The 254,804-nt window shown below is 39.8% G+C and overlaps 5 protein-coding genes and 1 long non-coding RNA gene across 10 annotated transcripts; 4 read left to right on the top strand and 2 right to left on the bottom strand.

Annotated features, from left to right (window-relative positions):
- Positions 1 to 6,186: 6,186 nt before the first annotated feature.
- On the bottom strand, positions 6,187 to 13,342 carry RPS7 (ribosomal protein S7). The gene is made up of 7 exons (XM_063330428.1): positions 13,269 to 13,342; positions 12,577 to 12,658; positions 12,184 to 12,255; positions 10,441 to 10,584; positions 8,811 to 8,875; positions 6,946 to 7,096; positions 6,187 to 6,302 (listed from the first exon to the last, which is right to left on the bottom strand). The coding sequence occupies exons 2-7, from the start codon at positions 12,649 to 12,651 to the stop codon at positions 6,225 to 6,227; spliced, it is 585 nt and encodes a 194-aa protein (XP_063186498.1). The 5' UTR covers positions 12,652 to 12,658; positions 13,269 to 13,342; the 3' UTR covers positions 6,187 to 6,224.
- A 6,628-nt stretch (positions 13,343 to 19,970) lies between these two features.
- RNASEH1 (ribonuclease H1) lies at positions 19,971 to 29,405 on the top strand. Of its 2 annotated transcripts, none has more exons than XM_063330426.1 (8): positions 19,971 to 20,153; positions 20,237 to 20,346; positions 20,917 to 21,114; positions 21,700 to 21,799; positions 22,267 to 22,321; positions 23,484 to 23,568; positions 26,150 to 26,274; positions 28,964 to 29,405. In XM_063330426.1, exons 1-8 carry the CDS (start codon positions 20,044 to 20,046, stop codon positions 29,048 to 29,050), a joined length of 870 nt encoding a protein of 289 aa, XP_063186496.1. In that variant the 5' UTR covers positions 19,971 to 20,043; the 3' UTR covers positions 29,051 to 29,405. The 2 variants fall into 2 exon arrangements, with proteins under 2 accessions (XP_063186496.1, XP_063186497.1); XM_063330427.1 differs by having other exon boundaries at positions 19,975 to 20,153; positions 20,920 to 21,114.
- A 2,883-nt stretch (positions 29,406 to 32,288) lies between these two features.
- ADI1 (acireductone dioxygenase 1) lies at positions 32,289 to 38,045 on the top strand. The gene is made up of 4 exons (XM_063330425.1): positions 32,289 to 32,469; positions 32,940 to 33,059; positions 34,613 to 34,792; positions 36,540 to 38,045. The coding sequence occupies exons 1-4, from the start codon at positions 32,350 to 32,352 to the stop codon at positions 36,660 to 36,662; spliced, it is 543 nt and encodes a 180-aa protein (XP_063186495.1). The 5' UTR covers positions 32,289 to 32,349; the 3' UTR covers positions 36,663 to 38,045.
- Positions 38,046 to 47,011: 8,966 nt separating this feature from the next.
- On the bottom strand, positions 47,012 to 98,749 carry TRAPPC12 (trafficking protein particle complex subunit 12). 3 transcript variants are annotated; one of them, XM_063330419.1, is made up of 12 exons: positions 98,678 to 98,749; positions 96,781 to 97,997; positions 92,235 to 92,351; positions 83,112 to 83,225; positions 82,111 to 82,249; positions 70,835 to 70,947; positions 64,320 to 64,392; positions 60,501 to 60,574; positions 52,555 to 52,653; positions 49,680 to 49,780; positions 48,784 to 48,871; positions 47,012 to 47,350 (listed from the first exon to the last, which is right to left on the bottom strand). In XM_063330419.1, the coding sequence occupies exons 2-12, from the start codon at positions 97,990 to 97,992 to the stop codon at positions 47,108 to 47,110; spliced, it is 2,373 nt and encodes a 790-aa protein (XP_063186489.1). In that variant the 5' UTR covers positions 97,993 to 97,997; positions 98,678 to 98,749; the 3' UTR covers positions 47,012 to 47,107. The 3 variants fall into 3 exon arrangements, with proteins under 3 accessions (XP_063186489.1, XP_063186490.1, XP_063186491.1); XM_063330420.1 differs by having other exon boundaries at positions 98,673 to 98,734; XM_063330421.1 differs by lacking the exons at positions 48,784 to 48,871; positions 49,680 to 49,780.
- An 11-nt stretch (positions 98,750 to 98,760) lies between these two features.
- EIPR1 (EARP complex and GARP complex interacting protein 1) lies at positions 98,761 to 188,122 on the top strand. Of its 2 annotated transcripts, XM_063330424.1 has the most exons (10): positions 98,866 to 98,916; positions 108,159 to 108,242; positions 109,132 to 109,350; positions 112,480 to 112,612; positions 142,671 to 142,827; positions 157,856 to 157,955; positions 166,391 to 166,527; positions 170,470 to 170,637; positions 171,865 to 172,032; positions 185,831 to 188,122. In XM_063330424.1, the coding sequence occupies exons 5-10, from the start codon at positions 142,688 to 142,690 to the stop codon at positions 186,003 to 186,005; spliced, it is 888 nt and encodes a 295-aa protein (XP_063186494.1). In that variant the 5' UTR covers positions 98,866 to 98,916; positions 108,159 to 108,242; positions 109,132 to 109,350; positions 112,480 to 112,612; positions 142,671 to 142,687; the 3' UTR covers positions 186,006 to 188,122. The 2 variants fall into 2 exon arrangements, with proteins under 2 accessions (XP_063186493.1, XP_063186494.1); XM_063330423.1 differs by lacking the exon at positions 109,132 to 109,350 and having other exon boundaries at positions 98,761 to 98,916.
- A 2,985-nt stretch (positions 188,123 to 191,107) lies between these two features.
- On the top strand, positions 191,108 to 204,090 carry LOC134513529 (uncharacterized). The gene is made up of 3 exons (XR_010070452.1): positions 191,108 to 191,552; positions 194,301 to 194,447; positions 203,898 to 204,090. It is a non-coding gene; the product is annotated as an uncharacterized LOC134513529 (long non-coding RNA).
- Positions 204,091 to 254,804: the final 50,714 nt, after the last annotated feature.

The raw sequence follows: 254,804 nt of genomic DNA, 5'->3' as shown, positions 1-254,804 counted from the left end.
CGCACCTTTTCCCTGCTCTGCTCACGACATGTCATCTCCTCTCTCCCAGCAAACCTCTGCCCGTCCCTGGAGTGTGCAACCAGCTTCGTCAGGCCAGAGCACCGCACACGCTGAGCGGCTTTGCTGGCGAAGATGACAAAAATGGGCTCTGCAGATACCACAGCACTGCAGAGGTGCCTCATACTCAGGACTCGCTGTGGGCAACCTTCATATAGGCAGACCTCTCCTAAAGCACCTTGTTTCCACGTTGGACTGGAACCTAACTACCCTCCTCCACCCCCATCAACACCAAATGGCCATGAAAAGAACTGCTGATCACTTCCAGATTACATCAGTAAAGAAAGGACAAAATGGCAGAACATGAACCTAACTGCGTAAGGACCACACAGCTCTCATTTGAAAGCGCGGGTTTATGCATACACAAGCCCCATTAGTTCAGCGGGAGCAGAAGTCAGTTAGCAGGATCAGTCCCTTGCAGCACTCTGCTGGCAGCAACTTGCCAAGAGAAATGTTTGATGTAAAGAATGCAGCAAAGTGACTGCAGTCCAAGCCTTTGAAGATCACATTACGATGGCAAAGGCAACGATCATTTACATACATATCTACTCTGCCTGTAAACACAGGCAAATAACTTTCAGGCCAGAAACAGAATTCAAGGGAGAAACGCATCCATTTCAGGGAAAGTTAGTAGAAGAGGTAGGATTAAACACTGGGGAAACAGAAGTGAAAAATAAACATAAATGACCAGAGTTCAGAAGAAGAAGGGCAAACACTATCAATGCAGTGAAAGTGTTTTCTCTAGGAGAGGGGAAAATAAGCAAATACGTGGTTTTCTCTCACCTAAGAGAGAGAAAAGGGCACAGCCCCCTTACAGAAAGGCATAAGCATCCTTTGCCCACTCAGAAAGCCAACTGGAAGCTGTGTGGTCACATTGGTGCATCATCTAAATCGGGCTACTATGTGCAAACTATGGCACTGACGCGTGGACTGCGTGGGAGCAGCTTAAGCCACCACCAGGTTGCGGTAGCTGTTGGCTGTTGAGCTAAAAGTTTTCCATTACGTCTATACACCTGCCTGAGAAACTGTAGCACTTGAAGAGCCAATTCCCAAGCCTTTCAGCCACCCTTGCGGGATGGAGCGGGACAGGCTTCAGAGGGTAGGGTATACAGCAAAACACACCAGCTAGACCAGCTACCTCGTCTTGACCCACAACCCAACGTTCACCCAGGCTTTAAGCTCAGGTTAAACACCATGTTGACACAACTACAGGTAGAAGTCTTGGATCGAAACCAATCAAAACCATATAGACAAAAAGGAAACTGATTGTAAAAGGACAAGAACTAGTCTTCTGTTAGAAAACAGGAAAAATTATGTTTATACATTTTAGGAGCCTTCAGGCAAATTCTTCTACTCTTTCCATAGGCAGTTGGCATTACCTTTGTGTCTGTAAAAAGATTAAACATAACACCTATTTTAAAGCACAATGGCTATTTAAAAATGTTGTTGTGAGATGACAAGGCCCTAATTCTTCCCTTGGTTTGGCAAAACATCCAATGGTATCAGCAACATTCCCAAGAAGATTTTCCCAGGGGGTAAAAATTGGCAATACCCAGACTCCTTAATAAATCAGTATCAGAGCTCAATTGTTGGAGCTCAGCTTATCACAGGCCATCACAAACGCTGTTCCAGTTCTTGAGAGTTAATGGCTGCCTTGCTAACAAGCCCTTAGAAAGCCGCCCAAGGCAAACTCCCAAAAGAGGCAAGGAGATGCAGCAGATGCACAGCTCCCCCATGGTACCGATCTGCACTCCGGCATGCTGACTGTATCCCCTCCTCTGCTCCCGAGACAACGTGACGATGCCTCCCATTCCCTCTGGCTTCACCTAACAGCAATTATTTAGCCAAGAAAATAGGAAACAACTTTATCAAACACCAAGATACACCTGGGAAAACGCAGCCTGTATAAGCTGTCCCTGTGAAGATATCCATCCGAACCTCATTCCCTGAGCACAGCCCCGGAGGACAGACAGCACCACCGCACCTCCACAGGCAGGGAGACGCCAGGAGCTGCCCTACCACCTCTTCTGTGCAATACACAGCATGTATGGTGGGAAAGGTCAGTGCAGAAACAGCAGTGTGGGTGTCCCTTTGTTTGCGGCTGTGTAAAATCTGGCCATCGACTTCATTAGTAGTGTTGCACTAACCTCTTTCGCTTAAAATTTCTGAGCAGCATTCATTGCAGCAGTAGTACGGAAACTGCTTTTTCTGTAACTCCTCATCTCTAAAACTGGCATAATCCCTTCAGTGCCTGGCTTTAATTCTTTCTTTGCTGCTCCAGAGGGAGATCAAAACTGAGCCAGACATGTCGGCACAATATCCAATATGAAAAACAATAGCTATTCATCATTTAGCAACACCTAGCAGCAACTGCTTGTTGCTAAGCTAAAGAATGATTTTCCTGAAAATAAAGAGTAACAGTTACTGGAGGGTAGAGGAGGGGATACCTGAACTTGCAAACTGTAACAAATCCAACAAACTTTCTCCTCTTAATCACAAGACATAAGCAAGAACCTTTACATGTAGCTCTCTGTGGGGAACAGAGCACCGGTACAAAGAGACGCCCGTGTCGCTTCTTTCTCTTGCTCTCAGCAGAACGCAGGTTTTTCACACGAGCGCTCTGAAGGCAGGCAGCAAGAGGCACAGCAAAGCCGCTTCGTTACAACGGGGTCAACCCCTCGCACTGATCAATGCCGCAGTCAGGCCCGTGCCGGCGACAGGAAAACTCACGCTCCCTCAGCCTAACCGCAAGGTTTCTTTTTATGAGACTTCATGACTTTCTGTAATCAATATCTTCTTTTCCTGTCATTCCAATACACCTCTAGAGACCTGGAAAGCACGCCCCACAAAGAGGAAAAGGTTTAGCTTTTTGGCATTGCTCTAGCTTTTAGATGTAACAGAGAAGCAAACTCAGGCCTCCCACTTAAAAAATTTAGGAAAATAAAAGGCATAGGAAATAGATTCCTCCAGTCTATAATGCGGGAGTGATAGGATTTCCTTTTAACGCTGCTCGGCCAAATGCTCCCACTTACACTCAAGAGAGGCTAACCAGACATGATGCTATCATACATTAAATTTTATATTAATACAAGAAAGGTCAAGCACTTATCACCCAAAACTTCAAGCAAGTTCTGCCACACTAGAATTGTAACACAGCTACACACCTTTTCAAAGGGAAACCAAGAGGGAGCAGCTTTCCTCACAGACAAAAATAGTTGGAGACATTTGTGAAAGGATTCATAAGGAATAAACAACAAAAGCTCTAGTATCAGGTGCAAGTCTCAAGAGCGCCTAACAGATGTAAAGCCCTCTGCTTCACATTTTGGGCTACTACAGGAAAGAATCAGTCTTTTTATACTCTTCAGTGTTTGTCTCTTCGCATTGACACTACCCACGTTGTACCCCTGCACAGGGTCTTAGTACAAAGTGCCCCATCGCTTTTTTGCGGACCAGCTGATAAACTCCTGAGAAATCACACATTCAGAGTTCAACTGTGCCAGCGTATGAAAGGTATAGGAGAAGTCTAGCATCGTCTCATATGGAGTCTGTTTAGGTTAAGGCAACGTTTGACACCACTATTCCTGCAGCCTCATTAGCACTTGACCAGATGGCATCAACTGACTTTCCAGATTGCAGGCGCTCGCTTGATATGCTTGTCAAGGGACAGAGGGAGTTGTCTGGCTGTATCACTGACACTGACACACAAGGGAATCTGTCAATAAAGGTAAACTAGGACTAAAGCCTTTTGCAAAGCTCACAGCCTGGTGTTTTTATGCCACAAAAAATCCACCTTCACTTGCAGCTTAGTTGATGCAAGAACCATAAATGGTTTTGACAGCATTATCCTTTCACTCAAAGAATTCGCTTATGGGACCATCATGGGCCTTTGCATTTCATATAGTTCAAAGGGCTTGCAACGAGAGCCAAGAAAAATCTATAGCCAGCTGGCAATGCCTGGGAACATTTGCAATCTTCACATTCAGTTTACTAGGTTTCTCCTCCCCCGCTTATCCCCCTCCCAGCCCTTCAAAACTAGAAACGCCACTGACATTTTTATTACTATGAAGAGATCAAACCTGAGTTACATTTCACCATGAAACAGGAAATGCAGTCTACTGAAGCCCGCCGTCTGAGCATCACCTCTTCTTGCAGATGTTACACAGCCCCAGCAGACTCTCCAACCTCTAACTAAAGGTAGTTAACATCTGGCAAGTCTCCAAACACTTCCCAGACTGCTTCTTCCAACACACACCCAGCAAACATCTAGCTGCACGGGCCACCATCTGTGACTCTTGCAGCAGGCTTAGTAACATGTCTGACTTGAGACTAGAATTATTTTGGAGGTCTGGGGGGGATGGTGTTTCCAACCTGAATAATACCCATTTTAACAATGAAAACTTGAATTCTAAAGTTCTGGCGCTCCTTCTGCTATATCTTTTGTGATTACTCTCCACGCAAGCAGCCAGGATTCAGGGTTATTTATATACCTATGACTCCCCCCATCAATATGCTAAGGGAAGGTGATGAATTCACTTCTGCTGAATCACCCCAAGATGAAAAATAAATAGTCAACGAATAAGTAAGGAATAAAGTTATACTGCAGAGGCAGAAGTGAAAAAAGAAAAAGGCTTAAGGTGAGCCAACTTCTTCAAAGATACAGCCTGCTTTTTTGTGCAAATATTCAAGCCTTGTCAGTAAGTAGTAGGAAATTAACTACTAATTGCAACAGGGCGTGTGTGTTTTCCTTGTTCTCTTTGCGTCTCTGCATCAAAGTAACAGCATACTGCTAACTGTCCTGCCCTACTCAACAGAAGTTATGGCATGACTTAAAAAGCTTGGCTTTTTGCAGTGCAAAAGCTATTGTTTTAACCTTTTAGGTCTTCACAACCAAAAAGAGGTATCAAACGGGAAGCAAACAAAACCACAGTAAATGGGAAAAGGAAATAAAGGTACAAAAGATCCTCAGTAAGTGACACTTTTTCTCCATCTACTCTCAGGCAGGAAAATGGCTGTTATTAAAGGCTCCGGTACACAGGCTGCTTCCTACTAAGCAAGCTATCTCCTTGATAGGCTGTCTCCATAATTAGGTACCTTTTACTGTATTAAGCACTTACTCCTAAGTAACAGAACAGCCTGTCCATACAGTGAAGTACTAAATTCATATAAATGGCTCAGAACATTAACATGCCCAAATCCACACTCCTCCCTAGCTGGAAAAAAAGTTACTTGCTGAAAGACCTTCTAAACATAGATATGCAAGTGAAAAATGTAGTTTTCAGGACACTATCACGCAGCCTTCAACTGCTGTGACACAGCTAGTCCTTCCCCATCTGTCCCATTATCACCAAGCCATGTACTATGTTAAAAGACCATCTAAAAAAACCCAAATATTCCATCAGTCATTGCTTCACCCTGGCATATGTACCCCTGCCTTCAGTTACTAGCCATGAGGAAGGTTACCCCAACAGTGATACATAGACATGCATATTGCTAATATATGGAGATACAACAATCCATGATTTCTGAAAGCAAAATCAATGCCTAAAAAACTGTAGTTTGTGTCCAGCGAGGGAGTCAAGCACACATAAGTGAAAATGTCTCAGCATTTCATGCTGATAAGAGTGAGAAACTGCTGGACTGGCATGTAATTTCACCACTTAAAGAGCGAGAAGTTACCTCAAATTCAAACTATACCTCCCCCAACATAGTTCCCAAAAATTCAACCCCCTTTTTCAGATGCCATCATTCCATGTTTCAAAGGTCACACCACCTGCTATGTAGACTTCTTCCAGTGTCAGGAACATGTAGGTCTCCAACTAGTATTCTTGTGTGCAAAACTCAGGAGTTCCACTGCCCTACAGTACTTATCCACATTCTCCCCAAAACGTGAGTCTCAACGTATTTCAATTTGTTTTTCAATGCCAATTCTTTCTGCAGACTCAGGACTTTTTTGTCCAGAGTTGTGTTGTGACAGTGCCAAGAACAACCTATGAGGGCTACCATTAGAACGCTTAACCACTTAACCCGTTGATACACAAATGTCACGCGTCCAGACAGTAGAGAAGTCCCATGAAACAGTTAATCCCCACCTATTTTTACGGAATTCAAAATTTAAATGAAATTACTCTGTTATATGAACAGTTGTTTATTCAGCCATTTTTTGCACTTTACAGCTGGAATTCTGGAAATTCAAACACCACATCTTTGCCTGTGAGCTTCTTGTAGACACCAGAAAATGTTTCCACCTGTGAAGAAAAAACAACCTTGTTTATACATACTGTATAAGGAAGTAAAATCTATGTTAACGTACATACTACACTATTTCTGCTACTACACTTCCCACTGCATCTTGGCTCTGAAGTGAACTCTCAGGCCAATTGTTTTCTTCTAGATTAACGTAGCTGAGCATTTATGCAGAAGACATGTTTCCGGGAGAATATTTGGAACCCCTTCCATTTGCAACCATAGGACACCAAGAGCTGAGCTGTCCTCAACATGTCCCCACAGAAAATAACCTAAGCAAAGTGATGGGGGGCTTCAGGCTGTCCCTAGCACATCTGTTTAAGGTCAAAACTAAGCGCTTCACTTAGACAAACAAAAAAAACCACCACAACACCCAAACAAACAAAATAACCCCAACAAAACACTGTCTTTTCTTAAGAGGGAACCAATATAGCTACTTCATAATTCAGGGGTTTTGGCAAGTTGAACCAGAGTTTTAGTTCAACTGTCTTGTCTCATCTTCAGCATCTTACTCCTAATACAAACAGAAGCATCTCCACTGCCACAAGACAGAAGGCAGTCTTTTGCTGTATCACATAGCCAGTCTCCTCGCTATGTCAGAATGCCACCCCATCCTGCATGAGAAAGTAAAGGTTTTTCATTTACCTTGTGTTCAACATTGTTCTGTTGTGCTTTGTCCAAATGGACTTTTATGAGCCTGCTGCCGTCCAGTTTTACGCGGATTCTCTTGCCCACAATTTCACTTGGGAAGACCAGGTCTTCAAGAATGGCATCGTGCACTGCTGTAAGCGTACGGCTGAAATGCCACATTTGTATCATTAAAACACATCCTCTTGCCAATTTTCCAGTTTACTAAGGTTTAAACCGTCCGCAGTATTCTTTAGATGAAAACTAAGTTGTGTTTTGATTTGGCCTTTTTTTGTGCCCTTTTTTTTTTAAATGCTGCAGTGTGACAATAACACACCTTTCCACAAGTTATGCAAAAATAAAATTCTACACTGACTGCCGAAACTTAATGAGCGCATGAGGGGAAAAAATGTCAGTACCCAGGTTTCTGACCTTTTAGGCCGCATGTTGCTTTGCAGCAATGGCCCTGAAACATTCTTTTTTTTCTACACATTTAGGAAGAGTTTATTTAAATAAGTTGTCCTATCTGCAATTTTACCAAAGACATTCACTGTAAAAGTTTAAGTGTGCAAGTATCTTCAACTACACAAGGTACGTTCATAGGAAATCCAGTTCTGAAAACACTGGTATCTTTCTTCAACCGCCTAAATGTAAGTGGCTTAAAACACCGATGGATGTATTATGAGAAAAAGTCTAGCTGGTAAGTTTAGTTCACGCTTAGAAGGCTGATGTCTACATAAGTGTTCTTGAACTGTCTGGAAGTGAGCCAAAATGAGAAAAATCAATCCAGGTTGTTTTGTGTATGAGTCTAGATGACTGATAAGATTTCCAGCTTCCCTGTCTGTAGTTTCAAGGCAGTATCACTAGTAACCAAGTCCTGTGGTCTACAGCAGCATTTCAAACTTGCAAAGATTAGGATAGCTAAGGGAGACGAACACCAATCATATTTCTATGCTTCACAATCTAGTCTGATGTAGTCTCAGGCTGAGAAAGGGACAGTCCTGCACACCCTTTTTCCCTCCTGCTGAAAGATGCAGCATGCTAATCACGTACACAGATGCTAACTTCTCTAGCTGCTGTGCAATAGTAGTTTTAACACAACACAGACAGAGGCCTCCAAAGGCAGGACTGCAGCTAGAGGAGTACTATGAAACCGCACTTTTAAAATCCATGTCTTAAGAACTCAAAATACAATAATAGATATGACACAGGTATAATACCGGGTGCTGGGAGAAGTTACAGGAACATGCCATAAAGAGGACAAGCTTTTAAGACATGGACTACACAACGATACAGTAAGACAGAGAACAGTATAAAAGAGGCACTGACATCCACCTAGACATAGCAGTGTTGCATGTCAAGCAATAAAGAGACTAGATGAGAGGAGGAAGGCCATTTAACACAAATGGCTATACTACGGCTCTTAAATTAATGCCCAGTGAGACTACTCATGCCCACAGCCCTCCTCAGCCATTCTCTCCCTCACTGCATCCCTTCAGCATGCCAGCCCTGCTTTCTGTACTGTCTAACATGTGACGTAGGTCTTCCTACAACTTTAAAAAAAAAAAATTCTTGTCAGCACACTGTGGTAACAGAGATAGCATGCTGGAGTTTCTTAGGCCACTATTGATGGCTAAAAGTTGGCCACAGATATAGCTTGAAATACAGGTGGAGTTCTAAGAAATGCAACACAGTGCCCGAAGACAAACATTTCACTGCACCCTCTAGCAGTCAAATGACATATACTATTTCAAGCAGTAACAGAAAGGACAAGACCACCCAATCACTTGAACGACTTCTCAAAAACTCAACTAAACATTACTTGACTAAACTACCAAGTTACAAAAGAAGGCTGTCATATTGAATCAATATTATTTACTTACCTCCTGGGACGCTTTTGCTTGTTTTTTGTGCGGCTTTTTCTTGTTGGCTTGGGCAGAATCCTTCTCTGTTAAGGAAAAAAAAAAAAAAAAAAAAGGCATTTCTCAGTATGGAGTTGCTTACGATCAACTGAAAAAAAAAAAAAAACCCCAACCAAAACACATGCACTTTCTTCCCCCCACTAGAAACAGATACATGAAAGATGTTCAAGTTTGTCTACAGCTACACCAGTATTAGAACCTGGTATTACTTGCAGAAGCTGAAGTACTGGTGGTATTGATTTATTTCGTATCTACTGATCCCACATTCAGCGCACTGAAATAAGAGATTTGTACTTCATCCCCACCTCCCCCATGAATACAACTAGGGTAGTTTACTGTGTCATATTACCAATCTGAACACACTTCTTTGGGAACAGAAATCTCAAAGAATTTTACATTTTCTGTTAGATTGAGTTTACTACTCTGCTTCACACCAGAGGCTCTCTCAGTCCCACAGATAGCTAGGTGACATCTGAGATCGAAACACTAGTTTGAAGAATAAGATGTATTACACAATCCAATCAAACCCTGGCTTCAGTGTAATCTGTTCCAAAAGCGGCATCTACAGGTATGTATACCAGCTTGGAGCGGAAAAACTTATTTTCTGCTTCCCTATCTGCAAAGGTAGGTATTTTAAAACATTTGAGTTTTAGATGCAGTTGTAGCCACCTGCAGTATTTTCTACCACACATTCCAGCTTCTCCATGACTGTATTCACGATGGGGTTACTGTAATCCAAACTGGGTCATGCCACATTCAAAGGCAACAATGTTTCACTTACAACAGAACAACTGCACACAGTCCCTTCTACAATATGGATTGCTACACTGACAGGGAATTCTCAAGCACTTAAATTTAAGTCACCCAGAGGCACTTCATTAAAGAAGTCTTCTTGGCCACATAAAGATTCAGGATAAGGTGCTCTGGCTCTTAAAATTATGTTACGAAGAATTTTTCTAAAAAGACCTTCAGTCTAACAACTAACTGTCCACTCTGCAGACAGATGTCCAGAATTTGTCCACCCCTTAGTACTGCCCAGACAGCCCTCTATCACCTTTTCATGGCTTAGCTCCTTCTCTAAATTCAGAACCAGTCACGTTTTTCCTTCCTCTCCTATTGAGTTTAAAGTGCTCAGATTCTACCCAAGTATAGAAAAGCTCCTATTAATGTTTGCTCCCTTTTACTTTCAAGCTTTGCTTCTCAAACTTCTAAAGAAGTAATTGAGGCCAGAACAAGTTATATCCTCCTCCAAAAAGCTTCACATCTCACCAAGCTTACATAGCCTTGGGCTGCTCACTGAAATCATTTTAGCTTACATCCACAGAAGGACATTCATTACATTCCTGCTGGTACAAAAATCTGCATTATATCATTGTTATCTTGAATGGACAAGACATGAAGTGTAGTGCTGGCACAGGTTATCCAGAGAGGCTGTGGAATCTCCATCCTTGGATATTCTCAAGACTCTGCTAGACAAAACCACGGCTGACCTACCTAATGTTGGGAATAGTCCCACTTCATGCAAGAGGCTGGACTAGATGACCTCAGGGATCTCTTCAAATCAGCAATTTTACACTATTAAGTGTTTTACCTGAGCAATGAACACCACATGCTTTCCACTGAATTTCTTCTCCAGCTCACGAACTAGCCGCACCTGAATCTTCTGGAAAGATTTCAGCTGAGGAACTGGTACAAAGATAATGATGGCTTTTCTGCCACCACCCACTTCAATTTCCTGAAACAGAAGTAGAAAGTAAACATTATCTATGGGTCAATAAGCAATGTTTGGTTTGATCGTGAATCCTCTGAACACAGATATTTGATAGTCTTGCTTACAACTTTGGGGAGGGCGGGGGGCAAAAGGAGCATCAGAGAGCAGTACCTGTTTTAATGCATTTAAGAGCAAGTATTAAACAGAAAAACCTCTGTCAGAGCACCTGTTTTGCTGTAAAGCCGCAACTGGGCAATCAATCCCACCTCTCCTTTCAGAGTCACATCCTCTGAATAACAAAGCTCATTCTTTCTGCAGGACGGGACTCAGATGCTAGAATCCTAACTACACTGAATGCTTATCATCACATCTGCAGTGGTGCTTAAATGCTGACACAAAGTTTCAAAAGTTATTTGGCTCTAATGCAGACTCTAGACAAAGTTTACAGTAATAAATCTCTTATTCTGGAGCTGCTATTTCATGGAAATCATCTTCTGGCCACCACTTGCCAAGGCATGCAACGCTACTCAAAACATTTCCTTCTCCTCCAAATGCCAGCAGATTTACATTACACCAACATGGGATTACTTTTCCCTTGGTTTCTTTCTCCAGCAGTTGACCAAAACCGAAGAAACTTGTATAGGATTACAAGGTGCTTCTCCCGTGACCCCAGCTGCAGACATACTCATTCTCCAACAGAACGGAAAGCTGAATTGTTTTTCATCAGCTACTTTCCCACATGAGCTAACTCAGATGCCCACAGCAGATTTCTCACAAATAAAACTACGTAACAAAGTAAATAACACAGACATTTTTAAAAACTCGTCAGTGAGGACAGTACGCATTGCTGTACTTAGCAGCAAGCCGACTTCTGCATTCCCAGATTCTCTAACTTAACTCTACGCAATCAAGCATCTGTGTCTGTGGGTACACTGGTGGGCCTGGGCAAGAACCAAAAAGCACCCTACTGAAATTTTTGGTTACAGCAACCAGCTTCAGAAATTCCATTCAGTCTCCAAGGCTGACAAATTCTAACACTAATTTTCTTCCTCCTTTTCCACTAATCTTCTCCTTCCTTTTCTTCCTTACAGTTTCAGTTGCCTTTATAAACTAGAACTAAAATTTACAAACAGGCTAACCAATGTGATCAAGTCAGTCTTTTACCTCACTCCACCTTCTATGTATTACTTGGTACATAGAAGAGCATTTACAAAAAAATGATTTTACAGAGAGTATTACAGTTTATGTTCCTGAGCAAGATTCTGCAATGCCTACATTGCCAGCCAATATCCACATACAAAAAGCCAGTTTCAGGTCTCAAATCCAGATTGTAGCGACAGAAAGTAGAGCTACCTTTTTAAAATATTTTTTATTTAACATACCAAACCGGCATTTGCATTTTAACAATGACTTTCCAGACCAGTTCCTGAAAAAACCCCACCTGTTATAAAATCTTACATGTTAATAGCAAATACCAGAGGATAAACCACACCAGCATATAGGAAAACAATCACAGGCCATAAGAAACAGCTAAAGACACCATTCAACTACTATGTTAACATTCACAAAAATTAAACATGCAGAGCAAGTCATCGAGCCATTCTTTGTGGAGGTCTAGCCTACCTTAGCTGCCGTGATGTTCAACTCCCGCAGCTGAGCCTTTAAGTCAGAGTTCATTTCCAACTCCAGCAGAGCCTAGGAAAGTGAGGTTGCAGAATAATCCATTACATACCATTGAATTCGTAAGAACCCTTGAAACTGAAGTCCATACACCGTGCCAGAGAGGAGCTATATACTCTCTACCACAGTCAGTATCAAACATTTAACTTCCTGTAAGTCACCATGACAGATGCAACAAGTTAACTGGTGGGAACACAGGCTGACTGCCCCAAGTAAAACTAGGAAAGAGTACATGTTTAGACAGCATCACCCTCAAAGTTTAAGTGCTAAACAACTGTCACAACACCATCTCTGTAATCTACAGCTGATTACCGAACAGCAGGAAGAGACACGTACCTGGGATATACCAGACTCGAACTCATCTGGCTTCTCGCCATTAGGCTTCACAATCTTTGCGCTGGAGCTGAACATGGCCGTTCTGCAAGGCAAAAGAACGTCTCAGGTGTCACCAGCAACGTGGTCTTCTGCTACAAACACAGCCAAGACTCTGCAACCCGGCTGCTGGGCCACACGCTTCAGAGAAAAGCCAGAGACAGCCTCCATGGGCCCCACAAGCCCCACCACGTCGCTCCAGGGTATGCCGCGCACAAGAGAGAAAAACCGTCCCGGGGAAAGAGGGGCCTGCCCGCCCACCGGGGAGCCCGGGCAGCTGCGAGGCCCCGGCAGCACCAGGGAGGCCGCCCGGGCCCTCACCGAGCCCCACGTGCGGCCGAGCGTGCGGGCGGGCAGCCCTTCCCGGCTGGCGGAGCTCCGCGCCCGGCCCTGGCCCCCTCCACCCGCCCGGCGGCTCGCTGCCCCTACGCCGCGGCCTACCTCCGGGGGAGGGCGGAGGAAAACCCCGCCGGCCCCCCTCCCCCAGCACCGGGCGCCCCGGCGACCATCGAGCCTCAAGCCGGCGATAATCGGGGGCATCCCCGCCCCGAGGCCACGGCGGGAAACGCCGCTCTCCGCCCAGCTCCATATTGAGGCGGCGGCGAGGGGAAAAGTCATCAGCGCCGCCGGGCCCCGCGCCGGGCCCGGGCACCCACCTCTCTCCGCGCCGGCCTAGGAAAAGGGAGAGCTCTCGCGAGAGCGGCGCAGATCGCGGCCCGGGGAAGACGCTGGCCCCGCCCAGGCGCGGGTGAAGCCGGACCCGGAAGAAGGGCAGCGCGGATCCTCGGCGGCGCCGCGGGATGGTGGCGGCTTCCGCCAGCGCGAAGCCCGAGCGGACGCTGAGAGTCCTGGCGCGGCGCCCGCGGGTGGCGCCATCGGGGGTGACTCGTCGGCGGAGCGCACGCGCAGCGGCGGCGGGGCCGTCAGAGCCGCCCTCACCCGGGAGCTGCGGGAGCGGGGCTGTTTTCCCGCCTCTCTGCCCCGCCTGGCGGGGCTCTCCCAGCGTCAGCGAGGGAGGAAGGAAGGAAAGAGAAAGAAGAGTCTGCTCCGCTCTGTCCCGCACAAGCTTTCGCCACCACTTGCCTCTCCGTTGGGCCCGGCCGGCCTGAGGCGGCCTCCGCCGCCCAGCTCGCCTCAGGGGCTCCTGCGTGCTCCCCTCAGCAGCCGCCGTTCTCGGCCCGCGGTGCCGAAGTGCTGCTTCAGCAAATAGTCGCCGGGACCTCGGCCTAGGCAGCGCAGCGCGGCTCGGCTCGGCTCGGCTCGGGCGGCTCCAGCAACAGCAGGGCCCACAGACCAAGCGTGCGGCTGCCCCTTTTTTCCCTTGCGGAGCTCCCTCGCCCACGTCAAGTGCTGCACCAAACGCAGCCACCAGCTTTAAGAACAGAGCAGGATAGCGGGTGGTCTTTTTCTTCCCCCTCTCCATTCCGTTTTTCCACAATCTGTTTAGTGGGCTGAGAGTTCACCCGTCATGTTCAACCTTGCAAGGATGCAGAGGCCCACTGGAGGGGTGGGCACACAGTCACCCCCTCACCTGTGGCAAGACACTGTGCCAAACAGGCACAGTCAAAACCACGCCAGGGAGCCTGCTGGCAACCAGAGAGGACAGGTTGCCAGCTCGGATGCCTGCCTGGGCTTTGTTTTGTGCACTGCTATAAACAGGACCTCTCCGATGCTGCTGCTGAGACAATGTCACAGCAATCGGAGTTACTAAACTGTCATTAGACTAGAAATGACACACAAGTCTTCAGCTGTGGTCAGGTACTAACTCAAGATACGAGGGTCCTGGGCACCACGTATTGTCTCATCACTGGAAGCACTTTTGATTATATATTGTATTATTATATAACGAAGATGACATGATTAACACTTCCATTTGCACACTGCTAAAAAGAACAAGCTGTACTTTGTTAGGGTGCTGCACCTGGGGAGGAATAACCCCATGCACCAGTACAGGTTGGGGGCTGACCTGTTGCAGAGCAGCTCAGCTGAGAGAGACCTGGGAGTCCTGGTGGACAACAGGATGACCATGAGCCAGCAATGTGCCCTTGTGGCCAAGAAGGCCAATGGCATCCTGGGGTGCACCAAGAAGAGTGTGGCCAGCAGGTGGAGGGAGGTCATCCTCCCCCTCTACTCTGCCTTGGTGAGGCCGCACCTGGAGTACTGTGTCCAGTTCTGGGCTCCCCGGTTCAAGAGGGACAGGGAACTGCTGGAGAGGGTGCAGCAAAGGGCTACCAAGACGATTAGGGGACTGGAACACCTCTCTTATGAGGAAAGGCTGAGGGATTTGGGTCTCTTCAGTCTGGAAAAAAGACGACTGAGGGGGGATCTTATAAACACTTATAAATACTTAAAGGGTGGGTGTCAGGAGGATGGGGCCAGGCTCTTTTCAGTGGTGCCCGGGGACAGGACAAGAGGTAATGGGCACAAACTTGAACATAGGAAGTTCCACCTAAACATGAGGAAGAACTTCTTTCCTTTGAGGGTGGCAGAGCACTGGCACAGGCTGCCCAGAGGGGTGGTGGAGTCTCTGTCTCTGGAGACATTCAAAACCCACCTGGACGCGTTCCTGTGCAACCTGCTCCAGGTGACCCTGCTCTGGCAGGGAGGTTGGACTAGATGATCTCCAGAAGTCCCTTCCAATCCTATGATTCTACTCTAGCTTTGAAAGAAGTGATTTGCACATTGAATCAGGTGAAAGGGCCTGTCTGTGCATCTGAAGTGGAGCTAAAGCCTCGCCTTGCTGGGTCTAAGTACCCCAGAAGAGATCCCCACCTCAGCATTTCCCTGTTGCCCAATTTAGAGAAGTTCCCTGCTCAGGGGAAAGTCCCAGTTGGGGGGAGGTGTGCAGCTCTTGGCTGGATGCAGTAGTGAGGTTCAGAGCACTGCTTCTGTGCTCAGAATCCCCGAGTAATCCTAAGAGCAGCCAACTGTAGCTTGTAATTCCACGTTCGCTATTACTGTGTAGTATGTCACTTAAATCCAGTAATAGGAGTAATAAGCTCCTGTTGTAAACAGAAAAACTGACAAGGATCCCCCCAACCTAATCGACCTTAGCATCTGCAGGAGGCAGCCTGTCATGTTTTCTCACATTTGTGGGCTTTCTGCTGAATTTACGATACACAGAAAAAGCATTTTTCTCCCAAGTCACTCCTTTTTTCCTCGCATGAATTCACAGAATGGGAAAACCTGCCCAGCTCATACTGGTAGCCAGGATTAGTATTTACAGATATTTGAAATTATCTAAACAACAGTGATGAGGATCTGATTGAAGAGTGGAAAAAGAAAGATAACAAGTAATCATCTCAGCAGTCCAGTAATCCACATCCAGTTTGTACTGTGCAATCCTTTATGAGAGGGAGAAAGAATAGATGGTGCGCAGATGGATCAAAATTGGACTGTTCAGAGTGCCACTGAAGAAATGAAGAAGCATTGTGACTGTCTACAGCTTCCCATCCCCATCACATTGGTGCTACTGAATTGACCAGCACGCTACGCAAGAGCAACAAGAGATGGTGTACAGAGATATTTCCTTTCTGACACTGACTGTGCATTAGGGGGAGGATGCAGAGTCTTGATATCTATGTGGGCTTTACACAGTCAATAATGCTTGGTATCCAAAGCAGCTGACAGGTTTTCAAGAATCATTGTGGAAATGTGATCTTTAAAAGAAGTTGTGGCATTACAAAATAATGTAATTAATGAGGTTCTTATGCTGTGCAGACTCAGAATGGGCAGGGTGAAAAAGTGGAAAGAATAAATTAGTCAGGTGTGTTACAAAAGTATCCCAACAGCAAAAGGACAAGGTCTCATGATGCTATGAACAACATGATTTAGTATAATAAGTGGAAGAAACAGAGACAGAAGGCAAGACTTGTCAGGGTCATAGCTAGTTCTAGAATTGGAAGCAAAAGTGAGTCTATTGCTAGTTCACCTCTCTGAAAGAGGCTTGCAGAACCACACCAAACTTTCAAAGCTGTTCCTTGTAGGCTGTTCCTCTAAGGGTTGACTGAAGATTGTGATGATGCTAGGGAATTACTACTTTGCAGCTTCACTGACACATAGTTTTTTGCTGATGTACAGCCAAGTTTTTTGTTCTGCAAGATCTCCTCCTCAGAAGAAGGAAGATAAAACACCTCCTTTTTCTCTCTTTATATTTTTAATCAAGGTGGCAATATAAAGATGGCAATATAACTTATCCTTGCAGGTTATGCTAGATAAAGTGGCTACCTAGTGACCTACCTACTTAAAAGCTGAGTTTAAAATAGGAAATGCTTGATTCAGGTCACAACAAATTTTGCTTTAGGAGCTTATGTGGGGAACCATATTTTAGTTTAAACATGTTTCAAGCTAAAATATTTATCAAAGAAGATTAAAATGCTTAGCTAATGTGTACATTACATGCATTAATGTGGGACAAAGTAATCAGCTAACGTTTACAATGAATTTAAGTAAAAATGCCCTACAGACACATGCCTTTACTGAAGTGATGAGTGTATTTTTTGTATACATATATTAAGTCCTGTTTTTTTTCTGCAGGCTGTCAGTTATAAATACAGAAATGGCTGCCAAGAATATATGTTAAAATACTCATAAACAAGTTTTGTTTCACTTATTTGGGGGGGAGGGGGAACCACAGGACCCCTTATAAGCTGAATAAGAGGGACAGTAAACACGGCTGAATTTATAGTGCAATGTGTTGAGAGGAACGTTCACCACCAGGCCATGGCTCAATGACCACTCTCATTCAACATGGGGCCACCATGTTTCCACCAAAACAGGGGGGCTTGCTCTCCTCCCTTTTCCTTTAGCCACTCATTCCCAATACCTCAGCTGTGGTAGCACAAGCGCTCATCCAAGCTTTGGCTTTGGAAAAATTGGTTAGATCTGTATATTTGATCAGCTTATTCTGTGGTGGCTATACAGGGATACCGTGTGCAACTGTGACATTGATTACAAGTGCTGAATCATTTATGAAACCCTCTTCAAGTCCTATCCATATACACATTTATATTATTCTGTATTCAGATGAGGAGAGCTTTTGTGACTGTACCCTTCAGCTTTGCAGGTGGGGACTAAATGTTTTACTTCTTGGTGAGTTTTTTCACTCATTCCACTAAACTGTGAGTTACAGAGTCTGAAACGTCCTCCCTGCCCCAGGCTGACTGGAAAACACCACAAATCCACTGGTGCTACAGCAACCAGAGGGCACGTACCATGAAGGAGGCAGAGGTATCACTTAGCCTAGCAGTGCTAAACGGCAAAGTAGTAAAAATGCCAGCTGTCACACGAGGAAAGGGATCCGTCTGTCCTGCCACTGCAGCACAACAAGAAGGAAAAGTCACCAAGGGATATGCAGCAGTAAAGGTCGGGCTGGCTGATGATACGCAGCCTCAGTTTTACCAACTGGGAGAAAAAGCAGTGAAGGTAATCTGTATGGTACTCAGCTGACTTCAAAAGTCGTTTTATTTCAGTTTGAATCTGAGCTCCGCATGTTGATCATGACAGCAGTAGAGTTACTGTTCAGTCCTTGCATGTAAATTGGATGTATGAATCTGTCTGTTCAATGAGAGAATTAATGAGCATAACAGAAGGTCTTTTCTTTCCCCATCACTTACTGCTCATTGCACCTTTAGTATGCGTTGCCCAAAGAAGACCATGAGTAATATAAATGTGTAAAACTGTAAGGAATAAGAAGTCCATTTGCTATAGAAGACCATAATTAAAAGAAAAGCTAACCAAGAGCAATAACATACAAGTGTCACAGGCAGGAAGTAGTGAAAAGCCTGAGTCTCAGTAGAAACCTTTACAGAGATAATTAATGTAAATAATCTTGATTGGAGAAAATCAGACAGAAGCATTTTGTAAGAGTAATATGAAGTCTCATGAATATGTTGGAAGAAGCAAGAAAAATGCAACAATTATATTCTGATACAACCCTGACCAAATTGTTTGTGTATTCCACCAAGGCCTGTCAAATGCATAAGATCTTTGGGTTTTTTTTAGAGAGGTGTCATGCAACTGATACGCATAGTAATGTTGATCCTTGTTGTTGTTTTTGCAATGGAAGGCAAAATCAATGCCAGTGTTTTACATTCCTGGCATTATACTAGGCCACCCTTGTAAATCTGACTACAGCGCATAATGGCTGTGGCATCTTGAGGTTGGCTGTGTCCCAATACATCCGTGTAAGAGCTACAAGGGACACCCAGCAGCTGAAAATGCAGTGGCGTATATACATTGGGCTGTTTCTGGAGGCCATACTGGTGCCCCCATCTTCTATACATTGATCTCATCATAAGCAGCTCGGTTGAGGGGCTGAAATCAGCACGTACCCAGACCTGCAGGCTTTGGTCTCCCAGTACAGGATGCTCCCAACACGAGGAGACGTGACAGCAGGTTGCAGCTGGCAACAGTTTGGACTTTAAGCTGTTTGGGCAATGTGGTCCTCGTTACTTCAGAGGACATCACGGTCAGAGGCTCAGCCGGAACACACTTACCAGCAGCCCTTGATTTAAATAGGAGGATGAGAACCAGTTTAATGACCTTCTTCAGCTTTAGATTTTTGAATGTACCAAGTATTTTGATGCTTATACCATCTTTCAGATGCTCTCAAGCCTGGGAAGAGAAGACTCCAGAGAAACATTATAGCAGCTTTCCAAGTATCTGAAGGGAGCCTACAGGAAAACTGGAGAGGGACTTCTTACAAGGGAGTGTAGTGATAGAACAAGGGGTAATGTCTTCAAACTGAAAGACGGTAGATTTAGATTAGTATGAGGAAGAAACTCTTTCCTGTGTGGGTGGTGAGGCACTGGAACAGGTTGCCCAGGGAAACTGTGGATGCCCCATCCCTGGAAGTGTTCAAGGCCAGGCTGGATGGGGCTTTGAGCAGCCTGGTCTAGTGGGAGGTGTCCCTGCCCATGGCACGGGGGTTGGAACTAGATGATCTTTAAGGTCCCTTCCAACCTAAGCCATTCTATGATTCTAAGCCAGGAAGGGCAAATGCTACCTTCCCTCCTGGCTGGTGCCCCATGTGTTTTAACGACTCCTTAGGGCCCAAGAAGCCACCAGAGCTGACAGCAGGACGGGGACGGCCATGAGCGCTGCCAGGGGAGGCCTTCAGCTGAGGGCACCTGAGAGACTTCACTCCTGGGGCCTTCAGCGTGAGGAGCTGGTGTAAACTGCCGCGACCGCACACACCTCGTGCCGCCCCTCCCAAAGCAAAACCTGATTTAGACGGCTTTTAAAACTACGGAGGAAAACCCGGTGCTTTTCCAGTCATTTCGGCCCCTCTCGCGGCCCGTAGGGGAGCCCCCGCCGCGCATGCGCGGGAAGGGGCGGGGAGCGCGCGCGGCGGCGGCCCGGCGGCGGCGGGGTGTGGCGGGCGCGGGGGGAGCGGCGGGGCGGGGGCGCGGATGGCGGCGGGACTGCGCCATGTTGCGGTGGCTGGTGGCGGTGCTCAGTCACTCCTGTTTTGTCTCCAAGGGTGACAGCATGTTCTACGCGGTGCGCAAGGGCCGGCGGGCGGGCGTCTACCGCACTTGGTAAGGGCCGCGGCCGGGGCAGCGCCGGAGTGGGGGGGGAGCCGGCCCCGGGCCAGCCTCACCCCCCGCCCCCTGTGTTGCAGGGCGGAGTGTCAGGAGCAAGTGAACAAGTTCCCCTCCGCCAGGTTCAAGAAGTTCGCCACCGAGAAGGACGCCTGGGCCTTTGTGGGGCAGCAGCCGCCCGAGCCGGCAGGTAGCTCGTCCTCCCCTCGCCTCCGCCCGCCCGGGCGGGAGGGCAGGGCGGCCCGCCGGGGAGGGAGGGAGGCAGGCAGGGAGGCCGCGCTGTGGCACAGCCGCCCGGCGTCTGCATTAAACACTGCGGCTTCTGGCCTAGCCGTGGGTAGCAGCTTGGGTTTGTCCTCCTCCTCCTCCTTTTCCGGAGGTCTGGTAACTGGGGAACGCCGCAGCGGTAAGTGCGGCCGTGTCCCGGCCCTCCGGGCGCTGCCATGGATGCGACTGTGCAAAGATGCAAAGGGCGTGTTTCTGGAGGTGCTTGGAGACCATCGCCTGTATCCTGTCCGTTGTAAGGGCCGTTACGTGTGTGTGTTTGTGTCTCCACTGCCATTTCATCTCGGATCAAGAACGACCAGTGTATGCTATAATGTTTTCTTCCATAATGGCTTGGAGTGGTGTCAGTTTAACAGATCAGCATTGCTGATAGGTGATAACAGCTGTTGTCTTTAGAAGCAGTCGTTTCAAATGAAATTGGGTCTTGTATGTAGTCGAATTTTTTGTCGTCGTCTTTTTTTTTTTTTTTTTTTTGAAGGGGCACACAGTCCTCCAGCTGTAACACAGGAAAACAGCAGCCAGAGAGAGGAACCAGAAATAAATGTCTTGTGTTGCAATACATGCAAAAGGCCATATGAACAGTCTGCAAATGAGGAACACGTTGCAAAGCGTGTAAAACAGGATGAAGTACACTCAGCGCCAACAGTCAGTGAAGATAAGTTTTCATATATGGGTATGCTCTTTCATTATTCCTGTATTTCTTTTGAGTTCTTTGTACTCTTTCGTAAATAACCAGTGTAATTGTGAGAAAGCTTTAAGGATGTTTGTGTATGGCAGCACCAAGGCCCATGTAACGTTATTTCTTTTTAAAATGTAAATGTGAGCTGTGATATATTTGCTCACATTGTCTTTCCATGCAGTGTTAACTGCCTTTGCCTGGTATCAATATATAGCTTAATCTGGTCATTATAGGTGTGATTTTATATGCGTCCGGATTACAGACTGTTTAAATACAGATGTAGCTGTGAAGGTTTAAAGTTGACTGAAGAAGGCAGAAATTGTAGTGAGAATATGGAACATGGGGCAGAGATGCTTCTTGAGGCCGACTGATCTGGGAGGAGTGAGGGTGTGAAGCTGCAGCGGGACTTCTGGTGTTCTGCATTACTAATGTACATGGCTTCTCTAGTTAATGTTTTGAAGGGCTCTCTGGGAATGGAAGTTTGGGGGATTAATCTGCTGGCAGGCATTTCTTTCTGCTTGGAGAGACTGTGTCCTCGAAGGAGTGCTTGAACTTCTGCTTTTGGTGATTCTTTTGTAGGTGACTTTGCAGTTGTTTATACAGATGGTTGTTGCTCAGGTAACGGACGTAATAGGGCACGTGCTGGAATAGGTGTCTACTGGGGACCAGGCCACCCTTTGTAAGTAGCTGGCTGGATTTTTTTTTTTAATAGGCACTAATATTTGTTTTATGTGTATTTTACAATGTCAGTCTCCTTCTGAATGTGAAACTTTTGAGACTTTTAATGACAGTGCTATAAGACTAGTGAGCTACAGAGGGGAAAAGAGAGATCAGCTTCTCTAGGAGGTAAGAATGTGGGTAAAATCAATTGGAAATACTACTTTTAGGGGCTGCAGCGATAATTAAAGTGACACGGAAAGTTTTAAAACAGGTGTACACAGAAGCCGACAAAAGAAACCGTGTATTGTTGGAAGGTCCATACATGCAGGTTGCACTAAGCAGATCAAGTTAGAGGTAGAATTTTTGTTCATCCTCCTGTATAAAAGCAGAATTAGAATTCTTGTGTCTGTTTTTCTAATATGTAGTCATTGTACAGCACTCTGAATATTTTGGGTAACTAATCTACTATTCATTCCTCAAACACAGAAATATCAGTGAAAGGCTTCCTGGACGGCAGACGAATCAAAGAGCTGAAATACATGTAAGTAGTAAATGTCCTAAAATGCTTCTGCATGTTAGGCCGCAATAGCACACTCACGACTATTTCAACTCTGGCCTTCAGAAACCACTTACGGAGATGTGGGGGAAGTACACAAAATATCAGGAGCAATGACTTGAAATTAATCGTTCTCTTCAAGTTCTATTGGTCTTTATTGTTTTTGAACAAGGAGTAATTCACCTTGGGAATCACCAAATATCATTAGGCCAGGCACAGCTATTTAGAACAGCCTTGCGTTAGGAAAGCCTGAATCTATATAGTATCCTTTGCATTTTTAACGTGTATGTCTCAGATCTTGGGGTGAGGGCTGCTGAGAAGTGGTTAAGAGGAGAAATGACTTCTTATTGTGATAGGATGGATTCCTTAGATTATTCCTATCGTATTCCTTAGATAAATACAACAAACAATTCTAGGCTCTCAGGAGTAACTTCCGTTACTTCTGAGGTAAACTTCTGTTGGCAATGGCAGACTTAGTCTTCCATTCTCACCTCATCTTAATTCTGGTACTGCTGCTATCCTGCACTGTGTGTTTGGAGATAAACTGAAATGGGGAATTGATCTGCTTAAAAAGTACAGGAAGCTCATTTTAGTGAGGGACAAGTGGGAGTGATGGTGGTGTGCTGGGGTCGAACTTGTCACTAGAGAGCTTTTCAGTTCTACATCCAGACCCAGCCACTTCTCACTGTATTTTATAGCGCTAAAAACGCCCCCCAAAAAAAAAAATCAAAACAAAACCCCAAACTTCTAGGGGTTCCAGACTGTTGGAACGGGTACGAATCTTTGCTTCCCAAAGTTATGGAGAAAATGCGTAAAACTTGATGTTTTAGGCAGTTGGTAGAGGATAGTTAGGAAAGTTAGGAAACTGGGCAGAGCTGCTCCTGCAGTACAGGATTGAGCATCAGAATGTTCGTGAGGTTTTTTTGCCAGTGAAACGTAAGTGGCTTTCTGTTTGCCCAATGCATTAAGTAGCCATCTGCATGCATAATTTTGGAAACCTCTGTTCTAAAGCATGTTGGCGCACATCAATGGACAACTTACAGTAATATTCTTTGTAGTTCTGTGTTAGCATCAGGTACTTGGGTTATTTAATTGCATGTGTTCAAAATACCATTCTGAACTGTGATTCTATTGACATGTTCTTAAGGCAGCCTGCAAAGCAATAGAGCAAGCAAAGAGTCAAAACATCAAGAAACTAATTATCTACACTGATAGCAAGTTCACTATTAATGGTAAGTTAATAATTTTATTTTCCTGATTCTTAAAGACACACTGCACATGATGGAGAGGAATATAAGGAAGAGAATGCATAATTTCAATACTCATGACTGCCTGGGGAAAGACTTCAGAATACTGCAGGGATCAATTGCTAACCGAATGAAATACAAGTAGAGAGAAAGTGCCTGTTACGGTAAAGAATGACAGAAGTAACTAAAGGATTTTTATCTTAAGGCATTCAGTATTCAGTCTAGAAAAAATGTTGTTCGTGTATCCTCTGTTAAGGATGTGCTCAGGAAAGTACTTAGGAGTTAGTGTAGTGACCCTGTAGGATTTGGTTTTGTTTTGTTTGGATTGGAGAGGTTGTCTTAATACACAAACATGGAGTATATTCAACTTTCCTTACTTTTCAAATGTAGACGCTTCCAGAATTTCAGGCTAGACTAGAAGACTAGCCAGAGATGATATATGCTTAGAGTGTGTATTTGAGGTTTCACCTTCATCCAAAGATTTGGAAAATATTTTATTTCCTAGAAATACCACATGAAGCAGACAGTAACATGTAATTTCTGAATGTTTCTTCCCCCTCCCCCCAGATCTTCATCTATTTCTCCTGTGATAATTCTGAACTGCCTAAGTATTTCTTTGTATTTCTGACTTTTACAGAGGGAGTACCTGTGTTAGCTGTTTCCAGATCACTTAGGAGGTTTTTTTTTTTTTAAATAACTTCAAACAAAAGCTTTTGGAACTTTTGACTGAAAATTAAATGTTGCTCTTTCACACTTAAATTATTTTTTTTTTTTGAGAGAGAGGGTGGGGGGAGATGTGAGTATCTTCCTATACTTGAATGCTAACATTGAAAGTAATTATTTGTTTCATTGCAAATAAACGGTTTGTAAGTTAAAAATCTGTATATCTTTCCTCCAAATAAGTCACTCTGCTTTCCAGAAGCCCCCCCCGATTCCTGAAAGTGGAGGAATATGAAGGAAGAGCATAATTTTTTTTTTTTCCTTTTTCATGTGGCTCGTGTTTAGAAATAAAACAAAACTTACCTTGAAAAACTCCAATGTCACCTTAAATAGCAATACCCTAGAAAGGACAGAAAGCTACTGAGTAGGAACAAGTGACTGCTAGTCAAGGAAGAAGTTGCTGGAGCTGTCACTCGCTGCTTGTTTCAAATTACGTTAGCTTGCATGTGCATGAAAAAAGGTTTCATCCAGAAGTGAAAACTGTCAACGGCTTGTGCTCTGTCTTCCTGATTCTAGTTTGTAAATTGAGGAAGGGACAGTAAATGTTAAGAGACAACTTCAAGGAATTTTCCATTGCTTCTCACTAAGGATCATCTCATAAATCTCTCATTTGAGTAGCTTATTTTCCCCAAAAGATTTAGGTATAGCATTTCCTATAGGGGCAGAATATGTGTGTTGGTTTGATGTTGGTTTTTTTTCCTTCTTGTTTGTGGGGTTTTTTGTAGTCTCTGCCAGCATCATTCTGAAAAAGGGAAGAGTAAAAGGAAGAGTCTCTGCTCTTCAGGACTGGATGTTGCATGCTGATCAATAGAATCTAAGTGCCTAACTTGTTGCAAGAAGCAAGTTGTTCAAAATATTAAGGAGTAAAGAAACATCTTTGCAGTTCTTTGCTTTATGGGACAAATGTCTATACTATCTTGTCTGTGAAACTGGTGTTATGAAGGATGAAAAGTTGCTGTGTTGGGTAAAATTCCTGTTAAACTTAGGTATGACGTGTAAATACAAGGGAGGAGAAGAAGAATCTCTAGGTGCAGTGTCTTAGTCTCTGGTTTTGCTTTTTTTTGCATTTTGGGTCACTGAGGTGCAGGTTCCACTCAGCTTTGATCACACATATTTTGTAAATGTGTCTAGGAGTTTTTAAAATACCGGAGAAGGAGGCTTGTGGTTAGGTACAAATGGATGTGGTTTGGTTTGTTTTCTAGGAGGTTTTGTGTGTAAGGTTGGTGATTCTCTGTTTGGTTCAGGTCTGTTTGTTGGGAAAGGAGTAAGGATGTCTTACATTGTTGAGACCGGCAAAGGTACTTAAATAAATAAATAAATCCTTATTTAAGGAGCAATATAGTAAATTTTTGGGCCTGCAAGGGCTGGCCAGAATGTTAGATCTTGTTCTGTAGAAATCTGCTTACACGGTCCTCCTCTGAAGGATTCTGTTTAGCCTGCAGAAGCAAGAAGTCAGGTGGCCATTGGTTTTTCCTCTGTGCATGTGTGTCTCCTCAATTTCTCAAAACAAAGCAAGCTGTGGAATTGTTCTAGCTGACCGCACCATCAAGCAAATCCTTAGCTTCAGTTTATTTGAAGTTCATGTTGTAATTTTGTTTGTAATGTGTATATAAGATTGTAGTCTTTAAATTAAATATCTGTTCAGGAAAACATGGTCAGGTAATTCAAGTAATAATGGAAAAATACAATCCTGAAAGACAATAATAGAGAAGCAGACAGGAATATCTTCTATCTCTGATGTCTTTGCCTGAGACTTTGTACAGAGTTAATGTCTTGTTAAAAGGCTGTTTGCTCTGTCTTGATCTTTGCTTTCTTCTTTAATAATGTTTTTATGGTATTTGCATAGGTATTACGAGCTGGGTTGACAACTGGAAAACAAATGGCTGGAGAACGAGTTCGGGAGGAAGTGTAATAAATAAAGAAGATTTTGAAAGACTTGATAATCTATCAAAAGGCATAGAAATTCAGTGGGTAAGCACCTCATTTCTTATTCTTAATGATAGCTTAAACATGCTTCTTGTAAAAACTTATGCCGTAACAAAGAATTTTATAGAGCATAATATTGTACATTCATAAGTAAAAACATAAATACCAGGAAACTACTTGTTTTATTTAAAGCAAATAAGCAACATATTCTAGGCTCTTGGAACCAGGATTTTATTTGTTTGGTGTCCCTTGTTGCTACTTAGAAAATGCCTGCAATAATTATTTTTAGTTTGTCAGTACTGTTAGTAGATGAAACTTCTGTTCCTGGAAATCTAAGCTTAAAATGTAACTGTGTCTTAGCTTAATTTATGGATTTGCTTTTCAGAAGTCTTAAGATGCTGGTTTGTTGGTGTAATTCAGTCACATGAGTGTCTTTAAACTGGGAAAACTAAGAGAGTATGACCCCATATAAATTAACTCTATTTCTCTGTACCTTAAGTATGTGTTTTTCCAAGAATACTGGGCACAGAAAGGTCTTTAAAATACCCATTTTTAAGATTTAAATTGTTTAGCTCTCCAGTAAACAAGTAAAACAACTTCTATACAGGTATTCCTGATAAAATGTATTTTTCTGTGACCTCTAACATCAGCGCTAAACATTGTAGGGGATATTTTCCCTCCCTCCCTTCTAAATTTTACACTAATTGTGGTATAAGACTACAGATTCTGGAAATAAATCTCCGTACCATTTACTTCATGGCTTCTAATGGCACATTTGTTGAGCTTGTCTTTACTTCGTAGAAAACAGGATGGCATAGATGTTTAATTTGTTCTTTTTCAATGGGAAATCCTATTGCAGATATTCTTCCATGCATGTTGTTCTGTGTTCCAGAATTGGCAACTCCAATTTAAAGGCTGACTAGATTTTATATAGTTACTCCTATTGTCTGTTGAGGAGTAGAAGGTGTAAAAATTTAAAACTAAGACCAAAGTTCATCTGTCCTTAGAGCATTTTATATAATTAAAAAAAAAAACAAAACAAACATGGTTGCTTTGTGCACACTTATTACATCAGAATCTCTTAAACTTGGGAAGATGTTTCATTTCAAGAGGAGAAATGTATGCAAGCACTTGGTTGTGGTAATCTGCCTCTTGAGGTGTGGTGTCCCCCATGGGATGAAGGGGGACAACCAGCTTCACCATGGTCTTCTCCACAGGCTGCAGGGGAATCTCTGCTCCGGTGCCTGGAGCACCTACTCCCTCCTCTTCCTTGACCTTGGTGACTGCAGAGTTGATGCTCTCACATATTTTCACTCCTCTGTGCAGCATTTTTACCCTTTCTTAAATATGTTATCACAGAGAAGCCACCAGCTTTGCAGATGGGCTCAGCTGCGTCTTGCAGTGGGTCCATTTTGGAGCCGGCTGGAATTGACGCTCTCTGATGTGGGGGCAGCCTCTCGTGTCTTCACACAAGCCACCCCTGCAGCCCCCTACCCGCTACCAAAACCACGCCATGTAAACCTAATACTGTCTCGCACACGCTTCGTGCTTATCCCCTCTCAGCAAGCCTGATTTTCTTCTTCTCCTTCCTCCTCACACTCCTCCACTTTTACTTCTGACAAGGATGGGCTTAGGGTTGAAAGTGTTTTCAGTTCCTAATTGAAGGATGGACAGTTAAGACATCTGAAAACTGAGAGATTCTTTTCATACCCTCTTTCTGTATCCCAAGTGAGCACTACAATCACCAAGGCTGTTAGTAGCATAGAAGTGTCTGGCTTTCTGGGAAAAGATTAACTTGGTTTAAGCAGTGCATGCAGAGAGGTTTTCCGTTCTTCTCTGAAAGTGGGAATTTTGAGCTGGAGCTATTCTCTGCATTCCTGAAAGACTAGGTTAGGTGGTCCTTATCCAGTTCACTACTTCTGTCCTGGTTTGAGGTAAAACAGAACCAATTTTCTGATTTCTAATTTTACTTTTTAGCTGGGCCTCTTCTAACTGACTAAGCCACTGAGGAACATCAAAACAATCAGCAATGTCTAAGGCCAGCTGGATAGCTTTTACCTCTGCAAATTGACTCGATGGGCCCACCAAGCTAAGAATAGTTCACCTTTATGTTCCCAGTCCAAATCTGTCTGGAAGATCTTAGCAGCCTTATCCACTTGCTCCCATGGAGGCGTGGGTTCGAATCCCACTTCACAATATATACAAAACTGTATCCAGCTCCCAGGATGACAGTCGCGTCACTTAGCAGACACAGGAAGAAGTCCCAGACTGGAGTCAGCGACGTACAGGAGCTGGATACTGTTTTGTATATATTGTGTACTTCTTTTTTTCTTTAATTTTTATTATTCTATTATTATTTACTATTTTCTTATTTATTATTATTTTCATTAAAGTAGTTTAGTTCTTTTTCTAAACTCATAAATCTCCTTATCTCTTCCTTTCCTCTCTGAGGAGAGGGAGGGGGAAGGGCCATCTGTCATTCTGCTTGGCCAGTCCAGCCAAAACCATGACAGATTCTTATGAAGATTTTCATAATTTGGCAAGACTATCCTAGAGGAAGAGAGACAATGAACGTTCCTGGGAAGAACACACAAGGACTACGCGTGAGGAGAGGGCCTCAAAAGAGGTGCTACCCTACTACGAACGAAAGAGTGTTGCGTAATCAAATTTCATGTATGTGCTTTTTTTCTTGATTTCTTGCATATCTAATGCTCCTATACTTTTGTCCTAACAGATGCATATTCCCGGTCATGCTGGCTTCCGAGGAAATGAAGAAGCCGATAGACTAGCAAGAGAAGGAGCTAGTAAACAAAAGTCATGATGTACTGGGACCAGAGACTCTTGCAGTGGGAGGAAAAGGACTAACATCACAGTGACAACTTGAACTGCTGGAATTGTTTTGGAGTTGAACTTTGAACTGTACTTCTTTCTGGCCTGAAGTGTTAAACATATACCAACTTCTGGGGAGAGAAAAAATAGCCACCACATTCTCTTCTGTAATGTTTGTTTTACAATCAAGTCAATATTTAATTGATGATATAGAGTGTTTGCTTTTTTTCTCCATCTTACTGAAGGGCCGTGGTTGGTGTTTTTAGCTGTCATGTAGACTTCTGAATTCACCATAAAGACAGACTTCTGAAGAAGTAATATTAAATCTTTATCCTAAGTGTTCTGTATCTTCCTCTCAGTGAAATAAATATATTTTTTTTTTATACAGAGGAGCATATTAACAGCCCAAAACAGTTGGGGATCAGGGGACTTTGGTCTTGGTTGGTTTGGTAAGAGGTCAGTGACTTAACACGGAGATCTCCATTAATATGCTTTGGCATTCTGGCACTAGCAGTAACCTCTCTACAGATGGGCTTGTAACGCTCACCTCTGGCTCAGCATCATCGGTTACAGCATCTGTAGATTTCTTTATAATGTTGCTTACTTTCCAAGGCAGCATGAACAAAATAAAAAGCCAGGTCATAGGCAAACTTGAACAACAAATTTTTACTGTTCTCCCTAGCTGCTTAATGTCCAAGCTCTTTGTTTCTGGCTTCCTGTTTCCATTAAGTAATTTTTTTATGCATACTGGTTCTCATTAGCATTGTTAGTTCCTCTTCAGTGTTGTCCCAAAGGTAATAATTGGCCATTTTATCTGAAATGGAACTAGAAGATGATCAGCTTCTCCAGATCTTCCGGATGTCAAGTGTTTGACTTCATTTTTTTCTAGTCGATGATGAGATTAATGGAATGGCTAATGTGCACTTGAATTAGAGAGTAATTACCAGTAATCAACATAGTTTTATTTTCTATGCATCTATATGGGAAGAGGAAACAGGTTTGGTATGTTATCTTTGTCAGCTTCTTTGTGTGGTACCTTCGTACCATTGAATACTAGGGCTTAAGCTAGAAATCACGCATTTTTTTGGTACTTGTTAATTGCTATACAGAATGGCAGAGCTGCTGAAGTTTGATTTCTTAATAGTTGTTACACGTTATAGTATCTTTACTGAGGCCACGTATGAGCTCTTATGTGTTTAGAGTCACGTGAATTGTGATAGAATGAGGAAACTGGCTAGCTAGTAGTTAATAGATGAGTGGAGGGGTTTATTTGTTATCTCTCGTCCAAATCTGCGCAGTGAAGCTCATCTAGGGGTAAGGTAGCGCACTGATTAGATTTTCCCCTCTGCTTCCTTTGTGTATAATGCACAGAATTATCCATTTATTTATTTATCCTAATAGAAGCTTGGCTTGAAGAAAAACACCTCGTCATCCCTGATCAGATCTCTAGTTGAGGCAGAACAGCGTGACAAACAACATACTGAAGAGGTGGCATCTAATAATCTGCCTATCATACATCTCCAGTTAAATGTGTAGATCCTATTTCCTGTGTGGAAATCTCTGGTTTTTGAAGCAGCAGCTTTGGGGGGAAAAAAAAAAAAAAGGTGTAGATAATGGTGGGTAAAATCACAACATCAGTGTAATACTGAATTTAAGCAACTTTACTACCTGCAACTAATAGATTATAATACGAAATCTAATAGGAAGGAGTTTTATGTTAGTTTGATACTAATGTTTATCATTCTTACTCTTGAAATTGAGGACAAAAAAAGCTAAGAGGCAACTTAAAAGATTAAGGCTGATTAAAGGATGGAAAGCAAGTAATACTTCTCAACAGGAGTTAACAGGGGCTCAAGGACCCAGAGAGATCGTTGACTGTTTGAATCATTCTTTTTGGAGAACTGAAACTTTAGGAGGGTATCAACAGTTAGCAACCATGACATTCAATGGATAGGCATTGAACTTCTGCCTGGGTTTGTATGTGCTTCTAAAAATATGGATATTACCAGCATTAGACCAGCTTACGTGTGATTTTATGGGTATTGTCCACCCTAGAGCAGGTTGTTAAGGATGTGAGCATCTCCAGGGATGGAGGCAATACAAGCTTTCTGAGCACTGTTTTTTTCCCTTTTTTTTTTTTTCCTACTTTATTTTTTATTTCTCTGTGTTGTGACATTGCAGTGCTGGTCTCTGAGGCTGAGACGTAATGGTGAATTCAGTCACAGTGTTACTGCCAGGGCAGACTAGATGTAAACACAGTTGCTGTTGAAGTTAGGCATGATGTGTGCTGGAACCAGCACCTTACCTGAGAGGGCTTGTGCGGGTGAGAAGCCCCTTACCCCAGACAATCTCTTTCATAGAATCATTATCATTGGAATCATAGAATTGTCTAGGTTGTAAGGGACTTTTCAGATCATCGAGTCCAACCGTCAATCTAACACTGACAAAACCATGTCCCTCAGCATCCGTCTTTTAAATATCTCCAGGATGGTGACTGAACCACTTCCCTGGGCAGCCTGTTCCGGTGTCTGATAACCCCTTCAGTAAAGAATTTTTTCCTAATATCCAGTCTAAACCTCCCCTGCTGCAACTTGAGGCCATGTCCTCTTGTCCTATGGCCTGTTACTTGGGAGAAGAGACCGACTATCTGAAAGGAGGTTGTAGAGAGGTGGGTGTTGGCCTCTTCTCCCAAGTAAATAATGACAGGACCAGAGGAAATGGTCTGAAGTTGTGGCAGGGGAGGTTTAGATTAGATATTAGGAAGAATTCCTTTACTGAAAGAGTGGTCAGGCACTGGAACAGCCTGCCCAGGGAGGTGGCTGAGTCACCATCCCTAGAGGTGTTTAAGAAACGTCTAGATGTGGCACTTCAGGGCGTGCGCCAGTGGCAGAGATTGTAGGTTGTTTGGTTGGACTCGATCTTAAGGGTCCTTTCTAACCGTGAAGATTCTGTGATTCTGTGAACCCCACCTCGCTACAACCTCCTTTCAGGTAGTTGTAGAGAGCGAGAAGGTCTCCCCTCAACCCCAGCTCCCTCAGCTGCTCCTCAAAAGACTTGTGCTCTGGGCCCCTATGTGCATCAAGTCCAACCGTTAACCTAAAGCCACGCACTACATTAACAGCTCCCTCAGCTCCACAGCACACCCTGTGTTGAGTTGCAAATGGCGCCGGTTCCAGGCTCCCCCATAGGCTGGGCGTGCGGGACCGCTGCCTGCCCCGGCCCCTCCAGCCCAGCCGGGGCGGGACGCTCCCGCCCAGCCCGGCCCAGCGGAGCGCGGCGCCCGGCGGCGGCATGGTGGAGGCCTGGTACATGGACGAGTCCCAGGAGGACCAGCGGACGCCGCACCGCCTGCGGCCCAACCGCCCCGTCAGCCTGGAGCAGCTGCGCCGCCTCGGCGTCGCCTACCGGAAAGTAAATGGCGGCGGGACGAGGCGGGGGGGAGGGCGGGGGGGGCACCATGGCAGGCCTCGGCGCTCGGCAGGGCCCGGCTGCGGCAGCGCCTCAGGCCGGTCCCGATAGCCGGCGGGGCGGGGAGAGCCCTGAGGGAGGCGGGGAGAGCCCTGAGGGAGGCGGGCAGAGCCGGGGCGGTGCTCGCCCGAGGAGTTTGGCGGCGGGTCCCAGCCGGGCTGCCCAGCCCGGGAAGGGGGAGGCAGGAGGGGCCTCAGGCGGTGCCTGTGGCGGTGGGGTGGGTGCGGGTACGTGTCACGGAGGTGGCGCGTCTTGTGTACCCATGGCAGCTACCTCAGCTGTCCCTGGAGCCACCCGCCCCTCCACCGGCGCTCCTGACAGCTCAGGCTTTTCCACCTCAGTGTCCTGAACTTATGCAATTGTGTCTAAATGCATTTATTATTTTTTTTTTTTCCCCTGCCGGTTTTTTTTAGTTGGATGCTGACAACTATGAGACCGATCCATGCCTGAAAGAGATCCGTAGGGCAGAAAATTATTCGTGGATGGATATAATAACCATACACAAAGACAAGCTCCCAAACTATGAGGAAAAGGTACGCGGGTCTTTGCTTTGGCTGAGGGTTTGCGGGCTGAAGTCTCGCCTGCCGCTAGAGCATACAGCCGGCTTCCTGGCCCCGCACGCCCTCAGCGCGGGTGAGGTTTCCAGGTGTAAAACACGTCCTGTACTCATGTCCTGGATGCTAAAAAGGGCAGTTTTGATATTACTTTAAAAATAGCAGAGGCCACTGTAGGCTGCCTTCGAAGGTTTTAAGGATAGTCCTCGTCACTGTGTCATTTCCAAACGAGGATTCCCACCAGCAGAGCCCCGCCAGTGCTGCCCTGTCCTCAGAGAGCCTCCCCGGGAGGAAGGCAGGCAGTTGCCAGCTGGGCATGGGCTTTGAAGGCTGGAACATCCTCACGGCTGCTGGCAAAATAGATCTTTTCAAAGTTAATGTTAACCTCATGGAATCAGAGGGATACATTTCCCTATACAAGATTATTTTTTTTAACTTGTGCGCTGGCTATTTCAAAACAGCTGAAACAGGCTCTCATATGAGCCTCCTAGAAGGAGCTTTCTCCTCCCGGCCTCAGGGTGCTGGTGCACTGCTCTGGCCTGAGGACAGCAACCCAGTGGCACTTCCATATTTTCATTAAATTTCCATTTACCAGTTTGTTTTAAGCCCATTGTGTTATACTGGTTTTAAATTGCGAAGATGAATTAGGTAGTAACTCTGGTTGCCTGGGTGGGCTTTACCTGACAAAAAGGTCGGCTGTTACTGACAGGATGGGTGGACTTTGCTCACCTTGCCATGCTGGATCAGTACCAGCTTGGGGATACCTGCGCTAGCGTGACTGAACAGCATCCAGACCTGAGCAGGTGATGGTAGCTGGCATTGCACTGTTCTCTGTGCGCTAACCTGCTCAGGTCTCTGTTCATTGAACATTTAAAGCATGTTTTGTTCTGTGCTGTGAAATGTACAAACAATTCACCATTCTGGAAAAAAACCAGAACGTTGCTGCTGCTGCCTGGAGAGAGCCTGGAGCTGGGGCTCACTGCATGGGGGCAGCTGTGACATGCTGGTTACATCACATTGCCGTAGATGGGCCGTGTTTGGCAATAACTGCATTTTCACATGGAGTTGTAGTAGGCTGTGGGGCTAATTCAACCTTACCCCAGTGTAAAAGAGGCAAGGATAATCTGTATCTCTGTTCTATTTTTGCATGTCAGGAAAAAAAAAAGCACAAAATGATCAAACTGAACAACTGCGAGGACTAAATCCTGCGGTGGGAAGGTTTACCTGCCTCTCTCTCAAATGAGTGTAAGCTTTACTGTTGTTCAGAGACTGGTTATGTGCAGCTATAGCTGCTGTTTCTTGTCAGATAAATTCCGGTCTTCCAAAGGAAATGTACCAGCCTGCTTAGAAGTGTCTGAGTCAGGGTCTGGCTGGCTGGATTGGCCGCTTTAGCCTTGTTGGTCTCGTCTGTTAGTTAAATCACTGTGCAGTTACCCTTTGAAAGCCTTTTTCTGCTTTGCTGCATGTTTCTACCAGATTTGTTTGCAGTTTTTCTGTGTTCAGTATTTTTAAGATGTACTTGCTATTCCCAGATAAAAACATTTTACGAAGAACATTTACACCTAGACGATGAAATTCGCTACATCTTAGATGGATCTGGCTATTTTGATGTGCGAGACAAGGATGACAAATGGATCCGGATCTCCATGGAAAAAGGAGACATGATAACCCTCCCTGCCGGCATATATCACCGATTTACACTGGATGAGAACGTATGTTGTTACAGATTAGTGTAAATTTTGATGACAAATCCATGCAGGTATATATATCACATTAGTAACTACATGCCCTGAGACTTGCAGTTCATTAGCAAAACATATTAAATATGAAGTAGGAATATGAAAAATACTAAATAATTCACAGCATCTGAACCTTTCATCTCCAGGTCACAAATCCAGCTTCCTCTCGTCAGCAGTAACTGCAAGTCATTGCCACGTGATATCTGTAGCATATCTTATGTGACAGCGGCATGAGAGCCAGGCCCTGCGGCTGTCCTTCACACAATTGCCCCCACTGTCAGTTAAGGTAGAGATGGTGGAGATGGATCCGTCTGTGTTGCCTTGTTGTGTATCTTCCTGGGGATAGACACAGCATATCTGTGTCCAGCAGTGGCGCTTTTTGTGAGTGCTATATTCACCTTCAAGAGAAAGAAGGATTTAAGGGTCCAGAGCCACTATTTGCAGCTAGCATGTGCTAGGCTGGATGCTGGCTTCACAGGAGGTGGCCTGCTTTTGGAGGGGATTTTTGGCAATGGGATTGTGAGATTGGCACATAGAGTCCTGACCTGTGTGTCTGTCCTTGTGGGCTTTTATAAATATGTTTGTAACCTCAGCATTACCCCTGGAAAATGGGGAAATGTGTGCTGTCCCCTGTGTGGCAAAATCCCGTCTCTGGCGTAGTGTTGAAAATGGTATAATTTTGAATCAGCTGTCCAGATAGCAGTTACTGTACATGTAAAAAGGGATACGCTGCTTTGGTGAAAACCACGACTTTTCATGTTTGCATTTTGAGATCCGCAGTGAATCAGCTACAATTGTTAGTTTGAGACTTTTTCTTTACATAGGCAAAATGTCAAGGACTATGGGTTGAATCCACGAGAAATCTTAAATGTTTGTCCACTTCAGGAGCTTTAGTAGAGAAGTGACATCTTCAAAGTAAAATCTTTAGGTGCTTCTAGACCCTTGCACTTTGCAGCTAAATTCTTTTAGGTATTTAACTTTATTCTTGACATTGCTGAGCACCTGGGTGCACGATACAGTGGTTACAAAATAGGTAGAGTCTAAACCTGTAGTGTAGTTGACAGAAGAGGAGAGGAGAGCTCCCCATAACTCAGTGGTTGGAGCACTTCTGCAGGATGTAGAATCCCATGCTGTGCTGCCACAGCTGGTCCTTTGCACTTGGAATACTTTTGGTTAACTGGTGGCAGGGGCTGTTGCTTTTCCTGTTGGAATCTGGAGACTTTTCGCTTCCCACAGCATTATTTTTCGGCTGGTTTATGCAGTCCCCATTCAGCTTTTATGCTCTCACTTTGAAGCCTCTGGTATTCCTCAAAAGCACTGTGTAGCCATCTTGGGTATTCTGATTGCTCTTGTTTAACTAAGCAAGTAGGAATTAGATGCTGCATTGCTCAGTATTGTGGATCCAGCACAAAATAATTTGCGTTAAGACAGAATGTTTTTGGTTTCTTAGAAACAGGGGGAAGTACTGTCTCTGCCTGACCTGGAGACACTGGTTGTGACACAATGTATCACCGAATAGGTGCAAAATCTTCCACTGCAGTAGCTGGGAGCAGGAACAGCAGCACAGTGGTACAATTTTCTGGAACACGTGAAGCTTTCAGTCCACCTTGAAATGTTTTCAAAAATTGCTGCAGACGTGCAAATGACATCGTTAACATCAGAATTAAGATCTAATGGAAAGGAACTCTTAAATTACTTATGACTTCTTATTCTTTGACAGAATTACGTGAAGGCAATGAGGCTATTCGTTGGAGAACCCGTCTGGACAGCATACAACAGGCCGGCTGATGATTTTCCTGCTCGGAAACAGTATATGAAATTTTTGGCTGAAGAAGCACAGTGATGGTATCTGAGACCTGACAGGTGGAACAGCCTGAAGCCCTGCGAGAATGTGACTTGTGGCTTTTCACTGATTAGACTTCTATTTGCACATACACTTAGAATCACAGAATCATAGAAAAATTTAGGTTGAAAGGTCATTTGGGAGGTCATCTAGTCCAACCTCCTGTGAAGCACCAGGACGACTTCAAAGTTAGACCAAGTTGCTCAAAACCTTGAGGTCTGGAAACCTCCAGTGGTGGAGGTTCCACAGCCTGTCTGGGGGCCCATTCCAGCACTTAGCTGCTGTCACGGGTGAGCATTTGTTCTTTGTGGCCAACTCCCTGGTTGCAGCTTGTGATTGTTGTCTCTTGCCCTTTCATTGAGAAGAGTCTTGGCTCTGTCTTCTCCACAGTCCCTTCTGTAGTAGGAAACTACCGTTAGGGCTCCTCTCAGCCTTTTCTTCTCCAGGTTAGACAAACGAGTGTCCTTATCTGGGCTCTCTGCACCCCACATTGTTAAGGAAGATGTTCAACATGATTTGCCATAGTTTTGACTACTGAGGAATGTCATTTGTAACCACCTGACAGACTTGAACCACTGACTGTTTTGAGCCCGATGGTCAGGAAGTTTTTCCACCTGCCTTGTAGTTCGTATCCTCAGCCTGGATGCAAGACTACCGTGGGACACACTGTTGAAAGCCTTGCTGTGGTCAAGGGGAATGACATCTGCTGTTTCCCCACAGAGCCGGTCACTGCCTCATCGGTGGCAGTCAGGACAGTGGGTAGAACGTGCCCTTTGTAAATTGGCGTTGACTGGTTGTTCCCCGTCACCTGGTGTTTCATGTGCCTGGAACGGCTTTCATAATAGCTTGTTCCATAATTTTCCTGGGGACTGAAGTGGAACTGGCGAGCCTGTAGTTCCTCAGATCCTATTTTCTCGCCTTTTTGAAGGTGTCAGTATCATTTGCCTTTTTCCGGTCAAAAAGATTTCCCTGATCACTGTGACCTTTCAAAGATGCCAGCAGCCTTGCAGTGACTTTAGCCAGTTGCATTTACAGTTGCTCAGGAATCCATTTTCTAACCTTTTTTCCTTGATGTCTCTGACAGGTAGAATTGGGAGAGGTGGGCTACATTAATATTCATTCTGCTCTGAATCCATGCTAATGAACTACGTAGGATTCTGTTTTTAATTAAAGAAAATAAACCTCGCTTCATTCTTGTCTAAAAATGTTCATAAGATAAATTTGCATAATCGGCATTTTAGTATGCAGCTTCCCTAGTTCTGCCCTGGTGCATAAAGCGGTGGTTTTCTCTCAGTAAAATGCAGCAATTTGCTCTTGTGAGTTACTAATAAAATTACTTTGACTTGGGTGTGGGCTTTTTTTTTTTTCCTTTGTGCTGACATTAAGGACACATTGAACAACAATGTTACTGCAGTTGTTAATCAGCTTTTATTCCTTGTGCTGCTTTTGGCTTGTTGGGTAACACGGGACAAATCATTAACTGTGTGCCTCGGATTCTTTAGCTGTGAGACGGAGGAGAGCAGACTTAGACACGCTGGTCCAGTTTTCAGTAAATGCCTTGTGGTTACGCAGGACATGCAGCTCCTCAGCCATCGGCACTGAAGCGTTTTGGTATGAATCTGTTCTTTCTAATGACGAATTACGTCGGGTGGGCAGATGTGCCGCTTGCTCCAGCTCTCAATGGACGATGACAGCACGGACTCTGTGCTAGCTGCAGCCTGCGTGCTGATTTCAGCTGAATACAATACAAGCTCCTGCCTCGCAGTTCCCCGAATAAACGTGACTCTAGAAAGAAGTTGAAACCTGGGTTTACGTGAATTTTCCTAATGTAGCAGGCAGTAGATAATTGAACTTTCCCACTGTTCTTCCCCATGGGTGCGTACACAGCCCTTCGTCAGCAGGTAACAACGTTTTCCTGGCTTTGTAGCTGCATTGCTTTTAACCAGGTCTAGGTGCTTTTTTTCTTTAAGCATTTCTGGAAACAAAGTTGCAATTTTGAAGTGAATTGTACTAGGTATTTATCTTGAAAGGGTGAGTAAGAAAGCCAGCTGTTTCCTGCCTTAGGGTCTTGGGTTGCAAGCAGCTGGATGAGATGCAGGGACACAGCTGACCCTTCATGCTGCCAGTGGGGGCTCAATTTGTGGGAGGGGGTGCTGGCACAAGCCATGCTTGCAAAATGCAAGCCCACCCAGTTCAGCCTATACTGGCTTTTGTGCAGTGGTTCGTAAGCCTGGCTGAAAAATCAGTGTTACTGGCAAATACGAAGTTTAACAATAGTCAGACACGAGCTGTGTAGGCTTGCACGGATGCTGTGCTGTGTCTCGTGCCTCATCGGTTCGGGGATTTGTGCGCCACTTGTCCAGAAGGAGCACTCGAGTGTCCTCTTGTACAGCGCACCAGGGCATCCTGGTCCCAGAATAAACTTAGGGGGTTTTTCAAGGTGCAGCTACAGGAGTAAATGTCAGTTACTGACTGTGGCAAGTTTTATTCCTTTGACTTACATGCGGCAGAAAATTGTGTTTCCGAACGTAAAGTAAAATGACTGCTTTCTGCTGGTGCTGGTATCAGTCAGTCCCTGGTATCCAATCGAATACAACTTCTCTCTGCTTTTGTTTTCCTTTTTTTAACAGAAGTCAATAGGAGACTGTTCATTCCTCCTATGGGCCTCTCCATTTTGATCCCCCTCTCTGCAAAAGGAGAAGTGGAGGCAGCAGCGTGGGCTCTCGGGAACCCCATTTACGGCACAGCCAACCCATAACAGACTGGGGGAGCAACTGGGAAGAGAGAGCAGGTAACACGTTCTCTTACGGAGAGATTTACAGTTTGGAGGCAGCGATGAGGGACGGATGGTAAAGCGTCTGCCCGCAGCGATTGCTTTCAACAGCTCGCTGATGTAGGATGTGACCTGGGACGTAGGACTGAACCATCTTGTTTTGTCGCCTCTCTGGAGGAATATATACACCCGGTACAGCTCCCATCTCCCGGCTGTCAAGAGTAACACACGATCACCCCGCTGAAGATCGTTCATCATTTTGATAGCACAATGCATTCTGCCACTGAGAGGTGGCGGGGGCTGTGGGGGTCTTACTGTCAACGCTTTTGAGCCCCTGCCCTTAAGTGCTATAGGTGTCTTTGAAAGGGTGAAAGCTTTGCTTCCAAAGGTGGTTTGGTTTTTTTTTTTTGTCAGCCAGGAAAAAAGCAATTTGGGGCTGGTATAAGGATTCTACACCTGTGAAGAGATTACATGGGAGATTACACTGGGAGGAAACAGCTGGGCAGAAAAAAAATGTTAATATTAATAGAAAACACTCCAGAGAGTGGAGAGAAGGGAGGGAGAACATGCCATTCCTTCAGATGAAAAACACGGTTTATTTTCATGGCAATTTTTTTGTGTTTATTTTTTTTCTTTTCTTTTTTATTTTTTTTCCCCACATACCACATATCTAGAAGTACAAAGTGAAATCGATTTTTGGTCCAAAAACATGAGTCTGTTTTACTGCAGCTAGTGGAAAATCTCGGTACATTGATGCAGTATGAAAATTTATGTAAGTGGTTCCAGCAGCATCACGTTGGCAGCATTAACTCGGGCAAGGGGAATATGTCAACTCCTCCAGGAGAAATGGTGAGAAATGGTACTGAATCGAGGTGTTTGAAGGTATATTTTTTGGCACCTATGTATTATTTTCTGCTTTTATTGTTAAAATTTTCCCAAGTGGCATATACCTCAGGTTCTCATGACCACCTTGAGAGAGCTTTGCTGCAAGTGGACTCAGAGCAAACTGTGGATGGTCAGTGGGATTTTTAATACATTACGTGGGCAAACAGGGGTCTGCAAAGTCTGTGATGCTTGCTATACGTCCTGGGCCAAGTGTCTTTGGCTGTATATCTTAATGCAAAGACATTTCACAGCCAGTTGGGAGTTAACTAGTAAAACATCCACACCGGGCATTTAGGGTGTCTACAAATGGGTGAAGGGAAATGCTGACGGCGAGGGGTGTCTCGCCCTGGGCTGCCTTGTTCCTGAACTTGACAAGTGCACAATCATGCACTCGGAGCATCGGGTCCCACTGGCAGAACAGGCACTCTCCTGCCTGGTTTCTGACTCCAGGATTTAGCTGGAACTAGGAACTTACGAGAAGGGACGGTTTCCTGACAAAGGCAATCATTTAATATCAGCCAGCAGACGCCACTGCACATAAAGACTGAGGTGGCAGCTGAGCACTGCTTTGAAGAATATCCCTAGGAGCCAAACCACAGATTTAGATATTTGACCAGGCAGAGGCTGTGGACCTGACCTGTGCTATGCTTGAAAATTACATGATTTTGTGAGTCTTCCCTGGGAAAATGATAGAAATTCTCAGATTCCTTTTCCTCTCCCCAAAATAGGATCACTGCTTGTTGTCTTCTATTTCCTGCAGATAAATAAACGTATCAACTCATTGGGGGGATGAATTAGTGTCACAATTTAAATATTCCTGGCTCAAAGATCCAGATTTTATCTGATCTGCTGTGCTCATTGGGACTTTACAGCCTGATTCCCAAAACATCTTGTGTGTTTGCAAAAACGTACTCTGCTGTACCTACAATTTGAAAAAACTATTTTTTTATGTGACTGAGCCACTAGCTCTCACTTTTTATTAACTGTATAAATATACAGATAAGACAAGAAGCAAAATTTTTCGAAAAACAAAGTGCTTGGGGAAAGATTCAGCAGCTAAAGGGCTGTGGACCTCTTTCAATGCTGGCTCCCCCCACTGCAGTTCTCTCTGAGACACCTGCGCTGATTTTGAAAAGTGCCCCTCCGTTTCACTGCCTTCTATGCTGCTTGCCAGGGTACCAATAAATAACTGTTGTGCCTGTCAGTGAGCCACGCTGGCTGGTAGAAAATTGGGCTGGGAACACTCCGAGCCTCCGTGGTGCTCTGGGATCACCTGTGTTCGTTGACACAGCCCTGAGCAGCCAAGCCATGCTCCGGGCTCCGGTTTCCCCTGTGATCACAGGCATTTCAGCCTGGAAAATCTGATTTCAGTCCACCCTCAGGCTTTTTTCTTTTTTTTTTTTTTTCAAATGATTCAGGCAACTTAAAGCTGACCCGCTGTTGGTGGGAAAGAGGGAAGCGTTTCCTGGTGATGCTGTAGCAAGGGGACCCACAGCGGTGGCCGGGTTTTGCAGAGGCTGCTGCTCCAGCCCCGCGCTGGCTGGGGCTCAGTCCTGCTGCCTGCCACTGGGGTGTGTGCCAGCATCTGAAGTACTCGCTCACACCCTGCTCTGCAAATAGGGGAATTATTTTTTTTTATTTATAAACAGCTCTAGTAATTCTATGCTGCAGCTTTTAATTTTCAATTTAGCACTGACAGTTCTGACAATTTTTCGAAACCAGAGAGGAACCTTCTCCCTCCTTCCTTCCCTGCCTCAAGCAAGGAGCATCCCATTTTTTCCTTCTCTGTGAGCAAATTATAAGCCATTGATGCTTGTTTTCAGATGGATTCATTTTAATGACTCTCTCACATAATAAACATCAGCAAATGACTTCCCAAAACTAGGACAGGATCAGGTGTTGATCCAGAGCAACTTGGAAAGGCAGGACCTGGGTCCTCCTCCCCACCCGCACCTTTCCGTTCCTCCCTAACATCAGGATTGTGACCATCTCATGCCCCTTGAAGATGAGAATCTCTGAAGTTGTAATTCTCAAGCTGACTAGGAGAAATAAGCAGGAAAGCAGCTTTCCACTAACCTTGCCTGAAAGTTAGCGCTGGAGCATGCTTGCATTCGGCGCTGCCAAACTGCCGTTCAAACGCTGAAAACTCTGTGCAGGTTCCAACCATGTAAAGTCCCTCACTGGTAAAGTACGTTTTCCCCCAAATGTTTTATGAAGTGGGTAGAAATCACAGTGGAAGGGGTGTATGGCATCTTCCTTTGAGCTCGTATTTGAGATACGAGCTAATGGATAAAATCCACCTTTTCTGCTATCTTCAGTTTCCCTGGCCTTTGCTCAGGATGGCAGCAATCCCGGTTGCTACCTGAGCAGCCTCAGAGAGGTTGACTGGCTGCTCTGGTTCTACCTATTTGGAATAAATTTAAATCTGTATTTGATGCTTCAGTCCCGTATTCACACATTTCTTTATTCCAAGTTGAAGCAGAGAGGGAACGTGTTTCTCACTACAGCTAAATATGACTGGAGATGGGGGTACCACGCATCTTGCAATCTTCTTTTGGACGGCTACGATGCATGCGGTTGATTAAGCACAGCAGCTGAGATGTAAGGAAGGCAGGCGTGACTTAGCTGTGCACGCAGACCTTACTTATTCCCCTCTCCAATTTGATTTGCCAGACACCTGCAGCAAAGGCTTCAGAAAAGGATTGGGCTGCCTACCGCTTCTCAGACCGCTGGAGTGCAGAAAACCCGGCAGCCTACCCAGGCGGGGTGGTTATTCCCAGCGCATCCTTGTGTTGAAAGGCTCAGGATGAAGATGAATCTGAGGAAGGCGTTTGCTGGCTTGGTGAGTTTTTCCCCCGGGTCAGCGAGCTCACCCAGCTTGTGCACGGCGGCACCAGTGCTCTTGCTGCCATGAAGGATGGGGTAGGTGGAGGAATGAGCACCCTTACCAGTACACTGGCCGAAGTCCATTGTGGAGTCCCAGGCACGTCTGCATGTGCCTTTTGGGGAACATTTAACAGGTCCAGTCCAAAAACAGAGGCACCAGGAAAATGTAAATGGCTGGCTGGTGAGGGGATGCCATTATCACCTGAACTGCAGGCAGGTACCAGAAATGGCAGATAGATGCTTAAGTCCTTTTGAGGATCAGGGTCTCTGTGCATAATGTAATTATCTGGATGTCTGAAGTACAGTTTCTTTGCTCCTCTTTTAATAAAAGAGGAAATTTAAATGCAAAACTTCTGTTAAGGCACATTAAGCTTTAAGACTTGAATACAACAATCAGCTCATTCAGGCTGTACTTTCCACAGCTCTTCTCACTTAGCCAGATGACACACGCATGCTGTGTTTTAGAACTGAGCGCTGCCCTCATTTACACCAGGAACCCTCATTAAATTTGGCTGAATTCATTGAATTTAACAGGATTGCCTGGTGTAATTAATGTTTTGAGGCCAAATTTTGTCCTTAGCTTTAACACCATATACAGCACTCAGATGTGTAACTGGCTGAATATAGGGAAGTCAAACACTTAACTTGTATATATGTTAAATCCAAACCATAAAGTGACATTGACATTCTTTCTTGCATTTTATAAACAGTTAAACATTTGCATACATCCAGCAGTGATACTATGCCTTTGCATTTAAATTTTAATTATTCTGCAAGTCTACCAGGATGTCACTTGTTTAATGGCTCACTGAGCTTAGAGGTCACCCGCTCCAAGTCTCCTCTGCTGGCGTTTGTGTCTGAGTAAAAGCTTCTACTAATAGGAAGACAGCAAACATACTGAAGTGAGACCTATGTAGTAATACATATGAATTAGAATTTAGAGAAACTTGGAGAACAGGGGATTATGTTTTCAGAGTGTTTCTTTTTTAATGGTTATTTGACTCTGACTGGCATCATAAATTTTTATTCTCTGCCGATCAGAACACAGGCTGTCATTTACACGTGCAGTGAGTATAAGGCACTACTGAATCAAAAGAGGAAGCATTTTACTCCTCGATTGTAAAGATGCAAACGGCTTCAGCATGCTGGATGACGGTGGATTGTGCCACTTCAGCTTACAATTGGAAAAGACAAATCAAGCTTCCTGAAAGCACAGACAATAGTGCAACAATATAACATAATACCTGACCTTCAGCTAAATGCATAAGAATCTCTGTTATAAAATATTAATTTACATATGATTGTAAATTTTTTTTAACTGGAATCACAGAATAGTTTGGGTGGGGAGGGACCTTTGAAGATCATCTAGTTCACACCCCCCACCGTGGTCACCTTCCACCAGACCAGGTTGCTCAAAGCCCCGTCCAACTTGGCCTTGACTCCTACCAGGGACTCCTACCATCCACAACTCTTCTGGGCAACCTGTTCCAGTGCCTCACCACCCTCATCATAAATAATTTCTTCCTTAAATCCAATCTAAATCCATTGCCCCGTGTCCTGTCACTACCTGCCCTGGTAAATTGTTCACTGCTCTCAAAGTCTTTGAGAACAATGGTGGTTAGATATTGGGATTGCTTCCTATCTCCTCAGAAACCTCATGCCCAAGAAAAGTGACCTATGCTGGAGAAAACATGCTACTAAAATTACTTATGAGTATGGTAAGTAACACACCGCATAGTTGTGACAAACTGAAAACTACACCGATTTCAACTCAGTTATGACAACGTAAACTGAGAATTTGCCCAACTACTGTTAAACCTTGTCTAAAATCATAGGAACATATAAAACAAATGTAAAACCTCATAAAGAGTAATGCAAAAGTAACCATTTTCATTTCACTGTATTTTAATACTCACTCAAAGATAGGTAAATGGTGTTTGAACTCGACTGAAGCAGGTGACGCTGACTTTTTCATTTTTGAGTTTAGTAGTGGTACTTTAGGACAAGCCTATACCCAGGTGCTGCACAAGTTTAATTCAGCTGTGGGACCTAGAGGCCAAGCCAGAAAGAGAAATGGCAACTGATTTTTTTGAGTTGATTGGTACCTAACTAGCCATTGTTTCAGTGTACAAGTTATGACCTGTAAAACACATACATCCTGTAAAAATGGAACAAATTCTCTCTCTGTGAGAAGAGCTGTAGGCTTATGTCTTTCAAGGTGACTGGTGATTTTTAGGCATCCTCATTTTTTTGCGTGTCTAGACTGCAGCACCTGATATTTTAGGACAACCGTTTGGCCCCTGTATAGTATCTCCAGTTGGACAAGCACAAAAATGAGTTATTAGTTACTTAAAAATACAGGTGGGGGTATTTAAAGACAGTGAGAATTAAATGATGGATGTGATATAAAAAACATAACAAATACAACTATGGAATTGTCCCATGGCAGTGATTTATGACAAGAAGCTATTCCAATTGCTAAACGTTAAATCTTAAAACAATTAAAACCCAACAAACAGATGTATATATTGTATTCAAATACAAGGAATGGGAGTATCCAGATTGAATCTTTACAATACGGATGAAGGGAGAAACGTGGGCAGAGATGTGAAGTACACTGATACCACAGTGGTACTGATTCCGAAAATCGGTGTTCCATGGGATGCCAGAATCACTGTATGCTGATACTGTCACATCAGTGGTAACTGCCTTGTGTCCTGCCCTGCAACACCCCTTTTACTTCCACTCTGTGTGGCTTAGCCTTTATATACCTCTGCCTCCCTCTCTCCATCCTTTTCTCTGGGAAATACTTTCTGCACAGTGTTTTGGTAACGGGAAAGGAGAGGTACTGAGCTGAACTGGGTTGTGTTTCCGCTCTGCCTAACTGGCAGTGCTCCTTCCTCTACCCAGCAGAATGCCAGAGTGGAGCAGTGATGCCTGTCTACACCGAGAGGAATCCACAGGCTCTAGGGCAGGCATGAGGAAGACAGCTGTAGTACAATAAGAGCTGAAATACACATGCACAAGTTAAGGAGTTCGTAGAACAACCTTGTGGCATCTGCTGGTGATATCCAAGTAGAGATGTTGGCCAGCGAGTGGGAGAAAGGAAAAAAGTATTGAAGCAAGTGTTAGTCTGGGAATAGAGAAATCCTCCACTCCCACCCACAGCCTTCCAGAATCCAAATGCTTTAATCTGAAAGATTTAATGGTATCACAAAACCAAGAAAGTACTGGAAGACCTTTTATATCATTCAGATGATATAGTCCCTCACCCTGTGGAGGACTGTATGACTCCCTCACACGCCATCTGGGCAACCTGTCCTAGGTGGCCCTGCTTGACTGGGGGGTTGGACCAGATGACCTCCAGACATGCCTTCCAACCTCAGCCATGCCGTCATTCTGTACGGCGGTTATCAGGCAACTTCCTTTGAGCGCAGTGGACGTACAAAGGTATAATACTCAATACTTTGATGGGGGCAAAATGAGACACACAGTAGAAGCAAGTGACGAGAAGTGCATTCAGAATTTCATTTCTATAATACACATACTGATATTCTGTCAATAACTCTTAGCTGATGAAATTAGCTCGTGATTTGCTCACTAATCACTGAAAAACTGTAACAATCATCAAGACAATATAAGGTCAAATTCAGTTTTTCTTATAAAACGAATCCGAGTGTGTATATATATAGAGTACACTGTAATGACGAATAAATAAACAGTAATAGACTTGTAGGGATGAATCTGGCTGTAGGTCAGCACAGTTACAGACAACAGATTCTGCAGTAATGCCACTGAATATTCATAATTGAATAGATTTTATTTCACATTTACACATTAGCAAGAGTATATACAATTTAAAAAATCAGCCTTGCTGGAAAAAAAATTAGTTGGAAATGATCTATCCTAACTTGAGACACTGAGTATTAAAGCTATCGCCCTCTTTGATAGCTACAGCCTCTAAAAGTGCCTGCTTCTTCTGCATACTGCGAGATGACTCCAGTTCATACATAGTTGTCAAGTTGAAGAGGACGCTCTCGTGTAGGTAGTGTTTAGGGTCCTGCTGAACCATTCCTTCCAATTGCCGGAGGGAATCCTTTAGTTTTCCCAGATAAAGAAGACAAACAGCAGCGTTGTTATTAGCCTAGAGAAAAACATATTGTAAGTAAATAAATAAGTGTGTGTGTATATATATATATCTCTCTATATATGTATTTAGAAGTGATGAGAGAGAAGGAAAAAAAAGAAGTCTAGCCTCTGGAGTTACAACAGATTTACTATGTGCTAAGAACTGCTGTTTTGCATGTGTGTGTGCAAGTAACTAAATACATTATCAGTCATACAATCCAATCCTTTTCTTCGTGGTATTTTCAAGATTCATCCTGTGCCAGTAGGACCTTGCTGACTTCGAAGAGCTGAAACTCGAAAAGACAGAGTCTAAACCAAAATATAAATAGTGGAGGACACCAGTCAGTTAGTTTTGAAAGTCAACTGAAACAGACTTCAGGAACTCCACGAGCCTCTGCAAGCTGTCATTTTCATAGTTTTTTGGGGTTTTTTTTTAACGACTTCACTATATATTCAGAAGCGTTCTTCTCCCTGGCTTACATATAGAAGATCCACAGAAGCAACAGGAAGAAATTATCTGATCACAAAGGCATCCACAAGTGACTTCAAGTAAATGCAGCAGATAGACAGGGCAGTCTAAATACATCATAAACGATCAAGTCAGGTTCTATTTTCTTTTCCACAAAAAACTGGTTTTATGAGTTACCCAAAGATACCAACAGTACAAAGTCATATAGCATGTTTAGCAGCAGAAACTTTCACACATTCTGAAAGCTGCAGATAAAGGAAGGACACAGCCTTTTTAAAAAAATTCCTTTCCCCTCCCTTCAGGAAACCTTGCTGATTTTGTGCGATTTATAATATGTTACTATTTTACAGCCTGCAGAATGATGCAGTTCATGTGCTTCTTAAACTCAGTCGCCTCCGTCTTTAAATGGCCTCGGATGAGGCTGCTGGTGGTAAGCTGCCTCCGCTCTCAGCGACACCCTTGTATGACCATGCACTGAAAGCTGCCAAATGCAGAAAACCCACAAGAAAATAAACAGCTCTTCTTTGCTCTCCTCTTGCGATGGGAATCCAAGGCTCTGATATGCAATGTGTTAAAAATGTCATGTTTAAAATTAAAAATATCCCTTCAGTGTTGTGTGAAATCAAGTTAATCTTCTATACGTTGGCAGCTGCCATTTCTTTTTCTGACATGGATGTCTACGCTAAAAACAGTGAAAGCAAAAAAAAAAAGCGCTTTTGCGAATATCCCATAAAACATAATGTTTTGGAATTTCTACACGCATGCCTAAGTATTCACGCCCTTCATATAGACTGGTTCTTCATTTCCCATCCCATTTTGCATCTTATCCTCATGTATACTAAAACCCCTTTGGCACACATGCCACATCCAATTTTTCTATAAAGCTCTGAGCATACTCTGGGTACTAATTAAATCCACGCATGAAACATTACGAGAATAATTTAGGTGTTCATTATAAATGTAGCAATTTGGAGATTTACCACAGCGTTTGATGAGTCGATCCTTAAAATTTCTGTGAAAAATCGATGAGCTTCTGCAAAATTATTCTGACCAAGGTGGAGAAATGCTCTAGAAAGTAAGTGATATATGAATGAGTTCTCCTCAAAAACCCAAGGTGATAATACATTTTAAAAAGAATGGACACAATTTTTTATTTTTCCTGTTATAGATGTGAGAGTTTCTGACATTTGCTCTTCACGGTGTAATTACAACCAGCAAGGAGACACTGATTTACAGACAAATGGAATGACAACTTGGATCATGTGGCTATTAAATATTCTGCCTACCAAAGCAACAGACTTCATTGTGTTTTTATTAATTTAAATTCAGATACTCTGTCCCTGGAATTATTTCTCTTCATGAAATTAGCCATGCTATATAATTTTCAGAGCACTTTTGAATAGTATTTTCTAAACTTATTAAGCCAATGTGCTAACCATTACAAAGTGAGCCCCCCCCCATCATCATGCAGCTCAATTTACTACCACGTATTCCAGCATTCTTTGAAACTACCGGGCAGTAACTTTACCAGGAGATCTGACTGTAGGGTAAGGGTCCAAAATAGCTTCTCCTTTCCTAAGAATTATTTATGCAAATGTATATTGAAAAAGCGGAGTGAAAATATGCAATGCCTGGAAGAATGAGAAAAAGCTTTGTAAAATCAACTGAAGGATCACAATTTCAATCCAGGATAATGTGACTGTACCGAGTAATACAGATCTCCTGGGTCTACATGCCATTCAGTCCCACTTATGACAGATGTAGTTACATAAAAGAGAGAAAGAGAACGGGATTGTCTCAAGGGTAGTTTAATGCTCACAATGCATACTTTGCAAAACTGTATTTTAAAGTTTCATTTAGCTATTAAATTATCTACCTGTTCATTAAAACCATAATTTGGCTCTGTAGTCCATCCAACTTGTGAGTCGCTTTCTCAACGTCTTGAAAATATTTTTCTGCAGTTTTTATGTCTCCAATCTAGACAGTAAAATCGTTAAGAAAGTTACCACAATAAGAAACTTGATTATATCTATTACAAAGGATAGGACCATGAAAACATTATTAAAGTCTATTATCCAATTGTTCGGTACCACGCTGACTGGGTAACGTCTGTTATCAAACAAGGTATTCAAAGAAAGAGCCATGTCAAGATCATGAAAAGAACCCCAAAAGCGTGCGCAGTTCGATCTAAGGCAGTGTTTCTCAGCCCTGGGTTGTAGAACATTCATAGACTGTATGGCAGGGGTGGCCCGGCCCCTCATTTGGCTCTTTGGTTGTAACTGACTCCAGAGTTCATAAAATTAGAGATGGAAGAAGAAAGAACTTAGTACTGGGTAAAATAAATCTATCAAAAGGAGTAAAACAAACTAGTTCAGGAGCAGAAAGCCACGGAAACCGGGCAGCCCTCAGGTCAGGAGATGCAGGGGGCCTTCAAGAGATCACCTGTTTGTTCAACAACTGGACCAACATTACCAAAAATGTTTGAGACAAATATGTTGAAGTCTCCTTAAAGCTCTCTGATGGTGAATATTACACAGCCTCCCTACGAAACTTATTCCAGAATTCTTAAATAGCCTTAGTATTAGAAAATACACTCTATCTTGCTGCCACACGCCAACTTTTTGTCCTATCCGTAGTGGTGAGGGAGAACAGTACAACTCCTCTTTTTTAACAGCACACTTGAAATTTTTTATTGCACTTTCTCCTATGTTTCTTCTTCTAGAATGAGAATCAATTTTCAAGCAAATCAGTGTTCATCCCTGTCTCACAGATAATGCTTTCTGGATTCTCTGATCATTCTTGCTGTTCTTCTCTGCGCTCTCTCCTCTTACTTCGCACCGTCCCCGAGTGCCTGCTGATCTCCAGCCTATTTCTCACCAGCAGCGAGAATGGAAGAATTACATTATGTTTCCCATGTGAACATGAAGTTTGCTTTTATGCTACAGTATTTTGGAAGTCCGACTCATTTACCCATGCGTAGTTTGATTACCCTTAGCCTAACTCCTTCCTACAGAACAGTGTCTTGTTAGCTGTTTCCCATTTTGTGTATTTGCGTATTACTCCCAGTCTTTGGTAGTATTCTGCCTTTGCTGTTTGAATCACAGCCAATTTAACATTTCAGTTTCTCAGCTTGTCAAGATTATTTTGCATCCTGATCCTACCCTTCATAGTGTCTGTACCACTCCCAGCTTGGTATCATCTGTACATTTTACAAGCCTGCTTCTAATTTCATCATACAAGCACCTAAAAAAAATATCAAACACTGCAAACCCTAGAGATCCTTGTGGAAAAGATCATCTAGCAAGTCCTTCTGGTCTACCAGCGAATGACTTTCCAAGTAAACTTTTCAGACACGGCAAACATCCATCTTAAGGTTTCATCTAGATTTCTTCCCAATTTGCTCATGGGAGTATCACAGCGGCAGTGTCCAAAGCCCTGCCGACACCACTAATATAACAGGGACTGCTTTACCTCTAACCACAAGACCTCCCTCTTGACAAGAAATGATTATTCTTTACATTTAGGGGATGATCCAATTGAACATTGCACTCAAAGATGCAACTGTCCATCTACCAAAGCGTTTATGGAATACCCATTAATACTCTATCTAATGAAACAGATTAATTTCTCTCAGATGTAACTGGACTCAAACACAACAAACATTCATTCTAAAAACTTATACATTCATTTAAAATGACAAAGGATACAATTTCTCCCTATAAATACCACTAAAGGTGTAAACCACCAAGAAAATAATTACATTTAACTAAAGGATAATGCTGGCACAAGTGTAAATGAATCCGCCCTCAAATATTTTTAGCCTGGAAATTAGAAGGAAGTCCCTAACCATGAGAATAATAAATTTCTAAAACAACTACCATTTTGCTCCACTGGGAGCTTGATGAGTCCAAATATAATATGCTTTGAGACTAATCACACCGTATTTGTGATCATGAAGAGTTCTCATTTCTTAGCAGCATCTTGTATGTTCTCAGTAAACCTGCCAAACTTTTAATTCTCATTTTTTCCACAGAGGCGAAACAGTTTACTATTTTTTTTTTTGGCAGAACATTTAAAAGAAAGAATTAGCTTTAATTAGTCATTAAAAGGGTACGTTTTTAAAGTGGTCTCCATCACTTAATTTATTTAACTTAGTTCAGAAAACATGACTATAGTATCTAATAATAATTATTAGCACTTGGAATAAAAATGAAAATTCCTCTGTTAACCTCAAATAATCATATTCTCTAACAAGGACGCTCCAACATACTATGCGCTTAAGTTTGTTTGCCTGGAAACCAAGCTCCCTGTCTTCTCAGGGCTATAACCTGGATAAAAGAAGGAAACTCTTAAATGTTTTCTAGGTGAAGGCGGCAGTTCTACAGCGTGTCTGAGCGCTGCATGCAGTTTGAGGCAGTGAGAAATGAGTTTTTTAGTGAAATTCTGGCTCACTGAAGTCAGTGGGAACTTTACCGTTACTTTTAGGGAAAGGAGAATGTTGTTCTTTGATTAAATTGTTAGCGTAATTTTCTATGGCATGTTCTTTGTTCACTAATGCACATGCATATACTTTTAATAATAGAGGCGCTTTATATTTCCTAATTTTAGCTAATACCACATGGTAGAAGTTTTTATGTTTTGACCACTGCCTCTACAATTTGATACAGGCAACAGTTTTTAAACGCAACAATTATGCACTACATAGCCGTCAACAGCAGTATTACCAAGCAGATTTAGAATAAAATGCATACCTGAAGAAAAATCCTTCCAATTCCACTCAACAGCTGAGGCTCTTGCTGTGGGTAGTACTTGACGACGGTGCGATAGGCATCTACAGCAAGCACGTAGTCCTAAGGGGTGAAAAGCACAGGACCAGATATTTAAGCTCAGCATTCCTCAGTCTTTACATTGCCTTCTTTTTAAAGACATATTCAAACAGAATTAAAGTAATTGCAACTTGTCAGTGGGACAGAATTTCCATCTATCACAGTAGGCACTAGTTGTTGACTACATTGGTCTTTACTCAGCTCTACTGCAACTGCATGCACAGGGGATGTTCCTTTTCTTTTTTTTTTTTTTTTTTCGCCAACTAGATCATATTCTGTTTGTAGCTAAATGCCCAGAACAAAAAATCTGAACAGTTACTTTTCATCTTAGATGATGATTTAGGATGAAAGCCAAAAGCCTTAGGTGTGACTGGGGTAGGCACACTTGAGAAGTGTCTCACGTTTCGCGTGTATGTGTAATTTACATGCTTTAACAAACTATGCTCCGAAGCTTTGGGAACCGCTTGTGTACGTGCTCTTGTGAAAAATATCATGTGACAGAAGCTGCAATTCAGGCACATTTTCAGATGACGCACTAGCACTGCTGCCGAGGGAAACAAGACCTTTTCTATCCCTCCGTTCAAACCCGTGCTCCATTCTACCATGCTGTGTAAAAGGAGAACGAGCAGGTAATCTGAATAGAAAACTGATTTGGGGTAAAACTAAGTGAGGGGTGGGCTGGTTTTGAACGCCAGGAAGCTTTGCAAGTGACACCTGCGCCTACACCTGCCCAAAGACTGTGCTGGCCAGTGGCAGCTCTGAGATCTGCCCGCTCCAAGGTGCCGTGCAACCGTGCCCCCCAGGTAACGACCAGCGACAGAGGATTAAACAACATCATGGTCCAATTTCCCACAGGAAAGAAACGCCTGTGTGACTGGCTACTGCAACCCAGCTCTTTCATGGTTAAACTGCAGAAATTCAACGATCTGGGCAGTAAATGACTTTTAAACCTGGCTACGTGGTCTTTGGCAGGCATACATGAGAAACTCTAGGCTGACTGGAAGACGCGTAGGGGATACGTTCACGGGGCACAGGACTGCACTAGCCTCAGCTATGGCATCTTGGAACAATCCAGAGCAAAAGCAGAGAAAACCTGCATTTGGTTATAAAAGCCAGGCATACGCAAAGACAGAAGACCCCCTGTGCCGTACTAATTTGGCGCTTGCTGACAGTACTGCCCTTCAACTTAATACAAGAACTTGTAGTGGGTGTTAGGAAGCAAAAGACATCAAAGAATAATCTTTCAAAACTGCACAGGTGTCTTGGGATACTCTCTACCCTACCATTTTTCTTGGTCAAATTATAGTGCTCATTTAACTTGTCTCTAATGCGATCACAGCTACTGGCAAAGGTGCTTTTTCTTCATCTGCTGCTTAATCTGAGGAGGCAATGTGCCGCAGGCGTAATGAATTTCTTTTACTGAGGTCACACTTAAAAGGATTGAACCCTACTTGACCCATGCACCGGGTCACCATTTGGAACATACTAATTGTTTTGTACACCCAAAAAATCAGAAGTCTTTGGAATCTGATCTGTGTATGAGAGAAATTACACGCCCTGTAATAGTAGAGGCTGACTTAAACAGCCCAGGAGGCACGCTGCAGGACCTTTCTTTTGCAAACAATTTGTATACTGTGCCTATAAGAATTAATTCTGAACCGTTAATTATTAACACTTAAGAGTTTATTTATTGCAAATCTAGTATGCCATGCCACGTTCATGCTTATTATTTGCAATGGAAAGAGTTCAGAGCAAAGACAACAGGCCAATGCTGATTTATTTAGCATTCAGAACTCAAATGTGATGAAGTTTATGCTACCAAAATTTTTCATGAATTTATGACTTAGGAAAATCTCAATTTTTCACTGTAACAGCTCACACTAAAGGACTTCATTGATCATGGAGTCCCACTGTGTTAGGCAGACATAAAGAACTCGGAATAGGGACCCTCTGAACTGGCTCCTTAGAGGAACCCCAGCCATGCTGTATTAGCTATTAAAACCTGCAGGTGTGTAATCTGTAAAATCTGAAGGATTGTCCATGACAGTGAATTTTATCCCTTTAAGCCTAAAATGTGCCCACTGGAGAAATAATTTTATTGTATCAAATGCTAGCTTTTGTGCTCCATGTCTTCCATTCTGCGGTCTGAGGCTGACCTTTCCCCAGCGCTCGGTCTCACGCGCGCTCTCAGGCTTAGGCTACAGAGCCACGAGGGACGGGGGCTTTACCGTCACAGCCCCAAACTGATGGAGGAACAGAACAGCTCCCGGGAGATCAGGCAGTTAAGCTGATAGAAAGGTGCTTCTGTCAGCTTAGTTTACAGCTTAGCACGAACTGACTGCAGAAAAGTCTCGGCCAGAAGCAGCTGCAGGAGGGGGCACTGTTTGCAGTTACGACACCACAGGCTCCCCAGGGCAGGCAGCAGCCAGCCTTGGTAGGAACAAGCAGCCAAGTCTTGGAGGCCCATACTGAGGGGGCTTCATGGACTTGGCCTCGTCAGGCAAACAAACCCTCCTCTCCTTTTGTATTCCCTATCAATTATACGGGTGTCATGAGGATGGGGGCAGACTCTCTTCAGTGGTGCCCAGCGACAGGACAAGGGGCAATGGGCACAAACTGGAACACAGGAAATTCCACCTCAACATGAGGAGGAACTTCTTAAGGGCTACGAAGATGATTAGGGGACTGGAACACCTCTCTTATGAGGAAAGGCTGAGGGATTTAGGTCTCTTCAGTCTGGAAAAAAGACGACTGAGGGGGGACCTTATCAACACTTATAAATACTTAAAGGGTGGGTGTCAGGAGGATGGGGCCAGGCTCTTTTCAGCGGTGCTCAGCAACAGGACAAGAGGTAATGGGCACAAACTTGAGCATAGGAAGTTCCATCTAAACATGAGGAGGAACATCTTTCCTTTGAGGGTGGCAGAGCACTGGCACAGGCTGCCCAGAGAGGTGGTGGAGTCTCTGTCTCTGGAGACGTTCAGAACCCGCCTGGACGCGTTCCTGTGCAACCTGCTCTGGGTGACCCTACTCTGGCAGGGGGGTTGGACTAGATGATCTCCAGAGATCTCTTCCAACCCCTACCATTCTGTGATTCTGTGATCAAGTGACTGTACATCAGCACATGCACTATAACTAGGAGTATGTCAACATTCACACCTCCTAAAATGTGAGAGCAGAGGTGAAGCATTAAGAGTCTGTGCACCGTGTTTGGGGATATGGCACCCTGTTTCCATATGACAGCGCAGCACAGAGCAGCCGTGCTTATCTATCCCATGCCTTGCAGTACCTATCACAGGAATGGGACCCATTTCTTACAGGAGATGACAAGAGACTAGGTTATGTATGTCCAAACCACCCCTAAGTATAGGCAAGGATGGCCCGAGGAAGAAACGGTAAAACATTATCGCAATGTCCAGGCCCACTTCTAAATAAATCAGTCTCATTTTGTAGTTACTCCAGGATTCCACAGCGAGTTTTATATGCATTTATACTCTTTCCCCTGACACTACCAGATTTCGAGAGTATCCTACACGTGATACAGAATGATACTATTCCATGGTAAGTTATAAAAGCATCCTGTCTGACAGTTCCTTCTGAAGAAGGACACTGTAAAGTAGATGAGATTTGCTCTCATTTACTAAAGACTTTGTTTTCATTCCCAGGTTTGCTAATGTGACATCAAAAATTGTGAGAATGGTGAACAGACACCCTCCCAGAGGAGCGAAGTCATGGCTGATACAAGCTGTGGCTGTGAGGAGTAAGACGTATCAGGCACTGCCAGTAAAAAACCCAATGACTACAGCTTGTGATCTTAAGACTTAAAGGTGGGGCTGATTTAATTTGATTTCTTTAATTTCTAAAGATTGTGAGCCTTCAGATTTTCCACACCTTCATAAAAAATCCCAAAAGAAGGAGTGAAGTTACCCAATTCAGGATGCGAATGTTGGCCTGTTGTTTTATAATTCAGTATCTCTTTTATTAAGAAAATTTGGTGCTAACATTAAATATACTCATCCAAAATAGTTCTAGTAAGCCATTGGATCTACTTGCACAAAAATGGCAAGTGGGGTTTGTTTTTCCTTTAATGCACTGCGGTATAACTGTATTTGCCTTCATGGTCACTGCATTGTCACCACCAGTGACAATATTTTAAGTACTTAAAATATTAATTATGAGATATTTAGAAATTTGCATAAAAGACCATGATATGTAGAATGCTGACAGTAGGTGCAATAGACCTTACACACGAAAAATCAGCTTTAGTTATACAAAGTGCATAGTTCATAAATACTATATTTTGGGAAGAGAGGACAGGGATAACTCACCTTCCCTCTCTATCCAGTGCACCTGTGGAAGGGTTATGAAGGCAGAGACTCACAGTGTTACGAATCCAAAGAACAGTACTGCAGCACAGTTAGGCAAAAGACATGATGATTCACGCAGTCTTTCTCCTTTAAATCATAGAGGAACCAAAGTCCTTAGGCATCAGTCCCTTGCGTCATTAGTACAAGCTGTTACCTCCTCCTTTGCACAGTTTTAATTGTATTAGACCCAAATTAAAATCAATTCTAACGCTTTTGTTTTTACGAAGGGCAAGTTCTACAAAAGCTGAGACAGCACTGAAAGAAATCTAAAAAAGTGCAAAATGTGCCTTTAATTAGAGTGCATTTATAATATATATGGAAAGTACTTAAGTGTTTATTCCTCAGAGAGGTAAAAGTCTGGTAAGAGAATGTCAAAAACAATTTTAGCTCAGATGAAAAGAACTTAAAAAGTTTTCAAGACACTTCCATGGTGATTTAGTAAAATGACAGATGTTTTGCAATTAGGTTGTTGAAATGAAGCAAAGCACAGCCTCAGTTGCATTTTAAATGACTATTCCCTCATGCTCCTATATTCAGGGTACGCTTCCATAGTGACTTAAGGCCACAGCTCTTGTAAACGGAAGTCTACAGTGACACACGTTACGTGGTCTCCCCTTCCCTTCCTGCTCTATTTCCACCTCCTCCCTTAAGTTGCCCCTTGTTCACATGAAATGGGAAAAGCCAATACAGGTGATACGGCCGAGATCCAGCACTTCTGTGTTTTTGTCACTTGGTTAAGTCCAACAGTGGCGCACGGAAGGAAGCTAGAATACATTTAAGAAAGGTTGTACAAAGAAAGGGGAATGAAGAGGGAAAGACCACATAGTAAGACTGCCTCACACCGCTGCCGAACTGGACCATCGGTCACACAGATAACGGGACGCAGCAGTTGAACTCAGGACCTAGGAAAGATGGTCCCAGGGTAAAGGAGATGTGTGGTTCATCTCCTGTTCCACTGTAGGTTTCCTGCGCAAGTCTGGGTGAGTCGCTTCGTTGCACCTCACTCACTACCTCCCAAACAATATACCCCTCCATCTCCAGAATTTAATGAGATGTTTAGCTGTCAAACTAATGAGGCTGTGTTTAAAAAGACAAAAATCATTGTGCTACATAAACAGAATTCTTTGAGTCAGGTAAGTAATGCATAAGAGAGATAACATGAAATAAACTTAATTAGAGGTGAGAATAATGGAAATAGATTTAAATAGTTATAGGCTTAACATTTATTCAAAGTATTTTTTTTTTGTTATTAAATACTACTGAAGTTTTTCGGCCACAGAAAGAGGTTAGTAAAAATACAATAATCAATTTTTCTTTTTTATACCAATGTCGCGTAATTTTACTTTAATAAACTATTATTATTAATCTACTAATAGCATAAGCTATTCCATCCACCCAATAGTACTTGGGGATCAAACATGACCACATTGCAATATCGTAAACGTTCACTAGATGGCAGTAGACGGCACTGACTTGGAGAATGAGATCAGTTGTGGGTTGTTTTTTTTTTTAAATTACGCTTGAAATACTCGAATAAAAACAAATGCAGTTTTTAAAGTGTAGTACACAACAGCAACAAAAAATTATACATATGTAGAAATCTGTTCAATTAATATAATTGTTCATGAGAATTAACAAAAGTGTGTTTGAAAATTATTTGAAGAAATGATGTCATACTGACTAGAAGGTGGAGATGATGATTATAGCATTGCTGCATGTTAGAACGGTCTTAAAAATTATTACATTTATAAATAGCCAATATAATTCTTTCAGAGAGGATCTGTCACATAAGCAGAAAAGTTAACTTCATTTACTATGATTTTAACTGCAACATTACTATGTTTGAAAAATCTTTCTTAAAAACTCTCCAGTACTCCACATAGGGGTATTTCTGAAAACTGGGCAACTCACGACTACCCCGCAACCAATGCACTGAAATGCAAGTTTGACATGGAAGTAATTACGCATTAACCAGCAGTTGTGGGTAATCTCGAAGTTATTGTGGAACCATAAATTTCTGACTTAACAACTGTGAGATAGGCCCTAAATACAATTAGTCTTAAGAAGTATCTGAGCTGCAGCATTTCTGAAGTACCATCTCCAAAAGGCAATACTTAGTATTCACAAATATATTTCTATGACTAGAAGCAAATAGCGCTAAAAGGACCAAAGCAGAAGAAAGGTGCAAACTATGCATGCAGGTGGATTTGTATGTACATGAGAAGAAGAACTGAAAATGTTAAAAACAATTCACAGTCAAAAGCAAAGTAAACTTCTTGAAAAAATATATTACCAGGATTTAGGAAAATTTATGTATTGTACTTTGTTTGGGATGGCAACTTTGCTTTCCTCCACTTGCTTTTTGAAAAAGAAAAGTTCCTTAAAAACTGAACCTATGTCAAGTTTCTACTTCAAACACAAATGATTACTAATTCTTAAAAATACCTCACAGTTTAAGGGACAATTATTTCCATTCAAGAGAGAAATGTTCTGATCGCAATATCATTATAAACACAAATTTCTGTTTTCCATAATTCTCATAGAAAAGGATATTCCATTTCATGTAAAGCTGTATTTAGATAACTGGATCTTATCTAAAAAATGCATGTTTTTGGGGGTATTGTAATATTAAGAATGAAGCCCCGTTTGGGAAATAGCTTCGTAAATATCAGAGGGTCAGGTTTGGCATGACCTTGGGCAACCAAAGGGCAGGGAGCAAGGAGTGCAAATCTTGGCCCCTGAAGATTATACCGCTGACAGCTCTGCTCCGAGGCTGCTGCTGCTAATTGATTTGTGAAGTACAGCTAAACTCGGGGAAAGAGCAGTTTGCTGCAAGAACGGCAATATCTCTGTTTCCCTGACCATGGGCAGAAGTTGTTTTATTTCTGCTTCTTGAATACAAGGAGAAGCTGAGTATTGCACCAAATGGAGGACTGGTAAAAAAGTCAGGAGGAATCAAGGGCAAAAACCCAACAATGGAAGCTAGTCACTTTTGCTTTTATTCCTTTTTCTTCCGCCACTACCCACTAGTGAGGGTTTATACTTGAAAGAAGATATCTTACAATCGAGATAAGCTGACAAGGGAGGATGTATTTAGATGTTCTAGATCATATACAAAGGCTACAGTATTATTAATGCTCACAAACAGAGCAACATTCCTAGTGCACAGTTTGAAAAAGACAGAGCACGTAATTGCTTTTAATTACAGCATTTAGTTAAGTGTTTGAAAAATTCAATGTAAAAATGCAAATTCTGTATTGTTATTGCACGTTCTCCGGGATGATTTGGGGAGAAGTAAGTACAGATATGTTCCCGAAGAACATTACTGCAAATGGTTATCTATTAATAAGACATTATTAAGTCTAATTAATTCTTCACTAAGCAAAACCTCCATGTACAGTCAGGTAGTCTTCCCTTATCTATGCACCAGTAATTCTCTGGCACTTTCTCCAACATTCTATTCCGGAATATACGGTACCTCTGCAGTTGCTGCCACCCACGTACCTTCATCATTAGCAGACAGTTTGCCATGGAGTACATCACCCGGCCCAGACGTGACCTCCACAGCTGAACAGAGGCTGCAAAGTAAGAGCAGCTTGTGAATTCGCACAAATAAATTAGAGGTTCTTTCTTGCCATCAATTATTGGTCCTGTGAATTACGATTTTGAAAGATCCCCCTCATTAACACCACTGGGTTTTAGTCTAGAATTTTTAATTCTCAGCCACACGGCACCATGAGATGGAAAATTCTGCATCTCTCCGAGGGAATTGCTCAGGCGGCTCTGGGGACCATACACGATGCAACAATGCAGAGCCATCGACAGCCGCTCAGCTTGGAGCTCAGGCCAAATACTAAACGCTAAAAGAAGCCACACATTTTCCATTATCAGAACAAAAGGTGCGTAAAAAGATTCAAGTGATAATGAGCATCAGTTTAAAAACATGTAATCTACAGCATTAAATCTGGCAAACTCAAAAATCAAACATAGCTAAAATGTCCTTCCAGAGCCAAAACATGCAGGGCAAGAACTGTCTGAGCCTGGGACTGTTTGTGCTTGCCTCTGGCTTAGAGATATGCTGGAAAAAATCTGCCAAGCCTGTCTGCTTTCCCCATGCTCCTGGAGCTTGCAGGCATTAAAAGCTGCAGCAGCAGATTTCTCTCTCTTGCTTTGCAGACAGACTCCTGATGTTGTAAGAGGATGGTTCACACAGATCCTTATTTTCTCTTGTGTTACAGCACCATAGATCAATGCTAGAAATATTCCTCTAATCCTCAAAAATAAACATTACGAGTATTAATGCAGTACATTTGGAAAATGAATGTATCTCAGTCAATCAGCTGTCAAGGTCACTGTAATGATTTGAAAGGGGGGGAGGAAAGAGGGAAGAGGCTATTTCAGTGAGATTGTGATAACTGAGACCACTCATTTGTATCAATAACGTAGTCTCTGATGAAAGCATGGCAGGTCACATAGATAATTCTTTCAGCACACATAAATGCCATTACGAATAAGAAGAGAGCTTGGTGAAATGTCTACGCTCCTTCCTAAAAAGGAAAACTCCTTCAATCCTCTCCAACAACACAGCAAAAAACCCCAACCCACGAATACTTCCAAATTATCTTTGTCAACAGGAGCATAATGTGGCACCCAAGACTGAACCCACTGTACCTTAAAATCATTTGTTACTCCTAGCTTTTGTTTTAGAAATTCCCCCTTGACTGCACATTCCTACTGCTATTAACAGAGAGGATGCTGTAAACCATGAGCAAGTATTTTATGCAACATTTCTCATCTTTCCTTGTGGGTATCTGCAAAACCTGGACATAATTAAATAACTCCTTTATTATTTCACTTATGTTAACCTCTCCTTTTTGCATGTGCTCATAGTTTGGTAACCACGTTCAGCTTTTTAGGACTTAGGTGACAACAAACTAAATACTGATTCCTGCAGTGGAGATATCTAGGTTTCCTGTTAACAATGCATTAGCACCACCCATGGTTCTCAAAATGGACTGCAAAGCAGACAGACCAGGTGTCTTCAGTCTGTGCTATAAACTGAACAGGAACCTGATCTGGAAATGCCGTAGCCCTGTGGGATGAGGCTTCTTTAGCACTAGCAGAAAGGCATTAAAGAAAACCTGCAAAGCAATGAACAAAATCAAAAACCCAACAGCTGATCATTGTATGTTATTGAAATGCCTGAAACCCGCTCTGCAGGTCCATGCAGCCATGCTTCCACTCCAAGCATTTGTTTCTCCTTGTTATTTATGAAGGACTCCGTACTCCACACCGCCAGTCGTTTCCATAGGAGCTCTGCGCACCGTGAAGTTGCAAAATTGGCATCTTATAGAATGCGTTACCAGGCAAGTGGTGCAATGCTAAATCTCTCTGCCTGTTGAAAAACTGGCACTGTGTTCCAGACCGGAGGAGAGGTACATGATAAGTCGATTGGTGCGTCACCTTCTTACACCAGCAATAAGGAAATTACATGCTAAGCATAATCCCTATAATGAATTAAGGCTGTCTTCACATAAAGTTAATAAGGTTTGCTTCAGCTAGTCTCACATGAAAAAAACCAAACCCATTATCAGCCTCCTGGAGCTCCAAATGCAGCGAAGAAGCAGACAGGGAGCAGACCTGGCTGACCTCCACCGACAATAGCAGTCAACACTCTCTGCAAAGGTCCCACGGGCTTTTTGGCAGTCTTAAACCTACAGGCAGCTGCACAGCAGACATATGAAGATCTCTCCAAATTTTCAGCAGCCTTGTCCCTAGGTAACTACTAGCTGCTGCTTTTCTAACTACGCCTCCTCCTGAGCTCATCTCAGCTCTAAAGCAGCAGCAGAGAGGAAAAGCAAGGAGCCAGAAACTCCGGAGTGAAACAGACTGCAGGCCGCAGGATTATGACACAGCTGGGAAAAAGTTCTTGTACCTTAAAGGGGGATAAGTGTCTTGGTTTTAAAGGGGTAAAAAGGAAAAGAATGTGAGGATAACAAGGACAAAAATGAGGGTAGAAAGGGGATAACAGGGAAAAGCAGGTAGGAGAACAGAGGCAAGAAGAATACGTAGATACAAGGAGAAAAGAACAGAAACTGGAGTGCTGTGGATAAATCTTCAATATCAGATGATTTCTCTTAACACTTTTGAGAATAGTAAATGTATTCATTTGGCTATATTTGCAAATGCCTTTATGATACACACTGGCTACATGTGCACTCACTTTTTTAGGACATACCTAGATGGTGTATTAAGTCAAGTACAATAACACATTAAAGCTGCTTTACCTCCAGCCAACTTGAAGATCAGGCAGGAGAGTTCAGACAGGTCTGCGCCCTTCCACGCAGACATTGTTTTAGGGAGTTGTTTAGAATAATGTTTTAACTCTGTTAATAGCTCTACTCCGCCTCTTCCTGTCTCAGAGGCAGACTTTTACTTCCCACAGCCTCCAGCTGAACGTTATCCTAGAAGGAAGCTGGTAAGATTTCCTTGGACTATTAGCTGAAGCTGAAAGGTTTGTTTTCTCAGTATGATGTTTTTAACTTGCTAGGCACCATGAGTGGTTTGCATAATCCGTAACAATGCCCCAGATTTCACCTCTTGTCCAATTCTTAAGTGTACTCAAATGACCTCATTAGTATAAATTCTGTCAAAAAACTCAAACCCCAGAATGCTTGGACAACTAATTTGCCCGGATGACGCCTTTTTAATGCAGAAATTTATCCTATACTATTGAAGTTAAACAACTAAGATAGAAGGAACAGGAAAAAAACATAATTGCATACAAAATCATGAAAATGACGACGTAGATTAGTATCATCTAAATCTTATCCTAAAAAGTGACTTAGGTAATTCAGGAGTCTAAGTACCACGCAGGTACAGTGAGACTCAGCCATCTACGTAGCCACATCCTAGGCCACTGTAGCCCTTGTATGACGGCAGTTTGATCTAAAGAATTTTAGTGGATTTCAGACATGAGGACTGAGAGGAGCCAGTCAGCCAAGGCCTAAGATGAAACATCCATCTAACCGCGACAGCAATACGCTTATATATTCATCACTGAAGGATAGCACCCACGTTCATTGTTTCTTCTAAGTAGGAAAAAAAAATGATTTAGTACATCGGTTTGATCAAGGGCAAAACTGTGAAATTAATTCCAGCAAATAGAAGTACAAGGTGTATCATTTTGGAGGCTGAGCAGGGTATGAGATTACAAAAATACTGTTTTAACAACTCTGGGGCACTCTTGTGAAAACTTCTGGCATACTTAGACAAGCGATAAAAACACACTGCCTGTGAAAAAAATGTTTAAAGAATACCTACCTTGTCTGTTCTCCTGTGTAATGTTAGTCATACTTCCATCTTCAGCTAAGCCTTGTTCCAAATTTTCTAATATCTGTAGCAAATTTTAAAGTAACCAACGTGAGTTTAAACAGCACTATATATTAAATGCAAATTATCTACAATTGATAGTCTACATGTAAACCAATTCAGGCAGGAATGCTTCACCTAGGTACAGTTCAAAATTACTGACTATTACCATAGCTAAATCAATTGCACAAAGGAAGAAAGCCATTGTACGTTAGAAGGATGTTAGAGTTCAGGTTTATGATACTTACAGAACATTAAATGTCAGCACACTCTGGGGACATGCACATTTTGTTAAGCAAAACATGGAATATGCTTCACCAGAGAATGAATGTTAATGATCACAAAGAAAGTCAAACTGATTTTTCATAGAAAGCCACTGCCTCATGACTCCCCCCATTCCCCGCCACGTGTGGGCTCTGGTTTCATCCTTTTGTCCTTAATGAAATATTCTTCTTAGTTCTTACTGCAATTTCCTTCTCAAAGTTTGGGTTTTATTGCTTCTTTTTATTTATTATAGATTTTAAATCATGTAAATTGTTGAGTAAATGAAACATTTGTTGTATTATTAGATGAACGAAAATGTATACTTAATGAAGTTTGTGTCTTAAGCACTTTTAAAATAAGTATGCAAGGTTCCATTTGAAATGCAAGTCAACTTTCCTTTTTCTAATCCCATTACAGTTTCTCCAAATTTGTTTTCTGATTCCCACAGATCACCCCATTTTTCCTGTTACAGATTTATAACTTTGGTTGTAGAACAAAGCTTGAGATTTCCTTCAAAAAACCATTACAGGCACTTGCTCTTTAATCAGCCGCAGTGGTTAGCCAATTAGGGAAATACAAGGCGCTTCCTCTTCGGAGCACCGAGCGCACTTCGGAACACAGAGCACTCAGCTTCTGTCACTGTAAGTAGTAATTGTTTTTTCCTACACCAGCAAAGCATTTAAATTGTGCTCGCTGCTTTGTAAGCAAACACTTAAAAACAACACAGGAAAACCTCCAAAGTAAAGACAGGTAGGATTAATCTGGCCTCAGACAGCGTGTTGGTGCCTTCTACAGCCAATGAGGAGCAATCGGTACCTCCAGGAAGCGAGTTCATGCTACCTAATTTAGACATCTTAAGGTGGAAGGAATTGCCCTAAGAGATGCCAAGCTCTTTTCACAGTCTACAGCGAAAGCTTGAAGTTAAGTGCCATAAATTTTGCTACAAGGAACTTAAGAGCAAGGAGAGACACATGATGAAATGACAGCAGTTACCACATGCCAGCTGAGCCAGGGGAATTTTCCCGATAAGAATTGTTAGCCTGTGACAAATTCAAGGTAATATGATTTAGCATAAACCTTGTTCACAGAGGACTAGGCTAAGTTGCCTTACCTCAAATTCTGAGAGGCTAGGAGCGTACACCAGTAGATACTGCAGCTTAGTGGCTAGGTAGCAATTTCTGAGATCGCCGTGGCACGCCTGCGAGACTGAATCTCAGTCCCACTTTTAAAAGCAGCGTAGCCACTTAGAAATCACACAGAAACCAAAGCACCACATTTAAGTGTTAAATGCCTAGTGTGTAATGAGGCACCCTGCTAGAGAAAAAAATTTCCACTCTTATCTCCCATAAACCAAACCCACTTTATGGTCTATTTTCTGGCCAGTCTAAAACCCACAACCTTCCTCTTCCCCTGAAAAACATCTAGTGACCACTTCTCATTCCCAATAAAGCTCCAAGGTCTCACTCCTGAAATGGCCTAAACATAACAAGATCCCTTCATCAACGAGACATGCTGTCTTTTTCAAAAAGACAATGGCCCTTCTCTGAAAACACGCTCACTAAAATAACCAAAAAATTAGATATCAGCATACAATTAGAGTACTACATTAACCATTCCGTGACATTACTTGGGGATATCTAGCCATCACCTCAAGCTCAACGTAATTAAAACAGAACTCAATGCTGATTTGAAGCTAATTGGTTTATTCCCTAGATTTATCTCCTTTTGCCCTTCTTAAGTATAGGAACATTATCTGCAGTCTTTCAATATTTGGGTATTTCCCCAGTTTTCCAAGAATTGTTTAATAATAATTAATAATTTAATAATGATTCAGGTAGTTCCTCAGTGTAAGCTATCTGGGTTAGATGACATGAAATATTTAATTTTAGCAAATCCCTTCATCCCACTTTTCCACAGATGGTAAAATGTTTATTCTAGCAATACCACATGGAATAGCTCTAAACATTGTTGTTTGTGACATAAAGGGAAATAGGATTGAACACTTCTACCACTGACTTTAAACATCAGTTTTATGTATGACCTATGCTTTTCCTCGTTTTGAATATTTATAAATACACACTCATTAGCTTTACTGGCTAGTATTATTTCACCGATTCTTCTGTTTCATTCCCTACCAATCGCCTGTATACTGTTAACCACTAAGCTATGTGCACCACCAAAGCAAAAACAATCAGTAGCTAAAAGAGGCTGAAAAGTTCATCAATTTGGAAGCGAAACAGAAGACCGGGAGATAGGAAGAGTGCGTATGGCAGGGCCAGGGAGGAACAGAGTGGTGGAACTACAGGAGGAGTAGCTGATGGACAAATGGCACGATGTATTTTTGAAAAGTGTTGCAGAGGTAAGACTTGCAGAGGCTTTGTTAGGAAGCTGGACTGTTAACCCACTTGCCACTGCTCCACCCCCCTGGTAGAAGAGCCCAGTACAGCTCTGCCACTCGAAAGATTAGGGTTAAAAAGTAAAATATGCTACACTATGAGATGTATTTCCAAGAGCTCTCCCTTGATCAGCTAGGAAGCTTAGGTACAGCGAGGAGGTGTTTAGTTGAAGCATGGTTGTTGTTCTTTTCACATTCTCATCTCCAGGTAAGCGACTATTAGCATGTCCTCAGCGGCATTAGTACTAAATTGATCACACCTATGTTTCTAAAGGAATACTTGAAAAAAACAAAGCCTTTTGCCATTTAAATTGCTATTGTTACTCTTACTGCTTGGCTGTTTGGAGAGCATTTATTTCAAGGGAGACAACTCATTGAGGCAATTCATGGGAAGCCACTGAGGCTGGTTGGGAAGACCAGCAATAACACAGGGACAGTAACAGTTTCACTGGATTTCTCCCCGAAGTTATAACAGGCATTTGGCATTACAGATTATTTTTTTCCCAAATGTTGCACCTACACCCAGAGATGATTACAAATTTGCAGGAATACTGGAAAAGGTAAAAATATTATTGCCTATACAAAGAAAACAAAAATTATGGGTTTTGCACTCCGCCTCCAATGCTGCTTCAGGTACCAGAAATACGTAAGTAGATGGGGGCTGAAGAGACCGAGCTACCAAAATAGTGACAAAATAAATATGGTTAAGATGTTTAAGTCAAACGGCTAATCGGGAGTTGACAAGTGCCTGTAGAATGCGTACAACAAAAAACAAGAGGGAATTTAGCAGGTTAAAAAGAGGTATCAGATAGAAACAACACCATTACATTAAAGAAGAGAAACAAAAGAGGAAGACAAATTTTCTTATGATAAGAATGCATTAGCATTAGCCTGGAATAGCCTCCCAGGGGATGTGGCCTCAGCTCGGTAGGCTGCCTCATTAAAAACTCGAAAACAACCTTGCATTGCAGAGAGATAGACTAGGTGAGCTAATAGGTCTTTTCTCTCTTCTAGCTTTTATGACTCCAAGATCGTCTCATTTACATAATGACTATTCCTACGCCCTTCTGTAAATACGGATGACCAAAGATTATTTTCCCACTTTTTAAAATAGGGAAGTAAAACACTAGAGGCTTTTGGTTGAAAGCTCCCCAATTAATTCTGTTATAACCCAAATGGTTCCCAAGCGTCACATACAAATATTAAGACTAATGAGTGTACATCCTTTATGTTATTTTCTTGGTTATGCCACGGGTTTTCATAAGTATTATGCATTTTATTCTTGAACATTCCAGGTGAGATCAGGATTATTCAACAAATAGCATTCTGTACAAAAATCAAAACACATATTATCCACAATGTTTTCAATTTATCAACCCTGACTTCAAACAGTTAAATTATCACCAATTTACAACTGTATTTTAAAAACATATTTATCTTTACAAGCTGTCCTTCTTCACACTCCTGTTTCTATAGTTGTCTTTGAATTGCTCCAAAAGACAAGGTATTTAATTGAATGCAAACAAATGAAGTAATCTGCAATGAGGTGTCTGGAATAACTAAACAGAAATAGTCCCTTGTGAAGGATGGTACCTTTTATTTTTTTGTTCATGGTTTTCTGTGTACTGTACTTTAAAAAGGAGCATCCATCAGCACAGACAATGGCTTGTCCTGGCTACTGTATCCTGGCTCTAGTGGAAGTTGTCAGAAGCAAAGGGAGATTGTTCTTTTTCTGCCCACAATTAAACACACTAAACCAGGAGAAACTTTGCAAACTCAGACACAGGAATGCAGAGAGAAAGAGATGGCCATCCACAAACCAACAGCAAGTGCAGAGAACTCGGGACTCCTCAGAAAAGCTAGTGGAAGCCATACAGACAGACAGCCTCAAAGAAGCTTTCCCCAAGGGCACAGGGGATCACACAGAATTCATAGTGACCTAGGCCGCTAGAAATTGATGGAGTGAGAACATGAGTAAACAAACCTGTTCTTGAAGAACTTAGCAGGCAGGGAAATACATATATATTAACTTGTAAATCTCTTTATTTCCACTCATCTTCTCTAGCATATCCAGTTTCCCTTATTTAAATAAATAATCAGCCTCATTCATGTTCAAACAAAATCTTGTATTATAGTTTGAAAGTTTCCTTGGTACACAGGGTATGCTCTAAGGATATGCACTTCAAGGAAAAGCATGCAGCAGAGCCACCTCAAGGTTGTGGATGACTTTAAGGTCTTATAATAAAGAAAGGGGTGGGAGGAGCAAATTTCCTTTTCTTTCATTCCTCTATTGACTAATAATCTTTAATCTGTGGAGAATCATGGCTGATCACACTGTAACTAAGATATGGGGATTTCAATAATCAGCCAGATGCTTGATGAACACCCCACTCAGCAGTCACTTCCTTGCTCACATTCATACAATTTTCTCTCTCTGTTACAAGATAAAGGAACTTAGAAACCGGTTAAGTTTTAGTGGCACCTTCATGACTGAGAGGAGACAACGCAGCACTTAATACCAGATCACATAAAACCAAGATATGAAACAGCTGTTCTGCTGCAGACTGGGTTAGGCAAATGGCAGTAGCACTGTGAAATCCTGTAATGGAGGAGTATGACATTTCCTAGAAGAAAAAAATTACTTCCAATGGAGGACTACTGATGGAAAAGGCTGGAGAGAACAGCCTGCCAGTAACATTGTTAGATGAGATGGTCACGAACACATAATAGCGTTCATGAAGTGCTAAAAAGTAGCACTTCTTGGCCAAATTGGATAGCTCTCTCAACTGTTTCCAAATCAATTCTTTCCAACTCTATAACAAATACCACATTCATCTCTCATTAGCTAAACCTTTCATCTTTTTCCCTTATAATACAAAGGACTGATTTGTTTTTACTCTAAACATTTGGTGATCCTAGTCACTACTGTGCTAGAAGCAAGCTGATTTTATATATGTAAGGCCGTTATAGCTACACAATTGGCAATTATCAAATCCCTTCACTTCTGCTACCCACATTATTTTTAGGAGTAAATATAGGAAACTTCCATGGGATACTAAAAATAAACATTAATCACATCTATTTATCTTACAGTTTTGAACTTCCAAGTGTCGTAGTAAAACAATAATGTTGCATTTCTTCTAGAGTTTACCACATTGCAACATTCATAGTCACTGTTACATTAGACTACTTGGGAAAGATTTCTGTAAAAAAAATTTAAGGATGAATGATTAACCGTCAGGGTATTTGGTTCAGTGAATAAGGTTAGTGGTCACACCACCATCATTCTAATTTCAGCACTGACAAATCCCATGTTACAATTTAGGCCATAATTTTGTATTATAGCACTTGACAAATCAAAACAAAAACCCCAAACCAAACTCAGCAGGTTGTATTTATATTCCCAAATGACTGTTGTTTCCAAAACCAGCTATTCAGACTATTTCTGAAGGATCAAGACTATTTTTGAAGGATCAAGATCATTAACAACTGTGTTTTGAGCTAGCTGGACACAGCTGAGTGAGGGAAGAAAGTTTTCCTAAATTGTCCCTAAACACATCTGCTTACTGTCCTCCATGCCTCGTCTGGCAAAAACACAAAAGCAAGAGAACTATGTTGCCCTCTCTTCTATTCATTTTAGTCAGAGCTATCAGAGAGGAGAGGCACTTAATTACTTCTATTACTGAGTTCCTTATTTGTATGAAGATGGAGTAAAAAATGTCATCATTGAAACTCAATGTTCTTTGTAAGGACAATAAAATATATTTCTTAAACATTAAGAAATGTTAGTGCACAGAGAAGCTGTTACCTTGGCGCAGATTATCTTCATACTATGCAGTCTGTCAAGTGATTCCTGAGGATTACCTAGGTACTGAGGAAGTTCAGCATGTAAAATCCGCATAGAGAAAGGAACCATGGAACCTAGAAACATAATTAATTTTATCAAATGTGTTTGCTATAATGATCAGTTTGTGATTTGCCTACATCAGACCAAATATTTCTCACTCGTGTATATGACACAAAGTCCATTTTACCTTTGTATATTTTTCTTCTCGTGATGAAATACATGAAAGATGAGAAAATGGCAAACTTTTTCTTAGCTGTAACACGTAATTTATTGTAAAATGTTTTAAACAGGTAAAGACATAGGTAACTACAATCAAGAAGGCAAGAAAAAGGTGCACCCAATTCAAATTTTCAAAACTAAGTCATACATGGAAGTACAATGTTTCATTAAAGATGTTTATAAACTAATTAAAAAGGAGGATTTAAAAAAATGGAAGTTTACTCAAGTTGCAGCTACAACATTACTCCAAACATTTAATGATTATGCATATTTTATAACCAATGCAGAAGTAATAAGGTGAAATTATTGGCCTTAAAAGTATGCTTGTGAAAAAGTTATATAACCAGGGTATGCAAAACCACTTCTATGTAATCCTTTTCCAAATGAAGTTGATATGAAGGGCCCTCATATTACAGAAAAAAATAAGAACAGAAAACCAACATGAGTCAAAAGAAATAAAAAAATGGTATAATGAAGAACAAACATAAAATTACTATAATAGACACACTAAATCTAAAAATATATCAAGTCCTCTGGGACATGAAAATATATGACAAAATATTTTGTTTCTATTTTCTATCAATATCCATAAGTTTGTGTAAAGGTCTGAGTCCATTATGCTGAGCAAAGGCCATTCCATTGCTCTAAAGATGACTTTTAGTCTGAGTTTTACTTCATTAATGTTAGCTCTTCCACAAGAGTAACTAAATGACTCTATACCGTGAGATTGACCCTTCATAAAGATGGTGTATTTGTGTATTTTCTAGTTTACTGAAAACATCAAAGAATAGGGAAAGATCTTAAGCAATATTTGGGAAGAAAAAAAAATCTCTTCCTTTGCACATCAGTTTACTTTTAATCTTTATTATTATTACAATATTTACTAAAGACCCAATCCTCTAAGTTTATGAGAATCCTGGCTGACTTCAAGGGCATTTTCAGGAGCTTTAAGGAATCGTAGTGTGTGCGATATCTTCAAAAAGTTACCTAAACATCTTGAAAAGTTACCTGAAAAGCTAACTGCCTATCCTGATACATAGATAATAATACTGAACATAAACTAGATGCTACTATTTAAAAAAAAAAATCAGAATTAGCATAACGGGGAAATAGGCCTTGCAAAATACAGTGCTACAGTTCTAATATTTGAACATAACGCATTTGCTTGCTTTAGACATACTCTAAGGGGATTTCCCTCTCAAGTCATCTCTTGCCTCATCTTTTCTCAAAAACAGGACTCGGGAGCTTTTTAGAAAGATTTTTGCACCCGTTCTTAGCAGGCCTGTATTTCAAAGAGGCAGACACTGTATACAACGAGTCACTGCCTCTAGACATTTTTTTGAAGGTTGACAAAATTTTAATTACAAAACTCACTAATTATGACCTTCAGAGTATGCCACTTATATCTACATAAACTCTCTTTTGCCAATGCTAACTATTCCCCATGGCTTCCGTGACTGCTTTGTGCCTGTAACAGATGTACACACAAGCTTCATGCATCATCATACATGGAACAGAGATTAAGAAAACAAAACTGCCTTTGAAATTCTATTAAGAGAAGTGTAAAAGGTTATTCAATCAGTAACAAAAGATAGGAAAAGATAAGATATGTATGTATCCTGACTAGTACCTAGCATCCAACGGCAATCCTGCCAAAAAAAGCAGTGCCTAAACCCAGCTAGTTTGGTACTGTTCTTTTGGAGAAGAAGAATTTTCTCCAAAGAAAGGAGAGAAAGAATTAAGAATAGTCTTAATTTACTGCAAATACATGAACCATGCACCTACTGCTGCACTCAACAGGATTTGTGAGGCAAAGGTAAAAAAAGGAGAACTTTTGTTCATTAGTAAAGTTTTGTAAAATCTGAGATATAAACCAAAAGGAATCTAAAGTTTTAGCAACATTTTTGGTTAATGACTGTGTTGTAGCATTTTCAACTCTGAACAAGTTTGAATCATCACATTCTCTTGTAAAATGCGGCAGAAGGTCAATTCAATAAATACTCATACAGAAAATCTGAACTGGTAACAGAACAGATGAACGTGCAGATAGACGGGTATTTAATGGAGCGCAGATGAAATGTCTCACGTTATCCATTTGTATAAAATTTATACAATGTTTTGTAAAACACTTTTTGGGATTGCATATTTTGTAAAGTATTGATCTTATATATTGCCGAATGAAGCCACACTATTATGATCCATGCGAGAGGAAGGAATAACCCATTACCAATCCACATCATCAGAAGTGGTGTCAGAGGATGTCAGAATGATGAATGCAACTCCAGGCCAACTTAGACTCCATAAGAATCTGATTTATTTCCTATCACAACTAAGACCTCAGTTGTAATAGGCATTCAGAACTATATTACTTCAAAATGGACTTTATTAATTTTTTATTTCTCAACCACTTTGTATTTCCTTCAGAGCATGTGACCAAAAGGCATTCCAGTGTGATCCTTAGTATGTATGTCAAATGTCATCACGGGTCTCTCAAACAAAAACAGAAGGAAGGTAGCCCATGGTGTAAGGGTAGTCAGTGTAGTGACTTTTCAAACCATAGTTTATATTACTATTTCATGCAGGAGGATCTAAAACTCTAGCATCTGTTTCTTCTCTTTCTTTTTGAAACTCATGACGTAACTAGTATACTGCCAGAAATTTTACTGTAAGCATCCAGCATATCCATCCAGTGAAGTTCTATTACTTACTGCTCATTAAACAGGCTGCTAACTTCATTTAAAATCTCAGAAACACCAACGGTTTGTGCCCTCTTCCTCAGTTTCCTTGTAATCCTTCTGAATAGCAGATTTTTATTTTTTTGGAAGAAAGCACAAACTGTACGTGTGCTCTCACACAAGTGTGGTAACTGGGGAAAACAGGAGAGAAAAGAAACAAGCTTTTACCATTGGTATGTCTGTCTTATCATTCCATGTAAACAATATTTTGTAACTTCCAGTCAAATCAGATGAGCAAATTGTTCATAAAAAAATTTGCAGCACTTATCCAAGCCACTCATCCAGACATACCCCTTAAACACTCCATTTATAAAAAAGAAAACCTGAGATTTTTAGTTAAGTGCATTTTCTGAGATACGTTTCTGTCTCCACGTAAGCTTCTTTCTAGTTAGATGATATGAGGTATGGATAATGTATCTAATTCAGTTCCCACATTAATAAACTGATTTTCTGGTTAAAAGGAATGACCATACGTTTACTTTAGATTTGGTAAAACTTTCAATCAGTGCTACTCATATAAAGTGCCAATAGAATTTACACGCATTTCTCAGGATGGAATACGTGGCAGTAATAAAAAAATTTACACGTGAAGAGAACTCTTTGCCAAAATAATCCTGTAACTCCTTGTTAACAGTTGTTTAAAAACTGACAACACCCACCTCCCCAGAGTACCCTAATTACTGTATCGCCTCCAGCATCCAAAATCTGAATCTGGAATTTTCTCAATCTAAGAAAATGGAAAAATCTTCTTTGAACTTGTCTGAAACAAAGGTGTCAAGAAAGAGCCTGGAAGAAGCAACAGCAAGTCACTAAGAATCTTTTCAGAGGGTGGATGGTTATGAACCTTTGTTATGAAAGAGGCTGTGTGTGTACCGTGGTAGACAAGAACATCACGAGCATAATAGGTTTGAAAAGCAGCCCAGTACAGCTTCATGGGGTGAACGGGAGATGAAAAAAGCAAAGGCAAATTGCAATATGACTCTTGTGAATCTTCAGGAAAGCCACATCAGTTCACTGATAAAAAGGTAAAAAAACCAAAAAATAAGAGAATCATGGAAAGTGATGACTTCAAACTCTTAAATGTATCAACTCTGAGCTCACAAAGAATTTTGGTGTGAACAATGGGACGTGGATTTGTTGTTTTATGACATCACCATATCACCTTGCATCAAAGGCTCATCATTCAGCCTTTTTCTGCTGCAAGAACAACCATGCAGAGGAGCTCATCCTGTTGTTAAAAGAACATATGACAGAAAAAGAAACTGGACAGAAATCTACAAAAACACAGCTTCCATTCTGTCTTGCAAGACACATAGGTTGAACCTTCCATAACATTTTAGTATGAAGGTGGTGACAAATAAAAAAAGAAATGAGATCTAAAAAAGGCGTCTGAGATTTTAGAAAACACTGTAATTTTCGTTTTACATTGTCTAGGTTAATAAGAAAACAGTTGGGAAGAGGAAAGTGATGATTTGTGGATGACTTTAGTAGATCAATAATAATAGTGTTATAAAGATCTGAAAGGCAAGGTGTAGAATTCAGAGTACAAAATTTAATTAAAAAGCAGATCAACAGTAGAGGGGAAAAAACCTATACTTGCCTCAATAAACACAGTTACACTGGGGAAAAAACAAAACAAGAAAGTAAGATTGACTATATTAACACTAAGCCATAACAGAAATACATGTGCTTGTTAGATTAAGAATTACATTATATTGTCTGAAAGGTTTCACCTACTTGCTTACAGTTAGGCCACATATTTAAGGCACACAGCGTAACACATATTTCTTTGTAATAGGTTCCTATACAAGTGGGCATATATATTCCTGTGATATCTCACTAGGGATAAGAGAATTTTATATAAAATAAAATGGATTTTAGCGTGTGCTGCCTTTTGCAAAACTATTTGGAATCAAACCCATGTCCTCTATTATATTTCACTCCGTACTGAATTTAAGAAGGCAACATGTCAAGAAAATATTTAAAACAAGCAGCACATCTTGTAATCAAAATGTTTACTTAAGAGCACAGGAGAATGGATTTTGCTCTCTAATTCATGCTTCGGATTTCTAAAGAAGTAATGCCCTCTTACACAGCAAAACCACGTCAACTAAGCCTAGATGATTTCAACAAAAGGCAAGACCCTACAGTTACTGCTAGGTATTAAGATTTTATTTTCAAGTTAGCTAAGTCTTATTCTAGCTTGATGTTTTGCAGTTGACCTCTGTTGCTGCTCTTTAGGGGTTTCATAATAATTTTATCTATAAAAAATTCATAATGGAAAAGTGGTTTAATTTTAAGACAACTCTTTTCTTAGCTATTACTTTTAAATACAATAAGAGTTTTTTTTCAAAGAATATGATTTTTGATTGTCACTTTGGCCTGAATTAATCTCATTCATACATGTATCTTATCAGCATACAAAAGGCAAAACTAAAAAGTAAAAAAAGGTCTGCTTAAAGCAAAATGGATACACCAAAAGCACGGGAACAGATGGAATAAATAGTAAGATCAGGTGGAATTTTCTAAGACTACAGATTTTAGATTCTACTTCTTTATGAACAGCTGCACATTTTCATAACTGTCATAACATAAACATCACCTTATGCCAATCAAATTCAAACTGCAGCCCTCATCTGCAGCCCTTTTTAGAGTAGAAAATTGATGATTCCAACGGCTAGACATTTCATCTTTGTATTTTCTTGCTGATAAATCAGTAACCAGAAATGCTTTCTGATCTGCCTTCTACAGGTTATTCAACAAATCTTAAATACCAAAAAGCAGCAGTAGGGCAAATCACCATTTATTGAAAGTACAAAGTGGGATCTTATAACAGTAAAAAAAACCAAACAAAAAAACCCCTTCCTTCATTAAGTAGAAGAGAAAATAAAAGAGAAATACAGAAAATCAAGTTTTGGAAAGATACTGTGCTTTATACATAAGTATACACACAGAGATGTATATATGCATATAAATGCAAGGATCCTAGATGTTTGTAACCACGGAAAGAAAACGTTTTGAAAATTTTATCTGAAATGGCATGTTTTCATACACATCACAATTTAAGAACACAGATATTCTGAATTAAGATCTGGTTCTGAAAGGTTCTTCAGTAATCTGGAGTTGTTACTTGCACTGACGAAAGGAAAATACAAGAGAAAGAATGCAGGAAAACTCTGCAACAACAGCCCTACCACAAAGGGATCACTATAAACTTCACCTACTGATAACTGTAGCAAGGCAGAATTTCGAGTTACTCACTCACTTAAGAAACACTATTAAAAGCTGGTACTGTCTACAGTGAGACTAAATAGCCTTGGGAAAGAAAGCACAATTAAGTGCAGCACTCTACCCCCTTGAAATTATACATGCATTTCTTAACTAAAATATCTATATTATTTTAGAAAAGACTCTACTTGCAAGTATGACTACTCTGAAAAGCCAACTGGAACCACAACACTTATTCAAGCCTTATTAGCTGATTTCATAGGTAGAAGGTAGCTCTGAAGCAACAGAACAGATGGTGAATTTAAAGAGACAACAGAGAGGTGTACATAGCACTGTAAATAAAATAATTGGCAACCCAGTTCCTCTAGAGGTTTTAACATGTTTTTTACTGTCAACATGAGCTTGAATGAAGAACTCCTCCAAGCAGTCTGACGCAAAGTGCAAGTTCAGGCACGGCAGTATTTGTGGTAACATATGAGAAAGCCAATACTACATATGACAATGACTGGAGTCTTTTTTTTTTTCCTTCTGTTTTCCTGCAAAATTTATTAACAGATAGGAGCAGTCTACATGCTACAATGTCTTCAGTTTGTGCATTTCTTCTCTTATCCCTTTTTTTACCTTGATTACTCCCTTTTGCCTCCCCACCCACCATAATTATTCTTTTTCCCCCACACCACTTCCCATTCTGCTGCAGTTCTCCCACTAACCAAAAGTTGATGAGGATGAAAACAAAAGGGCATTGCATTTACAGCATCATGCTATAAACTATGCTGAGAAAAAATTAAAGGAAGCTTTAGCAAGGCTGCCTCCTACTACCGTAGACAAGTAGGAGAGAAGAGAAGAAGAAAGGAAGACAGTAAACTCCAAATGGCCAAATGTCACTGTAGAGGCATCACTATGTTTACTGTAAAAGCATATAGGAGAGAATTTCCACAATCCATAGGAGACAATTTCCCCAATCCATGCCTGTTCTTCCTTATGGTATAGTCTGACATTCAGAAGTAGGACCAAGCTTCGGAGAGCAGGCAGACCTTGGAGCTCTACGCAGCCCAGATGTCTGTAAAATGCCTTCTGCAGGTGTTAGAGAAAAATTCTGGAAGCGGGTTTTCACAGTAAGCGCAATGTCTCCGCTTCGAGAGACATACGACAAGTTTCCTATTACATCTTTTGCTATTTTATAAGCTTATTAAATGTAGTAATAATAATAATTTATTACATTTCACCTTAGATATCAGCACTGAAAACCTGTTTATGACATGGTTCTGAATGACCGTTCTAGACCACATATGATAGGATTCCTTTACGGATATCTGAATTTCAAAACCGAATAAAAGAAAAAAACTAAGAGTGCTGCCTGAGTAAATAAGGACATGTAAAAAATGAAATCTCACACAGCCAACTATTTTTTGTATCAATTTTTTCATGTATGTCTGCTAAAACTTCTAACTACAGTGGATATTAGTAAAGTCAGAAAAGTAGTATAGACCTAACGAAATATGCTAAAACAACAGCTGATTGATGTCTAGATTCACACTATTTTGAGAGAAATACATATATTTTACATATACATAATATATACATTTTTTATTTTTAAACTGTCACTATCTATCTGAAAGTATCAACCTGTTGCAGCACACACTGGTGTATCCCTATGGTCGCAACACAGCCACATGTGTTAGATTCAGTAAGAGAGTTCATGGGAAGGTGTACAGTATGAAGTAAGTTTCTAGAGCACATACAACTAAATTTTTAAGAATATGTTCCTTATTTAGGCACTTTCCAGACAACAGAAGACTGATTTCATGTTAGAGGAATACAGATGATGCTGTACCATCATAAGGAGAATGAAAAGGGGAAAGGAAAAAATCCATACATATAAACCTCTGGTCAGGGAAATAAAAGTCCTATTTTTATTGTGCACAGGGTTTTTTTTTTTTCCCTCCGTAATTCAAAATAAATTATTCTCAATTACCGTAGCTTTAGAACACTGATTTTGGTAGCATTAACTTTTCTGTAACTTACTGGTCTATTTAGCAGAAACAAGACCAAATTATCTCATAAAAGAATGAAATAGCATTTTAATGTTCCATTTTAATTGTTGGCTCTCACTCTTTAGGAACACATAGGCATTACTAATGGAAAGGATATCTCAGGTTAGCTGATCTATCATACAATGACTTTATGAAGTATCATGAGGAACACAGCAACAAACGATATGAATAGAAGTGGGTCAGACCACGTAAATATAAAGTCAAAACCCTAAAAAAAATTTAATAAAATCCTGAAATCCATTAGTCACGAGAATGATGACAAAAATTCAGCTGTATGCACTCCACAAAGTAGAATGGAGATGTGCAGGAAGCAATCTGGAATAAGAGTTCCTCACCTAAGTACCTACCTATTACAAAACAAAAAAAATATACATAAAATCAGACTTTTTGGCTTCTCTCTGTAGATGAATTTAGAAGAAATAAATCCATCCCAGATTTTACTAGGAAATAAGAAGGTTGTGCTCTCTGCCCTGTATCAAACAGGAATGATCAAAGAGTGACTTAACTAATTTTGCTGGCTGGTACAAGGATCCCAGTAGATTCCACCTCCCCCGCCCCAGATGGTACACACCTGCAGGCAACGGAGATGATCAAAGAAGGAGACTTTCCTGGTAGAAACCAGGAAGGGAAGATTTCATAAAGGTTAAATCTTACAGCCATGATGAAGACAACAGTAGTGGGATCAATACACAGCTTGGCTGCAAATGCCGTACAAAATCTCAGGACGAAACAGAGATTAGGACCATTGCCGAAAGGGAAAGAGCCTTGGGAGCGCTTCAGAGGAAAATTAAGAGGACCTATTGGCCATGTTAAGTTAAATTAATGGAAAAAACATCTTCCACGCCTCATACATTTACTTGGAATTTCAATTCTTGGAGGTATATTTCTCAGAGATTAATGGATGAGGGACTATCCTCACTGCTGTAAGAAGCTCAGGTATAAAAACTTTCTTTATTTCAAGCACAGAAAACTTTCTAATTTTTTATTTTCTTATTATGAATATTTTGAATACAAAGAAATGATGCAAAATATTGTATGTATTACAATTAATGTGTACATCATTTATATCTATACTCTCATTTCTTAAATTGATTTTAAAGTGCGCTACCCCATTAAATACCATGAATCAAAATTAAAATGTTGAAACAAAACTCTTCCTTTTATGCTTGTTACACCACAAAATGATATGCAAAATTAGCAAACAGCAGTGGATTGTGGATTCATACTAATATATTTCAACAAAAATATATGAATGATTTATATCTATTTTATTATTTAAATTAGCTGGTTAATGATGCATGTACACAAAATTGTAGTGTAGTTGAACGCTGGCCAGAAGAGAACTGCTTGCTTTCTCCTACTTCCCTGCAAACAGCATCTCTCGCTCTCCTCAAAACTGCATAAGGAAGGTTTAATGGCTGTTCCCACATCTTAATCACATTGTATCTATATAAGATATCTACAACCACTAGGTCAGCTCCATCCAACCTTGATCTTATTTTCCTTACAGATGATCAGATTATAGTCCCGGTTGGTATGTTTGACTGTTAAAAATGAACTGAGGCATATAATCATGAAATAGAATATTTTCCTTATGCTCACCATGCTTGTCATAGACACCTTCATAATTTGTATGAAATAGCTGGAGTGGTTGAGTGGTTGCTGCAAAGACAGTTTGGATCCAAAGTTCAGTCACAGGATGAGTGTCTGCAACAGCTGGCCAGACTGTCCAGAACTGCTGCTACCTGTATGCTCTGTGGCAAGAGGACTCAAATGCCTCAAATATTGACATGACCTGCAAGGACTCTTTTCTCAGGCAAAATAACTTATTTTTAATACTGAAAAAAAGATGTGGAAACATACATACGGATGGAGGAAGACTATTTCTGTGCAGCACTTCATCTGCTACCAAAATGTAAGCAGATCCAAAGAGCTGTCCAACCTGATGATCAACACCTCTCTCTCAAAAATAACACAGTTCCTTCTCAGTGCATTGCATATATTCTAGGCAAAACATGAAATTTTTGCCGGTGATTGCCTGAAAGATGCTGAGTAAGGTCAGATGGACTTGTTCTAGGCAGTCTACATCATTGGTCTTACTGGGCTACAACTGATCCTTGCATCACTAAACAGATGAAACAATGCTGAACTTTCTCGACACCAACTTCCCTCTTCCTCAGCAACCTCAAAACCTCTGTGTCTTTCTAGCTTTCCTCATTGAGACTACGAGCATCTATGAAAAATAGACTATATTTTTTTTCAGAGTGGCGCTGCCTATTTCAACCAAGTGTTTTATTATACGTTGTGGTTCAAATACGAAAGCCAAAGAACAGCAGGATCACTCAACAGTGTACTTGCGTCAGAGTTATTTATTTCTAAATAACAAATTGAGGAAAAATAAAATCTCAAAATAGCCTGACCAGGAGTGAAATTGCTATTAAAGATAGCAATTTTTCAAATTCAGACTCCCAGAAGACTAAAATAACCTGAGTAGTGGAACTATCTGGTTAATGTATTGGCTATAGGGAGCAGTGGGAAGTAGTGCGTTTATAACTCGAGATAAACCAGTTATAAAGAAATAAGGCTTGTGGTGTCTGTTTTCCTCTTCAACAATGGAATAGACAGTATATTACTGATTTTTATTTAGTGTCAATTACTAAGCAAATAATATTACATGTAACCAGTATTTTTTTACTACGGAAAACTATCAAATTAGATCTAATTTTTTATTCATAATCCTATAAACCAGGAAACCTAAGAAAATAATACCTGTATTAGCACATGTGCATGGACATGCGAGTGTTAAAATAACATACTGATAATACCTGGATGAACTTAAGAGGAAATAATACAGTTAATTATGTCTCTCGGGGGCGGGGGGAAGAAAGAATCCAAAGTTCATCAATGTTTTAGAATTAAAAAAACCACCTGAATCCTTTGTTTTATAATGACTGGTAAAAACGGCCAAAATAAAAAGCATTTTATAAATCAAGTATCTTACCTTTTCGTCCAGGGTATACATGAGGGTAATATTCATAATAAAGATCAGGCTGGTCTAAATTTCCAAATGGTTCAAATTCCATTTCTGCATTTTGGAATAGATTCAGTTTTACCAGCAATGCTAATCTCACAAACCACAGCTAAAAATTAATACATAAAAAAAAAGGAAAACACAAGGTCGGTTATTAACTTCTATCTCAAGCCACATCCAAATACAATTTCAACTTTCTAAGTTTTTCTGATAAAGTTGAGTAAAGAGTTTCTATGTTACTTACAGATAAGAATCAGGATTTCTATTTACATGGTCTTTCACAGAATACTTTTCATAAGATCATTAAAACAAAACCCAGAGGACTGATGTTTTAATTATTTGTAAAGGTATTGAGATTTTGAAGATGAAGTTTAAAACCTAGCCTGCTTCAAAATCAGAACATCTCTCTTCAAATTGAGTTAGCATGGAAGAATTATCAATCTCACTTTTAATTATTTTTCCAATTTTATGCAATTCTTAAAATCTGTTATGATTTTGGTGAAATTCCAACAGCTTTATAGTTAGCAGGGCCAGAACCATGACTTGTCACCTGGTCATGTTTTGTTCAGTAAAACCTGTGTAATATTTCATGAACCTTTATTAGTTTGGGTTCTTAACATCATGAAATATTCTTCGAACACTTGAAATCTTACTACAAAGTTCATAATCTAGATACCATCCATGAACTTTAGCACAGTGAGTCTTACAAGTTAGCAAAGCATATTCCTTTTGACTAGTGTGATTACCCTTAAAAGCGTACAATCAAGACAGAATTTTACTTTAAAAAAATATTTTGTTTTAAATGAAGACCTACTTTACATAAGCGAACAGAAAAACTGATTTGCTACAATGCTTTAATAACAAGCTCAGTTTCTAGCTAATAATTAGGAAAAGAAGTTGGATCATGTTAAAAAACATGCCGCTGTGATTATTGCTGGAAAAAAGCGACAAGGTTGTATCTTTAAACATACCTGTAAAGAATCTGTTGTATGGTTAGTAGGCAGTCCACTTTTTTTATAGCCTTGACCATGTGCACTTAGAAGCCGCCCACACAAGTCAACCGCTGCCCTCCAGTTTTTACTGCTCTGGGAAGAAGAAAAGAGTAAGTAGCAAAATCATAAAGTCCCTAAAATGCCCAAGTGCTTATTTTGCCTGAAGCAGCTACATGTACCCATCAGTAATAATGACAAGGTCAGAAGAGCTGGTCGGTGAGAAGCAGAATGTCATTTGTCAAAGCTGCACATCTAATTAGGCAAAAGGTGAACTCAAGCATGAGAGAGAGTTAATATTAGCAGATCACTAAGACAAAACAATACACACCACCATATGGGATTCTGAACTTAAAGCTATATCATGTTTGCCAATATACCTGAATATACTATAATATTCACAATTTTGCTTTCTCTTCAAAAGGCGAAAAAAATTCTCAGCCATATTTCATTGATCACATCCAATTTACTCTTCTGTTATAAAGCATTTAATGTCTCTTCCTACCCCACTGACTTCAGTATTTCAGATTATAACCCCTAATGCAGTTCATTTAATGAAAACAGACTTTCCTAACATTGCCCAGAACACAGAATCAATAACAATTTTTTCACCTACGAAATGTAAATATTTGAATTTCCATTGCATGGCTACCTTAAAAATACTCTTTTATATATATGTATTTTCATTCATAAAACAAACCCATTCCTAGTTAGACAAGTCAAACTGTCTTGTCACACCATCATCCTGTTATGCTTCTGCTGTAAATAGCTAACGCTACCAGAAAACTTAAAACACAGACTAATGTTTCACAGGTTTTAAGCCATCATACTTTTCTACCATACAGAAGAGTTTTTCAAGAAACATATCCAGCAAGTCATTACAAAACAAATTCTGAAAGTAATCTTTTTTCAAATAGTTTCTTAAATAAAAAAAAATAAATATAATTAATATAATAGAAAACTGGCATGTTGTCTGGTGAAATGTAAAGGAATAGAGTATGTTTATATCAGTGCTTGCAAAGTTCAGGTACTCACCTTGAATTGGTATTTTATTAAATTCTCTGCAATGTTTAGAGTTTAGAAAATATGTCAATATAGCAAACATAAAAACTAATAGTAAAGATGAAGTTTTCATACACTGTGGCCCCTAATTTGCAGCCATATAGTTCAAGGGGCCACTACAGACATCACTGCACACTGGCCACCTAATCTCTCTCCCCTGCCTTGTCAAATCCCTGATAAAAATTTAAGTTCCACTGGAAATACCGAAGTTGGCTGACAGTAAGACCACGAAGCAGCACAGCAGCTTGTGAGATGTCTACACTCTTATGGAAGAGTGGGAATTGATAACGCATTTATAACATCCTTCAACATATATCTGTATCAACTTAGAAAAGCTCAAAGACGCTGACATGGATTACCTGAAATTTATTCCTCTTCTGCAGAGACAAATTAATTTCTTATTATCCTTAGAACAGAAGCAGACACAGACTCTAAAACTGTTCAACTTTTCATCCCAAGTGAGAGTTAGTATCCAAAAATAATAATGGAATATTTATGACAAACTTAGGTGCTACAATTTTTACAATTCCATTTCAGGCATGGACAAAAAATACTTTTTCTTTCTAGAACAAGACAGCCAGGAGAAGCAAGTCTGATGACCACTGTAAAAACAGTCTTTGCTAGAAAATGAAACATTATATTCATCATGATTTCAAAATTAGAGATGCCTGCTGGTCATGGAGCATAATTCTCTGTGGAAGCTTAATAGAAGGCTGCTGGCAGTATAACTTAATTTGAAATTAGTAGGACATATTATTGTCTCTGGCAAATTGTACCAGACTTACAGTTGCCAGTGTTGCCAGCCCACCAGAAATCTTCATCCAGTTATTTAAACACCCCTCAAAACCTTGCAGGTCAGTCACCTTCCCATTTCCTTTGGTCTACAGCCACATAGTCCTTACAACCCAGAGCCTTGTTCCTGAAAGTAATAGGGATGAATTTCGTTTGTAAGTCCTAAGTAGAAGCTCAAAGCAAATATGGATACTACAGCTTCAGATACAGCACCAAAAATACTGATGAATATTCTAAAAGAATAAAATAATTATTCTATGATGATCAGGACATGGTCCTCCAGCAGCAATTGTGTGAAAACATTTTTTCCTAGAGAAAATACTGTCAACCAGATATTATTGCTAAACGATTCACTAACACCATATCAGCCTGGCAGAACTGCTTTCCACACAACACATTAGCAAACCTTTTTTTCACAAAAAATATGAAGCTGTTGTTCTTTCAAAGAAAGGCAACAGCTCGTATGATTTCTGTGCTTTTCACATACTAGTCCAGATATTTAACTTGTGAAGGCCCAGGGCTCAGTGCTGGGGCCGGTTCTCTTTAATATCTTTATCAATGATCTGCATGAGGGGATCGAATGCACCCTCAGTAAGTTTGCAGATGACACTAAATTGGGCGGGCGTGTTGATCTGCTTGAGGGTAGGTTGGCTCTGCAGAGGGATCTGGACAGGCTGGATCGATGGGCTGAGGCCAGTGGCATGAGGTTCAACAAGGCCAAGTGCCAGGTCCTGCACTTGGGTCACAACAACCCCATGCAGCGCGATAGGATTGGGGCAGAGCGGCTCGAAAGCAGCCCGGCAGAAAAGGACCTGGGGGTGTTGGTGGACAGCTGGCTGAATATGAGCCAGCAGTGTGCCCAGGTGGCCAAGAAGGCCAACAGCATCCTGGCCGGTATCAGGAACAGTGTGGTGAGCCGAACTAGGGAAGTGATCATCCCCCTGTACTCGGCACTGGTGAGGCCCCACCTCGAGTACTGCGTTCAGTTTTGGGCCCCTCGCTACAAGAGGGACATTGAGGTGTTGGAGCGTGTCCAGAGAAGGGCTACAAAGCTGGTGAGGGGTCTGGAGGACAAACCTTATGAGGAACGACTGAGGGAGCTGGGGTTGTTTAGCCTGGAGAAGAGGAGGCTGAGGGGAGACCTTATCACCCTCTACAACTACCTGAAAGGAGGTTGTAGAGAGATGGGGGCTGACCTCTTCTCCTTGGTGACAAGTGATAGGACAAGAGGAAATGGGCTCAAGTTATGTCAGGGGAGGTTTAGATTGGATATTAGGAAACATTTTTTCACTGAAAGGGTTATTAAACATTGGAATAGGCTGCCCAGGGAGGTTTCACTGGATTCACCATCCCTGGAGGTGTTTAAAAAAAGGGTAGATGGGGCACTTAGGGACATGGTTTAGAAGTGGCTTTTGTCAGGGTAGGCTAATGGTTGGACTTGATGATCTTAAAGGTCTCTTCCAACCTCAGCAATTCTATGATTCTATGATTTTCAAACTAAGAACCCAACTAAGGTTATCATGATCCCTTTTTATTAAAAGCAATAAAAGGAAACAGCCAAAAAAAATCTGAAATGGAGTAAAAAATGTGAGTTATAAATTCTGATAAATGCACATCTAAAAATCTGGTAATGCTTCCAGTCCATTTGCTCAAAGTTGAAAGTAACGGAGATACTGGTACATCCCAATGCCTTCTATAAGCCTCTTTTCTATGAAGAGGGATGAAGGAATGGGATGTAGCGTAGAAAAGAATTCCAGTAACTAAAATTAGAATGCTACTAGTTCAAATACAAGAACAGCACTGACAACGTTATATTATTGAGATTCAGAAATGAAGAAAACTTCCAATCGAGTAAAATGACCCAATACAAGCCAAATCCATAGCCTGTCTGGAAAAAATACTTTTTACATTTCTTCCTTTTCTAACAAAGTGTCACAAGAACTTTAATTACCAGAGTTTTCCCTATATCTGAAAGAATGTGTTTTCATTCAATTATGAAGTTATTCACTGATCTGGACTGAAAAAAAATCACAGAATGGTTTGGGTTAGAAGGGACCAGAAAGATCATCTAGTTCCAAAGCCCCCGCCATGGGCAGGGACACCTCCCACTAGACCGGGCTGCTCAAAGCCTCATCCAACCTGGCCTTGAACACTTCCAGGGATGGGGCATCCACAACTTCCCTGGGCAACCTGTGCCAGTGCCTCACCACCCTCACGGTAAACAATTTTTTCCTGATATCCAATCTAAATCTACCCTCTTTCAATTTGAGGCTGTTACCCTGTGTCCCTGTGTCCTATCAAAACATTCCCTGAGTGTAATGTCCCTCCCCATCCTTCCTGTAGGCCCTGTTTAGGTACTGGAAGGCTGCTATAAGGTCTCCTCAGAGCCTTCTCTTCTCCAGGCTGAACAATCCCAACTCTCTCAGCCTGTCCTCATAGGAGAGGTGCTCCAGCCCTCTGATCATCTCCGTGGCCCTCCACTGGACTCGTTCTAACAGGTCCATGTGTTTCTTGTGGTGAGGACTCCAGAGCTGAACACAGTACTCCAGTTGAGGTCTCACCAGAGTGGAGTAGAGGGGCAGAATCACCTCCCTCGACCTGCTGGCCACGCTTCTTTTAATGCAGCCCAGGATGCGGTTGGCTTTCTGGGCTGCAAGTGCACATTGACGGCTCATGTTGAGCTTCTCGTCCACCAGCACCCCCAAGTCCTTCTCCTCAGGGCTGCTCTCAAGCCATTCTCCACCCAACCTATATTTGTGCCTGGGATTGCCATGACCCCGGTGCAGGACCACCGAATAGCTGAATACCACTGTCTCACATGCATTCTTGGAAGTCTCCTTGAGCAGGTCAAATTTGCTTGATCTTTTAATTACAGCTGAACAAAGATCTTTGACATATGATTGCATTTATATTTCCATACTGTACATTGTTTTCCTGAATGAAAGTAGCAAAGCTCAGGTGATGCAACAAATACAGGTAATACCCAGGTAGAATTCTTCTGTCAAGCAAAGAGTCATGCAGATTGGACATAAACTGAAAAGTGTTCAATGGAAAGGGAACTCACCAGATACACAAAGAGAATTTATAACATTATTCAGTCTCTTGGGGAAAACAATTTTGACTCAGAGGTAAGCCACTGAAATTTTATCCAATAAATTGATGCCTTTTAGTATAGAAATGCAACTACACCTCACAAGTCCCCTGTTACTGTTTGTGCTACATCTTGTCTCTCATCTTCTCAAATCAGCTACAAAAATGTTGGAAATTGCTCACTGATTTAGAAATAAAGGAGCACAGCCCCTCCTGCCTCCATATTTTTAAGGATAATTTCTAACTTATTAAAGTGAACATGAATGCCATACCACTGTATCCGAGTTTGTTATATCTGAAAATATACATAAGAGCACAACATTAATCATGTGCAAAAGTAACAGTATATGATTTTTTTTAAAGACAGACTCAAAGGGAGTCATTAACTCTACATGTAACACCATTAAAGTGATTAAAATGTCCTCCTCCACTAGCTATGACATTCTTCTCCCCTGTAAATTACATTGGTAGAGCACTTTCACATCAGTTAAGAAAATGTAGTTAGTAACCCTTTCCTGGTCTAGTAGCTTCAAGAAATGATTGCATACTTAGAGCAAACCTTGCATATTTATACTGGCAAGATACAGTAGTTGTTTTTTAGGTATGACAACTATCAAAGACATAATTTTCCTATGGCTGCAAACATCTTAAAACTCAAAATATCAGAAAGGTCTCTAGTAAGAAATACTGTGCTGTTTGTTCAAATGAGGGTAAACAATTAACCTAAAATATGGAATAACAGGAACTAACATAATTGCAGCTTGCACCTTGTATGTATAACTTTTATTTGCTGCTGTAAAACAAAGCCGTGAAGATAAGCTCTTGCTTACATTTATTTGCTCTAGAGGTAAATGCATGTTCCTATACCAGATTAAAAAAACTTTTCAGAAACTGAAAACTCAGATTTTATGTTTTCCAGTTGAAAAATATAAACACTTAGCCTCTAGAGATGTGTAACTATTTACAAGTTATCACCTGAATGATAACTACATAGATTTACAGAATTGCTTTGTGGGACTGCTTCAGCACTCCTGTATCTCTTAAAAGCCTCAAAGCTGTAAAACTAGTTCAATTGCAGAACCTCCCCACCATTAGCTTACCAGTAAAGCATTTCCAATTCATGGTTACCCATTCCACAGTGGAAGTTTAAAACGTGAAAGTAGAGTTGTTCAATAAACCAACTATCTGTCTTTGGGTTACTGGTACAAACCTTACTAAATAAACCAGAGACCAAATTCATGCTGAACACATAATTTTGTAGCAGAGATTAACAATCTGAGTTCAGTTCCTGGTGAACAACTGATTTGGCTTAGAAATGATTCTGCTGTTGGTGGTCTCAACAGAAAAAGTGCACCTTTGAAAGTTTACCTTACCACCTTCTTGAAAACATTTGCCTTCTGACAACTAATTGTACTTGAGGAAACTTTTGCAGACTGTTTGTACTATGAACCACCAAAAAGGACTTCAGTCTCCAACATTCTTTGCTGCTAGCACTGACTTGATCTTACACACAGAACTGTCTTTTAACTTGTAAAAGTAAATGTTTTTTACTGGAACTTTTATAAGGAAGCTGAGAAGTTACTGCTCAAGGATGTACACTGCAATCAATCCAATTTAAGATATTCTTTTGTGACCCTGGTGAACAGAGCTGGTATCTGCATTTGCAGATGTAATCTAGGAAGTATTGTCAATATATGGAAGGACCACATCACTAAACAGGGATCAGATGATTTACAGTATCAGAATAACAGAAAAGGTAAAACACAATCATTAACATGGAAAGTTATGTAACTTACAATATAATGTATTTGAGTTCTAGACAGTGATAATAAAAAGATGTTATCTTCAATTGGAAGAGATTCTGAGAAGAGTTCCTAGGATGATTATGAAGACATCCATGATGAGATGACTAGAAGAGTTATTTTTGCCTTTAAAAAGAAAATCTGAGAAGTGGAAATGTCACTGCTGTCTACCTGTACAAAGTAGCAGGGGAGAGGAAGCAAATATTGAGAAGAGAAAATGACTTAAAAGGGAACATGAGATCAAAACACTTAAATTTTTGTAAACAACTTTATCTTTGATTAGAAAAAAAGATTTTGAGAGAGGATTGATTAGAATTCCTTTGATTAACCAACAAAGGAATGAAGTTCTGGAATAGCCTTGGAAGTAGTAGCAATCTGTATTTGTTAAAACTGCCAAATAAGCCAACAGAAGCAATCGTATGGTAGAACAGAGGAGCTCCAGAGTTGCAGCTGAAGACCTGTGGTATGAAGCTTTGGGATACTGAAGCATTTAGCATGCTTTTCCCATTCACACAGGATTAAAACAGTAACCAGATGCAAATGAGCATCCTTGCTTCCTCTGGAGCAAACAGGCTTGGAATACTCTTTTTTTGGGGGTGATTTTTTACTTTTGGTTTTCTTTTTTTCCCCTCTTCTTTCCTTCCCATAATAAGATTGAGTTTACCCAAGATCATCTGAAATTTTTAACCTAACAAATTTCTTCATAACAGGACTTAACATTCAATTCTGGTTTCAGCTGCCACTGATGCCTTCCCACAGCATGTGACAATTTTTGAGACTTTTAGATGGGATCTCAGATTTACACATCTAAATTCAGATGTGATCAGTAACTGTACTGGTTATATCTTTTTTGACTTAAGAGTTCAGACATCAGCTCACATGTAAAAAACTAAATAACAGTCTGAAGCTGAAGTCTATCCTAATTCTACGCATTTCTCTTTTGTACTGTGGACCCCTTTGGAATAGACTCTTTTAAGTAGCTGTCCGTTGCTGCAGGGGATTGAATTAGGTGACTGAAAAGATGTCATTAATTCTCATGTTCATGTGCGGTTCACACGGGTACCAAACAAACAGCTAAGGAAAAAAAAATCTTAACTTTATGGAAACTGCAAAGCAGTATTTCCACTTTTCACCAGTTTTTATCCAGATGTTAATGAAAATATTCCCTGTAAGTGGCTCTTTGCATGAGAAGATATACTCACTGAACATATGTGGTCCGGAATTCACTCATAAAGAATGTAAAATTGGTGGCTGATAACAGAGCACTTAATACGTGCCATTCTGGCCTACTGTGTATGTAACAGTAAAAAGCACACATATTTTTAATTAATATCTAGCATGGGATTTTAATGTTCCCAAGTCTGAAATACCTTTTACCTTTAAGACTGCTGCCAATCAGAAATAAATTTTCCACATTAAGAATTTCAGAAAAAAACAGTAATGTTTGCAAGGAAAAAAAAAACACCAGAAAACTAATTCTTATCATAAAAAGAAACAGTTCTGCAAAAAAACCTGAGAAATAGTTATATTGCATACTCTAAGAACAACCAACAGCTAATGATTGGAAGCCTTGAAAACTGAAGAACATCCTGATTTCTGGCTGAATGGCTGCAATTTTACCAAAAAAAACCCTTCTAATAAGGCAAGTTTTTTAAAAAAACCTGCTACAGGTAGCAAAAAAATCTGACAGCTGCAGATTGCCTCCTTATCTTCTCTGCTTTGATCCTAAAAGCCTTACTACTGCTCTTCTGGAGCTTAAGAGCACACTCAAAGCTAAAACAGCATCAGTGGCAGCACTGTATTAAAGGTACAAGATTTTCTGCAGCACAGAATAACATTTTGCATGGACACAGCTACCAGGCCAAATAAAAAAAGATTTCCCATGCATCAAAACTCCTCTTCTGGAAGAAGGAAAGGGAAGTTCGGAAAAAGGCTTTTCCTGCTTAGACACTGATGGGGACAAGATTTCTTAATAAGATTTCCGTCCGTTCCTCCCCCTCCAAACTCTCTAAGTGAAAATATAAATAACATATGCAGATAAACAAAAAAGCTATTAAAATCTGGTTTGCAACCATCTATATTACATAAAAAGTAACAGCTGAGGAAATTCTCAGTAGCTTAAAATTACCTTTTTTTTAACTTTGCATATTAAAAAAAATGTTTACTGCATTGTTTAAAACACAACATCATTCCCACAAAAATCCACTGGACTTTGGCTAATAGTTTTGTAGGATCATGAATAGACTGATATGAAGGGTTGTGGTTCTTTTTTAGTTGCTCTTCACAGTCAATAGCTCCCAATTATCCTGAGGGAAGCATGGTATTTAATATATATTGAATTATGAAGATTGTTACTTACAATTAGCTGTTTCAAGCCTACAAATGACTGTTCCACAGAGTTGGCGTTTAAAACTTGTCTCTTCATTGCAGCTTGCTCCCCCAGGAAGCGAAGCATTAAGTCTTTCACTGCATCTCCCTTGGTGTTCATGGAACAGAAAAAGAAGAAACATAACAAGACACTTTTAAACATTATTTTAGCAAAATGAAATCTTGACTTAAAGCTGAGCAACACAGTTTTTCCCCTTTGAGAAATGCTTGTTTTCCAGTACTTTTTGTGTGGAATTAATATAAATGCATATATATTTACAGTATTTTAATGAAAACTTTTAGATTTACTTCATGTTATTTGCTATATTCTTTTTTTTAATGTTCAGGTTTCAGTTAGCATAGAAACATTCAGGCTTACTTGCTTCTCAAATTATTGTCCTTCAAAGACCTTACAAAACACAGTAAGTTTTACAGATTTTTATAATGGATATTAATGTTGAAAGTTGCAATCTACTGACTGAAAATAAAATGTGCACAATTGGCTAGTCCTAAATATGGACAGAAAATAAACTTTGAGAGATAATAAAGCCAAGTAAACAGCAACCCTTCAACAAGTATTCTTAATTTCAAAAGAATTAATTGCAGGAATCAGTCAGAGAAATTGGGTTATCTGAGCTCAGTATTTTAAAGACTTGAGACTAGTTGTGACAGAGACATTTGAAAGAGATTTCTAAAGTTTGACAAGATGAATTCTACATTTTATGACACAGAGCAGCTAAGAGGAAGAGTGCCCAAATCCAGGTTCTATTTGCAGCTTTGCTAGCAATAAACTGAATAACTGTATATGGCACCCTCTGCGCCTCAACTTCCCCTTCTAGTCTTTGTTCAACTATCAATTTCTTTGCCTTCCTGTCTGTTGGCTTCTGTGTAGAGAACCTCGTGGTTCTGTGTACTAGAAATTTTCAACAGGTAATCAGGAAATTCAAGCCTAACGTCAAGCAGCTATTGAAAAACTGTGGACCACACATTGGCAGATGTTTAAAACTGTGCTCCTACTGTCTGCACACTCTTCAGGTACCACATCTGCCAATAGAGTGTAGGATGGGGGGGGAGTCCTAATCTTGCTGGGACTGTACACGTTACTGTATACAAGAGAATCCCCTACGGCATCAGAAGTTACCACGTGCCAAAAGCAGGTACAGAAATTATTTCTGTAAGATTTTTGCTAATCTTATGTTTTTAGAAATTTTAATCTCGAAAAGCAAACATCTAGAAAAAAAAAGAAAAATCATCAGCGCTATATTAACAACATACTTATCTTTTTGTTTTTAAACAGAAAGCAATTTATAACCCACATTCATACAGAGTAAAGATCTGTCTGGTTCACCATCCTGTCAGTGAATAGCAAATGTTCACAGAAACGGCGTGAGAAACAGAATAAGCTCATACTGGTCTTTCCCCACTTAAAGCAGACAGAACTTCATGATCCACCTGTGTCACGGGACATATATGCCTACCATTTTTAAACACCCACTGATAGATGTACCTCCTATGACATTTCTCTTGCACATTTTTCAATGTGTTTTTCTCAACAAAAGTACATCCAAGGGCAATGAATTCTACAACTTATACAGTTACATGGGCTGCAGAACAGTAACTGCTTTTGTTATGCTTATTACTCAACTGTTCCTTTGCAATAAAACCTTTTGCCTTAATTTCTTTATGAATTTTAGATCATTATTGTTCTTTTAAGTCAAAAGATCCTCTTCCTTTTAGCTACCACTCACAAGAGAGAACCTCTGCACTCCTCACCATCCCTCCTCTCTCTCCAATTTGTTTTAATTCCATTATATCTTTTCAGATCTGTGTTAACTAGAATGGTATGCAATATTTAAGACGTTAAAGCAGAAAGTGACTATGCAAAAATGTAAGCATACAAAGGAATATTTGCAAAAATCCCTCTAAAGGAATATCAAGAATAATCAAGAACTGAGGCAGGAAGCTGTTACCACAGAAAGCAAGTTACAAAGCTTTTTGCCTAAAAAAAAAGATGAGCTGCATAAAACACAGTAAAGCTTAGCTACGATAAAGATAACTGACATTAACTGTTTGCACTTTCCACATGGACAGTTATGGGAAATATATTTGTGTTTTCTGTCTAGTTTCTTGAGGAATGAGACTGCAACTACCGTTTCACTACATGGTAAATTTTTACCTCTAATGCTGTCACCTATCCTACAAATAAACCAGATTTTCACCTTTCAGACAGAATAGTTTGAAAGATTAGGAAAAGACTGTGTGCAAAATGACATAAATACAAAAGAATTTTTAATCCCCCCCCCCCAACAGTACTTTGGAGTAGGAAACATTACAAATGAATGTAAGAAAGCAAAGGACATAATGACACCAGACAGTAACTGATGAAGAAAAGCATAATGGAAAGAGCATAAAAAGCAGTACTCCAACATGTTCCCACACTCAGAGAGCACAGGTACAGGTAATCTGTAAAATATGCAATACAAGATAGTTTAATAATAATGTTTCTTGAATGATCAGCAAGAAGTACCACACAGCTGAAATCAAGAACATTTAGTGTTTTTCTTGGTGTGATTTATTCATTTAACTTCTAAGACAACACACTGGTAATAAGAACAAACACTTTATGAGTGAGCAGAGAAAAAAAGAAAGTACCGAGCTTTTCAAATATACATCATACAAAATTTCAGTGCTTCCCTGAAGCACACTTACAGTTCACTGTAAATGCACTTTTCAACTAAGTTCTCTGTCAACTGCATGCAGTTTGGTTTAACACCTTGCATTAACATTTAGCATTAGCAAACTATTCATGCCAAGAGTTTAATGACCATTGTTAGAAGCTGATTTAACATTGAAAACGCCTCACACAATGTTTCAGTTAGCACTTCAAGTACTCTATAATTATAGTTTCAGTTACATACACAATTTGCAGTACTAGAAGCATATGGAACAATGACACCAAGCTAGGGGATGTTAGGTCAGTCAAGGCACACATTCAGGCCATTGAAAAGCAGTAACTATAAGTGAGGAAAGTTGTATAAACATAAAGCACTCCAAAACTGTCCCTGCTGACATGCCTGTGTGACTGTTTATAAATTATAATCAATGAAGAAAGCAGCAGGAATCCCTTTTAATTGCACTGATGATTTTACATCAGGTCTTACTGTAGAAATACATCATGTGGATGATGCCATAACATCTCATTTTGTATTACGTCCTAAATGGTAGATCTGCATATATGCCCAGATTCAGGGAATCATCAGCACACAATAGCCTTTAATCCTTGACTGGATTGAGGAAGGCGAGAGAGAATTATAGTGAAAAAGGAGGCCTACAATAAGGCTGTCATCCTTGGGGCCTGCGGAAGGGATCATTCCTTCTGTCCCTCCCATTAGCTGTCAGGAAAGAAATACTATACACTCTTCAATTACTCATCGAGGTTTAGGGGATTTTTTGGGAAAGATGGGAAGTACCCTTCCATTTATTTTTTAGAAAGAGTGGAGAAGGAGTAGCTTCCTATTACAGTGTTTTCTTTCACGCTCACTATTGGGCTCTGTGATGCCAAACAAATGTTTTAAGATAAAGCTAACCCATGAAGTATGTCTAAAATTGGTATCATTTCTTGCTCATGACAGAAATCTAAGATTTGTCGATAATTCAGCTACAAATCTGCACCTGATTGACTCCAGAAACTTTTCTGATAGTTCCTGCAGATTGGGAAGTTACTCCAGAGACACAGATATGAAAGAGTACGATTAGCCTGTTTCAAGAAAAAAACTTCCATTATGATAGTTAGCCTTGGCTGAGCACCCAGGATAAAATTCCTTCACAAGAAACAGTGAATAGATCCAAGTGAAATTTCTCAACTTCTGAAAAAACCCTTTATGCCTTCTCACTAGTTGGGAACTCTGATAGAAGAGAAGGAAATGAGATCCTTAAGGGAAAAGCATCAGTAGAAACCCATCTGAAGTTTTCCATTTAAGTTTGGGATTATCCCTTCACAGTAGCTTGTTTGCTCCAGCACATTCTTCCTCCAGGTTATACCTTTCCACTGCTTAGGGAAGATACAAATGATGCAATTTCAGTCAGTGTTGATATTATTGACAGTCCTGTGAACATCAGTGAAGTGTTATTTCCCACTTGGCTGTAACAGTGAATTCCACAAGCAAACAAAGCTTTCAGACTTTGTAATACAGCATACTGATTTTGCATATATTCCAAACATGAGCTTTATCTTACTAACTAGGAGGACCAGAAACAAACTACTTAAAAATACAAAAATACAACCAGCTTTGGATTCTGTGGAAACTGTGAACACTGGTTTTCAAAATACACGACAAATTTCACTATGAACAGAACAGATCTGGTTTTAGCCCCTTCGCGTACAAGTAGGCAGCAACATTACATTTTCTAATAAGGACTGAAGTAATACACAGAAGGTGACTATCAGCAACAATATGAACCAGTATGATTATTGTACAGCTCTTATACAGTATTTCTAAAATATATTCATACACTGAGATACAATCATAGACTCTTACCTGGATATTATCAAATTTTAATCCAGGCATGGTGAGATTCTCTTTATCTATGAACACGGTGCTGTATTGTTGTGTGGCAACTGAAATTAGAACATTTCTGGTTTCCTCACTAGGAAGCCAAGCATCATTTCTTCTATCTAGTTCACTCATATTTAAAGCTGTGGCAAACGGGTCATCACTCCCAGCAAAAACAGCTTGGATTTGTGAGAATGGCTTGGGGGACTGAGTTATTTCTAGAGACGATGAAGCACCACCTGCTTCAGGCCTCCCATTTTGCACAGAGAAAGTAGGGTTAGATGAAGCACAAGAACTGTCTCCACCATTAGACAGGGAGGACATTTGTTCTGGAACTGAAGAGCTTGCATTGGGATTACTAACAGAAATAAAATTGGATGTGGTAAATGAATCAAAAAAATCAGAGGCTAAAGTATTAGTGTTAACGCTATCACCGAAGAACTTGCTTAAACTAGGACTTGGTTGAACCATCTGTGGATTAGACTTCATTGGTGTCTCAATTATACTACTAAAACTGGGAGATTTTACCATCTGAGGCTCAAAACCGTCAGGTAGGAACAGCTGTTGCTGGGTATTAACATTGTTTGCTTGGCTGAAGATGGTACACACAGGAATAGGCTCAGGCTCTGAAGACGGTTTGCTAGTATTGGGTGATGATATCTGGTCCTCAGGCTTGCTTTCATCAATATTATTTGGTTTTGTTTCAACAGGAATGTTGTTTCCCAACTTTGGTTCCTCCTTCACTGCTTCCTGAATTAATTCTTCCTTTAAAGATGCCTGATCATCTGTTCCAATCTCAGAAATGTCTTTGGGGGTTTCTTCGTGTTCAGTTTCACTCTCATTACTTAAAAACTCTTCTTTATCCACTTCTGCTTGTGTTTTTTGATTATCTTTAGCTTCCATTTGTTCTACAATCTCCTGGAGACAACCAAGTTCACCTGTGTCATCTTCACTGTTGTTTGGAGAATCTGAAATAATGACACTCTCCATCATTTGTTCATTAAGTTTATCTACAAAATTATTTGAATCTTCTGACACGGTTTCATTCCCTTCAGACTCAAATTCATCTCCACCAAGATCGATAGTTTCCTCATGAAAAAGAATTTCTTCCTGAGCTTTCTGTTGAACTATGTCTCCTCTGTCGTTTTCATCCGAGGTGCTCTTCGTGTCCTTAGCATTACTTTCATTATTCTCCATGGTAGCTGAAGAGGGAAAAATCCCACCAAAACAAGTATTAGTTTTATTACTTAGGTATTCCTCAGGTGTCACCCCGAAGCCCCTAAGTACCATAAAAATACTGAAATTCTTGCTTTAAAAGTATAGTAATTTCACCATTTCACATCTTTCATTTAACGTCTACCCACAGAATAAATTAATTCCTAAAACAGTCTTCTCTATCCTTTTTTCACATCACAAAAATACTGGCACTGAAGAGCAAATACCTCCCACCAAACGAAGACAAAACGGTATTTGCTGTTCCACTCGCAAAGGCCAGCTCGGTCCCCGTTTAAGGACAGGACAGGGCAGGGCGGTTGACAGCTGTCACCAGCGGGGGGTGCCCAGCCCGGGGCCGCCCGCGCAGGGTGCGGGCCGCCACCGCCGCTTCCGCCACCCGCCCCGGGCTCCCGGAGAGCGGCCCTGCCTCCGCCACCACCGCGGGGTCCCCGCGGCCCTGACCGCCCTGTGGCGGGGGTGGGCGCGGCCTCCCTCACAGCCTCAGCCCGGCGCAGCCCGGGGGGGCCCGCCGCCCCCTCTCCCTCAGGGCCGGGGCCCCGAGGCTGCCTCAGCACCCGGGCGCCCCTTAGGCAGCACAGCAACCGCGCCAGCCGCCCTCCCCTCGGCTCTTCTTCCCCTCCGCTCCGCTCGCCTCCCCTCACCTCACCTCCGCGCCCGACGACGACACCCCAGCTCCGCCACCGCGCCGAGCGCCGCTCCCCACCGCGCCTGCGCCGCGGGCCGGGGCGGGCAGCAGCGCGCCTGCGCAGACGCACCTCCCGGAAGCGGCGAGCGACGGGCAGCGCCGAGGGCCAGAAAGGGTGGCGGGGCAGCGGGGTGCGCCGCACCGTGTGGGGGGCCGCTATGGAGGACGATGCGCCGGTGATCTATGGGCTGGAGTTCCAGGTGGGTGCAGGGGGAGACGGAAGGAGGGCTGGTGGGTGACGGTCCTACCTGTGGGGAGGCGGCGGCTGCGGGGCTGGGGGTGTGGTGCGTAGGGGAGTGCCGGGGCGGGCTGAGGGGCCCGCTGTCGGGGAGACCGGCGGCCCCTCAGCCGGTACCGGTGGCACCGCTGACTCTTAGTGGTTCTTGGCACCTGCCCGGTGGTGGTGGGCCTTTTTAAAGCGGCTGAGCCGGGGGCAGGAGTTGGTCCCTGTTCCAAAACTTGCTGTTTCCAGGGCCGCTGCGGGGGCAGGGGCCGAAGGCGGGGGTCGCTCCCCTCACAGCCGTGGGCAGCTCGGCCGGTGGAGTCCTGCTTTGTCACCCGTCCCTGGCCCACCTCTGGAGAGGTCTTCGTCCTGCTCTGGGGTGGCAGGAGAATACGGGCAGACTCAAAGAGATTCTTCTAGTTGTTTGTTCCTTTTTAGATTTTTTTTTTTTTTAAAAAAAAAGCTTCTGTGAGGCGAGGGCATGAAATGGTTTCTGATGAGTTGCAAATCTTAGTTCGTTCTACCCAACTGTAAAGCTACTTTACTGTGTTCAGTTTTGGGCCCCTCGCTACAAGAGGGACATTGAGGTGTTGGAGCGTGTCCAGAGAAGGGCTACAAAGCTGGTGAGGGGTCTGGAGGACAAACCTTATGAAGAACGACTGAGGGAGCTGGGGTTGTTTAGCCTGGAGAAGAGGAGGCTGAGGGGAGACCTTATCACCCTCTACAACTACCTGAAAGGAGGTTGTAGAGAGATGGGGGCTGACCTCTTCTCCCTGGTGACAAGTGATAGGACGAGGGGAAACGGGTTCAAGTTACGTCAGGGGAGGTTTAGATTAGATATTAGGAGACATTTTTTCACTGAAAGGGTTATTAAACATTGGAATAGGCTGCCCAGGGAGGTGGTGGATTCACCATCCCTGGAGGTGTTTAAAAAAAGGGTAGATGGGGCACTTAGGGACATGGTTTAGAAGTGGCTCTTGTCAGGGTAGGCTAAAGATTGGACTCGATGATCTTAAAGGTCCCTTCCAACCTCAGCAATTCTATGATTCTATGACGTTTGTGGGGTCTCTTGCTGTGGGTTCCATGCATGTGCATTCGTTCCATTGGACAAATCTGTCCATAATATTGGTGTTCATGGCTACATGGAGATGGGACTGCTGTTGGACCATCTAACTTAGGATCTTATTGATCATCTTAATAGAGCAATGCAGGTCTTTCAGTTAATAAAGTTTCTACAAGTTCTGGGAGAATAACCACCTAGGTATGGGTGAGAGAGACCCTAAAATATGGAACCATTCTATGATTTGTTCTCACAGTAAGGGAACAGCTGTTACGTGTTCTCTTTGGCAACAGCTGGTTTATCATCGTTGCCATTATAGCAGTAATAGGAGGCGCTGTGTTTCATCTGCAGCTCACAGAGCAATGTTTTCATCATGTGTGTTAATATAAATATGTACGCGTGCACTTTCTTTTTTAGTCACCTTTACCAAAGTGCTCATAGAAAGTAATATACGAAGGTTCTTTCTAGCAGGTTTTGGTGTCCTGGCTACTGAGTTGTATGCTCTGTAATACTGACTATACCAATAGATCTCCTTAGCAAACTGTATACTTGGTTTTTCTCTTGTATAGGAGGTAGTGTGTAGTATTCATCTTTACTAAATGTTAAATCTACTGAAGTCTGATAATATGCTATAATTTTGTGATTGGCTAGAGGTGGCTGTAGCTCCTACTTCAAAATTAATAAACTTATATTCTATTCTGCAAAAGAGATTTAAGTATAAATCCTTTACTTAATAAATTCTATTATATATGACCTACTAGAAAGAAACTATAAGTCTTCAAGAACTTTGGAAAGCAAGTCTGTGTGTTGTCTGGGACCCCCATGGATCTGTGTCCCCCGACCTCCCCAAATCATGCATCTCCTACAGACCTCTTCTCTTTTCCTGCAAAGTGTGTAACAGGGCTGTCTGGTGGGAGGATAAAGCAAAAGTGCTAAGAGAGTGGCTGTAATCCAAGGGAATTACAGTTAATACAGATCATTTAGAGAGAAAGTGGGGAAAGAAAGGATGGTTTATGGCTAAGTCGGAAAAGGAGCATAGAGATGAAGGTTCTATTTCTGATCTCCATTAACTACCAGTGTGGCTTTAAAACTAATTGCATGTCTGTGCTTTCTGAAAAAGGCTCAGGTGGAGACATTTAAACCTAAAACTGGTATGCTTTTTCCAACTTGCGTCTCCAGGTCTAGTAAGAAAGATTATTATTCTTTTTAAGCATGGCTTCTTCTGTGTTGCTAGATAGTAATGGCTAGCTGCATCATCACAACTGCTTTTTTCCAGTGTGTATCAGAAGCACTGTGACTGAAAGCATCTCTTCAGACAAATTTTTCAGCCTGGCTTAAACAATTTTGTTGGTGTTTCTTATGTTTGGGTTTTGGGTTTTTTTTCGTTATTTCCAATCTTTACTTCAGCTCTATGTCAAGCTTCTTCAAAGTTGGGATATGAAAGGATAAAGTATTTAAAAAGAGGGAGGGATCTTCTTACTCTGGTTACGAATAAAAATTATATGTCACAAAACCGTGACATCTAGAAGCTACATGAGGGATTGCAGACTAAGAAGCTACATGTGGCTCCAGTAGTCAGTAAGAATCTGTCTGTGGCCATTGCCAGAGAAAACATACTTGTGCAGATATGCCTTCCATCTGACCCAATGTGGCCAGGCCCAACATAAAGCTGATTCCTCCTAGGGCGCTATCCACCTGCTAACTTAAAATGATTTCTGCACAATTTATGTTCATTTTCATGTGTAAAATGTGTTTTGATATAACGGCATAAGTAACGTAACTTAGAATAATAAACAAATACATATTACTCTTTTTGAATCCAGTTTTCAGCAAAAAAAGGCTTAGCGTAACAGGGAAGTCTCACTTAGACGAACCACATCGCTCACAGTTCTAACACATGAGAATGGAAATTAAAGATACAAACCCCAAACAATACAGCCATGTATAATTGCTTAGCATGTGTAACTGCTGTGCAAAAAGTTTTACCTTGTAACAGTGAGAAATGGTTTGGGGATTTTTTTTTTTAGCTGGGGTTGGGGGGAGGGGAGTTAAACATCTAACAGCAAAACAAGATTAAAACTAATGATGAAGTCAGTTTTCTGCATGATTAGTTAATGTTTTGACCTGATCAGTTCCCCTGTTTTACTAGACATCTGTAACTCTTTCTGCTGTTTATAAAGTTCATATAACCCAAAAACTGTAGTTTCCCAGGGTGGGTTTTTTATCTCTTCAGTGTGTCTGTGAGCCATATGAACGTTGTAGAGACATACGAAATATGTGTGAATTTTAGGATGAGTGATTCTTTTTGTGACTTTTTTTAAAGACAATATCCCACCATAGTTGCTCTGATCGTCCAACTCTAGTGAAAATGAGAAAATTACAGGGGAACAGGTGGTGAGTGAAAATGCGAGATGCTGCTTAAGTTGAGGACCGAGTGGTGTGACTGTGGATCATGATGATGGATACAGGGAAACAGCAGTAACTGCACAATATTTCAATACTACAAGGTTGTTCTTCTAAAAGGAACCTTGATAGGCTTCACCAGTATCCTGAATTATGAGAATGTGGTAAGTGGGGTCCCAAGGGTACTGCTAAGTGCTATTTTTTGTCAGTGAAATTACATACTTCTTGCTTGTCCAGTGTAGAGTTGACCTATGTTTATTATCTAACCTGGAGGATACAGTATGTTTACCCTGTGTTGAATAAGGCTTCATTTTCAAGTATTCACAATTTTCCTTATCCCATTCTTTGAGTGTTTGAACAGTGATGTTCTGAGTAGGTGTATAAGCACTACTGAATGCCTGGAAAATGTCTGGAAATACTGTACTGGCTTTAGTTTAAAGTTGACTGGATGATGCTTATACCCCTGGAAAAGAAGTGTATGGAGGGGTGCTTTCCAGAAGAGGTGTTTGGCTCAGTTGCAGTGCCAACTGTGATTCTTGAGGGGACAGCCTACGTCTTGCTTGTTTAAAAGCATGTAGAAGCTAGCCAGCATCATAGGGGGAAGGAGGAGGAATACTGCTTGTTCCAGAGTGTGATAATTATGGAGCATGTGTTTGGCATATTTAATGGATTTTGGGGATACCACAATACTGAGCTGAAATTCAGCCAAATACTCCTGAATGCCAGATATCCCTACTGCATGTTACATGTCAAAAATACACAGATTTGCAAGGGAGAAGCATAAAGAGCAAGAGGGAAGGACAGCAGAAAGCCTGCTAGCTGACCGCAGGGCTGTACTACACAAGGGCAACTCCAGCTGCACCCTGAGATGGGGTCTGGCTGAAGCAGGCTTAAAAAAAGTGCACTAATGCTTTGTCGGAGTTTGTTTAGTGCATTGTGGTCCTGTTGTGCTTATTGAATAAGCAATACTTGGCCCATACTGTATTGTCAGTTAGCTATTAAGAGGTTTTATGAATCTGAACAGAGACTATTGATTTTTAGGACTTTCTTGCGTGTTTTCAAGAGTAAGACAAAACTTTCCATAAAGCCAAATGTATTTCTTATTCTAAGAGTCTTAAAACAGTGCAAAATACCAACTGAAATAGATCGGTCTCAGCTCTCATATGACATGTATATATGTATAATATCAGTATGTATTGAGAATACCTCGATTGACCTACCTTTGATCAAGTAGAAGGCAGGTGAAGATTTATTAGGAGGAGGGAAAAAAGGGGACTTTATCGGATGATGTGTCCCCCTTGTGCAGTATTTGGGGAAACCTCTGCTGCCTCAGCTGTGCTCTGAGTATGGGAGTGGAGCAAGTGTGCTCTAGCTCCTACTGGCAGCGGAGCTCTCATCTTCACTGGGAAGCTTTTCTGGTCTCTTGCACGATAAGAGAGAATGGTCTAAACAGAATGAAGGGTATCATTTTGATATCGCTTTAGAGATGGTTTTGGAGGATTTATTTTGAAAATTTAATCAGTTCAAGAAACTGCATGATAATGTCTTGGTGAAATTCCTAGTTTTTGTCTTGGTCCTCTGTCTAGTCTAAGATTACTTGCCCCATAAATTCCAATCCTGTATATTTTAATCCAGGCTGAGTGTCTATTCTCTCACTTGTTTTCCTATCTGTCTCTCTCTTCAGGATCCTTCTTGAGAGCAGCATTTCAGTTGGGATGAGTTCTTGTGGAACTTCAATCTAACATACTGTTAGCTTTAAAGTTCTACTAGGGGGAAAAAATTGCTAAGTGGCAAAACTCTCTGAAATAATCCCCCCAAAGATCCTCATAATACATGAAGTGGATTAGATGGAAACTGTCTTTTAGGACCCTCAAGCAATTAGCAGGATCTTCATAATGTTAGGTATAGTACAGACTAAAGTCAAAATGAAAACACAGTTATATGAACATGAAGGAACTATTAAAGGATGATTGTTACCATTATGGTAACATGGTAAATGAACAGTGACAGTGTGAAAGTGGGATTTCTAAGGATGATTGTGCGATGCAAGGTTTTGTGTGAGGGTTGTTTTTGTTACTGTGAGGGTTTACAGAATCTGTCAGTCTTTGGAATAGGGTCAGGGCACTAAATATGTTAGTGGTGGGAATTCTTGTGCTGCGAAAGACCTGGAGAAAGCAGCTGTCTGAGAGCACTAAAGGGCACCTGGGCATGTGTGCTGCCAGCCTCTTCACTCATAGAGTCACTGCATCTTATTACAGTTGATGATAGAGGGTATCTACTCTGGTGGGAAGAACAAGGCTGTCCTACCTAAGTAAAAATCAAAGTGTACCTACTTGGAAACTGAAATTATGCCAGAAGGCAGAAATAATACTCATGACACTATCAGCCCAGGGCTTCTCTAGGGGTGGGGAAAAAAACCTTGTATTTTGCCTCCAGAATGAGGCATCAGCAAAGCCAGTCCTTTTCCCCTTCCCTTCTCTGTTCCCACCCTCCCAAGTAGCAGTATACTATTTCTGTTTTTAAGCATAAGCAGATGGTCAAATAACTTTAAATTCTGATTTGGAGACTGCAAGCCAAATACCGTATCCTTTACATTTTGTATTGCAAGTTCACTGCTTGTTAGTGCAGATTGATTGTATGAATTTCAACTGACATGTGGGTTGTAGAAATTCTTTTGATTGTATTACACTTAATGCAAATATTCAAATGTTGGGGTCAGTGTATATTTTCTTGTTTGCTGATACCAAACCAGTGCAATGCATCAGCAAGACAAAATATGTATTGAAGGAGTACTGATCCTTTTTTCTTTGCCCGTTAATGCCCTAAGTAGTAAAAGTCTAATTAAAAAAGAGATTTTGTGTATTTGACTGGTATTTCAAAAGACATGGAGAAAGGAAAGTTTCAGGAGAACTTATGAACAAAGTGTGAGATTCTGTGCATTATGGTTGCATAAAGCACTTTAAACCGACCTTCTTTATCTTTTTGAGGTTTGTAATTGTGTTCCTCTGGATCATCTCTTGCTGTTGTCAAGGTCCCTTCTCTCTGCAGGCTCTGTTCTATTTCTTTCTCTCAGAGGTTTTTATTATTCTGCAGATGGTCTAAATTGTCACAGTAAGATAGAAGGTGGTCTTTGCCCAGCATCACACAGAGCTTGGTGTAGACATGGGCATGATGCCAGGTCTCCAGTTAGTTGTTCCTGCATTCTGGTACAATGATTGCTGTTTCTTCTGCTTTGTCTTTATATTGCTATTGGCCACACTTGTATTCTAGGTTTTTGCATGCCCTTTGCATTGCATAAATAAACGTCTGTTATATCTAGTAGCTGCAGTCATGAGGCGGGAGGCTTTTGTGAAGGATGTTATTTGCAACCTGCTCTGACACATTACAGTACAAGATGACAAACTTAAAGCACTCTTCTTGATTTCGACAGTACTCCAAAGTCAGTTATGTTGTTCTTCACAAGGGTTAGTCAGTGTCTTCATAGCCTGTTGAAATAACTTCTGTTTCTCTAAAAGTAACTCAAAATAGACAAAATTAGACATATCTTTGTGCAGGAGACAGCTAACAGTCCATTGTACTGTTATTTCTATCATGAATCAGATCTTCCTGATTTATGAACGCTTGATGATTTTGAACCTTGTATTCTGTGGATATTGTAGTTTTTTATGACAGAGAATAAACAGTAGTGTGTTTCTTGTTGTGAAATATGTTTAAATATTTTTCTTGGGCTTTTTCTTTCTTTTTATTTCTGCAAAATGGGAAATAATTTTAAAATATTTTAAAGAAGGGATAGAGTAACATGCATTGACATAATTTTATTTTGGGCACTTTGTGTCTAACCTAATGCATTTTTGAAAGCAGCACTATAAGACTTACTCAAAAGGCTTTAAAAGGGGTAAAAACCCCTTTATTTATTTTATTGAAGGTCCTGGAGGTCTCTTCTTCTGTTTGATTTATAGAAACAAGAGAAGCTTGCTTGATTGAAAGAGATACATAGCTGTTGTCTTATTTCTAGTGTTTTCTTCAAAATAATTGAAAGCATATCTGAAATGAAAAGGAGCTCTTGCCAAAGATCTGCAAATGTAAATTCTGTTCAAGACAAAAGAAAAGCTTTTCTGCAATCTTCTCAGTGAACTTTAGTTGTTTCTGTCAATCAGAAGCACTGTCTAGGCTTGTTGTAGGTAAGTGCTGCATAAATAGGAGAGTACAAACAAATCAGGATGGATTCACACTGATCTCTGATCTGCATTTGAGTATGTTTTGAACACAAACTACTCACTGAATCATGTTCTCTAGTGTTGGTTTTTTTTATATAAATGTTATGCTACTAGCCTATACTTACCAAACTCATTGCATTTTTTAACTTCCTATGTTCAATCTTAAGCAAAATATTACATTGTTTAATTCACACACTTCAGATGCAAGATAAGAAGTATCTGCTCTGTACAAGTTCAGAGCTTATTCTGAAAAATTAGTTGGTTTTTATTGTTACTGCCAGACAAGGGCTTGGATTGCTTTGCCGTATTTAAGAAAAATCAAATCTCTTCAAGCTGCTATTCTAGAATTAAATTGTTCTAAATTTATGTATTGTGATATAATGGATTTCAAATATTCCCTTCCAAGCTTGTAGTCTTCTTTCTCATATTAATTTTAAAATAAGTTTCAAACAGGACTATATTGAAGACAAATGTTCCTGAATCCAGAATGTAATCATTAGCTAGCTGCACAGCAGGGTAGCATGCTAGTAGGAAGGGCCATTCAACTGTTACCTGTAATTCTTGTGAAGTATTTGCTTGCAATACAGGCTTTAATGTCTGAAGAGATCTGAACTATTTTATGCCAAATAGGATGTGTATTGTAAAGGTTTCGTTTTCTGTTTTGACAAAAAATTCATATTGAACAATATTATTAGGGTATCTTTTGCGTGGAAAGTAGTGGATATTCCTCACAGTTAGCTTAGAATTGCTAAAAGTGCCTTTGAGTGTTAGTTTACCTCCCACTTATTCAAAATTAGCCAAGAGAGTCTGCACTAATGACTACTGCAAACTAGCAATTGTGGGTTTAGTTCAAGCTATACTTTATTCTTCAATGTCTCCCATGGCCCTTAACTGTTTTGTTTTGCTTCTTCCAAGACTGTGGTTGGTGCAAGTTGAAGAAGCAACCCAGAGAGCCTAGCGTTCGCATTAACGATAATACAACAAAATGATAAGATTATGACAAAATTTCAATAGGTGATTAACAAATTATTTCTCCTATCATTCAGGCAATTCTTGTCTCTAGTGGCCTGGTGTGGAAAAAAAAGAGTTTGTTTTTTAACTTTCTTCTCAACTTGGTGGTTAATGGCAAGAAAAAGAATTCAGTGTTATGCGAGCATCTTTAGTCTGAAAATTTCTGCGATAACATCGTCTTTCTTGGATATTGTAGCTAATGTATTTAAGAATTGTCCACTGTTCTAAGGAGTTTTTTTCAGTTGGTAAAGGAGAATTAGCTTGGAAGAACTGCTATAATATTGAATGTTATCACTGTTACAATGAAGGCCAGATAAAGTATTTAGCACCTGTGTGTTCCACGCACTTCACAAATGTGAGAAACTGCACTAAAAATGTATTAAGCAAAATAGACATAAAGGCAGGAAAGTCTGCAGATTGTAAGAATGTAATGCTTAAAATGAGAATTGATATGTAAGCTTCAAGATTTTTGCTGAAATTAATCAATTGTATTAATTGGGCGTTTCTAATAGCTTTCTTCTTCCCTAGGCACGAGCTTTAACACCTCAGACAGCAGAAACGGATGCAATAAGATTTTTGGTTGGAACGCAGTCTCTTAGATATGATAATCAGGTAATTTTTCTGTACAATGTCAGATATAACTTTTTTCCTCTTTTTTTAAACATTATTCCAATATTACTCCTCCTCCTTTTTCCCCCCTGTTGAATTTGAACTTCTGTGAGTAGAATGTAAAGGTGTCAGTAAGAAATGTAGGTGAAAAACTCTGTGTGTTTTCTGAAAATTAAATTACTCTTCTAAATTGTATGACTAAATCAGATTGGTTTAGTAAAGGAACTGCCATATTTTTGTTAATTTATATCTGTAGATTCTCTGGAGCATCTTTAAACCACAGGGATGCAAAGTAAAACAAAAGTCTTTAAGCCTTGATTGCCTCTAATGGGACTCTGGCTACGCGCACAGTTCTGTGTATGTGAAGCTTCATAAACTGGATTTTTCATTATTAATTGTTGGCAACCAGCTGTGTCCTTTCTGATGATAAGTTTAACAATTTAAACCAAAATTTGAGTGACTCTTGTGGCTCAATTTCTATTGGACTGTCTCTTCTGCAGATAAGAGTACAGTACTTTTAGTTGCACAGCAATTTTGTTTTGTGTGACTAAATTTCAGTAAATACCTTCATACTGAAAGAAGATCTTGAGGCCAGAAGAACTGGAAAGCTGTACTAAGTGCAGGTGGTAAGGCTTTGGTAGCAGGGGCGCTGCAGTGGTGGCATCTGTGAGAAGTCAGGGGTTGCCTGTGCCAGACATGGCTGGCTCCAGTGAGCCTGCCACGGGACACAGCTGAGCCAGTCAGCCTGGTGGCACCTCTGAAAATATTTAAGAAAGGGGAGAAAATGCTGTCTAGAAAGAGGAGGAGGGAACAAAGACTGAGAAACAGCAGAGGAAATGACAGAGGTAAGACCAATGTCAGGAGGAACAGAAAATGCTCTGTGCTCGAGCAGGTATCCACTGCAGCCTGTGGAGCACCTGTGCCAGAGCAGGCAGATGTTCCTGAGGGAACCATGGCCCATGAAGACCCCACACTGGAACAGAGGAAGAGAGATGGAAACAGCATCGGAGGGAAAACGCTATGTGCTGACCATAACCACCACGGCCCCACACCCTGCTGTGACCCTTGAAGGGGGTTGGAGGAGTCTGGAGTGAAGTTAAGACCGGGAAAGGTGGGAGAGGTGCTGGTTTAAAATTTGTCTTTTCTTTCCACTACACAAAAAAGTAAATACATTTTTATTTTAATTGGCAACAAATGAGTTAATTTTACCCAAGTCAAGCCTCTTTGGCCTGCAACAGTAATTAGTAAGCGATCTCCCTGTCCTTAGCCCATGAGCTTTCTCATTCCTATTCTTTCTATTTCCTCCCCCTCCCCTGCTTGAGGAGAGCAAGTGGCTAGGTGGGAGTCTGGCTGTGAACCAACACCCGCCACAGAAGCCCCTAGAATGGATACAGTCACTGTGCTGAAACTGGTCTGTAATGGACCGCAGAAACCAAACTCAGAACCATAGCTCTGGGAGATGTGACCTGTCAATTTCCACTGAGGTTTTGAGTTTGTTACTCAATGGCACTACTGGATGAGGCTCAAGGAAAAAAATATTCAAAGGCATAAGGGGGATGGAGTATTCCATTTCGTTACATTTCAGGTAATACCTGAGGCCAGTAACAAAAAAGTGGCAAACCCAAACTTAGTTAAGAATAAATACACACAATTATATTTTTGATTGTGCTGTCTTGGATTTCTTTAGACATTTGTTTATTATGTGGTTTTCTACTGTGATTTCTATGTGGGTTTTTTTTTACATCTTGGTTCAACTAATTTAATCCTGATACAAAATTGTAGTTGGATAACGATTGTCACTTATCAGTTGATATCCAGCAGATCTTCAATAATTTAAATGTTCTGTTTTAGTAAGTTGATTGGGCATATACTACGAGTTTTAGAAATATTTACATATATTTCAGCTCTATTGAGTATGCTTTTCTTTTTCTGATAAATAACATTAATAATAGAAATGCAGGACGCTTCCTAGGGTATTAACAAATGTTTGGGAGTTATTGGCCTTTAGCTGTGCCTCAGGCCATCAGCTCCTCTCAGCTACTTGCTAATCCCCATGAAGTGCTCTAGGCCGCAACTCATTATTGCTTCATTCAGCACTAGGTTCTCTAGATTTGCTTAAAAACTTTTTTAGTTACCTAACCTAACTTACGAGCTGGCTTGCAACCTCTAGTGCTTGACAAAGCACTGCACAGTGAGAGGTTTCTTAAGCAGCACCATGATTTCTTCCCTTCTGGTCATGGACAGGTATAGTGCAAATGAAAGAGCAGTAGTTGTACAGCTGACACAGTAGCTTCTGCCTCATTAAAGTTTATTGCTGTATGAAGCAATTTAGGCATTCACAGGAGATCTGGTGAAAATATTTTGCTATTAATACTGGTATTTAAAAGCAAAGGAAAATGTTTGTAAGATTTTATATTCTGTCAATATTTGACATTTTAACGGTGTTGCAGTACTTGGCATTTGGTCCTCATAACTTGCTGGAAATTGTTTAAGTAGTTTCTCTTTGATGCACAGTGTTCTACACAGCATAGTTTTGTAACTTCTGTCCTCAGTACTTTCCTTGTTAAACTGGGGCTTTCTATACTGTTCTTAGTTTGATGCATTGTCATTTATTCTTTTCTCATCTCTCTCATTCTCATAACTCTTCAAGTTATTTTCAGTCGTGCGTTTTAGAACCTAAAAGACTTCATGGTTTACTGTATTGCATGGCATTGTATAGGCACAATGTAGGGCATTGGGCGAACTAAAACGCTTCTGTCTCAGCTGCCCATGAGTGCCTGATAGAAGAAAATCAATTATGGAGATTGCATAATTGAAGAAAAAGAGATATTTTGTGTTGAAATGGGTTAGTATAAGTCTCCCTTCCTTAGTAATTTCCTTTGCAATTAGTAATTCCTGCAGATTTTGAGGAGAACTAAATAGGTATTTGTTTTCATTCAAATCTCACTACTTTTTCCTCAGTACTTAAACTTGTGTTCAGTGGGAATGTTTCCCCGTGTAATTAAAGCAGGTCAGTAACTCATTTGTTTAGTTACTGGTAATAAAACTGGTCACTTCTAACAAGATGTCTTCTACAAGGATCATGTTCCACAAGAGTTATGATGACATGTATCATTAACCGTTCCACGGCAGTCATGTTGAGAAAGTTCTCTGTGTGGACTTAGCTTACTTACGCGTACCGTTTTCTATATCCTCATTGATGGTATCCCTATGCTGCACTAACTAATTTTCTGTAATACTTTGTAGCGAAGATGTGTGCAGTGATTTGGTAGTTAATTCAGTAGACTTAATTAATTATGATAGGATATCTTTAGTTTTTTTCTTTTCATTGTTCACCCAACTTTGCTAACGAATTGTTAATGAGGATACAGTTCTCTAAAAATTGTGGATCTTCTAGAATGTATTTGTTCACTGTTGTGCTTAGGGGAATTAGCCCCATGAGTAAAATTAGTTTTGTATGTTGTGCCAGGCTAGGATCTTTCTCAATTTCTTCGATTTATGAGGCAACTATAGTAAAACAACTAACTAAAAAAAGGGAGGAAAAATGAGAGTAATGAAGACCTATTTAAAAATGAACCCACAACAAACAAAAATCGAAAACACAAAAAGCAAATCTAGCTGTATGTCATTTAAAAATCTTTTCTATGTATTTAAACATTATTGGTTTTCTTAATCTTTCAGTTCAACTTTTTTTCCCCACATAGTATAAAAAGTATTAAAAATTTATAATTGGTACAGATATGCGAGTGCTGAACTCTCAAAGTTTCTTAATGAGGTTTAGAGTATTTGTTTCAAATGAGAGTCATTTCCCTCTCTCCCCTCCTTTCTTCATAGGATGTTTGAATTCGATGATGTGGATACAGAATTAGTGCAGACATTTAGACTAAGGATTGTAGTGTTGTTATTTCTGTTTATTGCTGTAAGAAGTGTTGAATTGCAATGCGAGTGACTGACTTACTATTAGCCACAAAATGAAAAATGAAAACCTTCAAGCTTTAAGTTGCAAAAATGAGAAGAATAAACATGGTATTTCCTCAAAACAGGGAAATGGCTTGTATTTTTCTAGACAGGTATATCCTGCATGAAATCAATGATGTACTAAATTGTTAGTATAACAATTAATTAAAGTAGATATCGGTTATAAAATTCTCATTAAATTGTCCTGTGCAGTCTTCGTGTATAATTAAGACCCACAGGAAAACATTTGAAACCCTAATGTTCTCTTTTATTGTATTTGCAGATTCACATCATAGATTTTGATGATGAAAACAACATTATAAACAAAAACGTTCTCCTTCATCAAGTGGGTGAAATTTGGCACATTAGTACCAGTCCTGCAGATAAAGGTGTACTAGCAACCTGCTACAATAAAAGTGAGTCCTTTCTAACCATGATAAACTTGTTTAAGTGTTTCAATATTTTTTGAATGTGCAAAGATTGAACATCTAGCTGTGTATAAACACTTTAAATTGGAATTGTCAACACAAGCATTTTTCAAAAATGTGCCTTTACCTGTACCTCATTTGTCTCATATCCTTAGGTCATTTTGGTTAGAAGTCTACTTTTGCATTCATGTCAAGAAAAGCGGCAAAATAAAAGTATTGCTTGCCTGATTAATGCAAAGCATGGCAAATAAAATATATTCCTGTTATTTTAGGCTTCATTCTTTTTATTGTTTTATATGTTTGCTTTTGAAAGTGGAAGTAAATGTCTTTCGAAACAGCATCATGTCAGCATCAAGCTCTCTTTAAAATTGCAGCTGAAGTTTATATACAATGTTATTTGTCATATATTTAATGCAGATATGAGCACAGAGTAAGTTCTTATTTAAATATCTCGTCAGAAACAGTAGTAACGTTCCTTGTGTAACCTGACACTAAGTGTACAGCCATTGAGATTAAGGAGCTCCGCTTTTCCTAGGTGAGGCAGGTGTGAAGACTTTCTGTCATGAGGCTTGAAAAATCCACTTGCGTTACTTGGGGAAGGGAGTACTTTTTCTCTCTGTCAAGGAAGAAATCTCTGCTGTCAATTGGTATAAATATTATTTCTTCTAGTAAATATTAGACCATTCTTTCAGGAAATACAATCCAATATAAGAATAAGGCAGTGAGTTTCAGACTTCTTGCGTCTGTGGACAGCTGCAGAGATGTGAATTTCTGCTGCTCAATCTTGTGGCTATGTTAGAGAGAAGGCTCCAGGGTTGCTCGGTTCTCCTAGATCTTTTGGATTGAAATGAAAGTGCTAAAATTTGAATTTCTTTCCCAAATCTTAAGTGAATCTTTTAAAGGCAATTATAGAAGATAAGTAGAGTAATAAAGAGCTTTTCCTTTTTTCTAAACTGAAAATGATTGTGGGTACTTTGACTGAGAGAGTACTGAAATGGTATTGGCCTGTTTTTTGATTACTTTTTACTCTCTGGTTGACTTGCTGGATTTAAATTCCTCACCTTGCCAGTGATCCATGGAGAAAATGAGAAATCAGTAATCAGTCCTGAAATTCTGAAGTCATCTTAGTAACTTTCTAGCTAGTTGCAGAGGAGAATCGGAGAAAGTTGTCTGAAGTCTCGTGTAAAGAAAACCAAAACAAGTTTCTTTCTCTAGCATTTATGAGTTGATTGCAATTTTTTTTTCCTTAAAGAATATTGTGCTGTGTGGAATAGCATGAAACATTTTAAAGAATTTACCTCTTTTTCCCTACATAACTGAACAACAAGGTGATGCAAGACAGCTTATCAAGTCCAGTATTTCATGTATGTAATGTACCATTTAATGCTAACCAGTTTTAATTTATTCAATTTGTATCTATTTTTGAGCTCAAGTATTGTTCTAGAAAGTATGGTGAAACCAAATAATTTTATACTCTTTTCTCAAAAAGGCCTATATTTAAGTTTTATGTTCCTTATAGCACATTATAGAAATTCCTTATAGCAATATGCATATTAATTGAAAATTTTCTTTGGGAGAGAGCTTATTGAGATTTCTGGAATTGAGCTTCTGTCCAAACACTCTTAACTTCTTGATTTCCATGATTGGACCTATTAATTCATATGCATGTTTTCTTTTCCAGCTTCTTTATGTTCTACATTTAGCTTACTCATTTTCTGAAGATTAAGCTTTATTGTTTGTACTTCATGCATCTTCATTTAGAATCATCAGCCATAAACTTTCTGCAGAAAACAAGATTGGATTCTTAAATGATTATTGATGACTCTAAATAGCAACGTATAGAACAGAAAGCACACGGCATGGGGTTCTAATGATAAGGAATACCGAGTTTAGCAGGCAACTTATTTCAAGTAGTAATGCAACCAAATTAAGCAATCAAAACCTTTAAAGCTCTTATGTATTGCATTTATTTAGTTATTTTAAAAAGACTCTTAACTATTTTCCTCATTGAAGTACCAGTCAAATGAGATGATGCTGTCAGGAAGTCGTAGGTATTTTGACCATCTCTTGTGTCAGAGCCCAGTACTTCTGGCAAATCTGGACTGTTGTTGAAACTGGGAGATTGAAGAAATGTGATGTGTGTTAATTATTAATAGCTATTTTTGAAGTCGCTTAAATAAGTGGTGAAATATGGCATTGAGGAAAAGTGGAATCATGTACATTTTGCATTTCATAGCTCATTGAAGTAAGCTAATGGAATAGGGTGAAGCACTCAAAAAAAAAAAATCAAAACCCACACAACAAAAAAAACAACTTTGAAATTTCCTCTTTTATATTGGGAGAGATGCTGAGTCTTCTTTTACTTTCTCACACTTACAGATAGTTAGCATAACCAAGGTATGAATAAAGTCTTATGTTACTTCATGGGGAAAAAAAAAAAGTAGTAGGTGCAAAAAAAACCAGAGCACTTTTTTCACAGCTCTCCTGTTCTGTGTGTTTTGTCTGAGAGAAGTATGCCTTTCAAATAGGAATAATGTATATAATAGGGTTTGTAATAATGGTTGAATTGAAAGAGTAATACTGTGTATCTACTTTGAAGAGAGATTTTGAGTCTCGATTAACTTTTTAAAAGCATTTTGCAGCTACTAATACAGAAAAAATATTGATTCCTGAATAATTTGTTTGCTTGGTTTAGTGCTTCTGTCGTCTGGATTTGCTATTCTTCAAACCACAGGTTAATTTTTTTTTCTAGAGATGACTTATGCAAGATACAAGATTTCTTTTTAAACATACTTTCCCCAGCTTTTAGCTACTTTTTTTTTTTAATTGCATATTTTAAAATACAGTGAAAAATCTTTCTGCAGTATCCAGTTGATATCATCCCCTGTAATGTTATGGAGACATTCAAACTCTTTTTTACTTAATTAACTACTTGACAGTTAATACTGCTGCCTCAAAAAGTCAGAGATGATGCTAGCAGTCTTGCTATATGTTTCGAAATACAAGGGATCTGATGTTATTTGCTTCTGTTTTTCTCTTTTAGGGATAAAAGCAAAATAAAGTAATACGCAAAGATTTTTGTTAATTTCTGATGAGTGCTAAGAATTGCATGAGGGAGAAGGATACTCATATTCATGCTGGTAACAGTAGGTTATTTGTGGGGTCGAGAATCAAGTGGAAAGTTGTAAGCCCTCTGTGTGTGTTTGAGAAGGATGCTGATGTAATTGTGTTTGGAAGTTTTTACTGTTCTGGTTGATGGAGGCCTTGAATTGATGTAGGGACTCTTAAAAGTTGAAAGATGTTCATGGATGGGGAAGTTCCTATGTTTGTATTTTTAATTCTTTTTTTTTTTTTTTTTTTATTTCTTCCAAGAAGGCATTTTAGCTACTTCTGGGCATGATGATTTGGGATTTTGCATATCTGAAGCTGTTTTTCAGGTGTGTGGATATGTATATACATATGGGGTTTTTTTCCCCTTGGTGTATATACAGTGTCTGCTTGCAAAGTCATAGTTATAAGGCTTTTTTTCCTGAATCATACAAGTAGGAAACCTCCTTCAAAAGGGGTAATAATCATGTAGAATCAGTTTGCCCCTGTAACTCTCTGGGGGATTTACAAATTATTATTTTTTCCTGCTTTGTGGATATGTGGAATCTTTTTATTTGTCTTTAACACATATAAGTGAAAGAGGCATAAGGAGGTAGAACTTCAAATGTAGGTTATTATTATTGGTACACCTATTGAAGAGGAAAGTCATGTGTTCGTGAGTCGTAATAGCAAGGCTTCCATGTCAGTGAAAATTAATTTCCTTTTGTCCACTTGAATTTTTTTTCAAGGGCTGACTTCTGATAAACTCAGGGGTTTTTTTCCCCATAAATAGCTAAACTTGCAAGTGACCACAATCCAGTCGTCATTTTGAGATGAGCTTTTATTTTTGAGAAACTCTAGGCAAGATCTGTCAAAAGTGCCTGTTGTGGTTTAACACCAGCTGGAAACTAGAACCCTGCAGCTGCTCACTTGCCCCCCTAAAGTTGGGATGGGGGAGAGAATCAGAAGAGTAAAAGTGAGAAAAAACTCGTAGGTTGAGATAAAGACAGTTTAAAGACAGAAAAGCGACACAAGCAAAGCAAAACAAGGAATTTATTCACTGCTTCCCATGGGCAGGCAGGTGTTCAGCCATCTCCAGATGAGCAGGGCTCCATCATGCCTGAGGATTACTTGGGAAGACAAACATCACCACTCTGAATGTTTCCCCCCCTTCCTCCTCTTTCCACCAGCTTTATATACTGAGCATGATGTCACATGGTACATCGCTTGGGTCAGCTGTGTCTCCTCCCAACTTCTTGTGCCCTCCCAGGCCCTGCTGGTGGGGCGGTGTGAGGAGCAGAAAAGGCCTTGACTGCTTAGCAGCAATCAAACCCACCAGTGTGCTATCAACACCATTTATTGGTCCAAATCCAAGACATAGCACTACACCAGTTGCTAGTAAGAAAGTTAACACCATCCCAGCTGAAACCATGACAGTGTCAAATACAGCGTATTTCAACAATTGGAAACAGACTCTCTGTTCTTATTTTTGGCTGACAGGTCAAATAAGAGCTACTGCCTGAACGAGTCAAAGGCCATCATAATATTTACTACTTACTGGCATATTGATTCTTCAATCTCTTTAAATTTTTATGCTTTCAAGAACAGTAACTTCCCTAAAAGGTAATGTAACGTGGTTTAGATAACTTTCTTTTTCTCCGTGACTTCTTGAGAACTTTAAATTTTTGCTGAATATGCAGTGTGGGAACCATGTTCTCTAAAGAATAAAGTTAATTAAAATCCTGCTCTGTATTCTTTTGTTCAAGATATTTTACTAGTATCGTTATATAAGTAGGCTTTAAAAAGGAAAAAACCCCACTTCCTTTCTTAAGCTAAAACTCAGGAAAACTCTTCTTGTTAGCATCTATACTTACTACTTCGATTTCTGGTTTTTGGCATTGCATCATTGTTAAAGCCTTGTATCTTTTCATTCTGGATGGTGATATTAACAAGAATAATACTGGTTCAAATAGCATTGGGACAAATACATCTTTGCATATTAACCGGAAATTCCATTTTCTAGGCTATTTTGTCTTAATATAAAGACAAAATTGTGCAACAGTTTTTCCACCCCTTCTCGTGCATACACGGTAAAAATACTGATTTACAAAAATTGCATAATTGCAAAGGGAAAACTCATTCTGCTCAGTTCCTGTCTCAACTATAGTGGTCCCCCCTCTCGCCAATGATGGATGTATCACTTAAGGAATTTTATACTATTATTACTGATGTTACAGGAAGATAATCTTTATTATCAAGTGATAGGCTTACCAGTTATGTTTATTCTTGCCTAACTTTCAGCAAAGATCAGAAATTTACTATGCTGGGAACATAGTACTTGCCTGTACTAGACACTTCTAATGTACACAGCGTTTTCTCAGAGGTGATGTGGTTTTTCTGCTTTTTGTCATTTGCCACCTTTGCCATTAAGAATTGCTTTTCCCATCTTCAAATGGTAGTCCGGATGTAGCCAAATCATGATAAAACTTTAAATGTTTTTTTTTTTTTGGTAAAATGTTAAAACCGATTTAGTAACAGGTAACACTTCATAAGATTAATTTTGAATCTCCATTTTAATAAATAAATTTGACTTCGTAGGGGTTTCTAAAAAAACTTTATGGTGGTGGAGGGGGATATACCAGTGCAGCAACCTGTGAACCTAGAGGCTTTCCTGTGTTTTAGTAACATAATTGGATTCTTGAGATACATGTTTTAAAACAAATAAATAAATAAACCTGACGCATGAGCTACCTATTTCAGGCAGTCATTACACTGTGAAGTAACTTGTTTTTTCAAATGTGTTTAGCAGCTATTTGGTATTGTGAGCATTGTAAGAATTAGGAATCATAGAATCATAGAATCATAGGGTTGGAAGGGACCTCTGGAGATCATCTAGTCCAACCCCCCTGCCAGAGCAGGGTCACCTAGAGCAGGTTACACAGGAATGCGTCCAGGTGGGTTTTGAATGTCTCCAGAGATGGAGACTCCACCACCTCTCTGGGCAGCCTGTTCCAGTGCTGTATGTTATCCCAGATTCCCTACCTGAGGGGCGAAAAAACCCACATAAATACTTGAAAGAAGTTAGGTATAAGAGGGGGAAAAAAGGGTTAAAATCTTGGGGACAGGGGAAGAAGGCTTTGTAAAATTAATACTTGAGATATCTAGATGAATTTATCCACTGTTAGTCAGTTTTGTGACATATTGATGCATCATTTTTTTCCCCTCTACTGCGGCAAGACAACTGAATTAAAATAGAGGGTGGGATTTTTTTTCTTGAACGGGGTAAGATTGTTAATGACAGCTTTAAAGTAGGTAAGAATTAAGGGGAAAAATTAGTTTGGTAGTCTTCTAGCTTTAGAAGTTAAATTAGATTGTTAAAGTGCAGTATGATATAGATTAGTGGTTTGTTTTTTTTTTTTTTTTTAAAGGTAAAGGGATGGATTGTTGAGAGAAGGGTACAATGTACAGAGGGTTTTGGTTGATGATAAAAGTGGTAATAAGCTAGACTGCTACAGTTACATTTTAATTGGTTAATGTTCAATCTCTGAAAACTTAGATGCAATTATTTGCTTCTGATATTTATGAATATCTTAAAGTGATGTTCAGTGAAGCAGAAACCAAGCAATTTTCTTCACAGTGGCCCAGAAATAAAATGGAGAACGCTGTATTTACTGGAAAGTCCCTGTCAGAACTATTCTAGGAGCTTTACACCTTCCTTCTTTTTTGCTATTCTGACTAGTGTAGTCAGTTGACTATTCATTTTTTACTTTCTTTAAATTAAAATGTGACAGGAGTGACACTTTTAAAAAAGGGAATAAGAAAGGTGACAAAGTAATTAAGTAGATTATAGCATCTTAGTAGAAATGCACTTTTAAATATCAGAAAAGAATAATGATGGGGTGGGGTGAGGGTCAAGAATGTACCCTCCAAATAATGATATAAACCAATGAGAATAATGACACGCGAAATATAATAATAAGTTTAAAAATGGAGATAAATTAGTCCTCAGATGTGCAAGTTGGTAGCTATCCAAGAGCTCTATTCACCTGCTATGGGGAAAATCATGTCACCTGTGTATTGCTACTTAAAATTTGAAAGAAGCCTTGCTTCACTATTCAAAAGAGCATCCTAGCCTACGCTAGGATAAATTTTTCATTGTGATGAGATGAAATGCCAAAACCCTATAGATCACACTAAAGTAGAGTCACTTGGGATCTAGAAGAATGAAATCCTGACAAAGCCCTAGACCCTGTTAGAATATGATTCATATGAAGTCTTGGTATTGCTGGAGTTTCAGGCTACAGGAGGGGAAACAGGAAAGCCATTTGAATGGACTTTAATAGTGTTCTGAGGCAGGGAGAAATGCCAACAGACTACAGTGTATGTATTTTTGTATGTAAAGTAGGTGACAGAAGCCTCAGCTCTAGGGTTGGCTGAAAAAAGTGGGATTCCTGAGTTAAGATGAAGTTGGGGAATATTTGGAAATATGTCAATTTCTGAATGATGCCCTCTTTGTCAGTCCAGTATATAGCACACTGTCATAAGATGTTTGAAAAGCAAAGTGGATGTGCTGTGGTAGGTACAGGTTGTACGTGTCTTTTGTGGGTATGCATTTGTGTCTTGCTTGTACTTTGTTTCAGATAGAACTTCATTTTAATCTGCCCACCTGTTTATACATCCCTCCTCTCACCTGTCATTTTAGGATATGTTAAAATGGAGATAAACTATTTTCTGAGGACTTAGGAAGTGCTATAGAAAGTAAATTTCAGCTACATCATTAAAGGAATGGGGAACGAAGAGGGATTTTTCTGTAGGCCATATGGAGAGTTTTGCAGCCATGCCAGTTTGCTAGCAATGGATGGCTTCTTCCTGAATGACTTGGATTTGGTCTCCGCACAGCAGAATATTCAGTAAAGAGGGTGAATACTCATGATGATGTGTTTGGGGAAAACTATCATTCTAAAATATTTTTTATAAATATAATGGGAACCTTTAATCCAGTAGTTTCTACTGTATTCTTTGCAGAACCTGAATATAGCTTTCATTATATCCTAGAATAGGATAAATAGAATAAAACCTCAGATTTATGCATTGCTCTGAGATACCAATGAATCGGCGAGAAAGTAGTGGTTTGTTTAAATTTTGACATTATGTAATGGCTAGCTGCTTGGGTAGTTACTGCGTCCTGGTACGCGTTCTACAGATGCTTAGAAGAGATGGTAAAGTTTGAGAAGTCAAAGGGTAAGGTGAAGTGGTAGGTGAAGTGACGGGGGGATACGGGGGAGGAAATAAAGAAATGATCCAGACTAGAAACTTTGCATTGGTGGAAAATACAATTTACCTACTGAACCTCTAACTGGATCTAGGTAGCTACCTCCATTACTTTAAAGGTGAGTTTTCAGGAAATGGTTGTGAGCAGGTACTTTGGGGTATCTCCTGCATGCGGCTGAAGGATATGCTTGGTGGGGGCAAAAGTAAATGACCATATCTCAAGAGCATAATTGTAGGCAACGCCAATGTACTGTGAACTGTCACGGATCTGATGAGGGAAATGCTTACTGAAAGACAAAGAGAAGAAAAGAAAGAAATAGTATAATTGGAAAAATAAGGAGATCCTGAAGGAAGGAAATCTCAAAACCAAACAAGGGATATGTCACTTAAAGGACAAGCATATGGCTGCAACCACTTGTAAGAAAGCAAGAAGGTACGAGGTGGTATGTAGCCTTTGGGCAATCAGTTCTGTGGAAGGCTGTAGGAATGTTAAAGTGGTAAGATATGACCCTCTACGTGGTAGCATTTTGTAGGTGTTTTCTGTACCATTTAGCATCCGTCAGTAGAAAAATCTATTATCGTGACTAAATGTCTGCCTGTTCTGCTTTTTGATTAGTAGTTTCTATTTTGCATTTTGTTTCTTAACTGGTGGCAACTCCCCCTACTTTCCTGAGACTTATGTTCTTCTTCCTTTCCATGCCACTTACTGAAATGATCACTGAAATAACTTGTTGATTCTTAAATTGATGAGTCTAACTTTTAGTTTTGATGCTGCTATAGGATGAACAGCAGTCTGGAGACTTCAACTTCTCTTTGTACTGTTCCAAACTATGCCGGCAAACTAAACAAGATATTTATGCTTATTGGTTTTGCAATTGTGAACTGGGTTGCAAGGGTATTTTCACAGCCACAAGAGTACTTTTATGTAATCGAAAGCTTGAAAATTAAAATGTGACATAATGGGCCACAAAAAAATAACAGCATTAAAGTCTGATGTTTGGAATGATTTGCTTTAATAATGTCAAGCATTATTAATGCTTAGAGTCATAGAGTCATAGAATCATAGGGTTGGAAGGGACCTCTGGAGATCATCTAGTCCAACCCCCCTGCCAGAGCAGGGTCACCTAGAGCAGGTTACACAGGAACACGTCCAGGTGGGTTTTGAATGTCTCCAGAGATGGAGACTCCACCACCTCTCTGGGCAGCCTGTTCCAGTGGAGAGGTGTGAGAGGTGTGTCTATGAGCTATATCAGCACTGAAAATGATTTAAGAAGAAAGCAGCCCTTACCTGCTAGCTTGTGAGGGATGAAACCTGCTGACTGTAGAAATCTTAACGTTGAATAATCAGTTTTTGGTATCAGACAGCTGTCTGCTCTTGTTTGTTGTTTGGTTTTTTTTATCAGTATTGCTATAACGATAATTTTTGCTGGAAATTATAAACCATAGAGTAAAATAAATAGTCTCAGGATATTAGACTATTATTTTAAGGTGATATATGTATTCCAGTAGCTTGAACAGAGCCATGGCATTGACCTAGGGACTGACTTGCAGTAGTGCCTACTGTTAGGATGCTCCCTGAGCAGCGTTGGTGGGGGGCATCTAGCACTTTGAGGCAATGATGCCCAGAGGTAGTCCAAGAATATGATGAGTAGTTGGAGTGTAGTCCCCGTCTTTCAGCTTACCCTGTAAAAAATTTGAGCTTAACTGTGTTAACTGGCCTCAGGGCTGGAGAACTGTACCTGACTGTATTTTAAGTGAGTTGCAAAAAAAATAAAGTATCTGCCATGGTTCTCCATTGCAGATTGTTATAAAATACACAGATTGTTTGTTTCAGAAAACGTATTGCAGGGAAACATGCAAGTACTTCAGAAATTAGACAAAAGACATGGTAAACATATATATGAAATAAATTAAGGTCTGAAGATATGTTTGAGAATTTATGTTCTGTTGATCTCAATGGTATGATAGTTCTGTTGTGCAGCCTATTCCACAAAATTGAGAGAAATAATTTTAGAGACTGGTCCTTCTAGAGAAGAGGATGTTTTGGAACGGAGTTACCATTTTTGTATAGCGTTTATATAGTGTCTAGTGTTATGGGATGGTCATATTGTGATTAGTATTGCTAGGTATTGTGCAGGTATGTCCTAAAGAATGCTGATGAATTAGAGAAAGGCTCACACTTCTCGATTTGAAGTGAATGTTTAATTACTGGGTATTAGGCGCACACATTCATTGAGACAAAGTATGTGTCTAATGATGATAGTTGTCTAATTTATCCTAGCTCTTGCTTCTGAAGAGGATACTTTTTTATTTTTCCTAGCTGCTTTCAGATACTAAATTCTGGAACAGAGCTCTTTGCCAGCATGGTAATTTCTGAGATTATAGAAAGGTTCTGAGTAATCTGAGGTGTAACAAATGTTCATGCCTTGACTAATTAAAAGGGAATGATTCAAACTCTTAAACAGTATCAATAATTTATATAGAGTATAGTGAAGAATGGTTTCAGGAGTTGCTTGTGATTCTTTCACCTGTACTTTTCATCATTGAATGATCTTCAGCAGAACTTTGAGAGAAATTGTTCTTTTTTTAAAAAACAACCAACCAAACAAAACCATCTGACACCTTGTTCTTCACGACACTGAGACCATAGGCAGTCCTGAGGAAAGTTGCTGGTATCACGTGCCATCTGGTACTTCTGACATCCTTGAAATGTGTGAATTCAGTCTCATCAAGTACAACTAAAAAATGACAGCTATTTTGAAGGAAGTCAGTTTTTCCACAGAATGCTTTATCCTGTACTGCTTGGAGAAGAATGCTCACCAGTTATTGCTCTTAAGGTTTTCTTCTTAAAAATTCCTGTGGGAACAGAGGATGAAAGACATATTATGTTCAACTACATGTGGAAATGCAGGGCCAAAAAGAAAGATGTGAATGTGTGTTTTCGCTAGATTTATTTATTTATTTTAAGCTGACAGTCACAAATCTTAAAAACATTAGGAAGAATACTTGTCGCCTTGTTCTTTGGATGTCTTGTGTAGTAGTTCATGAAGGAAATACTTAAACAATGTATAAAGAAAAGTGTTAGCAGGAAAATCATCCGTAAAATGTTTAAATACCCATTGATATCTGGTTACTCTTAGCTGTTACTGGAAATGCACCATCAGGTGAAGGCAAAAATTAATATTTAAATAGTTTAACTTGTATGCTTTATCTGAAACTACACTTATTGCTGTATTAACAGAACTAATATAACCGTTTGGTGTCAGTGTACAGACAAATTTAAAAATTATTTTATCCTAGTGGTGTATCAACATATCTTACCAAGCATTTGATTTAGGACTTTTGTTCCTAGTGTTCACCACCTTGCATTTGTAATATGTGTTCTAGCTGTATTTGTTACAATTTACTGATAAATGTAATACCTTTGAAACACTTTTATTTCTGAATTTGCATAAGTTTATTCCTATGGAGCTCTAGAAATGTATTAAAAATTTTGTTAAACTCTTATTTCCAGCTTTAGCAGTTTAAACAACCAAAAGAACCAATGTTCTTTTCAGTAATTTTACTTTTCAGCTAAGCCTCTTCTAACTTAACTCTCTGAAATTAGTGTCTGAAAATATGCCATTATCGGCTTCTAGCAGAGCTAAGGCCGGAGATAATACCAAGGAATGGTATGCGGAGAGGCTCTCACTTATGTTTATTGCTATAATAACCAAGGTCAGCAACTTTTGGTTTTTGCCCTGTTGGAGGGTCAGAAACAGAAGAGCGTAGAGGGGTCACATCTGTGGGGAGGAGCAGACAGGACAGGTGACCCAAAACTGACCAACAGGGTATTCCATCCCATCTGCCCCATGCTCAGTATAAAAGCTGAGGGATGAAAGGGTCAGCTCTTTCTTCGATGGCTGCTGTCTGAGGAGGACTCTGTTTGTCTGCCTTTGATCTCAGTCCATGTGTTCCTGAATCCAGATCCGGAATCCAATTCCCATCCCTCACTGAGTTCCATCCGGGACTTTCCCAGAGCCTGCCACTGACGTGATCGTCATCCTGGGAGCTCGATATGGGTTGTATATCTTGTGTATATTTCATTATTTTGTTTTTTGATATTATTATATTTTCTTTTGATTATTAATATTTCATTAAAGTAGTTTAGTTTTTCTTCAACTCTTAAGTCTCTCTCATCCTTCTCTCCCTTAAAGGGAGAAGAGCATCTGTCATTCGTTTTAGTGGCCAGCTCAGCCCAAACCACGACAAGTTATTTTTTTAATTCTATTTTCTGACTTGTGAAATAAAATTGCTTACAACCAAGAAAATGTCTCTCCAAGAAGGCATAAGCTCTGATGTTTTAAGTCCTGGGGTTTTGATACATTCAACACTGCGAATCAGAGTTCCTTCAAACTTGATACAACTTTGTTATATCCCAGTTTCACAAATATGAAACAAATCACTACAACTATTTTGAAATTTTTAAAAAATAGGAAGTGGGCAAGCCATATGATCATTTTTAATTCAATTTCACTTTGAGTGGTATACTTGCATGCTTATGGAAATGAAGATTTATTTCATACTATTGGAGATTCTTAGGCAGACTTGTTACATTACTAAGCATCTATTGTGCTGATGGCATCAGTATATGCCATTGTATCTGTTCTGCCTCGTATTTGTTGCTAATGAAACTAGAGATTTCTTTCAAAGGAGAGAAATGTGATTGCAGTCTATCAATTGCAGAGCGGTTTAAAATCTAAAACGGCTATCAGTGAAGGTTTCTCTCTTGTATACTTATAAATGCAAAAAGATTTGAAAATCAGTTTGTGAAAGGAAAGAGGAGGGTGGTCACTTTTTTCTTCCATTCCCTTCATAAGAGCAAGCAAACCAAATCCTGGGTTTTTTTGTTCATCTTCTTTCAACATTTTCCCCCTTTAAATCAGAACTTGTCTTGATGACCAGTGAAACTGGCATCCCAGGGTGCGTGTGCTGATGAAGGAAGGACTATTGATCAATCCGTTTTCAGACTTTCATTTTATTGAGCAGCTACTTAGCTTCAATGACTAAGAAAAACCTGGAGGAATTTTAAATACTATTGGGAAAAGTCAGAATGTCTTCAGTGTGGTAAATTAATCTGTGTGTGTTTCATTCCCAGTCTGTGCCTGCCTTTTGTTTTGAAATATGCCTTGTTTAAGAATTGGTTATCACAAAACCTAGCACAACTTCCTTTGTTCCCGTCAACCCCCAAAGTAGAAATGGACAGGAAGAGCTGAGGTGCCATTCCTATTTATCTCCGAAATAGATCGTGAGGAAAGGGAACCTAATTATCTTGATTGATTATCATGGTAACCTTTGCCTGTATAGACTTAAAAATTTTCTGGAACATAACTATCAGTTCTAGTGGAAAGCCTAGAGAGCTGGGGGCGGGGGGAAGGAATGGCACAGTGATCTCTTGTTTGTTAGTGTGAATTATTTTTGGTATGGAGTGGATGAGTGAGATACAGCAAGGCATTTTACCTTCATGCTGCCGTTTCTGTGAGAGTTAACCTTAAGTATATAAGAACTACCTTTACCTTTTCCTTCCAAATGGAACAGTGCCAGCCTGTTGATCAGACCAATGATTGGTTCATCTCTGCCAGTATCGTGACTCCTACAGCAGCAACAGGAGACCCTATGTAGAACAGTGTAGGCAGGTAGATCTCTAATCCCTTTTTGAACTAGTTAAGGCTGCCTTTGGCCACAAACTTTTGTAATGTCAATTTTCGGTTTGCTACTCACTGGTTGCACTCCCCACCTTTTCTTTTTAAACTTACCTTGTATTTCAGTGAGTCCGCTTAGTTCTAAGATTGCAAGATTTGGCCTGTAATAGCAATTCTTTCATCTTACCGCTGCTTTTCTGTTTCTGTAAGCGTAGGTCATGTTCTTCCCAAGGTGCTTTCCTTACAAATGAAATGGTCCTAACCTGCTGAACATCTAAGAAGACAGTTGTTGTATCATCTTCGTTTATGCTGCCCTTCTCCAACTCTGCTATGCCCTTCTTTAGATGCAAACACCAAAATTGCACTCTCCATTGGAGATACGGGCATATCAAGTTTTTACGGGTCTGTGAAACAATCCTTTCTATTTTATTCTCAGTGCCCTTTGTAAGGACGCCCAATGTTTTGCTGACTGCTGTAGCTACTGCTGCACATTAGGTCCAGAGAACTGTCAGTCTTGACACAGAGCTTTTTTCTGAGTTGTAACTACCAGTTCTGAGTGCAGCATCATGTTGGGATGGCTTACATTATTTTTTTTTCCTACGTGCATTAACTAACTTTCGTATACAGAGAAGCTCATGTGTTGGTTTTTCTGACCACCAATTTTCTGGAGTCCTTCGGTTGTTCTCACCTTTGGCAAGGCATGGAATTACCTGAAAGGGTCAATTCCTGTAAGACTAGGAGTTGACACTGTGACACTAGTAATACTGTTTGGGGGAGCTCACGGTGGAATGCCTCTTCTGTTTTTAACTTAAGCCTTTCAGAAAAATCCTTGTTTTAAGTCCATGGGATAAAGCTAGATGAATTCCTCTCACTAGGAAGAGGGAAAAATGAAATTTAAAAGCAAAATCTCTATCAAGAGTAACAATAGTGAGTTTTTTTTTAATTCAGGTTGTTACCACTGCAACAAAAATAGATGTTATGTGTAAAATGAGTGACTAACAAAAGCAGCACTCTTAAAGTTGTTCAAAAACCTTTCCCAGACCATTTTGAAATTAAATACTTGAAAAATAATTTTCTATGTTGCTGTCATCTTCTATGTTTTTCTTCTGCCTCTGCTTCTCTTAAGAATTCAATTTCTTATTCAAATCTGTTGAAATATATGTGGAAACTGATTTATCTTCCCAGTGCAAATCTGTTTTTCAACTCCTACAAAAATAGGTCCTGCACTTCCATTGCATGTAGGGACACACAGAGCCACCAGAGGGCAAAAGAAAGAGTGAATGGAGAAGGCTGTTATCTGCAGCTTTACACATGTGGGCAGGCACGCGTGCAAGCACACATCTTGCTTTCCTGCATTCTTTCTCCAAACAAGGTAGGTGCCAATGTACAGCGGTCATGAAGACTCAATATAAATAGCTTGGGGTGGTAGATCCAGAACATACAGACATACAAACACAAAACTGCTCTTCAGCTTTGATGAAAAGGAAGATAAAGTTTGCATTGAAAATACATTAATTTTAAACGTTAGATCTGCTATGAGTTATGGCTCTCTGGTGCATTGCGCTTATGACACAGTAAACTTGTGTATTAAAAAAAACTTCCTGCAGAGAAAATTCATCAGTAAGGGTATTGGAAATAATGCTGCTGGTGATGCTTTCAACTGCTTAGTATTGAAGACAGCAGGTGATGCTGAATTCATTCGTTTCACTTTCCTTTGCTGTAGTGAAAACAGTCCATGTAGGGAAGTCATTGGTACAGCTGTGTGACATGCTACGGCCATTAAAATGGGGAGGGAAGTCGAATGCATCTCTCTAAATATTCCCCAGCGCTCTTCTCAGCTGTAGTGGTGGGATGTACAGAAGAAAGTTTATTCACATAGTTTGAGGGAAGAAATAAATGTGCTTGGTGTTCTCCTAAAGTTCGTTGTAGCTTGTCCCTGTTGTTTTTCTAGGAATTCTAACTGTTATATGTAATTTGTAGTGTTCTTTTCGAAGTACTTTTCAATAAGCTTTTAAATGAAATGATTGGCTATCTGAGCATATGATGGAAAACCACTACAGAAGTCATGAATGGCTTGAGAAATCGTTGCATGTTAATTGCTATTCAAGTTTGAAGGCCTCTGTGCATAGATGTATATTGAGTGCAGTCCAAATGACAGGTAACATAACATAAACCTTAGTCTGTGCTGTAATCATATTCATATGTAACACTGCTGTAGGAATCAAGCTCAGTAGTGTCTCAGCCGGCGCGTAAGAGCAGATACATAGGGAAAAGTGTAAGAACTGGAGGAGTGTATATAATGTAATTAACTTGAAGCACAGATACTTGTTATCCCTTGATTTAGGATTTCATCTTTATTTGACAACCATTATCAGGATAATTGTAACGTTTGTGCTATGAAGCAAAACAGAACTAATGTCAGAAAGAAGAGGGAGGAGAAAAAAAAATGACTGAAATTGAAGTATTGCAGGATGGTCATGATGTTGAAAAGAGTGCTTCTAAAATACAGGAAGTGGATAAAATGCTTCTGAATTAGACCTGTCACTGGGAGAGAATCTGTTGAATTATCAGGCTGTTCTATCCTTCAGCATTAGAAGGTTTCATTCTCCTCCCCCCCCTTTTTTTGAGCTTAGAACAAGAAAAGACGTTTTCCTTCTCCAATTTCAAATCGCTTTTTAACTCAAAATTTTCAAATACTGAACTGAACTAGTATAATAAACTGAAAGAAAACGTGTTCTTTCTTAATCTCCAGTCAATGTTATTGTTGCAGTAAATAACATTTTGCAGATACACATAAGGTCTTACAGTATGTCTTTAGGCGTTCTTGTCCAAGTAGCTTGTTAAATAAGCGAAACTTAGAAGCTTGCTTTTCTCCGGTTTGTATTAAACTTCAGAGTTATTCCCAAATCATGCAAGTGAAACCAAGTATACTGGGCAAGTTCCTTCCAGTGAATGTTAAGACACTTTGCAATTTCATTTCTTCTGCATTATGTTTTCTGTGCCCTTTTTTCTGACATGGAAAGATAGCCTGTTTTAGTTTCTCCGTATCCCATCTTTCTTGGAAAGCTGGAGAGGCAAAAGGAGAGTCACTTGCTTGATAGACTCTCTCTTAAGAGAACGCTAAAGACCTTTTTTTTTTTTTTTTTTTTTTTTCCTTCTCTTGCTGACTTTCATCAACACCAAAATTTAAGTCCTAGCCATATCTTAAATATTTAGCAAATTGATATTTTTTGATAGAGTAGCAAATCTGGAGTTCAATCTAGTCATCTGATAGACTGAATCTGTCGACTATTCTCTACAGTGCTTATGTGAAAACTTGTTAAAATGTTTTGAAGACTTATAATTCGAGGGTTTTCTCCTAATTTTAGGTGATAGTTTGCATCCTTAAATATCTTGTGTGAGTGTTTTTTTCAAAGGAAAATGTGATTATATTGACTTAATGTGTCATCAAGCAAGCATCAACGCTTCTGACCATTAAACATAGAACTTAAGAACCACTGCAGATGTTTCTACCACTGTAGCTACCAGAGTGACAGATAGCTACAGGGAGTATGAGAATTTGAGTTTAATGTTTATGTGCCTTTTCTGGCATTTGTGAAGCCTATTTTGCAGCTCAGCATAGTTTTATGATGTCCATTGTGGGTGCATGTGCCATCTAGTAGACTAACAGCGCTTCTCCACTGTTTAAGAATCGGGATAATTCAGGTTGTAAGAAATGCCAGAGTGTTGTTAGGGATGTTCAACTAGAATTCAACGTCCTACCTGAAGCGGAATCAGCAATGATATCAAACCAGGTTTTTCAGGGCCTTATATGGATGGTTGTTTTCTTATGCTTAACTGGAATTTTCTTTATTTCAACTTGTGCCTGTTGCTTCTTGCCCTGTTACTGTGTGCTACTGAGAGAGTTTGACTCGGTATTTTTTTAGTTTCTAACATCACTATTTTTTCAGATTAGTAAGACTCACGCTATGCCTTCCCTTTTTTAGTCTCCAATACCATGATCATCTCTGTGGCTTTCACCTGCACTGGCTTCAGTATGTCCACATTTCTTTTGTACTGGGGAGCCCAGAACTGGATGCAGTACTCCATATGTGATCTGTCCAAAACTGAGTAGAAGGGAAGGATCACATGCCTTGACCTGCTGGTGATGATCTGTCTAATACAGCGCAGGAGGCTGTTGGCTTTCTTTGCCACAAATGCGCATCTGATTCGGGTTCAAATTGTTGCCACCAGAACCCCCAGGGCCTTTTCTGCAGAGCTGTTCTCCATCTGGTCAGCCCCCAGTGTGTCCTGGAGTACGGAGTTATTCCTCCCCACGCGCAAGGCCTCGTGTTTCACTTAGTTGAACTTCATGAGGTTCCTGTTGCTCCAGTTCTCCAGCCTGTTGCAGTTCCTCTGAGGTTCCCTGAGGTTGTTAATGAAGGTGACAAATGGTATTGGCCGCACTGTCAGCACCTGGCATACACCACTAGTGACTTGCCTCCAGACGGATTTCATGCTACTGATCACAATCCTTTGAGAATGGCAGTTCAGCCGCTTTTCATCCCACTGCTTTGTCCACCTGCACTTCATCAGCTAGTCTGTGAGGATGTTATGGGAGACCGTACCAAAGACTTGTTAAAGTAAACATCGTCAACTACTCTCCCCATGGTTACCAAGCCTGTATTTTCAATTTAATTTTCATTGCAGTCTCTTCCTAGGGACTGAGGGTGTGGCTGATGAGTGTGTAGATTCTCCTTCTTGCCCATCTTAAAGATAGGAAAAACATTTACTTTCTTCAAGTCCTCAGGAACCTCTCCCCGTCACCATGACCTTTCAAAGATAGTTGAAAGTGGTCTCATAATTACATTGGCCAGCTTCCTCAGCTCTTGTGGATGCATCCACTCAGGTTCCATTTGTTTAAATATTCCCTAACTTGATGCTCCTCTGTGGAGGGTGAGTCTTTATTGCTCCAGACTTTCCCACTGGTCTTGGGGGCCTGGGATCCCTGAATCCTGCTTGTCCGGATGGACCGGGATCCCTGAATCCTGCTTGTCCGGATGGACCGTTCTTGAGCTTGGAGGAGGTAAACCTTGAAAATCAGTCTGCTCTTCTGGATCCCTTTTCTCTCCAGGACCATCTCCCATGGGATTCTTTGAAGGTGATCCCTGACCAGGCCAAAGTCTGCTCTCCTGAAACTCAGGGTGATGTGTGATTCTGCTGTCTGCCTTGTTCCTTTGTGTCAAGGAATAAGATGAACTTCTCCATCCCATGATTTTTATAGCTCAGGCTTCCCCCAGCCTTCACATGTCTGACCAGTTCTTTGATATTTGTAACTGTGAGGTCCAGTAGAACACCTCCCTGTTGTCTCAATGATCACTGCTATTAGTTGCCATCAATGTATTGCAGAAACCTCCTGTATCCTGCTGCATTTCCTTTGCAGTAGACACTGAGGTGGTTAAAGTCCCACATGAGGACCAGGGCCTATGAATATGAAGCTTCTTCTTTTTGTCTGAAGGCTGATGTAGCAGACACCAACTGCAATATCGCCACATTGGTCTACCTTCTAATCCTAAACCATATGCTGTCAGCCGGCCCCCATCCCTCCACAGAGCTCCATGCGCTCTACTTGCTGTTGTCCGTAAAGGGCAATTCTCCCTTCTCACCTTCCTGATCTGTGCCTCCTAAAGAGCCATGCCTCTCTGATCCCAGTAAGATTGTACAGCCCAATAAGATTCCACATTTGGAATAAACATAAGGCATATTTGGTCAGTACTCGCAAAGAAATTGTATCCAGTCTCTGAACTGAAGATTTGACTGTGGGATGGCTTAGGGCTTAGAAAAACCCACCAAGGCTTTTTTGAGTTTGATTTTCTTTGGTTATATTTTCATTATTTTTCTTCTTAGATTATAAGCTTTTTAGGGAAGAGCTATGTGTCCTTTTCCACTCAAGTCCAAGAAAAAGAAAAGCCTGTGGTGGAGTTTCTCTCCTATGAGTAATTCAGAGCTGCTAACAATTGATTAGAATGCTAGTCGTTAGTAGCTGACTAGCAACAATGTATTGTTTGAATGCCCCAAGTTGAGAAAACTCCTGACTAGCATAGGGCAATATTTTTTTTTTTTTTTTTTCTTTCTCTGGACTTTCTGGGTGTGCTAGACATCAGGTTAGTGGAACTAAGAAAACCCAGACATAAATAACTTATTTTTCTTGTATTAGTGAAACTCTCTTTTTTTATTGTAGCATTTGTAAGTGACTTCATGAACAGAAAATCAAATGATACTGTGTCTAGCTAGTAATTATTTATAATTATTTTCTTCCATTAATTGCTTGTGCTTGATGTGTGAGCATATCTGAAAGTTAACTACCCAAATTGGACAGATAATGTAAAGATATAAGCAGATTATGACTCTTGAGATCTAAACTCTGAATCACAAGTTATTGCTGGCAGAAAGTTTGTGTGTCGATAGTGGCCACGCATCTGGGTTTTGGTTGAGGGAAAGAACAAAGTGGAGACTGTGAAAGGCTGGTATAAGGGGTAGTGGATCTGCCTTTTCAAATCAAGCTAATGGTTAGAATTTTGTCCACCAAGCCTGAGACAGCCACATAAACTGCTGATACTGGTTATAGTGATATTTGTCCTGTTTGAAGTAGATTTCCAGGAACTGTCGAGTCATCATATTTGTTTTTGGAACTCCTACGGAGTAGAATGGGAATGCTAAAGGTAATTTAGATATATCATTGACTATGCAACTCTCTAGTAAGGCGACTGATTCGATCGGGGGATAAGTGGTTTGCAGTTCCCACTAACATGTTAAGGAGTCCGGTGTTTTAATACCTCATGAAACATCAAGTGGGAAACTTGGTGCGTTGCTGTCGTCTAGCCCTACTTAACTGACAGCTGCCGTGGCTGCTTTGGTGATGAAAGTGAGGGCCTCCATGAGACTCCTGCTTTCTCTTTGCCCCTTTTTTGTGTGTGTAAAAGTATGAACGTTGATAGTGGCATTCAGCTTCAGTAGCCTTAGTGATGATGGAAACCAACATATAAATATGATTCATTGGCTTTTATTGGTGTATGGTGCAGCTCTCCTCAGCACAGGGTTAAATCTCACAGTGCTTTTTATATGGCCAGGTGATGCCTTGCTTCTTGTATGGCTCCCACTGTTGTGGTTACGGTGTGCTGGTCGTAACAATAGCAGGAAGATTATCGCAACCAAACAAAAGTGTGTAGTTAGTGCTAGTTTCTCCGAGCTTTTCTACCCTGTTAAAATACCTGGAGAGATATGTCTTAAGCTATCAAACAAGCCGTAAGTCGTTGTTGTGACTGATGAGATCTAGTCATGTGAAGCGTCAGAAAGAAAGCATGCCTATTTGTGCTGCTGAGCAGCTCTCACAGTATTGCAGCCAAATTCTGCCTGAAGAGCAAAGTTCAGCTCATCAATATAGCAATGGTTGCAGTTCTTCTCTTGGCAGAGTTCCAGAAATGCAGTCAGTAAATTTTGAGCTCCCTCAAATAGATGTATATTTGCAGAGCGTATCCCCCCCAAAAGGTATGTTGCTGGAACACTGTCTCACATTACCTCTAGGTAGCATAAGAAACATCAGACTACAAAAAAAGTGCAATTTATGCCTTCTCCAATTTTTCAGCCTGCTGACTGACTGCTTTCTGTGGGTTCTGTCTCCTGTTTCCGTATGATGTGATGGATATACCCCACGCCCACACACACTGTTAGATCATCCTCTCTGCGTTACTGTCCAGCACATGAGGTTTTTAAAACCTTGACAGACATCCATATATACAATGCAAACATGGGAGCCTGTTGTCCAAGAGACCTAAGCTGTATCTGTGCAGTAAATGTGAATTTATGGTCACCTGTGATGTGCATGCTAACAAGAAGGCTGCTGTTAGACAGTGATTTCCACAGGTTGGAGTAATGGGACAACAGCTAAGTATGGAAGATGTCCTGCAATAAATATGTCTGGATTGTTGCATGTTGCTGTTTTTCTACTAATTGTTTCTACTTTTGGTTCCACTTGAAAACACATTTGTTTTAGGGTACAGAGTGAGCTGCTGTTAGGTTTCCACGTTTATATTTTTCAAAAATCAAAGGCTGTCTTTTTGTAGCTAAAAAGTGCATCCAAGCGATGGAAAGGAAAGTTAAAGTGCCTACAACTCTTTATTCCTACGTATATCTCACCCCATGTATTTCAGAAAAATGTAAAATGAAAGACTACACAAGCTTTTGACACAAAACATGAAATTCTTAACCCAGGAAAAGAATGCTGTGTTGTTTTTCCCCTCTTCTTTTGCCTGTGAAGGGCACGTTGTCAAATGAATGGAATACGGTTTATCTTTTTATGAATTGACTAAAAAGGCTGCAAGGTCATCCTCTTAAAAAAAGATGCGTGCTTGCACCATTTTAGTCTTTATTTCTTCATTTTATTAAACTAGGAGAAGGATGTTTACATTCATTAATAAGGAAGAGTGATAACTCTGTTTGTCAATGTTAAGAAGGAGGCTTCTGAACACTAGCTGCTTGTTCCTGTCATACCGAGAGCATTAATGGGCACCAGCTGGGCTGTAGCTATAGCAGCTTCACCACTTCAGCCTCACACAGCGAGAGCTGCTGTGGCAACGCTGCAGAAGGGCCTCCTGTGCAGATTTAGGAAGTATACACTTCAGTTGTTGTTCCCTGGGCAACAGAATAACTGCAGCCAGCTGGCTTTGCACCACCTGAGCTGATCAAAGAGCAAACCCTGTCAGGCGCTGATACTTCAGCTCCTCCAGCTTCAGTGTGAATGTCTGCAGGCAGTGATGTAGGAAGCATTGTCATTCGGGTTTCAAGGTTAAACACAGGGGAATGAAGTAGAATGACAGCAGACAGTAAAATGAAAACATCATTCCTGTAGATACTACCATCTGATTTGTATAGCTATTGATTACATAGAATTAATTTTAAAATACTGAAATGATTGAAAAAAAATAAATTGAAATGATTCAATTGAAATTATTCAATTGAAAAATTGAAATGATTCAAAAAGAGAACAGGAAACTAACAATGACTGCTTGAATACATTCTTTTGGGAGAAAGAAAAACAATCAAGGGTGATTTATCATATGTGTTTAGTTAAGGAAGACCATAAAGAATGATTGAAAACAAAGATTAAAAATGCTTTGTAAAATGATATAATTAGGGAGGACTGAGCAGAGCTGGATCTGGTCTGCTTTGGGTGACTGCTGTAAGCTTCTGACAGGTCAAGACTGTGGTTGTTGTATATGTCAGAACATACTTCAGTGGCGTGGTAGGTTTTATTCAGCAAGTGGCGCCAGAAGAATGGAAGGTAGATGATTAAACAGCAGTGAACTGTAATGTCGGCTGATGTGGACCGGTATAGTTGGGATCAAAACACAATTGAGTCTGTTGGATGAGGGAGTGGAAGGGGCAGGTGGTAGTATTTCTTGTATGTCCGTTTATTCTTACACTTTTCCCATTATATTATGGCAACACCTGCTTAACGCTTTGCTTAAGAGGGGGATTAACCTCTTAAAATCCTGTTTTAAACTTTGTTATCAAACAATAAAGATTGGTATTGGTTTTAATCACTACTCTTAAAATAAGTTTATCCTTTTTTTTTGTTTTTTTCTTCTTTTTTCCTAATGTCTCTATTTACTGCCTGTAAAAGATACTAACTTCACTTTTGGAGAAACTACTCCAGTGGGTGAACTGGTGGCAGGCAGAACAAGGGTAAGCAATAGTCCTTACTGACTTTTGTCAAGTTCTGGGTGTGCCTCAGTCCTGAGGCACCTGAAAGAGGAGGGCAAACGGAGCTGGTGGGTTTCTCCAGGTACCCAGACCTCTTCTGTGCTGAAACTGCAGAGTATTGATTAGCATCTGCACTTTTGATGAGGGTTTGTTTTATATATTCCGTATATTCCTTCTTGTTTTTCTGTTTTGTATTTGTTTTAGTAATATTTGACTAATGGAAGGTTTCCAAAATAGTTTCAGGTGGGGTTTTTTGTTGGTTTTGTGTTGTTTTTTTTTTTTTTTTTTCATTCTGTTAAAACTCAAACCATCAAGCTTTTAAGTAGAATAGTTTCTCTAAATTCCTTACCAAAAAAACATATTTATGGAGGGAGATTTCAGTAAAGGGATTCAATGTGAGAAGACAATGAAATGATTGGGTTGTTTTCAATTGGAAAATCAGTTAGAAATCCAACATAACAAGTATGGCTTTTTGGTCTCAATAATATAAAAGCAAATAGAGGTCTAAGTGAGAACACTTAGTCTCTACAGTGACAAACTAGACTGCATCTTTCTTGTTCATCTGTTCTGATTTATTGCATCAGTTGTACAGATATCAGTTGGTTTCTTAGTGTGTTTACTGAGGTTGTGTGTTAACGTCCTTTTTATAGCTGTTATTTATTAAAGAGAATAAACAGTATCTTTCAAGAAGTCCGTATAAACAGATTTTCATGGCAATTGATGTTCGGTTGAATTCTTTGTAGATTTGGAGTCCGTGGTATTTTCAGAAGGAATCTTTATAATAATTCTAAATGAGTTAAAATTTTAGTTTCTTCTCTCTGAATCTGGAGACTTGGCAGAGCTCACTTCTTTCACTATCTGTCTTTAACTGTGAGAAATGCTGAAGCAAAATCAAGGGTTGTGTGAAGTGCATAGGCAAACCCTTCTAGCTTAAAAATCTACAAATTCATTAAAAACTGTAATTTTCCACAAGGGCAGGAATGACTTTCATTGTCCTGAGCAAATGTAGTGCATCTGGAATCAGCAGCCTGTGTTCTTATGTCCACACTTTTCTTTTTGCATCTAGTTCTGAAATGATTGTATAGTTGTTAAGGAATGTCTGCTGGCTATTGCGTTCCAGCGGCAACAATAGAGTGAATTGATCTGTTGTGTGTGACATAACTCTATAAAGGAGTAGTGAGTACTTGTAGTTAATGTTACATATGTGTTTCTTTTCAAACTCTCATTAATAACTTCGTGTTATGTTTACCTTTCAGACAGATTTTTTTTTTTCCCCAGGCTTATTTCTTTCTGCAAGGCTATTACTAGAAGTTGGAGCAACTCTCTAAAGGGAACAGTGTTTGGAGGAAGATAAACGGGATACTTCACCTGTCTACAATTTTTACTTTTTTTCTGTGTTGGAACAGCTGGTAGTAGAAAGCTGAAAATTGTCATGGAAATAGCCCTCATTGAGAAGTCCTTTGGAGTGCCGCAGTGAAAATTGGTATCGATTTGACCAAGTTGTGACCCTTTGCAAATTGCACGCTCTGCATGCAGAGACTTTTCTCACTTGCCCGACTTGTAAAGTAGACATCTAAAGAGAGCCTTGTGCTCTGTAGCAGTGGTTATCTCTCTTAGGCTTTGGCTGAACTTGCCAAAGTTTGTTTCCTGCGGTTGGTTACTGCAGCCTCGTTGCTGCCAGCATCATGTATAGTTGCTTCCTAACTCAGCCCTGTCAAAATGCAGGATTATTTGCTTATTCCTTGAATTCTGGTTTGCTTATTTGTAAGCCTGGCTCATTTCAACAGAACCAGGTAGATGAAACTGCGTATCATCACTCTAGCAGGTGGTATCCTCTGCCCAGGAGATGGTATTAATGAACCTGGGGAAACAGTGTGTAACAGGGGGTTATTGCAGTTGGAACAGCACATCCAGCTCCATCCTTACCTATACCTAACAAAAGGGAGACTGAAGGTGCACGATGAATTAGACAAGGAATTTCTCTTGAGTAACAAATGTGGCAAAGAATAAACATTCAGATGTTCTCTATGAGAGTGTAACTCAGGTTCACAAGACAGGTTCAATAGTGCTTAGTTAAACCCACTAACGTTTTTATTAATACACTCAGTAATAAGACTACAGCAGAAACTAGCTTAACCTTAACCATTGTTTTCTGCACTGGTGCTGTGACATAAATAAAAATTCCGTTTTCCAAATGAGGTAGGGATGGAAAAGTGGTTTTCAAATATGCAAATATCTTTAAGGAAGGCTTAGAAGTATGACTTAAATAGACACTATGCTTTTCTTTCTTTTACAGAATAACTGGCATTATCATTTAAATATTACATTCATATTGGTCTCTTAAGAAATAATACCAGAGGTGGTAGATAAAAAGATTGTCATTTTGTATGTATGTGTGCAGTAGGATGATGTGAAGATAGTAAAAGAAGGAAAAATCTGGAGTGTCTCTTTGCCTGTAGGTATTCTAGGTAAGCAATGGCACTACAGCGGTGGTAGTTCTTAAATTTTAATGTGATCACTTGGGAAATAAGGCTGTATGGGTAATTCCACAAATACCGTGTACTGCTAGTGATCTTGTCATACAGCCATGAGAAGCTTGTTGTGGGACTTGGATTTCTGTGCAATGAGAGTTATCTTGTGTCTATGGGTTCTTGTAGGTTTGTTGCTAGTAGTTATTTGATTAAGACGAATTGTGACCCACAATAAAAGCTCTGCTCCCTCTGTCATAACAGAGTGACACTTAGACTCGGCACTAGCGTTTGCCCTCTTTTGCCAGGGAGAAAGTGGTATCTTTTTAAAAGTTCCTTATATAAAGGGAAATTAAGTCTTGCTTAAGGCCAGTCATATCTAAAATTACTTCTATGGGAGGCCATGGCAATTCCATTTTGTTTTCATGCATCTGGGAATTAATAAAATGTCAGAACTGCAGATAAGTACATAAAAAGTGCAAGGAGAAATTAATAGTGCTCTGAATCAAGTCTCTGCTCTACAGATTTCAGCCACGCATCTAATTCCAGAATCCGTCCAAAGTTTAAAATTAGAATCTGAAGATTTGCAATGCACATGCAGTTGTTCATGATGGATGGTCATTCAACAGCTGGAAAGTGGTCTGTCATTTTCCATGAGCATCTGCAAACCCAGCTGAAAGAGGATGCCTGTGCTGTGTTGAGCGGTTTGGTGCGTGTTGGCTTTTAGTATTGTACCTTTCTGATTCATAACAAATTTTATCCTTCACCACCAGTCCTGATGAGGTGAAACAGGTATGGAATGGCACAGAATTCTGCATGTGAAATTCTGTGCCTTCATACCCTTTTACTGTTACTGGTTGTTTACAAGAATATCTGTTATGAGCGGAAGTGGAGGGAAGAAGCTTGTTTTATACATGTACAACAGTAATCTGAGAAGAAACTTTTACTAAATACCAAAATGTAGTGAATGTAGGTCATGGGAAGGAAGTAATATTTTTGTATTTATAGTGAAAAGAAGTGATAGCTACCTCACTGAGCCTTTTTTATGTTAGTTAAAAAGACAGGTGTGGTTTTCTTTCTATTTCTGTAAATATGGACAGAAGAAAATAACAATTCCACTATTTGAGAAAGAATGAATGACTGCTGTGCTATTGGGATCCCTAGTAAGTTTGACAAGTATCCTAAATTTTAGAATTGTGTTTTAAAGATATGTGCTAATATGTAAGACTTAGAGCAATTTTTTAATGGTAAAAATTGAATATTAAAAAAAACCCGCCTAACATACAACATAATAACAGCCATTAATACAGAAATCTTCTGTGCTCAAATTACATTTCAAAAAGATAAGATTCTCTTGTGTTTTGGAAGAGCAAATGGCATCTGATACATGTGATATCATCAGAGCAGCTGAACAGCTTTCCAGAGAGGACACTATATGCTGGGCTCCAAGGGATGGCTTAGATAGGTCTGCCAAATGTGGAAATCTGATAAACTTGTTTTCGCTACTCAAGCAAATCTCTTCTGCCTGGAGTATCAATGTGCATTTCAATCTCACTCCTTAGCAGCATCTCTAGTAATAATTTGAAAACAAATATAAAAATATGTGTAAAATTGCTGCACGCGTTAAAAATTCACACAGATTCATTTCATTGGTGGCTTTTGACAATTTTCAAAACACCAAAGTGTTATAGGGGCATGGGTTACATCAAGTTTCAGGGAGATTTCAATATATGTATATATTTTCTTCAGCCTCCCTCAGTCTTCAAGCCAGTGCTTGTTTAGTAGTTTTAGATTTCAATTTCAAAGTGTTCCCATTTTAGGAAGTTAAAATGACATTTCAAGGCTGTCTTAAGACTTGTGGTGCTGTACTGAGAGGAAAGATGGCTTGAGAAATGTGTAGTTTCTTTTCCATTTTTTGATTTTGTGTTTCTCTGCATAGATCTTGATCTTGATGGAAAAACTAAAGCTTTGTATGCATGGTACAGACCTTTCAGTTATTATAATCTACCAGAAACTTCTTTGTGATGGTCTTCAATATTTTGTCACATATTGAGTATTGGGGTGAAACTTTCAGTTCAGGTTATTTATTATTTATATGGCGTACAGTGCATGCTGTGCGTTGATTTGCCCTTTGCTAAAGAAAGGTAGCCATCTGCTGCTGCTTCCTCCTCTTCATTCAGTGGCACACGGATTCAGAGTAAAGGATTTGCCTCCAATGATTTGGAAATAGCTGTTCTGTTAGCATGCACTACAATTAGTAAAAGCTGAGTTAAGTGTTAATAAATAAGGGATTATCCATCATCTTTAGATTTAGGGTCTCCTGGTACTGTATTCAACTTGTATATGCCAGATTACTATAGAACAGTTATGTGCATCATGCATATATTTTATATTTAGTACAATCTATCTAATAACCAGTGCTTGTGTGTTCTGAATCCTGTGCTTGGATTTGAAGTCCTCCTCCTTCCCCTGTTTCCTTCTCAAACAAATGGTCTTTTTCTCTTACAGGTTTTATCTAACTACCTGTGGTTATTATTTCATATGGCTACTTTTAAAACATGTCTGCATTCTTGCATTTTGGGCTTATTTACTATGTATCGGTACTTATCAATTGATTTTTGTGCAATTCTCTGTTGTTTGAGCACCTGTTTTGCATATAGAATATCTATATTGGTGACCTTTACAATAGAGACTTTTTTCACACGTTAATGGCATTTTCGCCTAAGAAGGCCTTTTTCAGATTTACCATCCTTCCTCTATGAAAACACTCTCATTAGAATTGTTCCTGTTTTCCTTTCCACTGATGTAAGTCAGTCACGTCTGCTTGTGGCTCTAATCAGGCGCTCTGCCCTAAAATCAACTAAAATGTGCTTGGAGAGAGAACTGTGAGAAAGAGGCATGCAAAATGACCTCAGAACAGAAAACATGTCGTTCATTGCTGCTTATCCTCTGGACTTCTCATTTAACACATCCTCCAGCAGGTAGTCGCTCCCCCTGCCTTTGCCTGACACTGCTGTGGCTGGTTTCTTTGTTCCTGCTGTAGTGGATCATCCTGGCATATTTGTCTTCTGTGAACCCTGGACCAGTGGCTACAACAATGCAAACATGTGCAATGCTGCTCTGGTCTCCTCCCATTCTGCACTGCTAAAAATTGCTATATTGGGTGATGGGCAATGCTATATGTGCATAGAACATATGGTATTTTCTCCTTAATCTGTCATTGGCTTGTTCATCATACGTTGTAGTATTTTCCTATATGCGTGTAAGTTCAGTTTGTGTTTTGGGAGCTGCCTTTATTTGCTAGAGTTAGAGGAGCGTACTTATGTGGGATGCTTGGTTTTGTAATAAACAGTTATTGGTAGTAAAGGATCCGATGTAATGCTACAGATCCAACTGAAGATAGATCTTGAAAGGAAAATGCTATCTAAATCCTCATTGTTAAGGAGTTGAGCAATGTAACTTGTGAGTCATTTGCATTAACATCAATATGAGGAATGAAGCTTGGAAAACTTGCCTACCAAAGAGTTATGTTTTCATGAGCACTGAATTTTTGCCTTTAAACAGGGAGAAGCACATCAAATGTGTGCTAATTATGAGTTTTGCAGCAACTTGACCGCTAACTTGAGGTCTGTGTCTGTATCCGCATTCTGCATTCTTCGAATTCATCTTGGTATAATATTTTTAAATATTTTAAACAGCAGATGTGCATTGCTTATAGATTTGTGTAAGTGTTGATGCACTGTATACAAAATATGTCTCCCATACAATGATCTGTTGACATTATTCTCTGTTGCTTAGCTTCAGACAGTAAAGTCATGACATGTGCTGCAGTTTGGAGGATGCCGAAGGAATTGGAATCAGGCAGTCATGAATCCCCTGATGATTCATCAAGCAACACTCAAACCCTGGAGCTACTCTGTCACCTTGACAACACAGCCCATGGCAATATGGCCTGGTAGGATTCTGCATATTTTATACTCCTAGAAAAAGCCTAAAGGATAGACCTGTGCTGTTAGTTTTGTGCAGATTTATATTGTAGAAGCTATGTTCTACACTTTAAAACTATTCCATCTTTTTTTTAAAAAAAAAAGGTACAAATTGGATTTTTAGTCCCAGATGTTTCATAGATTAAAAACATTTATTATAGTCCTGCAAACACATATGGAGTAACAGCCTGTGTACTGTTTTAATGTGTTTCTCCCCACCTGCCCCCATCTAAAACCTTTGTTGCACAAAGGTATAATACTTAGCATTTCAATCTTTTTATGGAATATAAATTTGATGTTGCACTTTGGTCTTTGTTTTTCAGTCTTCACTCGACTGATTTGCCATAAGTGCAAGTAATTTATTGTTTGTTAAGGATAAGAATTCATTATGTTATATGGTGCTTGTTTAACTACTCTTTTCTGTTGCCTAAGAAAATACAAGGAGAGCTGCAGTACTGCAGATGGTATTACAGAGGTTTGTTTCCTTTTCCTTTCAGTTATTTAAAAGAAAGTTAAATTTGTCCGTTGTGTATTTGAAAGTTCTTTGCTTTATGGATATGTATTATGATGTGTTCCCAGTGCTTCCTGAACAGATGCAGGGCAAAGAAATGTTAATACACTCACTCCATGTTTAACAACTACAATGTTATGTTGTTTGACATAATTTTGGGACCACCTGACCATTTTCTACTGGCAGGAAAAGTTGAAACTGTAAGAATATGCTGTAGTCCTAGGAACATCTTGTCTGGCAGAAAGAATACGGGGTAGGAGGTGATCATGCAAGTTGTACAGCCCTTTTCACAATTATCAAACACTTTCAAGGAAAAAAAGTGGAATAACATAGCAGATACTTGTAAATGAAATGTGACAACTCTGAACTGAAACCGAACAAGGATAACGCAACATCAGTGTTGGATATTGCTCTAAGTGTCTTACATGAGAGTGGAAAGGGCGTCATTGGTTTCTGTATTCAGACACCTGCTGTGTAAGGTATCCATCATAATCTCATTATTCTTAAATATATTCTACTAGGAGTCATTTCAAATTATATCAAAAGTGAATAATACTTAGAATCGGTCTCAGTTCCTTTTAAAAAGCTGGCCGCATAAAAAATCCTATTCATTAACTAACTAGTAAAAAAAAAAATCGTAGAATTTAGAAGTGATAGTTAATTCAGTTGACTTTTAATTATGTCGAACGTTGTATTGTAAGTTCTAAGCATCTATTTCTAGCCACTGATTTCTAGTTTGAGCCTTGTAGATTAAATTTCAACTTAAATAAAAAAGGTAACTAGAAGATAATATTTATTAGGTCATTCTTGGACAAGACTGGACATATCAGTGTAATCAGAAGTGTGTTGTCTAAGCTGCTACTTTTCTAAAAATCTCCGCTTCCTGAATGTTAAATTTCTTCATGGTAGTATCTTTTAATACCTTGCTACTCATTTTCATATGAATACTTCTCTTTATAATGCTTCGATTATATTAAACAATTCCCTTTTTATTGTTGAAACCTTTTGAGAATTAGTTCCCAATATATTTGGGAATATTATTTTTTGTTTGTTTTAATCTTCACCTTTTACCCCTTAAGATTTGTACTTTTTGTCTTTGAATCTTCCGTAATCTGTTTCTATCTGATGCTGGGATGGCAGAACTCTGTGTGGTAGCCTGATCACCAGAGAAAGAATAAGGGAGCGTATCAAGTTGTGAATGCCAAAAATCAGTTTTTTCCTCTAATATAATTCATGTGCAATTTTCCATCTCTTGTGTGATTTTGTTCAGTACTAGTGCTTACAAATATCTGCTACCATTTAATAGTCATTATCTATGTATGTGGGTATATATATGCATAATGATTTGAAAATATCCTGTGTTACAAAAAGATAAAAAGTATAATCAGAATACTTGGCGTTAGTACCCCTTGCATCATCTCAGGCAAGCACAGATGAGTTAAAGGATCTTGTTCTGGAGCAGGCTTTTCTATTCCTCCCTAAGTCATAGTGGGAACAACTCACATAAATGAGTAAAATAAGTGTTTTGTGCGAAATGTGCGTCAATTAACAGGCCATGTCCCACTGAGTGGTATTGACTACACATAGCAACTTAAATATTTTTTTCTATTATGCCATTTCAGATGTTTCAAAAGTATGAAACTACTTTAGACACTTATGGTACTATTGTTGTTAGCACCAACTGTAAATCAGAAAAGCAGTTTTCCTCAATGCAAAGTGTAAATACTTTTCGAACTTCAATGTAAGACCAACATTCTAGTGTACGTTATCACTTTGTTATGAGATCAGCGGTGGTCTGGCGTCGTATACTCACAGTAAGAAAGGCAGAGCTTATTCTGTCTCTGTCATTTGCCTTGCCATTAAAGCATACTCTCATACATCTTACAAAAGCCAGGCTGGACACTGAACCCAGGGCTTCAATGTGACCACGTACACTTTAAGGGGGCTGTTTCATCCACAGAGTGCAGTAGGGCAATGTACCACAACCGCTACCCTCGTTAAGGGTGGAAAAGTTTTAAAGCCATGATAACTTTTGAAATCATACACTTCAGATTTGATAAAGACTTAATTTTTTTTAAAGTTAACTTTTAAAATGATTAGTCAGAATGCATGCCTAAAAAAAATATAAACATACTTGGACTTCCATCACATCTTCACAGGCTGGGCAGGGACGAGTGCCGTAGTTGACAGTAGAGTTTAGAGATGCAGGGTGTAATGCTGATCTCAGCCTTTGTGGCACCTAGCGTGAACTTCTGTGATTCCAGATAGTAGCGGATGGAAAGGTATTTTGTGTGTCTTGGTATCCATAGCACCGATGCTTTACAATATTCACGGATCTGGGTTACAGATAATAAGTAATTGAGATTTGACTGTAATTAAACGGAAAAACACAAAACTATCTTGAAAATGCAACTGGCTATGTACTCTACTCTAGCATCTGCTGCCTGTCTCAGGGCTTTATTTGCTTGTACTTTTGTTCATGTTTTCTCTGCTCTGCTTTATTTCTTGACTTCTTCTCTTTAAGGTTTATCTTCTTGCATTGTTTTTCTCCTCCATTAAGAAAGTTGAAAAACTACCTCACAGGTGTTTCTATTACTAGTGTCATGTATTAGGGAATGCAAGGGGGGGATTGTTTTGTTTTGGGTTTTTTGTTTGTTGTTTTTTTTTTTTTCCAGGTCTGGTGTGTGAGGTATTGGTTTTGCTCAGTTGTTTACTGGTGTTAAGTTGTTCATTCCACACATTTACATTCTCCATCAGCCACCTCTGATAGTAAAAAATCTGAAGTATAGAGAAAGTTTTTTGGAAAAATTTACTGTATGACACGTGTTTTCACTGGGAATGTAACTTACAGCTGATTAGTAGTACTGTCGCTCTCCCCTTTGTGTTCTGATCCTTTCTAAAATGGTAAAAATTTTAACTGTGTCTTACGTTCTGCTTCTCTCCCCTCTCCCTTCTAAATTCTGTGTGATATCCTGAATTCTTTACAGGATTTTGCTCTCTCGAATCTTTGATCCTTCATTGTAAATAAATCATCCTTTATTGTAAATAAATCCATGTATTATATCCAAATCCAAATGTTCAACCATTTGTTATCTCTTTCTCACACTTTCTCTCTCATTTTCCCCTTTTTTCATCCTCTAAAATGTGTTTGGAATCAGCAGAGTAATTCATAACACACGTCTCTCCTTCCTTCCCTTGCATGTTTTTTTAGTAATTTGGAGTGGGTAGTATTGTGCAAATTTAAAACTTTAAGCTGTGCAATGTAATTGCATATACTAGGGAATAATTGTGATTCATTAATTGGATAGTGAAATAATAGAACATTGTGTTATGTGCCCAGTTTATGCTGTTAATTTTTGATCAGAACTTGTTTCTCTCTAGTCTCATAAAGCCAAGGGAGACTTAATGAAAGTAAAATCTAACATTGAAGCAAATAATAAGAGAAAAATATGCTGCATTTTATGTATGTGAACTTGCTTTATGTATTCAGTTAACTTATGACCACTTCTGATAATTTCAATAGATTTCATATGCTTAAAATGAAAATTAGTTTTGTTGAAGCCTGCAGTTGTTTGCGTTTACCTTGGATTCATAAATCATGATATAGAATATAGTACAGAAATAGTGTTACCCTAGAAGTAAAAAATAATGGGTTTGTAGAGTACTATTTCACTTCTCCTTCCCAAATTGAAAGTAGTTTTTTGCTTTAGTTCTCACCGTGCTGTCATATTCCCTAGTTTTACTGCCAAATTTGTTGTGATTTCTCCCCACTGAAAGAAAACTGAGCTATTTTTAAAAGTTGGGTTTTTTTTTTTCCTATTTGTAATGCTACTTTAGCTATTCTTAGCACTAAAAAAAAAATATAGGGTTGCAGTCTGCCTCACCTGATTTTGCAGGTTAAATAGATACCAGCTGGTTTTATTTTCAGGTTTTTTTGACTTGCTTAAAAAGTTGTGGGAAATATTAAAAAAATGATGTTGCAGAACTGTGGAAAAAATTAGTTATGCAGGAAAATTTTAAATGTTCATGAGGAACTAGCTTTGAACAGGTGTCCCTGTTTTCTTGGTCTCGGACTCCAGTTTGCTCTCCAAAACGCTGTTAAGCATTTACTATTTAGAATATTTGTTCCTCAGAGTAGAATTCTTTCCTAGCACAATGTTCTGGGATGATCATAGATGAAGTAATATTGCTGACAGTTGCTTATGTGATAGTTAAAAATTCAGAGCTTTGAAATGGGTTTTGGTTGAAAAAATTGATCCCTGGAATTCAGTCTATCTATTTGGTAAAATGTATGTGAGACCTGAAGGGGTGCCCTGCAACCTCAGACAGTCCATCCAGCCCAGGGTTCAGTCTCAGGAGTGGTAATGGAGAGGTTTTTTTAGTGACACCACACTAGCTAGAGTCCCAGCCACTTCTTGCAGTCTATTCACCTCAAATTCCCCCAGTATCTAGAGTCACTGGATTTAGGGCTCTTAGAGGGTACATCTGTGCCAGGTCCCTGTAAACCTTTATCGTTCTTGGGTTTGCTGTACTTTTGAACAGAAGGAGTGGTGATTTTCCTTCAACTGTCAGTGCAGATCCTAGGCAACCATAATTTTCTTCTAAGGCATGTGTCAAATAATTGAAGTGTATTTGGACCAATATTCTGTTTTGTTGGTTTTTTTTTTCTCCCTGTCCAACCATGTGGATGTCCTGTTTGTTACAAACAGCAATACTTTAGCAAGGATATGCTATATCTATGTTCCCATCTTTTGAAAAATCCCATATGAAAATACTCAAATTGTCCCCCCCCCCAAAAGCAGGTACATGTTTCCTCTAAAATGAGTCTGCTGAGATTGCTTTTGCCCACTCTAGCTCTTTCACAAATAAGCTTGTTTCAGCCCTTAATCTTTACGTTAGTACATGGCAAAAGCTATTGGCATAGTATGGCCTCCAGAGGCTGGGCAGGACTTTTACCTGACAGCTCCCTGTGTGCTTTCTTGACAAATATTCATACTACGGAAAAGTTTTTTCCTAGGTTGATCATCTCACAGATCTTTGGTGGACAAGACGGTTGTTTCTTTCATGGCATGTCACATATCCATAATATTCACTTTGGGGCTTTTTAAGCCCTGTTCAAGCAACAGAATGGAAATGGTGTCCATGGCAGCAGCTGCTCCATGAGCAGTATGTTGTAGAATGATAGAGGTTATGTGACTTCTGTCCATCTGCTTTGGAAATGAATCCTAGCTTTACACACAGTTTTCCCGCCCCCCCCCCCCCCCCCCCCCCCGCCCCCCCCCCCAAGTCCAATTTCATTGAAGAAACTCATATACGTGCTGGGAGGTTCTGTTCTTCTACATGTGCTGTTCATTGTATGTAGCAGTTAGCTGTGGGTGACAGTAATTTGTCATCAGTGTCTGGTTATGTGAAATGTGTAACTCCTTACTTAGAAGCTTTCCTCCTGTTAAGTAAGAAGGTGAAAACAACTTTTGATACTCATGTAGACCTTTAAAATGTACATACTTTTTCAGATAGTTCTTATTTGACTCTTTGGCCACATTTCTTGGCCAAAGCATGTTGTCAATTGATTCTTTTTCATATTAATAAATAGGTTTCAGCTCCTCAGTGAGTTCTTCTTAAGACTGTTAGAAAGATTTGTCTGTGTAATAGTATCTGCAAATCCTCCAAGCAGATACAAGCTTTATGCTTAGTAAAGTGCTTTTTCTGGCATGGGATATAGATTTCAACAGGTACCATAAACTACACTGCCAAAGCACTGCATTCCTAGTAATTTAACTGCATATACTCCAGACCTTTTGTTATTGTAGATATGTCACCAAAAAAACCCTGCAGCTGTAATGCATTCTGCTGTCTCAGCACACATACTTATATGGACTTGTTCTAAAATACTTGCAAAAAGAAAAAAGAACTTCAGAAAAGTTTTAAGATAGCCATTGAATTTTCAGATATTTCAGCCATCAGTAACAGTAGGATAATTAAAATACTACTGCAAAATATTAATCGTGGTAATATGACAGAACCTTAATAAAACTTTTGGAAGAGCCGTCCTATATGTAGACACGTATTTAGCACTTGAGCAATATGGGGAGGCATGGATGAAACATAATGAAGTTAAAAGGGTTTTGCATATTTGCCTTAGAGTATTATTTGTGAGTGTTTCTGCCGTAATATTTAGGCATTCTTGTTGTAAATAATCCAATATTAATTACTTTGAGGAAATACTAACTTTCTTAATCTATTGTATTCTTTAGACTGTATTTGATATTTTATAGGAGGTCAGAAAAAATGCATAACCTTTTTTATTAACACCCCCCCCACACCCCCCCTGAAAAAAAAGCTCTTTTTTCTCCTCCAAAAGAGAACAAGGAGGATAAAACAGCCCCCCAGGTTTCACTTAAAAACCAAAACAAAACCCCAAACCAAAAACCAAATGAAAAACAAAACAAACAAAACCAACTAAAAACAAAACCAGAAAAAAACCCCACCAAAACCACCACCAACAAAATAACCCAAGAAAAAACACACAGAAACAACCAACCAAAAATACCAGGAGATCTGCTGGTAAGCTACCTTTTATATAGCAGAGGTGTTATGAAGATACCCTGTGACAGTGCATTTTTTTTTTTTTTTAATCTTAATTGAAGACACCTTAGTCTTTAACAGTACTACTGTGGTCAAACCAAACCACTGCTGTAACTTCCACCCTAATGGAAATCACTGGAACAGGGGAAGCCAGGGGTTATAGTCTCTTCTCTGTACCCTGATATTTTTGTGTCTCTATTTAACAGCACTTAAAAGACTAGGAAGTGCATTGTCTGTATGTGATAATTCTTTTGTTGGTTACTCAGGTTGGACAGACAAAATAGCTGTAGACAAAAGTGAGAAAAGCACTGAGGCTTTTTAGGAAGTACAGGCTGGGATGATGATAAGGAAAGTTATCCTCTGTGTGAGAGAACTGCTGGAGTTCATGGACCTCTGCTTGGGGATGGATGGAGGGAGCCAAATGAGAGCTTCTGAGTTAGGATTAAAGAGCAGATTGCAACAGGTGACACAGTAATGAGTGTCTGCTGTAGGCTACATCATCAGGAACAGCAATTAGATGAGGCCTTCTGCAGACAGCTCTAAGTAGCCTCATATTTACAGGGCCTGGTCCTTGTGGGTGACTTCAACCACCCTGGAATCTGATGGTGGGAGAGCGCAGCAGGGCACAAGGATTCCAGGGAGTTCCTGACTTGAGTGACAGAAGAGCCAGTGAGGAGACATACTCTACTGGACCTCAAAGAAGGAAGATCTGGTTGTGCATGGGAAAGTCAAAGGCAGCCTTGACTGCAATGACCATGAGATGGTGGAGTTTAGGGTCCTGAGAGAAGGGAGCAGAGCAAAAACCAAGCTCACATCCCTTGACTTCAGGACAGCAGATTTTTGCCTCTTCGGGGATCTACTTGAATAAGTGCCATGTGATAGGGCCCTGGAGGGAAGAGGGTTCCAAGAAAGCTGTTTAATATTCAAGGACCACCTCCTCCAAGGTCAAGAACAGTCTATCCCAACAAGCATAAAGTTGAGCAAAAATCCAGGATATCTAGTAATACGTTGGATATGCTAGTAAGAGGCAGACGTTAGAGGAGAAGGCAGCGTCCTAAAAAAATGTAGTATATACCTTTTATATCTTTGAAAGCATAACTTTTCTGGAAAGATGAATTAATATTCCTCATCTGTCTGGAATAAATACATGTGACAACAAACAGGCAAAATTAGCCTCGTAATACCGTTAATCAACTGTAAGGACTTGTCTGCAATACCAAATGAACATGGAGAACCCCCATGACCTTGATAAGACCATGCTACAAAACTACTTTGTAGCATGGATTCCAATTAGTGCTACCCATGGGTCTCTTACTCTGAGGAGTTTTCATGTGGACTATTTCTCCGAACACAGGAGAAGGAATTGGCTTCACCCACAAGTTGATGGAAAGAATTTAGGATTTCTTCGTTTACTGCAATCTGAAGAATTTTAGGTCAGACTTGTTAGAACTCTTCAAGAACTGTCCATGTATAGAACTTGTGTATGTTAATGCTTCAAAAACAAAGGCAGTAGAACATGGTTGACTGGTGTCTTAAATCGGAAAAAGGTTAGTCATGGCTTCCATTCTATAAAGTAGGTCTTGCTATTTACTGTTTCACCTGTTTGGTTGCGTAGCTTGTTTGTGCTTTGTTCTTATTGTGCTGCAAGTGTCTACAGAATGTAGGTCAGTTGGTTACACTACAGACTAGAGATGTTGTTTCCCATCTATAATGTTTCATGACTTCAACTGTTACCAGTGACAGTTTTTGTCAGTTTAGTTCTCATGTAGAGTTTGTATAATCAATTTGCATGATTTTGCTCTGCTGTTCTAAGCATTATTAATATACAAACCCATGGCCAGCCTGACAAAAGTCCGAGATTGTTAATCAGCTATGGAGACTGTCACCTGTTGGTCATCACGTTAAATCATTAACAGCTCAAAAGGAATTTAATAGTTGTTTCTACAAAATGGATATTTAGGAGCTCCTATTTAAAAACACTGAATCCTACATCTTGCTTTCTCGTAACAAATTCACTACCATGCTTTCTGTTAGATCGTGAACTCCTAGGATTCAGACTGTCTTCATTATGTTTATATGTACATAAATACCTCTTCACTGCTGAAATTAATTGGGCCATAAAGCAAGAATCACAATTCATTTTCTCACTATAATCTTGTTTAATCGCAGCTGCAGTAGACAAGGAAATGCAGTGAGTATCAAGGATGACCCTTTATTTTGCATTCTGCCTTATGATTTTTTTCCGAAAGACTTTTTGGGGTTGCTAACACTGTAGTATGACAACTTAAGGAAAAAAAAAAAACAAACCAAAAAACCAAACCACTTTTAGAGGCAAGTGCTTTTTGTGTGTCACCTTCTTGTTGGGATATTTGTGTATTCATTTGTACAGCAGTTTTATTTTTCTGAATGTAAAAATAATTTAAGAACCAGAATAAAGCCCAGCTGTCTTTGGGCTTCTTGTTCAAAGGAATCTTTAACTTAATTTTTCATTCTTCTCAGCAGGCTCTTAGCTAAAAAGGCACCTAAAATAAACTCACCTTTTCTTTCAGTTTTTTTAGGAAGCTATGGTTCTTGTTTTATTGTGTCTTGAAGAGTTGGACACCAAAATATATCTTCATGAGATTTTTGAGACAAAGCATAACTTACATGTGCTTCCTGCAGCATGGACTTCAACACACTACAGAATAGCCAGAGCTGTTTTCATTCAGAAATGTGGTCGCTCTGTAGAGCACTTGGGTAAGGAGTAAGAATTGTGGGTTCCACGTTGTCCTCGGTCTGATCTCCTTCCTGTTAGAATAATGTTCTAATCACCTGATTAGTAGAGCCGCCTTTAAATTTGAATCATTGTGCTGCAAAGAAGGCAGGATATTTGCATCGATAACGCATGAATTTTTATGATGGGCTACATGGAGGCTGCAGGATGTTCTGCTGAGTTACCAGATGTTTGGGTGTATTTTCCATTTTGCAGTGCATAAGAATTTTCAGTCTAGCAAAATTTTTCCACTTACAGAAATAAATGGTTGTCAATTCTATAATTATGGTTAAGCAGTAGTTAATGCTTGCATTGTGACTGGGCTGCAGTTCACATCTATGAAAGCATTTGTATGTTGCTTTATTCTTCTTTAGTCTATAACAGAGAACTTTGAATTGTTCATTTGTAAAAGCTCGGTACGTTAATAAATGATGGTGTTAACTATCTTTTCAGCATAAAACACAGATAATAGAGTCCTTTCATGTGTGCATTTGAGTGAATATTTTAAATTCTCTTTTTTCATTACTAGGAAAACATTCTCTGTAGGATTTAATTTTTTTACCAGAAGCTACTAGCTAGAAGCTAATTTGAAGCATCAGGAGTCAAATGATAACAAAATAGGGTAAAAGGCAACAAATATAATTGCTTGTCTGCTGTTTATAGATTATCTAAAGAGCAGCCGTGAAGTTGACACTCAGTTTCTGAGAGGCAGCTGTGAATTTGACAATTATCTTGTCCATTTCCAAAAACTGTAAGCATCAGCAACTGTTGGCACACTGAGGAAAATGGTCTTGCCTGGTTTATCTGTTTTCCTTTTTAAAGATTATCACCACCTCTGCTGTGTCTGAAAATTATTCTAAATGGAAACTTCAGTTTTTTCTAAAATTTGTATCATGCTTTGAAAGCCAGTTTTTTTTAAGGAACCAGTATTTTTTTCTTTTTTTTTTTTCTTCCTTCTCCATGGTATTTCATGTTTAACGTTCTGTTGTGGTTTAACCCCAGGCAGCAGCTAGGGCTGCACAGCCGCTCGCTCACTCCTTCCAATTGCGATGGGGGAGAGAATTAGAAGAGTAAAAGTAAGGAATAAACTTGTGGGTTGAGATAAAAACAGTTTAACAGGCAGAGCAAAAGCTGCGCGCGCAAGCAAAGCAAAGCAAGGAATTCATTCACTGCTTCCCATGGGCAAGCAGGTGTTCAGCCATACCCAGGAAAGCAGGGCTCCACCACGCGTAACGGTGACTTGGGAAGACAAACACCGTCACTCCAAATGGTCCCGCCTTCCTCCTCCTTCCCCCAGCTTTATATACTGAGCATGATGTCATATGCTATGGAATATCCCTTTGGTCAGTTGGGGTCAGCTGTCCCAGCTGTGTCCCTTCCCAGCTTCTTGTTGGTAGTGTGGTGTGAGGAGCAAAAAGAGCTTAGCAACAACTAAACATACTAGTGTGCTGTCCACACTATTTCCAATCCCAAATCCAAGACCTAGCACTACACCAGCTGCTAGCAAGAAAGTTAACTTCATCCCAGATGAAACCATGACGCATTCAGGCATGACTACAGAATACAGCCAAACATGTTACGAAGAGTGATTTGAGTAGTGTTTGCTTAGACTGTAAAACCTGAGTGATCACTAGAACCCCACCCATAAACCAATGAACTTTCATAAAAGACAAATGAAATAAAAGCAAAATGGGCATCTCGCAAGGATAGAGTGAATGTGGAGAGACCTTTTCATTCCAAGGTATGTCACCTGGGTTATAATTGGATCTAATTAGCACACAGTATTCAGCTGTAACAATTCTTTAATTCTTTACCTTGAAGCTCAGTGGCACTCGAAGATGTGAAATTTCTTCCTATCTTTGAAAACATCAAAGACGGTACTTCCAATCTAGCTTTTACAACTGAAAGCTCAATGATCAGTGCCGGAAAGGTGCAAATACATCAACAGGCATAAAGAATATTGATCTCTGGCTGGACGAACTCTTAAAGAGTTAATTGGTCAAAACAGAGTTCATTGTCTACAATTAAAGTTATATCTGCATGTATCAACACCAAATGCCAGTTATACTTTAAGCAATATGTAAGAAAAATGATGGACTTAGAATAAATAAATGTGATCAGAATCAACTTGAAAAATTCTTAGTTACCTATTCAGTGGTGTGATGATCCTGATGTTTTTAAATTTCACTTTAGAAAGCTAAGTTGTGGAAGTTTTGTCTATGATCGCTTGCAGGTTATAGTGCATTCTTTTTTTTTTATCCTGTTATACATGTTCATAAAATGTTTTCATCTCTTTGAAGGATTTAATTGGTATATTTGTGCAGCAGAACTACATGAAATTCTGAAATACCCATGCCAGTGCTACTTGGTTACTTCTCGTTATTATGGGCGAAATAATGGTTGAACGTGTCGTGGAAACTACTTCATCATTTTTATTATCAACACTCATTTTCAGTTTTTTGTAAGTTTTTTCCAAGTTGTACCATGCAACTTCAACAGGAAACACTTCTGAAAATAAGATTGGCAATTCTACAGACAAACCAGCCCAATTTAAAGCAAATCATAGAATCATTGTAGTTCCAAGTCCTTGTTAAAATACATTTAACAACATGATGGTAGCTTAATGTGCTAAATGAAGTGATTTGGTCCTAATACAAGAGACCTCATTACAAATCAACTTCTATAAGTAGTTAATTCTCATGGATTGATGACATAATAAGGATGCAGGTCATGGTTCCAGCAGAAAATAGGTGCAGAAGCTAGTCCTTTCTCTGATCTGCTCCATTGCCTTAGGGAAAAGTTCGATGGGTGGGGAGTCAGCCAACGCACCCTTTTAGTTATAGTTCCAGCTTTTTCATCTACTTGGTGTTAATTTTTTTTTTTTTTTTTTTTTTTTTTTTTGTGGCATAGTTCTTTCTCTGCATAGTCTGGCTTCTCTATAACAGCAAACAGGGGCAGTCATCTGCCTGTATATCTAATGCTTGTTTCACTAAAAGTGCAGAGTAAAAAGCAATGAAACTCTTCGTGGAAGAAGCAAGAGGATTTTGAGAGGAAGGGATCAGCTGAGAATAACTGAGATTGTGTTTCACTTATGGTGTGAAAAAATGACAATGTTACTTCTTCCTCTTACCTGCAATTTCCTATTTTCTTTTCCTTGTGCTTTATACTATAAGATTAGATGAGTTCATTGACTTAGATCTGAGGCCGACTGGGTCATACCCACTGTCTTAGGAAGGTGTGAATAATGTAAAATCGGGGAAAAAAATAAGACCATGCGTTGTATGCAGCATGAGTTAGGAAAGTAGCTAGTGGCTGCCTAATGTTGGGCTCACTTGCCCAACATCTTCTTTCTTTCTTCTTTCACCTTCTTCTTCTCCAGTACAGATGCTGAATTGATTCATGCAAAAAACTAAATAGACTAGAAAACATATGTTTAGTGATGGGCTCTTGACAAACTTCAAGAGGTACTTCTTCATATATGCACTGGGGATGAGAAAAGCATATCAAATGCCTTTGAATATATATATTTTTTTTTTCTAGAGATGGAAATAAGTTTCTCAATGTAGCTATTGATACTAAAGCTGTGATCTCTGCCTTCAGCTATATTGTGTCAGTATAAGATGATTGTGAGCTTGCACAACTTTCTTTTAAAAGTATTGCGTATGGAAGCCTATTCTCATCAAATGACAAGTATTATTCCTTTAACCTTACTGTTGTAGCACCTATACTTAGTTGTGCTGCCCATACTGACTGGCTTGAATATACTGCTTCTCATAGGCACAACTAGAGATGAGGACTGCTTTCTTGCATTCCTTCATATATAGCACGAAACTGGTGAATCACAGGGAAAAAGTATACGTTGATTGAGTCATGATGACAGCTCTTGATCTGGAAGAGGTTTGCATCAAAGCTCTGAGGCTTACAATTTTTGGTGCGCCTTCAGAAAGGCTGCACAACATTACATATGAAGAACTGAAGTTTAAAGCTAAAGCACTCAGAAGTTGAGTGTACGTTAAGGTCTTTTTTTCTGTGTATGTATGCAGAATGACTGTGATACCATAAGCCAGCGATTAAGGTCTTTCTAAGACTCAATTTTGGAGTGTTATAAAGCAGGCATTCTTTATTGCAGCGCTGGGCGCACAGGGAATCACTTCACCTAGTGCGCGCGCCGAGTTGCTCAACTACAAAGGTTATAAGCAATCAGAATATACATATTAATTACATTTCCCAGAAATGATTAACATATTCATATTATCACCTAGAACTCATTAATATATGTAAATGTCCTTGATGCATGCACATCCATGTCCATTGGTGGTCTTCCACGGTCCTCTGGTGGTCGTCGATAGTCTTCCTCACCGTGTCGGCTGATTGAACTCGATCTTCGTGCATACTCAGTTAGTCTTTTGGCCTAGTTTGCAACTCTTGTTTTCACAAAACTAGCTTATTCTAGCATCTCTCCCTGTCTAGTCTACTCAAGGATACAATGTCTCAAGGCTTCCCTTTATCAAACTGAACCTAGCTAAGTATTTCAAATTTAGCTACATTATTCCAGTAAGGAGGGAACCATATGTTCTTTTTAAGCCCGTATCAATAAGGCCTGAGGGGCCTTCCACCCCAGCGTTTTGTGCTGTTCAAGGCTACTCTATCAACTGCTACAATGACATAATCACTGTTTTGCATGCTTGCTGTATGATTCAATATGCAAAATGGACGACAAATAGAGTAAGGATTTCAAGAAGCTCTCGTTTTACAGTTAGGCTAGTATCTAGGGAAGCTGAGTGGCATTCCTTTTCTGACAGATTTGGATGGGATGTCAAAGGGCACTCAAAAGAAAAAGAAAAGGATGCGTACATTAGTACTGACTAAAATATTCCATAAGCAAGCCTAAGTTTGCTGTCACATAGTTTTTAAGTAACTAATGCTGCAATAATGTTCATTTGGTATGTGCAAAAAAATTGCTAGATTGCTAGTTAATGGCAGATTTTGCACTTAAAATATGGGACGGATTTCAGCTGAAGGAAACCATAAGGAGTATGATTTAAAGTGTTTTTGAATAGATTAGATCCACAGAGTTAAAATGGCTTTCTAATGCAAATTCTGATTGGTTTTAATGTTAGGTTGTTTGTTTTCGTTTTCTGTTTTACAGTGTTATGTGGGAACCAATGGGAGACGGTAAAAAGATTATTTCGCTGGCTGATAATAACATATTATTGTGGGATTTACAGGAAAGTTCAGCCAAAGCTGTGGTAAGAATTTTTTTTTAACAAATCATGATACACTTGAACATAGTACAAACAACATTCACTAGCCTAGAACTTGCTAATCTTTTAACTATACCTTCAGAAATATCTTGTTGCCTTTAATGTGAGTGGGGTAAATAAGTACTCTATCAGTTGTCTTGAATATGATTGTTTAAGAGTAGTATTTTGTATCTGTTGCTAGGGGTTAAATATTTTCCTTTTTCTAGAGTTCCCCTTACTTTCCTACTGATTTTTATAGTGAATAATCTAAAATAAAGCAATGCTATTTTGGTAAAATTTGTGATCAGTAAAGCCTAAAGGTTATTGAATTCAGATAATAGTTTATTAAGTTATGTTGGTTAATACCATGCAGTTTTTGCTCCTTTTATGTATAAGCATAATATGAATTTCTCTATTTACTATGATCTGCTTTGAGTTCTCAGTATTAATTTAATTTATTATTATACTGTCTATTCAGATTATTTCACTTGTTAAAACCTTATTCAGGAACATATATAAACAGGAACATACATGAAAAGGTGTCATTGACATAGATTTCTGTCCAATTATGACACCTCTTATAGATAAACAAAAAAAATTGTTTATGTATAATGACATAGATTGTGTATAGAAAACTTTGAGTGTTTCTGGATAGAGTAATTTAGGTCAGTGTCTACCCTTGAAAATGGAAACTGGTTATGTCAAGGATATTATTATTCAGATGATCCATTGTCACTTCTTGAATTAACTCCCCAGTTTGACTTGTTCTGGGTTAATTTCTTTTTTTGGATGCTGCAGAATCAGACTTTTCAACTGGCATTTGCTTGAGGAGTCAAGACGTTGTGTCCATAAACTCTTCCCTGTTGTATGATCTGAGTGTGTGCAAATAGGTGAAGTCTTAAGTTATTATTTTGCTAGATTTTTGCATAGTATCACTGTAATGTAATATAGTTTAATCTTTTATGGTCATAATTAAGCCCTTTGGGTTCCTTCACTAGATGAGGAAACTTTAGGGTTTTTTCCAGCCTGGAACTTCAGTCAGTGTTATGTTATACCTTCCAAGGCTTCTTCAAAGTAGTGTTTGTTTTTATCAAACTGATGTTGAGAGTTTCTGAAGGCTGGCCTCCAGGAGCTTGTCTGTAGCATTGTATCCACTGGATCTGCATTACTCCTATATTAGTCAGGATTTCTTTTCTGATGCCTGAATAACACACAGACTATTTTGGAAAGCCTTCTTTAAACCTGGTGAAAAACTGTTTTTGGAGATGATACTGCTTCCGTGCTATAACTCCATGTCTCTTTGAAGTGCTGGGATTGCTAGACTACTTAGCATTTTCCCTTTCTCTCTTTGGGCAGCTCTGTCCTCTCTTGCTAAAGTTTTTTCGAATGTTAGTTAGTTTTTTCACTGTCCCAACCACTTTCTCGTAACTGTCTCAAATTTATTTACTAAAATTTTGCACGTTGTGTCTTCCTTCTACTATTACTTTCCTCAAAACAAACCTCCTTGCTCCGACACACAAATATTGGTGAGTGTAACTATGACTTCCGTTTTCTTTCCTTCCATCACTAGAATTGCGATCTGCGTAATTTTGGAGAGGATGAGACTCTTCATCAATCTCCGTAATTTCAGCATGATTTTGGAAATCAGCATTTCTGTCCTCAAAGCAATTTTCAGTTTGCTGATCCCTTTAGTATTTCAATTAGCGTTCCTTACCTGGAATATCTGTTATTCTGTTACTTTTAAAATATGCCTGTACTGCATCAAATATTGATTGCAAAATAAAGACTCCAGAAGGCAAAGTGATAAAGGAACTAAGAGGATTTAATCTGTGACGTTTGTTATATGCTTATATTTGATACAAGGAAACAAGAAAAACAAAAGTGAAATTCTGCATTAAAAAACCTGCTTCATCTAATGAAGCTAAGATTATGAAAGTAGATATATCAATGCTTGACTGACATCTTCAAATAGGAGTATTTTGAAAGGTCTGTTAAAAACCTTTGTTTGCAGAAGTTAGGAACGTCATTTAGAGTTTACAGTCAGGCTTTCAGGAGACCTGGTATAGAATTTGGCTGATTTTTCTATTTTTCTGTCTCAAATAATCTAGTATCTCATGTGAGTGCACTGTAAATTAGTATTGCTTATGATTAAAATTTTGCCTGGAAATAACTGTTTACCATTATCAGTCTTCTGATTTAGCAATTTTGAGTTACCTTTAGACGATATTTGCTTCATCACTGAGTCAGTGACTGCTTTTAAAGTGTAGTTTAATAGTGAAAGTCCATGGAAACTTGACTCTCAGAAAACATATCTCCAGGCATCTAAATCTTAAGCCAGGTGAATCTCTTCAAAGATGATTGGTATTGTTGCATTTCTGTTGAATTTTTGTCTGCAACAAATTTGTCTCAAACGTGTCTGTGGGTTCCTGAGTTAACCAGAGTCCAACTAAACAAGACGTCTCCTTAAGATGTCTACCTTAGACTTTCTAGTAAGTGAAATGATGACAATCCGAAGTCCAGTATAACAGGCTTTTTCAGGCCTAGGATAAACCTCTGTGTATTTCTGAAATCTTTCTGAAACATACTATATAGTTCTGTGTGTTTGTTTGGGTTTTTTTCCCCTTTCAATGTTTTTCACTAACTTTTTTCTTCATTACAGTATTTAATATAGGAATATATGCCTATATTTGCATTAAGACAAGCTTTTCCTCTCCTTTTGATCACTCCCTTTATTATTGTTTTGAGGACATTACCTTCTGGGGTGAAACCAATCTTATGCTCACTGCATCATTACCTTTTGCAATTAAATTAGCTACTCTTTGTCATTTATAATCATTAGCTGAACCCAAGAGAAGCCCAACCAATCCACAAGGTCTGGGTAGATTCTGCTGAAAAGACAACAGTTAATATTTCGGTATACAGACTTTAGGTTGGATGTCACCAAATCACTAGAACTCTTCCTGGGTAAATGCAGTATGGTTTGGAACGGCAGATGAGTGCAGTTGGAGATGTTAAAATATAGATATTTTTCTATTTGCCTGATGTTTTTACAAAGGGGAGGAGTAGAGGTGTGGTTTTGATCATTTTATTCAAATGATTAATTTGATTCCTTTTAGATTTTTTAGCCATTCTGTATTCTTTAGTAGTGTTTAACCTATAGGTGATCTTAATTCAGAACAACAGAAAATACCTGGCAGTGGCATTCCAGGCAAGACAGAAGGTTTTGTGGGGAAGATTTCACACTCTCTCTGGAGAAAAGTGACGTATCCAAATATAGGAGGATGTTAGGAATAAGCATGAAATGCTTTCTTGGCAAGATGGCTGCTGTTTCTCAAGGCAGGAAACACATTGTGGGCTTCAGTTGGAGAACTTTGTGGTGTCCCGTAATTACTGCAACTAGAATAGACACAGATTAATTAAAGGAGGGCAAAAAACTGTCTGAAGAAAAAGGAAAGAGAAATTACTGGATCAGAAAGAGGATAGAAGACCAGTTCTTAAAGAGTTGGTGCTGGGATCAATTTTGTTTAATGGACTCCTTAATGATAGCATAGGAGTGAAATGATGAAAATTGTTGATGACAAACTTGGAACACATCATCAGTATATAGGAGCAACAATGTATTTCAGAGGATGAACTTCATGTTTAGTTTAATTCTTGTAGTATAAAGCAGAAAACATGTGTTTAAGGAATAAAAATATTTTTTTGCTGTGCCATAGAAACTCAGCATTTAAAAACATGTGGATTCTATTACTTGCCTATTCTGAGAATGACTCTCGGCTTCCAGTATGATGAGGCTATTTGAAAAGGCAAATGATTGTAAGATGGTTCAGGAGACAAGAACATTTATGAAAGGACTACATGGCATGGTTGCCTGCAGTGGGAGCAATTTAACTCAATGAATTTAAAGTCCTCATCAATACTTCTATTTCTGTCAATAACAAGCCAGAACAACACTCATTCCGTCTTAACCTGGATCTCAAAGTAGTCTTTCAATGGCTTTGTTACTGTCATTATTACAAGGACACCTCCTTGAGGCTATCTTGAGATCTCCACGCAATCTTCAGCATGAACAGAATTGTGACCCGTTTCCAGTTGATGAGAATATGGTTAAAAAGTAAAAAAAAAAAAAAAAAAACCACCCCAAAACAAAACAATAAACCCCCACAACCCAAAACAAACAAACCAAAACCCAAAACTGTTCTTGGAAGATGTTTTCTAATGTTTTGTGTCAAAGTCTGTTTGAGGGAAAAAACTGACCTTCCAAATGCATGACATAATTGTTAGTTTTTAGCCATTCTACCTTAGAATTAGTTTATACATGAACAAAAAAATCCCCAAACACACAAACAAACAAAAAAAACCCAAAAAACACCCAACCCCCCAAGTGGTGCATGTAAAAACTTATTTATTAGATGAAGATAGTTTATTGAGGAAACGGAACTACATGTTTTCAGTTACCATTTAATGGAGAAATATATAGAACTTTGGAACTCGTCTTCTAGCATTGTTTTTCATATGTTGTGAGAGGAGAAAAGTTCAGCCCCCCTCATAGAAGAGTTGAAAAATTCTACCATTCGTCTGCTTCATGCTGCTCAGTTCTAAGAATGGTTACGCTGGTCCGTACCTGAGTCCATCCAGCTCCAGTATTCTGCTTGAAACAGTGCCCATATCAGACTTCAAGGAAAAGTTCAGTGGAGCAAATGTATTAGATATTTTGCCCTTAACACTCAGTCTTCTACTCTCTTCGGTCCAAGGATTTCTCTGAGCCTGGTTGGGTTTGTCATCTTAGTGTAACCCTTAATAGATGTTTCCTCCAAATACTTTCCTATTCTGTTCTTGGTTATAAGTCAGCTTTATGCATTCAAGTGTCTTTTGTCAAGGTGTCCATTGAGCACCTTTTTTTTGTTTACTGTTGAATCTGACTTCTACATTTTTCATTCAATGGCCCATAGCTCTTTTTATGGAAGAGAGCATGAACAATTGGTTCACTGTCTCCATGCTGCTTGTATTTTTTCTAGATAATTTCTGTACCCTCTAGAGGTTAACATATGTTGGGGTTTGGTTTTTTTAAGAATACTGCCAACCCTTTCCTCTTTCCAAATTAGTCCTTATGAGATAAGAATTTGAAGCAGAGAAAGGCATCTCAGTCCTTACTGATGTATTGTTAAAAATAAGTTGGAGTAATTGATGTTTTCACTTGAATACACAGAAATCAGTCCTTCAAAAGTAGAAAAAAAAAATAGACTTTTTCATATTCAGATACTTTACTTTTGTAGAACCCCTTCCTTCATGGAGGATAACATACACAGTTCTATTCCGATCATATTATGTTGCTTAATTTTTTTCAGAACCTTTTATCTCATATCATTGTTCTCATGCAATTGTAGTATAATATCATACTGCCCTCTTATTATTGGTCTTATGTCACCAGCTTTAGGCGTTGATCCACTTAAGAACAGTGTTAAATCCATCCATATTCTGATAACCATTTTACACTGTTCATGATTGCATTCACCATGAGGGTGATGAGACACTGGAACAGGTTGCCCAGAGAGGTGGTGGAAGCCCCATCCCTGGAAGTTTTTAAGTCCAGGCTGCATGGGGCTCTGAGCAACCTGATCTAGTGGGAGGTGTCCCTGCCCATGGCAGGGGGGTTGGAACTAGATGATCTTTAAGGTCCCCTCCAACCCTAACAATTCTATGATTCTAATTCTATGATTTTGTCCATACCTTTTTCTAAAGTCAATGTGTGATCCTTGCACGATGCAAGAACAATAGCTAATTCTGTTGTCTAAAAGTAGACATTGGATCTTAGTCACTTCCTTTTTTTTTCCTTACTGTAAGTCACATTTTGTGTTTATAAAATATTACCGTGAATTGTTTTCCTTCAATATCCAGTGAGGCCCTTAGAGCTACATGTTTTCATCTTCTGGGCAGCACAAACCCAAATCCTGATGTGAGATTAATGTTTAAAATACGACTTTGTCATGTTTTCCTTTCCTTGTGTAGTCAACTTTTCTGCCTTTAAAGAAGTGGAGGGAAGAGTTCAAAAAAGCTTGCTTACCTGTCTGTATATTTAGGTATGAATTAAAACTAAAGCTAGGGGTTTTTTGAACCTGTATTTGTGATTCCAGACTACCAGCTTTGTTTCCTTTAAGCTCATTTTGTGGATTTTCAGGAGGGAGACTTGCAGACTTCCTTCTGTTATGTACGGATTCCTTTTTATTATGAAAATTTCCCTCCCTTACCTCTTAGCTTTCCTTTAAATTCGTGCAGTTCCTTTCAGGCTCATAGAAGACATGCAAAAGAACATTGAACAAAACCTTATTCAGTAACTCCTGGGATTTCATTTTAACAGAAGTCTACCATGAGTTGATTGGGAACTTGGCTGTATACATAGTTGGACATCCATACGAGGAAGGATGTCATTTAATTCCTGCAAGTACATAAGAATTGCTTGGGAAGGCAAGGATGACTTAGCCAATCTCACATGTATGTGATTTTTTTTTTTCATGTGTGTTGTTAAGAAATAGCGCAGGATACGTGTGCTGGCCTCACCCCTGAACTTTTGACTAAAAAGAAAAAAAATAATATCTTTTTATAATAGTTTACATGATAAAAGTTGAAATGAAGACTTAAAAAATAAAATATGGATGGAATGCTGGAGAAAGTATTATCTACTGCTTACAAAGACCTTCTTCCTTGGGTCACATTTTGGATATACAACGCTTTCTGTCTCGAGAACAGAATTTGAAAATACCTGATAAGAGATACTCTTTTTGTTGGCACCATCTTACTGTCAGCGTTAGCATTTGCTTCCCTCTTCTCCCCCAAGTCTGAGCTTTGTATGGCCAAGACTGATTACTTGGCTGAATAAACTTAGTTTAATTCTTGAAATGACCCACTCAAGCTCTGCATATTCTCTTGTGGCTAGAATCTGGTGTGTGTCTAGTTTAGTTTATTATCCTGCATCCAGTGTCCTGTGCAGTATTTTTCTTAATGCTAATAACCTGCAGGTTGTAGAAAGGCTTTCAGACCGTTTTTGTACTTGAGGAGGAATGGTGCTAGAGGAGTAGGTTTGGCCACAGTGTTATATCATTCATTAACACATCAGCAATATATGATCTTGCATGCTGGAAATTCTACGTTCTTTTAAAAAAAATTTGGAAGGCAACACTTCTTAGGTATCATAGACTTCAGTGATAGAAGAGTTGTAATTTCTAGATTGTTAATCTGAATGCTAAATAAATATGATATTCTTGGTGGAACTGTAATAGCGAAGACTTAGCAAAATACAGAAATGGATGTTGGTACCAAGTACAAATAAATTTAAGTAGTCTCGTATGACAGCATATTTTTCTGTTGAAGTCAGTTAAAGTTTATGTAAGCAGTATGTATGTTTTAGTGTTTTGTTTTTTTCTTTTCAGTGTAATATTTCTGCTGAGAAATCTTCTATTTAATAGAATATTTACGATGTATTAGGATTTAGGTAAAGGAGAAAAGTGATCCAATGAGATCCAGTGCAGTAATCTACTTTTGTGAAATACCTCTTAATGAAACATTTTGAAATACGACCATCATGTGAAAGGTGACCAAATAAGTCTGGTGTCTGCCTCGCCACTCGAAATTTGTATAAATTTTATATTTTACTAAAATGCAAAAACTCTGGTTTTCCTCCCACCCCCCCTTTGGATATTAAACAATCAGTTTCAGTAAGTGATTAGAAGTAATTCGCAGTGTCTGCAACTTCATTTTTCCCCATGTTCATGTGGAATTGGAGTATAACTTGCTGTACAACTTCAAAGAGAAAGTTGATGACTTTGTACCTTCTTCTTATTAACTGTGGAGATCCAGAGCTGTTTGCTCAATGTTATGCAAGCATGATTTTGGAACTGAAATATTTAATTCTCGCAAAAGATTTGTGATCTAGTACCTGCTGTTATATTAATAGGCATGTATGTGATGACATGGGCACCTGGGTCTTGATTTTTTTTATTTTTAAAAGCTGCTTTATGTTTATCAAAGAGTCTTTGACACTATAATTCTGTTTCTACAGATAAAATTTGGCATTTTGACATAGCAAAACATTCTTGTAAGACTGTTCATGAAACTAAATGCCTGTGTTTATTTGTCTGTTTGAGGCAGCTACAAATTTGTGCACGGTGCCCCTATTAATGTGAAACTGTTTATTTTAGTTTATAAAGTAGTATGGTACTTCTTATATTTGTGAATACATTACACTGCGTAAGCTTTTGTAAAAATTACTTTGTGAGATACAAAATCAGCTCTAGCTTTTATTTTTTTCCATTTTTTATCGTAGGATTTTGGTAGTTTGTTACACTTGGAACAATAGGCTGTTGTGCAGTTTTTGTCTTCAGTGGAACTAATTTCATTTTAGCATTACATTTAGAAACATTGCCAGCTTTGTTTCGTTATTTTAGCTGTCTAGTTCTGCAGCCTTGGAAGGGAAAGGACAATTAAAATTTACTTCTGGAAGATGGAGTCCACACCACAACTGTACACAGATTGCAACAGCCAATGATACCACTGTTCGAGGATGGGATACACGAAGCATGAGGTAATGAGAAATTTCAGTCTTGTTCTCTAAAAGAGACAAATCTCCTTTGGAGATAGATTTTTCATTTTTTTTTTTCACTGCTCCTAATGTTTGTGGGGGGTTTCGTTGGGGTTTTTTTTTGGTTTGGTTTTTTATTTCTTTTTTTTTTTTTTTTTTAGAGATTAGAAATGTGGCAAAGCTATCATTTATAATAGGAATGCTTGGGCTTGCGAGCTGATATACTTACAAGTTAGTAAGGGGCTTTCTCTGTTTTTCTCCCCTCAGCTTCAGTTCAAACTTGTATATTGAGTTTTACTGAGCTATGTGCTAGTCTCAAGATTATTTGCTTAATACATAGGTATTACCTGAATGAACCTGTTCTGTAATTCAACCTGAAAATGATTTTACAACAGTCCTGAGTATGCTATGAACTGTCTTCATAGCATGCTGTTTAAAGGTAACTTCAATCTCTGAAGGTAATTCACAGGTTAAGTTCAATCTTTTCTGATTTTAACAAATAGCATAGCGTACTATATTAAAGATTGTAGCATGCTAGTTACATGAAACTACTGAATCTATCAAAGTCATAACCGAATCAATTAAAGCTTTGAATATACCTAATAAGGTGTTTCCCCCCTGCTCAGTTGTGATTTTGATAAGCAAAGGAGTGATGTTGTGCACATCTGTTGCCATGACTACTAAAACCTGTGCAAGCTTTTTTAAGATACGCTTTATCCCCTTAGCACATAGTAATTTATCACTAAACCAAGAAGACTGATGTCTTGTAATAACTTTTGTTGCCTTAAAGGGGGATGACTTTAAATTTAGTTCTATGGTTCCTGCCAGCTCAGGGGTATAGCAATAAATCCCCATGTTTGCCAGCCTTATGTGTTTTTGCCAAAAAGGTTTATTTAATTTAAGAAACAAAAGCTAAAAATACAAATACAATAATTAAAAGTCACTTCCTGTGTGCTTGTCATCAGGTTTGAAAGTCCTGTTCTTTGCCTTGTAAAAGGATGTATAAAAATCTAACTTGCTATATATGTGCACATTTTCATTTATGAAAACTCATTTAAAAGAAGTGTACAAGACAGGAAAGAAAGGTCAAAGAAGAAAGATTTTTTTTTTTGTAAAGTTCCTTTTTTAAAATGTTTTTTTTTAATCATTCTATTTTTAACATATAGCATGCAGGCCTTAAGATTAAAGCCTGTGTTTTTAAGTAGAAAATGTTAAATACTGTGAAATCTGTTTCATGCGCCATCTCATTAGAAAAAGCATCTCTATCTTGCATTTAGTGAATACTCTGAGTAACTTTTATGAAAGAAAGATAGTCCAGATATTAACAAGAAGGGTGGCTTAGTTAACAAAAGCAACCCCCACAATTCAAATTACTTTAAGCGAAGCACAGGTTAGATAGTCCTTGAACCAGTTTACAAATATTAGGCTATGCCAAAGAGCTGTTTGCAGTGTACTTGAAAAATATGTGCAAGAATAAGTCTCATCTGCAATTACACTGTAATATGTCTAGAATTATGTGAATATTTGATAATGACTAGTTAGGCTAGAAGTAGGAGTTTAAAGCAGGGCAGTATAAACTGTGGCAGTATAAGAAGCAAAAAATGAGAAGGGAAGGGGGGGGCAGGAAATCAAGGACAGAAACCTGCTATACCAGCAAACAATAGGAGAGGAGAGATAGTGAAGAAGTAGCTAGAATAGCTCCTTCCATGGAGTGCGATTATGATAGCTGTAAGATAGAGGGAGTAACTGGTTTTGGACGTAGCAAACAAAGAAAGGGAGGGGAAAAAAAGAGGTTGGTGGGAAGACTCCTAGACTAGATTAGGAAGCAATCTTAATCAGAGAAGAGCTTGTGAAGCAGAGGAGACAGACACTAGGCTGAATAGATTTAGAGAGAGAATTGTATCAGGAAAATACAGACTCCAAGAATAAATTCTAAAAAATATGGAAGAAGAAGAATTTGAGAAGATGGATCGAGTAGATGGAGAAAATGTTCATGTGGTCTGGCCTTACTCTTAGGGTGTAAGTGGGAAATTCAGTGTATGTATTATTGCTGTAGGTAGGATAATAGAGCAAAAGAAAACAATATTCATATTTGGAAAGGGATCAAGTGGTCAGAATAATAGTTAAGGTGGAATAAAAGCTTTCATGGTAAGCACTACTGAATACAGAGTGGACAGTGGTATTTCTTGTTAAGCCCTTACACGCATCTCCATGAGGAATGCAAAAAGTGCAGGAAAGAAGTGAAAGCTGCAATAAAGGAGGAAAGAAGTGTTTTATTGCTGCAAGCATGCTTGAGATTTAAAAAAACTCCCATAGAGATGTTTCAAGAAATTAAGAGGAAGTGATAAATTCAGCTGCCAGAATACCTAGTAGAAAAGCATACCGGAGTGATATCCTTAACCTCTCAAACTCTGAGAAGAGTGTTGATGTTCAGTATCTAAGTAATATCCTCTATAGAATAGAATCATAGAATGTGTTGGGTTGGAAGGACCTTTAAAGGTTGTCTGGTCCAACCCCCCTGCAATAAGCAGAGGCATCTTCAACTACATCAGGTCGCACAGAGCCCTGGCCAACCTGACCTTGAATGTTTCCAGGGATGGGGCAGGTACCACCTCTCTGGGCAACCTGTTCCACTGTTTCATTATTCCCTCTATCTAGTTTAACCTCTTTTAGTTTAAGCCCATTAACCCCTTGTCCTGTCGCAACAGGTCCTGATAAAAAGTTTGTCCCCATTCTTTCGTGTTGGCCCCCTCTAGGTACTGAAAGGCTGCAATAAGGTCACCCCGGAGCCTTCTCTTCTCCAGGCTGAACAACCCCAACTCCCTCAGCCTGTCCTCGTAGGGCTCAAATGTTCCATCTCTGATCATTTTTGTGGTTCTCCTCTGGACTCGCTCCAACAGGTCCATGTCTTTCCTGTGCTGAGGGCTCCAGAGCTGGATGCAGTACTCCAGGTGGGATGACTATCCCAAGAGACTGCCAAAGCTGTCAGGATAGGGCTTAGTATAGGCCTAGTATACTCTGAATCTCTCACTATGGAGTTACTTTGCTTTATATTAGTAGTTAGGTACTGAGAGCAAGAGACTTCTCTATCTGGTCTTGACAGGAGACCGTTTGTACGGTGCAAGAAATAGAAAGTTTTGCTCAGTCTATGTTTTTTGAAAAGAAAAATTTTCCATTAAAAAAAATGCTCACAAAGCATTGACAATTTCTAGTGAAGATTGTAGGAGACTATCAAATCTAAGTAGAACTTTGGTAGATGTTGGCTTTGAGAAAACTGGTAATGCAATAGTGGAAACAAAAAAAACCCCAAAACCCAAGTTTAAGCAGTGAGACAGGGAGACAAACTGATGGAACACAATGTTTTTATAATAAGGATGCTAGGTTGTTAGCTTCTGAAGTGGTCCAGATGGATGCGTATGTGCATGGCTGAGTAGTTTAAGGGACACAGGTAAATTAATGATAAATGCCAGAGCTCAAGAAGGTAAGTTCAAAATAAAGCAATAATAAAAAGCTGTTGTTCATATCTGTTGCATCACTTGCATCTCAGCTTTTCATATGGGGAGAACTAGATGTCATAAATACAGAATTAGGATAACTACTTAGGGGTGGAGAAGCTCTTATCTGAAAATGTTGTGGTTTAGTAGCAGACATGTCATAACAGTTGTTAAAAAGCTGTGCTAGAATCATCTGGAACTACTGTTTCCTTTTAGCTCCAGATGATCCTAATGCAAACAAGGAAAGAACAAAGCTTCAAAGCAAGCTGAGAAATCTATACAAGTCGCTGTTGTTAACAGCTGGGATTTCCCTAAACTGTTCACTAGCAATGGGAACTCTAGGTCTGCGGGTGCTGAGGGGATTATGCAAGTTTCCAGGGAAACAGATTCCTGTCAGTGGAGTGCAGTTAGCTTTTTATAGACCATTTAATTTTTTTAATGTGTTTTACAGACAGATATATTGCATAGAAAATGCCCACGGACAGCTGGTACGAGACTTAGACTTTAATCCCAATAAGCAGTACTACCTGGCTAGCTGTGGAGATGACTGCAAGGTGAAATTCTGGGACACAAGAAATGTCACTGAACCAGTGAAGACACTAGAGGAGCATTCCCACTGGTAGAACAAATTATCTGCATGCTGTTTTGCGGGTGGATGGCTTGTGTAATTTATTCAGCTAATTATTTTACTGTTTAGGAACAATGCAAACTAACTGTGTTCTATTGTGAATAACCATTTTTCTGCACAAGAGGAAAGGTTTCAACGTGTGAATGTTACTTGTGTGATTGTAAATTAAGAGTTTAGACAATGTTAGTCTAATTGGCAAGAAACTGTTATTAACCTTGTTGTGAAATAGGGTACACCTTTGAGAAGCACGGCACAGAGTGTGGCTTGCAGGGGCTGGCTGGGACAAGGTGTGCCTTCCCAAATGGAGCCTGATCTGCTGCACCTGACATGCAGAAAAGCAGCTGCTGTCTATCTTTCTGTTGTGGAATGGTTGAAATGCTCAATAATTCGGTCCTACTTTTTTCATGCTCTTTACAGCCCTTGAGCCAGAATATGCAAGTGAGTCATTTTATTCTCTGAGATAATATTGAGAGCTTGTATCTACCGCTCTGGCCTGTGGCTGGAGCAAGGAGAGAATCTTGTCTGACGTTTGCAGACTTCAGTGGTTAAGAAAAGATGAGCAGTTCATATTTTCTAAAATTTGGGTTGGAGTAATTCTTGCAAAATAAATCTGGACCCTGAAGCTACTTTGAGGGGAATGAAGATGTGAATTAACAGAAGCAGCACTTTTTTCCAGAAGATTAAAAGAAAAAGAATAAAACAAGAACCGTAAGACATTTGGTATTAACTTGATTTGTAAAATGTAAAAACTGAAAAGAAATATAATCCTACTTTTGTTTTAGGGTCTATTTTAAACTTTACTCTAAGAATGTTGTGAGATTTTTGTTTAGCAGGTTATTTCTAATCTGTTTTTTGCCTTGGGGAAATTTTTATATTTAGAACTTAAATATTTATCTGATTTACTAAATAATGAATTAGAATGTACCCTCAAGGAATGATACCACTGAATGATGTGTTTTGTTCCTTGGATTTTTTTTTTAAACTTATTTGTTGAATTTTAAAGACACCTCATAAAACAGGTGACATGCAAGCTTAAAAGCCAAATAAAGATGGCAAAAAACAGTCTTTGAAATGAAGTATGTCACTTCTGTGTGCATTTACAACATTTAAGTCAAAGATCAATTTTTAGTGCTGTTTTTTGAAAAAAAAATCATTTAACATTGATGCACTACCTGCCAAGAATAGCCTCCTCTTCTTTCTGATTTCATTTTTTTTTAGGGTCTGGAATGTCAGATACAATCATTCTCATGATCAGCTGATCCTTACAGGAAGCAGTGATAGCAGAGTTATCTTGTCTAATATGGTATCAATTTCTTCTGAACCATTTGGGCATATGGTAGATGATGATGAACTAAGTGACCAAGAGGACCAGCATCAAGAAGAGAAGTATGAAGTTTCCTGAATTTTATGTAGATGCTTATAGTTTGTCTTTTTGTTGTAATGGTTAACTTGCTATTTTTTTTGCCGACTAGGATTTTTGTATACAGGCCTTTCAGGTAAGTAGTTCTAATTCCTACTTCATTCTTCTTTACTCAGACTCTTGGGAGGAATGCACTCTTTAAATCTGATTAGCACAGTTACTGTATGTTCACTGGTAGGAAGGGGATGGTGATGCTGAGGACCAGTCCTGAAGTCTACTGGATCAGTGAAAAGATTCACTTTAAGGGACCTCTGGATCAAGTCAAGCACAAAACATAATCTGGGTTAATCGAGAGTTGAAAAGCTGCTTTTTGCATTTTCTGTGTATGTGTTCTAACCTTTAAGAAACATTACCAGTCTAATGATGAGTTTCTGCACAGGCAGAAGAAAGGAAGTATAAATACATTAATTCTTGTAAATTCCACTCTTAATATTGCTGACTGCTCTAGAAACCAATAACTCATGAGACCTACTTTGAGCAAAACAGAAAATTGGTTTTGGCACTCTTAGTAGAGAATAATGCATGTTATTGCAAGCATTTGTAAGCACCATCCACTTGGGTGTGTGAGTAATCACATATTTTGCATGCGAATTTTGGAGGGATGGTGTTTTTACTAAAGAGTTAACAGAAGTGCCAAAACAATAATTTTTCATCTTCCATTTTTGTCTGCTTTCAACTTTTTCATTGTGCAATATACAATGCTTGTTTTCCGCTTTTTATGAAAATATATATATATGTATATAGTGAGTTCTGTAGATCAAGTGTGGGCTGAGGCTTTCTAATTTTGCGACTAGCTTACATGGTGATCTTCAGCAAACTCTTCCTTTACAAAGTGAAGATAATGATACCAAAACTCACGTAAAATATTTTGAGACCAACAGGCTTCAGTCTATATTTTTCTATTCTTTGCAGCTCTGAATATCCATATTCTGAATGTCTGCACGGAGCAGTTGTTTTGTTAATTTATTTTAAAACACAAAGCTTTCTGCAATGAAATAGGCAGATTACCTCCTGAACTATCTTTTACAATGAGGAATAGTCAGATGGGATGAGAAACAAGGAAATTATAAAAAAGATCCCCCAGTTACTCATCTGTGTTTGCTAGATGTTTCAGTTAAAATGCTAAATAAAGTTTAGGGTTTTTTAAGGTTGCTCTTTCACCTTTATTTTATTAATAAAGATGTAGTTTTACTCCAAATAGTTTTGACATTTTGGCTTCACATAGAGGACCTGAAACCATTTTTTTTTTTTTATATTAAATAAGGAAGCTATCCTATATATAGAAATAGCTAATTTTAAATGTGCAAGATGTCTCTAGAAGCAATAGGTGAAGTAAGTGCCTGGAAGATCAAGGTGTATCAAATTAAGTGTCTAGAAAGTTGTTCATATCAACAGTACATACTTTCTGTAATGTAACTAAACTACAGTATTTTAAATATGATGTACCTTTTGGTTCACAGAATCACGGAATCTTCAGAGTTGGAAGGGACCTCTAGAGGTCATCTAGTCCAACTCCCCTGCTAGAGCAGGATTGCCTAAAGCACATCCCTCAGGGCTGCATCCAGGCGGGTCTTGAAAATCTCCAGAGAAGGGGACTCCACAACCTCCCTGGGCAGCCTGTTCCAGTGCTCTGTCACCCTCACTGTAAAGAAGTTTTTCCGTGTATTTGAACGGAACTTCCTATGTTGCAGCTTGTGCCCATTGCCCCTTGTCCTGTCGCTGGGAACCATTGAAAAGAGCCTGGCTCCGTCCTCCTTAAACCCACCCTTTAGATACTTGTAAACATTAATCAGGTCCCCCCTCAACCTTCTCTTCTCCAGGCTAAAGAGTCCCAGCTCTTTCAGCCTTTCCTCATAAGGGAGATGCTCCAGTCCCATAATCATCTTGGTTGCCCTACGCTGGACTCGCTCCAGTAGTTCCCTGTCCCTCTTGAACTGGGGAGCCCAAAACTGGACACAGTACTCCAGTTGTGGCCTCACCAGTGCAGAGTAGAGGGGGAGAATGACCTCCCTCGACCTACTGGCCACAGTCTTCCCTATGCAGCCCAGGATGCCATTGGCCTTCTTGGCGACAAGGGCACACTGCTGGCTCATGGATAATTTGCTGTCTACCAGGACCCCCAGGTCCTTCTCCTCAGAGCTGCTTCCCAGCATGTCCGCCCCTAACATATACTGGTGTTTGGCATTCTTCCTTCCCAGGTGCAGGACCCTACACTTGCTTTTGTTGAACCTCATTAGGTTCTTCTCTGCCCAGCTCTCCAGCCTGTCCAGGTCACGCTGGATGGCAGCACGGCCCTCTGGAGTGTCGGCCACCCCTCCCAGCTTGGTATCATCAGCGAACTTGCTGAGGATACACTCTGTCCCCTCATCTAGGTCATTAATGAATATATTGAACAAAATTGGACCGAGTATTGACCCCTGAGGGACACCACTCGTTACAGGCCTCCAACTGGACTCTGTGCCGCTGATCACAACCCTCTGAGTTCTGTCACTCAGCCAGCTCTCGATCCACCTCACTGTCACCTCGTCTAGCCCATACTTCCTCAGCTTCCTAATGAGGATGTTATGGGAGACAGTGTCAAAAGCCTTGCTAAGGTCAAGGTAGATGACATCTACGGCTCTCCCCTCAGCCAGCCAACCCGTTATAACATCATAGAAAGCTATCAGATTGGTCAGGCATGATTTACCTTTGGTAAATCCATGTTGACCACTTCCAATAACTTCCTGTTCCTCTATGTGTTTGGAGACGACATCCAGAATGAGTCGCTCCATTACCTTCCCAGGGACAGAGGTGAGACTAACCAGTCTGTAGTTCCCTGGGTCCTCCTTCTTGCCTTTTTTGAAGATTGGAGTGATGTTAGCCTTCCTCCAGTCCTCAGGCACCTCTCCTGTTCCCCATGACCTTGCAAAGACGATGGAGAGTGGTCTAGCGATAACATCTGCCAGCTCTCTCAGCACTCGCGGGTGCATCCCGTCAGGGCCCATGGATTTATGAATGTCCAGCTTGGCCAAGCGGTCTCTGACCCGGTCCTCCTCAACTAAGGGAAAATCTTCCTCTCTCCAGACCTTCTCCCTTGCCTCCAGGGTGTGGGATTCATGAGGGACAGCTTTAGCAGTGAAGACCGAAGAAAAGAAGGCATTCAGTAACTCTGCCTTCTCTGTGTCTTCCACCACTAGGGCACCCGTCTCATTCGTCAGTGGACCTATATTTTCCCCTAGTTTTCCTTTTTCTGTTGATATACTGGAAAAATCTCTTCTTGTTATCTTTAACTGCAGTGGCCAAGCTGAGTTCTGATTGAGCTTTGGCCCTTCTAATCTTCCCCCTGCATAGCTTTGTTATATCTTGATAATCCTCATAAGTTGCTAAGCCCCTTTTCCAGAGAATGTAAGCCTTCCTTTTTTTCCTGAGGTCCAGCCAAAGCTCTCTATTTAGCCAGGCTGGCCTTCTTCCCCGTCGGCTCGTCTTTTGGGACATGGGGATGGCCTTCACCTGTGCTTCTAAGAGCACCTGCTTGAAGTATGACCAGCCTTCCTGGGCACCTTTGCTCTTCAAAACTGCCTCCCAAGGGACACTCTCAACCATGCTCCTAAACAGGCTAAAGTCTGCCCTTCGGAAATCCAAGGTGGCAGTTCTGCTGGCTCCCCACCTCCCTTCACCAAGAATTGAAAACTCTATCATTTCATGGTCACTCTGCCCAAGACGACCTCCAACCTTTACATCCCCCACAAGACCTTCTCTTAACAAACAGTAGGTCCAGTAGGGCACTTCCCCTAGTTGGTTCCTTCACCAGCTGTGTTAGGAAGTTGTCTTCCACACACTCCAGGAACCTCTGGGACTGTTCCCTCTCTGCTGTGTAGTATTCCCAGCGGACATCCGGGAAGTTGAAATCCCCCACAAGAACAAGGGCAGATGATCGAGAGACCTCTGCCAGCCGCTTATAGAATACTTCATCGGTTTCTACATCCTGATTAGGGGGTCTATAACAAACTCCCATCATGATATCTGCCTTGTTGGCCTTCCCCTTGATTTTTATCCATACACACTCAACATTGTCATTCACACCGTTGAGTTCTAGACATTCAAAACCGCCCCTAACATAGAGGGCCACCCCGCCACCTCTCTTCCCTTGCCTATCTCTTCTGAAAAGCTGGTAGCCATCAATTACAGCACTCCACTTGTGTGTGTCTTCCCACCACGTTTCCGTGATGGCAACCACATCGTAGTTTCCCTGCTGTATGATGGCCTCCAGCTCGTCCTGCTTATTCCCCATGCTGCGTGCATTAGTGTAGATGCACTTCAGTTGGGTTAATTGTCCTACCACTTTCTTGGGGGGACAGGCCCTGATTTGCACTTGATCATTCTCGGACACTACTGTAGTTACCAAATTATCACTACTCCTTGTGTCTATGCTGTTCCTTACCTTTGGCTGGGGATTGCAATTTCTTCTGTTCTGGATGGAAGATAAATAGCATTAATGGAAATGAGAAAGAGACTTTCACCTACTATACAACTGATATTGCGTAGTAGGTTATCTGGTGTTCTGAATTTCTGTTGATTGCAGACTGTGTAGGTTACCTCATTGAAACACAAGTGATTGTTTCTAGAATAGGAATTTTTGAAACCAAGAATATGCGGCAATACAACAAATATAACACATGGTTTTCCTTTGGCAATGGGATGGATGTAAACCACATTGTGAATGACTTGTATAGTAATGATACAGGGTCCTGCAGGAGTATCAGTACTGCATTTGCTTTTTAGCTGCTAATCTGTTCTCTATAAAACCTGGGAAAGCACACTAGCTTTTCTAACTTTTGCGTGGTACTCCGAGAGTCTTAGTTTTGGGTTTGTTTTTTTTTTTTTTTTTCCTCCCCCTCCTTGAGCTGGAGGATGAGTTGAGCTGGAAGCTGCAAGGTGCTCACCAGCCTTGAACTGTTGCCAGCTGAATGTCTGTTTAGTTATGAGCGCACTAATGAAGCAGGGAATAACAACGGTTGGGAATACTTCTTGTTAGTCAACCACTAGTACCAAATATTTAGGCTTTAGTACCCTTTTCTGTCCTGGAGTCCTCTTTGAAGAATCTGTTGCACTATTCCATGGGCACTGTCTCTTCTGTAAAACACAGGGGTTTATTGTATGGTTTAGTGGGGTGTGTGTGTTTGTTTTCTTGCTTGGGTATGTTCTAGACTTTCAAGGAAGTGTTATATTCTCATGGGGTTCATTTTTTATCCTGTTTTGGAGGACATCTGGCATGCTATTAAATAGCACAAAAATCTTGAAAAACAAAATGTCTTTTTTGGGTGTATCTTGAAATACACCAGGAAGGGCAGGTGTCTGTACGACTAGTATCTCCAGACAAATTTCCAGTGACCAAATCTCTCTGAAAAGAAGGTTGAAATATCAAGTGGAAAGAAGGAAAAATGCTCTGTCTTTATGGGGTACCTATTTTTCATGTTTTGAATAAAATAACTTGTAAAAATGCTTCTTGGATTAAAAATAACTGGTACGTACTCTTTATTTTTATATCTTCAAAGTTTTGGGGTTCTTTTCTACTTAGCAAAAATCCCAATATTTTAAAAGCATTGACTTGAAATACTGTTCTAGACAGCTAAGACTTCTGAGATCTTTAAGACTTATGTTAATTTTTAATATATTTTGCAGTAAACTTTCTAATTTTTATTGTATTTCTTGGCTGGAGACAAAAGCAAGTAATGTGTCAGTTTAACCCTTCGTTGCTCAGCCACATCGAACTGGTCTACCCACATAGCCACATGGTCTACTCACTCCTTTATTCTTGCCAGATTTTCTGTAGTAACTGACTACTTTTTAAGGTTCACAACTAAAAAGTAATTCTTGGGAGATAACTTTTTTTTTTTTTAAGAAAAAAATACAGGTTTACCAAGTAATGAATACACAACAAACCAAAACTTGGTGTCTTCTGTTCTTACTAAGGAATTATTCCTTGAGGTTTCTCCTTTGGGTGTTTGTGCATGTATGTGTTGACATTTTGGGACTTTTATATGCTCCCATCTTGGAGATGTGAACACACTTGCATAAGCAATATGACTAGGACTATTGTATGAGGATGTGTCTCTTGTCACAATTGAGTGACCTTCAGTTCCTCTTAACTGCTGATTCGCATTAGAGCAACTAGTTTGTTGTCTCTTCCCTACTTTTTAACTGCTACTGGTGGTGTTATTTCTCTCATCAATCATAAAAAAGTAAGAGCATCCTCCCTGTATCGTATCAAAGGTCTCCCTAGCCTGTATCATGTCGCTGATAGTGGCCAAGAGGAAAGATCATAAAAACAGGAAAAGGAGGTGATGCTTCCCTTGGGTATGCTTCTAGCCCCTGACTATTTGCTGCTCAGGGACCTTTACTGCCTCTGAATCATCTTTGGAGACTTCTGATTCTTCCCTTTAGGACTTTCTTTTGCCATCAGCCATATTCTTGAGTTTAGCTCTCCTCACTAACTGTGTTTTTGTTTGTTCCAAAACATGCTAGGTGTGCATGCGCTGCCTTTGTGAAATGTGTCTAGGAGAAATATGCCAACTGCGTTTGTTTTATTGCGCTGAATAAGGAAAGGCTTCAGTGCTTTCTGTCTGTAAAGCCGAGACCCTCTGTCATAAGTATATAGTCTAAATAGGATCGAGCTGTCCACAGAGAGGAGCTATAGGCATGTGGCCAGAGGAGAGCTATGGTGTATTCTGGTCAAGTCCCTAGACTGGATAATTTAATGCACAATTCAAATACGGGGAAAAAAAAAAAAGCTGAGAAACGGGGAATGAAATGCTCTACTCATAGTTTAATTTCTAGCACCTTGACCCACAGGTAGGAAAAAAAGTGTAAAAATCAAATGAAAATAGAACAGTTGAGGTATTTGGGGTGCGTTCAGCTTTCATCCCCGAAGTTGGTGTTCCAGGGTAAGAATATAGGGAATGCTTTTTGATGCCTCAGTTTGAACAAGACATTTAAAACATTGTCATTCCACATCTATGGATGCAACTGACTAAGGCAGGCTTCTCGTTGGCCTCCTCTTCTTTAATGGCTTTACATTCTGGTGTTGCAAGGACTTCCTCCCTGCAATACTGAACTTGCCTTAATTCCAAAGTTCCTGAATGTGTCTGTCAGTTCCCTTTTAGACATCTGCAGGGCACTGAGAACTGTCTTCGTCTGCAGGGACGTGGGGACTGTCTTATATCCTTTCTTCATTCTTTGGTCATCCAAAATCCTTATGTTAGTGAGTGAGTCTATATTTGGTTGTGTTAAACAAGTTCTACATTACTGTTTCTAACAATAAACAAAACCTACTACGTTCTTGCAGTTTAGTGAGACCATCTTTACTCGCCAATCAGGATTCCTTTTCTCTACTTATTGCAATATATTTATTTGCCTTATAGGTTTGGATTTTTAACTCTATAGGTCTCTGTTTGATTTGTTGATGGTACGCAGCATGAGAAGACTGTTTGCTACCTTAGGAGCACCAACAGCAAGGTACATGCTGCATCACACAGAATCACAGAATGATAGGGGGTGGAAGGGACCTCTGGAGATCATCTAGTCCAACCCCCCTGCTAGAGCAGGGTCACCTAGAGCAGGTTGCACAGGAACGCATCCAGGCGGGTTTTGAACGTCGCCAGAGTTGGAGACTCCACCACCTCTCTGGGCAGCCTCTTCCAGTGCTCTGCCACCCTCAGGGTAAAGAAGTTCCTCCTCATGTTTAGGTGGAACTTCCTACGTTCACGTTTGTGCCCATTACCTCTTGTCCTGTCCCCGGGCACCACTGAAAAGAGCCTGGCCCCATCCTCCTGACACCCACCCTTTAAGTATTTATAAGCATTGATAAGATTCCCCCTCTCAGTCTGCAGCAGTGTTTTCATTCTTCATGACTTCTATGGCCAGAACTTCATGACAAGTCTCAATTGATAATGGAGGACTTGCTTTTTAAGAAAAAAAAAAAAAAACAAAAAACAAAAAAAAAAAAACAAAAAAAAACCACTTTTCTGTATCCATACCAATGAAAAGATTTATATGGGCAATAGCATTTTGAGCTTATACATCAGTCCTGAAGAGGAAGCCATCCTTACACTTTAATTTTGCAGAATGAGCTACCGGCTTCCTTAGCTCTCTTTGGGATTTACAGGCTTAAGATGTCTGCTGTGTTTTCACTGGCAGAACTGATTACTAAGGTCACTATGCTGCCTTCTCCCTTCTGATGCATTTTTTTGACATGTTCTAAGTTTATTCTTAACTTTGTTATCTATTGAAGATTGTACCAGAAATTCACATTAGGAAATATATATTTTATTTTTTTTTTAGTGTTTTTCCTGAAGTCTTATGTTTCCATTTTTTTCACCATAGATTTTAGCCACACTTCCCTTTGATACAAACAGAACAAGATCTAAACCAAGTACTTCTCACCATTTTGGAATTAAAGCTGAGAGTTGTAAAGGATTGGTCATTCCAGTACAGAGTATCTCATTCAGATGGTGAAGTTTTAATGAGATTTTAAGTATAGGAACGTCTTCAGCAATCAGAATGGACCAGAGAGAAAATGGTGGTTGCCTCTCTGTAGAAAGAGATTTCCTTCCAAATTCCATCTAAAGGAGGTGGTGGTTTCTACTTTTTCTGATAGAAATGCGGTTGGAGACTTTTGAACAGTAAATCATGTATTTTCATGATAATACATATGAACAGTGTGATCTCACATAATACCTTTGTATAAACATGCATGACTTCAGGAGAGTGAATTGTCAGCATTGGTATTTTGAAAAGTATTTGCAAAACTTTCGTGGGTATTTTCATGAAATATATATATTTCAGGCTTTCAGCGTATTTTCACACAGCTGCCAATAGTGTTAATTTTGATTATATTTTTCTTGTGATATTTATGTCTTGGAGAAATCTGGAAATCATAGGATTATGCTATGGAATCAACCAAAAGACTCAATTAATTAAACTGGCTTAAGTAGTTTCTGGTTTTGGGAATGCCGATATTCAGGATTTTACTCGTTTAATTGCATAAGAAGCTGGGCCAAATCTAGTGCAGCAGCACTTACCAATTCCTAGACTACTTTGCTTTAAAAAGGCATGTTTTTTTTCTGTACTATTTCATTCTTTAACCCTCATTAGCAGATACACCCTCCTTAATTTATTTTACATATTAGTACAACTATGAAACCTGTTATGTTAAAATACGTGCTACCTGTTTTTAAAGATGGAATTTTTCTGTAGAAGCAGTTCAGAAGGTTGGGGTTTGAGTAAAAATAAATAAATAAATAAATAAATAGATCGTGCTTGCAATACTGAGAATAGCCAATTAGCATATATAGAAATTGTGTTCCGGCATAAACATCCTTGAATGCTGTTTTCCTTAAGAGAGTGAAAAAGGAAGTAGTGTGTTGTCTAAGCTCACCGGAAACAAAACCTTACAGTTGCTAAGTTTTCTCCACAGTTAAAGGGAAAAGGCATCCACGGGGCTTATTCTGGAATCCACTGGCATGCTTTTTGGGATTCATTTTGGACACTGCAGAACAGTTGCTGCTCTATAGAATCACATCTACTTCATAGTAGTTTTAGATTAAAGAGGATTTAATTTTGACTGTGATAAGGAATTAACAATTGTTGGTGACTCTGAAAAGTATATTTTATTGAACATAGTGGTGACAAAACAGAATCGCAAGCACTGCAAACTTAAGTGGTTGTTAGCATGAGAAGTAATTGGAAATAACAGCTCTCTACATGAAAACAATTATCCAAGGCTTAACAGGCTTCTCTCTCAAGTCTGTAAAACAATTAACCTCAAAGTTATCTAGTAAAATGAAAGCTCTTCTCCTTTCATAGGAGAAGCTGCTAGGGGTCGTGCTGTGTGAATAAGACCACAAAGAGAAAGTAGTCTGGTTTCAGCTCTCTGTGGTCTTAAATTTATGCAGGATGTAGGTAGAGATTACACGTTTCTTACTGTGAGTTCTTGATGACATAAGAGTTCATGCCTTGTCAGTTGATGCATTGCAAGAACATATATAAGGAGAGAAAGAAAAAGGTGGTTTAGTCTGGCTAGAAAAAGTCCTTAAAATAGTACAGGAAAATGAGAAAATAAAGGAACTTTTTAAGGGGCAGGGAGATTTAGGACAGGGAAGAAAATAGTTTACTAATCTTGCCTGGCGTAACAAGTGATTACCAAGTGTGTGTATCAAATATAGTCCAGTCAGGCTGCTCTGTCGAGGGATCAATAGGCCAAACACCTATACCAAACTAGCTAGAGCATAGCAACTACCTCTTTACACCCATAATCTGCAGCTTTTATGTAAAACCAGAAATCTCTGTGTTTTGGAGCAACCTGAATCGTACGTATTAAAGTAGCATAGAAGGAGGTTTCCTTCATATCCACCCCTGTACAGGTACTCTTCCTGTTTCTGAACTTCTCTAACTGGGAAGAAAGTTAAGATCCTGAACTCTCCTCCCTGTTCCAAAACCTGCCAAAGATCTACTGACTATCCCAGTATCCGGTCCATTTTGAATACTCTCCTTTTCTGTGTCCGGTGTTATGCATTTAACCTAAGAGGCCAAATAACTGAGCATTGTCATCACAAGTTGGTAACTATGAAATGGAAAGTTTCGGAGATAAGCATAATGCAGTATGCTTTTAATCATTGCTACATCATGATTAGCGTATTAGAAAAAAATACACTTATCAGTGCTATAACATGTTAGGCTCTGATATTACCTACTGTATATTAAGGAGAAATAAAATTGTAGCAGCTATTAAAAACAGAAGGATAATTAAAATAGCTAAATAGACAAAGCCAAGATAAATATATGTTGTTTTGTATGTGTTCCACTAATATGTGCTGTGGCTAAAATAATCTTTTTTTTGTAGACTCTGTTTTTATATATATATATATTTAAAAGGTATTTGTTACCTTGCTTAAATAAATGTCGGTGTCATAGCTGTTAAGTCTGTAACTTCTTGCATTAACCAAATTATATTTAATACCTGGGAAGCTAGGAGTCTGAGCTCATTCGTTAATAAATAAAAATGTGCAAAAGCTGTGGAAAATTTCATTGAGAGTAAACAGTTTGTTGTGGGACTCAGAAACTGAACCATTCTAAGCATCCTGTATTCATATAGATTCAAAAATTGTATCCTTAGCGTGTTCTTGGATTATCAAAAAAAGCATGCACATAGCCAAAATGCAGACAAATCTGAGGCGTTTTCTTGTAAGTCTCTTAGCATGGGATACGGTGGTCTGTCTTCAAGAGATTCCTGTTGTGACGGGAAAAAAAACCCGACTACAAAAAATCTGGCTCCTTTTTTTTTTTTTTTTTTAATTCTTTTTAACAGTCTTTCACATACGTGAAATAAATTCTGCTCTTTGTTCTACTGGCAGAATCCTTCTGGACTTATTACCCATTACGTAATTTAAAGGCTAATCTATTTTCATTCATAGTGTTAGTAAAGGATGCTCATGGACAGTTTCTTTTGGATCTTCTGTATTGTTCCTGAGACACGTGTCATTCTGAGATTATTTTTTTCCTTCCTGATCATCTTGTGTAGTTTCTAGCTGTTTTTCACCAAGCGATCACTTCCATAAGGATTTTCTTAGATTCTCAATAGCTCAAGGCTATGCCGTTCTTCTGCACAAGTAGTCTATACATAATATTATCATAGATCTATACCATTTAAAACAAACAAAAAACCCCACCGAAAACTGATCTCATGTGGCCTGAAGAACCACATGGAACAGCATCCTTTCTTTTTCTGGGAAGGCACAAAATTACTTTCATACCCAAGAAGAAATTCAGTGTATAGATAATAATATGAGTCAGTTAAGAATTGTAGTTATAAATGAAAATGCCAAACAGAAGTTCATCTGCGGGCTTCTTTCCTGAACACTCATTCCCCTATGACTTCTGTAAATTAAATTAGATGAACTGTGTTATTTAAATGAAACACTGAAATTACTCTGAGCATACAGAAAATAGTATAATCTAGGAGCTTATTTGTCCTTGTTTATCCAACCTTTGGTTAACTGAGACTCCTGGTTAACTGAAAGTCGGCCGTGTCCCCTGACAGCCATGTGCACCGTGCATTACTCCCCTGCTTATCCGGAGAGACATCTGAAACCTTCAGAATAATGGAGTTGTGGGTAAGTGGGTGAGCACCGCGTGAAGCACATTGCTGTCTGGGGACATGACCAACTTTCACTTAACCAGGCATGTCAGTTAGCAGGAAGTTAGAAAAACACATTGCAGGAGATGGAGTGTCTGTGTGTGTGTGTGTTTATTGGCTCTCTGCTGTTAGATGGTTTGTATCAAAGTACATATTCAGGAGAATTGCAAAACAAGCCTGCTCTTTGCAATTAACCAGGGGCTGTGTAGTGTTTGTGCCGTGACCTTTTTTTGTTGGTTGACCTTAAACGTGGCATAAGTAAATGATAAAGGTCCCTGAAACTAAATATCTGAAGCTATTCTGCAGGATCAGACTGCTTTTAGTTTATTCATTGAATTCAATTGAATTTTAATTGTGATGTTAGATTCACAGCTGGTTACGCTGGCTAGGTGCAGCAGCGATATTTTGCAAGCGATTTAAATGTGGTACCATATACTCTTTGTGATTGTCAAGACGCACGCTTTCAGAGAGCAGCGGTAAAGGGCAAAGACGGCCAATAACAACACTTCATTTCTGTAGTAGCAGCATCTGTTTAAATGATTGAGTGGCACTCACAAGGCTCTTTTGGCTTTGCTTTCTGTTAGGAGGATTGCAGCCTTAATACAAGGCTGTTTCTGGGAGGCAGGGGGGTGCTTCTGAAAGGCTGAGTGATTCCTGTCAGACAGGGGTGATCCTCTGTGGGTGAAGGAGCTCTAAGGTCATCCTCTGAAAACTCACCTACCCTGTAGCTACAGAATAATGTGCTGTGGTGTTGCTGTGAGAGGAGGGATTGGCTCTGTGCGTGGAGGGGACTGTTCTCAGCCTGCAGAGCACAATCGGTGGCTCTTGGGTGGTTTGGACTTCAGAGAATAGCCTGAATCTGTTCTTGAATATTTGCAATGCAAAAGAGAATCTGTCTGCCCCTCATGATGTAGGTGACCTGGAGCCTTGGGTGTTGCAGTGAGAGGTGAGGTATGCAATAATAGATGAGAATCCACTGTTAGTATAATGTCAGGATAAAAATTAGGAATGGAATTAAAAACTAAAGTGTTTGGAGTGGTGCCTCTATCTCCCATCCACTGCTCTGGAGAGAATGGGTCCAGGATGGCAGCACAGGAGAGGCTGTGATGTTAGGAACTGCAACTTCTTACCTACCTACGTGTGTCTAATAAAATTATATATTATTTTAAGAGTTCAGTTAACAGCAAAGGGGGAAAGGAAGGGGTGGAGCATGGTGAGAGAAAAGGTGTTGATAAAAATGCAAGTTTAAGTGATTTTAGATCATACCTTTTAGTTTAACTTGCTTTAGAGAGAGATGCTTAGTGTAGATTCTGAGAGACTTGGAAATGCACTGCAGTTGAGAATAACAGATACTTTGTCCCTGCAAATGGGGTCTTTAACATTGACTTGACTCTGCTGTGTTAATGTAAAGAATAGGTACATGCAGACATCTAATATAAAATATTTCCTGAGAGCCTACTACTGCATTCTTATACTTAAATGGGAGGTTGCGTATATAGATGTGACACTTAATATTGCTTTTTAAACCAAGTGTGTTCACAGATCCTTACTATTTTCTTTTTTCTTTCTTTTCTTTTTTCCTTCAATTTTAGGATTAAAGAGCCCCTTCAGGACAGCGTAATAGCTACCTATGAAGAACATGAAGATAGTGTATATGCAGTTGAATGGTCCTCAGCAGACCCATGGCTATTTGCCTCTTTAAGTTATGATGGCAGACTTGTTATTAACAGGGTTCCCAGAGCTCTTAAGTATCACATACTGTTATAATTTGTTTGGATTATGGTGGAGTTGTTATCTTGATGTACACAATTGGTAGGTATTGTTTAGGTTTTTTTCGGGATCTATTTTTATTAAGTATAAATGCTGAAATTTTGTTAAGAATATCTGTACTAATATAGACACTTCTAATTTGTCTTTTGTATTTGCCTTGGAAAACTATGATGCATTTTCTGAAGTCTGTGATACTTAATTTTTTTTTTTTTTGAGGGTCTAATCACTTTGGGAATTATTTCTAGAGATACTGGATATTTCCCATACTATACCTTTATTTTAGCTTTATTGCAAATATAGTGGATTATAAGAAGTGTTGTTATGCTGATATAAAGCTGGGACAAGGTAGGATGCATGTGGCAAAAGTGATCTACTCGTTTACAATAATAATATTTTATATTTCTGATAATAAGCAGCCTTCCGTTCTTAGCTAAAGCCACATTCTGCTAACTATTCTGGTCATTCTTCCATGTTTATAGATACAGTTGGGAATGGTCTTAAAAGGCTTTCTTAATTCAGTCTAATATTTTAAACAGTTTTTCTCCAATTTTGCATATCCGAAGAAGAAATGTTAATCATGAAGGTGAAACCTTCAGAATATGTTTTTCATTTAAGCATTATGGTAGTATCAACAAAGTACCATTCTGTAATTTGCAAACTAAATGCAATTTTGAGCTATGTGTCAGTACTGGAAACAATATTAGTCTTTACCAAAATCTCTTATACTCTCATGTAATGTATTATCCCATGTTTATAGAACCTAGTTGTGCTGTAGTATATTTCGAGAGACTCTGGAGCTATGCCATTGTTAACCTGAAAAAAATCTCTTTAGTATTTGTGAGTAGTCTCTCTTTCTTATCCTTTTGGCTCTGTGCCATCCTGCAGTATGCTGACATGATGTAGCAGGCTTTCAACTAAGCACACAACATCCTTTGGTATATCCTGCTCTTTGCAATACCTGACCCAGGCATCGGTGACTCTCTTGTTACAAATGCTGAGAACAGGCAGATGCTGCCCTGCAGGAGAATGCACAGAAAACCTGAGCTGTAAATGGAAGGCATGGTGAAGCATGCCTGTACGGACTGACACCCCCCTTCCCCTTGCCTAGCTTGCTGTTAAGATGAAAATTCTGCTGCCTGTTCCTTGTGTACTCAGACTAACCACAGCAGTAATTATTCCCCCGTTGGCATTTCGTCATTGTTATTTCCCATTAACATCAGAACCTGGGTGTGTGCGATGGTGTTGGTTGCGGTAGCATTGTGTAAGGCCCTTCTGAAGAAATGGCAAGAACATGGGATGGAAAGATCAATACTAGCCTCTTTCCATGATTCCTCCCGTTGCTATGACAACCATTGGTGTTAGTGTTGAGGGCCAGCCTGCTGCTCACCTCTGCTTGTCCTTACCCACTCTTGGATCGAAACATGTCCAAATGTGACTTGTGTATACACAGCTGCTTCTGTGAGAACACGCTTTGAGAGTATGACTGACTGCTATAGGCCAAAACATCCAGAAAAGATGAAAGCTGAGTTCTATTTCTGGCTTTCTTAAAGAGCTTGTTTGGAAGAATTCACAGGAGCGAAGTAATCTAATTAACTCATCTGTACTATTGTTTGTATTTGTGTTACGATGCCGCCTGTGTGCTCGAGAATGAATGCTTCATTGGCAATTCTGATGGTCTGATTTTCTGTGTTAAGATTTTAAACTTGTGCTATTTCAAATTGTCTCAATCTGTAATTAGGTATGAGCTATTCACCTATATACTGTAAGAAAAATTACATTTTCAAATCAGTAGTGCTTCAGTTCTCTGAATAGCAAAATCCTTGGTTGGGCTGCAGCTTTATATGTGGAGCTTTCTGTCTTCAGATACAAAACCTTGTTGGTTCCCCCCCTCCCCCCCCAAAAAACCCCACCTTGCAGTATATCTTTAGTATGCAGCAGAAGACTTTAAAACTTTCTTCACATTAGCAATAAAGGTCTGATGAAGATCTTTTGTCTGATAATGTATATGGCTTGCAGTGTGAAAGTGATGGGAAATTACGTAACAGTATGTGTGTGGGATTTGATTTCATTTTTAACACGTAATAAATGCGGAACAGATTTCAGACTAATTTTGATGTGGCTGTATTTAATATTGTAAGCTTATACAAGCTGGAAAGCTCTGTAAACAAATAATATCAAGAAATATTTTCTTTTGGTTTAGTTTTGTTGAATTTGTATAATATCACTCAATCAGGAAGAGGAGAGGGGTTGAACGCTGGGAAGGGAGTAGCAGGTTGAATTTGAATGAAACATGTTATGGCAGAATCAAGAGAGCAGGAAGGGTCAAGTTTTAATCATTTTCAGCTGTCTGTAAAGCGGGATCTGAGCGATGTGTTACAGCACTGGCAGCAATATAGAAATGACCTTCAGAAAGGGAAGGCTTTTGACAAGGTTTCATCCCAGGCTGTTAAAGAAAGCAAGCTGCTGTAGGATAAGAGGAGGGGTTCAAAGATGGTTAAATAACTGATTAAAAGATGAAATAGGAAGCAGAAATAATTCCTCACATTTCGTGGCAAAAAGAAATTAGCAATGAAGTCTTGCAAGGATCTGTGCCTAAGCCTGTACTTTACAGTATACTCGTGAGCTTTTTGGAAGAAGGGCTGCATAGAAATATGGCAAAGTTTGCAGAAGATGTTCAGAGTAGTAAAGATGACTGACTAAAGAATTATGGAAGGGCCTTACCTCCATGGAGTGGCTGGATGATAAAATGGTAGAAAAAATTCAGTGCAGAAAACGCGAAGTAACAGATATGGGAGAAAACAGTCATTTGGCATAACTCCTGGGGACCACCAGTGTATGGCTGATACTACTGGGAAGTAAGATCTTAGGGTTTTTATAGATCTTTAAAAATGTTAGCTTAATAGAGGTTAGAATTTAATTAAAATGTTGGGAATTACTATAAAGCAAATAGAGAAGAAAATAAAGCATTGTTAATCTATTTATTTAATAGATATTTATAAATCTGTGGTGTATGTGCATCTTGAATACTGTGTGTAGTTCTGGTTTCTTCCACCTCAAACTCAATGTAAAGTAAAACTGGGTAAGATTTTAGAGGAAGGTGACAGGAATGATGAATAGCATGCAACACCTGTACAAGGATAACTAAATCGACTGAAAGGCAGATGGTTGAGAGGGAATGATAAAAGTCCATAAAATCACAAATGGCAGAGGGAGAGGATGAATAGGGAGTGATTGTTCACTGTCTCTCCTGATACCAGGACTAGAGGTTATTAAATGGAATCTGCAGGTGGTGGCTCAAAGCATACAAAATGAGGTGGTCTCCACAGGCGTGCAGGTGAGCTATGGCACTCCTCTTTCCCGCCACACACACAAAAAAACCCAAAACACCCAAAGAAACAACAAAAAAAAATCTCATTAATGTTAAAGTTTACATGACTTGAAAGTAACTGGACCAGTACTTGAAAGATGAATCCGTTAAAGGCTGCTAAGTATAAAGGCAGAATCTCTGGCTTAGAAAATCTTTTTGAACCATGAATCGCTGGACACTACAAAGAGTACTGGCAGAGAATCCCTGTGTGCTTGTCCAGTCTTTACTTACCTCCCTGGACATGTGCATTTGCCAGTAAAGGCAGAAAATAGAAGTTAAAAATAATACTATGTTCTCTAAAGCTTTGTCTCTACTGCTGAGACAGCATGTTCCTCCTGCATGTTTCTTTCTCACAACTGTTTTCTGTGGTCAAAAGTTGTGTTTTAGGGGATTTCAGGAAACACTCATGTCTCAGATGAATTTCTTGCAGAATCTCAGTCTTATTTCTGGAAACTAACTTGTTGAAAAACACTCCTTGGGAGTAAGACTGTGGAGGGAAGCTGATTTCTGTACAGCAAGGAGTCCATCACCGCTTCAGAAATTCAAATCGTGGTCAGACTGATGTCACAGCACGTGGTTGTTTCAGTGTCTCATAGAGAATGCAGTTTATAGATTCACGTATCAGCATTGGTAAGCACACAATTGTTGTGTTTTCAAGCAAACACCTCTTAAATGCTTTTTCTTTCTTTGCAGACTGTATCCAGGTAAGAAGCTTTAGTAGGTTTTGGTTTTGAAAAAGTGAATTGTGGTATTCCGTAAGAATGTCAGATTGGCAATGTTGCCATCTAACAACATGTTTTATTCCAGATTTGGTCTTGAACATCTTTTCTCTGTCACTTCTGATATATGCGTCTGGTATGGAATTACACAAATGCTTGAGATGTGGTGTTTTTGTTCCACAGAAAGTGAATTGTTGAAAAGAGAAAGGAATTGATAATACTTTTAAAAAGCTTTTGAGCATGATCTAAATGAAACTCACCAAAGTCAATACAAGTCTTGGCCATTTAATGAGAAGCCTGAAATAGCAATCTATTTCACTTGAACTAAAAATGGTGCTAACTTCAAATTAAAAAACAAAACAACAACAACAACAAAAAAACCCCACACAAACACCACAAAACACTGGAAAAGCAAAACCCTCAGTACTGACCTGGACTTCGCCTTTGGTGTCAGTGCTAAAAGTAGCCTGACCTGTACCGAAGGCCATGAAGTTAACGAACTGCTTGTCAACTTTAGAACTAATGAAAATCATGTATTGGATGGCATGGGTACTTGCTCCAGGTGTTTGCTCCAGACCAGTTCTCCTTACCTCATACCTTTTCATGTCACAAAGGTGAGTGGAGACAAGCAGCCTGGATTATGTTCAACACTAAAATTAGTTGAAGACAGTGCTTTGTAAAGAATTAAGCTGCTTGACCATTGTATTTTCTAACTAACAACTGAAAGCGTTAGTTCTGTATTTGCTTCTTCATTTGTAATTCCTGAATCTTACAGCCTGGTACCTCTTGCAGTATTTGAGACTGAAATTCTGCAGCTTGTTTCAGATGGCCTTCAACAGTATCGTCTGACATGGTAAGACACCATGAGGTAGATATGCAATGAAAAGTAGGTACTGATAACTGTTAAGATCAGCATTTGGTTACAAGCTTATAATGCTGTAGAGCTGCTATTTGGCTTCACAGAGGATATTGAGCGTTTTGGGGGGGGGGTTTTGCTTTTTCTAGGGGATATGAAGAAAGTACTTAAAACTTCGTTGTGGAGTCTGTGGTATGAATGCCATTCTGAGGCTGCAGAAAGCCTATGATTTCTGGAATAGCAAGTGAAGTGACTGAGACAAAAGTGCAAATCAGTTTTTAGAGAAGCCTGGCTTTCCCATAAAGGGAGCTGCTGGGTGTGAAGCCATGGATACTCTCCAGAACCATTTGCACATTGCTCCTGCTCATTCCAGCTGCCACTTTGGTCAGTGAAGAACTAGTGAAGTGAGAAGAAAATGACACGTAGAGGTTTGGAGAAAAAGACAAAGGAGGAGAAAAAGTAAAAGGAAGACTGACAAATACAGGGTGAAAAGTCAATTGAAAAAGACAAGATCAGGGAAAGATTGGTTTGGAAAACAGAAATAGGAAAGTCGGAAGAAATTGGGAGTAAATGAAGTAAAGAGAACGATACAGTGAAAAGGAGTAAGCAAATGGAGAAGAATTTTTGTTTGCTTGTTTTAGCTATGGTACTAAAGGCCCTTAAAGTCTTCCGTGTTACTCTCCCTGTGCTAACTGATTTAAGTGCTGGAGAATTACTGATTTACATTGCAGCATTTTAGTTCTGATGTCGGAGATGGTTCATGCAGGACAGTTGCTGTCAAGTTTGGCATAAAGAAATATATCCTTGTTGATCTATAAATTTTTAGTCCTAATTCGTAGGTTTTAAGGGGTTAGAATTTTCAGCTGGTGATTCTTCTTTTCAGAGATCAGGTTGCAACCGCACGCGTGAGCAGTTGTAGTCGACTCAAGGGAGCAGTACCCTGAGAGGCAGGAAGAAAATTTCAAGTGGGCTGTTTCTTGAGTCACACTAGTTAGATCTGCAAAAGCATGTGCTTATGACAGGCACTGTTTATCCCCCTGTTTATGATTTCACAGGAGTGTCCTAGTTAGAACAACTCAAGGCATTAGAGTATCTGAGGCACATCTTCATTTCCACACAGATTCACCTTACAGCAAAAGAATTTTCAGCTGTTCTTGAGAAAATCCTCCCTATTGGGATGACACAGGTTTTGGTGCTACAGCAGCCCCAACTTCATAAAGGGTTTTTAGTGCTCCAGCACAGAAGATAGCTTTGTGGAGAAAGAGATGAATGAGTCTTGCTAAATCCAGGAGCCAAGCTCCCTGTGTGGAGATGCATGGCAAATATGTGGGTTGCTGTTGCCCTGGAGCTATAGCAACAGCTGCCAAGCAGCTGGGCTGGGCAGGGAGGACCTCTAATGTACCTTCTCAGCAAATTGTCCATTTATTCTGATGCTGCCCTGAGTTCAGGATTTTGGCAGGAGAAACTATGGAAGAGCTTTTAAACAGAATGAATTTAGAAGGGGATGGGAAACCTCGGAAAACCCAAAGATACCACATACTAATCGGCAAGTCTAGATGAGCTGAATCCTGGGGTGGTAATAGACTTGGCAGACAAATTCTCTGAACCACTGCCAGTTTCTAAAAATTTGCAGAGGATTGAGAAGGCAAGAAAGACTGGAAAACAGCAGAAGTGGTATTGATATTTGGAGCTACATGGAACAGCAGCGCATGGAGTTGGATAAGGAAACGTGTTTCAGAGCGAGGAAATTTTAGCCAAATTATAAATGTTTTATTTGCCTTTTTTTACTTAGATTTTTATTTATAAACACCAGTCAAAATACTAGCAAATATCAGAAATTATATGATCGTGTCCATGCAACAAAGCCAGATTATAATCCAAAATGTTTGTATGATTTCCCTTACACCTCTCTGCTTTCCAAAAAGGATGGGTGGAATGTAGTATATAATGGTAAATTTGTCTTCAAACACACATGAAAAAAAGTAAAACCAAGTATATTCTCATCGTTTCTTATAATGGAAAAGAGTTTCTGCTATAAAGTAATGAACCATCCTTTGACTCTCTGCCTGGAAATCGGGGCAGGGGGAGACAGAATACCTGGAACTTGACTTTGCAGAGATTGAGAACAAGAATGTTTGTTTCCAGCATGCAGCTTAAGGGGTAAAACACTCACTTGAGTACTTTCAGCCGTGTCTCAGTACACATGTATCAGCGTTTTAAGCAGAAGTTATCTATCTAAAACTGTTTCCAAAAAGGAATTATGATTCTTAGGATCATGATATACCAGCACAAACAGGAAAGCATCTTCTTAAAATTAAGAATATATCCTTATTCTTAAGAGAGTAGCTGCGTAACACATCTATTTGCAACTACAAAAGAGAGAGGCTTGGCTGCATAAATGTCTGCTGATAGCAGCTGGTAGGTAGATGGAGCCATAGATACTTTGATGCTGTTGCTTTTTTTTCTGTAAGTCAATCTGGGTAAAATGGGAGAAATCTGGTAGATATATTATTATTGGAAAGTCTGTTAGGAAAAGCACTAATGAAAGCTTCATCACAATGGGAGCTGTTTAATCTTTCCCAAAGCAAATACCAGAGAGCTTCAACAACTGTTCTGACCATCCTGTCAGATGTGAGTGACAGTTACTTGGATTCAGTTTCCTAGATAGAGGCATATTTCTGATCCGTGTTTTAATCCTCTATTTTCAGTGTTAATGCTGTCTGAATATCTTCAGTCTATTGTTTGAATGACTTAGAAAACACTGTACAATTTTCTATTGCAGTTCATCTGCACTTGTAAGACAGAGGGAAAAGCTGCTTTTGTTTATAAGTCTGTTCATGCTGCTGTATCGGGAAGTATTCTGGTTTCTATTCTTGTGTCCTATACCTCAAGGATCAAATCACAATTTGAGTTCTACGGGTTTTGGACTGGTCATTGCTGAGGGCTAAGAAGAGCTGCGGATGAAGGCTGAGCATGACTGACGTGTTCATGTTCATCAGAAAACAGAGTCAGCTGGAGAGAACGAGGGAGTAATTGTTGGTGTGCTCCCTCCCTCACTGCTTGTGCAGAAAGACATAGGCTGCGGGGAGGAAGCTACCTGAGGTTATTAAGATTAATACTGCTAGAAATTCCAATCAGCTCACACAAGGCTGCTCCTCAAGGCTGTCAGATGCCTACTGCTTTCTCTGATTCAGGCGGGGCCACATCAATTCCGAATTTCCCAACAGAGGCTCCTATGATTTATGAGTTTAGGAGGCTGATAAATGCGGTTAGTTGAAGTGTTCATGAAATAATTGAATCAGAATAATTTCAGTCAGCTGTGCTCAATTTATTTTCTCTCATAACCACAGGAGGGTGCAATTTTGGATTGGGAGCTTCATCTCAAGGATTCCTGTCACAGGAAAGACGTTGTGGAACCTGGAATAGAGCAACTTAATTTTGCTGCCAGGCCTGTATGACAGCTTATGAGCTGACTTAAGATCCATCAGAACTGGAGAGTAAGTACCTTGAGCTTTTCTGGTATTGCCCGTGACAGAGGCTGAGTCAGTTCTGGTTTATGCATTGTGGGATCATGTCTGCTGGGAAGGATAATGAGAGTTCTACTATTCAGTGTTTGAAAATCACTTTACTGTTCAGTTGGGAGGGCGTCGTTCTTTACGCTTGTTTGTAGCAAATTATTTTCAGATGACAAGTTTTATGAATATTTCACTTCTGGGTTTTGTGCATTTTTCTGGAGTGGTGATCATCAGCATCAATTCTGTCCTTACAGTGAAAGGAGCGCCCCATGCATCCCTGAAGAGTGTTATATGAAACTTTTAAAAGCAAATTTGACCCTATGAGTTTATCATTTGTCTGGTGTAACTTTCCCATATAGCCGAAAAAGAATTACATTTTGGGTGGATTGTCCTAGAAAGAGTACCGAATGTAAAGCACACTGTGAAACAGGAAGGTGAGCTGATTACAGTGTTATGATGACTGGCTGAGGTCGGTAGAGAATGGAAAAGCCCAGCAAGCGCTCATCCCAAGAGCTAGGGAGCGACTGTGTTGCAGACAAAAATCTTCCTGTTGTCATGAGCAAGGTATTTTTAATAATCCGAGAGCTGCAAGCAGGGGAGGATATGTGGGAAAAGGCAGGGGCTTGTGTCTGTGTTATTCAGTTCAGGTACCTTTTGAAATGTGCAAAGAAACTCTGCAAACAGTATACAGGCAAAAATTTAACAGGCTACTAGGTCTAGCGCTAGTGTATTCCCCATGTCTGGTAAGACACCTGAAGTGAATTTAGCTGGCCATGAAGGTGTCAGTAGACTGGGGACGGGTTGTCCTCTACACTGCTTGGAACAGAGTTGTAGAGTTGCCGTCTTCCCGCTTCATTTATCCTATTAGGATTTTATACCTCTGCATTTTCGTGTCTTTTCCCTATTGAATCCTTGAGCTGCTAATTTTCCCACCACAACAGTATTAACTCTGTCTCCAATTTCATGTTTATTGTGTGTGGCTTTTGCCCATAGACTTTCATACAGCCTTTTCTCACAACTCGTGAGCTTTCTCAGAACCTGTAACCAAAGCTGGGCAGCGTGCCATAGATGGCAAAGGGCTGCTGGGAGAGCAGCTTTCCCAAGAGTCCTAATCTGTGTAAGATAAAAATGGACAGGTTTATTCTATGGTGAGCCAGGAATGAAGCTGCTAGAGATATGTGTTACCCCAGATAGTTTGTGTCAGCATGGATATACCAACGATCATATGACATAACCTGGCCTGTGTGCGAGCTATTGTCTAGTCACCCATGGCTGAAGAGATGTGGGGAGGTCCTTTCACCATGTGGTGAAGAACAGCCCTATGCTTGCACACGAAGAAATAAATCTATCTCTGAGCTGTTATTCTCAAAGTTCCCTTGCCTTGGAACTCAAACGTTTTAGGATTTTTTCATAAACGTAAAGTTTATTTTCTTTTTTTAAATTCTGTTCGTGATCTTCAGTTTGGGGTGGGGGGGTGTCAGAATATGGGGGAACCAGTAGGATTTGAGGGCAAGGTATTACGACTGCATAGAAAGATTTGTGACCCTAATGTAAAGTATTACGTCCTTTAGAGCCCAATCTGTGTAGTGGGGTAGATCAGACTTAGGTGTTTCAGACACATCAAACAGACGTATTGAAGAAGCAGCTGGTGCACTCATTTTGTGCTGGAAAATAAGCGATATTCTGAATAACAAAGTCCTGCCAAAATTCAGCTACTGAAGTTTGAAGACTTCCGTGAGTACATGTTAATTCCTGGAATTAATTCATGATGGGTTTTTTTGTCTCTAATGGTGGTTCCTTTTGTCTCCAGGTAATTTGGTACCATGCCTACTTGCCGTAACTTAACTTCTGTAGATTGTATAAATGCCTGTTTTGTATAGTTTAAAAAAATGTTCTGTGGGGTGCAGGATCTCTTAGTTACACGTGCTCAGTATTGTGGCAGCACTATCCTGTCCAGGAGTACAGCAAAAGTAAGTTAACTTAAGAGAAAACTGCTTGCTAAGGTTTTACCTACTTCCCTTTTTCACTGCTCAGCAGTTAGGAAGATGCTTCCGTGAGTAACTCTTACGGAATCTCCTTGCTGAGATCTCTTTGCCATAAAATGTCAGAGAATGGTGGGGAGGATGTTGTGAAAAATCTACTGCACAGAACGTTTTCCAAATCAAATTTGGATTTGAGGCTTAGCATAAAATCAGGGCACAAAATAACTACACTCTGTGCAGAAAATGTTAATAGGAAAAGTCAGGATTACAGTAATGCGTTTTGTGTGGTCTTTGGTGAGTAGAGAACAGCAGAAGGGCATGTGGCAGGACTGTCTCACTTGTGTTTTTGCTTCTACTGCTGTGAAAAGCATTTTTAATACTTGCATAATTTAGAGCATGACATTATGATTTTCAAAGCTTCAAATTGGAGTAAAGCATTTACATAATCTAATTAAATCATGTAAATGTTTTATGATAATATTCAACTAAGTGCAAAACTTGTTCTGCAGATGCATCCCATTCTTAGACCATTGGGGAAACCCAATTTACGCATGCAGATGTATGTTTCTAACCCTGCATACTCTGGGAGGTCAACAGGGTACTTACTGAATGCTCTGTTCTTAGTATAACCTCCAAAGCGTGCTTTGCAGAGCATCATCTTTCCAAGAAGCTTGAAGGTAGGCTGGTACCAGAGGGAAAGGCAAAGCAGATTTAAAAGGCTACTTGCAACCTCTTATAATTTGAATGAAAGTGATGCTACTGCAGTATGTAATAAATTGCTTCCATTTCAGTGAACATTAAAATAATCCCATGGTGACCCTCTTAGCAGCAGCCCTGCCACATGTAGTATCAGATCTCACAAAGCATGCATCGTACTTGGATGGGAAACTACCAGGGGAAGCCCCACAAATCCTCCTGGTAACTGTTGGGTTTGTTTTTGCCTCTGGCTGCACTAACTCACAAAATATTGGAAGCACTTGGCCAGCATCCATGATGAGAGATGCTGTCTTGTAGTGAGAATATTTAAATAATGATTTTTTTTTTTATCAGCACATTCTCACTAAGCTACCCTTCAGTAGTAGTTCTTAGTGAATCCTGTCTTTGCTAGGCCATACTACTACAATAAGCAAGTGAATTGCATCCTAATTTTCCAAATGTAGCCAAGCTAATGCTAAGCTAGTACTAATGACATTCTTTTAGAAAGTATAGCACTGCTTGGCTAAAATGAATTCAGGTAATTGGCAGAGGTAGGTTCTTCAAAACCGTCTCCCTCTGTTTTAAATACGCTCATTGCCATTGACTTTTATCAGTGCCACGCTGATTTACTCTAACTGATGACAGAAATGTGTGTGTATACACTGCCAGGTGTTCTGTGCTTTCACAGTAATTATAATGGTTGGGAAGCACTTGGACGTTATCTGTGCCAGGCTGTTGATGGAACCCGTGTGCTGTTGGAAACATAGGGCTGACTGCACACACGGTGTTGACCTGGTTTGTGCACATGCTGTGACTGGTGAGCCCAGCAGCTCTGATTTTTATCTGAAAATGTGGATGTTTTAGGGAAAGCCTGGATTTAACATGCCTCTAAATCTGGGGTTTCTATTATTTACTGTTACAGTACATAATAATATCCAAAGTTTGTAAATTAGTTTGGAGCTCAGTGGTATGGAAAGCTGTGAATATGTGAAAGTCATTGCTGAAGTAGCTCACAGAAAGGTGAAATACATCAGTAGTGAATTAAGTCTTCGCTAATTAGACATAGAAATCTAATTACTTTGCAAATTTTTCATCTAATTTTTAAGGGAGTGAAGCTAGTGTAAATTTAAAATGGAAGCAGAGATGTTCAGCACATAGTGTTAACTGCCAAGGAGAACAACACGGTGACCTTATTTGCAGCTGCACATGCATCATGTGTAGGAATGCCTGTCATAGCCATAATGATTTAACATCAGGGCAGGCCAATATTTCTTGGTTCTTCCTCCGCAGTGTAGGCAGTTTCCTTTATAGGTGGAATGGGAAGCTGTAGGTGTTTCTGGTGAAAAATGGTAATGCTAGAGAGGTGCCCTTTACTACAAATCCAGCACCGTTTGCTTTAGTTCACCTCCTGAAAAAGAATTTGCAAAGTCACAGCCTGGGGAATGAAGTCACAGCTGGGTGAAGTTTAAGTTTTGGCATGGTTGGATTCTGCTGTTTTGGGTTACTCAGCTGTTGATTATACAATGTTTAAGCATAGTAGGTGACGTTGGAGAATTTTAAAGCTGCTGAATTTTTTTTTTAAGGTGCCAAGACTATTTCATTGCAGAAAAGAATGCTCTTAGTTTAAAATCTGCAATATTTTGGTCATAGTAGATACTTTATATTTAGACATGAAAGCTTGTCAAGCTAAGTTTAATTCCAAGCACTAATACATTTACCTTGGTACAGCTACTCATAATTAAGGCATTTTGTAAGAGTACAAGTATTAACTGCCACTAAATATCCTATGTGAATTACTGTTAATAGTTCCATAATAAAATCCCTTTCAGTTACCTCTCAATACTATGCTGACTTCGAGCCTGATAGATCACCTATTTAAACTCTACTGAAGGATCTCAGGTGGCAATCTTTAAAAATGTGTGGGTACTTACCCATCAGGCTTTATAAGCACCCGATCCACAAGCATCCATGGTTACTGGATCACTTCTGAAGTCCACAGCTGCTCTGTTAAACCCTTCATGGTGTATATTCCTATCACTGCTCACCTGAGGCATCCACACTTCAACAGGAGGCAGAGAATTTAAATCAGCTTTTTTTAATTGCTGAAAATTGTAATTTAGGCTGCAGATTGATGGTGTTTGTAAATTCTTGTTTCCGAATTATTGTAATTTTTGAGAAGAGTTTGATCTCTAAAGTTTGGGAGAAGGTAGAATAAATGGAAGAACAGCTAAAACCGACTTTAATCCTCTCTACGCACCTACAGAGAATTTTTGCAACCTTAGCAATATCCTCAGATGTATATTAACTGTCTCTGCAACTATGAGATGCAGCTCATAAAATAGGATTATTTTCAGAGGAATAAATGCTGAGGAGTAAAATGAACAGTGAGGAGTCTTTCTCTGTTTCTCACAGTGCGTCCAGTGAAAATACAAGGTAGCAAGTTTAAAACAAAAAACGCTTTTTCTCATAGCAGATAACTTTCTTGATGGATCTCACCACTGATGGAGTGAAAACCAAAGGAAGAAAGGAATTTAAAAAAAGGCATAGGCATGTTCATGGACAGTAGTTTCAAGGGTTGCTATCTCAGTATCTAGTCCCACACAACTTTTGCCTCCAAGGTCTTTATTGTGGATTGCTGGGAACTGAACAGGTGATGAACAGGCTGAACTGGCCAAGGTCTTTCATTCTCTTGAAGCATGGCCGGTCGTGGAGGTAGGGTACAGGTTAGATGTCTTTGATATGATATAGTGCAGCCATTCTCTGTCTTCCCTAGCAATACAATCTGACCTCCATAAATAAGTGTTTCCTTACTTAGAACTATGCTCTTTTCCACCTTTTAAATAATAATTTTTGAGAGACTTATTAAATGTCTTAAATACATGTATTTGAATCGTGAAACTATACAACCCTGTCTGGGGCATGTATGAAAACTACCATCACCGTGTAAGTACTGCCAGGAGAGCCTGATACAGTGTTCATTGATGATGAAGAATCCTTTGCTGTGGCTGCACTAGTCGTTAGGTTAGTTACAATATTTGTAAAATAGTTAAGTGCTTTCTACCAAGGCGTACAAGCTGAGGTTTGCACTTTGTGAATCCATGAAACTAGGCAGATTTGTGTTTAAGTTTTTGGAGAGTCATCATTAATATTGTCCATTTAAATAGAAAAGAATGCCAAATATTAATACTGAGAGAGAGTACTAAATTTTTTCCTGAACTTTAGCATGTTTCATAACAAAAATATTAATGTTGTGTCTCACTATAATTTAGAAAATTAATCTTAAATATTCTACACAGCAAAAGGCAATCTTTCTCAGTATTCAATTTCTTTGTTGATTTCAGTTTAAAAAGAATTTTAAAATCTGAACTTGGTTTAAGATCTTTTTTTAATTACTTTTTTTTGTTTTTTACTATAAAGCAAAAACTTCTACAGCATGAGGAATAGAAATTCTCCTTTTGGCGCAGAGCTGTGAGATTCCATTACTCTGAATTCTAAACCAGCTCAACGAAGGTTGTTCACGCTTGGGGTGGGAGTCGGGGAAGAGGGAAGAAGCTTTTTTACTAAGCAGCAAACAGCATTAAAAGTGTTATTCTTTTCTAATCTAAAGTGGGAGAAACTTTTATTACGACATCATATTACTGATCCTGTTCTTTTCTAGATTGTGTGGGCTGTCATTGCAGCTTGTGAGCATTGAACACTTTCTGTGTTCAAACAGGAAGGACACTGACAATCAAGTATAAAATATGAAAGGTCTGCCAGTTTTCAACTCAACTTTAAAAGGATAGTAAATTGATTTTAATTCTTTCTCTTGCTTTCTCCTCCGTCTGCTGCAGTCCACCACTGAAGGTAACATGTTTACCTTCATACCTTACCATACATTACCATAACAATATGACCCCTGTTGCAAGTGAACAAATCTGGGGTTTAATTTAATTTCCTAGTCTTTGTCTGACATTTAACTGACATTTTGATGGGGCAAGAAGAATTCAGTTGAGTCTTAACCCAAAAAATTAGAGTGAACCCAATTGTAGTGTCGCTGACTGTGTACCTGCAACTGCTTAAAAGAGTGAAGAAGCCACATGGAAATATTGCAAGAAATTTGATTATCATAGCAGTACTTGATAACTCTCAAAAATTTCTGGACGAGAGCATAAATTGAATTGTATTAAAAAATTCCTGTGATTCTTCATCTCTGGTTTGTTGGCACCAATCATTTTTTTTTAACCATGACAGTTCCAAAATGTAAAAAGAACTAACTCGATCACATTATTGACATAGTCTGTATTTGCCTTTGTACATTGTTCCCAGCAGAAGAGAGCTTGGTTGCAAAAGAAAAAGTAGTTCTGTCTTCCTAGAGACTGGCATAGGGTCCTTCAGTACTTCTTGAGAAGTTTTTGATACATTTGTTAATGCAAGCTTAGCATGTTCACTGCAGGTTTTTAGCATGTTCACTACTGTTGCTGCTATCTTAAAAGATGATTTTAACAAATACCACAGTTAGTGTCACTGACAGCAGACTTAACGCGAATAAAACAAGAGGACGTGGTCCAATCTTCAACAAGCCCCAAGTCTAACATGACTCTTCCTTTGTCCTTGATCAAACTGATTGGCATGTTATTCTAGTTGGCCATAGCTTAAAATGATAACTGTATATTTTTCTTGTATCTTGGGAATGCTCAGGGCTCTGTTAATCTTGGTATTCTGAATATAGAATCCGTTTGGTCTTCTATGACTACAGTGTCTGTACACATAACACAATTTTACTTGCATAATATACAACTGTAAGACAGAGAAAGAAGGATCCCCTTTGTAATAACAGGAAACAAAGGCACAAGGTGGTTTAAGTGATTTGCTCAGGTAAATTGAACAGAAGGTGGCTGTGGATGTTCCTGAAAATGTACCCCTGGGTGTGGAGATTCTGTCCAGAAACTCAGTTTTTAGGTCATCCTTTTTAGCATTCTAGAAACATTACATTCTGTTGATATTTATTAATAGCATCATGATTCAGGAAAACACTTGTTGGTACAGTTTTGTGTTAGATAAACGTATAATTGGAAGAAAGTAGTTAGATGATTAGTTACTTTTAAATCTCTGAATCAGTTCAGTGGCCAAGATCATGTCCTCAGGAACATCCTTACCAAAGCAAAATGTCTGTTTAGAGAAGGAAACAAGCTGTCTCCTGTGCTCCATAGCTGGTTGTAGGTCATGGAGCTGTTTGCCATGCTCTGTGGTCACAGTCCCATCAGTTTTTCTTTCACCCTTGGAGAACAGAAAGATCAGCTCAAATGAACAGAAGAATGGCAATGCATTATAAGAATAAAATCTCTGCACTGTAATTCAGAATTAAATAGTCTCGTGATCTACTCTTGCAAAGTATGGTCAGTTACTGCTCCATTATGATGGCATGTGATCTTAAGTGTTGGGAAGGGAGTTTAATTAAAAAAAAAAAAAAAAGACTTCAGTGCATCTGGCAATGGAAAAAAATTAATTTTGTTTAATTTTTAATCAGACAGCCCGAGACAACCACTGAGCACTACTTGACAATTAGAATACTAATGAACTGCACACTGGGTTAGCCTGTTTTTAAAGGACAGCAAACAATGCACTCAGACTTGAGGGATTCTATTTCGTTCCAGTCAAGTCTTCATATGTTTACCTACTCGCTTTGTAAGAATTCAGGAAATGTTTGCCTTGTCGTCTTTAAAAATTCTACCCCATGGTTAATTATTTTTCAAATGTAAAAAGCACAGAAAGTGGTAAGTGGCTTTCTTGAAAGCATTCTTCAAAAATATATAAACAATGTAAAACATTAATCTTCACTGTTTGGCACACCTTCAGTGCCTTAAGTGTGTTCTTTTTGTTTGTTTATTTGTTTTCATTCTTCCTCTAGCATATTTGCAACTCTCTACCATTCTCTAACAGTTTGAAGTCTTTGGTCTTCATGCTTTCTATAGATATTGTAGTTATTGCTCTATAGCATGCAATTTCACAAAAGATAGTCAGGTTGAAGGAAGAAATAAATTGCCCATGCCTAAAGTGTTTATTTCTTATAACCTTTATAAGCAGCTATCTGTAGCAAGGCTGAATATAGTAGGAAAAGCTTAATGAATTCAGATGAGTTCTGAAACATAAATTAAGTAGCCTAACCATCCATAGTGGCCATGTCATACCAGCCTCACTGTGAAATGGATATTTTATTGCCCCCTCTATGTCACATTGTCAAGCAGAATGATATAATTATACCCTTGCCAGGATGAAGGATTCACACTAGCTCACATTAGACTCTCTCCCAGTTCCAGCTTTAAAAGTTTGTGGAGGCTGTAGCTGACTGTTCTGGGGTGTACTTACTCCTTTTGGATGTCATCCTTGTGTTGTTCTTCCAGCATGTGGCTGCTGAAGTCTGAACTCTGGCACTTCCCTGAAGCCCCGACCCAAGGCTTGGATCTCGGCACATTAGGTGGTGAGGCAATGTCTGGGGCAGATGTTTGCTGAGGGTGACAAAACAGCTTAGGGGGGCTGACAGCTCGGCGTAGTCCAGGGCCCCAAAAAGCCAGGCTTGCTGCATCTCCTCTCAGTAGTTGAGGCGAGCCCGTAGTCATTAAGAGGAGGGAGGCCAGTGTTACCCAATGTAGACCTGTTGGCCTGCACCATGGGGGTGCTTCCATGGGGGAGCAGAGCATCAACCCTGACTCTTTAGGGCTTTTAGTCCCCTTTTCAACTAGCTCTTCGTTCTCCCCTCCTTCTCTCCTTACAGCAGGAGCTGTCAGCAACCAGCACCTCAGGCTTGCGAGGCATTACTCAGTTCTTCCTACGCTGCCGAGCTCTTCAGATTCCTGGTTTACCCTGATCCGTGGACTCACTGCCCTGCATTTGCAGTATCAGCTTGGTCCCACTCCAGCGCTGAAGCTGTTCCTGTGGGAGGCAGAGCCAACTCTAATGTAGGTAATATTACTACTTTGAACCCATCCGGTTCAAGAGGACGCCAGCTAGGGATGGAAATACAAAACAAGCTGATGTGTCCCACCTTATGCAGGGGTCACACCTATTGAGAAAGAGGCAAGCCTGAACTTATAATGACAGCAGTAAACTTTGGTTCCAATACCTAGCAAACAAGCTGAAGCCCAGATCGTCCAGGTCAAACTGGGATATCCCAAGCCAACAGCTGTCAGTCTTCAAGGAGATGTCCTCATTCTGATATTTTTTCCATAATACTGTGCTGAACTAAAAAAATTTGGTTAATGAAAACAAGAGTTTTGATTTCTACGGTTTTCTGTAAAACCTAAAATTTAGAACTTTTGAACGGAAGAGTGAAAATCAAACCTCAAAATTAAATTTGTTTAAAAAACACAGGTCAGTTTCTATCATGGCAGTATGTAAAAACAGTGTCTTATATCTTTCTGCATATTGTTCCTCCACTAAAAAATAAAAATTTAAGAGCTTACATTGTCTTACATATCCGTTCCTCATGTCAGGGGCTTGAATTTCTGTTAGGATTTCTCCTTGTATGATTCCCGATTCCGCGGTCTATCGTTGGTTTTCCTGTTTTTTTGGAATGCACAAACACATCTGTCTTCACGGACTGAGGGAGAGTTGGCAGGGGGTACTTTCACTGTAGATAGTGGGTTTGTATTGAAGAGAAGATGCATTTTTAATGGTTAGGTGTGGAATCCAGGTTGTGTGGTAAAATATGTATGTATCAGTAGAAGCCCTTATTCTTTGGATACCCATAAAAGCTTTCTTACTTTGATTAGATAAAGTTAACATTGTATTTTAGTATTTAATTTTTTTTCCCCAGCTGACATTACTCCAGGAATAGAAAGTTATGTGAGCAGTCATTGTACAGTAACAGTGTTATGTGCAGCTAGGTAAATTCTCATGCAATGTGGAATAGCTGTTGTTTTCTTTTAGTTGTACATACTAAATAATTAAAAAACTAACAGTTAACCCAGGAGAGACAGAATATTACCTAAATAGGATAAGCACTCTTTTGGAATATAGAAGCAATTGGCCATGTGTTGGAAATAAAACTCTGCCTCACTTAAACTCCCAGTACCAGTAAATGAAGACCACTGTGTTTGAACAAGTATTTAATATGTAATACAAGGAAACTAAGATATTTAAGTGAGGAACCTTTCTAAGATCTTGCCTGGGATGTGAACAGCAGTGAAAGCTGGAGGTAAGAAGTAAAGAAGAAGAAATTCTGAGAAGAATCTGGAGAATACCTTATCCTCCAAAGAGGGTGTAGCAGCCCATGACTGTAGAGGTTTTCATTGTGAACTGGGGTCAGATGAGCAGGAAGCCATGCTTTTTAAATAATAAAAGCTTATAAACAGAAAAACACTGGAGTGAGAATGAGAACTTCATATTCTGTTCAGTATCTTGGTTTTCCCCCTGTAAAAGTCAGTATCTGGGATCTAATACACAATAAAGATGGAACCAGTGCTGAAGAGGTGTGGTGTCTTATGTAGGAGTTGCTTTCTCATGCAAAGGCAGTGTTCCAGCTCACTCCTGTATGAGTTGGCTGCTCCCCCAGTGCAGGGATGTGAGGTGGGAGCTGCTGGTTTTTTTGGAAGTCTGCTGAGCAGCTATGTCTTGTCTCCGTGTGAGGCAGTAGCTCCTGCTAAGGTGCAGCTATTTGCCAGAGGCAGTGAAAAATAACATTGGTACTGAAGAGTGGATTGTATGGCATATTGGCACGTGCTGCGTTACTGCGAGGCACAGAGCTCCCTGCCTGTTAGACAGCACTCAGGCTCCAGATCCCTGCTTGCTTATTTGTCAGTCTGTAATCCTCAGTAGTAAATGAGCAGGTGCTGAATTTACATTAGAAAGTGCGGGAATTCAGAATGATGTCCCTTGATGCTAGTAGTCTAAGCAGGCGCTCTGTCTTCATTTGTTTTTGTAGTGAAGGTGTAATAATATATTGAGGTACCACACTGAGCGAAGCAAGACAAAGAAGTAACATTCCCTTGTTTAGCAAGCTGAGACTGTCTTCAGCTGGATAATAGAGACTTTCCCCCTTTTCCTTCCCCAACCTCTGCTCTCCTGGCCATGAAAGTTACAGTGAAAGCGATTGCACGTTTGTTACTGCCCTGACCGCTGCGCTGCTCTATGGTGATTTGTACTACTCTGTCATCGTAATCTATTTTTCAACCTTGCTGCGGTATATGTATGTGAAAGCTACCTGGCATGCCTGATGGTGCATGGCAAGCCAAATGTCTTGTGGTTTACAGGTGGCATTTTTCATGGCTCATCGGAAGACACTAAAAAAAGAGAACTTTTCATTTCTTAAAATGTACTGATCAGAGAAAGTGGAACAAAATAGTAAAGCTCAGTGTTTTGTACTAACAGTGAGTAGTATTAATCAAAAGTCAAATTCAGTGGCGTGACCCTAGTTATAAGTCCTCTGAAATGTGATTCTCCTTCTTGGAAAAAAGGGATTTTAGTTACTTGTACACAAGTAGTTCTATACCGATGTCTTACAGAAATGTGTGGTATTCGCAACTAACAAAACAGTATACTTGAAGTACTGGTCTCCTGCTTTATCAGAAGGAGCTTAAGTGAATCAAATCCATACATGGAAAAAAGGTTTTCTCAAGAAGTCACAAGCAGATCTTGACTGGAATATGACTGATTTTATCCAAGAGAAAATGAACAAAATGAGAGGAAGACTTTTTATAACCAGGTCTCTCTAATATCCATGTTAAGGCATCAGATTATCTTCTAAACTGAATAAATAAACTTGCACTACTGAGCAGCACAACATACTCAAAAGTTCAGTCAAATATATCCAACTAAGAAAGGGAGAGAAGTTATAACAGCATACAAATATGATATAAATAATATAAACATAATATCACATCTCCTAATCACATCTCTAAATGTTATTTAGTGGTGCTGAGTGAGATTATAGACAGTAGTTTGAAGGCTGAACCAGTGTTCTTTTGATAATGGGTTGGTTTAAGTTACTTTCCTTATTCCACAGATAGGTTTTAACAAACAGATTAGGAGAATGATGAATTTGTAACTAACTAACATCTGGAAAATGCACTTAGATGCCACTGTCATGAAAATAACTGGCTAGACATAAAAGGCCTGATTAGCAAACTCGAAACATCCACCAGCTTCTTTTGAGAAAAGCTCCATGATGCTATCAGAAAATGAGAGAGGGTGATTCTTCATTGTTCAGAAAAATGAGCCAGGTCCATTCATCGAGGAGAGTGAAAATGCAAGTTTCAGGCAAGTCGAGCACATTTTCAATGCAATCAGGTTTTGCATCCACAGATACATGCACAGAAATGTAGCTGCTATCTTTCCAGTGACTGAGGCAGCAATGTTAATAGGTTCCAAGCACAGACAAGCACTATCTGTTTCCGGGAAAAAAAGCACAGTAATTGGAAACAATTAGGAGAGTACACACTGAATACAAAATAAGTTGAATAGTTAGACTGCTCGTGCTGTCTGATCAGTTTAATATTGCTGTGAGACCTGGAGAGAGCATATTCAGCCCAGCAAAATTCTCCTCGGGAGCTACCTCACTTGACATCTTCAGTTTGCTTCCTCCTCCTGACCCTAAATGCAGCCAGGGATATTAGGAGGACTAAATGTGGGGAGACTTGCAAGCTGGCTCCTTTCCTGTTATCCCAGTGTGAATATATAACTGGGATATATCTTTCCCTCTTGGCCCTATTTTTCAACAGACACAGGATGGCTGAAGAACTGAGGTTGCCTCTGTCCTATGATCAGAATCCAGAAAATCTACTGAACTTAAAGCCATCCATTCCTAGGTCTCAGAGGGCAGCTCAGAGGAGACCTCCATTGATTTCAGTGTTAGGAATTTCAATTAGCAACCTTTAAGTCCAAAAATAGATTTGAATAGGAGACAGGGATTTAAAAGAAAATCTCTAGTTCTGTAAACAGGCATGCTTGATAAACAAATATTATTATGGGAAAGCTGTATAGCTACATTTTGGAATCACTTGACATTTTGGAATATACCTCTTGTTCAAAAAGGCCTCATACAGCTCTGTTGCTAGACTTGTTCCTTTTGTTTGTTGTATATTTAGGCTTACACTTGTTTAGCTCTATAGGTTTGGGGTTTTTTTGCGATTTTCAATTGTGCCAGATTTATATAGCTGTGGGAAAGAGCTAGATTCTTTCTAGTATAAGGTTTTGTTTTGTTACAATTCTGGTAGCAGCTAAATGGCAATTTTACTCTGGAAAATGACTAGGAGAAATAGTTTCCTGGTCGTTTATTAATTGTTTATAAACCACTCTATGATTCTGTGATCACGTTATCTTTGTTATTCCTAACACATCTGTATCAAGGTCTGACTTCAAGATTACTTTGTGGGGCTAGGGATAATTGAGAAAGAAACCTTGCAGTATGAAAACATAGCCTGTTGGATGAGGTTTTTTGAAGGTGTTTTGGTAGTTATTTGCTGGAGCAAAACTGTATCTTAAGAGTTTTCAGGATTGTCAATAATACATAACATTTGCTGAAGTTGACCATTATTGTGAATGAAAAGGTTTTTTGGGACCAAATGTGTGTTATAACCACTTCTCTCATTAAATATAAGTTGAATAAGAGATTTTTTAATTATGACTTTGACTACATACAAAAGCCCAGTTGTCCTCTGTTTTAAACCAAAATGGAAGCTAACCAGAGAGAGTTCAGTTGTCATCAGTAAAACATAAAGCAAAAAACCTTGATGCCTAATGATATGGTTTTCAGAAGGCAGCTTGCTACTCAGGCCAGTGGTGGGAGGAACAACTAGTGTGAGAATACCTGTGAGTTTGTGACAGAGCATGTTCTAGTCTGATACGTAAGGAAAATGTCGAATAGCAATTCTTTTACCTTGGGACTCTCATGCTCTTTAGCAGGCACTTTTGGTGATGGGTGAAGAATTGAGTGTAATTATTTTGGGACTGTCTGTCTGGAGGTTAGATTCCACCTGTCATGTCTTTTCTGTAACTCATTTTTCCCTTCCTTTCTATTCTTATCTCACATTATTTTGAGCTGCCATGGTATTGCTTGCTTGTAATATTATCAGTATGGATGCCATAATACAGAGCAGTGTGCCGAACCTCAACCAAATTAATTTAATTGGACATCTACCATGAATTTTTGGGGAGAGAAGTCTTGAGGCTTAACAAGGAATGGTATTGTATTTCTCTGATACTTGGAAATTATTTCAGAATGATTTTAATGAAATAAGGAAGCTTTGCTGGAGCACCTTATCTTTGTCTACAAAATCCTTTGGCTTTGATACATTCCAAGGATTGAAGTTAACAGTTTCTCTGTTGAGTCTGTTCAGTTCTTAGTTTGTGTTTTTACTTGTAAAGTGAATAAAGCATCTATATATTTATAAGCTACGCTCCCATAGCCTTCAGCAAACACTGCAGTTGATTAAAACATTGGGCAGAGCAGGTTTATCTGACTCCAATTCATCAGCATCCAGAGGTTAGGAACCTCAGCTTATTAGGGCTGTATTAATGATGTGATTAATGGTATAGTACTTCTTCCTTCCAGTTTTGCTCTGGAGGTTGACTTCCATAGCAACAGGTCATCATCAGGGAAAATTCTGGCGTAAAGTCTATTAATGATTCCCATTTTATGGCTGGAAACTCTGAATCGTATTGGAGATTCACACTTAGCAGTTAGAAATGAACCCTTGCTAGAAAATACGGTATTAGAAAGGGACAAATGGATGGGACTTAGGTTTCATTCTGATAAAAGAGCAAAACTGAAATGTGTCTCTTCTGTGTATTTGTGTTTTGGGGTGTTTTTTTTTCCTACCTTTGCTTTCAAAGATGCAAACAGTGTTTGCTGATATTTGGGACTACCGCATCCATAAACCCACTCTTTTAGAATTAAAAATGTTGAATCAGTGTCCATTGTACAACAGATTGTGTTGATGCAGAGGAAATGTACGTGTCTCCTTAAAAGAGGAGGTAAAGAGAGGAATTTGTCTTGGAAAACTGCCTTGGAAGAGACTTGGAGAAGCCATCCTTGTGCCCCAAGTAGGATCAGGTTGTCATTTCTATTTTGTAGATCATCAGAGATGGAAAACTCATAGCTTCTCTTGACGCTTTATTCCAGTGCTTTATTATTATTCTTAGTGGACTGGTTTTCCTAAAGTCTATCCTGGATCTTTCTGGTGGGCATTTAAACCCATTACTACTTGTTCTGTCCACCACTGATATGGAGAACAGATTATTTTCTTCGTTTTTTTCGTATTTTGGGGCTCAGGTTCTCCAACTGCTAGTTCTTGTTGCTCTGTTTTTTAATGTCTTCTGTTTGTTCACATCTTTCTTGAATACCCAAAACCATTGTGCAGTGTCGTGCTTGTGATTCATAGATTGTAAATATCCAAATACCTCCAGGTGATTTTTTTTTTTTTTAACAGAACGGACACTAACTAGCTCTTCCTTATCTTATGGTTGTGATAGAGGTAATCACGATTTCTTTCAGCCTGGAGAAGAGAAGGCTTCAGGGAGACCTTGTAACTACCTTCCAGGACCTAAAGGGGGCCTACAGGAGAGATGGAGAAGGACTCTTTAGCATGGAGTGTAGCGATAGGATGAGGAGTAACAGTTTCAAACTGAAAGAGGGTAGATTTAGATTGGATATCAGGAAGAAATTCTTTATTGTGAGGGTGGTGAGGCACGGGCACAGGTTGCCCAGGGAAGCTGTGGATGCCCCATCCCTGGAAGTGTTCAAGGCCAGGCTGGATGGGGCTTTGAGCAGCCTGGTCTAGTGGGAGGTGTCCCTGCCCACGGCAGGGGGGTTGGAACTAGCTGATCTTTAAGGTCCCTTCCAACCCAAACCATTCTGCGATTCTTGTCAAAATCTATTTGAGTCTTTCTACAGTCCTCCAACATACTTGCAGTGCCTCTTACTGTCAGGAATATTTTCTTGTATGTATCATCTAGGTTGTTAAGAGAAAAGCTGAAAAGGACTGGACCCTGGACAGGCCCTTTGAAGCACCACGCAATACATCTTTGTATTTGACAGTCAAACGTCGGTCCTCCATGGGTACAGTTATCTAATTTCTGTTTCCAAATTTCATCACAACTTACTGAAGTCAAGATGTATGACAATTACTCCTCTTCCACTAAAAAGGCCTATTAGCCACACACAGGAAGAAATTGGATTGTTCTGTCAGTTTGTTCTTAAGAAATCTGTATTGATTGCTACTTATCTCTGTGTCATCATATAGCTGCACATGATGATTTGCTTTATCCAGAAATGTTCTCAAGTCTGAAGTCCAGGTTGAGTTGTCTGTGGTTTCCCAGCTCCTGTTTCCTCCCATTCTAAGCACGAGCAATACTCTTTCACCATCTTCCATGAGACATCACAGAGCTGCTATCAGTTCTCATGTCTGTTCAACTGTTTTTTTAGTATATCTTAGCTGGTGTTTGTCAGACCAACTAAACTTGAAAAAGGTAATTAATCTAATAATCTCTGTTCTCAGTTGAGCTCTGACTGTTGTTGCTATTAATTCTGCTTGACACCAATAGACCTCCTTCATGAAGACTAATGCAAAAAGTCATGAAACCCTCTGGCTTGCTTTGCATCATCTCTACATTCTCTCTGAATAGTTGGTTAGTGTCATCTGTCATCTTTATAGTTGTAAAGGCTGATGCCTGCTTTATTTATTTGTTTACGGCTTACTACATAGATACTTTATGTTGTGTGTAATAGCTTATATGGTTCCTTTCTTGTGGATCCTTGTAGTTGGAATCTTATGGAAATCTGTGGAGAGGGAGATTGCTCCTTTCCCAAGAGCATGCTCAGGAGCAACACGTTTCTGGAAGGTAGACTGTGATAGCTAGGTTTTGAAACAGCAAATTAGGAGAGTGAGGGACTTATGAGACAGGCAGGTAACAGACTGGGGCCAGGAGGAGGATGAAGTATTTATACACCTAGAAAGGGCATAGTGGCTGCTAGATTAGAACAAGACAAGAGGAAAAACATAGTCTGTAAGGACGTGGTAAGAAGAAAGAAGATTCATTTTCAAAGCTTTTTACATCTTTCTTATTTTACTAGTTTGAGACTTTTTGCTATTTAAAAAAATTACAATGTTCTACTTCATGTTTAGAGATTGCGAGCACTTTGGTGTTTTGGAGCATCCACTTTAAGGGCAGGTTATGGTCAGATCCACTTCAGAAGTGTGCCTGACCTGGTCTCCGCTCAGCTGTGATCATAGGGTTTCTTTGTTTCTTATGGTCATGTTTTGTGTCTTGACCTTTTTGCTTGTGCTCCAGCTGCTTGTGCCATTCTTTTATGCTCTTCTTAAGTGATCTGACCTAGTTGGTAAGCTTCTTTCCTGTGTTTGAGGACAATGAGGAAGTCATGATTTACCAAGGGTAGTCTCTTACAACACTTCTGTCCTTTTACATGGAGATGGGCAGAATTTGTGTCCTCAGTATTAATTCTTTCCTGTGCTGCCAACTCTTTTTCATAGTGTTTTTTTTGTACACTGAAAATGGCAGTAATGCCTGATTTCAAGGATGAAAGGTACATGCTTCCATAGGGTTCAGTCACAACTTTCTCCAGGATAGAGTACTTGGTCGTAATCTCATGGCTTCTGTTTGTAACATTGTCTGGCCTTCAGATGATACTAGCAACCAGCTTCTTCCCTCTGCGATTGCCAGATTATTCTTTACTCCTGGCTCATGTTCTGTATAGCTGTCCATGTTGTTTGTTATAATGGCCTTTTTATCCTTTGGCATCCTTGTGATCACAGATGTATCCTATGTATCATATCCTTTAGCTCTCCTTCTTGCTTCCTAAAAGTTTATACCAGCAGGCATCATTGAATCAGACATCTCCTTCCCAGCCTTCACTGGAGCAGAAATGTAGGTGTCTCTTCTGTCAGGTACAGATCAGGACTATGGCCAAGGTATTCAGATTCCTCTCCGGGCATGGCTCACAGCTGCAGGTAGACACGGAACGTACCGATGGCTATGGTGATACTGTTTGTCCTCATTGGTCTTCTGTGTATTATAACCTTTACCGACTGTTCTTTATATCCCCTCACTGTTTATTGCACAAACATATTGGGCTATGAAAAGTAGTAATAAGTTAGTGTTAATTGCCAACTAGTGAACTTCCCATCTTCTCCACCTCCAAACACGCAGTCCTTTTGTACTGAACCCTACCTGTTTGTATTTTCACTAAGAAAGAATCTGGAATAAAAGATAAGATCTCACTATATCAATGAAGAAGGACACAGAAGAGAAGACTCCTATTTAAAATGGTGCATAATTAGAATACTGTATGCTGAATGTTCGTATATAATCTTGGAAGAGAACTGCCAGGCATAGAAGAACATATTTAGACCTAGAACTGGGTTATGTGATAAGGAACTTCACCTCGGTTATCTCTTACAGGACACTTGGGTGACACTTAAAAGGCTTTTACTGTGCAAACTCTTTACTTGTTAACAACAGTTTGGCTTCAGTGTTGTGAAGTGCAAGATTATTTGTTAAATTACTATGGATTTAGAAAGTACTCAAGGTAATCTGTGGCAAATTTTGAAAAATAAGATAAAATATTCTACTGCTGTGATGTTTTTAAAAGTATATTTATAGTTTATTTTAGTAGTGTAATTTATTGCAGGAAGATATTGAAGCAGAGATCAAAAGCATATTACGCTGCTGTAGGAATAATGGGGACATTCTCATTGGATAAATTCCTTTTCTTGTGTCAGGACACAAATGACTATTGAATTGGCTTAAGACAAAATATAGTTACAATGTATAGGTTTCTTGTGTCCTTCTCTGAATGTCAAATACCAGCTGATGTCCAAGACAGCATATTTAATTAGATGAACCTTGGTTGTCATCTGGAATGACAGTCTGCATATTTTGGCTGATATTTCCACAAATGTGTAGAGGAAATGGAAATTACACAAGTTTTGTACCAATCTAAAATTTTACACAAATCTGGTGTTCTGGCTGTTTTGGTGTGTTGGTTTTTTTCATGAAAGATAGCTGTTTATATGAAATCCAAAGAAATAAATTAGCAGGAGCAAACTGAAGTCGGTAAAGCTGAACATTTTTGTGATAAATTTTTATGTGGCTATGAAAATGATGGATTTCATGGATTATTTTCTTTAGTGTAGGAACAGTACTAATTGTAGTGTGCCACCAGTCTTAAACTAGGATTTTGAATTTAGCCTGTGGCAATATAACAAGAACTTATGCCAACTTGCAGCGCTGTGCAGCTGCTGAAAACCCCCGCTCTAGCGAGAGCCTTGAAAATGTATGAATGCAGAGTTTCGGCTCTGTCGATCTTCTTTGAAAAACGTTGGAGCAGATTCTACTCTAATGCGTGCCAGTATAAACCTAGAATTACTTCTTTGATGACTGTTGAACAGTTTTCATCAATGCAAGTGTAATAGAGGTTTTGTTCATTTAAACAGACATGGATTTATAGGGAAGTCAAGGACTAAGAAAGCTAAGCCACCCAATTAGCATCAGACAGCCTGGCATACTCCCTTTAAATTGGGGCTGCATCTGTCCCTGAGTGGCAGTAACCAGTGTAGCAAGACTATAGTAAAGCAGAGGGTGTAACTACACCAAAATAAAAAGGTCTTCACTCGTGTTGGTAGATGCAGACACTTGTGCAACGCCCACGCTGCCTTTGTTGGTTTTCAAAACAGCAAAGTAAATTTAGAAACAAGCCTAACTAAAAGACTCGTCTTTTTTAATTTTTTTTTGGTGGAGCTTCATCCTAGAAATTGCTTAGGAACATTTTCAAAGTCTGGTCTTAGTGACATTCTAAGTCACTATAATTCAGTTTTCCATTAAATTGTTAAGATAAAACATTTCAGTGGTAATATAGTGGAACATAGAATCATAGAATTGCCTAGGTTGGAAGGGACCTTTCAGATCATCTAGTCCAACTCTTGACAAAAACCATCACTAAACCATATCTCTAAGCACCATGTCTACCCATCTTTTAAATGCCTCCAGGGATGGTGCCTTAACCACTTCCCTGGGCAGCCAGTTCCAATGCTTAATAACCCTTTCAGTGAAGAAATGTTTCCTAATATCCAGTCTAAACCTCCTCTGGTGCAACTTGAAGCCATTTCCTCTTGTCCTATTGCTTGTTACTTGGGAGCGGAGGCCAATTCCCACCTCTTTACAACCTCCTTTCAGGTAGCTGTAGAGAGCGATAAGGTCTCCCCTCAGCCTCCTTTTCTCCAGGCTAAACAACCCCAGCTCCCTCAGCAGCTCCTCATATGACTTGTTCTCCAGACCCCTCACCAGCTTTGTTGCTCTTCTCTGGACTCGCTCCAGCACCTCAATGTCTTTCCTGTAGTGAGGGGCCCAAAACTGAACGCAGTACTCGAGGTGGGGCCTCACCAGTGCCGAGTACAGGGGGATGATCACTTCCTTGGTCCTACTCACCACACTGTTCCTGATACAAGCCAGAATGCTGTTGGCCTTCTTGGCCACCTGGGCACACTGCTGGCTCATATTCAGCCGGCTGTCAAACAACACCCCCAGGTCTTTTTCCGACAGGCAGCTCTCCAGCCACTCTGCCCCAATCCTGTCGCGCTGCATGGGGTTGTTGTGACCCAAGTGCAGGACCCGGCACTTGGCCTCGTTCAACCTCATACCATTGCCCTCGCCCCATCGATCCAGCCCGTCCAGATCCCTCTGCAAAGCCTTCCTACCCTCAAGCAGGTCGACACTCCCACCTAACTTGTCTGCAAACTTACTGAGGGTGCACTCAATCCCCTTGTCCAGATCACTGATAAAGATATTAAAGAAAACTGGTCCTGATACTGAGCCCTGGGGCTCAGTACTAAATACCAAATACTCAACTAAATCCAGGGAGACACATATAATTCCTACAAAGCTGAGAAAATACACAGTCAGGAATCAGTTGTTTGCCATCTCCAGGTGGAAGAGAAAGGTTGTTTCTTGCTATGCAGTCTTATGGTTGGCAGGTACTACTGCAAGTATCTTGGTGGCATTCTGTGATTTAGGTTGCAATTGCAGCAAGTTTGATTCAAGGAGCCCTTGTCACTTGTGCTTTAGTCGGTTCCAAACCCAGACTTTAGGTTTTTTTGATAGTAGGAGAATTCCTGACTTTCAGCCTGTTTTTGAGAACTTCTGATTCTCAGGCATTCTTACAGACTCTTCTGAGAGTCCTGAGTACTCTACGTTTCTCAGGATTAAATTTTGCAAAGGCATCTACTGTGATTTTTTTTTTTTTTACTTGATATTAAGGCTATCCTATTCTGCCTGTGCTGCAGCACCATTATAAATTGCTTTCATATAACCTGTGTTTCCCACTGAGGTGCAGATGCTTTGGATTCAAGAACAGCCCTGTAGAGATAAAGCTTTCCTAAGAATTTTTATTTCTATTAAAGCTTACAATGTCAATATTTTTAGTAAGGCTTTTCAACTTCTGTTACAGAAGGTATGCTTTCCTGAGTAGATGAGGCATGTTATCTCCCTGCAGGAACCCTTCTTGTGTCATAGCCAAAAATGGCAGTTTAAAATCTTCTATTTGGACTTCATTACATTAGGCAGAACCTTGCAGTGCGAAAACCCAGATGTTTTAATGCATAAAAAAATACTCTGTTGCATACACCTAGCCAAATTAATTATTCGGCAAAGTGTTTGTGGCGAAGCAGCAGTTAATGGAAGAGTGGCAGATGTCATACACAGAAGTGTCCATTTCACTATGGTGCTTTATGGTCTGTTGTGACAGCTAAATGAAGCAGCTCAACAGCTGTCAGCATGTTAATGTTTTGGATTAAATAAACACACTTGGAAGAACTTTCCTCTGATTTTTAAGACATAATGACTGGGAAGGCAGCCGTGCTTCTTTGCAGAGTTTGAAGTGTTTTGTAACTGGTGCCCAGACAAAATGAGGAATAACATTGGACCGTAAGGTAGACCAGAGTGTTTTAGTTTCTTTGGAGCTGTGTAACTCTGAACCTCAGCAGGGCTTAGAAATTCTTACGCAGTCTAAACACCAGTTTTAAAGAAAGGTTGCGGTGAGGTAGATACTCTTCTTCCTTTACTTTATAGTCTTTAATAAGTGTGGAGAAATAAGCATAAGAAAACAGAAGCTTTTAGCTTGTGAAAAGTGAGGAAGCAAATCAACCAAAAAAGCTGAACCCATATAAACATAAACCAAATATAACTTCTGTCCATGTCTGTTAAATTCAATCCAGAAAACTCAGAGCTGAAGGCACGATCATTTAAAAATATTTCTGTTTTGTTTTTTTGTTGGTCAGTGATTGCATTGTAATGTCGTCAGCTGATTCTCCAAGAAATCTTCTGTTTTGCCTGAGGGTATTCTTGATTGCCTTCCTGACCTCAACTATTTTGGAGTTGCAGTGCCTGATGTGGGTGTAACATACGACAGACTCTGCTGCGTGTAGCTGGCCAGTCCATGATCATTTTCAAGTAGCTTATCCATTTCGTGGGATCTGAGAGGGCATCCTTTATTGTTATGAAAAATACCGCTGGTGGTATTCTCTTTAGCGTGATACTTTTCATGCTTGGCTGTCAAATTGAGTAGGGGCATATCTTTCAGCACCAAAGCTGCTGGAGAACAATGAGATAAATTATCATCATAGTTTTCATCATAGTTTTCTCCTCTCCACCTTGAGTTCCTGCTGCGTTTTTCTCTGAGTGTCTGCTTCTGACTGTGGCTGGCTGGTTTGTGTCACAAAATGAGAAACACACAGGGGACAGAAGTCTAGACCATTCACCCAGGCTTGCAGGAATGTGTGAAGATTTACGGTCATCGGCACCTCTTAGAGGTTGGAAAGAAGCATTTGTGATAGCATCTGAGGAGCCACAAGGGAGCTGCATCTTTAACTGTATCTGTGGATGGAGCAATGACGACTTACTTCCTGACACTCCCTGCCATTCCCAGTATCTAATTTTTAAAAAGCGCAAGCATGAGCAATTACCAAATGTCTTATCTTCCTCCTCTGTCCTCATTTGTTCAGCAAAGAGAGTGGAAACTTAGTGACCTTCTTTGAGGAATGCACCAAGACCATGGAAGACTGGAGAAGCATTTTGCCTGGGAACTCTACCAAAAAAGTAATTTTTGTAACTTCTTCTACATTAACCTTGGGAGCTTTATTACATGGCCTCCTTAGGAAAGGTAAAACCAGCAACAGATTGATAAACTCACTCTTTTAATCTTTCTTTTTTGTAAAAAAAGAAATGCAAATGCATGGACAACAAGCAATGATACAAATATTACAAACATTTGTGTGAAGTAAGTGGAAGTAAAGTGTAATGCTGTTGGAAAACAAGGCTTGCTGCAACTTAAGCATAGGAGCTTACAGACTTGTGTTCCTTGGGTTTTTTCATTTGGTCCCTTTTTCAGGAATCTTGGGGTTGAAGTTATGTGGCAGGACCCCATGTTCAGTCCAGAGGGATCAGAGGGGAGCTCTTAATAGCCATTGCTTCAGAGCCCTGTGGGAACAAGTCTGGCAGACTTGTTTTCTGAAGTCTGCTGAGGCCATCGGATGGTGGTAGTGTGCCAATGAAGGGAAGATGTCATTGTATTTCTCTATATTCACTTCTTTTCCCTCCTGAATTAATGTGGTACTCTCATCAATTAGCAGGCAGGCCACGATGCCTTGCTCGGTGAGCTGTCAGCGTGCTTCTCCCTTCTCTCCTGTTTCTGAGACCAGAGGTGCCCCTTCCAGTTCTCACACATCTCTCCTTCCTTCTTTGGTCTGACCACATGTGGCTGTTAATAATAAAACGCACTTTTGAATAGTATGCAGATACGGAAAAGAAGCTGATCAAAACCCAAGGTGGACACCCTGATTGCAGGTAAGACAAATATGTAGCTTTCAGAACAATGCAGTGTCAGTAGAGCTAGAAAACTGTGCCTACAGGTTCACTGTAGGATATTCTCAGTTCTCTGGTGGGCTGCTAGTTTCAGAAGAGTGTAAGGAAGCCTGGTCAGCCCTTAGTCATCTACAAGCAGTTGAAATGTCAACTGGAGTTACATGGCCAAAGTACATTAGCATGAAATTCAGTAACCTAGCACTCACGGACATCATTATGCTTCCTAAAAGGAATTCAGAGTATGTGTTATCTTCCTCTGTTTTATTAAGAATAGAGTCAGATCAACATAAGACACTTCAACTAAATAGCTAGATAACAGGGTAGTTTGGGTTTTTGGGGTTGTTGGGTGTTTGGTTTTTTCTGTGGGGGGAGGGAGGGAGAGTGGTTTTTGGTGGTGTTTGGTTTGTGGGTTTATTGCATTTTCTTAGCAAGTTTGGACATTCACAGTCGTAAGTGAAGTTGGTAAAATATGTGGAGGACTAGAACATCTTAAAATCGGATCCTTAACCTGTTGTCATGACTGTCAAGACTTCTGAACTGGTTTTGATGCCATAATAGAATAACAAGTACGTGGCCGTTAGTTACTTTTGGGCTTGGAAGCAGCTCTGATCACAGTAATTGTTCACTAGCTTCTCTTTCATGCTCAGCCTTAAATTCTCATTTAAGCAAGAGCCTGACATGTAGATATTTTAATTTATATTTTTGAAACCTCCAAAAATCTGTTGCTTACAGCTGCTTTTTTCAACTCAGTAAGCAGATTTCCCCTGAAAAATACTTTGTTGCCCTTACTTTTCACCCGTATGACGAATAAATGAGCTTTAATTACTGTTTTTGTAGGGATTGAGTCTCTTTCAGGTTTTGATTTCTAATTTGAAATTGGGTAAATAAAATAAATGTGATCTCTATGTCAATAGAAGGCAAAGGAAGATTAAAAAGTAAGGCGCTATTTCTATAGCTTTACAACAATAGAATAAAAAGTGGAATAATGAACTGTAAATGTATCTAATTACATAAATAATGCATTTGTGTAATTGTCTACTAGGGGTGTGCTAACGAATCAATTATTTTTAATTGTAGGATGCTTGATTGTTTCAGAAATATAATTGATTGTAATCAAGAATCAATTAAATGTTGGTAGTAATTGTATTTATCAAATTTTATATATTATTATAGCTTAGAAATTTTTTCAAAAAAGGAAGTATTAAAGGACTATAGTAGTGTTATGTCTTGATACCATTGGGCTGATGGGACGGCGCTTACTGTAATAGTGCACAATGAAAGAGAAACGCTTAATTTCTTCTCATCTTTGTTTCCGATCTCATCTGCTCTGTGAGGATAAGCAAGGACTGAGACTTGCTCAGTATTCATAATTCTCAGCTTGCTGTACGAAGCAGGCTTTGATAGAAACCAAGTGCCCCCGCGTGAGACTCTTTCAAAGGTGTGAAATTTGCAGTCCTGACCACGTCGTAAAAATAGTGCTCTGCACGGCAGGGTGGTGGTGTGCAAGGAATTCGTACCAGCCGGCCTTCCCCAAATGCCCCAGCAAGCAGTCAGCCCTAGATGTGCTTTCTCTTCCGAACTACTTTTGCGTTGTAGTGTGTCATGTGAACTGCTAGCTTTTAACCCAAACTAGCTATGGTTCTTCTTGCAAATAAAACTTTAATAATTTTAATTCAAAGGAACTTCACGTACCTGATGTGCACAGAGGAGGCATTCAGTCTGCCTTCCCACGACTCTACTGGCTGTACAAATATGAAGGACAAACAACTAAATGAAGTTGATAAGACTCTAAATGGATAGTGAGGTGACCAGGTAAATGAAGAGGGGTCTGGTTTAACAGACCTCTTTTTGATACAATATGCAGATGTTTTGTTAATGCTGAACCTTTTTTTGACTTTTGTAGAAAGGGCCAATTTTGAGGCATATTACACTGTGGATGGGAGAGTGGATTAGCTATTAACCACATAAAGTACAGACCATATGTACAGTTCGCATTTCCATGAGTTTACGGGCCCTGACAACATACTTGACCAGCTGCTGTGCCTGGGGAAAACTGAGATCTGCACTGTATTTGTAGGTAAAGCCCAGAGCTCCCCACTAAGGGAAGCTGTTTAAGGACCTGTGATCTACTGCTACGGTTCCATGAGAGGAAGCAATTTTTTGGTAAGCGTGCAAAATATGTAGATAGTAAATATTGAGAGTGCCATCTACTGACGTGTAAGGGGAGAATATATATGTGGCATTGTCCAGAAATCTGCCGACTCAATAAAGTTGTTGTTACGCTCCAAATGGCTTCATGACTCTAGATACAAACGTGAGTCTGGTCTGGGCTTGTCTATCCTCTGTCGCGCTGTAAAGGGATCAGTCAAGCTGCCTGATGTAGTCTTGGTATTTCTAAAAACTTACCCTTGTAACCAAAAGCTCAAGATCGATGTGCAAAATTTCAATGGGAAGGAGGGGTTTTTTTATTTATTATTATTTTTAAGTCAGGTTGGGAAGAACCTAACTGTTTATTTTCTGCAGCTTTTTGGCCTGGTGTAACCTGTGCCTTGTCCTTAGGTCTTTTGCTTGGGTGGGCTGTGGAGGAGCTGCAGAAGAAGTGGGAAGCTGGGTCACCTCCCCCTTGTTTTTTTTTTTCCTCAGGAAATTGAATGTTGAATTCTCATTTTACCACAGAAAAGTGCCCTGTCAGAAAATATCTGACTATTACTATAAATTGGTTCTTACTTTGACGAAGAGAAATTATCAGAATTACTTGCTTTCCTGCCTGTGGGGGCTGATTATTTGAGTAGTGAGTTTCTGAACTTGAGGATGAAGACAATAATTTACCTTTTTTTTTTTTTTTTTTTTTTTTTCTTTCTAGCACTGTTTTTTAAACATAAAGGGTAAAGAGAGCACAGTAATGAAAAAGGAAATTTTGGGCTTCCCCCGCCACCTCTGAAAGCACCATCTTACTGCTCAGAAAAGGTTAAAAAGATAAATCAAATGTTAGGAAATATTAGGCTAGGAGTGAAGAGCAAAACAAAGAACTTCATTATTCCACTGTATAAATCTGCGGTGCATCCTATCTGGAAGGCTGCATATGCAGGTTTGGTCTCCCTGCTTCAAAAGAAACGTTACACAAACTAGGGATGGGTAACAAAGCTGACCAGGAGTTACGGAGCTGCTGCTGTACTCAAGAGGGTCCTACAAAAAACACAGAAGGGAGGAAATGGCTACTCTCCGCTACTCACACTAGGAGAACTGAGAGGCAACCAAGTTTAAAAAAATGTTACTGTGCACAGATAAAACTGTGGAACTTGGTGCCATAGTATGATCTGAGCGCCAAAATAATGGGATTCATGAAGAATTCATGAAGAGTACTTCGGCTGTTAAAAGTTGCTGCAATTGCAACCTTTGACTCAGAATGCCCTTTCCCTTCTAACTTGGGACAGTCAACGCTGCATGTCCAGGAAGGATCACGTTATTCTCATCCCATTTCCTATATTTTCCTCTAATTACAGCCTACTGGCCCCATCAGGAAATAGATTAAAACCCCAACTGGTTTAATAATGTAACCCAAAGCAGCAGGAACCAGAAGACAGGACCTCACCTCTTCCCCTGTGTCTGCAGTTGTGTGCCCTATTTTCTATCTATCTGTTCTGTTTGTGGCCCAGAGAGCTGAATAATTTTTGCACAGATGCCACTGGGTGTCATTTGGGATGACTGGTAGGCTCTGCTCAGGGTAGCCTTTAGGAAGGGACAGAGGTATGCCCAGAACAGGATTTCTGACTCTGCTTTGTAACACAGGTGCCTAAACTAACCAGGGACTGCAGCGCCAATATTTCAGATTCCCAAGGCATTTATTGGCTCTATCCTTTAATTATGAACCAAATACAATATTCTTCAGTTCATCTGCAAATATCTCTTGAGGCTTGTTGTCAAGAGAATTTCTTCTAGCTTTTCAAACTCAAGGGAACTGTTTTGATGATAATATAACATAAACATGTCACTAGTCATGTGAAAGCATTTGTATGTAAGTATGCTACATCATTTCCATTAGATGCTTGAAGTGGAAAATGTACAAAAATTGCAGACTTCTGCAGTTGGAACTTCTCTAGGTGTCCTCAGTTTCTTCCCAGGTACCTGCCTACCTTTCAGACGTGGTACGCCAGCTCCCACATTTCCATAAAAGCTTTGGTCATCAAAGCAATTTTCTTTGTTTACCATTTTAACCAGATAATTTTCCTCACATTGAATGTCACCCTTGGCCCATGTCAACAAATAACCTTGAAAGGATTAAGTAACTTTTTCCTTCCGTCTCCTTTGTGGCTTGCTTTCCTTCAGTAATTCTTTACCATTGAGGTGATGCCAAGGGGCCCTGATTGAGGAGCAATATACATGTGCCATCTTCAAGTATACGAAAGGGGAAAAAAAAGACAAAACCAGAGAAAGGTCTTTGTTCCAGTCGATTACAAACCTAACAGTCATGCCAGCTTCCTAAGTCAGTTGACAGTTACGTTCTGTAATGTCTTTGCTTCCTATAATATAAAAGTGCTTGTCGCTAACCTTGTTAGTAGGAGGTTCCTCCTGTGGTCTTAACCACGCACATTTAATTTCTGTGATTGTTCTTTTGAATTTTCATCCTGCTTGCATGCACACTAGTGTCGGAATGTCTGTTGAGGATGGTTTCAGTGAAGGAGGCTGTCTGGAAGGGTATTAATGTCCAGATGCAGCTGAGTTTCATGAGGTTGCACCTGGAGATGGGAATGTTGCACCAATATCCTTTCAGGTTTTTTGTTTGTTAAGTGATGGTGCATGTCTACTGGGAAAAAATGTTCTTAAGCAAAGTTAATTCTTTGTGATTGAAATCATTTGCTGGAGAATGGCAGTTGGATTAGAAATCTCAGTCCTTGCAGTGCTGCCGTGCTACACCACTAGCCCAGGAGGTCACACTTTGGCAAACACAGAGCTCATGCATTTCTTTCAGTGATAATACTGTCAACTCCAATTTACAGCAGTCTGGTTTAATGCAGAGCTTACCAATAATTTGTAGTGATCAGAAGATCAATGAGGTTTAGTGTTCGCGTTCTGAATGAATAAGTAAGGGTTTGGTGGCCTCCTGGGGGCTTCCTTCTCATTTTTGGCTGCGACAGCTCAGAGTCCTCAAAGTTGAAGCTGTAATTCATTGATGTAATTTTAATTTTAGGATGTAGAAACCCAAGCACTTGATGTTTTTAACGTTATCAGCTCCTGAAAGTTAAATCGGGGTGCTGTGTCAGTGATGGAATTTTATCCCCTTGGTTTTTAGCCGTACAAATGTAGGCAAACCCTGGCTAATGGCCTCTGTTGTTAGCAGCGGCGTGCTCCCACACAGCGCTGCGGTTGTGTAGCAATCTTTCTTAAGGCCTTTCTTTCCCCCATGGGGTGACCTCTTTCCCGGCTCATTGAGATAAATTCTCCAAGGTTCTTGACCTGATCCGATGGAGGCGGAACCTGAACGGCAGTTTTAAAATCAGTAGTCTCCATGTGAGCGCTGCGTCTAGCACATATTGTGCCTTTAAGAATGAAATAAATAAATACCCTCCCTGCACCCAGAACCCAGCCATGGCTTTAACATCTTCCCGGATAGAGGCATTTCATGCCACCTGTTGAACTAAGGGGATTTTTTTTTCCCTACCCGTTTCTAATTTTTAGGTGTACAACACTGAACTTACTCAAAGCAGCAAGGCATGAAGAATAAATTGCTGAGAGCTCCAGTGAGGAATGTATCATGTGAAATCACGGAGGAGAAAGAGCCAGCAGCTATTACTGTGTTACTAGGAGAAAAACCCTTTCACAATGAAACACAGGGATAAGACAGAGGAAAACGTATTTTAGCTCTCCTATGCTCTAGAGTTCCTTTTTTTTTTTTCTTTTTTTTTATTTAGTAAACCTGGAATCTGTTCGCTTATGTTGTCATCTACTGCAGCCCTCTCAGAAGGAAATCACTGAGATCTGAGATTCCACACTTGATATAAAGCCACTTTTGATTTAGAGAGGGGAAAAGATTATTAGAGAGAAATTGTTTGTCTGACAAGAAATGCAAATTACCTGTAATACTTGTTGCTAGTTGTAGTCTTGTAGATTCGTCGGTGTATATAAAATTCCTCCACTAAATTACAAGATCAGCCCAGATTTTGGTATATTTGCAAGTATTTATTACGTTTATCTTTCACACACATGAAATACATGTATGTTAAGTTACGTGTTTTTAAAAGAAATCACACATCAATTGCAATTTGTGGTGTAAGAGTGATACAAGGACATTCTTATCCTTAAGCTTTTGTACTCAAGAGCAGTTAAGAAAGACTAAACAACTTTGCAGTTAAAATTAGCAGATTTCTAAGATTTAGGGGTTTGTCAAGAATTGACAAGTTATTTTTGCTGCACACAAATGATACCAGGTACAGAACAGTTACAGTAAATTTGGTAGGTTATTGCTCAGACTCCAATATGTCCTAAACTCTAATGAGTACAGGCACTGGATCTGTGGATTTCATTAATATTCCTGGACTGAGTCATATAGGCATGAGTTATTTGAGGTGGCATTGCAATTTTTCCCTACCTGCTTAGGAAACACTATTCAGATTCTGCTCTTGCTGCTGGAGGAAGCTGGCATGTTAATCTACTTTGCTTACTTTGCAGTTATTTAAATCTATTATTTCAGGGAGGATTTTTTTCAAAACCTTGGCTTCAAATTGCAAAAAGCGCAGCTCTGGAGGAGCCTTTATCATTGTTTCATCTGTATAGGAAGTGACAGTGTAAAGGATTCTTGTGCTTCCACGTTGCATTTTAAGATGCAGAGCACAAATGGCCTGAGCAGAGGCGGGTTGTCTCAGACAGTGTGGCCAGGATACACACCTTGCCTAGTGAGAGCTCTCTGCGTTCGGTATTTCTGAGTCTTTTCCTGTCCCTGCCATTTGTTGCGCTGACTGTTTTCAAGTGCGTAAGTGCTCCCAGTAGCCTGTAATTGCAAGGTCACTCTAAGGTGAAGCTGTGCCTTGTTTAGGGAAAGACACGAACAGTCTGTTTAGGCCATATGTTGCTGCCTTGTCCTTTTCTTGAAACCTTTGGGTATCTCAGCGTGTTAGGTACAATGATTAGGAGCACCAAAATCTTTCAGAGCACACGAGTGGGGCCAGCTTCGCTTCAGTGTAATTGGCAGCTTTGTGGAGTCTGTGCTCGAATCTTAGACGGGCGTAGCAAGACAGCTATTCTGATTTTGAGGGTGAACTACTCCACGTTCCCTGATTGTTCTTGCTATCTTTTGCACTCTTATTGCAGAGAATGGAACACACCAGGTATTTATTTTTCTCATTTGTTTACAAAAGCATCGCTTTTCCCATATCCATGGACGTGACTGCTCTATATCAGCTCACAGCTAGTGTCTGGAGGAAACTTTTTAAAAAATTGTGGTTTTTTTTTTTTAAGAATTGAGCCTTTCTTTGCCACGAATGCAAAAACAAGGAAAGGGTCAAACTGTGTAAGGATGCTGCTTTCAGAAGCAGCTTGCTTACGGCTTTCCATTGATGTTCAGTCTAGACGTTTGCTCTAGCTATTAATTTGGTTAGAAACACTTAAGGACAGGGATCTATTATTTCCTCACTGAAAAAAAGGACAGGATAAAGCTTTGTTTTAAAACCGATTATGGTTGCTAAGTAACAGTCTTCCCTAAATTGAGTGTCTTCCTCAACAACTAATCCCAAAGTCTTAAAAAGTGAGAAATTAAAGATGTGATAAATCTTACTCTGTCCATGTGATTAACAGACATTTTGATTTAAACCTTGGTCCCACTGTTGTCGATGGAGAAAGCTTTCACCGGCTCAATGACATAAGTATTTCTCCACCGATTCTCATCCAGAGTAGAGAAATTTCTAGTATAACATACCTATTTGGCAAATTCTGTTCTTTTTAATGAACTAATTACTGGAATTTTCCACATTTCCTCCACCATCTCACATCTGCAGGGTTTTTCTGTTTCGGTTTGGTGATGAAGAAATACTTAAATATGGGAATTAAATTGGATATTGTCATCAAATCAAAAGGAGAATGTTTCAGGCTCAGCTAACGATGGCTGTTTCCAGCAGTGCGTGCGTTCTGTTCCCCAGTGGGTTGTGGTAGCTACATGGGTGTAACGCGGCTCTGCTTTTTCTCACATTGCTCACAAAAGGACAGGAAAGGAGATTTAGTTTTCAGGCTGAGGGCTGGAAGCACATCCTTCTGCTTCACAGCCGGTGCTTAATACTGTAAGTCACGGCACCTCGTGGTCAAGTCAATAAATCTCTTGCAGTGCAGAGACGCCCAGGGTAACAACGTCTGAGTACCAGAAATGGAAGTGGAATGGGCATGTCCGTGTGGCTCTGCACCTGAGCTACGGAGCTCTGCCGGAGCAGGTTTATGAGCTCCAGTGAAGTGCTATGCTAACGCTTTTGGACCAGGTTTAGTTCACCTGAGTGATGCTGTGCTGAACAGAGCGAGTAAGCGAGCGTGGTCAGGCGCTTGCTTGGTTGTTTGAGCACTATCCACCCCCATTGCAGACATGCGTTCCAGTAATTTTCTTGGTGAACTTCTTGGTTATACCATATGGTTTCTATCTATTTCTTTCTCATTTGAAGGTCTCAAAGCTGTTGACAGCTTGCAGAAATTGGTAAATATTATTGCAGTTGAAACTACTTTTGTGTTTTTTTGGAAAAGTCTGGGGAGATGATTAGACCTTGCAAACTGACTTAGAATGTGAATTTCTCACTGAAATATGTAGGAAGCCGGTTTCTCAAGTGTCTCAACATGGTTAAATTTCTTTCCTGGCTTTCAAATGTAATTGTAAGAACAGTACTGATGCCGGCATCCACAGGATGATTATTTTGTGTCTTTGCAATTAACTAGACAATACAGCAAAGTTGATATTTTAAGCATTCCGTTTCCCATCCACTTGGTACTTCTGGCATCTGAGCCTAGTGCACTGAGGGTTTCTATGCCTTCGACACTGAGCATCTGTCTTTGTCCTCCATACGTTCTCCATCCTCTGGAGCCCTCAGCACAAGAAGGACATGGGCCTGTTGGAGCGGGTCCAGAGGAGGGCCATGAAGATGATCCAAGGGCTGGAGCACCTTTCCTACAAAGACAGGCTGAGAGAATTGGGGTTGTTCAGCCTGGAGAAGAGAAGGTTCTGGGGAGACCTTATAGCGGCCTTCCAGTACCTGAAGGGAGCCTATAAGAAAGCTGGGCAGGGGCTGTTTGCAAGGGCATGTAGCGATAGGACAAGGGCAATGGTTTTAAACTAGAGCAGGGCAGGTTTAGATTAGACATTAGGATGAAGTTCTTTACAATGAGGGTGGTGAAACACTGGCACAGGTTGCCCAGAGAGGTGGTGGAGGCCCCATCCCTGGAGACATTCAAGGCCAGGCTTGATGAGGCTCTGAGCAACCTGATGCAGTTGAAGATGTCCCTGCTTACTGCAGGGGGGTTGGACTAGATGGCCTTTCAAGGTCCCTTCCAACCCAACGCATTCTATAATTCTATGGTCCTGTCCTGGCTGTGCTGTGCTTTTAGAGGTGCGTGCCTCTTTTGTGCTCATGCTTGAACCGCTATGAACTCCCATCTCAGGCGGGAGACCGGCCAGTTAGAGCATGTGTCATTGAAAGCGAGGTCTGTGCAGAGCTGCGTTCTCAGCTGAAGAGCTCCTGGTTCTTCTGCAGTTGCCAAAAATACAGGAATAGGTAACCTGTGTTGTAGTGGAGGGCTCCAAGTGGGGGAATCCCCCTCTTACCCCCTCCCAAAAAAAGGCATAGTACCCAGAACATCACCAGACTCAGGAAAACAGGAAGCTCATGCAAATGCATTGTAAACCAGTGACAATGAAGTTATCTTCCTCTCCCTTCAGACTGAAGTCACTGAAGGTTGTTTTGTCCTTGTCTGTCTAAATGTAAACTCTTTACGGGCAGCTTGTTTTTTAAAATGAGGGTGGAAAAAAGACCCTGTAAAACCAGATCCTCTCTGTCCTCTGCTCAGTAAAAGTAGCGAACTGAGAAAATCCTGTCTGGTTAGTGTAATCTGTGTTGTTTCTTCACAGAGGTTTATTTTTTTGTGTTAGGATCTATTTAAAGCATTTTCGTGCGTTGTGACCATTTAGCCAAGTGATTCAGATTGTTTGTAGCAGTAACCAGCTCCCTCATTACTCACTGCTTCATGAATCTTTGTCAACTAAACCACTTAACTGCCAAAGATTTTCTATTCTCATTCATCAAAAATATTCTCAGATCATGAATTAAATATATTGATGAGAATTAGACCAAAAATGATCTTTGAGGAACCTCACTGTTTAGTTGCCCAATTCATTAATATTTTCCCAGTCACTTTGTTTTCAGATGTGCTGGTAAAGTCGTTTTTGATACCTTTGGTGGGTGTTGCTACTTCCATATACTGCCATTTTTAAAATGGTCAGATTTTAAAATCAAGATGTCATGTAGTACTAAGTCAGATTTATTTTTATTTTTTTTAAATCCAAGCACTTTATCAACAGAAATTTCTTTAACATCCAAACTTGTATCCTGTCAAAAAGGTTAGTGGTGTGTTTGACAAGACTTAGTTAACATCAAAGTTGTTGACGGTAATAGTTTTATTTTTTTAGCATCTATTTCTTTGTTGATTGTCTCTATTTTTGAAAAATCTATTTATATATCTTAGAAGCTGTATCAGGTTACTTAGACTCTAAATCCTTATCAACACCATTGCCCTCTTTTTTTTTTCCTTTTTACTTTTTAAAAAAACTCCAAACTAGGGAACAAAATTTACATTTCTGTAATCACGTAGAAATAATCTGTTTTTTCAAAAGATTTATCAATAATTAGCAAGATTTGGGAAAATTCTGAGTCTCTTAAAAAGCAGTAAGTTGTACTGTCATTATTTTTCTTTTCTCTTGTTATTTCTATATAGGTGGCTTTTATGTTTCATCACTCTTTGGGGCATCTAGTAAAGTACGTGTCATTTGTTCCCAGTTTTTACAAATACTTCTCTAAGACTTCTGTGCTCCCAAACTAGAGTTCTGGTGACTTAAAGTTCTGGAAAGCTGGCTCTTTTAAAAGTTTTTACTGTATTTTTTATTGTTTGGTGTACCACATGCTGCTTAAAGGAAGTAAATGCAACTTAATAATTGTTTTTTTCAATTCATCCACTAATTTTAAAGTCAGTTTTTAACTGTCAGTGACGCTTACTATTGTGTTACCTCTGTTGGGTGCTGAGCATGGTCACAAAGAAATTATTGTCTACTGTTTTAAAAAAATATAAATATCAGATATTTTCCAGTTTCCAAGTGTTCTTATATTGAAGTTCAATATAAGAATACTTTTTCCACCTCTTGCACATCATGGACAGCTCTTAAAGGAAAATTTTGCCTGTTTTATGGTGATACTTAGTATTTGGAAGGAGTGGAGCGGGTGACCTCCAGTATCCTGTCTTTGGTGTTGTGAGTCAGAGTCCTCAAAATCTAAATTATCTGCTGGAAAAATGGTGTAGACACAGTGACGTACCATGTTGCTGGTAAACGTCAATATATTTCTGAGTATTGTGATCCATGCCACTGGTTTCAGCAATATTTCCAGTACTTTGTTTTTTCCTCTATATATAGATACCTTCAATTCCCCTTACCAGTTACTTAAGCAGATAGTGTTCACAGATAGGTACTTTTTAATTTTTTTTTTAACTACGTTCTCTGAAAGGTTCAGTGCGATTAGATTTGTGTTGTTGTGAGACTAGCTTACATAACGGTGTTTGTGCCATAGTTATTCTATTGAATGAAAAACCTTCCTGGCTACCCAATCATGTTTATTACTTTGGAGAGTGAGATTTCACAAAGATGGGTCCAACTGAAACATAAAACTCCCTCTGTCATGATAGACCTTTCAGTACTTCACAAACCAAAACCTACCTCTCGGTCCCCCACCATTTTAGCTCACCCACAGCTAGCCTTACAGATTTAGCAAATTCCTTGTTCTTGAGGGAAAAGACACATTAATGACATAACTTTCCAGATACTCTCCTCCTTCAACAACCTAAGGTTTTCCAGGATCAGTGGAAGACAGGTTGGTAAGGTGTCAGAGGTACCAAAGGAGGTTATTGCCAGAAGAAACGCTCTTTATCATCTTTAGTCTTTCAGTTCTGGGAGGAAGCAAACTGTCCTGATTGTTGAGGTGCTCAGTGAACGTTATCGCCACAAGAAGGCTTTCATAACCTCGTGGTAAGTCTGTGCGCTTTGAGCTGGACGGCAATTCAGTTCTTTCCTCCAGCTGCTTTTCCCTTCTCCTCAGATGCCTCATTCAGCGTATTGATGTACACATCTGTGAAGATATACATTCAGTCAGCTTGCAAATTGACATTGCGACTGCTTCCGTTAATGAAATACATAACTTTAAGACACATATTCAGTCTTTTTCAGACTACGATTGCAATACCGTCTCTCTACCAGTTTATGTTGTCACCAACGATATGAACATTAGAACGCCTCAACCAATTTTAAAAATTATGGAAGTAATAAATACCTTCATTAGTTTTTCCGAACTCATTTCTTACAAATGAATGATTTGACTTTAGAAGTAAAATTGCACTTATTTCTGCATGATTTCCAGAATTACCCTGAAAACGTATAATTTTATAAGATAGACAAGATGAGAAAAACTTTTCAAGAAAGAAATAGTCCATCAGATATCAATTATATTGTGTTCTATTACCTTAGACTTGCTATCCTAGGTATCTGGTGAATTTAAAACAAACTGCTAAGTAATTTCAGTAGGGGTTTTCCCATTATTTTCTCAGATTTGTGCTTTTGTGCTTTCCTTTCTTTTCTAATGTGACATCCACTTTTTAAGTTTTGATCAAAGCCAGAAAGATCATTGTTTTTATTTGAAAAGAACTAGTACATGAATCTCTCTTCTCTTTTTATGATATGCTTATTTGTGATCTACTGTAATAATTTGCAAAGATGCTTATGAGAACCTATACTCATGGGCATAAAACTGGCTAAACAGAAATTCTTTGTTATGTGAGAAAATAACTTTCTTCCACTTAAATTAAGTGCAATGTTGAAATGAAACATTAGTACAAAGAGATTTGAAGGTATTGTATTTTAGAGGTCAAGTTATTGTGGTATTATGGTAATAATAAAACGTTTTCATAGCTCATCAAACTTATAAAGAAAAGGATTGATTAAGTTAGGGAACCTATACAGAAAATTAAGGCTATTTAAAGTATTCATGACACAGACCCCTGAAAATAACAAGTGCCTTATTAAGAAGTTCTGTTGCTAGGAGACAGTAACCACAGTGTCAGAATAACATGTTTTTATTTCATATAAGAAATGCTGGTTAATGCGCATGGTTAGGTAATGAGCAAGGATAGCTATGGGATGTAAGATTGGGTCAAACGCTTAACTTGTGAGATGGGAAGCCCATAAAAAGTGCAGGTCTTTAAAGTCTATCTTAGTGTAGTGTGCCACAGGAACAGACAGTGATCAAGACCTGTTTGAAGCTTGACTAGAAGTAGGTAGACACCCTGCTCCAAAGTACTCAGATGAAGTAATTCCAGTTCATAAATCAAATAAGAATAAATAAAGATAATAAACAGCTTTAAAAAATGAGGTGTTTATGCAGCTGTTTAATCTTGCTGATACAGAATCAGGTTCAGCGAAGGAAAGAACGGCATGGTTCATAATGCCATATGATAAACTAAACTGTCAAAAAGCAAAGGTTCTAAAAGCATCAGGACTTTGGAGAGACAAGAAGGAGGATCTGTGTCACCAGGAAAAACGCAGTACTCTATTCTAGGAGGTGACAGGAAAGCTACCACAGCTAAAGAAATATCAAAATAGCAGGTTCTTCGTAGAAACAATTTCATGACTAATATCTGCTAGTTGCCTTAACTAGGGAAATTCTGAAATAAGTATGTAAATATACGGATTGAAAGAATTTGATCTGGAAAGCATGATCCACATCGCTAATGTGTGGTTATAACAGCGTGGCAGCGGGGATGTCGTGTTGAACTCCAACAAGGCACATCATAAGGCTCACACTATGCTTTGGTTTTGTACGTATTCTCCACAGTGGAGAATATGGACAGTTTTCCCACTTTTGGTAGCTTTAGGGACTCCTTAAAAGCGATGCTGGCTGCTCTCTGCTGGACTCCAGGCAGATACAGAAAACTTGTGCCTCTGACTCCACTCCCCCAGCTCTCCTTGGTATCAGTGCTTTGAGCTGGTAAGTATATAGGCTTTGGTCGTATGTGCAGGAGGGGATATTTCTTAACAGCAGCATCCTGTCATTCTCCCAAACATCTTTTCTATGTCTCTTTTGAATGGAAGCAGCCTGCAAGCTGGATGTAGCCCCTAGGGTGCCAGTTCAGGCGTGCCGAACTGCTCTTCAGTTGTTCTTCGTTTCTTTCAAACTTTGATTAAGATGAAACATTCAAAAATGCGAATCTGCATTTCAAGAAATACGGCCTTGCTAAGTTAATTATTTAACTAGTGATGATTTCTTATTGTATCAAAACTGACCAGGACATCTGTTGGTCGCTATTACTGTTCTTCCATGTGGGTGGCAATGAAGCCACAAAAAGTAGTCCAAGGGGAATCAAAAGAGACTTCAGGGCCTTGGGATGGTAGGGGAATCTGGAGTACAGGTTATTTTTTCCTCTCTCCTTCCGGTTGCAGGCAGTGACGTTGGAAGAAACAGTTGGGCACAGCCTGTTAATCGATGGCTCTGTGGCTGGTGTCACCGACACAATTTTGGGTTTTTTGATAATGGGATGGCCTACATGGCACCAGGCTTTCTGGGGTCAAATGGGGTTCACCTTTCTGAAAGGAGGAAGAGGGTCTTTGCGCACATGCTAGTGGGGCTCATTGACAGAGCTTTAAACTAGGCAGGAAGGGGGATAATACCAGGCTTGCCCATGGCAAGCTGTGGGATGACACACCAAGGTTAGAGGGATGGGGTGCTAGCAAGAGCCTGCAGCCGGTTGCTCTGAGCCGTGCTGGCTACCCTGCAGCACACTTGAAGTCTTACAGAGATGAGCCAGGGGCTCCTGAGGTAATAGGAGCCAAGAGGCAAACACCAGTGAAAGACCTCAAAGGAATTAAGGGATGTTCCTCTAAGAAGGTGACACAGCTGACAGCCCAGCTGAAGTGCCTCTACACCAGTGTATGCAGCATGGGCAACAGACAGGAGGAGCTGGAAGCCACCGTGCTGCTAGGGCATTCCAGGTCAGGTTGGATGCGGCTCTGAGCAACCTGTCAACTTGAAGATGTCCCTGGTCATTGCAGGGGTATCGGGTTAGATGACCTTTAAAGGTCCCTTCCATCCCAAACTATTCTAGGATTCTATTCTGTGAATCTATGATCTGTGAGTGCTTGATTGCTATCGGTAGCTTACGCAGTGGTTCCTTGTCTTACAAATAAGGGAATGTGGGTGAACAGCATAAAAATGCTTTCAGATAGTCACTTGCATTCAAAATTCATATGTTCTCCCCTCCTCTACCTGTTTTGGACAACCTTCTGGAAAATGCTTTTGTGAAAGGCTTTACTGGCAGAAACAGCAAATGTAAAATACATGTAAGTAAGTAATTGAGGAAATCAGTTTTTTATCTCTTTCAAATGTAAAATTATCCTATTATGTTTAACCATTCAGGCAACAGAAAAAAAAATAGAACCTGATATTTGCAGCCAATGAAAATTAATAAAAGTGCACATTTTGAATGTAAACAACTTTTTTCAACTTGCTTGGGATCAGACTACGTGGGCCTAGGTATGATTTACAAAAATTGCTCAATGAATAATGAATACATTTGTGATTTATATGCAAACATAAAAATTGTAAGCTGCTCCTGGTTAATTCACAGAGAGGGGAAAACAACAAAATACAAAGATTAATTAATTTGAATAATTTATTCCTCTATATAAAGTCAGCCATTCAACTTGAAATACATTTCCATCCCAGTCCCCAGAGGTTATATGCCCAAATTAAGGAGTACCCAGAGGGCACACGCACATTTTGCACAAGATCACAACATCTGTGATGGTGTTTCCTCCTTCTCCCCCCTCACCTGACCTTTATCTCCCATAACCCTGCTCAAGCGATAACCACCAGTGGTGGTCATAATGGATGTGTCTGGTCGTGATGGCTGCATCCAGCTCAAAGAGAATTCTGGGGAGACAGATACCACCACCATAGCCGAGGGCTAACTTGGTCAATGCACCCACCTAACCACAGTGCTGGTACTGTGGTCGATATGCAAGTCTGACTGTAAGTCAGTCATCTTACCCCCATAAACAGTGGACAGCCCAAGAGCCCTGTGAGTTCTCCTGCACGGCAGCGGGCTGCACACCAGGATCTCCCCTTGAGTAGGGATGCCTCTCAAGTTTGAGAGATTCCTTGCCACAACAGATCCTCGGTAAGTGACTAATAGCTAAACTTTGAAGCTTCACTAAGATTATTTCTTAGATTGATTGTGCATACATAGTCCTTTAGACATAAACTGTTGACTGTGGCTGGGACTAGGAATGGATCCAGCCGCACCTAGACTCCTCTCTGAGAAGGAGTTTAGAAAGCAAGGGGGTCCTCTTGAACCTCGTCACTCAATGGGAGGGTCTTCCTGACAATTCTGTCTGACCCTGTCCTCTGTGCAGTAAATAACCAAGTGTGCCTTGCCATTGAATCTTGTTAAACCACTGTTGCATTTACTATCAGCCTTTGTTACGTCGCTGTTTTATATCAATAAATATATTACTGCTTCTCTCTTACGAGTGAATTGCATCACTCCATCCGCGACAGCATCTCTAGAGAATAGAGATTGGACAAATTCTAGTTTGACTGGATTCCCACCTGAGGACTACACTGAGCACGTCCTGCACTTTCTCTCAGGACACTGATAGTGGCAAAAACTGAGGAACTCGCCTGTTGTTGGTGAAACCTTTCTTACGATTTCAGTGTGTTTCAGATGATGCCTCAGAATGGATTCTTCACACAAGATTATTTTTTTAAAAAGAAATCCAGCTTTTGGCCCTAAGCTCAATTAATCTCTAGAGCTCTTTATAAGCCTAGCAGTAGCAGATAACTGTAAGATAAGAAAAATGCCTTTCACTTTTATACGTGTTCTTAGAGAAGCTCTTGTCAAATCACAATTTTTCCAATCCTTCATAAAATTCAGATACGTATGTCATTTGGACTGAAACAAAGAAATAATTGGAATTTGTAAATGCAGGTGTTTTCTTACATAGGTCTGAAATCGTGCCACGATGTTATTGCCTTGGCCTGTTCCCATTAAGAGTTATCTCACGTACAAAGTTATCTGTGTCCTTTCAGTCCACTTTGCAAAGAATACATAGCAGTTTCCTGAGCAGAGTGGGAAAATACAGGCAGCGGTTTCCTGTCCGAGTCTGGTTTGCTGCCAGTCCCGTGCTCATGTGCTTTCTTCTCTCCTTTTAAAATGCTCCCTTATGAATCTCTGTGTTTTCTTCTTCTGTGCTCAGATTGCTGTAATGTAAGGAGCATCTTGGGCTCTCCATTTGCAGACTGTTTTCATGGTCATGTAGCATAGCTTCTGCTCAGACCTCACCGTGCCTGTTTGTACCTGACGCCGTCAGTTCAGGTTCATGTTCTTCTCCAGATTCTCTCAAAACAAATGGGAGGGTTTGTTCTTTCCGTTGTTTCAGATATCATTAAATATGAGGGAATGTAGCTGCGACCCTTCACTGGTTGCTCTTGCTGACTGAATTCAGGGTGGTTAGAGGTCTTTCAGAAATGTTCATACATCATTAGCTATTCCGGGACAAGAATGACGTGGGGGTATCTGTGTATATAGGTGTATATATATGTATATATATATACATGTATATATAACATGTATATAGGGGTTTCAATCATTATTAAAACTATGTTGTAGTGAAAGAGCAGTTATACTTGGCAAATAATTTAAGTCAGGTTTAGCAAATAAATCCTTTGATGAATCAAAGAGTATGTTTTTATTTCACAAGGGTTTTTAAAAAATCTGTATGTTGGTTGTGCTCTTCACCAAAAACCTAGATACATAATGCAGGAACCAAGAACGGATGCATTAGAAGACAAGAAGACATTGTGTCTAAGTGGAAGCAATGAAAACGTATTTTGAAAAGAAACACCTAACTGAAAAAGCAGATGTATAGGTTCTGCTGGGTTTTTTTTGAAGATGGTTTCTTTATCGTAAGTTAACAATTTTTATTGAATTTTTGTATTTACTGTTGCTTCGTCTAGAGGTATGGTTATGAAAAATAAAAAATAATGATCTAAATATGTTGTGTTGTTTCTCTTTTCTGCTGAGGTCAAGTTCGTTTTGTGGCATGGTGCCTGTTTTTTTCATAGTGCCACTGCCAAATGACATTAAGATTATGTCCTGGTTTGAGATAGAACAGAGGCAATTTTCTTTCCAGTAATTTTACTTTTCAGTTAAGTCTCTTCTAACAAGCTGTGCTCTCTGAAATCAAAGGTATGTTTTTCAGACAGTGTTGGCTTCGAACAGTGATAACGTGTGATGTTTATAGTTAATACCAAGGAATGGTATGCAGAGAGGCCCTTTCTTATACTTATTGCTATAAAAACCAAGGTCAGTTAACTTTATTGTGTGTCGCATTGGAGGGTTGGAAGCGGAAAAGCATAGCGAGGTCACACCTGCGGACAGGACAGGTGACCCAAAACTGACCAAAGGGATCAAAGGGGTCAGCCTCTTTTTTTAATGGCCAGTGTCCAAGGAGGACTCTGTCTCTTCTTCTGCCTTTGATTCCAATCCGTGTCTTCCTGAATCCAATTCTTGAATCCAGCTCCCGTCTGCCGCTGAGTCCAGTCCCAGTGCTGGCTGGTGATGTGATCATCATCCTGGGAAGCTCAATATTGGATTTTTATATATTTCATTATTTTCTTATTAATATTATTATATTTTCTTTTTATTGTTAATGTTTCATTAAAGCTGGTTTAGTTTTTTTCAACCCATAAGTCTCTCTCCCTTATTCTCTCTTATTCCTTCCCTTATGGGAAAAAAGAGAGGCTAATAGAGAGCATCTGTCATTCGTTAGTGGCCAGCCGGGCCTAAAACCACGATAAATTACAAATGCAGAACTAGATTAAAAGAACATGATTAAGATTGCAAAGTCAGGAAAAATCATAATTAAGGTTGCCTGTGCAGTTTTAACTCAGTTCCTGTGTGTACGTCCATCCTGATAAGAGTGTTTAATTACATAGTCATGGACATTTTTTTTTTCACAGGGCATTTTCCCAGTCAATGAGCACCATCGGTCCTCTGTGTGGGTAAAGTAGCTATTCAAAACTCTTTTTCTCCCTGTTACGCGTTCCCAGGCCTCACTCATTGCTGGCTAGCCAAATCTTGTTATGGAGAGAGAATTATTAATTGCATTGGATCTCTTCAATGGTGTTTATCACTGTTGTATTTCATATGTCTTTCAAATAAGAATGAATGTATTTTCATGTGAGAAGTGGGTGCTGTTGTCTTTCTATAAAGGGGAATAGGGATAAATTGTTGTCATTGAAGTTTGCTAATTTTGAGCATCCCATTTGAGGTATCTACAACTTGGTATCTGAGTCAACTACAATACTACTAAAGCCCACTGACTTCTGTGCAGCTCTTCCTTCACACAGCTTCTTGTTGTGTGGGGTCAGCAATGAGGACACAGAGAGACAAGGTCTCTGCTCTCTGACCTGGACTTGAGATGTCTCATACTGGCCCAGAACTGCAGTTAATGGGGAAACCTAAATCCAAAATGGACTTCTGATATTCTGAGCCTTGAATTCTCTCCTGAAAATGTAGGTAGTGTATACACTTTCTGAAGGTGACAGGAAGAATAGGTGCATCTCCTTTTCTATCCAGTATGCTGTCAGTTACAATTCCCATCTAGACTGAGACAGGGGCTCCTATTTTTCTTCTTGCTGTGGGTTTGCAAACCTATCTGATATCTCAGGGGTTATCTCCACCCTATCAACAGATTATGATGGAGGTGAAACATCTTACTGACTCCTATTAAAATGATTCTATTTTAATGGTTAAGTGTTTTTGTTTGGATTTTTATAACTGGATTAGAGGGTGGAAGAGAAGAGGGTATATGATTCTTTCAGTTAAAGGTCAGAACGTTCATATGCTGACAGTAGCATGCCACTGTGTCATAGCTCCTGTAAGTCCGAAGGTCCTCAACCGGAACAAAATATCTGTTGACTGGACCACTCCTATACCCCACCTTCCCCAGTCCCACAGAAGATCTCAACTTCAAGCCCAAATACCCAAGTACGGACAGATAAAAGAAGCATGAAGCAGAAATAAAGTGATGAAATTTCAGATCCTTTTACTAAAGCCACAAATACCTGAAAACAATTTTATGATGGAACTTTTTCATCGTAGTTTGGTTGTCTCCTGTTTTAAGTTGACCTTATTTAAAATGCTACCACCTGACAAATGAAGGGAAAGTTTCTGATTATTTTTTTTTCCTTATTAGAGCTGTTTAAATTATTTGTTATAAGCACCATGAAATTTTCAGCGTTACTTTTCTTTGTGTACAGTGAGTTGTGTCCCACTCGTTCTTCCCTCCTTGAACAACAACAGGAATCTTAGCATAAGTTCCCTATAGCTGTGAACAAGTTTGCAAATAAGGGATTTATGTTATTTTAAATGTAACTTTGGAATAATAGAAGTTCGATTCTCATTTTAAGGTGGGGAGGTATTTTTGTATTTTGAAAAACTAAGAAATTATAATTTAAATTTATTATGAAAACTGTAAGAGCGGATAACAGTCGAAAGGACTTAACCAGAAGTAAGGAAAAAAGAAAATACATTTCACCGGTTATAGTTTTTGTGGAACTTTCATTGACCTTATTGATGGGAACCTTTTGAAGTTTAATCAGGACAAATACAAAGCCCTGTACCTGGAAAGGAAGAACCTCTTGTAATAGCACAGAATGGGGACTGTCTGGCTCTGGTGAAGAGATCCAAGGGTCTTGGTGGTCCACAAGCTGAAATAAGCTTGAATGAAAGCATAGTTGGAGTATTGATTCCCTAGGTATTGCTGTACCAGTGAATGTTTAGCACGCTTGTGTATCTGGCAGCATTTAGGACTTAGAGTTCTGTAGTGAAAGAAACATGCGAAGAAAGTCCTAGCTGATAACCATTTTTTGAAAACATGGCCTGCAAGCTTTGAGTAAAGCCTTCTGCAGCTTTGGTGGTTGTAAACTTTAGCCAGGGCTGACAGGCAGTTCCGTGACCTGAATTGTCAAATGAACAGATTCCCAGGGGATAGCTAGTAAGTTTGATCGTGCTTTTTTCCATGTATCGCGTCTGCGAGCCTGTCTGTTAAAGAAAAAAAATGAAAACCAAAAAAACAGTTTTCAGACTGCAGAACTCTTAAAATGTCTGAATCAGAAGAGTATCAGTAAAAATATTTCAGAATGATAATTTAGTTCGAGGGTTTTGTGTAGTTTAATCCAGTGTCTGGTGGTCATGTCCTGATAAAATAGCAGCTGAGTAATTTCTCTAGTCTCACCCAGTCATATATGCTTTATTCTTCAAAAGGATAGTTCAGAAGACATGACCACTGAAAAAAAGAAAGGTTTACTATACAAGGTTTACTGGTTTGAGCATAATGTGGTGAAGGTAATTACATGACAGTTTCCATACTCATGCTGGTTTGTGTCCAGCTAGGTAGGTGCATGTACGAGGGTTGCTTCTACCAGTCTGTATCTACCTGCAGAGCTGTGCCTGCTATTACCATATCTGACAAAGAATAAGCTGTGATCATAATATGTAGGACATGGGAGGTCTTGAAATAAGCTTTCTCCTTGTTAATTGGCAGGAGAGGCTGAGTGGCTTTAGCGTAGAGTACTGAAGTGTATTTCTGAACAGATTTCACCTTTATTTCAGAGAAACCAGAAGGGTAATTATTTTCTAATTTCATAAAAGCGTTATCAAGATCTAGAGAAGAACGTTGTTCATTTGAATTTGGAAGAGAATCCAACAGACAGCTTTGCATCAGTAAACTTCAGAGTGCTCTAGTAATTCGTCATGCTCGACAGGAAGAAAACCAAATTGAAGGAAGTGGGTGTATAGTGCTCTTAGCACAGTTTTGGATTTAGCTGAACTTTACTCTTCAGTTCACTGGCTTGCGTGACATTAAGAAGACAAGAAAGGTCAGTCAAATGGCAACATCAAAAAGGTTCTTAAATCTCAAGGATAGCTCTTGACTTTGGCCAGGCTGGTGAATCCTTAGCCGATTCTGGTATACCAGTAGACGAACAATCTACTCTAGATGCAAAACTATATTCTTTTGATTTTCAAATAATGTGCAGTGGTATAGCAACATTCCCAAATTCCCACCACAATCAAACGGAAAATAGATTTTGCAAATGTGTTACTTAACTCTTTTAGCAGATTCTAAAAGATGGAGGCTTTGATTTGGGTAAAGCTGTTTATGGTACTGCTTAAGATTTGATATCCACCTTGATGCTATTATAAGTGGGAATATAATTAATATTTCTTCCTGGCACTAAGGCCAGCAGGTCAGTAGTTGCTCAGGAAAGGAAAAATGTTACACCTGTGCCAAGTAGGAGTTCTGCTTCATGAAGTTCTGCTTGTACCAAGTGGAGTTTCAGTTTGGTAGATAAGGGTGCTGTAATCAAAACATTGAAAGTGCAGAAATGAAGGTCTGCTTGAATTACATTTGACCTACAAGTTTTTTTTAGCCTCAGTGGATCTCCTGCATAGACTTGTAGCCAGTTTGGCATGCATTTATGCACTCTACTACCCAACTCTTCTTCACATGACTGGTGTTGAAAATTGTAGTAAGGCTGGCAGGCTTCCAGAGTTAGCAAACCGTTGTAGAAGCTCCTTCACTCTTTGAAGAGCAAACAGTAAAGAATAAACGACTCTTTCTCAAATGTCCACAGATGGAAATTAGCCCTGATCCTTTATGGATGGATGTTAGCAGAATAGTGGCATAAATTAAAAATACCAATAAAATACTATTCAAGTGATTTAATCGAAGGCATCAAGGCCAGCAAGTTCAAGAAAGAAAATGAAAAGGAATAATTCCAGAGATGACTGCTGATTTAACCTGTTGCAATTAATACACTTCAGTGCCCTTGATATGTCTCCAATTGATGAATGCAATGGTAATGACTACTGAATCCATCAAAAATAAACATATTCATTGTGGCTGACTTTTGAATTTAGAACAACCAGAACAGAAAGTTAAACCACTGGGCTAATTTGAGGCACCTCACCACTGCAGTAGACGGTGTTCTCATTTCTTGGATATTGTATGCCTGTACCCACCTAGCAGGAGGAAGACCTATAGAAGTGATGAAAACCATCACTTAACAGAAAGTTTTCCCTAAGTTCCTAAGAGATATTTATGCATCGTTTCATTTTCCAGGCTAAACATATTTTTCAGCTGTGGGTGTGTGTGACCACCGAGATAAACTTCAGTGTGCATCAGAACAGATTGATTATTCTAGGCAGTGCATCGTGAGCATTACATTTGTTCCCCCAAGATAAAAAGCCAAGTTATTCCTTGGAACAACTTTCTGGATTCTGTTAAACAGCAGTTTCCTCTGTTTTGTAGCAATTCAAATAGCTGAATGGACAGATCCTGACAAGAGTAGTTGGTGCCCTTTAAAAACTTTGTGTGAACGCTAGGCTTAATTTTTGTTATGCAGTAGACTGATAAGTTTCAGTGCCTGTAGGACACTTGTGAATGGATGCTACTGTGGATGCAAGTGACATCTTAAAGCTGATATCCCAGAACTCCAAATATTGGATCAATAGCAGTTTTGCTGCTGACATCAACAGCAGTATAAATACATAATGATAATAACGGCATTAAAAAACCCATTCTAATGAAAATTATAGAAATCTGAAAGAAAGCTAGATATAGAATAGAATATTTCAGTTGGAAGGGACCTGCAGTGATCATCTAGTCCAACTGCCAACCACTTCAAGGCTGACCAAAAGTTAAAGCGTGTGATTAAGGACATTGTCTAAATGCCTTTTAAATACTGACAGGCTTGGGGCATTGACCACCTCTCTGAGGTCGATATGCGATACAGAATCCATAAGAATCTCTTATAGCTAACTGCGCCAAAGAATTGCACCTCAGTCATGTGGTTCCCTTTTCTAAGGAAAGGATCTGTAAAACCTAACTTTACCTACTTTGCTATAGTCAATATGAATAAGATACTAGGTGGTTTTTATTTGCTGTGAAAGATACTTAGGTAGTTATTTTTTTGGGGGGAAGCCCTCTTTTTGTCTATGTCATTCAGACCATCTTAATTTTAAGTTATAACGGACAAATTCCCAGCTTTCTGGTATTCTCTGTTAGAAGCCAATCCCAAGCCTGTCATGATGATGGTAAGGAACAGAGTCTTTGGAGAGGCAGCAACTCATTTGCAGTGAATTCCTGGATGGTTTTTCTTAAATTGGCTCTTCCCCAGGAGTAGCTTAAATGTGCTTATTCATTTAAATAGTTTACTACTGGGAAAACAAAGCTCTATAAAGTACAAGATCTCATTTGCAAAGGGGGTCCTGGGGACCGAAAGTGGATATACGTGTACCATGTGTTTCAGTCTCCATCTTCTACTTTTCCTGCTGTTAGGATATAATTTGAAAATTACCTAAAATAGGAACAATATACTCAATGGCTGAACAAAAGGCTCAGATGTGTCTCCACAGCAGAACCCACAGTGGTAGCCTTCAGCAATACTTCCCGTAGTCCACAGAAAAAGAAAGAAGCAAGTGGTTACTGGGAGGAACAGCACAGCTTCCTCCCGGGAGGGATGTCACAGACCCGAGGGAGGGCTCGGCTGTGGTGTGTGGGAGCCTCTGGCCATGACTGTACTTGTAAAAGGGATGCGCCTAGGACCATTCTTTGGTCATGAGAGCATCTGTCACATAACAGATCATGTCCATGCTGATTTTTTTTTTATTTATTTTTTTTTTTTAAAAAAGAGCTCTCTTGTACTCTGAAACAGAGATGTTGGCTCAATAATGCCTTTGGAAATTATTTTTTGGCTGATGCCAAGTCTTGAGTCATGCCTATGCCTAAATTATGTCAAGGATCCGTCTGACAACAACAAAAGTTATTGACTTTCAGTGCAACTTCTCTTTTCAGAGATCCCTTGGAATTATGCAATGAAAGGTGTTTTCACCTAATTTAGGGGCAGAATAAACTAAATCCTCGGGTCATTTGTGCTTATCAAAGAGACCAAACCACAGGTGATAAAACTGTAGGAAAACAAGGCTTTTTTCAAACGTGTAAAATTTCTTCACTTGGAATAGTTACTTGCATGACAGTATGGAGAATATCTTTCAGGAAATACACTTTAAAAGTATCACAAGCACAATGAATTGCCCTGAAAATAACGATCATTTTACTAATGACACTTCAGCACTGGCCCTTTTTATCTTGGGTGTCCTTGAAACACAAGAAAATGTTTTAAGCACTATCAGAAAGTCCCACAAAATGATATTTGTTGGAACAGAACCTGGCACCATCTGTAATTTTAGTTTTATTATCCAACAGAATAATAAAAAAAAAGGCTCAGAAACAACTGCCTACTTTTTGGGGGGCTTTTTAAGATTTGAGCCAATGCTTTGTTCAGGCCTTTGGGCAGTCTGTGTTTGGCTGAACTCTTTCTGGAGAATCCAAAAGACTTCAGAGATGCTTCTAAAAGTGTTTACGTTAACTACAGCGGGTAGAAAAGAAAAAGGGGGCTCTTCAAATTTGAATTCATTTCTCTTCTGTACTACAATGTCTATAGATTTGAAACTGGCTTTACTGGTTGATGGTACATGGTTTTTTTGACATACTATTAGAGTTAAAATTTAATATCTTGTAGGAGATCATCTGTGCTATTATATGTAAATGAATCATAGAATCGTAGGATCATTTAGGTTGGAAAAGAACAAAAGATCATCGAGTCCAGCCGTAAACCTAACACTGCCAGGTCCACCACTAAACCAGGTACCTAAATACCACATCTACACATCTTTTAAATACCTCCAGGGATGGTGACTCAACCCCTTCCCTGGGCGGCGTGTTCCAATGCTTGATAACCCTTTCAGTGAAGAATTTTTCCTAATATCCAGTCTAAACCTCCCCTAGCAGAACTTAAGGCCATTTCCTCTTGTCCTATCGCTTGTTACTTGGGGGAAGAGACCGACCCCCACCTCGCTACAACCTCCTTTGAAAGAAAGAAGACAAATTCTTTCAGGTAAAATATGTTACTTCAAAAAATGCATATTTGTCCTATACATTCCTCATTTTTTTCTGCCATCTATTTTATCATAAACACAGGAACTAGCTACAGTCCCCAAAGGAAGGAATTAAATTTAAGAATGCAGATACCACTCATTTTTTTCAAATTATCTGAAAAAACATGATTTAGATTTTCTAAATGGAGCCACAGTTATTAAATTCAAGACATGATTTTTAGTTATTTTTAAGGGGGTAACTAGGATAAGTGAGCTAAAGTTTCATATACTTTATAAAACCAGTATTTTATCATGTTGATGTTTGTCTGCTTCCCTGAACAATGGTTTCTATTGTTGTCTTGTACAATTATGTCTGTTTGATTATTAACAGTTTCATAAAAATATTTTTTTTTGCCCTTTTTCTATTTTGCTGTTCATTCTGTCTGGGAAGGTGTTTTTTCTCTAAAAAGACAAAGAGCTCGGTTGCCTGAATGTAATTGCATTCTCAGTTTACTTTAAGCAGAGATTTTAGTTGATCTAAAGTAAAAAATGTTGGGTTTTTGCCGTAAGCCAGGTGAACAAAAGCTGCACTTCCCCATTTTTTCCCTGACTTTATTACCTAATTGTTATTCCTTATTACAAGGTGTCTGCTATTATTTTATTTATTTATTTTGCAGCAGGCTCCTTTGCTCTTACACTTGTTCTAACTGGTAGTAAACCCTTAATGCCACAGTGACCAATGGAAAATCGCCGTGTCTGACACTACGAGACAAAAGAAGCAGGAGGGATCTGTGAAAAATGCCTGCAAGAAGCAAAGCACAGTGTGGATGGAGATGATTCACGTCTCTGCAGTGATTCTTCAGTAAAAGGTAGCAGAGCAGAACCAAAGACCATTTTCACTCGTCTTGAATTCATTTCACCTGATCTCTAAAGTATTTCCCTGCTACCCGGTGGAGCTTTGAAATGGGCTGCATGTCTGAGTACTGCTGCTTTTTTTTTTGCTTTTTTTTTTTAATTTCCCAAAAAGTGAGAGTGAAAAAGGCAGCTAACAGAGGGAGAAGCTGTAGGCAAGTAAAGCAGAAAAGAAACCCATTCGGCCATCTGTCCATCCATCCCTTGAAACTTTCACAGATTTTTGTGCAATCTGATATATAATAAAAAGGTTTTCAAAAACATGTAATGATTTTAAGTTCCTGAGTCACTTAAATGCTTTTGAAAATGTTGCTAGACATTGATGCATCCGTATTTAAACAAAGAAACGCTTTCTATGTAACAAAGCTGCTGGTAATTTTTAATCTACTTTTACGGATATTTTAGTTGCTTCCTTGAAAAATGAGCATTTTTTTTTTCTCTTTTGCAAGGATTTTAATGACTGATTTAGTAACTTAGGGCTGTCTTATTCCTATCCAAGTCTGTGTAAATCTGCTGGTTGCTTTTAATGGAGCAGAATCAAACCTGTTGCCCTTCATCCTGTAAAGCTATAGGCACATTTTTATATGAGCCCCTCACAGACTCAAAGTAAGTAAATTTAAGCTTGCATGGATAAAATGACATTGGGCTGGGAGTGACCTCGTGGATCCCTGTGTTCCCTTCCAGCACAGACAATCGCAACCATCCTACGAGTTGATTTTCCTTGGGTTTAAACCAGTGATGGGGCCTGCCCTGTTAGTATTACTGAAAAGATGCTCGGAATTTTCCTGCCTTCATGGTTGAATCGTTCTCTGGCATTCGAGCTCGTGTCTGCAGACACCTGAGACCCAAGTCCGAGTGCTTCCTGATTTGACTTCAGCTGAAGCTGGAAAAAATCAACAAAGATTTTGCTGCTCCTGAGGTATTGAACCAGGATTCCTCACATGTTTAAATTTAATTTCACTGGGGAGTGGCTTACCGTGTTAAATTCTGTGGGAGGGGCCTGCATTTTTCGGGGCTGCTCGAGCTGCATATGTGTTACCTAAAGTGTTGCAGGTGAGACTTTCATCACGGAATCACGGAATCTTCAGAGTTGGAAGGGACCTCTAGAGATCTTCTAGTCCAACTCCCCTGCTAGAGCAGGATTGCCTAAAGCACATCCCTCAGGGCTGCATCCAGGCGGGTCTTGAAAGTCTCCAGAGAAGGGGACTCCACCACCTCCCTGGGCAGCCTGTTCCAGTGCCCATCACCCAGGCCCCCTCTCTTCCTTGTGGGGAACCATTCGCTGCTCCTCATTTTTGTGGCTGAATTTTGGATCTTTCTAAAAAAAAATGACTTTTTCCAAAACGTCTGTCCACGTAGAAGTAATGCCATTGTTACTCGTGCACTACCACACTACGTAACCCTTGTTATGTGATTTAGGCTAATTACGCTGTTGAAAGTTTAAAAGGGAGCTGCTGAGGCTGGTGGATCTGAATCTTTGCTAAAGAAACAGTAATTTACTACCCAGGAAGTGATAGACAATTAGGGCTGGCAATTGCAATGCCATAGGAAAGTAAAGAATGGCCCATTTCCTCTTGCACAAACAGGACATAATCTTTTTATGCTAAGTAGTCTGCTTTGCAGACACACACAAGAGCCCCCGTGCCTGCGTCTTAAAAGAATAAGCCTACCGATATAATATGTATTTTGTTCATTGATGCTATATATTGTAAGGTTTTTACTGCGGAAGTGCTTTTGCCTTGCCAGGGTTAGACATACATTACATCAGCCTTTTCATTTTGCTGCCATCACTGGCGTTCCCAGGCCCTGATAGCTAGAGGTGGGTTTCACTACGTGTCAGGGTAATTGCGGAGAACGTAGCGCTCAGCCTGCCCCGTCTCAGATCTGCAACTACAGCTCAGGACGCGAGACAAAGGAAGAAGAAAGAGGAAACGTGTGTGTGTGCGCACGCGTGTAGGCAGTTTTAACAGAAGGGAATTAGCCGGCTCGGAGCTTTGGTTATCAAATAGAGAGAATTTCAGCTCTGGTTTCTTGTCTGAATCAGTCAGATCCACAATATCCAAAAGTGGCTGTCAGCTGATGATCGATGGGTTGCCTGTGAAGTAATTAGTTCAAACTGGGCTCCCCCAGCGGGGCTCACCTGGAGCTTGTACACCCTTTCCAGGTGCACCAGGGCCAGCCGAAGAGGTCGGTGCCTCCAGCCAGCCCCCAGCTCCTTGCAACCATCCCTTTGCTGAAGTGAGGGCTGCCTCTCCCACCCGCCGCCTGCCCAGTTGCTGCTGTAATTGCTTCCAAACCCATCTCAGTCAAAACGAGCCAAATAAACTTAAAAAGCTGAAATAATTAGCCGCAGCTAACCTGGCTGGTTTTGCCTGGGAAGGCTGGAGGTGGCTGGGGGGCTGCAGCGTCGGGACAGGCAGAGGGGGCTGGAGTCAGTAACCTGCACGGCCAGCATAGCTGCACCTGGAAGGGGATCTACAAACACTAAGCTGCTTTGTTCATTCCTTTGACAGCTCCAGACCCAGTCCCAGAGACTAAATCAGAGTGAGAAATCATCCACTTGGTCTTACTCATTGCCCTTTGATTTTCCTGTTACGGGTACCAGTCAGTTAATGAATGTGGCTTAACCTATTAAGACTAGACCTTGGTCCCATTACAAGAGCAACCAAATAATCGTTGCTTTCTGTGAGATTGGAGGTTAGCTCTTAAATAACAAGAGGGTTTGTAATTCTTTGATCTACAACAATGCAAAAGTGGTCAGTGCAGGGAATGCGACCACTTGTCCTGGACCAGCCTGGTAGACAAATACTCCTGTTGTTACACCTGATCAAAGTGAATGGGATGGGCTGTGGGAACTCCTGGTTGCTGCCAGTCCTGCAGCCAGGGTGCCTGACCTGGGTGTAAAAGGGCTGTGATTCCAGTAATTTTGATAAGCACTGAATTCACCATTAAATATTTAAAAGGAAAGAGAGAGAAGCAGAGATTTTCTTTTCGTGCCAACAACGTTTCTTGGGTTGTAGTTTTGCACGGCTGTTGCATTATAAATCATTTACTGTAATAATGGGATGAGCTTGAATTTCTGTGGGAGGGAGCAGCAGCTAACCGAGGGACAGGTGTGAGGTGGCCTCGAGGTTTTCAGTTCTGGGGCCACTTTCCCAGCATGAGCTGCAGGTAACAACCCCCTAATGGGAGGTGTCACCTTTTGGCCTCTGCACCTCTAACCCTCAAATAATGGCCAAAAATGTGAAGTCACTCAAATTACAAGTTTTACATCTGTCAAGCTATAAATACGTAGAAGAGGAGGTCTGTTATTCAGTCATGTTAAAAAGTTGAAAAAGCCTCTGAACTGGAGCATGGTTGCCATTATATAAGAATGCATTTTTAAAGAGAGCATTTTTAAATAAGAGCGTACTCTTATTTTAATAAAATCCTCAGTTTAACCTTCATTTTTTCCTTTCTTTTATTATTTGAAGAGCAGCATACATTAACTCCACTGAAATTAACGCACCGCACTCTTACAATACTCTGCGTGTGTGTTTTACGCATATCTCCCCCAGCCTGATCACCTGTCGACAAGCTGGTTGCCTCTAATGATCTCTTAGTCGTCTGGTTCCCATTACTTCAAGGTTCAATTTCTTTTCCTGACACTGACTGGCCGTGCGAGCATGAGATGTTTCCTACTGGGCGTCTCTCCTCCGTGGCAGCGCTGGGCGGCAGCTGGCCCACCTTGGGAGCTGCAGGAGCGAGGGCACCTGCCTGGGGCAGCGCCGAGGCGTTGTCTGCACTTCTGGAAGGACCATCAAACCCCCCATGGTGCTGGTTAAGCTAATGAGTCCTACGGACAGTGATGTAACTTTGCTGTGTCAGATGCCCCCCATACAGGTCTGGAAAAGTGACTAGGGCACTTCTGCACAGCATTTTATTGGGCAAGCGGAGCAATTTACACACGGGATGGAGTGACAGGTTTGCTGATGTTTGTCTTAATTGAAAGCAGAATTCAGTGTAGGTTCAGCAGGCCCACCCCACCTTCTCCAACAGTTTGCATCTAAAGTTTTGCGTAAAGGCATGGCCAGACAGTTCTGGCTGTGGCAGGGCTGGATCAAGCAGTTCCTACCCAGCCCACCCCTGGCTGCTCGTTTCTTCTCCTGGTACCAAAGGGCAGCTGTCACGGTTCCGTGGGCTTTACTCTTTGTCCGAGACGTTTCCAAGCAGGGTGAAAGATAATCCCACTTAAAAAAACCCAAACCCTTAAGCCAAGGATTGTGGACAGAAGTCGGGAAAGGAGCAATATCTGAGTTATAGCTGGAGCTGATGGTTCTGCCACAACGAGCATTTGCCAAAATTTGATGTTGCTGTGTCAGTGTACTCGCTGAAGAAATGTTGTAGGACAATACCATCTGTCCAGGAACTGTGAAGTTCTTTATTGATTTACTAAAGTCAGTATTATTAAGGTTTTCTTTTCAAGTATTTATATTTATTTAAAGGTGTGTCTACTTGTGAGTGTTTGCAATGCTCTATGCTTATTTATTTATTTATTTTTGTTTACTATGACTAGATAAAAGCACGAACCAACACTTACCAGGGCTGATATATTACACGGTGTTATTTTAGCACAAATGCTTACTGTTCAGCACCTGCATGAGATCAGCCATGACAGCCGATGGTTTAAAATTTATGATGCATCATGTTGTCGATATGATTTCAGTTCCAAAAACATACAAACTCTACTTTAGTCTCCTTGTCTTTGCACATATAATTTTAGGTAAAGAGAGCACAACGCTGGGCTCTTCTGACAATTTTATATCTTATTGCATCATATAATGGGGATTATATACAGCAGAGACAGCTGAAAAGTACAGTTTCCCTGCAGACTCGGCCCTGACAGATTTGCAGTCTGCTGAATCCTGCAGAGAATTGAGGATATGCATTACAATGCATTGTCTCCTGCAGGATGCGGTGAACTTTCAAGTTGTTTTCACTGTGTAATTGCTACAGTTTTTAAAGTCAGGTAATAGCAGTGGAAGACTAAGTGATAGATACAAAAAAAATTGAATTTATGAGCAGTGTTTTCACATTTAGAGTAATACACATAGTAAATCAGATCATTGTCTAGTTTGCTTAGACATGGCACGTTGTACTGCGATGTAAAACTAGAGTAGAGCACTTACCACATCTGGAGTGCTATTACTTAATTGAATGCATATCACGTGCCAAAAAAAGCAGACTTAATATATATAAGGACAAAAGTGGAATAGGATGACGTTATGGGGAAAGGCACAATGCTTTTCGCTTTGACACCAGATGATGAACTGGCCACAATCCATATATTTCAACCCTTGCCATTCACCTATTTCATGCCAGCAATGGTATTTATTAATTTATCTTCGGCATTAAAAAGATTAATATTATAACTTGTAAATAATATAGCTGGATGCAGAATTACATATTCAAAATCAGTGGTGGGTTTGTCACAACACTGCACTAAAGAAATCATGGCCTCGAGATTTAAAACCAAAATTAGTAATGAAGTAAAGAAATTGTTAGTGCTGGTGTCAGATTTGTCAGGAGGAAGCTGAGCAATTTTGTAAATTAAATCCGTCCCCCCCAAACGTTACCTAAGCTAACTATTAGTAATTTGATATTTACTATTTAATGAGCTCAGATTTAAGCAAATGCAAGCCTTGCCACAGACATTTATTTCGCTGTTTATGTTTATCCTCTGGAAAGGGTAAACCGATGTATTATGCAAATGGCATTGTCTTTGGTAAGCCCACCAGCTTCCTTCATCCGCACTGACTTCTCTGTGCATTCCCATGTTGGCATCTTCATTTTGAATACCCCTTCAGTCCTTGATTTATTGATTTATAGCCATCTCATCAAGAAAACACTTCCTCAGAGCTTATTCTTTTCTGTTGGATACAAGATGTTGGTAAGAAGCAACGTCTTCCCGAGGCAGCTTTGGACTCGCTGCGCTTGGGTTCACAGCTGGCTCTTGGAGTGAGTAAAGGACTTGCTCTTGTGCACACTCTGTGCGGTGAGAGAAAATCAGGTTTTAAATAACCTGACTTTCATGAGAATCTGAGCCAAACTGTCCCTGACATGTGGAGTGACCAAGGCAAACACACTTCCATATGATGTAAAGAAAGAAGTGTGATAAAGCAGCAAAAGCACTAGTGATGACTAGAGCACAATCCCAGAAAACAAATGCGTATAAACTGAATATGAAGAAGCAACAGCATTCGAGACCCTTCAAAGTTGGAGGGCAGGATTGCTGTAAGCCATTAGCTTGACTTCCCGCCTCCCATCCCAGGCTGTCTTTTCATACCACTCTATGAAATGCAGGCAAGAGCTTTTCATTTATATACCTCTTTGTAAACTCCCTAATGCAATTTTAGGAAGAGGGAAAAATAATACAGTAGTATTAAGGCAGTATTAATGGTAGTGCTTGCATCATTCTTCTTTCTTTAGAAGCAAGCGCTGATTGCTCCTTATGCTTATTTTCTTATCTGAAGAAGGTAGTAAGATAGTAAAAATAATAATAAAATAGTAAAAAATCAGGGCATCTGACTTAAGCAGTCCTCACCGCAGAAGCTTCTGGAAAGCAGGTGTAAATGTCCATTAGCCGTGTACACAACAGGAAAGGCTGGGCCTAAATTATTGTTTTGGTGCGATCAGTGGGAGGGAGACAAGCGAAGCACAGGCAACAGTTGTTGCTGTAGGACGGTGCCGAACTTGTCACTGGCCCTGGTGTGAAGAAATACTACACGGAGGGGTTGCAGGCGAGCCTGTGCATGAGGGTCGAGGACGATGTATTTATTGTGAGTGTTTATAATTTCTCTGATAATAGATTGTCATGTTCAGTGCAGAGAACAAAGAGCAACTCTCACCTCTCCTTCCCTTGAATATCAAGTCACCTTATCCTGCCATGTACAAGGCAAAGTAATTGCATCTCAAATGTGTGGTGCATTTTTGTTTAGAAGGTTAGTGCAAAATTGATTTATGAAACAATTTTCCCTGTTTATGTCACAGAGGCCATTTTCTGGTGAATAATTAGATGTGGGTTTCTCCTGTATGGTGACATACGCTTCTGTGAAGCTAGGTACAGTTGCTGCTTTTCATTACATAAAACTCAGAGGAAATCCTGTCTAGTCGCTCATGAGAAATTTTTTTTTCCTGTAACATCATTTTAAAGATTGATTCTAGTTGATTTTGGAAGAGTATGTTTTTGAATTGTGTTTACCCGTGCTGACCGTGACGGGCAGTAGACAATGGTCTCGTGCTGCGCTGGAGGTTACTTCCCCCTTTTCATCTCAAAATCAATTACTTGTTAATTTGAGATCAGTGCATATGAGGATACCTGTACTGTATAATAGCACTTGACATGGAAAAAAAATGTCTTCCTGGTCCTCAAACTACCACCTGGGCTTTCAGTTTGGTAGCGGACACCTCAGGGCAAAAATATCCTCCTGACCTAGTGCCTTTATTTTACCACAGTCATCTATCAGAGGTAGCCAAGGTTTATGCATGCTGATTGGAGGGTTTTTTCCATCTTTTTACATAGGTTTTTTTTTTTTTTTTTAGGTAATTTTTCAAACTTTGGTTCCTAAAGTTATGTACATAAATCATTACTTGTTTCTGCCCGAGTATCCATTTTAATCATGTAAATACTGGATTAGATTCAGATGTCCAGTAGATTTAACCTCCTAAATTTGAAATAGTGCTCTGCTTTTTATTAGACATTGAATTGAACTGATTTTTTAAAAGGAAAGTTATAGGGTTTCCAATGAGTTCCCTTAAAGCATAATTCAAATCTCATCAAGTTTAAATAAGAAAACCTGAGCATTAAATGTGCTATTTATTTTTTATAGCCTTATATGTAATCTGGGAATGCAGCAGGCAAAAACTTATAGAATATATTTGGTATGTTATTGGCATAATAAGACCAAATTTTTAAAAAATAGTATATTTATAAATTTGTTAGATTAACTGGATCTCTTTTAAAGGTAGTATATAAGAAGGGAGTTATAATTCATTGAATTAGCTGATGCAGGGAAAAGTCGGACCCAACTTTCAAGAAACTGCGGTGTTAATACAAATCCAGAATCATTATTTCAAAGAGGTTTCTTTTAATTTGTAGATATTTTAACTTTACTTCCTCCCTTCCTTACTGTGGACTGAAAATGTACATTTTTTTCAGGGAAAATGATACTCCATTCCTGATTCAATTTGAACTCTAATTCCAGAATTTGGCTTTCATGTTACTGGAAGTAATCTTGACAGCGCTTTAGCACAACTGAAACTCATTTCATGTGTGACGATTTGTTTACTGCTTGTTGGGACAACAATGAAAGCACTTTTTTCTTCCCACTTAAATGTTCTAGGGTGCTCTCTCTTTTTTTCCCCCCTAAACGCTTGTAAATAAAGGACAAACTTTTGTTGCTGTTGTTGCAAGCTTTATAATAGGATTCTTTGGAAGAGAGGAAGAGATTTTGTTCCAGAATATTTTGAGTAGTAACACCATGGATTCTTTTCAGTTAGTTTTATAATTATGCATTTTCTCTAATAAAAAAAAAAAAAGTACATATCAGGTTAAATGCCTAGAAGTATATTTCTCAGTTGTTGT

This window comes from Chroicocephalus ridibundus, chromosome 3, assembly GCF_963924245.1.
Source record: "Chroicocephalus ridibundus chromosome 3, bChrRid1.1, whole genome shotgun sequence".
In the NCBI taxonomy this organism is placed as follows: domain Eukaryota; kingdom Metazoa; phylum Chordata; class Aves; order Charadriiformes; family Laridae; genus Chroicocephalus; species Chroicocephalus ridibundus.
The sequence above is the reverse complement of the archived record's forward strand: the minus strand, read 5'-3'. Positions and strand labels throughout refer to the sequence as shown.

What these genes read in the sequence shown, in the direction of transcription:
- RPS7 (XM_063330428.1), bottom strand. Translation starts at nt 12,651, where the DNA reads ATGTTCAGCTCCAGCGCAAAGATTGTGAAGCCTAATGGCGAGAAGCCA. An exon ending in TGAACATCACGGCAGCTAAG is followed by an intron (nt 10,585 to 12,183) that starts GTAGGCTAGACC and finishes CTTCTGTTTCAG; the next exon opens with GAAATTGAAGTGGGTGGTGG. An exon ending in AGAACAATGTTGAACACAAG is followed by an intron (nt 6,303 to 6,945) that starts GTAAATGAAAAA and finishes TTTTCTTCACAG; the next exon opens with GTGGAAACATTTTCTGGTGT.
- RNASEH1 (XM_063330426.1), top strand. Translation starts at nt 20,044, where the DNA reads ATGTTGCGGTGGCTGGTGGCGGTGCTCAGTCACTCCTGTTTTGTCTCC. An exon ending in GCGGGCGTCTACCGCACTTG is followed by an intron (nt 20,154 to 20,236) that starts GTAAGGGCCGCG and finishes CCTGTGTTGCAG; the next exon opens with GGCGGAGTGTCAGGAGCAAG. An exon ending in ATCAAAGAGCTGAAATACAT is followed by an intron (nt 22,322 to 23,483) that starts GTAAGTAGTAAA and finishes CATGTTCTTAAG; the next exon opens with GCAGCCTGCAAAGCAATAGA.
- ADI1 (XM_063330425.1), top strand. Translation starts at nt 32,350, where the DNA reads ATGGTGGAGGCCTGGTACATGGACGAGTCCCAGGAGGACCAGCGGACG. An exon ending in TCGGCGTCGCCTACCGGAAA is followed by an intron (nt 32,470 to 32,939) that starts GTAAATGGCGGC and finishes GGTTTTTTTTAG; the next exon opens with TTGGATGCTGACAACTATGA. An exon ending in GATTTACACTGGATGAGAAC is followed by an intron (nt 34,793 to 36,539) that starts GTATGTTGTTAC and finishes ATTCTTTGACAG; the next exon opens with AATTACGTGAAGGCAATGAG.
- TRAPPC12 (XM_063330419.1), bottom strand. Translation starts at nt 97,992, where the DNA reads ATGGAGAATAATGAAAGTAATGCTAAGGACACGAAGAGCACCTCGGAT. An exon ending in ATACAACAGATTCTTTACAG is followed by an intron (nt 82,250 to 83,111) that starts GTATGTTTAAAG and finishes ATTAATTTTTAG; the next exon opens with CTGTGGTTTGTGAGATTAGC. An exon ending in TCGACTCATCAAACGCTGTG is followed by an intron (nt 47,351 to 48,783) that starts GTAAATCTCCAA and finishes GTTTTTCTCTAG; the next exon opens with GCTAATAACAACGCTGCTGT.
- EIPR1 (XM_063330423.1), top strand. Translation starts at nt 98,875, where the DNA reads ATGGAGGACGATGCGCCGGTGATCTATGGGCTGGAGTTCCAG. An exon ending in GCCCATGGCAATATGGCCTG is followed by an intron (nt 142,828 to 157,855) that starts GTAGGATTCTGC and finishes TCTGTTTTACAG; the next exon opens with TGTTATGTGGGAACCAATGG. An exon ending in GACCAGCATCAAGAAGAGAA is followed by an intron (nt 172,033 to 185,830) that starts GTATGAAGTTTC and finishes CTTCAATTTTAG; the next exon opens with GATTAAAGAGCCCCTTCAGG.